Genomic DNA, 288358 nt, shown 5'->3' with positions numbered 1-288358 from the left:
TCAGAGCTGGGTAGGACACGTTGTCAAGTTGACAACAGAGACAACGTATCACATTGAAGTATTTTTCAAATCTAAACTATCGCTGTTATCTGAATCCGGTGACGCTGTTCTTGAAGACTTAAGATGTATTGTGCAAGGTGTGAATTCCTTCTGTAGATATTGTTTGGGAAGGATGCTTTTTTTCAACTCTCTCACCAACTTCTCCCAAATAACTTTTTTGCTGCTGCCCATTTTAGTCGGTCACTGTGCCAGTCAGCAGAGAAAGACAGGCAGGCAGACAATATCTCTTGTGTTGCAGTTTGTTCTTTCTTTTGGGAGAAGGTGGGTGATTTGAGTGTAGGTAGAAGAGAGTGGGGAGTGTTGCTTCGCTGCTACTGATTTTGTCTGTCTGCTGGGGCAGTAAGTAAGTAGTGTGGACCCTAGATGAGCAATGTGGAGACTGAGGCATACCAGCCTGCTTTGTGGAGCATGCTATCCCAGCAGTCAGTCAGAACTGGTGCGCACAGTGCGACACTCAGTGCAGCATTCTTTCTGTGTCTGTGAAAGTTATCCGCATGAACGTGGCACATTCAGAGGGTATACAGCCATTTACGATACCACCAAGAAATTATAAAATCATTGTAATTTCCAAACTCCCAGCAGTGACAAAATCCACGATATGAAGGACAGGGAAAGGCAGAGGAGGTAAAGGGAATGCTGGCAAGGTTGGCAGCAACAACAAATGAACCTAAACTGAAGCAGAACTTCTTCAAGCTTAAAATGGCAGACAGCGGCTTTACACCGAAGAAACTGACACGTGGAGAGCATGTTATGCTGCACTACAGGTCAGCCTGTTTCACGTCCTTCTGTTTAGAAAAGAAGAAAAAGGTGGCAGGCTTATCAGAGGCAGAAAGTAGCAAGGTGAAGTTTAGGAGAATAGCAATGCCCAAATCAAGCAGTACACTCTTCTTTCCTCACTAGAGATGATGTGAAGGCAATATTTTCATCCACTAATTCACATTAAGAGTCTTTCCTTGGCTTGCCTAAATCTAGCTATCTATCTTTTAATTTATTTATTACACAGTTTTTTATTCCACACCCTTCCAAAGATACTTTTCATCTAGGGCAGATTACCAAAATATACATAATCAACAATATTTATACAAATATACAACAACAATTAAAAATTACACAAAATAAAATAATATAAAATAAGCTCATATCTTACATAAGAACATAAGATATGCTTTACTGGGTGAGACCAAGGTTCATCAAGTAGGTATCCTGTCTCCAACAGTGGCCAATCTAATCACAAGTACCTGGCAAGTACCCAAACATTAAATAGATCCCATGTTACTAATGCTGGCAACGTCCCTATTGATTAATAGCAGTTTATGGACTTCTGCTCCAGGAACAAATCCAAACCTTTTTTAAATCCAGCTATACTAGCTGCCTTAACCACATCCTCTAGAAATGAATTCTAGAGCTTAATTGTGCATTGAGTGAAAACTGTTTTCCTATTTGTTTTAAATGTGCTACTTGCTAACTTCATGAAATGCCCTAGTGCTTGTTTTATCCAAAAGAGTAAATAACCATTTCACATTTACTCATTCAAGTCCTTTCATGATTTTGTAGACCTTCATACACCTCTTTAAATAATATGGCATTCACTTGTCCACTTGAATTCCTTAATATTAATCTTCTTTCCTCAACTGTGCTGGAAGTGTATTCCATAACATTGGAGCAATACAGTTAAAAGCCCTTGCCCTAGACTTAGCAGTTTTATATTGCTTCACTGTGTGAACAACTAATAAATATGTATCAGACAAAATGGAAGGGATACTAAAAGAAGAAATTTTGGGAGCAGTATGCTGTAGTGTCATAGCATTCAGTTCATTGATGGGGGAGGTAGAGAAAAAGGAGGAAGAGGATCAAGAACAGGCAGCACAGGAAGAGAGCATGACTGGCATTGTTCCTCAGGGTCTACTCTTTACGTCACCTCCAATGCCAGCATCCACACCCAAGGATGGAGATAAAGAATCATGGAAGAAATCTGTGATCTGGAAGCACTTCAAAGTCAGGGAGGACCCACGTTTCACACAGTGTATTTACTGTGCAAAGGACATCAGTCAAGAGTTGCAGGTAGAACCACTGATAAACATTTGTTTGCACTATCACCTGCAGAAGAAGAACCCACTGGAACTGGCATCTGGAGAGTGTGGGAGTACTAGTAGTAGCCAGGGGACCCTTTCTTAATCAGGAGAAAGTGGTTGAAAAGGAGAAAAAGCCAAGTTGATCCCATGCCCTTCCAGCAATCAGGTGACATGCCAGAAGCCTCTTGCCAAGCATCAGACAACCTACTATGGAGGAAGTGGGATGTTGTTTGTTAGTACTGTCCCAGGGTAGGAAGCAGGGTAGGAAGCAGGTAGGAAGTTGAAATGAGAGCATTGAGGAAATGATTGCTTTGATGATCATCCCCTGCAGGTAGTGCAAAATGTGCTGCAAGTGTTAGTGCCAAATTACAAAATCCCTTCAGGATCACATTCAGTAGAAAGATCATCACAATCCTGTACAATTAGTGACATAGTCACATCCAGGTGCTGCTGCCTAAGGCAGAGAGGAGTAGCTTGCATTTCACCAGTGACATCTCTACCTCCATGAACACAAAGCACTCTTATCTCTCCCTGATGGTATGTTGGTAGGACCTTGCTAAGGCAGGGACAGGCAGCAGCTATAATATCAGAATACAAGTGGCCTTTGCTGCACATACAGTCAATGGATGAATCCCATACCCCAACTAATATTCTATTAGCCATATGGGAGATGCTAGAGCATTGGCAGGTAGACCAGAGATCAAGAAGATTTCCTTGTCACAAACAATGGCACAAATATAGTAAAGGCAAAACATGTTAGGGACTTTCAGAATATTCAATGTTTAGTGCATACTCTACATCTAGTAGTGAAGGATGCACTGGGACTGGAGTGAATACTTGGTGGAATGTTTGAAGAAGTGCAGGAAAATACCAGAGCTCTTCCATAGAAAATCAAAGGTGGGGAAGCTTCTCTGTGATAAGCAGGATGAATTGGGAATGCCTCAAAAGCATCTGATTGTGGATATTGGTACCCACTGGAATTCCATATGCATGATGCTGGAGAAATTAGTGGAACAATAGACACTCCTGTCTCAGGACTTAGGGATAGATGTGAATTGCCCTTTGGGGTCTCTTGATTGGATAGTACGGGTGTGCATTTGTTCCCTACGAATTGGTAATCCGCAACGTATAGGGCCATATTAGTTGTATTCATGGGGAAGCGAAACATATCGCGATTCCCCACGAATACAACAAATCTTCGTCGAATTATTCGGCCATCTAAAGGAGCCAATTGAAACAAACCCCCTACCCTCCTAACCCCCCCCCCCCCCAAGACTTGCCAAAACTCCCTGGTGGTCCAGCGGGGGGTCCGGGAGCCATCTCCTGTACTCACACCCTCGACTGCCAGTATTCAAAATGGCACCGATAGCCTTTGACCTACTATGTCACAGGGGCTACCAGTGCCATTGGTCAGCTCCTGTCACATGGTAGGAGCACAAGATGGTGCCAGCCATCCATTGTGAGGACTTGCATCAGAAGTACGGGTAGAGTAGGGATGTAGCACAGAAGGAAAAAGTGGCCACCTCAGAAAGTAGTACAAGCAGGAGCAGCACTTTCTCCCCACCGCAACATGCCAAAGCCAATTATTGCCCACAAAAAAAATCTTTCTTGGCAAAGACCACAGCAAAAGCAGCTGGCTGGAAGAAAGACTTTTCAATCTATCAGGGGAAAGGAGATCTCAACAAAAAGACTGTGACATGCTATCTTGGACATAGATGCACTGGCATATTGGGCACACAAAGGGGCGGATCTTAAAAGCCCTGCGTGCGTAAATCCTTCCGGATTTACGCGCACAGGGCACTCGTGCGCCGGCGCACCTATTTTGCATAGGCAGCCAGCTCGCGTAAAGCCCCGGGACGCGCGCAAGTCCCGGGGCTTTCTAAAAGGGGTGGGGAGGGGGCATGTCGGGGGCGTTCCCGAAACGATGCGGCGTTTCGGGGGCGTGCCGTGGCGTTTCGGGGGCAGGCCCGGGGGTGTGGTGCCGGCCCGGGGGCGTGGTCGAGGCCTCCGGACCAGCCCCCGGGTCGGGTGACGGCGCGCCAGCAGCCTGCTGGCTCACGCAGATTTACGTCTGCTTTTAGCAGGCGTAAATCTGCCAACAAAGGTAAGGGGGGGGTTCAGATAGGGCCGGGGGTGGGTTAGGTAGGGGAAGGGAGGGGAAGGGTGGGGGAGGGCAAAGGAAAGTTCTCTCCGAGGCCGCTCCGAAATCGGAGCGGCCTCGGAGAGGCCCAGCACGCGCTGCCTGTTCCAGGCAGCGTGTGCTGGGCTCGGCGCGCGCAGGTTGCACAAATGTTCACCCCCTTGCGCACACCGCCCCCGGATTTTATAAGATACGCGCAATTTTTTAAAATCTACCCCAAAGCCTCCATTTGACCAGACTTAATCAAAGTGATGCAGCGCTATCTTTCTTGCCCATCAGCCAGTATTCCCAGTGAACATGTCTTTTCGATGACAGGAGGCATTGTGAGCCCTCATCGCTCAAGGTTGGTGCCACAGTTAATGGAAAAGCTGTTGTTTTTAAAAAGCAATCTTCCTTTGCTTGGGTCTCCAGATTTTCCATGTGAGTGACAAGATGAATAAAAATACCATGAAGGCCTTGCTGCTACTCTTCCTTTCAGTATTAAATGTTAAATCTCTGTCTTCCTGCCTGTTATGACCCTTATACCATGATAGTGGATTTGCTGTCACATAACTACCTGCCATACTCCTAATTCCACCATAGAGGACTTGCTGCTACCACTAAGTCCACCATAGGAGACTTGCTGCCTTATATCTACCTGCCATGCCCCTTATTCCACCATAGAGGACTTTCTGCTACATGCCTACCTGCCAAACATCTGATTCCACCATAGGGGACTTGCTACCACATGCCTACCAGCCATACCTATTACACCACCATAGGGGACTCACTGCCTCATGTCTACCTGGCAAGCCTCTTATACCAATGCAGGGGCCTGACTCCAAGTCCCTTATACCAAGGGCCTGACTGCCATGCCCTTATAATGCCATTCTGCCTGCCTTCTACTCCCTTATACCACCACAGGAGCCTGACTGTTACCATTCTGCCTGCCTGCCTGTCATGCCCCTTATGTTACCGGAGAGGTCTTGGTGCTACTAATCCACCTAACTGCTATGCCAATTATGTATGAGCATAGGAGTTTTGGTGTCTTTGTGTTGTTTGTTTCTTGTTTGTACTGGGATGTTTGTTTTTCCCCAGAAAAAAAATAAAATTAAAAAAATAATTCTCCTTCCCTCCACCTACTTTATAGTTCATTGTTTTGTTCAAAATTCTCTACAATAATCCCAGCCTGGTCCTCCCATCCTGGTTGTTTGTTGGCTGCACTGGGGTATATTTTTCCCAGAACAAAAATGTGAAAAAAGACAAAGGATACTGATTTCTACTACCATAGCACCAGTTCTTTTTCTTCTACCCCTCCACACTCCCAACCTGGTTCTTCCACCCTTTTTATTGATTTTTCTGGGGTTGTTTGTCCACAGAATCCCTCAGTCTGAAGGAAGAAATACAGGCAGAACAGAAAACATAGATGATAGAAATCATATAATTGTTCTGAATGTAGTTAAAGTATAAATCAATCAGAGCAAACTCATGCAAACCCAGAAAATCAGGAAAAGTAACAGCCAGATTCCAGCTATTGAAAATGGGAAAATATTTCTATATAAAGCAACCCTCACAAATTACCAGAAAACCAAACCACACTCATTTAGAGTAATAATTTGCATGTTCTGAGTTTGGTAAAAGGATCAATCAGGCAGTGAAAACTCAAGTAAATAAGAAAATCAGGAAATGGAATAGCCAGAATACAGCTACAGAATATGGGAAATTGTTTCTAAATAAAGCAATTCCCACAACTTACCAGGAAAACCAAATCACACTCATTAGAAACCTTTTACATTTCTGCATTTGATATTTTCCTTCAGAAAGTACATTTCACATGAAAATCAAAATTCAACTTAGCAGTTAGATCAAGTTCAAGCAGATAATATAATACAATTTTATTACAAAAAAACAATATTTATCACAATTCATTTTCTTATACTGAATCTGACAATTGGAAAGTCTGCTTCAACTGAATAACTGGTAACTTTCATGTCACTTCCTCCTCTAACCCTCATGCTACTCTTTGGGGGCCTTTGTGCCACTCAGCTTTGCTGCCATGCCTACACTTTACACCCTGGTGTTCTTTCTGCCACTGTGTCTTGCTATTGTACCCCAGACCTTACACCTTGAGTTGTTCTTACCAGTCTATGGGGCTGCTTTGCACCTCTCATGTTGTTTTGGTGTCTTGATGCCACTCTTTACAGTGCTTGGTTCCTTTAACAATGCTTCAGGGTTTTTCTGAAAACATTTACTGCTTCATTTCCCCTTCATGATGCCTTAGGATACTGATGCCACTTTTGGTGCCACTTTTCCTCTCATACTGCCATTAAGGGTTCAGACCATTGTTGCTCGTGCCGTCTTTTAGAGTTGTAGAGTGTTCGTCCACACTAGCTTCTTCCTTGCTCCTCTGATGATGCCTTGGAGAACTCCTGCCACTGCTGGTACTTCTTTGCCACTTTACAAAGCCTTAGGCTATTCATGTAATTTTTGGTGCCACTTTGCTACAATCTAGGTAGGTTTGAGTTCTTATCCCATTCTGATAATTTCTTCCCAAAAGTCCTAGGAAAATTAATGAGAAAATCCCAATTCTGGAGCCCAATATTGGCTGCAATACTTCCCTCATTGAGTTTAATGGCAAATGAAAAACAAATCAAATGGTTGTGCCTAGGCCTGCGTCTCCCTCCAACCTCTCTGGCAATTCTGTAGGGAATCATACTCCAGATAATTGTATTTGTACATTTGGAGATTTTGGCTACATGCTGTCTGAAGAACTAGTTGTAGTTTGCAAGGACTCCATCTATAAGTAGATCATTCTCTTCCATGGAGAATGTGCACAAAGTCTCTGCATCCTCTTGATAGCTCTGCCACCTGGTTGGATTGACATTGAGGGGGGGGGGTTGTTCCTTTCCCTCCTGATTCTGTTGCCCACTCCCATCTCTCTGCCCCTCCTCCCCCATTGCTCCTCTACTAAGCAGTCTTTTCCCCAACCCCAACACTCTCTCTCTCTACTGTTTGGCACTCTCCTGCCTTCCTTCACCTATCTCACTCTCCTGCCTGACCCTCACAACCTCCCTCCTCCCACTCCCTCGCTCCCATGCTTCCTCACTCTAACTCTCTTGCAGCTCCCTGCTACCTCTGGATCTGCTATCACTCTGGCACTCCTCCTCTCCTCTCCTGTCCCTCCTGTTCTTTTCTCTTCTCCCTATCCTCACCCCATCATATGCCTCTGACACCCACTTGATCTCCTCTCACTCAATATCCTCACCTCTAGCATGCACACCCAAGCAGTCTTTTCATATTCTAAACAAAAAGAACAAATAAACTGACATGACAAACAAAACAAACACAAACTCTCTTCTTTCACTCACAGATAAAGACTAAAGACAATGGAAAAGATAATGACAGTAGGAGAACAAGAAAAGACAAGACAAAGCAATCAGCTAATCAAAATCTATAACCTTCTCTCCAAAAAGTTCCTCTCTCTCACCTTTCACTCCCCTCTTTTCCAGCATCTAACCAACCCTTAAAAGAGTAGGCATGGCTTTTATAGAGCAAGAAAATATCATGCAAAGCAGTATTTTATCACTTTATGTGATATTTTCATAACCACACATCCTAGCCTTTTGGAATACCATGGTACTCATTAACTATTATTGTCAATTTTAATGGTAAATATCACATGGTAATTGTTTTTATTTACCATCGCTTAGGAGTCAGTCCCTAAACTAGAAATGCTGAGGAAATAGGAGTAAAAGATAGGGATGTGAATCGGGCTTCGGATGATTGAAAATATCGTCGATATTTTCAAAATCGTCAGAAATCGGGGGCTCCCCCGAAACAATAGGAAAACCCCACAATATTGATCATGGGGGTTCTCTTATTGTTTTGGGGGAGGGCAGGAAAAATGGCACATAAAATAACCCCTAAACCCACCCCGACCCTTTAAAACTAATCCCTTTGCTTCCCCACCCTCCCAGCCCCCCAAAAAACATTTTACAGGTACCTGATGGTCCAGTGGGGGTCCCGGGAGCGATCTACCGCTCCCGGGCCATCGGCTGCCACAAATCAAAATGGTGCCGATGGCCCTTTGCCCTTACCATGTGACAGGGTATCCATGCCATTGGCCGGCCCCTGTCACATGGTAGGAGCACTGGATGGCCTGTGCCATTTTTAAAGATGGCGCCAACCATCCAGTGCTCCCTCCTTATAGACAAGAACCTCTGTACCCTCAACTGGTGAATGAGACAGAGCTACATATACATTGACAAAAATCATATCAATCAGTTCAAACAAACAAGAAACCTGATTAGGTCCCCGCCCCTGCAGTGACTGCCTGCTCAGGTGAATGATGGCCCCCTCTGATTAGGGAAACTAGAGACCAACTGTGGTCTATGGCATTGAAGAGTGAAGCGAGCTGGGCATACTGGATGGGCTTTACAGTCCTTGTCTGTCATCTTATTCAATGGTTCTATGTCACAAAATGTGTACAAGAGAGCTTAAATCCTCAGATCATTTGCATACCTATTAATATTGTTGAACAGTAAAATATATAAATGAAGATAAATACGATGAAAAAACACAGTTATAAAAGCTTTTAATTTATTATGGTATATTATTTTCTTCACATATCACAGCCACAAATTATTGGTATAAATTATGCTAATTCTTTGCAATGATGAGCTCATTCATGAGTGAAAAATAAATCAAGAAGACAAATGCTTGCTAAAGCAGACCTGTTGGGTTACTACTAAGTAGTTTTTATGTTAATAGCCAAAGATATTTTTAACCAGTTTCCGTACATGTATACTTCAATTTTATGACTGTGCAGTATAATTTTTTGTGCCTCAATCTGAACTTTAAATATAGTTCATGGATTCAAGAAAAGGGAAATATTTATGAGATCTGTATAACCAAGAAATTCATTTGAATTCCTAGTATGTGTCCTGTATCTGACAGAATCATTTTATGGAAATAAGATAATGTGTATATTTTCTCTTCTACCCATCTCTAATAAGGCTGAAATTGCCCCTGCATCAGCCTATTTCTCTTTTCCTTCTGCTGTTGCTCAAACCTTTAAAGTAAGTAAAACTATAATAAACAATAGTGAAGACTCTCGCTTCTCAAGTGACCTCAATGATAGCCATAATACCTTACTATATATCAATTGTTTTCAATAATTGCATAACTGACAATGTATGTATATACTTTATCTTGCACAAACCAATCTGAATGAACTTCAAATACAAACTATATGCATGGTTTCTACTGAAGACTAAGTGATTGCATGGATAAAAGATAGGTGCTTACTTTTAAGTCATCTTCACTGGGAATGAAGAGTAGGAACAAAGGGGCCAATATTCAAAAACAGCTGAGCTCCTATATTTAGGTATCTATGGGAACACACATAGATGTACATTTGTATTTTATAATCTTCAAGCATACATCTGCATAGATTATAAAATAACTATAAGTATTATATAAAATATATTATGAAAACTGCTATAGAATACATGTGTCTCTTAAACTTAAATCAATGGGCGATAGTTGCATTTTTTGAGTTGATTTGCCGATTGACTATCTCACCACTTTACAAGCTCCTGTCTCTGCCTACTGCTTCAAGAAACTCTCATGCACAATTACTTCATATTTGCCTATTTTCTGTGTCACAGCAGCACTGTCATTAAGCACTACTTGTTATGCACTCACAGGCATAGTATTGAACTCAAGAGGGTGTTAAATCCTATTCCTTACACTCTTACCAGGTAAACTCAACGACTTTCATTTAACAAACACCCATTAATTAGTAGCAGCATCCTGGCACTTGATGTCTTGCTATCTAAGGCACATAACACCACTAATCACACCAACACTGACATGACCTCCAAGCCCCAGTCACTACCCAGCTTTACAGAAGCTTCCATATCTCTGGGATTCTATGGCCTTGCCACTCCTTATAAGACATGGGTGTCTCACCTCTAGGAGCATTTACCATTGTCTACATCTTTCCCATTACTGCAGTGCCCTCTAATTGCTTGTATGATCATGCACATCATACTCTGGAGCATATGAGATGATGGAATGGCACACCGTTTTTGTTGTCTTCACAGAAAACACCAGCTCGTAGAGGAGGAAGAGGAAGATGAAGATGAAGAAGAGCCCCAGGCACCACCTTCTGCAGCAACAGTAGCTGTGTCTGCCAGAGGGCAGCAGCAACTGCCACTTCCACCACCAATAGTGGTAAACCCTGTGGTGGCATAGGGCCTTCTCCCCCCTCCCCCCACAACAACCCATGGACCTTTAGCCACACTCCTCCCTCTCCCCTATAGGGATTCCTCCCTTTTCTGCTCCAGGACCTTGGGATGCTGGTCCTAAAGTTGCCCAGCTATTGTTGGATAAGGGAGGTGATAAGCTCCCTCTATACTTCCCACCAGAATCAGCACAGCACTCCTTTGCTGTAGAGGCTACCTCAGTGGCTATAACATCCATTCCAAGCCAGAAGGTAGGATCTCTTGCAGCTACTGGCCTGGCTATTACGAGGATGAGGGAGATGTTGAGAAGGGTTAGAGTTGACCTCAGGAAGCTGGTCAAGATTGCAGAGTGACTAACCCAGGCTCAAAAGGGTTTCACAGTTGCTTTTGAGGTGATGGTCATGAGGCCACCACTATAGCCACCAGCCCCTTAGGCCTTTCAGGACCTGACCTCCCGAAGTTCTTGGTCCTTTTTTTATCTAAATAGTTTAGTCCCTATTTTTTTCCCACCCCTTTTCCAATGTTTTTATAATTGTAAATAGTGTTAAAAGTTTATATTCAATTATTTAATATTTTTATAAAAGTTTCTTCTTCACAATTCTGCAAGTATCTCTTTTATTTGATAAAAGCTCTAATCCATTTCCACCCCCTAAAGCCCCTTGAAGCAATTGGAATGCAAGCTACTGGGTTAAAATGGTTCATTTCTGGATCCTATCTGACAGATTGTACACAGCAAGTTAGGGTTGGCTGCTTCTTCTTGGTTTCTGTTAGAGACAGGAGTGCCACAGGTTTTGGTCTTATCAGCAACACTTTTAATATTTATCTGTGACATGTAGGTTACTAGCCATACTAGGTATTGAGTATAATGTTTACGCCAATGACATACATTTTTTCATTCCCATATAATGTTCTATCTCAGAAACCTTATCTGAAGTGGCTAACTATATCTTGGCCATTAGACAGTGGATATCTGCAAATAAGTTAATGCTAAATATTGGGAAGACTGAAGTAATGATCTTGACCATATTTCCCAATACTGAAGATCCCTATTTATAAACAAGTAAAAACATGTGGGCATTATATTTGATGCTTTACTGTCTTTACAGTCTCAAAGTCAGAGTAAAAACTCATTTTATAAATTATGTTTGCTGCAGAGAGTGAAACCTTTTTCAAGCTTTGAAGATTTTTTAAAGTGATGATAAACACTTGTTTGGATTATTGCAATGCTGTCTACATTGGGCTGCCAGCTTCTGCATTGAATGCTTTACAAACAGCATAGAATACCTTAACTTGGGTCCTGACAGGTGCTTGGTGATTTGATCATATCTCACTTATATTGTTTCTTTTATATTGGCTACCAATTATATGGCACATTAAGTTTAACTCATGGGGCTCTCAATGACAAAAGTATATATACTGTGTTGCCTCTTCTTAAAAGATTTATGTTCCACCTCAACCTCTGGACTCTTCTGGCAAGATGTCTCTTGCAATACCATCTTTTCATGTTATGCAATTTTGTGACTTGAGAAAAAGGATGTTCATTGTTACTGGTCCTACAATCTGGAATGTATTACTTGATGACTTAAGGGCAGACTTATGTACAGGGACTTTCATTGAAAAAGCTAAAATCACTGTTATTTATCCAGGCTTTCTGAAAAGCATGAATATTATGGAACCTCCCAAAGATCCAGTTTAATCCTATATTACTATTCAATTGCATATGTCTTAGCTAAATTGGCAGCTGAGAGTTGCTCAGTTGTAAATTATCCTGCTGGACATGATATGATGTTTGTCAGGCATTCTGTCATTATTAGTGACATATTTGTCATGTTTTTAAATAACATGAAAACTATAACCCACCTAAAATGGTTGATATAACAGGAAATAAATATATTGAATGACTAACTGAATGAATGAATAAATACAGAACTACTAAGCTTAGCAGTAAGAAGAGAAAGAGTTGTCTTAATTTGGGATGAGAGCAAGTGACAACTGGTACATTTATTGCATGAGTTACAGTAGTCCTGCAAAAAAACCAACAACATTATGTTTACTTGTTTTAAAGGTTTTTCACCTATCTTGTGTTTATGTCCAAGCATTCATTAATATGTGAACCTATTGTTCTGGCTTTTTATTCACATTGGTAAAGACAATGAGGTCTGATCATTGCCAAAAAAGCAATGTAAGAAGAGTAGCCATAATAACTCCAAAATGTTTTGATCGCCTCGGCACAGAAAGAATGGTATCAAAAACTCAAGGAGTGGGACAGCAGGAGTGCAAAGCAATTGATAGCCATGACAATCCAAGATTCAGCAAGTACTATAGGGGAAGAAAATTTGGAAGTAACTGTTGTGTTCCGCGGCCATGGCAGTCCAAGACCGCGGCCCCCTACTTTGTCCGCGTCGTTCCTTTGCCGCAGGAGCCCCGGGGGAGGGCTCTGACTCAGGCCATCGCTCCTGCGCGGCCCCCGGTGCTGCTCGCTGCAGGGGGAGCCGTCCTGCTCCCCCCTTGCAGCATTTAGCAACGTCTCTCCTCTGCGGGGGAAAATCAAAGATGGTCGCCGCCATCCTTAGGTGCGAGGCCGCGCCTCCTTTGCAGATTTAAAGGGACCTAATCCCTTTAACTAGCTTCACCTGTTCTTGATCAGCCTGAGCAGGGGAAGTATATAGGGAAGCTTTCTCTGCCCATTCAGTGACTTGGCAACATCCTCCAGCGCTGTCTAGTCTGCTTGCTTCAGTGAGTTCCTTGAGCTTTGGATCCTGTTCCTGTTTCGTCTTGGTGTTCCCGGTTCCTGACTTCGGATTGGCTTATGGTGATTCTCTGGTGTGCGACTTCAGATTGGCAAGTAATGATTCTCTGGTGTGTGACTTCGGACTGGCAAGTGGTGATCCCTCGGTTTGTGACCTCGGACTGGTGAGCGATGACCCTCTGGCACTTGACCTAGGACTCCTTCTAGACTACCGTCTCCAAGGGCCCGCCTAAGACCCAGCGGTCCGGGTCCCTACGGGCTCCTCCTGGGGGGACCGTGGGCTTCCAGGGCGAAGCTCCAGTCTGCCCTTTCACCGATACCTTGACCTCTCAAAGGTCCACCTAAGCCCCAGCGGTCTGGGTCCCTACGGGCTCCTCCAGGGGGGACCACAGACTTCCAGTGGTGAAGACACAGCTCCTCTTCTCGTCTCTTCATCCGCCTCCACAGTCACCTCAGTCTCCAGTGCCGAGGGTCAGCTGGTCCCATCTTCCGCTCTGCCTCGCCACCTGACGAGAGAACCTTCGGATCTTCAGAAAGGTATACCATCCTCCCGTCAGCCAAGGGTTCACAAGCCTGAGCATAACAGTAACCTAGTATATAGTTGGAACAGCAAAGAAAACACTCTAATGTACCAAGACTGGCTTGGAATGGCTGAGGCAAGAGTGGTTCTGGTGATTATTAAAATTTGAAATGGTAGAAACAGAACAATATAGCAAGAAGAGTATCCTTAAAACCCCCATGGTGTACTTTGAGGGCTGAGGTTAAAGTGGTGAGTGGTGAGAAAGAGGCATTCTGGTGTTTTGGGGTTGACTGGTGAGATAAAATGTGGCTGAGATAATTGCATAGCATGACAGATAGAAGAGAGTCTGGTTGGGGTGGTGTCTTGTTAGAAAGAGATAGTCTGATGTGGGGAGATGATTAGTGAAAGGGGTGTGACCGGGGAGACTGTATGGGGTTACAGCTAGGAAAGAGACTTATTGGAGTCGTGATTGGTAAGAAAGAGGCAGTCTGGTATGTGTGTATGGGGGGACTGGTAAGAGGGGGAGTGACTGAGATAACTCTATCCGATGATAAGTGGGGGAGAGAGACTGGTTGAGATGGTGACTAGTGAGAGAAAGGCAGCCTGGTGTGTGTGGAGGTGACTGATGAGAGGGTGAGTGACTGGAGTGACTGTATAGGGTGACAGGTAGGAGGGAGACTGGTTGGGGTGATGACTGGTGAGAGAGAGGCAGTCTGTTGTATAAGGGGAGGGGTGACTGGTGAGAAGAGAAGTGACTGGGGACACTGTGTGGGTGACAGGTAGGAGAGAGAGGCCACTTGGTGTTTGTGTGTGTTTTTGGGGGGTGACTGGGGGTTACTGTATGGGGTGACAGGTCACCACACACACACACACACACACACACACCAGGTTGCCTCTCTCTCACCAATCACCAGTCACCATCACAATCAGTCTCTTTTCCACCTGTCACCCCATACATTCACCCTAGTCACTTCCCCATTCACCAATTACCCCGCCACCAAACCATACAGACACACACCAGGGGAATTCAAAGTATGCATATCCCAAAATTCCAGGGCCCCTTTCTTAAAATATAAAGTGATTGGCAAATTCAAAATATGTGTTTACATTACATACTTTTGCTTTTGCTGACTAGAACTTGATGCTATTATTACATCACTTTTTTTTATACTTGTTACCAGGCACTGGCCATCTTCCCCCCCTTCCAAACAAACACCACTTTGCAATCTTAGCAGCACAAACAAGTAACTAAGGAGACAGCCAATGGGAATGCAGAACCATAACTCTAGTTAACAAACTTCTCACCAATTGATACTTGTATACATAAGTGTAACATATTCAATTAGTATGCACTAACTATAGTAAATGTGCTAACATCCAGTTAGTGCTCAGTAAGTCCTGTTAGTGCGCACTAACTCCAAATTTAGGGAAACATGAAATAAACAACCCCAAACATTTTAAAAACAAAATCAAACAGATAGTGATGCAAAACAAAAACAACACAAAAAAAAAATCAATGCACACCCTAATGAATTATAGAGAGTTTGTAACTGCTTCACAAATGATTAAATGAACATAATCCACACCTTAAATGTATTATTAATTACCATATTCAACAGACATCTTTCTTAGATATTGTCATAATCAAAGATAACAAGATTGTATCTAGTGGCTATCTAAAGTTTAGTCTACTGAAATGAATAATCTGCTGACATTTGATAGTTTTCATCCACAATATTTTAAGAAATGCTTACCAATAACCTGATTTTTTAGACCAATACAATTATGTAGTGATATTTTTGAGCAAACATGTCCAAAGACAGTGTGTAAAAAAAGCTATTTACTACCACAGAAATATTCACAAATATGTCTTCAAAAAGGAGTTATCAGCAAGCCAGTAATCCTTGTGGTATAATTTGACCACCACTGGTCTTCTCAATAATTTACCTCCAGAAATGTTTTTATAATAGCAAATAAAAAAATTCTAGTTCCATCTAATGCTGATATTACCCCAACCTGACATCAGCCAATATTTCATTATACAAACTGCATCAGGAGAGAATTAAAATAACAGTTATTTCAAAAAGGTGCTCTCAGATGGAACCACACATTTCCAATTGCTAGTATAAGTTTTATTTTAATTTTCTCTTGATGCAGTTTGATTGGGTGACAAAGTATGACCCTTTTTGTACAGTGATATTTTTGAATACAAACTACAGGCTAAGGATATGGCTTAACTTTTTTCAGATAAGAGGGCATCGATATCAAAGTATTAAAGATGCATATTCTCAGGCATTACATTCCAGTTGAGATCTTTTATTGCAAAACAGTGTGAAGCCTTTATCTACATGCCAGACCGGTGTTGTACAGTACTCTAACGCGACAAATTTGCCAAATTTTCAGAAGTCATTGGACAATTCTGGGGTTTCCTAATGTTTTTGATTAGGTATCACATATATCTTATTTGTGGGTTTGAAACATCAAAGAAAAAGTAGTAAAACGAAGTTAATCTGAATGTTCTTTTTTTTTGGTAACTAGGAGGTCAATATTCAAGGTTGGTTAATTTAGTAACTTAGCCAGATATAACTTATCCTACTAAGTTAAAATATATATTTAGCAGCACAGCGAAGCTGCTGAATATATGCATATATGTGCACACTTCACCAGATAAGTTTACCCAGCAAAGCTCAGACCTGCTCCATGGAGTACCTAAACTTATACATCTAACTCGTTCCAACCCTGATCCACCCAATGCACGCTCCAATTTTTTGGGCATACATTTTAGACATTTAAAGGACTTGTATGGCTAAGCAGCAGCCGCTGAACATTCACACACATTCAGCAGATGCTACTTAGCCACAAAACTGAACTGGTATCTAACTTAACGGCTGGATGTGATTTAATGGGCGCTAAGAGGGAGTACTTCCAGGGAAGGGCAGTAGGCAAGTTGCAAGAGCTTTATAAGTAGACACAATAATTGAATGCGTGCGAATTTGGTTTGTAAGTGGTCGGCCAATTATAACTTTTATAGGAGTCGATGCTGTCAGGTCACATTCAAATAATTTCTACCTGGGAAGGTCAGCTAGATTTAATACATCAGAGAACCAATAATATGCCTGCTGTAAGATGTAAGTGTGGTGATATATATAAAAATCAGGGAAATTGACACCACCTTGCATCTTATTGGTTTTCAATTTAGATAGTGCTATATGTGGTGCTTTATTGAGCCAAAGAAATTGAGTCAACATCTGTTCCACTTGTTTATAAAAATCTGAGGGAAAAATATCTATATCATGGATGGGACATAGTTTAATCGGATGATAGCAAGCCCTTTATTAAAATGCCCGACTCTGGCCGAGTTTCGCTCCCTTGCACAGAGCTGCCTCAGGGGCAATTCATTTATCCAGGACTTGATTTGATCAATGTGGAAGATATCAAATTGATTATGCCTTCGTCGCAGATGAATTCTTTCTCAGACTAATAGACTTTCTCTTATCAACATAGCATTGCTACGTGATACCAGCGTTGGAGTAAAAAATGTTCCGTATATAGCAAATTCAAACGAACGAGCCGTCTTTCAGCTTGTTTTGACTAGCGAAACTCGGCCAGAGTCGGGCATTTTAATAAAGGGCTTGCTATCATCCGATTCTCCTTGTCGTCACTGTTACACAGCTCACTGGATCGGTTACCGCTTTGCTTTTTGGGACATAGTTTATGCGTGGGGTAAGAACCATTTTTATTGTACGTAGTCAGCCCCACCAAGTGAGATAGAGAGGTGACCAAGACTGCAAAGTTTCTTTTAACTTGCACATGATACAATTTGCATTATGAGTTAATGTATCTGTTAATTTGGAATAGAAGTTCACCCCTAAGTGTTTAAGTCCTTTTGTTGAAAAATGGAAAGGGTATGCTGCAAGATCCACCAGGGTACCTTGTAAATTTAAAGGTAGTGTTTCTGTCTTATGCCAGTTAATACTGTACCCAGAGAAAGAAGAATATTGTGATATCATGGAGAACAGATGAGGAAGGAAAGAATCAGGGTTAGTCAGATACAGTAGTACATCATCTGCTTAAGCAGATAATTTAACTGTCCCATTTCCAACATTTATACCTTGTATAAGTGGGTTGGCCTGGATAGCTTGTAGCAAGGGTAAATTAAGAGAAAGAGGGATATGGGACATCCTTGTCTGGTTCCTCTTTGTAAGCTAAAAACCGGAGACCATCTGTTATTTAAATATAGAAAAGCCATAGAATGTCAGTATAATAGTTTGATCCAAGAGATATAGTGAGGGCCAAACCCAAAACTTTTAAGCACCTCAAAAAGATATGGCCATTCAACCCTGTCAAAGGCCTTTTCTGCATCCAGAGAGAGTGCAATAATCAGAGAGGGATGCTTTTTCACAGCTATTTATGCATGGAGGAAAAGGCATGCATTGTTGGAAATGAGACGGTTTTTGATAAAACCTGATTGATCAGGATGTATGAGGTGTGGCATAATATGGGTTAAATGAGATGCTAGAATTTTGACAAAGATTTTGTAATCCGTATTAAGGAGGGAAATTGGATGGTAGTTGGAGACCAATTGTGGATCTCTGCCAGGTTTTGGAAGAATCACAATGCAGGTTTCTGAGAAGATAGAGGAGCAATGGGGCTGAGAGAGCATATTTGTATAGTAGGTATCTAGTTTCAGGATAAGTAAATCCCTAAAGTTCCAATAAAACTCCACAGGGAATCCATCTGGACCAGGTGCTTTTCCTTCTTTGAGTGCTGCTAGAGCTGAGGTTAACTCCAAATCCGAGATATCACCGTCCAATGTTTTAAGATGCTCCGGAGTAAGAGTTGAGAAGGAAATCAGGGAGAAGAATCATTCCATGACTGAGGAAGTAGAGATAGCACTAGCTGAGTAAAGTTCCTGATAGAAGGCTTGAAACTCTTGTAAGATCTTTGAATCTTTCAATAGAAGATTGCTGGCAGTATTCTTTATGGCTGATATGCATTTTTTATATATACGTTTTTTCAGATAGCTGGCTAGTAGATGTCCACATTTGTTGTTTTCAGCATAATATCTTGCCTTTTTGGAAAAGAGTAGCTTCCCAGCCTGATGAATGAGAAGTTGGTAGTATTCAAAGGAGCTTTCATTAGGCATGTCAAGTTAGAAGGAGATGGGTCGGCAATGTGTGTTTTCAAGGTAATTAATGAGAGCTTGTAGCCTCAAGGTTTCTTGCTTCTGCTCCTTCCGTTTCTGACTGTTATAGCAAATGACATCTCCACGGATCATTGCTTTAAAAGCCTCCCAAATGGAATGAGGAGAGACCTCTGAGGTCTCATTATTGGAGAAATACTCAGCAATCTTCATATGTATGAGCTGACAGAATCCTTCATCTTCTAAGAGAGCAAGCGTGAGTCTCCAGAGTGGATCTGTAAGAGTTGTTGAAGGTAAAATAAGAGTAATAGTAATGGCTACATGATCTGCTACTATAATAGGCTGAATAGTTGCATCTATAAGATACGGTGATAAGGAATCAGAGGTGAGAAATTAATCAATTCTAGAGTAGGTGGAATGAGGAGAAGAATAGAAAGTATAGTCTCTCTCAGTAGGATGCATCAAGCACCAAGAATCAATCAAATTTGCTTCTTTGATTAAACTGTGGAGAGCCACATGTGCTCTAGTTGCATGAATCTTGATTATAGATTGTTTATCTAAAAGAAAGTCCAAAGAAAGATTGAAATCACCTCCTAAAATTGTATGAGTTAGAGTGTTTGCCAAAATTTTCCCTAAAAGACTGTGGAAAAATGGTGGATCATCTATATTAGGTGCATAAACATTGAGTGAGAAGGGAATTGATCTAATAAGCACATTAGCAGAGTTCCATCTGCCATACTCACCCGAATGTGATTGGAGAATCTGTATATCCAGTTGCTTATGGAATAGGATGGCAGTCCCTCTTTTCTTACCAATCACAGGGCTGTAGAGGACATCTTTAATCCACATTTGTTTAAGTTACTGTGATTCTTTAATTGAAAGGTGTATCTCTTGCAATAAGACAATATCTGGATTCAAGGTTGCCAAGTAGCATAATATTTTCTTCCTCTTAATTGGGTGGGAAATGCCATGTACATTAACAGATATCAGCTTAATCCAGTCCTTGGATGCCATGAGTGAGGTAGAGTTGATGCTGATACTGGGAAGCACAATAGTTGAAAATAACAATCAATGGTCCAAACATTGATTGTCTCCTTAATTGAGACAATCTCTCAGGGCACCCAAACAGCCCACCGACACAGATGGACCCCATGGGCTGGTCACGGACCACCCTGTCCCACTGCGCACCCTACACAACCTAGAAAGGCTGGTCATGGACCACGCAGAGAGCAGGACAAGCGCAGGAAGGGAATCCAGCTGAGACGAAACTCCAATGATGAAAACAGGAACTGAAGAGATGGATTTACCCCAACAAGGTGTCATCTGGAGAACCAAAGTTGCTGGAGGGTCAGAAGGACTCGGAATGAGCGAAGGAGGAGCAAAACCTCTGAACATCAGGAAGTGGAACATCAGGAAGCCTGGACTAGGAACCTCGGAACATGAAGAGATGGAACATCAGGAAGCCACAGGAATCAATAAAGACTCAGGAAGCAAGACGAGACATGGAGCTCCAACAAAGAATGAAGACCTGATGGAGTGCTGGAAGACGAGACTTCCAGGAGCGAAGTACTCCAATGCAAGGCAACAATGCTGCCCCTTTAAGAAGGGGAAGAAGACACGGACCTGCCCCTTAGGAAGGGGGCAGGACCTTCGAGAGCGGCCATGCTGCTGCAAAGATGCTGACTCATGCAGAGCAGGATCTGGGCCTCTGCGCAGGCCCCGACAGGAGGAGGCAGCTTCCCCGCCACATAAAGAGGATCCGGGACAGCTCCATTCCGCAAAGGTAGAATTAAGAGCGTCCCTGGCCACTGGGCAGGCCCCAGCGATGGCGGCTCCTGTGCCACAGAAGACAGGCTGGCTCGCGGCTCCCTGCCGCGAGTGAAGACCCCGAGGGCAGCGGTCTGGACCGCGATGGAATTTTGAGTATCTTGTGATATTTGCTTTCTGATTGAAACATTTGTCATAATTATAATATGACAATGGTTTATCATCAGTGTGGCTTTCCTGGTAATTTGTGAGGTTTGCTTTATTAGAAAAGCTTTTCGCATATTCTATAGCAGAACACTCCAGTAAAGCCAAGAAAGAAGAAGTACAACCAGAAAAGAAGTAGGTTGGAAGAACTAGGCTGGGATCCAAATAGCAAACAACAATAAGACATAAAAACCACTAGGGTATAGCATCAAAGGTTTGGAAACTAGGCAAAGTGGCATCAGGACCCCTGAGGTGGTACATCTGGGGCATGGCAGGCAGAGTGGAGGTACATTTGGAGCATAGCAGCTAGGCAGATTTGCAGCAAGACACCCAAGATTGTGTATCTGGGTACAGCTGCTAGGCAGAGTGGCAGCAAGCCTCCCAGCATTGTATATATGGGGCACTGCAGAATGGCAGAGTGGCATCATGATATCCAAGGTTTGTTCAGGTGTCTTGCCACTCACATGGAAATTCTGGAAACCAAGAAAAAGTAGACTGATTTTCAAGAAGATCAACTTTTCCCCTCGAGTCAAGTGTCAGCCCTGAAAGAAGAGGGCTCCCAATATTCCTTGTGATTGAGAAGACATATTCACTGGGGACACACTGGTTGGTAGTTAGGAAAGATAATGCTGAACCATCTTGACTAGATCTGGCCAGACTGTAGGGGTGTGCATTCGTTTTCGACATATTGGCAATCCTCAACGTATATGTCCCTTTGTATCTGTGGGGATGCGAAACATTTCGCGATTCCCCACGAATATAACGTATAATCTGTTTCATCCGTTTGGCAGTGCATGCTTTTCTTCGCCGCCATTTGCAATCAGAGGACGCCATTTGGGTGTATCCAGAGCCAAAAACCAGCCCTTTCCTGTGAGTCATCAGTGACCTCACAGCCCTGCCAGAGAGGTTCGGACAGGTTGGCATGGATACTGGAATGCAGCATATCAGTGATAACATTTTGTGAAATGCACTGAATGCAGCCAATCGCGCTGTCATTCAGTGCTCAGTGACGATTTTCCTGAAGACCCAGCACTATATATAGTTAAGCACGTGGCGTGCCACGCACTTTCTTTGCAGGGGTGGTCTGGGGAGGTGGTCTCTGTGGAAGGTGGCTGCACTCAGAGCTAGTTTGAGTTCAGAAATCTATATTGAATTGCTAGCTAGGCTAGTTACTTAAGAGAAAAAGATATTTCTTTATTTTGCTGCAGCCCTGTTTGTTTTTTAAGCAGTATATTTAGGTGATCTGAGACGGTCTCTCTGTGCCAGGGAGAGAAGCTACTAGCAGTGCCATTTTGTTTAATTCACCCTCTGGGCTAGGTTGCAAGCAAGCACCATTTGGGTTTTGTGGCTCGGAGAGATATATTCAATTTTTAGCTAGTTTGCACGGAGCGGCAGTAGCCACAGAGGCATTCACAGAGCGGGATGCCAGTGGCCAGTGGTTGGTGTTCCACCTTCACGGAGCGGAAGGATAGAGGGCTGCCATCTCCAAAAAAAAAAAACAGGGGTGGGTAAGAGTATGGGGCAGGGGTGTGGCCTGCTTGTTGCAGCGGTTGCTACACCTAATTGAGCTGGATGTTCACTTGGATGCAGATCCGGCGCTGCTCTCTACATTGGTGGTGGGGTGGAGGGGAATTAGGGCTGGTGGGTACTGGAAGCCAATAGTAACAGGTGGGTGAGAGAAAAAGATTTAAAAAAAAAAAAAGATAAAGTGCGTAGCTTGCTGGGCAGACTGGATGGGCCGTTCGGTCTTCTGCTGCCATTTCTATGTTTCTATGAATTTCCATTGGAAAATATATTTCATCGATTTTCCTGCTGTGCCAACAATTCCAGGTTTTTTAAACTGAGTTTGTTTAATTGAACTCACTCAGTCTCTCTGTGCACTGGGCATCAGTGCCAGTGGGCTGGCAGTTTAGCAGACTCAAGTTTATTATTGGGACAGTCTGTGCAGTGAAATCCCCAGTCTGCCTCTTTTGTGCTTATAAGCAAGCTGTGTGTGTGTGCACACCACACACATTACATTAGTGTATAGCAAGGCACTGTGACAGTGGGCAGCCAATAGGCACTAGGCAGTGACATTAAATCCATAATGTCAGGGAAAGCTAGATGTGGTCAAGTGATTGGGACTGGCAGAGGAGGCACTTCAAAAGGCACTAGTGCCAGTCCCCCATTAAAGTTAAAAAGGGACCTGTTGCAATCTAAACTCTTTGGAGGGGCAGGCAGTTCCAACTATAAAAAAATGAAATCTAAACATGATGCATCGCCACCACCTGTTTCTGACCCTGTAGTTTTGGAGGAGAGGGAAGGGGAGGCTGAGTCATGCCAGACAAAATGTCGACACCCAAAAGCAGCAGTGGGACAGTAGTCTCGACTAAGCATTGACAATGTAGCGCAGGCACTGTTTGCTTCTGATTCAGATGAACAATCATCTTGTGTGGGATTCTCATCAGAAACGGAAGAAGTATAGCTGACAAATCTTCGGGAGGATCAGTTAGTCCTGTCTTAGCCTCCACATCAGTGCAGCAGGGGAGAGATAAAACTGATGAGGAGGAAGAACAGTCAGTGCAGGCACAGAGGGAGACTGAGGCCCCTGGCATTGCTTCTCAGGGTGCACCTACTACTTCAGCTCCAGTGCCAGCATCCACCCCCAAGGCTACAGAGAAGGGAGGATCATGAAAGACATCTGCAATCTGGAGCCACTTTACAGTGACGGATGACCCGCGTTTTCCTCGGTGTAATTACTGTGGCAGGACTAGTAGCAGAGGCAAGCAAATGGGACATCTATCTAATTTTGGCATGACACATCATATGAAGAGGCAACACCCAACAAGAGTACTGCCATCTGGGGATGGTGGCAGTACCAGTCAGGGGACCCCTTCCAAGCAATGTAAAGAGGTTGAAAAGCAGCAGAGTCAGCCCACGCCCTCATCCCCTTCTAGCAGTCAGGTGGCAGGCCAGCAACCCCCTGACATGTGGCAGAAGCGACAGCCCACTATGGAGGAAATGGGGTGTAGTGCGGTAACACTATCCCGGGTAGGAGGCAGGTAGCCTCAAAAGTTGTATCCAGGAGCATTGGAGAAATGATTGCCCTTGATGACCAGCAATTGCAGTTAGTGGAGAATGTGGGTTTCAAGTGTTTTCTGAAGGTCTTAGTTCCAAATTACAAAGTCCCATCCAGAACCACATTTAGCAGAAATGTCCTCCCCAGCCTGTACAAGCAGTGTCACAGTCGCATCCAATCACTACTAGCTAAGGCACAGGGGAGTGTGCATTTCACCTGCGATATCTGGACCACCATGAATGCTGTACACTCTTACCTCTCCCTGACAGCACACTGGTGGGACCTGGCTGAGGCAGGGTCAGGCAGTAGCTCTATTACTGAACAAGTATCAGGGTGGAGGTGGGCTTTACTGCACACCCACCTGACGGACCAGGCCCATATTGCAACCAATATTCTAACATGCATCTGACAGATGCTGGAGGGCTGGCAACTACACCAGCGAGACAGGAATCATCATGCAGGGTTCTTTGTCAAAGACAATGGTGCAAACATGGTTAAGGCAATAAACGACGGGCACTTTAAGAATATCCAATGTTTTGCACACACTCTGCACCTGGTAGTGAAGTCAGCTCTGGGGTTGGATTCCAATGACCAAAAGAATGAATACCTGCATAGGTTAATACAGAAGTGCAGGAACATAGCAGCACACTTCCACAGAAGTGTGAAGGCGGGGCAGGTTCTCCGACAAAAGCAGACTGATTTGGACATACCTCACAAGCATCTCATTCAAGACATTGCCACCCGGTGGAATTCCATCTTTATGATGCTGGAGAGGTTAGTGGAGCTGCAGACACCCCTTCATGAACTTTCTGGTACAATGGACATAGGTGTGCAGAATCCCCTAGGGCATCATGATTGGTTAGTCATGAGTCAGCTGGTAAATATCCTGCAGCCCTTCAAGGATGTCACGGAGGAGCTGAGTTCCAGAAGTGCCACCTTGGCTGACATCATCCTTATAGTTAATTTCCTGGATGAAAATTTGGAGACCTTTAAACAGGAAGAGGGTATGACAGTTGAGGTGCTGCATTATCTGGACATTTTGCAGCAGCAGGTGGAAGAGAGATTAAGGCCTTTAACAGAACAGAACACATACATGCTCGCTACAGTCTGTGATCCCCGACTGATAGGTAAACTTGCCCTACAGTATGATTGTTTCTCTTTGGTAAAGGACCTGATGTTATTAAAAGTCCGTGAACAGGAGCACCATATGCAGAGACAGATTAGGCATGAAGCAGAGGTGGAAACAGCGGGCACTTCAGAGAGTTGTGGTAGCCCAAGCTGTAGCAGCACTCTGTCAGTGACAGCTAGTACCTCCTCCTCCTCCACTTCAGAATGCCGAAGGCATGTTGCCCATAAAGATTTATCTGTTGTGCTATGGGCTAGAGAGAAAGCAGCTGGCATGAGTGACTCTCAGCCCACCCAAGAAAAGGACACACCAGCACAGCAGTCAGTGACACGGTATCTCTCAGAGCCGACAGAGACATGCAGGCAGATCTGCTGGCATATTGGGCACACAAGTCCACTGTCTGGCCACACATAGAAAAAGTGGCTCAGTGATATCTGTCATGTCCACCAACCAGTGTGCCCAGTGAACGTGTCTTTTCAATGACAGGGGATATCATGAGCCCTTACCACTCAAGGCTGGCACCAGAGTTGATGGAAATGCTAGTGTTTTTGAAAGTAAACCTGCCTGTGCTTGGGTTTCCAAATTTTCCCTGTGAATGGCAATATGAATAAAAGCAATTGAAAGCCTTCAGGTCAGCACATGTAGCTGACCTGAAGCACTATGCCTGTCTGTCCACTGTCCAGGCCATACGCCCCTACAAGGACCTGACCTGAAACGCTGTGCCTGACTGCCCACTGTCCAGGCCGTACATTCCTACAAGGGCCTGACCTGAAACGCCGTGCCTGTCCATCCACGGTCCAGACCATACGTCCCTACAAGGGCCTGACCTCAAATGCTGTGCCTGTCCATCCACATTTGGAATGTAAGAACATAAAAAGCTGACTTAAGATGTTTGGAGCTTTCATATTTCATATGCTCAATATTTCTCAAGACCTTGCCAACAGTAATGTTTCTAATACTACTGAACACTGGTGGTGGTTGTACTCTAGTTCATCCTCTCTGTTCCCATTGTTTACAGAGGCACTGTGTAAACCAGAAAGTCAACATAGGTTGATATTGTAGATTTTGACTTGAGTAGTGGTTTCCTTATTTCTGAGAGCTTTTCCTGTTCCTTTGTCATCAGCTGAAGTGCATAAGTATAGTTAATAGCTTCTGGGTATTCAAAAATAATCTCCAGCTCAGTTCTTGCTTCACAAATGGCAGTCTCTATTGCTCTAAAAGCATCCTCTGTTGAACTGTCTTTCAGAAATGAAAAAGATGCCATTTTCTTCTGGCAATGAACCAGTTCAAGAAGAAGTGACAGGTCAAACCACAACATACCTGCACAAAGGAAATCCTCAAATGCTGTGCCTGTTCGTCCAGGCCTTATGTCCTTAGGTGGGCTGGACCTCTGTCCTCGACAGCTGTGCCTGTTCGTCCAGGCCTTATGTACCGAGTTGGGATTCACCTCTGTCCTCGACTGCTGTGTTGTTCATCCATGCCTTATGTCCCTAGTTGGGATTTCCCTCTGTCCTCGAATGCCGTGCCTGTTCGTCCCGGCCTTATGTCCTTACAAGGGTTGGACCTCAATTGCTTTGCCTGTCCATCCAGGCCTTATGTCCCTACAAGGGTTTGACCTCGATTGCTTTGCCTCTCCATCCAGACCTTATGTCCTTACAAGGGTTTTACCTCGATTGCTTTGCCTGTTCATCCAGGCCTTATGTTCCTAGGTGGGATTGCCCTCTGTCCTCGAATGCTGTGCCTGTCCGTCCAGGCCTTATGTCCCTACAAGGGTTGAACCTCGATTGCTTTGCCTGACCGTCCAGGCCTTATGTCCCTACATGGACTAGACCTCTGTCCTCAACTGCTGTGCCTGTTCATCCAGGCCTTATGTCCCTAGGTGGGCTTGACCTCTGTCCTCGACTGCTGTGCCTGTTCGTCCAGGCCTTATGTCTCTAGGTGGGATTCACCTCTGTCCTTGACTGCTGTGCCTGTTCATCCAGGCCTTATGTCCCTAGGTGGGCTTGACCTCTGTCCTCGACTGCTGTGCCTGTTCGTCCAGGCCTTATGTCCCTAGGTGGGATTCACCTCTGTCCTTGACTGCTGTGCCTGTTCATCCAGGCCTTATGTCTCTAGGTGGGATTGCCCTTTGTCCTTGAATGCTTTGCCTGTCCGTCCAGGCCTTATGTCCCTACAAGGGTTTGACCTCGATTGCTTTGCCTGTCCATCCAGGCCTTATGTCCCTAGGTGGGCTTGACCTCTATCCTCGACTGCTGTGCCTGTTTGTCCAGTCCTAATGGATGAAACCTCGTTGCAAAGGGAAACCTCAGTCTCTGGCAATTTAAACTAGTAATCTTCACAGCATGGATCCTTAAATAAAACAAACTGTTTTCTTTAGTTTCAGGGCAGAGAAGAGAACTTCCTCCGTTTTGCTTATTAAGTCATGATCTGTTTGCAAATGCTTAAATCCTAACAATTTGTACCATTATACACTCTAGGGGCCAACCCATTCCAGGGAGCCCTTTCCTGCTCAAAGGAAAGCGAACTATCCCCGTTGTTCAGCCTATCTCTTAGCACCTGTCGACCCATGTTTAGAACGAGAAAAGATCTCCAAGGTATTTAGACTTTGGCAAACACAACACAGTGAGGCCATGCCTACAGTGAGACCCTTCTCCAGGTCGCCACGTTTTGAAGGCTCGTGCTCCACTCTAGGGGCCAACCCATTCCAGGGAGCTCTTCCCGGCTCAAAGGAAAGGGAACTCTCCCCGGGTGTAGCCAGCCTGTATCTACCCTTTGACTCATGTTGAACCACTGTTTACATGGTAACCTCCTCCGCCTCAGCCTCGAAAATTCTCGTTTGTATATCTGCTAACTCTACCAGATTTTAAAAGACCAGCGAGAGCTCACTAGATGCCAACAGAAACAGCCCACTCTAGGGGCAAGCCCATTCTAGGGAGCCCTTTCCTACACTAAGGAAAGGGAACTCTCCCCGGGTGGAGCCAGCCTGTATCTACCCTCTGCCTCTGTGCCTTGCTGCCATACACCAGATGACTCACTCAACTCCTTGTGGTGTTCTGGACACTATCATGGTTGCTCAGTGTGTTGGTGCTAGTCTTTATGCTTGCTATGTTCCCCCTTCATTGTGCTGTAGGATGTTGATGCCACTTGTCTTGCCACTTTGCCTGTCGTGCTGCCTTCGAGGGTTCATGCATCTGTTATCGGTGCTCTCTTTTGAAGCTGTGGTGTGTTTTTGACACTCTTGCTGCTGCTTTGCACCTCTATTAAAGCACTCTTCTTGCCACTCCTGGTACCCCTTTGCCCCTTTAAAGTACCTTAGGCTATTCATCCCACTTTGGTGCTACAGTCTAAGTACCTTGGAGCTGTTTTGTTGTTCTGATGATTGCTCCCCAGAAGTTTCATCAAAATTGATAATAAAACCCCAATTCTGCAGCCAAAAATAGGCTGCAAATACTTCCCCCATTGACTTTAATGGGAACCGGAAAACGAATGCACGTATCAACGTATCGGGGGTGCCATTGAACAAATGCATCGTATCTGGGCCCCGATGAATACATATCCTGAATCCAACGAATACTTTCCGGCTGCACATCCCTACCAGACTGTAGATTTATATGCCTAATATGCCAACGGATCTGTGTCCATCTCTTCATGGGCTTTGATTGTTAGTGTGTCACAGAAATGTATGCTGCGGGTCTCCTTTGTGGGGTGGGTCAATGGTCTCTATTGACAGCTACTTTAGTTATAGCCTTTGTTAGGGGACATGGTTCTCTGGTGGCAACAGAGTATGGAGGTGGGGAAGTATGGAGTATGGAGGTGGGGAAGGAAGTGGAAGTTGAAAGGGTACTGATCATGCTTGCATTTCTTTGAAATGGTCACTCTATTCTCTTTCCTGTGCTACATTCCCACTGTGCCTCGGCCTCTTGTCCCTTTATCCATGCATCCTAGCTGCCACAATCAACTTCATATATGTGAGATGCTGGGATTGGATGGTAAGACTCCCTTTTACCTGTTGGTCACAAAATGTGCAAACATGTATGTATTGTTTTATGTCAGAGGTTTCAGTCTTACTTGCACTTGCTGCTTCAAGGAATCCACAAACTGCAATACTTCTGTTTCCATTCCCTTTTGCTCATGGAAACCCTCCAACGTTTCCTCCAGAATATTTACTATAGGGATGACCCTGCCCAGGGTGGCACTTCTGAAAGTCATATCCTCCATGACATCTTTGAAAGATTTTTACCATCTGTCTTATCACTACTCACTCATAATACCCTAGGGGGTGATCCACATCTATGTTTGTTTTTTAAAATTTTGTTTCTTTGAAATTTATTAATCGCCTAGGCCGAGGCAATGTACAAACAAACATACATAAAATAGTTATATACATACATAAAATACAATAAAATGAACCATGATCATTGATAAAAACAAAAACAACCAATAAATTATTATTTAAAACATCTGCATCATTTACCTGCAAGAAAAAATGGTCAAGTAGTTAAGACATTAAAATGTTCTTTTAAAAGGCGTGTTGCAAGAAAAAAGTCTTAAGACTAGTCTTATAAGTCTTACTGCAAGGATTCAGTATCAAATCGACCTATAGGGAGTTCCATAAAGCTGGTACCACAACAGAAAATGCTTAGTCTCTTGTAGACATGAGATGAGCAAATTTGATAGAATTTGAAGGGGTGTCTGCTGCCTCACTAATCTCACTTTAAACCAAAACAATAAGGAATGCCAACTGTAACTCAAGTCGGAGTAGCTTGTTAAATGAATGTTAAATATAGGCTCAGAACTTGTGTTTAAATCCCTTAAAATTGCACAGAGCTATAATCACCAGTCATTAGGTGCTTGTCAACATGTAGATTAAGCATATTTTTCTTTTGCATATAAAAGTCTCTATAATTCAACTTTGTACTTATTTAGGTGCTCATTCTCTCGGGATAAGGAAAATGTCAAAATCCTTAGGTGTAAATGTGATTTAAACCATTGTCCAACCCAACATTGCAATGTTTCATAAGAAACTTCCTTCTTCAGGGGCAGTCTTAATCACATTGATTGTACTCCAAAATTCCTGGATTTTGAAAAGTGTATCAAGCACCTGATTGAAGAAAAACTTATAAAAGTTATAAATGCAACCTAACTTTGTTTTAAAAACCCCCCCATCATATTTTCAAATTCCATTACTCTTCATGAGAAGAATAAATGTCCATAACAGATGCATAATAGTTGAGTGTACTTGCATGGATACAGCTTTTCAAATATCAAACAATTGCACAGGTAGGCTACAGTATGATTCAACCAACCTATGCAAACCCGTGACTGACTGCTGCCATTTTAAAAAGAAAAAGATGCAAGAAATGTGCTATTGATCAAAAATAAAAGTCCTCAGAACATCAGAATACCAGCAGCACTAAATTGCATTCAAAGGGATACTAGCCTGTTTTATCATTAATACCATTAGGTTCTGGGGTATTGAGAGTAAAAATCCAAAAATATTCATGTAGGTTAAGATGTGACTTGTTATCGCCTCCTCGTGGTTAGGGGATTGTATTCCAAGATTGTCCAAATAAGATCAGAAAATTAATGACCCTTATGGAGCATGTAGTCCATCCAACATATAATTTCATTCATGGATACTTTAATAAATATATTACATTGCAGGAGGTGCAGTTGGTATTGTATCATCATTGAACCACATATCCTGTCTCTGGATGTTGCCATTGTAGACCAGGAATGGTAGTCTCACACATATCACAGCTATCACAATCAGTATGTCCAATAACGGGTGACTGGGAAGTGAGATTGACTGGCACAGCAGCCCTCACAATGCATTGTTTGATGTTTTGGCCACATGTAAATGATAATAAAAGAGGCTTAGTAAAGACCTAATATAGATTTAAAATATGCTAATCTTGTTTAATGATCTTCATAATCTTGTCCGCCATGTTAGAGTATCATAATACACATAATACACAGTTTCCTCAAAAACCGGCTTTGCTTTGTATTCAAGAAACTGTTCTTAATCTGAAAAACATGCTCAGGAGTAAGCTCTTTTCATTGATTTTCTTGGATATCTCCTTCATGTCTAAAGAGTGAAGCTCAAATTTTGTGTCATCTGAACAAACACATCAAATATGAAAAAACTGTCTTACTGGAAGCCTACATTTAAATGGGAAAGGATGGTGGATTTCAAAGAAAGTAGATAATAGGGATGTGCATTCATTTTCAACGCATGGGTAATCTGCAACGCATAAGTCCCTATTCTTTGTATTCATGGGTTTGTGAAACACATCGCAATCCCCCACGAATACAACATAACATATTAGTTTCATTCTTTTGGCTCACAGAGATTTCTTAGTGACCATTTGAAATAGGAGAAGGCCATGTGGTAGTATCCATAGCAAAAACCAGCCCTTCCCTGATAGTTAGTTAAACCAAGGAAATGTTATAGGGCCCGTAGGCCTACTGGCTGGGGCCAGTCTTGGATCCCTTGGACCTTCTCTGGGTCCATGGAGAACCCTCAATCCGATATGATGTACCCTAGGAAGGGTAAGCGTTTTTGCTTGAAGAGGCATTTTTCTAACTTGGCATATAGATGATTCTCTCTTAGATGCTGGAGGTTGATCCGAATGTGATTTCTATGGGAGTCAAGGTCTTTGGAAAAGATCAAGATGTCATCAAGATATACAACTACAAACTTGTACAAGAGGTCTCGGAGGATTTCATTCATAATGCATTGAAAGACCACTGGGGCATTGCATAGCCCAAAGGGCATCACTGTATACTCGTAGTTACCATCCCTCATATTGAATGTGGTTTTCCAGATATCTTTGGGTTGGATGCGTACCAGATTGTACACACCCCTCAGATCCAACTTGGTGAAGATTTGTGCTCCTTGTAGGTGGTCAAATAGCTCACTGATAAGAGGCAGGGGATAACAGTCTTTGCGGGTTATGGTGTTGAGCCCTCTGTAATGAATATAAGGGCATAGATCACCATCCTTCTTCTTAACAAAGTAGAAGCCCACTGTGGCGGGAGAATCAGAAGGACAAATGAATCCTTTCTCTAGGTTCTCCTTGATATACTCAGATATAGCTAGTGTCTCGGGGCGAGACAATCGGTAAGTTCTTCCCTTGGGGGCATCGTGCCTGGCAGAAGCTCTATGGAACAAATGAACTTGTGTAAAGGAGGCAAGGTATCCACCTTCTGCTTAGAGAAGATGTCTTCAAACTCAGCATACTGAGTAGGCAAACCAGATAGAGTGCTAGACTTCATGATGGAGACTGCAGGGGAGACTTGACATAGACATGTCTTCTGGCATTGTGAACCCCACTGCACAAACTTCAGGGAATGCCAATCGAACTGGGATTTGTGGACCTTGGAGCAAGGCAGCCCCAGGATGACTGGATGAGTAGAACATTTTAATACATAGAAGGACATCTCCTCCTCATGGAGAGCACCCACAGTAAGATGGACAGCCACTGTTCGATGGGTGATGAGTCCTGGAAGATGTTCCCCTTGAATAGAGGCAATGCGAAGACTCACGTCCAATGGCTGAAGAGGAATGATCAGAAGCTTGATAATGTCATCCATGATGAAGCTGCCACTTGCTCCTGTATTGACAAGAGCAGTGGTGGCGAAGGAGTGGGCCTCGATGCCCAGAGAGACTGGAAGCAAGAGTTGAGGACCGGTAACAGTCGTGCCGAAGCTCTAGACCCCTACTGGGCTCAGGTGTTGCAGGTTTCCAGCTGAGCCGGACAAAACTGCTGAAGAAGTCCGGAAGTGCCACAGTAAAGGCAAAGACCCTCCTTCCTCCTTCCTCCGACGTTCAGATGGAGTCAGTCACCCACAGTTCACCTCCATAGGTTCCACCACGGAAGATGGTGGTGGTGCTGGAATCTTGGCAGGAGGATTCAGAACACGCGTGGGACGCGGTGTAGGAGAGCGGGAAGCCTTTACATCTAGGCGCCTTTGCCGGAGATTACGGTTGATCTTCCCGGTGAGGGAAATCAGGTCCTCTAGAGACGTGGGAGTCTCACGGACGGAGAGTTCATCTTTGAGAGCACTGGAGCATCCATCTAGGAAGATGGCTTGCAGACAATCTTCTTGCCACACGAGCTCAGTAGCCAGGGTCCTGTATTCCACCGTATACTAGGAGAGGGTTCATGACCCTTGATGGAGGTGGAGTAGATCATGACTGGCTATAGCTTGGTGGCCGGGGTCTCCAAAGGTCTGCTTGAAGAGTGCAATAAACTCAGACAACTTGGAAAGCATAGGATCAGATCGTTCCCATGAGGGAGAGGCCCAAGCCAGAGCCTTCCCTTCCAGGCGGGAAAGGATGAAGGTCACTTTGGTTATTTCTTTCGGGAACAAGGATGATTGCAGTGCAAATTGCATGAAGCACTGATTCAGGAAGCCACGAGAGGAGTGTGGGTCCCCATGGTAGGGAGGTGGTGGAGGGAGCACCAATGATGCTTTGGGTAGCATGGAGCCCCACGGGATTGGTCAGGGCTGTATCTTGCAGCTGGGAATGGAGCTCTTCCACCAAAGAGGCCAGCGATTCCAAAGCCCTGCGATGTTCTTGAACTATAGCAGCCAAACCCGGTAAGGCCCTGGAGGCGGGAGTCTTCACCAAGTCCATGGCCTTGGCAACCTGTTGCGCTTGGAGGTGGACCCTTGTCCTAGGGCAGCAGAGAATGGCTCCCTGGTAGGGACAGGAAGAAGATGCCCCCAGGGGGCAGAGCACAGAAGGAGAAAGAGGCTAGGATGAGCTTTACCACTGGAAGCCCAAGGTCCCCCCATGTAGAGCCCATAGGGACCCGGGCCGCTTGGACTTAGGTAGGCCTCGTAGGGTCTCCCAGAGAGGTAGTAGAGAGGCGTGTTCACGATCAACAAGGGACCACGGTCGGGTTTAACACTGTTGGTCTGGAGAAGCAAGGAAGACCCAAAGAGCATAGATGATGACAAGGCAAGGGACAGAGCCAGAATCAGGAGATGTGGTCAATCAGGCAGAGGTCAAGTTCCGGAGGTCAGACGAGGTCACAAGGCAGGCAGAGGTCAGGATGCAGGCAGCAGACAGGAAGGTCAAGGAACAGGCTGAGGTCAGTACCAGAGAGACAGTACGAGGGTACTCCCTGCGAGACACAAGAACAGAAGGACACTGGAACAAAGCTGGAACAGTAGGACAGTAGGACGCAGGAACAAGGCTGGAACAGTAGGATCCTGGAACAAGGCTGGAACAAGACTATGAACAAGGCTGGGAATGCAGTGACAATCTAACACACAATACAATGCCGACCCGATTGCCAAGGCAAGGAAGTGCAGGCAGGAACTTCCTTATGTAGGTCCTTCAATCAGGGCACACCGCGGAGCTAGGACCTGCCCCTGGCCCTACAAGAGGCCGGGCAGTCCACGCATGCGTGCGCAGGGACGTGGCTAACGCCACGGGAGTCGCCAAACTCCGGCGTGAGGCCTGGTACACAGTGGAAGGCCCAGTGACCACCGCCACGGGATGCCGAGGCCTGGAGGAGCTCGTGGCTGCCGCTGGGGAGGCTGACGGGACCTGCAGAGGAGCTAGAGAGGTGAGCAGGCCCGTGCGCGGGCTGGATTCGGAAGGGGCGCGCAACATTTAAATGGATAACTTTTCAGTTATCTGTCTAAATGGCTTTGAATATTGACCTCAACATGCATAACTTTAACTTTTATATTTCAAAGTTCAACTTTCCAACACTGTAATCCTTTGTATAGGGGCCAAAGTGATTCTTGCAATTTATGTCACTTTAATCCTTCCTGGAAAGTTCACTTTCAGACTCCCTGACAATGCGTTTACAAAAGAATCTCAAATTTGTTGGAATAAATGTTGTTTCTTAATTACACATTCTTCAAATGATTTCTTTTCCAATAAAAATAAGTCTAACATAGCAATTCTCCAACTTGTGATATCCAGACTGGTGTTATCCTTCCATTTAACTAAAATGAGATTAAGTGCTACCAGTCATCCCTTAATTAGAAGCATCTTTTGCAAATTTATAAATTGCTGCTTAAGGGTCATATGCCCTAAAATACAGAATGCTGCTGTCCATGGAATTGGGGCTTTCAATAAAGAAATGAAAAAAAGCATCAAACTTTGCCAAAATGTTTGCACATTGGCACATTCCCATAAACAATGCATCAATGTTGCTTTAGGCTGTGACAATTTAAGACATGTCTGACATAGCAATCTTTGCTTTAAGTGCCTTAATTGGTCAAAATATAATTGGATGCATAATCCTAAAATGAAGTTCCCAACACATTACATTGTTTAACTGCTTTTTCATAAGAATGTCTCATGTATATATATATCATCATCTGACAAATTGCATTGTACATCAGCCGCCCACATTTCTGCCAGAATTTGCAACACTGAATTTTTAGAATTGTTATGTAAAAATTTGTGTAAAATAGTCAAACTTATTTGATTCTTTGCATACAGCCATAAGAGCCGCTGGAAAGATCCATTAGAAAAGGCTTGAGCTCTTGACCTCTTACTGCAAAGCTGAATTATGCAAAATAATCATTGCTGTTTAAATGTAAATTCTTACAACTATATTGCATTTCTCCATGTTGTAGGTTAATAAATCTACTCTCTGTATTTCTAGCATCTGGAATATCTGGTACATATTATCCAGCAGAAAGTCTGGGTTCCCCACCAATGGGAGACAATATGTTACACGCACCGGCCGCGGCAGACCCACAGCTCGGCCCCCTCAACTCTTTCAAAGTAATCCATCATCTGGTCCCTCGTCTCTGGTGGCTGTGGGCCGCCGGCTCCATCCTCGGCCCGCCGCTGGTGCCTCCGGCTCTGCTGCAGCTCCTGATGCTCCACGTCAGGCCTCTCCGTGTGGCCTGCGGAGAGACACCCTCCCGACCAGTGCCATACCCCTCCCTAGGCGCGTGCGTGCACACAGCTAGTCTTTAAATAGGGCCCACGGCGGGAACCTGGCCGCATCCCCGGATGATGACATCGGCAGAGCTCGAGTATATAAGCCTGGGCTTCGCTCTCTCAAATTGCTTTTGCAGCAGGTCCCCTCGCTAGTCGAGTACTTGTTGCCTCTTCAGTTCCTGGTTCCCGATCCTGATTGCCTTCGTTCCTGTTTCCTTGTTCCTGTGTTCCTGTTTCTTTGTCTCTCCTTCGGATTGCTGACCTGGATTGACCTCTGTATTGCTTGACTACTCCGTTGCCTCTCTCCAGCCCTGGACCTCTGCATTGCTTGACTGCTCTGTTTCTTCTCTCCAGCCCCGGTCCTCTGCATCGCTTGACTACACCTTTGCTTCTCTCCTGCCCTGGCATTCTGCTTTATCTGACCATCCTTTTGACTCTCTCCTCATCTAGACCTCAACATTGCTTGCCACTGCTTTCAGATTGCCATCAGCCCTGATCCCAGCTTACTTAAAGATGCCTCTTCAGCTTTTGTCCTGGACGTGGTTCATTCAGGCTTCGACCTGCTCTTGCTCGGGCGCCCTCTGTCAAACTGTGTTCCTATTGGCGCCTGGGTCTCCGGGACTCTGCCTCGTCCAGTACAGACTGATAGCTACACTAGTTGCTGCCTCTGGGCTGACCTCGATCCACCCATCGACGACCACTAACAGAAGCCACCTAAGTCCAGCCGGCCCTGGCACCCAAAGGCTCAATCCATGGGGAAAGAGGGCTTTCCATCAGCCCTCTCTGCCTGCCGATGGTGACAGATACCTCCTACGGGAAAAGACAACCCCACCTTGGCCCAAGGGTCCACCTCCGGCGCAACACAATAAGACCTTTCCCAATCTGAGCCTAGAAAATTTCTAAGAAATTACCACCCTTTTTTGACAGTATTAACAAGACTCAATGTTAGCATGAATAAAATAATGTAAACTGTAAGGTTCAATAGATACTCTCTCTAGCCTGGCAATTATATTTTGTGAATCATCTGTCAATCATTCTTTTAATATTTTAAGACTACATGCTATGTTATAATACCATAAGTTTGGGAATCCCAAACCCACTTCATCTCTAGGAATTAAGTAGATATCCTTTTTAAGGAAGCATAAGTTCTCCCCGCCTCCTAAACCTATCCTAACTATCCCTAATTTTTTTTATTTTAATACTTACTGTTACTCCAGAGCAGAAGTAATCAGCATTACTGGAGAAGATTTTCATGGGTAATGATTCAGATGGACTGAACGAAATCACGGTGAACCTAGAAGATTTGGTAGACCTGATTGATAAACTGAAGAATAGTAAATCACCTGGACTGGATGGTATACAGCCCAGAGTTCTGAAGGAACTAAAAATTGAAATTTCAGACCTATTAGTAAAAATTTGTAATCTATCATTAAAATCATCCATTGTACCTGAAGACTGGAGGATAGCTAATGTAACCCCCATATTTAAAAAGGGCTCCAGGGGAGATCCGGGAAATTACAGACCGGTTAGCCTGACTTCAGTGCCAGGAAAAATAGTGGAAAGTGTTCTAAACATCAAAATCACAGAAAATATAGAAAGACATGGTTTAATGGAACAAAGTCAGCATGGCTTTACCCAAGGCAAGTCTTGCCTCACAAATCTGCTTCACTTTTTTGAAGGAGTTAATAAACATGTGGATAAAGGTAAACCGGTAGATGTAGTGTACTTGGATTTTCAGAAGGCATTTGACAAAGTTCCTCATGAGAGGCTTCTAGGAAAAGTAAAAAGTCATGGGATAGGTGGCGATGTCCTTTCGTGGATTACAAACTGGCTAAAAGACAGGAAACAGAGAGTAGGATTAAATGGACAGTTTTCTCAGTGGAAGGGAGTGGACAGTGGAGTGCCTCAGGGATCTGTACTGGGACCTTTACTTTTCAATATATTTATAAATGATATGGAAAGAAATATGATGAGTGAGGTAATCAAATTTGCAGATGACACAATATTGTTCAGAGTAGTTAAATCACAAGCAGATTGTGATAAATTGCAGGAAGACCTTGTGAGGCTGGAAAATTGGGCATCTAAATGGCAGATGAAATTTAATGTGGACAAGTGCAAGGTGATGCATATAGGGAAAAATAAACCACGCTATAGTTACACAATGTTAGGTTACATATTAGGTGCTACAACCCAAGAAAGAGATCTAGGCGTCATAGTGGATAACACATTGAAATCATCGGTTCAGTGTGCTGCGGCAGTCAAAACAGCAAACAGAATGTTGGGAATTATTAGAAATGGAATGGTGAATGAAACAGAAAATGTCATAATGCCTCTGTATCGCTCCATGGTGAGACCTCACCTTGAATATTGTGTTCAATTCTGGTCGCCGCATCTCAAAAAAGATATAATTGCAATGGAGAAGGTACAGAGAAGGGCTACCAAAATGATAAAGGGAATGGAACAACTCCCCTATGAGGAAAGACTAAAGAGGTTAGGACTTTTCAGCTTGGAGAAGAGACGACTGAGGGGGTATATGATAGAGATGTTTAAAATCATGAGAGGTCTAGAACGGGTAGATGTGAATCATTTTTTTTTACTTTTTGGGATAATAGAAAGACTAGGGGGCACTCCATGAAGTTAGCATGTGGCACATTTAAAACTAATCGGAGAAAGTTCTTTTTCACTCAACGCACAATTAAACTCTGGAATTTGTTGCCAGAGGATGTGGTTAGTGCAGTTAGTATAGCTGTGTTTAAAAAAGGATTGGATAAGTTCTTGGAGGAGATGTCCATTACCTGCTATTAATTAAGTTGACTTAGAAAATAGCCACTGCTATTACTAGCAACGGTAACATGGAATAGACTTAGTTTTTGGGTACTTGCCAGGTTCTTATGGCCTGGATTGGCCACTGTTGGAAACAGGATGCTGGGCTTGATGGACCCTTTGACTGACCCAGTATGGCATGTTCTTATGTTCATATGTTCTTATGCACTGGCTGGCTGCCAGCATGCACTTCCCCAGAACAGTGGCTAATGGCAAGTTAAATGTAAGACATTGATAAGTCAGGCTAAGAAAGAATTTGAAAAGATGTTGGCCATAGAGACAAAAACTATATTTAAAAAAATGTTTTTAAATATATCCGAAGAAGAAATCCTGTGAGGGAGTTGATTGGACCATTAGATGATCGAGGGTTAAAAGGGGTACTTAGGGAAGATAAGGCCATTGCGGAAAGACTAAACAAATTCTTTGTTTCATTGTTTACTGAAGAGGATGTTGGGGAGATACCTGTTCTGAAGATGGTTTTCAAGGGTGAAGATTCAGATGAACCTGGAAGATGTGGGAGGCCAGATTGACAAACTTGAAGAGTAGTAAATCACCTGGACACTAGAGGAGGACCGGAAGGCTCATCTGCATACTGCTCCCAGCAGCCCCCGGGAGAGGAGTCCTGAGTTCACCGCAAGCGATCCAGGGATTGAATTTCACAGTCCCAGCTTCCAGAGGCCCTGCACCCTTTGCAGTAGAGGAGGACCAGAAGGCTCAGAAGGCTCATCTGCATACTGCTCCCAGCATCCCCCAGGAGAGGAGTCCAGAGTTCATTGCAAGCGATCCAGGGATTGAATTCCCCAGCCCCAGCTTCTAGAGGCCCTTTGCAGTAGAGGAGGACTGGAAGACTCATCTGCATACTGCTCCCAGCATCCCCCGGGAGAAGAGTCTAGAAGTCATTGCAAGTGATCCAGGGATTGAATTCCCCAGCCCCAGCTTCCAGAGGCCCTTTGCAGTAGAGGAGGACCGGAAGACTCATCTGCATACTGCTCCCAGCCTCCACCGGGAGAGGAGTCCAGAGGTCACCGCAAGCGATCCAGAGATTGAATTCCACAGCCCCAGCTTCCAGAGGCCCTTTGCAGTAGAGGAGGAATGGAAGCGCGTGCCGGAATCTCAAACCCTTTCATTAACTGAGTGAAGATTAATTTAGTGGTGGTTAAAGAGGATTGGTAAGTATAACTTTCAGAAATTTTTGGGTTTATAAAAGTTTGTTGAAAGGTGAAATTAAAGGATATTTTTTTAGAGTTTGTGAGTGACTGAGGTTACAAGCAAGCTAGAGATAGTTAATTCCTAGTGTCTGTCTTTTCCACCCACTCAACCCTTGATTTTTAGGCATGAGACAGTGATACTTTCTCATTAAAAATCAATCAGGGTCTTATCTAAATCATACTATTGTACCAGCCCTTATTGAAAGTTTAATCATCCCCTTGTAGGACACTAGCTGATTAATTAGTAAATTCACCTGTAAATTTAAAGTACTCTCATTCCAACTCCCTTAATCTCCTAAACTAGGAACTCAATAAACTAAGATGAAGGCAGCAGTCCAACAGCAAGAGGGGGGCTTTCCAGTTTTTTGCATTGAGTGTCACATGTATGATTTTTTACCCGCCGGTGAGAGATTGTATGTGTGCACTCGGTGCAAAGTGCTCCTGGCTCTCAGGGAACGCATCCTATCTCTGGAGGCTAGAGTAGCAGAATTGGAGGAGCTGAGGCAGACAGAGAGGTACATTGATGAGACCTTCAGGGACATAGTAGCCAAGTCCCAAATCCATTTTGGCAGCCCCAGTGCTGCCTTGGATCAGAAAGGTCTCCCAGTAGGAGAACATCACCCCGGTGAAGCAGGAGGTGATCCTGTAGCAAGGACCTGCTCTCCAGGGAGGGAAGGGTTAGGCCGGCCATCATAGTTGGTGATTCGATTATTAGAAATGTAGATAGAAGGGTGGCTGGTGGATGTGAGGACCGCCTGTTAACTTGCCTGCCTGGTGCGAAGGTGGCAGACCTCATGCTTCACCTAGATAGGATTATAGACAGTGCTGGGGAGGAGCCGGCTGTCGTGGTACATGTGGGCACCAATGACATAGGAAAATGTCGGAGAGAGGTTCTGTAAGCCAAATTTAGGATTTTAGGTAGGAAGCTGAAATCCAGAACCTCCGCATTCTCTGAAATGCTTCCTGTTCCATGTGCAGGTCCCCAGAGGCAGGCAGAGCTCCAGAGTTTCAATGCATGGATGAGACGATGATGCAGGGAAGAAGGATTCAGCTTTGTAAGGAACTGGGGAAACTTTTGAGAAAAGGGGAGACTTTTCCGAAAGGATGGGCTCTACCTTAACCAGAGTGGAACCAAACTGCTGGCACTAACTTTCAAAAAGGAGATAGAGCAGCTTTTAAACTAGAACAAGGGGGAAAGCCGACAGTCACTCAGCAGTGCATGGTTCGGAGAAATGTATCCAGGAGAGTTACAGCATCCCAACAGAGAGGTTCAATTAAAAGCAAAAATAGTCCATGTGCCAATATGCAAAAAATCACCGAAGCCAATGATTTCCGAATTATCCCTAACAACTGAAAAGCAGGTTGTTAATACAAACAAAAAACACACTTTGAAATGTCTGTATGCCAATGCCAGAAGTCTAAGAAGTAAGATGAGAGAGTTAGAGTGTATGGCAGCAAATGATGAGATTGACATAATTGGCATCACAGAGACATGGTGGAAGGAGGATAACCAATGGGACAGTGTTATATCAGGGTACAAATTATATCACAATGATAGGGAGGATCAACTTGGTGAGGGAGTGGCACTTTATTTCCAGGAAGGTATAGAGTCCAACAGGATAAAGATCATACAAGAGACTAAATGCTCAGTAGAATCTATATGGGTAGAAATCCCATGTGTGTTGGGTAAGAGTATAGTGATAGAAGTATACTACCGTCCACCTGGACAAAATGGTCAGACAGATGATGAAATGCTAAGAGAAATCAGGGAAGCTAACCAATTTGGCAGTGCAATAATAATGGGAGATTTCAATTACTATCCAACAAGAAAAGTGCAGACAAACTGAGTTCAAGTCCCAATCGAGAAATTTCAAACACACGGTGTATATAAATCAAATGTGTAGCTTTATTGCGGCAACTCCACTGCGTTCAATTCCAAAAGATACTGTTTACAAAAGTCCCCCGACATGGTCCCGTGTTTCGCCGGAGGCTGCATCGGGAGGGACCAACAATTTTATAGCAATCTGAAAACAAAACATATCAGTGATCAGGATACAAAAATGGACTTAACGCCGAGCTAAGAATAAACACATAAGCAAGTTAACATACTTGGATGCAGAAATTTACAGCATGGCAGGGAGTGCACTGACCCTCAATACAACACAGGTATTTAAAGCAGAGTTTGGGCGCGAAGATACAGGTGAGATGATCACAATTTTCAGGGGAACCAATCACCGGCTCCCATAGCCCGAAGGCACCCAATCACAGTCAAGAGGACGGAATTCCAGAAAATTGATGAAAAAGAGAGGGGGGGGGGGGTGTTGAAATAAGTTATGTGAAAAGATACCATTCAATTTCGCGATTCAGACCTTTAGGAGTCACAGTATCTAGAGTGAAAATCCACTATTGTTCTTTACGGCCTAGATGTTCGGCATAGTTCCCACCGCGAGGCGGCCTAGGGAGCACTTCAACAACAAAGAACCGTAAATCAACAATAGTGTGGATTCCAGCAGATATCGTAACGTAAATTCAACTCCACATGTTAAAGCTTCAGTCCACATCTCCAGAAACGTTTTCCTCCTTAATTGTGTGGCCCTTGCTAAATCAGGGTAAATCCAAATTTTTGGCCCTATAACAATTCCAATCATTTTTGCAGCATTTCTATCAGAAATAAAAGTAAATGTTACCAATAATGTAGCATGATCTGTTATCATAGTATCTAAAGACATATCTAAAATATCTGAAACATTCATAGATTGCTCAGGCAGTTGTTGATCTAACACAGGTTCTCTACTCTGTTGTTCTTTAGGCAGATAATACATTTTTTAAATTACAGCCATATTATCAGGTGAGAAACCTAGAATCTTAGTTAAGTATGTTTTAAATAAATCAGTAGGAGGTATCAATTTTACGCGAAGAAAGTTAAGTATCCGGAGATTTAAACTTTTCAAAACATTTTCAATGTTCAATGTTCTCAAACTTCTTACTATATATTGATTCTGACTTAACCAAGCTCTGCTGAAGGTTCTCTGTTGTTGTAAATTGAGTTTCAAGTTGTTCCACTCTCTTTTCCAAAGAACTAACAGTCTCCTCCAAAATTGGGGTACGTTGCTTAATATCCAGCATGATATTTGTTAGAACCAAAATGGCTGACTCTAACAAAACCAACACAGTCCACAATGAATCCATTTTTACCATCAAAGGTTTAATCAAAGGTGTTTTAAGGGCAGAGCCTACCTTACAGGCGCTTTCTCCTGCTCCCATATGAGTTGACACGCCGTTTCTAACTCCTGCAAGGTCTGATAAACTGGCCAAACCTAAGGCCCAGCCAGGGCTCTCAGGTAATACAGCTGAGGTTTGCACCTCTAGAACTTCAGGGCTTCTCTGCCCATGTTCTTCCCTTGGTGTCTCATCCTTCTGGTCAGCCTTGCTGAAATGGGCCGTTGCTCCATCTGACAAGGAATTGAAAGGTGGTGACGGTGTGGTAGGTGCTCCTGGATTGAACAATATCCCTTCAGCCAGCAACCCCAAGGACCGCTCTACCTCAGCCGTTACAGTGACTGCTCAATCCAAGCGTCGTCATTAGTGTGGCCGCAAAGAAGCTATCAATCCGTGGATGATGTTCTTCCAATAAGGGAGAAGATATTATATTCTCCCTTATCTTAGCCTTCCTCTTTGTATGAGGCATTCTTAAAGTAATATGTAAGGAAATGTGGGATCCCAAGAGAGAGAGCTCCTCAGCGTGTTCACTGGACGGCAGCCATCTTGTCTCTCGACTGTGTGAAATTCTGGTCGCCACATCTCAAGAAAGATATATTTGCACTGGAGAAAGTACAGAGAAGGGCAACCACAATGATAAGGGGCATGAAATGGGTCCCCTATGAGGAAAAGCTAAAGTGCTTAGGGCTGTTACATTGTAACCTTTTTTTTCCTTCAACTTGTTCTATGTAAACCGATGTGATAACATGTGTTGAATGTCGGTATATAAAAACTAATAAATAAATAAATAATGTCTGAGGGGGATATGATAAAAGTCTACAAAATTATGAAAGGACTTGAACAGGTTAATGAAAATTAGTTATTTACTCTCTCAGATAATAGAAGGACTAGGGGGCATTCCATGGGTTAGCAAGTAGCTCATTTAAAACAAATCAAAGAAAATTATTTTTCACTCAGTGCATAGTTAAGCTCTGGAATTCTTGTTAGATGATGTGGTTATTGTTGCTGATGTGGACCCTTAGCTCAAGGTGGAGTTGACACTCCCTGTGGGGAAGCCCCCATGGGTCCCCACCATCGGGAGGTGGAGCAGAACGGGAAGCGGAGGCCAACTGGAGCTTCGCCAACACCAGCCCTCGTTCCCCACAGGATGAGCCCTTGGGTACCGGGGCTGGCTGGTCTTAGGTGGACCTCTGCATGGTTGATCCCGTGAAGGGTGCTTAAGGCATGGAGCCAGGAAGCAGCAGAGACACAGGGTCCAATGGAGCTGGGTTCAAGACAGGGCCTGGATCCAGAAGCTCGGACAGGCTAAAGCAGGCTAGGAGTCAGGTACATGTTAAGACCGGGCTTGTAAGAATGCGGAAGCCTAAGAAAGGCCAAGTTCAAGTAGTCAGCTGAAGGCAAAGTCAGGTACCAGCTGGAATCAGGGCAAGCAGCTGGAGACAAGGTCAGGTACAAGCTGAGGTCAGGGCAAGCAGCTGGAGACAAGGTCAGGTACAAGCTGAAGTCAGGGCAGGTGGCTGGAGACAAGGTCAGATCCAAGCAAGGTCAGAGCCAGGGAATCCATCCAAGGCGTGGTCAGGAACAAGCAAGGGTCAGAGCCAGGGATTCTGTCCAAGGTGTGGTCAGGAGCAAGTGAGAGTCAAGCCAGAGAATCCGTCCAGAGGGTAATCGGAAGCTGGAACTGAGCCCATGGACTGGAACAGGAACGCAGGACTGGAACTAGATCAGGCACAGGATCAGGAACAAGCAGCAACTAAGCACAAGACTGGAATCATGGAGATCTGTTGCCAAGCCAAAGATCAGATGGCGGAGCCTGCCTTAAGTAGCAAGGCCCGGAGACATCATCATCCAGGGCAGCTGGAAGGTTTCCCGCCATGGCCCCTTTAAAGTCGGGAAAGGCATGCACGTGAGCACACCTAAGGCAGACAGACTGAAACTGCGTGGTGGCAGCGTCTCCCCTCGACGCACTTGCTGAGACCCTACTGGGACCGGAAGAGGCCACAGAGCTGCTGGTGGAACCTGGGAGCGTAGCAGGAGCGCAGGCACGTAGGCGCGTAGGCGACTGCCTACCGCTGCTAATGAGGAAGGGCCAGGTCTGGGACTCGGGCATTGGGGGTGAGTAGAGCCAGTCGCGGGCCTGCCGGTGCCAGGATACACAACAGTTATGGCAGTTAATGTAAGTGGGTTTAAAAAAGGTTTGTATAAGTTCCTAGAGGAAAAATCCATAAATTGCTATTAATCACAAAGGAATAATAGCTTGAGTTCTATTTAATGTTTGGGTACATGCCAAGTATTTGTGACTTGGATTGGCCACTGTTGGAAAAAGGATGCTGGGTTTGGTGGACCCTTGGTCTGACCTAGAATGACATATTTTATGTTCTTATGTTCTTATGTTCCCTGCCTTGTGCCCCTGCCCAATCAGGGATGGTAACTTTCAAAGCGGTTCTCAGGCTTTTAAAATTCACCTTTAAAAGTGTCCAAGGTAGTGCCATTGATACAGATGTGTACCTTTGGATTACTATACAGAACCTGTATTACCTTCTGAATATCTCTGGAAAAGAAAAATTCCATTAATACACTATGTAACCACTCCTACGCCACTCCATCAAAATCTTTCTCTGCATCAAAACTAACCACTATGGGATCTGTCAGCTTGGAATGTTTACATGATTCTAAGGTTAGTAATAATCTCCAAACATTTGCCATTGATCTTCTTACATATACAAATCCTGTTTGCTCTGGATAAATTACATTTGGCAAAATTGTTTTAAGTCTATTGACAATGATTTTGGCATAAATCTTAACATCCTGATATAATGAGTTAGGTCTATAAGATCCTGGATCAGCTGGGACTCTTCCAGGTTTTGGTAGATCTACAATTGCTGCTAACTGCATTGTTTCAGGCATCGATCCTTCATGTGTTAAATATCTATACAAATCTCTGAGCAACATTACTACTGAATTCTGTAGCAATTTATAAAACATGGAAGAAATCCCATCTGGCCCAGGTAATTTATATAGTTTAAATTCATGGATTACTAGGTTAACTTTATGTTCGGAAATTGTTCTATTTAGCTGTACTAGATTTGCCTCTGACAACTTGGGGAGTTGTAAACCATCAGAAGAAAAACTTCATTTTATTTTATTCATCTATTAGTTCCTTGTTATACAGATTTTGATGCAAAGACTTAAAAATCTCACTGATCCCATCATAGAAGCTGAAGTAATCCAATCCCCTTTTGTATTTTTTATGCCACACATATAATTGGGCTTCCTTTGGGCTTTTCTTAAATTTGCTAGCATATGCCCTGATTGATTACCAAATTGAAATAATTTATGCTTGAACATAAATATAGACCCTTGCCCCCTTTGATGTAATAGGTCATTTAACACTCTTGTGTTTCTCAGTATCTAGTTTTCCAGTCTTCCATATGTAAACTATTCATTAGATTTTTCTAAGCTATTTAACTAATTATCTCACCCCTCATTACAGTCTGCTGTTTCACAAAATAAAATTGGATCATTTTTATGCTGGACATTCTCAGATTCATATTAATTCCACTTAGACTCCCAAAACACTTTAAAATAAGGACCCTTATCTAACCAATGTGGCATATGCCAATTTACTGAAATAGTTGCCTTATTTTGATTTATAAATGCATAGATCATAAGGCAGTGATCTGAAATCACTAAATTGCCAATAGTACAAAGAAAGGGCTGGACATGGGCATGGTCTGGGTGGGGCATGTGTATTCCTTGATTTCACATTGAAATTAGCATATAAATACTTATGCACTTAAGCATGCGCTGGGGTTCCCTGCCATGTAGCTTTATTTCTGCTATGGATGGTGTATAAGTCATGAAACAAAAAAAAAGCAATACAGATCTGTGGAGGTTTTCTGGCGACATCAAAATTAATAAAACTGCCGTTGCTGTCTGCCGGATTGATCCCTGGTTAAAGGTAATAGTGCACTGTGGAGCATGTTATATTTGTAATCCACTCACTTTATTGAGCACAAGTTTCCTCATAATTCAGGAGAGGGCTCGACTATAGAACCCGCTTCAGACATCGGCGTTTTATTCTCTATTCGTGCTGTGGGGAAGCATGTATCCAGTGTGCTATAACTGCTTAACAAAGAGATTTAACAGCAATAATTTTTGAGCAAACCAATCTCTCCATTTGGAATCTGCAGGAGTTTCTTTTCTGACGCAGAAGTAATTAGAGCCAAGACTCGGTTAAAACACATTAAAATAGCTTCTTGTCACCCCTTGCTCATAACTACTCATTCTCCTGTGTTAAGCTGAAAACAATAGCGACCAATTACTTTACATTTGTTGTGTATTAAGCAGCTCATGTGTTTCTAAATCGATGACACAGCTTCCATTTCCTTGCAAAAAGCTTTTTTTCTCCTTCCAAACTTAGCAACTTTATTTCTGTCAACTCGGTATGTTATTGATGAGCATAAATATAACAGTGTTTAACTGAATAGGAAAGGCAGCTGTAAAAAACTTTAACCAGCTTAATCCCAACAAATTTCTGGTAAGCCCTTTCTGATTCATTTAGACACCATTCACAAATTGTGAGTGGAGAAGTAGCCTAGTGGTTAGAGCAGTGGGCTACAAACCAGGGGAACAGGCTCCTTATGACCTTGGGCAAGTCACTTTAACCTCCATTGCCTCAGTTAAAACTTAGATTGAAAACCCTCTGGGGCAGATTTTCAAAGCCTACGCACGTAAATCCAGGTGGATTTACGCGCATAGGGGGGGTTACGCGCGCCGAGCCTATTTTGCATAGGCCCGGCAACATGCGCAAGCCCCAGGACGCGTGAGAGTCCCAGGGCTTGAAAAAATGGGTGGGATGTGGGCGGGGCGGTCCGGGGGCGTGGCGTGGGCGACCAGAGGCCTCTCCACTGCCAGTGGACCCGGGGATCGCGCACCGGCACTTGGCCAGCACGCGCAACCTACTTCTGCCCAAAGGCAGGCGTAAATAACAAAACAAAGGAAGGTGGGGGATTTAGGTAGGGCTGGGGGGCAAGTTAGTTAGGGGAAGGGAGGGGAAGGTGGGGGGGGGGGGCAGAAGGAAAGTTCCCTCCGAGGCCGCTCCGATTTTGGAGCGGCCTCGGAGGGAACAAGGAAAGCCATCGGGGCTCCCCTAGGGCTCCCAGATTTTATAAGATGTACACGGCTGCGCGCACGTTATAAAATCGGACTTAGATTTGTGCGTGCTGGGTTGCATGTAGATATTAAAATCCGGCCCTCTGGAGATAGAGAAATACCTACAGTACCTGAAACTTTGAAGCGCTGAAAAAAAAAAGTGCAAAAAGCAGAATATAAATCTAAATAAAAAAAATAAAATTGTTGTGCAGCTTCCACTTGCTCAAAATGTTTCTATGTTCCCACATGCCATACCTGAAGCCTCAATGGAAACTGCAGCATGAATTTTATTTGTTTTTGTGCCAGCTTTGCACATAAGAGGTTGAATTCTTTTCACTTCATCAAGACTTTATATTAATAGTCCTGAAATATAATCCTGATATTTCAGTTTTTGTTTATGAAATGCTTGCATTATCAGCTGCTTATGCATAAAATTCAGCACTTTTATTATTACTATATGTGGCCACCTGTCTCCATCACGTTTCATCCCATGTACTGCACTCACTCAATCACTAGGCAACTGTGCAATTCCCCAAATTGAGGGCTTTTTCCAAATCATTCATTAGGTGTCCATCATTTATATTTTCCAGTAGGGCCACTAACCAGATGTTGCTCCTCCTTGACCTGTTTTCCAGGTCATCAATCTTTTCTATTGCTGAGATTTTTCATGCCTGTGACATTGATTCATCCTCCATAATGGAGACTCAGCCTTCCACATTATCCAACCATGGATCTAGTTCAGACAAAGAGGACTTAAGGTCAGCTATTTGTTCCATGATTTCATCCAGTTTATCTTTTAAAGCTGCGACTACTGCAGTTGTCAATTCCACTACCTCCTCACTGTCAAGTGCTGGCCCCAAAGCTGAGTTGTTAGCAATGGCCATTTTGTCTTCCACCACATGCACTTTTTATTTATCTTTTTTTCCCACTTAATGGGCATACCTCTTGGAGATTTATGCATATATGGATCAATAGACACATACTTGTGCCTTCAGTATTGTTGCAGTCAAATTTAGTGTAGATTTCAGCTAGATTACTTTAGATTGTTGAGGGATGATACCCAGAGCCCAGAGATGTAAGTCTTTCCAGGTTCACCACATAGAGCTTCTGAAAAGATAGCCTTCTCTGCGAAATGAAACAGAGCACATTGACTTTCTTGGCACATGCACAGAGCTTTCTGTGGGAGGATGCCTGCATCACTTGATCCAGATGGCAGCTATAGATTAGTTAAAAAGATGCTTCATTGTGATTTGTCCTCTGTCTGGTCTCCAGCTTGTCCTGCCTCAGCGGCCATGTCACACAGGCAAGAGTTAGTTGCCATAGTTACCAGTTAGAAACTGCACCTGTTTGCTCAGCACAGCCATAGACTTGAATGTGCCATAAAATTGAATGGGAAACATAAACAAATTAGAAAAATTTGTGAGCACATTCAATTCATTTTCGGGGTCCACAATTGAAGCAAAAATGGACTCACTCATTTGTTTCTAACAAATACACATTCCTACCCCTTCATGTGCTAGGTGGGTCTGCATATTCCATGCTGAACTATCATGACATCCTAGCCAAAGAGAGATGGAATTGATGCCAAAGATTCAGCATCATAAAAAAATTAGACATTGTTTGTAATAAGATAAATATGCAGCTCTACAGAAAAGGCAATGAGAGCAAGGCAAAGTATACTAGGGGGGACCATATTTTTTTTTTTTTTATGATTTCTTTATACATGTGAGGTATTCTTACTTCTCTATAGCATTCTCTATGATATTTTTCTTCTTATTGTTTCTAACAGAAATTAAAGTTTTCTGTCTTCCTTTATCTCTCTACTACTTCCTGTGGAGTTGGGCCATGTAGTTTTTTTTAAGCATATTTGATTGAGCCAGTAATGTGGTGATGGAAATGTGGATATGCCTTAATCTGAGCTGCCATCATGATATGAGCATGCTAAGAGCTTACTCAAACCAATTCCAGATATTCAGTGACATCAGGAGAGCAATTCTGCATACATATCAAATAAGTCTGTAAAAGAATACCACATAAAATGCACAAAAATTCAAAAGGCACTCTATTCCTCAAATGCTTACTCACCAGGGATGAAATGCATTTAGCATGTGTTGCAGCTGTTCCTCTCCTCATAATAATTTGATTTGATTTGATTGATAGAGGTGTATGTGGTGAATGCATGCTCTCTCCCACCACTGTTCAGCTCTCTCCTTACCTTTACTCACTCATCCCCACGCTCTCTTTAATCCCAACCACCCATTCATTTCCACATCCTTCCCTCTCCCTTCCTACCCATTCACCTCCACAGTATTTTCTCTCTCTCCCTCTCCCCGCCTGTCAGTCTCCTTCTATGCTCATCCCCTTGTGCAGCAGCACTTTCAGCTGTCTTTGGCCCTCTGGGTACATTAGGAGCATCTGCCATCTTTTTATTGGCCGACAGGGCATGGGGAACCCTACCAGCTCCACTGCTCTCAGCCGACTCCTATTGTTCCTTATCAGTGCCTCTTCTTTCTGTTCAGCTGACAAAGCTTTGGGATCCCTGCCAGTCCTGCTTCTTTGGCCTCCAGCTCCTCTTATTTCAGATGGTGGGGCCTGGGAGCCCTAACTGCCCTGTTATTTCTGCCCATAGTCAGCCATTAGGTATCTTCTTATGGAATAGGATTGGTATTAGCAAGCATTGTGATGGGGTGAAAGCAGTTCATTATCTATAAAAAAAAAAAAAAAAAAGAGGCAACGAAAAGTACAGAGAATTTAAAGAGGTTTTTTTCTTTCTACTTTTTTAATGTTTGGAATTTTCATTACCCAGTACAGCATTACAGACTGTTCTGTTACAAAAGAACTTTTATAGTAATACAACTTTATTAATATATTAACAAATTATGTATAAAATTAATTAAATGCAAACATTTTGTCAAGGGGATAGAGGAGATCAGAGGAATGGTACACTGAAAAGTAGAAATTTTAGAATAGAAATCTTCCAAGAAGTATTTAAGCATTAATTCCTGATTTTGTGAATATTTACTAGAAGATAATGCCCTGAATCAAGGAAAATTCAAGGATGTTAAAGGGCATTAACATTAACTATCCAGAAGGTATTATTTGTATTATTTAAAAAATGCATGCTATTTTTTTCTTTTAAAGAAGCGTACATTTTAACCAACACTTTTTTGCTAAAAAAAAAAAAAAGACAGTATTGAATAATAAAATGCTTGATTCCGTATCCATTTGCTCTTTTAATTTCAAGTAATGTTTACTTATTTGTCTTTATTCTCCCTGTTCATGACATCAGACAGTTACCACACCACTACCTGTTGATGTACAGGCCAATGCATTAAGGTGCAATCAGCTGAATGCACAGTTTTACTCGGTCTTGAATGCAGACTTCATCGTAAACATTACTGCCAAATGCAGGATGGAGTTTTACCCTCCTAAAATGCACGTTTAAAAATCTGTGGCCTGCTTAGTGCCCTCGCATTGAAATTCTATGATAATAAGAATACTAAGCAGCACTCCCCAAGACAGAGAGGAGCACTGGCTTCACTCTCATTTTCTTAGCACTGGAAATATTATTCTTGGTCAGAGGTGGAGTAAAGATTCCAGCGCCTGTATCGGAAGTGGCTGAAGAGCAGTGTCAGTTACCTGGAGATAAGCTTGTGATGCCTTTTGGGATTTTGGGTTATATTTCCCCTTCTAACTGCCTCAGTCTTGCAGCAGACTTCCCGTAACTTTCTCCATACCTCTTATCACTGGTATCATTGCATTAAAAAAAAAAATCCTTCTCCTCTTAGGGACCTGCCCTTTCCCGCAGTTCAGCCCAGAACATCCGTTGGAGGGGGAAGGGAAGGGACGGTTCTCTCCTCTTTTTCTAGCCAAACCAAATAGGGCAGAACTCAGATAATGCCTTTCCTGAAGACCCTCCTACTTGTCTCCTCTCTGCTCTTTAAGGCAGGGTCACAGAAACAGAAAAAAGTAAGATGGCTGCGAGATGTTTACTGAAAGCTCATGTCCCAATGCCTGCTCAGCCACCAGCAACTCCCAACCACTCCTGACTACTAAGTGCTCCCATCCCAAAATGAGTGTTCATCTTGTGCAGCGTGTACATTTTGCAATCTGTGCACTTTTTTTTTTTAAATGCCCAATGCATTATCATAGCATTAGCTAACCCATCAGGAGTTTAAAAAAATTAACTTGTTCATTAAAGAACTGCAGTGATTTTCAGCTTACGGTTTTAAGACAAAATTTATTGCATTGACCTGACAGCAAGTAAAAAGCATGAGTCTTATACGCCATTCACTCTGCGCAGTAACTCAGAAGGACAAATTGGTTCTAATTAGAAAATGGATGCCAAGGTAACTTGTAAATTTACGAAGCAAAGCTTATTTATTTAGGAGTGTAGGAGCAGTGTGTGAGTGAAACAGAGCATTTCTAATAGGCAGATGCCTAACTTTCCAATCAGATTCATTTCAGTCAAATGGAACATCTATTTTGCTTATAACATTCAATATACAGCATTTAATGTTGCACTCTATAATTTGTTCAAAATTTAGTGAACTCCAAGAGAAAATAAACACTTAACTTGTTTTTTCTTTAAATTATAGGCGTCTAAAAAAGAATTAAGATATGACAGGTGTCACAAGAAGAGGCACAATTTATTCCTGCAAATATCTCTGCATCTGGCAGTAGCAGCCATATGACAGCTTGAACCATGAATCCTCAGAATATGTATATCTCAGAATCCTCAGAGTACATTACATATCAATTCTTCAATGTGAGCAATTTAAATCCAAGATGAGGAGAGATGACAGTAAAGAGATAGGGAAAATGCACTAGATTCCCTGGGAGAAGGAGTAGGAGTAGGAAAACCTGTATAAGTAGTGTACTTGGATTTTCAGAAGGCATTTGACAAAGTTCCTCATGAGAGGCTTCTAGGAAAAATAAAAAGTCATGGGATAGGTGGCGATGTCCTTTCGTGGATTACAAACTGGCTAAAAGATGAAACAGGGAGTAGGATTAAATGGACAATTTTCTCAGTGGAAGGGTGTGGGCACTGGAGTGCTTTAGGGATCTGTATTGGGACCCTTACTTTTCAATATATTTATAAATGATCTGGAAAGAAATACAAGTGAGGTAATCAAATTTGCAAATGATACAAAATTGTTCAGAGTAGTTAAATCACAAGCAGATTGTGATAAATTGCAGGAAGACCTTGTGAGGCTGGAAAATTGGGCATCAAAATGGCAGATGAAATTTAATGTGGACAAGTGCAAGCTGATGTATATAGGGAAAAATAACCCATGCTATAGTTACGCAATGTTAGGTTCCATATTAGGTGCTACTACCCAAGAAAGAGATCTAGGCGTCATAGTGGATTGTTATGGGAGTCTCGGTTTAGTGGACCCTTGGGCCGTCCCACTGGAGACTGGGAAAGAAGGACACTGTCTCTATACAGTAGGACGGTAGGCAGATGATCAGGCTGGACATAGATGCAATTCACACTGGAAGCTGGCACTCCCCCGGGAGGAGCCCGTAGGAGCCCAACCGGTGGGACTTAGGTGTCTTCACCCTTGGAAGCCAAAGCCCCCCCGGGAGAAGCCCGTAGGAGCCCGGCTGCTGGGACTTAGGTGATCGGTGGATCAGGACGGGTAACTGGAACCAGACTAACACAGTGACTACACGGTAACAGGGTATGGGTTCTGGAACCAGGCAGGAACTGCAGCAATACTCCGGTACTGGAACCAGCAAACAGGCAGGAACCAAGTAGGTACTGTAGCAAGCAGGCAGACAGGCAGGAACGGAGCGACGAAGACAAGCCAGAAGCACCGGGGCACAACAGGAAACAGGAAGCTAACCCGTTGCAAGGCAAAGACTGGCTGACCGCGGCCGACCTAAGAAGGCCACGGCGACTGACGTCAGGATCTGGGCGGAGTCGCCAGTGATGGGAAACGGCCTAGAAAAGCGCCCGAGTGGCACGCACGCGCGCCTAGGGACTGGACATCCATGGGGGAGCTCGCTGCGGTGCAGCCCCAGTGGGGATGCCACTAACCAGGCCGCGAATTAGGCCTCAGGAGCTGGGCGCAGGTCCGGGAGAGTGAAGGTAAGGGACTGGCTGCGACAGCAGCGGCCAGAACCACAACAGTGGATAACATATTGCAATCGTCGGTTCAGTGTGCTGCAACAGTCAAAAAAGCAAACAGAATGTTGGGAATTATTAGAACGGGAATGGTGAATAAAATGGAAAATGTCATAATGCCTCTGTATCACTCCATGGTGAGACCGCACCTTGAATACTGTGTAAAATTCTGGTCGCCACATCTCAAAAAAGATATAATTGCGATGGAGAAGGTACAGAGAAGGGCGACAAAAATGATAAAGGGAATGGAACAGCTCCGCTATGAGGAAAGACTAAAGAGGTTAGGACTTTTCAGCTTGGAGAAGAGATGGCTGAGGGGGGATATGATAGAGGTGTTTAAAATCATGACAGGTCTAGAACGGGTAGATGTGCATGTGGCACATTTAAAACAAATCGGAGAAAGTTCCTTTTCACTCAACGCACAATTAAACTCTGGAATTTGTTGCCAGAAGATGTGGTTAGTACAGTTAGTATAGCTGTGTTTAAAAAAGGATTGGATAAGTTCTTGGAGGAGAAGTCCATTACCTGCTATTAATTAAGTTGACTTAGATAACCACCGCTATTACTAGCAACAGTAACATGGAATAGACTTAGTTTTTGGGTACTTGCCAGGGTCTTATGGCCTGGATTGGCCACTGTTGGAAACAGGATGCTGGGCTTCATGGATCCTTGGTCTGACCCAGTATGGCATGTTCTTATGTTCTTATAGTGGGTCATAGTAGTCAAGTCCCAACTCCATTCTGGCAGCCCTGGTGCTGCCTTGGAAGAAGAAGGTCTCCTGGTTGGAATGCATAATTGTGGTGCAGCAGGAAGTGATCCTGTATCAAGGACTTGATTTCCACTTGATGCACTTTCCTCTCATACCTAGGATGTGTTTCCCAAGACTACTGCCCTGGAGGGAAGGGTTAGGTCAGAAGTCATAGTTGGTGATTTGATAATTAGGAATGTAGAGAGCTGAGAACAAAGAGGAAAGCTGACAGTTGATCAGCAGCACATGGTTCAAAGGGAATTATCTTTGAAGGATATTAATGAAGTAGAGTTAGGGCATCACAATAGAGAGGATCCAATAAAAACAAAAGTGGTCTATGTACCTATAAGTAAAGAATCACCTGAGCTAAAAGATTCCAAATAACCCTGTCAACTGAAAAGCAGGTTGTTAATATAAACAAAAAATAACAACCACTTGGAAATATATGTATGCCAATGCCAGAATTCTAAGAAGTAAGATAGGGGAGTTAGAGTATATAGCAGTGAATGCTGAGTTAACCTTAATTGGCATCTCAGCCAATTAAGGAAGAAGGATAACCAATGGGATAGTGCTATACTGGAGTACAAATTATATCACAATGATAGTGTAAATGTCACAGGGACCACCTCAGGTATTAATGATAAGTAGCCCCTTACCTTTTAAGAAAAGATCTGTTAAATCATTCCCATTAAAAAGCATGAAGATAGAACCCTATGAAATGTATCTTTGCTTAACTTCCATGAACACACAGATGTCTAATAGAAAAATTATAAAGTTTCTTACAGACACATTGCCAAAGGGAACCAAAGTGACATTTCCTCTACTTTACAGGTCACCAGCTAGAAGAACTAGCTGGAAGACCCAGGCAACAAACCAAAAAATATATCTAGGCATCATAGTGGATAACACATAACACATTGAAATTGTCGGTTCAGTGTGCTGTGGCAGTCAAAAAAGCAAACAGAATGTTGGGAATTTTTAGAAATGGAATGGTGAATAAAACGGAAAATGTTATAATGCCTCTGTATCGCTCCATGGTGAGACCACAACTTGAATACTGTGTACAATTCTGGTCACTGCATCTAAAAAAAGATATAATTAGAATGGAGAAGGTACAGAGAAGGGCTACCAAAATGATAAGGGGAATGGAACAGCTTCCCTATGAGGAAAGACTAAAGAAGTTAGGATTTTTCAGCTTGGAGAAAAGACGGCTGAGGGGGGATATGATAGAGGTGTTTAAAATCATGAGAGATCTAGAATGGGTAGATGTCAATCGGTTTTTTACTCTTTCAGATAATAGAAAGACTAGGGGCACTGCATGAAGTTAGCATGTGGCACATTTAAAACTAATCGGAGAAAGTTCTTTTTCACTCAATGCACAATTAAACTCCGGAATTTGTTGCCAGAGGATGTGGTTAGTGCAGTTATTATAGCTGTGTTTAAAAAATAATTGGATAAGTTCTTGGAGGAGATGTCCATTACCTGCTATTAATTAAGTTGTCATAGATAATAACCACTGCTATTACTAGCAATGGTAACATGGAATAGACTTAGTTTTTGGGTACTTCCCAGGATCTTGTGGCCTGGATTGGCCACTGTTAGAAACAGGATGCTGGGCTTGATGGACCCTTGGTCTGACCCAGTATGGCATGTTCTTATGTTCTTAAAGTAAAGTTCTTTGTAATCTGTTAGGTTATTATGGGTTTCTAGAAAAGAGAAACAACATATTTAAATGTTTATAATTTAAGTGCTTATAAACAATGACATTTTTTTTTGTAAGCTGATAAATTGTTATGGTTTGTCAGAATAGATAAGCAATAATTTTTAATGTTTATAAGTTCATACAATTATTTATGTTAGAACTTAATAACAAAGAGTTTTTTATGTTTATAATTGTGCCTAATAAACTAACAAGATTGCTAGACAGTAAATCTGGGCTTACAGCCAGCTGTGCATAACTAAATGATGTAAGTAGATATGTTGCGTCGGAGGTGGACCCTTGGGCTGAGGTGGGGTTGACGCAACCCGTAGGTAGGGACCTACCATTAGCAGGTGGAGTGGGCTGAAGTTAGAGGCCACTGAAACTTCACCTATACCAGCCCTCATTCCCCGCAGGTTGAGCCTTTGGGTGCCTGGGCAGGCATTGCCTTCATCTCAGGCAATGACAGAGGGTAGGTGCGTCCTCGAGGAGGCATGGTTCCTGGTATGAGGTCGATTGGACAATCAAACCTTCGGAGAGGCAGAAGGAGGTCAGCCTTTTGTTTAGAGACCATGTCCTCAAAGGCTGCATACGGAGCAGGTATGCCAGAGGACGTAGTAGCCAGAGGGACCACAGGAGGTGGTATCTCTTTCTGAAGACAGGACTGGTAGCAGGTGGGACCCCACTCCACCAGTTGCAATGAAGCCCAGTTGAACTGGGGAGAATGCTTCTGTAGCCAAGGGAGTCACTGTTATTGTTTGTAAGCTTTTGGGTGGACCCTTGGACACTATGGCCGATGACCATGCCCACAGAGGGAAGTCCCATGAGGGGCCACAGGTCAGGCTCAGCTTAGGATACACAACACAGAATTATCTTTTATTAAACAGAGTTGAGAAGCCACCAGAGGTGGCAGTAGTGAGTAGAGATGAAGCCTGGCTGGGCTTGTATTCCCTCAGGACATTGGAACAGCAATCCCTCAATAGCTGTGCTGTAGTGGAGAGAAACTGAGATAGTGAGTACAGTGGAACATACACAGGGTTCTGTATGGAGCCTCGTTGGTTGAATACTCACACAGCGGTTTCTCCCGGAAGGTAACACAGAAGATGGAATAGAGGCAGACCCTCGAGGAGCGAGTACCTGGTGACAGGGAACAGCTCTGAGAGAGTCTAGATGGTAACACTGATGGTATAGGCAGCGGTTTCTTCAAGCAGAAGTGAACTCAGGCAGCGAATCCGGGAACATGGGCCCTCGAGGAGCAAGTGCCGGTTCCAGACAGCGACCTGAAAGAAAAGAGAGAGGCCCCCGAGGAGCGGGTACCCCGATAGAATAAGTCCAATAAGGAGAGGCAGAGTAGCTAGGTACAGAGAGTGAATCCCATCTCTAAGGAATCTCTTGCTAACTCATTTAGCTAGCAAACAGAGTAGGCTTTTGTATCTGGGATCATTGACATCATCACAGGGGGACGCCCCTGAGGTTCGCGCCAAAGAAAGAATAAGAAGCAGGGTCACGCAGTGCGTGCACCCTATGGCAGCTGAACAACATGGTGGGATGCAGCACCCAAGCCGGACCGGGGACACCGGAGAGGACGGCAGGCAGACGCCTTGGCAGCCAGACGTCCATCAACCGCGGGAGGAGTCGCCAAAGAGGTAAGGAGGGCAGAGTGGAGACATCGGGCAGCAACAGTCGTAACAGTACCCCCCTTCAAAGGGTAGTCTCCTCTGTGGGTACCAAGTTTAGGCTTCAAAGGATGTGCGAGATGAAATAGACGGAGCATCTCTTTATCAAGGATGTTAGCCTGAGGCTCCCAAGAGTTTTATTTGGGGCCAAAACCTTCCCAAGACAGAAGGTATTCAAGTGTTTTGCCTTGTCTTCGGACATCAAGTATCTCTTCGACCTTAAATTCTAGGTCATCTTCTGCGTTGATAGCTGGTTGTTCCTGAGTCTTGGAAGAGAATTCACTGAGTTTGAGAGGTTTCAAGAGTGAAACGTGAAAAGCGTTGTGGACGTTTAGTCCGGGTGGTAGCTTCAGACTGTAAGTGATGTTGCCAAGACATCGGAGGATTGGAAATGGTCCAACATAGCGAGGAGCAAAATGAGTGGAGGGTATCTTCAGTCTGAGATGTTTGGAAGATAATCAGACTTTGTCACCGGGTTTGAAGACAGGTGCTTGAGCATGATGAGCATCATAAAACTTCTTAGCACGGTCACTCGCTTTAACTAGCATGTCTTTCGTCTTAGTCCACAGGTTATGGATTTCATCAGCAGTAGATTGAGCTGCTGGGGACGTCACTGAGAGCTTCAGTGGAAGTGGCGGTGTTGGAGAGCATCCATATACCACTTCAAAAGGTGTTGATCCAGTTGATGTTGCTGGATGAGAATTGATGGCGAATTCAGCCCAAGGTAACAGTTCAGCCCAGTTATTCTGACGGCAACTCACGTAGGCTCGAATGAACTGTTTTAAGGTTCTATTCATCTGTTCTGTTTGGCCATTTGATTGCAGATGATAGGCTGAAGTGTAGTCTAGAGAGATGTCGAATAACTTGCAAAGGCCCTCCAGAATCTTGCCGTGAATTAAGAACCTCGTTCTGAAATAATGTGTCTTGGTGGGCCGTGAAGGCGAAAAATGTGCGATATGAAGAGCTTCACAAGCTCCAAGGCTGAAGGTAAGCCAGGCAATGCCACGAAATGGGCCATCTTGCTGAAGCGATCAACTGTTATCCAGATGGTATTCATTCCTCCAGAAAGAGGTAAGTCGACTACAAAGTCAGTAGCGATGTGTGACCAGGGCTGTTCCAGAACTGGTAGTGGTTGCAGCAATCCCCACGGTTGGCCAGAAGCAGGTTTGTGTTTGGCACAATTGGTTCAAACTGCCACGTAGGATAGGGTATCTTTCTTGATAGTAGGCCACCAATAGAACTTCTAGATCTTGAGCAGGGTGCGGCATTGACCAGGATGGCCAGCCAGCTTGGAATTGTGCACCCAAAAGAGCACTTTCTTCCTGAGGTGTTTAGGCACGATGGTCTTACCATTGGGCACAGAATGTGTAGCTGCCAAGATGACTCTTTTTGGGTCAACTATGTGCTGAGGTTCTTCAGGCACATCCTCCGAGAGAAAGGAGCGTGACAAGGCATCAGCTTTGGCATTTCTGTCTCCGGGGCGATATTTAAGCACAAAGTCAAAACGATTGAAGAATAAGGCCATCTAGTTTGTCTGTGGTTAAGAAGTTGCACATGGCGGAGATACTCTAGATTTTTATGGTCCGTGAATACGGTTATTTGATGTTGAGCACCTTCGAGCCAAGGCCGCCATTCCTCGAATGCTAGCTTAATAGCCAAGAGCTTTTTATCTCCGATCCCATAGTTCTTCTCTGTCGGTGAGAAACGTCATGAGAAGAAAGAGCAGGGACATAAGGATTTAGAGTCTCCAGTTTGGCTCATTACAACCCATACGTCAACATCTGAAGCGTCAACTTCTACGATAAATGGCTTGTTGGGGTCAGGATGCCGCAAGCATGGTTCCGTGGAAAAGGCAGTCTTTAATTTCTCAAAAGCGTGTTGGCACCCTTGCGGGTCATTGCAGTCAAGGGCAATGTTAAAGAAGAGTAGTTCTTTATAAAGCTTCTATAATAGTTGGTAAACCCCAAAAATCATCTCAGGACCTTCAGGCTGGTAGGTTGGGACCAATTTTTGATACTCTCTAGCTTTTGAGGGTCCATCTGGAAGCCATCTTTAGACATGATCTAGCCAAGAAAAGGCAGAGTCTTTATGAAATTCACACTTGGATAGTTTGGCGTAGAGCCAGTGTTCACGGAGTCGGCGTAGTACTTGCTTGACATCCTCTAGATGAGTGGGCAAATCCTGAGAAAATATCAGGATATCATCTAGGTATACCTTGATACTGTTGTACAACAGGTCTCGCAAGATGTCGTTCATCATGTTCTGAAATATAGCGTGTGCGTTGCACAGGCCGAAGGGCATTACTAAGTACTCAAAATGGCCGTCTCGAGTGTAGAAGGCTGTTTTCCATTCGTCGCCACTGCAAATGCGAACTAAGCTATAGGCCCCCTTCAGGTCAAGTTTTGAGAATATTTTGGCCCCCTGAAGCCAGTCAAACAGCTCTGAGATTAAAGGCAGGGGGTAGCGGTCTGTAATCATGATCTCGTTCAGACCTCGGTAATCGATACAAGGACATAAGGTACCATCCTTCTTCCCCACAAAGAAGAAGCCTGCGCCGCCTGGAGACTTCGATGGTCTAATAAACCCCTTCTGTAAATTCTCCTCGATGTATTTGGACATCGCCTTGTTCTCAATCGCTGAGAGTGGATAAACATGTCCTTTAGGAGGTTCAATATTGGGTTTCCGTCTTATGGCAGAGTCATAGGACCTATGTGGAGGAAGAATGTCAGCAGCTTCTTTGGAAAACACATCACTAAAAGATGCATTTTGGAGCTGCAGTCCCGGCATCACTGGAGTTGTAGGCATGCAGATGACAGGAACAATCTCCTTAAGGCACTTTCCATGACAACCTGGGCCCCAGCGGGAGAGTTCCAAGGATGCCCAGTCAAATTGGAGTTGGTGCGACTGCAACCAGGGTAACCCCAGGACGAAAGGGTGCATGGCCTTCTCTAACACAAAGAAGGGAATTTACTCAGTGTGGAGAGAGTTTTCAGGCATTTGGGGTCCCAGCAGAGTTCTATAGCAAGAGTCTTAAACTCTATCGCAAAATCAGCCAGTGGTCAGTTGCCTTGCTTCAGGTCCACCAGAGCAGAACCGGCAACGGTCACTCGGGCAGGATCATCAAAAACGGATTTGAATAAATCCAAAAATCCATCTATATCCTGCAAAATAGGATCCTTGCATTCCCACAAGGCCCTTCCATCAAGATAAGATAGAATGTAAGTAATCTTGGCAAAAGCTGTGAGGAAGCGAGAAGGCTGTAATGTAAAATGCATGCAGTACTGGTTTAAAAAGCCCCTGGTTTTTTAATCTCTCCCGAGAAACGAACTGGAGCAGCCAGCAGTACAGCAGTCTTTAAAGTTATTTCAGGTAACTGACCTTCATTAATGGAAGTAGCGCCTTGGGTCTTCTGTGCATGTAGCTGATGAAACACTGAAGTGAGTTTCTCCAATGCGTCTTGCTGTTCTGATATGCGCAGGGCCAGACCCGGAATGGCCTGCAGGGCATTGAGCTGTGCCAGATCCATGGAGTTAGCAATCTGTTATTGTTTGTAAAGTTTTGGGTGGACCCTTGGACACTGTGGCCGATGACCACGCCCACAGGGGGAAGTACCGTGAGGGGCCACAGGTCAGGCTCAGCTTAGGACACACAACACAGAATTATCTTTTATTAAACAGAGTTGAGAAGCCACCAGAGGTGGCAGTAGTGAGTAGAGATGAAGCCCGGCTGGGCTTGTAGTCCCTCAGGACACTGGAACAGCGATCCCTCAATAGCTGTGCTGTAGTGGAGAAAAACTGAGATAGTGAGTACAGTGGAGCATACACAGGGTTCTGGTATGAGCCTCGTTGGTTGAATACTCACACAGTGGTTTCTCCCGAAAGGTAACACAGAAGCTGGAATAGAGGCAGACCCTTGAGGAGCGAGTACCTGGTTCCAGGGAACAGCTCTGAGAGATTCTAGAAGGTAACTCACTAATGGTGTCAGAAGCGGTTTCTTCCAAGCAGAGTTGAGCTCAGGCAGAAAGTCCGGGAACATGGGCCCTCGAGGAGCGAGTGCCGGTTCCAGACAGCGACCTGAAAGAAAAGAGAGAAGCCCCCGAGGAGTGGGTACCCCGATAGAGTAAGTCCAATAAGGAGAGGCAGAGTATCTAGGTACGGAGAGTGAATCCCATCCGTAAAGAGTCCCTTGCTAACTCGTTTAGCTAGCAAACAGAGTAGGATTTTGTATCCGGGAAGCGTGATGTCATCACAGGGGGATGCCCCTGAGGTTCGCACCAAAGAAAGAATAAGAAGCACCCTATGGCAGCTGAACAACATGGCGGGATGTAGCGCACAAGCCGGACCGGGGACGCCGAAGAAGACGGCAGGCAGAAGCCGCGGAAGCCAGACATCCATCAACCACGGGAGGAGTCGCCAAAGAGGTAAGGAGGGCAGAATGGAGACATCAGGCAGCGACCGTCATAACAGTCACAGAACATATAGAAAGACATGGTTTAATGGAACAAATCAGCATGGCTTTACCCAAGGCAAGTCTTGCCTCACAAATCTGCTTCACGTTTTTGAAGGAGTTAATAAACATATAGATAAAGGTGAACCAGTAGATGTAGTGTATTTGGATTTTCAGAAGGTGTTTGACAAAGTTCCTTATGAGAGACTTCTAGGAAAAGTACAAATTCATGGGATAGGTGGTGATGTCCTTTCGTGAATTACAAACTGGCTAAAAGACAGGAAACAGAGTGTAGGATTAAATGGACAATTTTCTCAGTGGAAGGGAATGGGCAGTGGAGTGCCTCAGGGATCTGTATTGGGACCTGTACTTTTCAATATATTTATAAATAGTCTGGAAAGAAATATGACGTGTGAGATAATCAAATTTGCAGATGATATAAAATTGTTCAGAGTAGTTAAATCACAAGCAGATTGTGATAAATTGCAGGAAGACCTTGTGCGACTGGAAAATTGGGCATCAAAATGGCAGATGAAATTTAATGTGGGTAAGTGCAAGGTGATGCATATAGAGAAAAATAACCTGTTATGTTCGTGGACCCTTGGGCCGGCTGAGACAGTGGATGGTATTCTGTGGAGGACCACAGCGAGCGTCACAGCCGGGAGGTGGGATGGAAGAGACTCGGATGAGGCTTCACCACTGGAAGTCCGAGGTCCCCGCAGGAGGAGCCCGTAGGGACCCGGACCTCTTGGACTTAGGTGGGATCCTATGCGACCAAGGATCCGGGCTGTGGCCGAAGAGATGGACGAAGGGTGGCTGGACACAGGAAGCAGTAGAGTCTTCACCCTTGGAAGCCCTCAGCTCCCCCGGGAGGAGCCCATGAGAGCCAAAGCCACTGGGACTTAGGAGAATCCTTCTGGGCCAGCAAGTACCAGATACCTGAGATGGTGGGTGAAGCTGAAGTCGGAGTTCAAGAGCGAAGCCGGGTCAGAAGCCAGAAGTCCGAGATCCAAACCAAAGCCAGGGACGCAAGCAGAAGATGGAGTCGTGGGACAGAGCCGGGTCAAAGCCAAAAGTCAGAAGTGAACCAAAACCAGGAGCAGAAGCTGGAAGCGAAGTAGGAGATGAAGCCGGGTCAGAAGCCAGAATTCGGAAGTCAATACCAAAGCCAGGAGCGGAAGACGAAGTCAGGAACAAGCCAGGTCAGGAGCCAGAAGTCAAGACAATCAGACACACTGCAGAAACTAGAGAGTCAGGGAACCTGAGGAACCTCATTGCAAGGCACCATCTTGTTCAAGCTGCAGGATTTAAATACCCTGCAGTATCTGACGTCATCCAGGGTGTCCCGTTTGAATTTCCTGCGCTGGTTCCTTTAAAGCCTTAGCCCCCGGGCGCGCGCGCGCCTAGGGGACAGGGCCAATAGTGTTGAGTCGGCGGCGTTTCCCTCGAGCAGGGAGAGCTGTGGCAGGCTGGGGATCGAGGCTACATGGCCGAAGAGTGCTCCGTGCGGGCCAGGCTGGCCCCGAGGTATGAGGAGGGACCAGGGCACGGCTCGGTCCCGTAACATAACCTATGCTATAGTTACACAATGTTAGATTCCATATTAGGAGCTACCAACCAAGAAAGAGATCTAGGCGTCATACTGGATAAGACATTGAAATCATAGGTTCAGTGTGCTGCGGCAGTCAAAAAAGCAAATAGAATGTTGAGAATTATTAGAAAGGGAATGGTGAATAAAAAGGAAAATGTCATAATGCCTCTGTATCGCTCCATGGTGAGACCACACCTTGAATACTGTGTACAATTCTGGTCACCGCATCTCAAAAAAGATATAATTGCAATGGAGAAGGTACAAAGAAGTAGGGGTGTGCATTCGGTCCCTACGTATTGGCAATCCGCAACGGATGTGCCAATATTAGTTGTATTCGTGGGGAAGCGAAACGTATAGCGATTCCCCACGGATACAACAAATTTTCACCGAATTATTCGGCCGCCAATTTAAACAACCCCCCCCCCACCATCCTGATCCTCCCCAAGACTTACCAAAACTCCCTGGTGGTCCAGCGGGGATCCGGGAACCCATCCCCTGCACTCTCACACCCTCGGTACCAGTTCAAAATGGCGCCGATAGCCTTTGACCTGCTATGTCACAGGGGCTACCGGTGCCATTGGTCAGCCCCTGTCACATGGCCATCGGCACCATCTTGTGCTCCTGCCATGTGACAGGGGCTGACCAATTTCGTCAGTAGCCCCTGTGACATAGTAAGGGAAGGCTATCGGCGCCATTTTGGTTCCTGGCACCCGATGGCACGAGTGCAGGAGATCGCTCCCGGACCCCCACTGGACCCCCAGGGACTTTTGGCCAGCTTGGGGGGGCCTCCTGACCCCAAGACTTGCCAAAAGTCCAGCGGGGGTCCGGGAGCGACCTCCTGCACTCGGGCCGTATTGCCGGTATTCAAAATGGCGCCGGGGCTACCTTTGCACTCACTATGTCACCGACCGTCAGCCCCTGTGACATAGTGAGGGCAAAGGCTAGCGCCGGCGCAATTTTGAATATCGGCAATATGGCCCGAGTGCAGAAGGTCGCTCCCGGACCCCCGCTGGACTTTTGGAAAGTCTTATGGGGGTTAGGAGGATCCCCCAAGCTGGCCAAAAGTCCCTGGGGGTCTGGGAGCGATCTCCTGCACTCGTGCCATCGGGTGCCAGGAACCAAAATGGCGCCGATAATCTTGCCCTTACTATATCACAGGGGCTACCGACACCATTGGTCAGCCCCTGTCACATGGTAGGAGCACAAGATGGTGATGATGGCCATGTGACAGGGGCTGACCAATGGCACCAGTAGCCCCTGTGACATGGTAGGGCTATCGGCGCCATTTTAAACTGGTACAGAGGGTGTGAGAGTGCTCCCGGACCCCTGCTGGACCACCAGAGATTTTTGGTAAGTCTTGGGGTGGTCAGGAGGGTGGGGGTTGTAGTAAATTTAATTTTAGCCGGGTAACGAATAGGATTAGACGTATAACTGTATCGGGATGCCATACGGACGTATACAACGTATCTGCCACCCGACGAATACGTATCCTAAATGCAATGTATGGCGTCCCTCTGCACATCCCTACAGAGAAGGGCTACCAAAATGCTAAAGGGAATGGAACAGCTCCCTTATGAGAAAAGACTAAAGAGGTTAGGACTTTTCAGCTTGGAGAAGAGATGGCTGAGGGGGGGATATGATAGAGGTGTTTAAAATCATGAGAGGTCTAGAACGGGTAAATGTGAATCAGTTATTTACTCTTTCGGATAATAGAAAGACTAGAGGGCACTCCATGAAGTTAGCATGTGGCACATTTAAATCTAATCATAGAAAGTTATTTTTCACTCAATGCACATTTAAAGTCTGGAATTTGTTGCCAGAGGATGTGGTTAGTGCAGTTAGTGTACATGTGTTTAAAAAAGGATTGGATAAGGAGGAGAAGTCCATTACCTGCTATTAATTAAGTTGACTTAGAAAATAGCCACTGCTATTACTAGCAACAGTAACATGGAATAGACTTAGTTTTTGGGTACTTGCCAGGTTCTTATGGCCTAGATTGGCCACTGTTGGAAACAGGATGCTGGGCCTGATGGATCCTCAGTCTGATCCAGTATGTCATGTTCTTATGTTCTTATGTATGGGATGGATGGATGGATTTATTCAACACTAGTAATTCGAGTTTCTCAAGGTGTAAGGCCCCAGTACGTAACTGAACAGGTTCCGTAGTCAAGGAAATTTGGCTGTGTTGCAGCTCTCCGTAAATAGAAGCAATGTACAATGACATATCGAGTAAACGGGTCTTTATACCCAAAAGCTGTACAAGGTCTTTGAGGATAGTTACCTCCTGCTCTGGAATCTACCAGAGCAAGGACCGGGAAGGCCCATGAGTCTCAGATTAGAGTAACTGGTATGGATAGTTGAGGGGCCGGAGAGGTTGTACCCAAGTTCAAGACCCTACTGAACTCAGGCCAAGTAGTTTCCCGGCCGGATTGGACATGTTTGTAGATGGTGGCCAGGTACTCCACAATACAGACACAGGCTGGTTTGTCTTCACCAGAGGCGCTCTTCCGGTGTCAGCCACCTGTGACCCAACTGCATAGGTTCTTCCTTTTTGACCACTCTGGTGTTGCTGCAAGATGCAGGGTTGATAACTGGTGGTGAGCAGGATCGGACTCGAGAAGGCTTCTTGGGCATCCAACTCTTCCGGTGACGCTCTTGAAGATGATGGTCGATTCAACTCGCTAAATCTATAAGGTCCTCCAGAGAGGAAGGGAGCTCCCGTGCAGCCAACTCTTCTTTTAGCTGCAGAGAAAGTCCATCCAGGTAGATGGTTCGGAGGCAGTCTTCCTGCCTAGCGAGCTCGGTAGCCAAAGTCCAAAACTCAATGGTATAATCAAAAAGACTTCTTTGTCCTTGACTAAGGTGAAACAAACTGGTGCTTGCCACAGCATGCCACCCAGGATCATCAAATGTTCTCTCAAAACAGCCACAAACTGAGCCAATTCCTTCAACAAGGAGTCTGAGCATTTCCTCAGAGGAGAAGCCCAGGCCAGCATTTTTGCCTTCAAGCGAGTTAGAATAAACGTGACTTTAGTCAACTCGTCCTCGAAGATGGAAGGCTGCAGAGCAAATTGCATGTAGCATTGGTTTATAAACCCTCTTCAAAGTCTGTAGTCACCATTGAAACGTGGGGGCACTGGAAGTGCCAACAAGGCTCGAGGCATCGATGGAGGCGGCTGTGGAGGAGGAGGAGCTGGGTTATTTGTAAGGTCATAAAGCTGGGCATGAAGATGATCCATGGAGGAGGCCAATGCCTCAAGGAACTTCTGCTGTTCTTGTACCTTGGATGCCAGGCCTGGAATAGCCTAAAGGGCACACGGCTCCACCGAGTCCATGGCCTTTGCAACCTGTTGCGTTGAAGATGGACCCTTGGTCTGTGGTGAGGTTGATGCATCCTGTAGTCAGGGACCTAAGGGTCCCCATCATCAGCAGGTGGAGTGGGCTGAAGTTATAGTCCACTGGAACTTCACCTATACTAGCCCTCATTCCCCTCAGGTTGAGCCCTTGGGTACCGGGGCCGGCAGGACTTAGGTGGACCTCAGAGTTAGCTAGAGATTGAAGGTGGTTCAGCCCAGAGAAAGAAGCCCGTAGATGGCGTAGTCCTATCCTGGATGGGATTCGGAACTGGAACTCAGGCACCAGAGGAACAATAGGTAGCTGGAGGTGCTCCAGCAAAGAAAGGCCTAAGCCTTGTAAGACCACGTCCAGAGGATAGGTAAGGAGAGGCATCACTGACAGGGAAGGATCAGAGCCGGTGGCAAGTAGAAGTAGTGGAAAGCGGTGTAGACTCTGGACACAGGAGAGTCTATAGCGTAGTCATTCAAAGCAAGGGTCAGGGCATGGAGAAGGCAAGTGTAGTCAATCAAAGCAATGGTCAGCGTGCGGAGAAGGTAGGCATGGTCAATCAAAGCAATGGTCAGGGCATGGAGAAGAGGGCATGGACAGGTGTAGCAGAGGTCCAGGGCTGGAGAGAAGTTGAAGAGTAGTCAGGCATAGCGGTGGTCAAATCCAAGAGTCAGTCCAACATAAAGACAAATAGGAACAAGGAAAACAGGAACCGGGAACCACAGGGAACAGGAAAACCATGAAGACACAGTTCTTGAATCAGCAACAAGTACTCGGAATACATGGAGACCTGTTGCTAAGGCAATGCTATGGAGCGAGGCCTGAGCTTTTATACGCTGAAGAATCTGACGTCAGCATCCGGGTCCGTGGCCAGGTTTCTGCCGCGGGCCCTTTAAAAGAACTAGAGATGCATGCGCTGATGGCGGCGTATCTGCATGGGCCATGCAGAGAGGCCTGGTGAGCAGGGACATCTTGGCTTTCAGCACTAGGTGGTGAGGCAGGACCGGAGGCACTGGAGGGAACCTGAGGTCGGAGCTGGCAGCCCACCGCCAGCAGAGAAGAGGAGACAGGCCCTGGAGCCCATCTGAGAAGGCGAGAGGGCTGCGCCACGGGGCTGCTGCGGGCAGTGCACGTAACAAGGAAGATTGGGTGCTGGAGGCAACTAAGTAGGCATCTTGTATGCTCTTTTAACTTAGATGGTGGAGTACACATATGGAAGACAAAAAGTATGTCCTGGATATAGACAACTTTGATAGTGGTTGGCATATCTTTGGAATCCTTATTATTAAGAACAAGATACCTGGCTAGACTGGATGGGCAAGATGGGGTTTTTTGATCATCATGTACTATGTGACAATGTTACCTGTTCATGAAAAGTGTTGGATGCATTGAATGAGTTCCCAAGACAGTTGCTAAAGAAAGAAATACTGACTTCCAGACAGCACGGTGGAAACAATGAAGATCCATAGAAGCTAAGAAGGAAAGGGAAGCCAGACAGCATTTAGGATCAATGGCTAGGGACCAGGAAAATATTTGCCTGCTCTATATGACAACCATTTTCCTTATCTACTGACATTTGATATTCTTCTGTCTTTCTATGTATCTTCTGTGCAACACAAGCCCCTGCATGAGTGGGAGTGCTTGGAACTGATGCATGCTAACCTTGAACAGGTATCAGATAAGTACATCAATATCACTTCTGCATGTTTCACATTTCTTTCCCTATCTTCAGCTTTTAGGCTATAGCCACTTCTGGAAGTCTATCTCTCAAATTCTTCCCCTTAGGTATTGGTATTGTACAAAAAAAACAAAAAAAAAACCCCAAACAAAACTAATCACAAGGCAGGCATTCAGGAGTATTGATGCAAATACAGGAATTTTTGTTTATGCAGTGTGCTGTAATTTAGCATTGCTGAACCTTTAGTCTGAGACTTTGAAATTACCAGATTTCCTTTTCTTTGAGTATCCATGCACTACCCAGAGACTCTTCTGTAAAGAAGGCCTTTGGTATAGGAAGCAAGAAATGGATTATCTTTGTGCATATGGAGAAATATCCATCCACTGCCTTCTGGACATGCAGGCAATGGCAATGGCCTGGCCAACAGCAAAAGAATCACAAGCAAAAGATACAGGAAATCAGTGATCAAGAGAGAAGAAACCAGCAGTGGAGTCTCACCCTTCATTCCCGGTGCCTGTGGTTGCTGATATCATCACTTCATAAAGGCACACATCTCTTATGCAGTCCCTAATGCTCAGCCAAGGATACCAAATTAATCAGGAAAGGGAAAGGTCAAGTGAAAGTGGAAATAAAGGTATTTGTTCAGAAAATACCCACATGTTGCACATTAGCTTCAAAGGTCACAGCAGTAAAGTGTCCAACAAAATTTATATAGACCCTGATCACATTTGTGCAGCACATTTATTCTTTGACATGGCAAGGTACTTTAGATTTCAGAGTGCTTCTTAGCAGTGCAAGTAACAAAGACCCTCCTGCACGTATAATTCCATATGTGCACCAAAGCTGGGAGATCTGCGCGTGACTCGGTACATCATGCGGATTTTAAAACCCACGCGGATACGTGCATATCCCCCACTACACACACAAATCATAAAAATCAAAAAGGGGCCAGGGGTGGGAAGGGTCTGGGCGGGGCATGAGTGGGTCATGGCCGGGACGAGTCTGAAAAATGAAGTCAGCACAAAAGTATTTACATGAACTGCGTAACTTTACTTCTGCTATGGATGACATGTAAGTCAAGTAACAAAACAATATAGGCTAGACAGTGGAGTTTTAAGGGTTGGGGGCTAATAAGGTAAAAGGGAGGCAAGTTAGATAGGGAGATTAGGACTGGGAGTGAACTGGGGCGGAGTGAACTGGGAAAAAGGGTTATTGCATCTACATGCGTAATTGCTAAAATCCCCCCCACTTATGCAGTCGAAGTGGCATTTACGTTCACATGTGCATGTGAATATCAACCCGTGTGCACATGTATGCACATATAGCCAATTTTATAACGTGCACATGTATATGCACATATATGTGCATAAGTTATAAAATCTCCGTATCCATGAGTGCGCCCACGCTTGGGTCTTAAGATTCACATCATTGTTAATTTTACAAAAGTAGAATAGTTTCCGCATGTGACAGTTAACTGATAATACAAAATAGAAAGCATTCAAGTACGATGTGAGGATATATTATAGCTGCTGCAAAAAAGTTCTGTCTGTGTGAAAGTAAACATCCCCTTAATACATATTATTCAACCAACATGAATGCATAAAAGCATTAAGCTTTAATTATTACAAATCACTTCCAACAGGGCTACATCCTATGACTCGATTAGAGGAAACCAATGTTCCAGCCACAAATCCAACAGAAACACAAGCCTGATGCCTTGATTATAGTTGCATAAGCTTCTCTGATACAAGCACAAACAGGTGGCCCCTTTAAAATGTAACTCAATTATTTTGTGTGTGTGTGTCAATATTTTTATTCATGAACACAACGAGCTGAGTCAACAAAACACGTCAAACATTCACAAAATTTTTCCCCATCAACTCCCAAAGAAAACAAAACAATCTCCCTCACCCCACAATACACAGGACTTATAGTTCCCTACCTTCCCAAAATGTCAAGACTGACCACACAGGAAGTTTTATACAGAATGGTTGACATATAAAATAAATTATGCCTGGCATCCCTTTTGTACAATGAATCAACAGTGGAAGCAATGATTTTTCTAAGAAGAAGTGATCCACTACTTTCTTCATGCAATTCCTTAGGTAAGGATGAGAAAAATAAATCACAAACCTCTTAAAACACTTTTCTCATCTTTAAAGTAGACAGGAGGGCTGTGCAAAATTCCATCTGAAGTAAATTCCCTGCCACATATGAATTGTAGGAGGTGCCTTGCCTAACCATTTAATTAGAAGACATCATTTGGCTATGAGGCAAGCTTATAATAAAAGTAACATGATATTTATCCATTAAAATATATTTGCACAAGTGCCTCAAGATATAAAAAGATGCCATCAGAGGTATCTCCTTCTTTGCCATTGCTGCCAGTTCCCAAATGATAACTTGTCAAATCGCTGTATATCTGGAGAATCCCAGATACATTAGAACGGTGTAGTATCCCACTGCGAGCACTTCAAACATCTACTAGAGCTTGCAAAGACCAGTGAGTCTGATGTCTGTGTCAGGCAAAATGGTAGAAACTATTGGGGTGGTCCGCTGGCTTCCCTCAAGGATCACCATGCTTATCCTTATGGCTGGGCTATCTCAGCTGGCTCCTGATGCAACAACATGCCTCTGGGCCTCCTTGCGGCGGGATGCCATACTCCGATGCAGTGACATGCCACCAGTGCTCCTTGTTGCAGGATGCTGTCGAGCTGCGATCCTCCTTAGATTTAAAGGGCCCACAAAGAGAAAAGCCCCATGATGCTTCATGATGACAACAGATTCTCAGGCCTATAAAAGTCCTGAGCTATCTTCCCCTCACTTCCTCAGCAACAGGTCCAGCTACACTTGCAGTGTGTGTTGCTTCCCAACATCTAGTCTCTGCTTTAGTTCAGTCCTTCTTGTCTTCTGTTCCAGTCCTGCTTGTCTTCAGTTCCGATTCAGTTGTCTTGTTCTATGTGCTCACTCTCCTCGCCTGCCGGGCCTGTCTTCCCTTGAACAGATACCCAGTATTCATCTTGGCTTTGGACCTCCACTATGCTTGACTGCTGCCTGTCCCTAACCATTGCATGGACCCGGGACACCTCTGATTGCCACTTGCCTATGATCCATCTTGCTACAGACTCCTTCTGCCACCAGGAGAGACCACACCTAAGTCTTGCCAGTTCTGGCACCCAAAGGCTCAACCAGAGGAGAACAAGAATTTGTCTAGTTGAAGGTCCTGATGGATCTCTGCTCCACCTTGATCTGTCTGCCAACAGTGGGAACCTGCAGGGCTCCTCTCTGCAGATGGTGCCAATCCTGCCTCGGCCCAAGAATCCACTGCTACAACTGATAATGGTGAGACAGTTAATATAGTATATCCAGATTTCAGGAAAACATTTGATAAAGTCCCTCATTAGAGACTTCTTGGGAAATTAAAAAGTCATGGGATAGGGAGCAGAGTCCTATTGTGGATTGGGAACTGGTTAAAACACAGAAAACAGAGAGTTGGGCTAAATGGTAAATTTTCTCAATGGAGAAAGGTGAATAGTGAAATGCCCCAGGGATCTGTTCTGGGACCACTGTTTTTAAACATATTTGTAAACAATCTGGAAATGTGAACAATGAGTGAGGTGATCAAATTTGCCGATGACACAAAATTATTCAAAACTGAAAAATGATTCAAAGAGTCAGTTAGAAATTGCAAGAGGACCTTGCAAAACTGGGAGATTGGGCAAGCAAATGGCAAGTGAAATTTAATGTGGACAAGAGCAAAGTGATGCACTTAGGAAAGAGCTACCCAAATTATAGCTACACAATGCAACACTCCATATTAGGAGTCACCATTCAGGAAAATGATCTAGGTGTCATAGTTAATAATATGTTGAAATCTTCTACTCAGTGTGCAGCAGCAGCCAAGAAAACAAATAGAAAGCTAGGAATTATTAGGAAAGGAATGTAGAATATAACAGAGAATATCATAATAGGGATGTGAATCGTTTTAGGACGATTAAAATTATCGTCCGATAATTTTAATATCGTCTTAAACCGTTATGGAACACAATACAATAGAGATTCTAACGATTTATCGTTATAAATCATTAGAATCGTGAGCCGGCACACTAAAACCCCCTAAAACCCACCCCCGACCCTTTAAATTAAATCCCCCACCCTCCCGAACCCCCCCCCCCAATGACTTAAATAACCTGCGGGTCCAGCGGCGGTCCGGAACGGCAGCGGTCCGGAATGGGCTCCTGCTACTGAATCTTGTTGTCTTCAGCCGGCGCCATTTTCCAAAATGGCGCCGAAAAATGGCGGCGGCCATAGACGAACACGATTGGACGGCAGGAGGTCCTTCCGGACCCCCGCTGGACTTTTGGCAAGTCTTGTGGGGGTCAGGAGGCCCCCCCCAAGCTGGCCAAAAGTTCCTGGAGGTCCAGCGGGGGTCAGGGAGCGATTTCCCGCCGCGAATCATTTTCGTACGGAAAATGGCGCCGGCAGGAGATCGACTGCAGGAGGTCGTTCAGCGAGGTGCCGGAACCCTCGCTGAACGACCTCCTGCAGTCGATCTCCTGCCGGCGCCGTTTTCCTTACGAAAACGATTTGCGGCGGGAAATCGCTCCCTGACCCCCGCTGGACCTCCAGGAACTTTTGGCCAGCTTGGGGGGGGGCCTCCTGACCCCCACAAGACTTGCCAAAAGTCCAGCGGGGGTCCGGAAGGACCTCCTGCCGTCCAATCGTGTTCGTCTATGGCCGCCGCCATTTTTCGGCGCCATTTTGGAAAATGGCGCCGGCTGAAGACAACAAGATTCAGTAGCAGGAGCCCGTTCCGGACCGCTGCCGTTCCGGACCGCCACTGGATCCGCAGGTTATTTAAGTCATTGGGGGGGGGGGGTTCGGGAGGGTGGGGGATTTAATTTAAAGGGTCGGGGTGGGTTTTAGGGGGTTTTAATGTGCCGGTTTTGCGATTTTACGTTTTTTTGATTTTTCACGATTTTTCACGATTTTTCACGATATTTTACCCCCCCAAACAGCAACAATACGATTCCCTCCCCCTCCCAGCCGAAATCGATCGTTAAGACGATCGAGGACACGATTCACATCCCTATATCATAATGCCTCTGCATGACTTTATGGTGTGACCTCATGTTGAGGCTTGTGTGCAGTTCTGGTCATCACATCTTAAAAAAGATATAGCAGAATTAGAAAACATACAGAGAAGGGTGACTAAAATGATTAAGGGGATGGAACAATTCCCTTAAGAGGAAAGGCTAAAGAGGTTAGGACTCTTCAGCTTGGAGAGAGACAGCTGAGGAGAGATATGATAGAGGTCTATAAATTAATTGTTACAATTTCAGCTGCTATGTAGCCTCACCGTACCCTGTCAAGGACACCTTTCTAGTAGCAGAGGCCTCTGGTGAGCCCCACTCTGAACTGTTCTTACTAGCTTGTCCCTGGGATTATGCCTCTAACTGTCTTGCAGCCTCTGCTCCACCAGGGGACCTCCACTAGCATACTCTCTAGGTTGGCCAGGCCCCTCCTTCCTGCTTGCACCACACCCAGACTCCAGCCCTATTTAAGTCTATCTGTCCCTTGCTTCAAAGCTTCTGCATTGAGTCTCTATTAGCTCTTTGCCCAAGCCACTCTTGCCTTGCAGCCTCCTCAGGCCCATCCTTGCCTTGTTTCGTGGCCTCTGGGCTTTCTGACCTCAGCTTTGCCTTGACTTGTCTCATGGCCTCTGGGCCTTCTAGCTAAAGCCCTGCCTTGCCTTGTGGCCATTTGGTCTTCTGCTCCTAGCCTTGTCTTGCTTGTGGCCACTGGCCATCTGGCATTCAGTTCCTAGCTCTGCCTTGTGGCCTTAGGGTCTTCTTGCTCTCTTTCTTGCTTTGTGGCCTATCTTGGCCTATTCCTGATCTCTGGCCTATTCAGGCCTTGCCTACCTCTGTGGCCTCTTTTGGCCTTTCCCTGTATTTGTCCGTGGGGCCTTGCTGTATTGCTGCCTTCTGGCTTTAGGTTCCATGTTCTGTGTTGACCTTGTCTTGTCCTATCTTGTCCTGTCTTAATCCGTTCCTGTCCCATCTGAGTTCCAGTCTTGCCTGCAATCCGTTTCTGAGTTCTAGCCATATCTATACTCTATTCCTGAGTTCCAGTCTTGCCTGCACACTAGGGGTGTGCATTCATTTTCGACGTATTGTGAATCCGCAATGTATATGCCATATTCGTTGTATTCGTGGGGGTTCCAAAACATATGTTAACCCCCACGAATACAACGGATCACCAACAAATAGGCCTCCTATCCTCCTGACCTCCCCCCCCCCCCCCCCAAGACTTGCCAAAAGTACCTGGTGGTCCAGCGGGGTTCCTGGAGCGATCTCCTGCACTTGGGCTGTCGGCTGCCGGTATTCAAAATGGTGTCGATAGCCCCTGTGACATAGTAAGGACCACCAGGGCCTTTTGGCACCAGGGACCACCAGGGACCACCAGGGACTTTTGGCAAGTCTTGAGGGGGACCCCCCAAAACTTGCCAAAAGTCTCTGATGGTCCAGCGGGGGTCCTAGAGCGATCTCCTGCACGCGGGTCATTGGCTGCCAGTATTCAAAATGGCACCGATAGCCTTTGCCCTTACTATGTCACAGGGGCTATCATCACCATTGGTCAGTTGCTCTTACCATGTGACAGGGGCTGACCAATGGCACCGGTAGCCCCTGTGACATAGTAAGGGCAAAGGCTATCGGCGCCATTTTGAATACTGGATATATTTTGAATACAGAGTCCCCCCAGGACTTGCCAAAAGTCCCTGGTGGTCCAGTGGGGGTCCTAGAGTGATCTCCTGCACTCGAGTCATCAGCTTCCATTATTCAAAATGGCGCCGATAGCCTTTGCCCTTACTATGTCACACGGGCTATTGGCACCATTGGTCAATTGCTCCTACCATGTGTCAGGGGCTGACCAATGGCTCTGGTTGCCCCTGTGACATAGTAAGGGCACAGGCTATCGGCGCCATTTTGAATACTGGCAGCTGACGACTCAAGTGCAGGAGTTCACTCTAGGACTACCACTGGACCACAAGGGACTTTTGGCAAGTCTTGGGGGGACTTCTGTATTCAAAATGTACCCAATATTCAAAATGGCGCCGATAGCCTTTTCCCTTACTATGTCACAGGGGCTACTGGTGCCATTTTGAATACCAGCAGCCGACAGCCTGAGTGCAGGAGATCGCTCCTGGAACCCCGCTGGGCTTGATGGACCTTTAGTCTGACTTAGTATATCAAATCTTTATATTCTTATTGTTACCTCTGCTTGGTCTGCCTTTCTCCCAACCAGAGCTTGTGGTCAGTGGTACGAACTTTCCAATACTTACACTCACCTCCTAGATGCTGCCTGTATAAGTGGTCAGCTTGAACAGTAGAGGTCTCTCCACCCTTCTCACTACTGATTTTTGCCTCCTCTCTGCTTTCCTAAAGTCTGCCTCTTCTGAAATCAGCAATGGGAACTTGCTCAGTTACTCCTGCTGCCTTGTCAATGGGGATTAAACCTTCTTGACACCCACCAGAAGAGATGCCAAACTTCTGCTGCCAGTGCAGCACAGCCTCTAAGTTGTTTCTCCCTTTCTCTGAAGCAGCATTTTACCTTTCTGCTGCTATTAGCACTGCCTCAGCCCATCTCTAACAGCAGTATCTCAGAGACCCCATTGGACCACAGCCACCACTGGCCACCAGCAGGTTCCTCACTTCTGAACCAGGATGGGAAGCTTCTTCAACCTATTACCAATCACACTGAAGGCACTACCTCCTACAGGCACCTCCAGCCCCTAGTAAGTGCCATTTTAATTACTCATTTTACATAATCCAGTCCAAGACCTATTAAAAAACATGGATTAGACCCTCCTGAAATTTGGACTGGTGCTTACTCAAAGAGGACTCTTTCCTTGGAAAAGTGCTTTGGTTTCCACCAGCAAAATATTTTGTGTGGGCATATTCAATATAGTCCATCTACCTCAATCCACAATTTCTTGAACTAAGTGAACACAATACCCAAATCAATTGAATCTTTGGCAAAGTTACATTTTCATAATAATTTTGCATCTCACAGTGCTCCCCAATGTCTATGGAAAACCTCCTGTGGTTAGTAGTAGACTAGCCAACTCTTCATATTTTGGTTTGAAGTGCCTAGAAGTATTGTAATTACTAGGGATGTGAATCGTTTTTTGACGATTTAAAATATCGTCCGATATATTTTAATTCGTCAAAAATCGTTAGAAGCGCGATACAATAGGAATTCCCCCGATTTATCGTCAAAAATCGTATATCGGGGGAAGGGGGAGGGGAAGGGGGAGGGCGGAAAAACTGGCACACTAAAACAACCCTAAAACCCACCCCGACCCTTTAAAATAAATCCCCCACCCTCCCGAACCCCTCCAAAATGCCTTAAATTACCTGGGGTCCAGAGCGGGGGTCCCGGTGTGATCTTTTACTCTCAGGCCTGCGGTGCGTTGTAGAAATGGCGCCGGCGCTACCTTTGCCCTGTCATATGACAGGTCAAATGTAGCGCCGGCGCCATTTTGTTTTTTGCCCCCGACGTCAGGAGCGTAGGAGATCGCTCCCGCACCCCCGCTGGACTTTTGGCAAGTCTTGTGGGGGTCAGGAGGCCCCCCCAAGCTGGCCAAAAGTCCCTGGGGGTCCAGCGGGGGTCCTGGAGCGATCTCCTACGCTCCTGACGTCAGGGGACAAAAAACAAAATGGCGCCGGCGCTACCTTTGCCCTGTCATATGACAGGGCAAAGGTAGCGCCGGCGCCATTTCTACAACGCACCGCAGGCCCGAGAGTAAAAGATCACACCGGGACCCCCGCTCTGGACCCCAGGTAATTTAAGGCATTTTGGGGGGGTTCGGGAGGGTGGGGGATTTATTTTAAAGGGTCGGGGTGGGTTTTAGGGATGTTTTAGTGTGCCGGTTTCCCCGCCCTCCCCCGATTTACGATTTACACGATATTTACAAAAACAAAACCGCGACGATCCGATTCCCTCCCCCCCCCAGCCGAAATCGATCGTTAAGACGATCGATCACACGATTCACATCTCTAGTAATTACTTTAAATTTACCAAGGAATGAAATGCTGACTACCTTATCATTCACAAGAACTATGACTGTGCTATTGACTTGATACCTGGTGCCAAGGTCCCCTATTGATGTAATTATATCATATTCAAGCAGGACCTCATTGCCCTTTGGGAATATTTGAGGAGAACCTACATAAAATCATCTGTAGATTCTCCATGCCAGCAGGGATCCTGGTTTTAGGCATACAAGAACATTATGGAAACATTTTTGTATGTGTGAACTATTATGCTCCGAACTAGATCACAATCCAAAACCAATAACCTAGCCCCTGATCCTAGAGGTTCTTGATTGACTCCAAATACCTCACACATTCTCCAGGTTGAATATAAAGTCTTGTCTGTGCCTGTGCCAACTAGAAACATGCTTTTTGATCTTCTATGGACAATTCAAATATTATGTTTTACTCTTCAAACTTAGCAATGCAGCCACAACATTTTCTGATATGTGTGGTACTTCTATGTCATGGTCTACATGGATGACTTTCTCATATATTCAGAGAAACAAGTTTTCAATGAAGATGAAAGTGCTGAATATGCTATAAAATCTGCACTAAAGCAGAAAAGTGTTCATTCAATCCAGAGTCATTGAAGTTTCTGGGCTATATATTGTCCTCCGATGGGATGCAAATTGATCCTAAAAAGAAGCAGATAATCTGCCACTGAGAAACCCCAAGGATCATTGATTATATCATTGCTTCACTGAATTTTTGAACCTTTATTGCAGGTTCATCTAGGCTTTCTGCATGATTGTATTGCCACTACATGTATGCTAAGGAATCCAGTTAAGTTTGTATGGAACATAGATGCAAAAGTTTCTTTTTATTACCTGAAAATAGCCTTCATCTCCATCCTTCTCTTGATTTATCTAAACACAACACTTTTCTTTGAGGAGGAGATGGGCACATCCTACATTGCCCTGGGGACATTGTTATCCCAGAGATATGGAACAAGACAGGAGCTGCACCCATTTTCATTTCTTTCTGGGAAACTTTTACCCACAGAGAATAATTATGCCACAATGGATTAGCATACCTGGCTAGCTATAAAGACATTATTTGGGAGAACTGCCTTGAGGGATACCCATACCTGGTACAGGTGCTTACTGACTACCACAATCTTCAGTACCTTTCATCAGCTAAAGCCCTAAATCCTCAACAAATGCAGTAGACTTTGTTCTTCACCTAGTTCTACTTTCAAATCTCTTACTAACCAAGAGCTCAAACTAGGAAGGCAAATAGTCAAATATCCTGTCTTGTAATGGAGAGCATTACTTTGATCCTCCAGCCAAAAATAAAACCCATCTCCCAAGCATCATCAATTCCTGTTATATTTCTTGGACTATCCTCACTTCTGACTTTTTTTGAAGTAATTTGTACCACAGAAATTCAAAATACTAGAGTCCAACAAGAGCTAGAGAAGTATCTGTCCCCCTCAGGTTTGTCACATCTACAGGAATGCAGGGGTCTCTTTTATGCCAGTCAGTGCCTGTACATACTACCATGCCTCACTGGTTTAGAGGCATTCGAACAGCCTTGCCAAGTCAAAACTACCTGCCTTTTTTCTTGGAATTTCTTTTACCTAAGCTAAATTCAGACATGATCCAGTCTTTGCTCTTAAGAAACTCCTAATAGAGAACGGCACTTAGGGAAAACCAGTGAACCAAATTCAAGTGATTTAACCCACTTCTAGACTGTGAACTATGATGAGTTTAGATATTATAGACTTTCTATCCTTCCAGGACAATACTTTACTTCTTGTCATCATTCACCAACCCAGTAAGATGATCCATTTCATTGTTTGTCCACACCTGAGTACATTTCTAACATGTATTGCAGATCCACAGACTTCTGAACCACATCATTTCTTACCATGGGGCCAAGTTCAACTTTACTTCTGGAAACTATGTGCTGGAACCTGGACATCGAGTTTTGCATCTAAATGACCTATCACCCACAGACAAACAAGAAGAATAAATGGATAACCAGATATTGGAACAAACCTCGTATTTTTCCTGAATTATCAAGATGATTGGGTTGGATTGACCTTATGCTGATTTTGCCAATAACATTGAAACTCATCTATTCATCAGTTCGTGTTATATACAAACTATAGTTTCTACCATAGGTTTTACACTTCCTTGCCTACAGATCAATCAATCCTGCTGAATTTATTATTTTATTCTATCCTTTTTCTTTATATTGTTTATTGGTTTATAATGATGGTTGTTATCTATTTTGTGTTATTTGTTTATATGATTCTATTGTTTAAATGCTGTTATTTGTTTCGTCTGAGCTTGTACATCATCCTGAGTCTCATGAATAAATAGAAGAAATAAGTAAGTCCTGACTGCCACATTAACCAAACAAGAGCTACACCAGATCCAAGATGAATTGAAGGGGTAGCTGGACATTATAAAGGCAGCTAACAAGCAACAGACAGACCAGAAGACAGAAGAAGGGTCTATCTATATTATGAGAAAAAAGGCATGGCTAGCAGCAAAAACTTCAATTCCCAACAGTCTTGTCATAGACTTGATATTTGCTACCTGGGGCCTTACTAAATCACAAGGCAAATGACCCTGACACATATACCCATTATTCCATATTTTGTAATTGAAACTGTTTCTGAGTCAGAACCCAGCATCTACCTCTTAGTCTGCATCTAAGAGCAAGAAGAATATTTGTCACAACTATCCTAGATTCAAAAAGAAGTAGAAATAACCTAACATACCTAGTAGACAGGAAAGGATGAAATCCTTAAAAATGCTCATGTGTTCTTGCAGAGAATATCAATGTCTTGGCTAAGTTACAGACATTTCATAAGCAATTATCATCAAATATCAGGCCCCAGGTACACAGGGACCATATCTGGAAAGAGTTAAAATCAGAACAAGACTCTTAATGGGCTGAAACCAGGGCCAGCTCAGGAGAAAGGGCAGGAGCCTTAACATCTGGACTAGAAATGGACAAGAAGATGCATTACCTGTGTTTGGGGCCCTGTTTATGATAAACATGGAGAGTCAAATCTTGGGAAATTGTAGAGGGCTGCCAGATGAGGAGATATGTCTGCAGTGAGAGGAAGAAGGTCCAGGGTGGAGACAGAGCAGACTCGAAAGCTGCAGAATCATTCACAGAGCCTGCAGCAGCTTGCAAGTGTGAGTGGCAGACTTTCCATGTTCCAGACATGCCTCAGTTTGAACCACAAGAACAGATTATGGGGCCATGAAGAAGATGTCATTGAAACAAGGAACAGAGGAAGGGTTGGTGCCAGGAAAGTGGCATAAGATCGCTGCAGTGGTATGCTCTCCTGCTCTCAGATGATCATGAGGGCAAGGAGGGTTTGGAGAGGCAGCTAAGAGCTGCAAGAGGTAGGAATAGTGGCAGGAAGGCTGTGCTAGTGCAGAGAAAAGGAAACAGCTGGTGGACAGTGATCAGTTGTGAACACAATCACTGCCACATTTGGCCTTCTCCTGCGTTCTGCCTGGAGCTGTGCTGGTGAGTCCTGGGTTCTGCCTGGAGCTGTTCTGGTGAGTCCTGGGCTTTAGCATTGCCATGGCTTTAATTTCAAAGGAAGCGATTGGCATCAGAGGGCCCTATGTAGCCCCAATGTGACAGACCCAACTAGGCTACGACCCACTGAAAACTAAGACAAATTTAAATGAAACAATTATGGTGGTCAGGTAAGAAGACCCTGCCACCCAACTAACACCACCTCCTGGTCTCTGAAGGTCATTTTAAATGTGAAATTTACCCATTAGATCCATGACACATTTTGGGGACAAAAACCCCTAAAAATACCTGAAATCTGGGAAATGTTAGTGGTAGTCACCGGGAAGGGACCTGAGGACCCCTAACAAAAAGTAAGTTGTGTAAAACAATTAAGAGGTTGCAAGAAATTAATATTAATGCCTGTGAGAAACATATAAAAACGATACAAAAGATTTGTTTGAATATGAGCATTATAGTAACATTTGTATTGCCTAAGAAAGAGCATTTAGGAATTTTTAATTACATTTTTTAATGTAGCGGTACCATCCAACCATCCCCATTGTTAACAGTGCACCCCAAGGCATCCCAGGAAAATAAGGATTGCCATGGCAACGGGAAGGGAGACCAAATCTATAACCATACCGCCATAGCAACAGCTTCCATGGAAACAGGTGAAAGACATGGCATAACATCACTATTCCAAGTTGCAGTGCAGGGTCACGGCTCATAATGGAGACATTAGCAAGAAATTGTAAAAGTATGGAAAATTCCCTGAACTTAATCATAATAAATGCTGTTATGATGGAAGTCCATAGGAGAACATTTATTGCATGTATCAGAAAACCCCAGGACCTATTTCTTGCAGTGACATCATTGAAGGCAGGGATATCAGAGTCCATGAAAGCAGCTGACATTTTTAGAATCTGGAGAGAGTATGAAGTCTGATGTTACACTGAGCAGAGTAACATCGTTTATTATAGTGTTCTGTGAGTGTTCTGATAAAAGCATAAAAACACCAAATAAAAGAAAAAGCAGTTAAAACCTCAAGGAGTGTATAAGTGTACAGAGTGACTGAAAGAAATTGGACTTAAGAATTCCAGTCAAGATAAGAAGAAGTAAGGAAAGAGTGCTATTTAAAATAATTGCTGCACCATGGGTTTAGAGCAAAGGTTAGTGAGCGAATTATGATATAAAGTGAGTTTTCACAATCTAACAATATTTAAATCTTGAACTGGTTCCACAAACAGAAAAACAGAGGTATAGGCTCATTTGGTTATCAATTTAAGGACTAAAAAACTTCTTACATAGGAGATCAACACTGAAGTTGATCTATACAAAGAAAAGGAAAGTGACTCATAACCAAAAATGCAGCTGTGCCCTAACTCTTAGTATTGTGCTCACTACTGAAGTTAGTGAAAGACACATAGTAGATACTATTGAGTCAAGAATACTCTGAAAGAGGAATTCAATGAAAGAGAAAGAGAGAGAGAGTGCGTGTGAAGGAAAAGAAATATACAACTGCTCTTTCTCATAGAGTAGGAGTAAATTGATTGGGGTGGATATTCAAATCTGGCTGTGTAAGTAACTTAGAGCCAGTTTCATTAAGGCTTTTCTCCCATTTTGTATCTATGGGAGAAACCCTTAGTAAATCTGGTACTTTGGTGGTTAGAAATAATCCAGCTAAATTACAATGTATATTCAATGATACTACAAAGCCGCAGAATATACATGTAAATATACTCTCTTAGCTAGAAAATTCTACCCAGCTAAGTTTAAACCTGCTCTATAGGGTGTCTAAACTTACATGTGTATTTATACAGCTAACTCCGAATATTGGTAGTTAGCCGAATAAGTTATACAGTTAAATTGCTCCACCCCAATCCACCCAATACATGTCTACTTTTTGTGCATGTAACGTTTGGCCACATAAAGGACTTATATGGATAAGCAGCTGCCGCTGAATTGGGTGCATATTCAGTGGCCACTACATAGTCACAAAAGCCTACTTATCTGACTAAAGAGCTTAATATCAGGCCCTCTATTTTTTGCTTTCATTAGTTAGAGCTGAAATAGTTTCACCAAGCCATAATGGAATGCAAATACCAAGATAACATCAATGACATAGCTTGTGGAAAATACACGTTGATATGCTTTTTTTTGAGCTGTTTAAAGAGTAAGTTAGTGGGTTTGAGAAGAACACAGAGGAAGAGAGGAAAAAGAAGAGGATGATGAAAGCTATATGATCTGTGTTATATTTGCCGCTTGTGGGATGGCTCTGCAAGTGGCTGCACTCACCCCGACAGCGGCAGCTGTAACCCGCTACTGGGATGCTGCTATGGCTGCCACGCTCTCCTCCTTAATGCCTAAGGAGGAGAGCATGGCAGGCATGTGCCTGACAACTCAAGCTATATCAGGCCCATGGAATGAAAGAGCATGGGCACCCATCAATGACTGAAGAATCTTCAGCCCTATAAGAGGCATCACTTTATCACCTCAGCAATAGATCCCTTGCTTGTTCAAGCCTATGCTGGAGCGATACCTCACTCTAGCTTTGCCTCGGTCCAGCCTGGTCTTCAGCCTTGCGTCACGTACAGTCTTGTCTTGCCTTCAGCCTTGCCTTGCCCCATCCTGCTTCTATTTCTGTCTGACCCTGTCTGTCTTCTCATTTCTGTCTTACCCATATCTCGGAATCTTGCCAGGCTTATTTCTTGGTCTTGTCCTTTCTCTTCCCCTGAGTCTTGTCCTTATGACTAGTCTCTCTAGCTTTGAACTTTGACATACGCTTGCTGGCTGCCATGGACCTTGATCATGCCTTGTCAGCCACCTGCCCTGACTCCTTGAATGTCCTGGATTCTGCCTTAGCCTGGCTCGCTCCAAGGCACATTTTCCAGTTGTCGGCACAGACCTTGGAGCTCTGCTCATGAGGTTGCACCAACTATATAACAGAAAATATTGCTCATGCTCACGCCATTCATTACAGATTGCTGAGATTATGAGCTCAGTGAATGCATCTCCACAACAGACAATGACCACATTAGCCATCCAAGTGCAGGAATAAAATGTTGAACTGAGTTCCTTGAGTGATCTCCTATATGGGTTTACATAACAGGTCCAGCAGCAACTTGATCAAGTAACCGGTTTCTTTTAGATTTTGTCTCAGCAGTTAGATACAGTACAAGTCCAACTTCCAGGTCCAGTCACAGTACAAGCTCTGGTTATAGAGATGGACGAGAAGGTGGAAACCTTGACCGAGGTGGAGTTGACGCAACCTGAGAGGGCAAACCCCTGCAAGTACCCACCGTCGGGAGGCGAGGCCGGGCTGGTGCAGGGGCCGGTTGGAGCTTCGCCAATACCAACCCCCATTCCCCATGGGTTGAGGCTTTGGGTGCGAGGGCTGGCTGGTCTTAGGTGGGCCCCTGTGAAGATGGTTGGTTAACAGCCGGAAGAATCATCCAAAGTCAGTCCAAAATCAGAAGCCAGATGGTCACTGATAGCCAGTCTGAGGTCAGAAACCAGAGAGTCGCCAATAGCCAATCCGAGGTCAGAAACCAGAAGGTCCATCCATAGGAACCAAGGATGGAAGAAGGAGCTGGAACAGGACTCGGAAGGCAGGAACAGGACTCGGAAGGCAGGAACAGGACTCCGGGCACCAATGCAGTGCAGAAGACTCCACCAAGTGAAGCAGACTCGTTGCCAAGTCACTGGGAGTCCGTCCAGGCAGGGTTTTTAAAGAGCAGAGCCCAGAAGTCAAGAGGGAAGGGCTGGTGGCACCTTCCTGTCATCGGCCCTTTAAATCTGGTCCGAAGGAGCATGCTCGCACCTAACCCGAAAGTCAGCTGGGGACAGCGCCGGCAGTGTCATGCATGCTGGCAGGCCCGTGCTGGTGCTGGTTGCAGCGGAGGCCCTCCAGACATGAAGTCCCGCGAGGAAGGAGGATCCGACCCAGGCCCAGGAAGTAAGTACAACACCTGCACTGGCACTCATTCAGACCATGAAATTTATGATGCAGCTTCTACCACCTCCAAGGTAGAGTGGTGACCCTAAGGGGTGCCGAGGGTTCCTTAATGTTTGTAAAATGCATTTCGAGCTACAGCTGGCTCATTTTTTTTTCTGATCTTGTCAAGATAATGTACATCCTTTCCTTATTGAATGGTCCCATTTTCACCTGGGCTTCTCTGCGGTGGAAATGAGATGACTTGCTTATTAAAAATTTGGATAACTGCATACAACAATTACACCTGATCTTTGACAAACCTGAGCATGTCTTATTGTATGCCAAAGAACTTCTTTGCATTCATCAAGTCACTTGTACTGTCGACAAGTATGCAGTGGAATTTTGTACTTTGGCTTCTGAGCTTGGATGGAGTGAAGACGGCCAAACTGCCATTTTCTGTCAAGAATTATCTGGAAGAATAATGGATGAATTGGCAACTTGGGACCTTCCCCCATCCCAAGAAGCACTTATTGACTTGGCTATCTGAGTTAATTAAAGATTCCAGGAACAAGCTTGAGAGAAGAAGACTTCCCCTCTATTCATGTAACTCTGAATCTTCTGAACCCCTGGAGGCAGTCTCAGATCCTGCGAGATTCTTGTAGCCTGGTTTGGCCACTGTTGGAAACAGGATACTGGGCTTGATGGACCCTTGGTCTGACCCAGTATGGCAATTTCTTATGTTCTTATGAGGGTTATCATCTTCGAAGAACCCATGCAATTGGTTAGGACACAGCTCTCTGTAGGAAAAAAACAGAGATGAAGACTGCTTAACCTCTGCCTCTACTCTGCAGCAAAAGACATTTTGCCAGCAATTGTTCCAAGAAACCAAGAAATCCCATGAACAGCAGCATAGTTGGGAAGACCATTTTCAACCTCCACCTTCCTCTCCACAGCTGGTGATACCAGTGTCTCTCACCTTCAGTGAACACTCTGTTCAAACTAAAGCTCTTCTAGACTCTGGAGTCTGGGGCAATTTTATTCAGAAATTGTTATGTCAATGTGTGTGCCCTACTACCAACTTAACCACACTCTGTGTTATTTCTTCCATCTGGTCATGTGATTATAGCAACCTTGTCCATTACTATGCAGATTGGTTCTCATCGAGAAAACCTCTAGTTCTAAGTATTTCCTAAGGCAGTCAATCCTCTCATTCTTGGACTACCCTAGCTCAGAATACACTAACCTCCTATTCACTGAGGCACCTTATAGATCAACTATTGGGGTCCATCCTGTCAGGAGCATTGTGCCACCTCATCTTTGCCTCCAGCCACTCTGTTCTGAATTTTTGGATTTGCCCCTCTAGTACACATCATGTTCCGACTTATGCTATGAGCCATGACCTAAAGCCCTAGCATCCTACAAATTTGATGACTATTCAAAATGTTTGAAGTCCTTCATCATGGAGGTAGAGACCAATGCCACAACAGCAGGGGCTGGTCTCATTCAACACAATAATCTTGGAACCTACACATCATGTCCTTCCCCTTCCAAAAGATCCTTGTCCATAGAAGAGGATCAGAAAACAGATTCATCTTCAGTTTGGCCCAGAAACCAAAGAATCCCCGGACATCATTTCAAACCTGCCAAGTTCCCAGATGGTAAATATGTACCATTTCCCTCTAGAAGCCGAAGATAAGAGGTTTGGTGAAGGGGCTTAGAAAAGGAGATACTATTATGTTTGATGCTCATGGGACAGCCCCATATGTGGCTTCACTCACCCCAACTGCTGCAGCTGTAACCTGTAGCCAGGATGCCACCATGACTGCCATGTCATACTCCTTAGGTGCGCACATGCCTGACAACTCTGGCTATATCAAGTCTGTAGTGGGAAAAAGCCTTAGTGGCTGTCAATGACATCAGGATCTTCGACCCTATAAGAGGTCCTCACAAACCTCACTTTGTTACCTCAGCAAAGATCCCTTGCTTGTTCAAGCCTGTGCTCTAGCCTTGCCTTGCTCCAGCCTGGTCATCTTTACCTTGCTACAGCCTGGTATTCAGCCTTGCCTTGCTCCAGTCTGTTCTTCAACCTTGCCTCACCTCCACCTTGCATTGTCTTCATTCAGCCTTGCCTTCAACCTTGCCTTCAATCAGCTTTGCCTTCAGCCTTGTCTTTGACCAGCCTTGCCTTCAGCGTTGCCCCATCCTGCTTGTCTTTCTGTCTGGCCCTGTCTTCTCATGTCTGTCTTACCAGTGTCTCGGAATCTTGCCATGCTTGGTCTTGTCTTTCCTGTTCCCCTGAATCCTGTCCTTCTGATTAGTCTCTCTAGCTCTGAACCTTGATTTACCTTTGCTGGCAGCCTAGATCTGACCATAGCCTTGGACCTTGACCTACACCTTGTCAGCTACCTGTTCTGATTCCTGGTTTGTCCTGGTCTCCACCTTAGCCTGGCCCATTCCAAGTCATGTTCGTCATCTGTTGGTACAAACCTTGGGGCTCTGCCCACAAGGTGGTGCCAACTGTGCCACAGCAAAAAGGGCTTATTAGTATTGTGATATGTTAAAGAAACAAAAGATAAATATGTTATTATTTATAACTAGCGGTACCCGGCCACGCTTTGCAGTGGCAGAGTCAGGTTCTTTACCCTCCCTCCCCCTTCCCCTTGCTCATTTACCTCAGTCATCATCCTCCTCCCCCTTGGTCACTCACCCCCCCTCTTCCCTCCCCTGTCCCCACTCCAACTCTCTCCCCTCACACTCACCTCTCCCCTCATTCTCCCTCCCCTGACACTCACCTCTCCCCACATTCTCCCTCCCCTCACTGTCACCTCCCCCCGCCTACTGCCTACCCTTCAGATCAGAAAACCTTTGTCTTTCTATTTCTGTGGGAACCCCCCCCCATCCCCAGCCCCCCCCCAATCCCAACCCTTTAACTCAAATAATAACCCCCCAACCTCCTGCCCCCTCCCAAGACCTGGGAAATTAAAATTGTTGGTGCTACATGTGGTCTGTCCCTGGGCATCTGTGAGCGTTATGTAGCCAAATAGGGGAGTGCGTAACCAAATTTGCACTTCCACATTTGTTTTGTGGTCTGGGGAGGGCAATTTTCGTGCGCTTCTGAGATCATGCAAGTTTAGTGTATGTATTTGTGTGTGAACCTCCCCCTTCCCCCAAAAAACAACCGTATGAGAAAAGTTCTCTTAAACTAACCACCCCACACTGTCCTGCCCCCCTCCCCCAGCCCTGCGAAAAACAGTAGCCCCCCTTGCCCCCCCCAGAGTTGCTGAATGAATGAAAACTGCCCCCCTCGTGACCCCTCCCCAAGATATTCACAATAAATTCATTACCACCCCCCATCCTCCAGACCCCCCGAGACCTGATAAAAATGTCTGTCGGTGGAGCGGGCATTCAGGAGCAGTCCGGGAGCGATGTATTGGCGTTGGTCCATCGGCTGCGAGCACTGAAACGGGTTCCGACGGCCCTTTGCCCTTACTATGTCAGTGAGGTGGAGCAATGGCAGCGGTAGGTCCTCTGACATAGTAAGGGCAAAGGTCCGCTGGCTGCCAGTCCTGAAAATGGCGCCGAGGGGCCCTCGCCCTTACTATGTCACATGGGCTACTGCCGCCATTGGTGTCCCTGAGTGGCATAGTAAGGGAAAGGGCCATCGGCGCTATGTTGACTGCTGGCAGCCGATGGCCGTAGTGCAGGAGATGTGTCCCAAACCGGTCCTGGCCCCCCGCTGGAGCCTCCCGGACTTCTGTCAGGTTTTGTGTGTGTTGTGAGGGCCTGGGAAGTAAATAAATTTGGCATGTGTGTGGGGGGTGTGAGGAGGGTGGTTTTGTGTGTGTTGGGAGGCTGTGGGAAGTAAATCAATTTGGCATGTGTGTGGGGGGCGTGAGGAGAGTGGTGGGTGTATTTTATCTGTAAAGGAAATAGTTATCTTCTGGCGAAAAAAGTGCGCAAATGTGTTAAAATGGAAGTGAAACGTGGACCTGGACTGGCAAAATGATTAGTGTAGCGTGTGTTAGTGTAAGGTGTAACAGATGGCGCTTACGTCCAGCAGATGTCGCTGTTTTCTGGAAAAAATGTTTAAACCTATTTTACCTGTAACAGGTGTGACATATCTGTAATGTAAGTACAGAAGAACCTTCCTGTATTCGAAATGAAGGTTGTGTCCAAATTTGAAAGCAATTGGTTCAGTGGTTTCTGAGATTAGCGATTTTGTCCAAACAATTTAACATTTTTATTTACATAGATATAATAGCATATCTAAATATTGAATAAGAAAAAGACATTAGCACTTTGAAGAAAAGTTATTTGATTATTCTTTCAAGAAAAGTGAAAGTTTATCCTTATTGAAATCCCTGCTATCTTTATTTGGATGACTGTAAATTATGGTTAAATACTTAATCTGAGTCATTTACCTAAAGACGTAGGGTACATTAAACTGTACATTTTGATTATGTAACATCTTATAACCTTTTACCATTTTACAAGATTACACATAATACCAAACAATTTGGCCACAAGAATCTTCAATGCACAAGGGTGTACCGTTTATTCATATTCAGGAAGGGGTAAAATCAGGATAAGATTCTTAAAGGGCTGAAACCAGGACCAGGTTAGGAAATAGGGAAGAAACCTTAACAACTGGACCAGAAAGCACATTAGGTAGAGCTGTAGCAGCAGGATTGGTTGCTCTTGAGGCCACACCTCTGCAGCACCAGGATTGGCAGAGGCTTAATTGAAAGAGGTTGTTGTGAGCCAGAAAGCTATTCTCAGCAACCCGGAGGATATCCAGTCCTTATGTGCATTGAACCTCCTACTCTGCTCTGATCTTCCTTTCAGTTCCTGAGGCCTACTTTGCATAGTCTTGTTTGCTGCTCCTGAAGCCTACCTTGCTTCAGTCTTTTTTCCAGTTCAAGAGATCAGTCTTGCTTCCAGTTTTTGTGTCCTGCTCCTCTCTAACTTATTCCTGTTTTGAAAAATAGTTGCTTCAACTTGGTTTCCTGCTTTTGAGGATCATTTAGTTACAACTTTGCTCCAAGCTTCAAGAACTGTTCACCACAGTTTCACATTAAGCTACCAAGTTTCAAGGCTGAATTGGGAGTAACCCAGGGGCAGAGAACTTGATGCACTCTTAACAGCTGTAGGTATTCCAGTATATTTCTGACCACTGTAAATAGAGGTACACGGACTGGACTAAGCAAGTTTAAGGCTTCTTAAACAATTGAAACATAGCTGAAGGTAAAAACACCTTTTCTATCATTTATGGCACTAAATCCATAGAATGGGGGATTTTGCATTACATTAAGTGATTAGCATGGTGGACTTCACCCATTTTAGGGGTCATCAGACACAGATCTTCCATGTAATACAAACAACCAGGAAATACTGCAGGGATCAAGTTCAAAGTTATGAACATCAGAAGAACATTTCTAAACTTCTACGTATTTCCTTCTCCAAAACATGATGTACACTACTACATGGAAACACTTCAAGGGTTATTGGTGAAATGAACCCTAAACTGCTTCTCTACACCCCATGCAACCCCCTCCTTTTCACAGCTCCAAGTTCTTGGGCTAGCCCAGTGGATTCCATGACATAATGCAGATCACATCCTCCTCTCAACAGATTTAGAGGAAAAGAAGCAAACTCAGGACTGAGGTTTCATCTAGCAGCCCCATGACACCCATTCCTCATGCACATTCTTTTGGAAGATTCTCAGCATCACCTCCACAACCCCATCCAGCTGCTTCTCAGGACCCTTGGCTAAATCTAATTGTGTCAAAGAGCTATTCTAAAGTTAGCCAGTAAAGTTGTTTGGCTAACTTTAAGATAGCTAGCTATATGCAATACTGTAGCTGCACTATTGAATATGTCTGCAAAGTTAGCTGGATAAGTTTATCTGGCAAACGTTTCTATCCAGATAGTGACTGAATATGTAACCCCAAAATGTCTCTGAGATGAAGACTCTTTTCACCCAAATGTTGGATCTCATGCAGACCATAAGGAATAGCATATTTTCTCCATGCACAGCTTTAACCATATAGTGAAGTATTACATAAAATCTTGCATCTTTTGGAGTCACCTTCTGTGCTTTCAGTCAAGAAGACACAGAACCTTTCAACTCCAAGGAGCAGTCCAAGATGCTAAGGCTCTCAAACCAGAGTTGTTTAGGATGGATTTTGAATTCTAATATGCCCTTAATTGTTAGAAAGTCCTCATCCCTGTGGGAATACTTACTACTGGCTTTCTTTTAACTTGCTGGAGTTCCTGTCAGACCATGCTGCTGTCCTTGTGGTTACATGATATGAATTCTCTGTTAGAAACTATCTCTCAAGATGACTTGCCAGGGATTCTGTGCTAGGGATCCTTTCACAAAAAGCCATCATGTTATGTGTTACCAGTTCCAGACTTTAAAATGTATATGCCATGTTTTCTGTAGTAGTAATTCTCTACCATAGATTACAACGATTGAATGTCCATTGATTGTGCCTTCCGCATGTTGGTACATGTTTTTCTCTGCCTTATTTATTGTACATAATGCCTTATGATCTTTACCACTCTTTTCCATCTATATTATACAATAAATGAACATTTTATGTAAAGTCATATGTTATTAAATTGTTCTTGGGTTTTCTATGGTGGTTGACAAGGGGGGGGGGGGGGTTGGCAGGAAGACCACAAATTAATTGGCTTTCCCTCCTCAATGCTATAAACCAGGATAGCATTAGTATCTTTATTAGTCGTGGCTTGGCTTACTAAAATCAAGCACCGATTTCTGCCATTATATGCTGATAGAACCATTAGAGTGATTCAAAGACTAAATATTTGATTTCTGATTGCCTTCCACTGCAGAGGTGGCCACTGAGGCTTCCTTGCCTGTGTCCTTTGCTGTTCCTGGTCGTCTCTTTTTTTCATTCTCTGTCTCCTTACCCTCTTCCTTTCTCTTTATTTCCTCTCTTTACTTCTGCCGCTGCAGCCAAAACACAATAAAGGTCTCCACATTATTGAAACAAGTTATTCTGTGAGATGTCGTCTTCTCTTCTTCATGTGAGATGCACTTAATGCTGCCCTCCAGATGGCAAGGTATTCTACAACTAAATCACTTAACATGTTTTAGTACATACAATTGGAATGTCTAATTAGCTGAGTCTTCATTAGAATGCCCATTACCATATCCAGGTAGGCTTGTTTTTATCTTTATAGATTAAAAAAAGCTATTGCTATCCCTGGGAGTGAATATCAGGAATTAAATCTACTTTATGGGATTTGCCAGGACCTTACAAACTGGATTGGCCACCGTCAGAGACAAGATGCTGAGCTCGATGATCCTTGGTCTGATCCAACATGCCAGTTCTTATGTTCCTGTGTTCTAAGAGAATCACAGTAACAACTATCATGTCTAAAGCTATGGTAAAAGAGTTAGGGTGAGTTATCACACATTGAGAGTGGAAAAAGGGAAAGGGGGGCTAGCGATGCCCGATATTCACATATATAATGTTCCATCTTTGCTTCTATATGTCCAGGATTGGACATCACAGGATTCCAAGTTCTATCCAGAGGGTTTGTTAAAAGAGGTGTCTGCACCATATAATCCTATTAATACATTGCATGGGTCTTGGGAGCTGACAGCTAATGGGTCCAATAGTTCTTTTTGTTCTAGGGCATTTCAGAGGGTATAGAAGTGGTGACATGGATTGCAGGGCAAGCCAGTGAAGATATCATCCTTTTCGTAACTGACAGGGAATATAAGATTTCCAGTGGGAATAAGCTCTCGGGTATTTTTTGACTAGGAGAATCGAGGCCTACATAGCATGGTACACTTTTTTGATTTGGATACTCAGATAATTTTTTCATTTCAAGAGTTGCAGGACAATTGGGATTTGCCAAGTAATCATATTTTGTGTACCTGCAAACTAAGCATTATTGTGCAAGTCTCAGTTGGGGCCAAAAGGAGCATCTTGTTTTTTCTGAGGAGTAAGATACTTTTTTGTATACGATTCCCAAATCTAATAGAATAGCTGTATGGGTCTCTTTTATCTATACATATATAAGGATGCCACATTTGATTACACTAGCTGCCAAATGGAGTACTGATCTTGGTATTCCAGTAGATGATGAAGATGTATCACAAGCATTTTTACAGGTATATAAACATTTACCAGCTGTAAATTTAAGGGAAATACAGTTCAAATTGATTCATTGGAGCTATATAACCAGAGTGTGGGGAATGAAAATGAAACTCTGGGATGCTGATACTTGCCTAAAATCTGGGATTGACAGGGGCTCTCTATGCCATATGTTTACTGGTTGTAGCAAGCTGAAGGAATATTGGGGAAAATTGTGTAACTTTATTGAAAAGATTAAATGGACAAGGACATTTTGTATTTCCATTTACTGAATAATGGAGTGAGGCTACAATGTGAAGGGATGCAATTTTTTGTTATATCTGTTCTATTGACAAAAATAAAGGTTATTTTATTAAACTGGAAAGGGGTGGATATTGCTGAATTCAATGTTTGGGAGTGATTAATGGCGCAAACTGCCCTGTATGAAATGTGGAAGATCTCAGACATTATTAATCTGCAACAGGCAGTGATATTGAAAAGTTATCATCAGCTGTGGTGGAAGGTACACAAGACTTTGTAAATTTTTGTGGAATGGGATGAGAGCACACTTTTGACTCTGAGCATTGGGTGCATGCTGGTACAGTAGTGAATATGTCTGGGGAAAGGATAATGAAAAAAGTTAAGTTGGGATTATGAGAGTACCTTGGCTTATTCTGTAATTGTTCTGCCTTTATTACATGCAGGTTTCATTGTTCCTTTCCTTATATTTTATTTTTTTAAAAGTCTGTAAATAGATGATGTTTTTAGTGTATGTCAATCAACTTTACTGCACAATAAACACATCGAGGTCCATAATCAACTGCTGGCCAGCTAAGAAAGTTATCTGGCTTATTTAGTTGGAATATTTAGTGGTACAAGCATGCCATTGAATAATACCCCCAGCTATCTTAAAGCTAGCTTTTCTAGCTAACTATAGAACTGCTCTTCAGTTGTCCTAAAGCTCTCTAGCTACATTAATTGTTTAGCATTGAAAGTCGGCATTATCCAGTTAACTTAGAGGGATAATGTTGCTCTACCCTGAGACCGCTGCCTACAACCACAGAGAGAGAGAGAGTGAGAGAGAGAGAGAGACATAGAGAGAGAACCTAGCTATAAAGCCCTTTTTGACTCTCTACCTGGGTAACATCAAGCTAGGTTAAGAGAACATTGTACAAATATCATCTTTGTGTGAAGACTTCAGATCTTCACAAGAGTGCACTGTTCAGTTCGTACGTCTCAGTCTTAATGTCATAGTGGCCCCTAACCCCTACACAATACCTAAACCTCACCTTGAGTAACTAGGTGGGCCTCATATAGAGGTATAAATACCTAACTACTAGAAGGACCTGATAGCTAGGTTCTCTCTCTCTCTCTCTCACACACACAGCTTAAAAGACTAACAATTATATGTGCAAAAACATCACAAAGTGTGATAAAGCCATATTGCACAGCTTAATGAAAAAGGTGTATTTATTAGCCACATTAAAACTGTGCAATATTCCACCCCTTGTCTAAAGTAGCATCACACCATGCGTTATGGTGCTTAATGCATGTGAAAAGCCCATAAAGCAGCTTGGAAAAAAAAACCCTTAACTGGACAAATGTGCCAAATATGGACTTCATTAGCACACTTTAGTACATTGGCCCCTAAGAGTCAAAGAATGAAACAAATCTCTTCAGAATGTCTTTCAAAGGAACAGTAATGTTATGCTAAATATATTTAAAACTGAAAATTTGCACAATTGCATCATTTTTTAAATAGTTCATTTTATGTAAATGTGTCTTAAATATATTTTTTCTTTTGACATTTTATTGTTTTATTTAATAGGGAATATTTGAGAGTTAAATTCATCTGAACTCTAAGGAGTTCAATTTCATAATCTGTGTTGTTTCATCAAGTTTTATAAATTATTCATGAATTCTATGGGGTGCCAGGAAGTATATAGTCTTCTCCCTTTTAGAAAACTTATATGAGAGACAAAAATGTAATAAAGAGGATTTGTGACAGCATCAATTGACTGTTCCAACAAATAATGTTGAATTATTACATGGAAGACAAGACTTCTGTTTATTATAACTATAATGCATTAAAAAGGGATTTATTATAAAGAACACCAGTCAGTGCAGCTAGATTTAAAAAAAGGTTGGACAAGTTCCTGGAGAAGTCCATAAACTGTTATTAACCATGTAGATTTGGGGAAAGCCATTACTTATCCCTGGAAATTAGCAGCATGGGAACTATCTGCTCTTTGGGAAATTTCCATGTACTTGTGATCTGGATTGTCCACTGTTGGAAACAGGATACTGGGCTTGATGAACCCTTAGTCTGACCCAGTATGGCAATTCTATGTTTTATGTACCTTACAAAAAGTAACTTCTGTGTGAAAAATCACTTTATTTTCGAAATACACTTATCATGACTCATCAGATTTGCAAAGATGTGTGCTGATAGGAATCTATAGAATGGAGTTATTGGTTTTTTCAAGAAATTGACAGTGGGTTTTAAATCTGTTTACCAATACACCACTAGTTCAAATCTGGCTCAGTAATGATGACAAGTAATACAAACAGTACAGAAGAAAAAAAATATAATACAGCACCTTGAAAAAATTAGATTTCAGAACATTAGACAACATAGTTTCATAGAGCAAGATCAAGTTATTTGGTGTGGTTACCTAAATAGTGGCTGCAATAAATGTTGGCTACCTAAGCTTTACTAACTTCTTTAGCATTCCTTCACATAGAAGACTGGTAAACAATTTGCCTAGTATGAAGGTGGACCAGAATACTATTAACTGGATGGGGAGCTGGTGAAGTAATTGAATTCAGAAAGTAAAGATCAGTGAATTTTACTCAATTGAAGGACAAATAATCAGTGGGCTGGCTGTCTCAGAGTTTGGCAATGGGCTCAGTATTTTTCAATACATTTGTTAAAAATGTTACAGAAGACCATGAAGGGGAAAACAGCCCTGTCAGAAGACAGAAATATCTATAAAAAAGTAGATACACCAGCAAATAGAAAACATGAAAGGTGACATGAAAACATTGGAAAAATAATCAAATCTTTAGCTGTGTTTCAATAAAGAAAAGGGGAAATATAAGGAAGCTAGGTCCCAATAATCCATTATCAATTTCTTAATTAAAAGAGCAGGATATGACAACTATGAAAAAGGAAAGGGATTAAGGAATAATTAATCATCAATGTTGGCCTAAAGGCTTTTATTCAGTGTTGTAAAAATAGTGGGAAACTAAAAGCATCCAAAAATAAATATGTGAAGAAATATGTGACTCTTTAAAAAGGTTTGCTTCCTTATAAGAAAACATATTTGTTGAGTGTTATGAATCTGATAGGATCTGATGCTAGATGGGAGGAGCAGTCAGATAGGAGGAGCAATCTGATATATCTCTGATGTTAGACTGCAGAGTAGCAATCTGTTCTGGATTTGCTAGGGAGTTAGCAATCTGATAGAAATCTGATATAGTTGTGGGTGGATCCCTGGGCCGATGGCAGAGGACTATGCCCTCGGGAGCATACCCCGAGAGGTACCACCGGCTAGGCTAGAGTATGGAGACAGACACAATGTCGTTCTTTTATTAAACAGGTTATTAGAAACCACCAGAGGTGGCAGTAGTGAGCTGATATGCCCGGCAGGGCTGTAGTCCCTCAGGTACTGGAACAATGATCCCAGGATGGCTGAGCTGTTGAGAAACTGTTAAAGTGAGTAGGCAGAGTAGGCAGAGTTCATGAACAGAACTAGATGACAAAACTCACGTAAGGTCTCAAGTAAGCTCAGGAGCTGGAAAGGATTAAGCCCTCAAGGAGCGAGTGCCTGATTCCAAAGAAAGTTCTGAGAGAGCGATGGTAACTCACAATTGTTTGTAGCAGCGATAGCTTCCAGGCAGTAGAGAATCTTCAGAGTGTCCAGGAACATGGGCCCTTGAGGAGCGAATACCGGTTCCTATCTGTAATCTGAAAATAAAGAAAAGAGCGAGGCCCCCGAGGAGCGGGTACCTCTGGTAAGTCCGAGGAGGCAGAGTAGCTTGGAACAAATCACCTTGCGTATCCAGATTGTTAGCATTTTCAAAGACCTTTAAATATTGGAAGCAGATGACGTCATCTCAGGGGGACGCCCCTGAGGTTTGTGCCCTTGCTGGTACAAGAGTCGGGATGCACGTGCACGTGCACCCTAGGCATCAGGACAAGATGGCAGAGTTGCAGCGTCGATTCAGTCTGGGGATGCCAGAGGGAGACGGCATGGAGACGCCGCGGTAGCCAGCCGTCCATCAGACCTGGAGGGAGTTACCACAGAGGTAAAGAGGGCAGAGTGAGGCTGTCGAGCAGTGACAGTCGCAACAGTACCCCCTTTGAAAGGGCGATCTCCTCTTCGGGTACCAGGCTTAGGTTTGGAAGGATACGCAAGGTGGAACTGATGAAGCATCTCTTTGTCCAAGATATTGGTCTGAGACTCCCAAGTGATTAAATCGGGGCCGAAACCTTCCCAAATCAGAAGGTATTCAAAAGTCTTTCCTCTGTTAAGAACATCCAGAATCTCTTTGATCTTGATTTCTAATTCGTCTTCTGCAACGATGAGAGATGGATCTTGAGATATGGAAGAATCTTGCAGAGTGTTATTGATGATATCAGCAGCAATAGATAGAGCTGCTGTGGACATCACTGAAGGTTTCAGTGGAAGTGGTGATGATAGAATATGTCCAAATCCACTTCTAAAGATGACTCTCCAGTAAAAGTTGCTGGATGAGAGATGGTGGCAGCACCAGCGGAAACAGACTAGCTGGTTGCCAGAGAAATCTTTTTCGGATCAATATGTGCTGTGGCTCAACAAACACATCCTCCGAATGGATGAAAGGTGACAGATATCTCTAATTTGTAATCCGTGAATATGGATAGATGTTGTATCTTCTTCAGATCTATAATGTGCTGTGGTACATCAGGCACATCTTCTGAGTGAACGAGCATGACAGCGTGTTTGCTCTGGTGTTTTGATCTCCAGATCAGTGTGTAAAGCGGAGATACACAAAGTTCTTGTGATCCGTGAAGATGGTTAATGTTGAACGCCTTTGAGCCAAGGTGAATGTAGAAGGCACTATGAATATTAGCAGCCATGAGATGAACTGCTGTGGACATCAGTAAGATCTTCAGAAGAAGTGGTTATGTAAAGGAATGTCCAAAGCCCACTTCAAATTGTGATGCAGTAAAGGATCTTCTTGTTTGAAAAAGGGACTCCTCAGGCTTCCACCAGATGTCTGAGAATAAGGTTGCCTCCTGCCCCTGAGTCCAGCAGGGCAGGAGTCTTAACCGTAGCTGGTTAGAAGATCACGGAGACTGGGAGAGAGGATGGGGGAGAAAATGCAGTATGGCCCAAGAACAGTCCTCCTGCGGGACTTAGGCCCGTCTGTTTCCCGGACGAATAGGGCATGCAGAGACATCATGGCCGGGCTGACAACAATACATGCACAGGCCGTGTTTCTTCCAAAATCTTCTCTCCTTGGAGGTCAAGTGTCCACGACCAAGTTGCATTGGTTCATCTTTATCGGCAACAGCAGTTACTGGAACCATCCAAGGTGCAGTGGTAGTACTAGCCTGTTTCAACCCAGGTAACACCTTAGGACAGAGTTCCTTCACCTTGTCTCGGAGCCGGTGATCAATCCGAGTAGCCAAGGCTATTAATTTGTTCAGCGAGTCAGGTGTCTGGCGAGCGGCCAGCTCGACCTTTAAGCGAGTATCCAGGCCTCTGCAGAAGAGAGTCTTGAGACACTTGGGGTCCCAGCATAGTTCCGTTGCAAAAGTCTTGAATTCTATGGCGAATTCAGCCAGTGATCTGTTGCCTTGCTTCAAGTCCACCAAAGCAAAACCGGCAACAGAATTACGAGCAGGGTCATCAAAGATGGATTTAAACAAGTCCATAAATCCTTCTATGACCTGCAAGATAGGGTCCTTGCATTCCCACAAGGTAGATGCCCATGACAGGGCTCTTCCATCCAAGTATGACAAGATGTATGTGGTCTTCGAAAGAGCCGTGGGAAATAAAGTTGACTGTAAGGTGAAATGCATGCAGCACTGGTGCAGAAAGCCCCAGGTCTTCTGGATTTCTCCGGAAAAGCGGATAGGAGCCGCCAGTGGTACAGCAATCTTTAAAGTTACCTCCTGTAACTGACCTTCTTGGTTAGAAGATGTGCCTTGTATCTTATGTGTGTGTGTAGCTGATGAAATGCTGCAGTAAGTTTCTCCAAAGTTTCTTGCTGCTCTGAGATGCGTTGGGCCAGGACCGGTATAGCCTGCAGAGCAGAGAGATGTGCCGGATCCATGAAGTTAACAACATTCCAAAGTTGAAGCCGAATCCACTGGAGTTAACAACATCCCATAATTATAGCCAGATCCATTGGAGTTATCAATCTGTTATGTCTTTGATGTTGGTTAGACTGCGGAGTTAGCAATCTGTTCTGGATTTGCTAGGGAGTTAGCAATCTGTTGTAAATCTGTTAGGATCTGATGCTGAATGGGAGGAACCATCAGATAGGAGGAGCAATCTGTAGAGAAGGCTCTGTATAGTGGGCTCCTGGAGAGGGAGGAGTCAGTAATCTTGTAGTGTCTCAGATATCGTCTTGCTAAGGAGTAGCAATCTGTAATGAATCTGCTAGGGAGTTAGCAATCTGATAGAAATCTGATATAGTTGTCGGTGGATCCCTGGGCCAATGGCAGATGACTACACCCTTGGGAGGATACCCCGAGAGGGACCACCGGCTAGGCTAGAGTATGGAGACAGACACACATTAGTTCTTTTATTAAACAGGTTATTAGAAACCACCAGAGGTGTCAGTAGTGTGCTGATATGCCTGGCAGGGCTGTTGTCCCTCAGGTACTGGAACAATGATCCCAGGATGGCTGAGCTGTTGAGAAACTGTAGAAAGTGAGTAGGCAGAGTAGGCAGAGTTCATGATCAGAACTAGATGACAAAACTCACATAAGGTCTCAAGTAAGCTCAGGAGCTGGAAAGGATTAGGCCCTCGAGGAGCGAGTACCTGGTTCTATGGAAAGCTCTGAGAGAGCGATGGTAACTCACAATTGTTTGTAGCAGTGATAGCTTCCAGGCAGTAGAGAATCTTCAGAGTGTCCAGGAACATGGGCCCTCGAGGAGCGAGTACCGGCTCCTATCTGGAATCTGAAAATAAAGAAAAGAGCGAGGCCCCCGAGGAGCGGGTACCTCTGGTAAGTCCGAGGAGGCAGAGTAGCTTGGAACAAATCTCCTTGCGTATCCAGATTGTTAGCATTTTCAAAGACCTTTAAATATTGGAAGCAGATAAAATGAGAAAATGAGAAAAATTGTTAGAAAAAAACTGAAAGGAGCAGCTACAAAAGTAAAAAATGTCCAAGAGATGTGGTCATTGTTAAAAAATACCATTCTAGAAGCACAGTCCAGATGTATTCCACACATTAAGAAAGGTGAAAAGAAGGCAAAACAATTACCAGCATGGTTAAAAGGGGAGGTGAAAGAAGCTATTTTAGCCAAAAAATCTTCATTCAAAAATTGGAAGAAGGATCCAACAGAAGAAAATAGGGTAAAGCATAAACACTGGCAAGTTAAATGTAAGACATTGATAAGACAGGCTAAGAGAGAATTTGAAAAGAAGTTGGCTGTAGAGGCAAAAACTCACAGTAAAAACTTTTTTAAATATATCCAAAGGAGAAAGCCTGTGAGGGAGTCAGTTGGACCGTTAAGATGATCGAGGGGTTAAAGGGGCACTTAGAGAAGATAAGGCCATAACGGAAAGATTAAATGATTTCTTTGCTTCGGTGTTTACTGAAGAGGATGTTGGGGAGGTACCCGTAATGGAGAAGGTTTTCATGGGTAATGATTCAGATGGACTGAATCAAATCACGGTGAACCTAGAAGATGTGGTAGGCCTGATTGACAAACTGAAGAGTAGTAAATCACCTGGACCGGATGGTATACACCCCAGAGTTCTGAAGGAACTAAAAAATGAAATTTCAGACCTATTAGTAAAAATTTGTAACTTATCATTAAAATCATCCATTGTACCTGAAGACTGGAGGATAACAAATGTAACCCCAATATTTAAAAAGGGCTCCAGGGGTGATCCGGGAAACTACAGACCGGTTAGCCTGACTTCAGTGCCAGGAAAAATAGTGGAAAGTGTTCTAAACATCAAAATCACAGAACATATAGAAAGACATGGTTTAATGGAACAAAGTCAGCATGGCTTTACCCAGGGCAAGTCTTGCCTCACAAATCTGCTTCACTTTTTTGAAGGAGTTAATAAACATGTGGATAAAGGTGAACCGGTAGATATAGTATACTTGGATTTTCAGAAGGCGTTTGACAAATTTCCTCATGAGAGGCTTCTAGGAAAAGTAAAAGTCATGGGATAGGTGGCGATGTCCTTTCGTGGATTGCAAACTGGCTAAAAGACAGGAAACAGAGAGTAGGATTAAATGGGCAATTTTCTCAGTGGAAGGGAGTGGACAGTGGAGTGCCTCAGGGATCTGTATTGGGACCCTTACTTTTCAATATATTTATAAATGATCTGGAAAGAAATACGACGAGTGAGATAATCAAATTTGCAGATGACACAAAATTGTTCAGAGTAGTTAAATCACAAGCAGATTGTGATAAATTGCAGGAAGACCTTGTGAGACTGGAAAATTGGGCATCCAAATGGCAGATGAAATTTAATGTGGATAAGTGCAAGGTGATGCATATAGGGAAAAATAACCCATGCTATAATTACACAATGTTGGGTTCCATATTAGGTGCTACTACCCAAGAAAGAGGTCTAGGTGTCATAGTGGATAACACATTGAAATCGTCGGTACCGTGTGCTGCGGCAGTCAAAAAAGGAAACAGAATGTTGGGAATTATTAGACAGGGAATGGTGAATAAAACGGAAAATGTCATAATGCCTCTGTATCGCTCCATGGTGAGACCGCACCTTGAATACTGTGTACAATTCTGGTCGCCGCATCTCAAAAAAGATATAATTGTGATGGAGAAGGTACAGAGAAGGGCTACCAAAATGATAAGGGGAATGGAACAACTCTCCTATGAGGAAAGACTAAAGAGGTTAGGACTTTTCAGCTTGGAGAAGAGACGACTGAGGGGGGATATGATAGAGGTGTTTAAAATTATGAGAGGTCTAGAACGGGTAGATGTGAATCGGTTATTTACCTTTTCGGATAGTAGAAAGACTAGGGGGCACTCCATGAAGTTAGCATGGGGCACATTTAAAACTAATCGGAGAAAGTTCTTTTTTACTCAACGCACAATTAGACTCTGGAATTTGTTGCCGGAGGATGTGGTTAGTGCAGTTAATAAAGCTGTGTTTAAAAAAGGATTGGATAAATTCTTGGAGGAGAAGTCCATTACCTGCTATTAAGTTCACTTAGAGAATAGCCACTGCCATTAGCAATGGTAACATGGAATAGACTTAGTTTTTGGGTACTTGCCAGGTTCTTATGGCCTGGATTGGCCACTGTTGGAAACAGGATGCTGGGCTTGATGGACCCTTGGTCTGACCCAGTATGGCATTTTCGTATGTTCTTATGTTCTTATCTCAGGGGGACGCCCCTGAGGTTCGCGCCCTTGCTGGTACAAGAGTCGGGATGCGCGCACACGCATGCCATGCGCCCAGGAGAAGATGGTGGAGTTGCAGCGTCGAGCCGGTCCAGGGATACTGGAGCGAGATGGCATGGAGATGCCGCGGTAGCCACCCGTCCATCAGACCCGGTAAAGAGGGCGGAGTGAGGACATCGAGCAGCGACGGTCGCAACATTGAGTCAGTTTGATTTCTAAGAAGAATATCCAGATTTGTAGTACAATCCACCTCAAATCTTGAAGAGATCTTGAACCAGATATCTTTAAATTGACTTGCATCTGATTTTTTTGAAGTTCAGGTTTTATGGATCTGCTTTTTATTTTTTGGGTTTTTATGAATTGATTTCCCCTAAAAATTCCAAAGAAAATCCAAAATTTCCATTGAACATCAGCAAACAGAATACTCACTATGGAGTGAATTTTCAAAAGCTATAAATGCCTAAAATGATATCTTACCCACGCAAATAGGCCTTTTGCAAATTATTCTGGGAGGTGAATGAATACAATTGTGTACAGGAGCAATTTCATACATACTTCAACATATATATGAAACAGCTGTTCCTGAGGGTGGAGTTAGGACAGAGAAACCATTTACATGAGTACTTTCTAAAATTAAAAGTATTTATTTATATATTTATTTATTGATCGATTGATTGATTTTTGTATATTGTCGTTCAGTGTAGCCATCACAATGGTTAACAAAGAAAGCATAGATAAATACTCACACATGTAAATACAGTATTTGCTAAAATAGTAGAATAGAAACGATATCGCTCATTAAAAGGAGAGTACAGTACATTTACAGCATAAAAGGAATGATATCATTCATAATAAGAGCAAGTAAAATTTAAGCATTAAAAGAAAAGAAATATATATTAAAAACAACATAAGAACCTAAGAAATTGCCATGCTCGGTCAGACCAAGGGGCCATCAAGCCCAGCATCCTGTTTCCAACAGAGGCCAAACCAGGCCACAAGAACCAGGCAATTACCCAAACACTAAGAAGATCCTATGCTACTGATGCAATTAATAGCAGTGGCTATTCCTAAGTAAACTTGATTAATAGCCGATAATGGAATTCTCCTCCAAGAACTTATCCAAACCTTTTTTGAACCCAGCTACACCTACTGCACTAACCACATCCTCTGGCAACAAATTCCAGAGCTTAATTGTGCATTGAGTGAAAAAGAATTTTCTCCGATTAGTCTTAAATGTGCTACTTGCTAACTTAATGGAATGCCCCCTAGTCCTTCTATTATCCAAAAATGTAAATAACCGATTCACATCTACTCATTCAAGACCTCTCATGATCTTAAAGACCTCTATCGTATCTCCCCCCTCAGCTGTCTCTTCTCCAAGCTGAACAGCCCTAACCTCTTCAGCTTTTCCTCATAGGGGAGCTGTTCCATCCCCTTTATCATTTTGGTTGCCCTTCTCTGAACCTTCTCCATCACAACTATATCTTTTTTGAGATGTGGCGACCAGAATTGTACACAGTATTCAAGGAGCGGTCTCACCATGGAGCGATATAGAGGCATTATGACATTTTCCGTTTTATTAACCATTCCCTTCCTAATAATTCCTAACATTCTGTTTGCTTTTTTGACTGCTGCAGCACACTGATCCGACGATTTTAAAGTATTATCCACTACGACGCCTAGATCTTTTTCCTGGGTGGTAGCTCCTAATATGGAACCTAACATTGTGTAACTACAGCATGGGTTATTTTTCCCTATATGCAACACCTTGTACTTGTCCACATTAAATTTCATCTGCCATTTGGATGCCCAATCTTCCAGTCTTGCAAGAATAAAAGAAGTTTAAAATTGCAGAAACAATCTAGAGAATATGTAGTGGAGGGTGAGTGGGTTATTTGGAATCTTGATATGCTTTTGAGAAAAGCCAGGTCTTTAGGTCCTTTCTGAAAGTTTTAAGATTCGTTTGTAGCCTTAATTCAGAGGGAGTGTGTACCATAGTTTTGGACTTGCAAGCTATATGCATGTGAATGTACATTTGAACATTTCTACCTGCTCCCATGTGTTATGGCTTGTAGGTGTGTGGGCCCAGCTGAGGTGAGAGATGGTACCACCCACAGGGAGAAGCCCTGTGAGCCTCACCATTGGGAGGCGCGGTCTCAGCGGACATCAGACACAGCTGTGGAATAGAGTCTTTATTAGAGAGGTAGAAAGGCACAACCCTGCCCAAGGTGGTGTACAACAATATACATAAAAATAAAAAGCAGAGTATAAAATACTGTCCCCCTCCCTTACTTGATAACTCCAAAACCCCTGTACTGAAAAACCTGCATAAGGTAATGTTCCATCCTAACAAGCCCCTAACATAGAGTAACATTATCTAAACTTTACCTCCAGAGAAACATAAATTTATCCTCATGACAGGGTATATATCCAGGGACCATGGAACACCTTAAGGACAGGGCTTAGCTTTCTGGCCCTTATCCCCTTAAGGCAGGGAATCTAGATTATAGGCTATCTCCTCTGGCCCATGGATAAAATGTAGGATAAGAGCAGTGCCAGTGTGAGGCTGTCCTGCCGCCCCAGGCTGTGACCCAATCACATATCTTCCTTCTCTCTCTCTCCTTTCCTCCTTCCCTTGCTAAGATTCACACTACCCATTTTCCTTTCCTCCTTCCCTTGCTAAGATTCACACTACCCATTTTGCCAGAGTTCCATTCCAAGACCTCGCTGACTTCCGCGTCCCAGCGCACAACTCCTTCACTTTAAAAAATGCTGCCTTCCTCCTTCACCTTAGAAAGAGTGTAAAGAGAGCCTGCCATATAGTAGGACTATATGGCAGGCTCTCTTTACACTGGATTTGGATATCTTTGAGCTCTCCTATGCCCAGTGCACAACACACCGGCCCTGAGCTGGACAGGCCCTGGTTCAAAATTGGGAAACAAAGCTTTTCCCCTGACACTTTAGTCATTTCCCTTTCCTATCTCACCATTTGTATTCCTCTGGGTGGGCAACAGCTGTAATTTCTCTTCCTGGGTAGAGACTCGACAGCAGCAGGAACTCCTCCCAAACCGGGTCCTGAGGGTGGCAACTCTTCCTGGGTTGTAGAATACCACAGTACCTCCTCACATGTCCAGTTCTGCCAAAGTGTAAGCAGCTTTCCGCCACAGTTGCAGTAGCTCCGCACGCCAGCTCACCAGAAGAGACACATGGCTAAGCTGTGGCATGTTTTCAAAGATGTTACTACGCTGTGGCAGCTCACTCCCTCCTGAGCTTGCTGTGCATCCATAATGCCAAGACTCAACACAGCAGCATTCGTTATCTTCCCTGATAGGGTAGTTAGCGTGCTGCCCTTCAGAGTCATTCATTGCCCACCCACCCCCCCCCCCATGGGTATCTCACCTGCTTATTTGCTCATTCCTGGTTTAGTGGTTTAGGAAAGGAATAAAAAAAACAAAAAGGAGAACAGAAAGCTCTTTACACTACAATAAATATCAATAAAAAAAGGTTGAACTGGTACTTCTTCCACAATTCATACTCAAAGAACAGCTTTTAAATTTTCATTCATGGCCACAGCATCAGACTCTGTTTGCAGTGCTTTATAGTGCAATCTACTATCTCTGCCTCACAATGGGCTGCAAACGGTGCCAGAAAATGGCACCCTACATTCATTCATTTGTTGGTTTGCAGAATGCTACCTCACATCTCAAAAAACTCAAACGTTCAAAAATACAAAAATACTTATCTCAAAAACTGTATTCACCACGATCCTGTAACTCCTAAGCTGTGCTCAGTGCATACAAGCCCAACCTGACATAGGCCTATGCTTCAGTGTAAAAACATCTGCCTCAGGGATTCACATTACCTACAAAATAAAAAATATAGCACTCTGCGAACCAGCAAATGAATGAATGTAGGGTGCCATTTTCTGACACTGTTGGCAGTCCATTGCGAGGCAAGAGATGGTAGATTGCACTATAAAACATCGCAAATAGGGTCTGATGCTGTGGTCGTGAATGAAAATTTGAAAGCTGTTCTTTGAATATACTTTCTGGAAGAAGTACCAGTTCAACCTCGTTTTACTGATGTTAATTAAGAAATAAAGAAAGTCAGAAGCAAGATGAGCACCAAATCAATTCTAGATTTAGTTTTCAAATTTTCTCTATAACCCCCATTTAATAAAGGAAGGATGTTTAGCGCCATTTAGATCACTGATTTAAAGTTCATACCAAAGAAGTATATAAGATAAAAGAGAGCTCACTATCCCTCAAATGGTGCATCTGAATACAATTTGCTTTGAAGTGCCAATAGGTGGAATATAAATCAAACAAATAAGGAATAAAGAATAAAGAATAAAGAATAAACATCTGTGGCAAATTTTTTTTTTAAAAGATGTTCATGCTTAAGTGCAACATAGAATGGATATTGAGTCTCTTTTTTAATCTTCTGTATATTTTATTGTACAGCTTTGTATTCCTTATCCTTAATAAATTATACACAGCTTTCATCATTCATGTTTGAATGCTATAGTCTCCATTAAAACATGATTGCATCTTCATAACAGTGCAGTAATTTTGTGTGCAGGCATTCATTTACCCCCTGGAAAAATGTGATTTATTGCTAAATTCCTTCAGGTTGCTTTGCTGCTGGTATTAGTTCAAATGATATTCGTGAGTTTTTTAAACAAATGATTGATGGAGCTGTGTGAACTGTTGACAATAAACTAACAGGACTCAAAAGATCAAGTTAATCTAACATTTGGCTTACCTTGATTTGTCAAATATTTTGTACAGAATAATGCTAGCCAGAACTATGGGCCCTGCTGTCATGAACATAAAAGACACAAATCTCAGCTGAGCAATCTCAGAAACATTTTTTTTTCTTTAATTAAAACTTTGCTTTACCCTTGGGGACTAAAATATTTTCTGTACATTGAATCTGTTTTTAGTTTGGGAGAGTCCAAGGCTGTAAATTGGTAGCAGGAGAAATATCTGACCCACTTTAAGAAGTAATCTAATCAAAGGTGTTGAAATTGGTTTCATGACTTGGTCCCAAAGTACTCCTCTAGAAAACAAGCTGACATAAATTAAGTATGTACTATATCTGTCATTAGGAGAAAATTTACAAGGTTTGAAGAAAATTTGTAGCCACAAATTTAAATCTCAAAAGCATTAAGATTTTGGATTCCTAGTTTACTTACTATATAAATGATTAATTATAAACAAACTGCAGTAAATGTTCAAAAATAGAAAAGCATATACACATGTAAGTAGCCTATACTTGGCATATACAAGGCTGCAGTGCACAGAGTTGTTTGAATGTTATCATTAAAGTCATCAGCTCAGTGTGCTGCAGTGGTCAACAAAAAGCAAACAGAATGTTAGGGATTATTAGAAAGGGAATGTGAATAAAATGGATGTCGTAAATACCTCTTTATCACTCCATGGTGAGACCACGTCTTGAATACAGTGTGCAGTCTCAAATAAGATACAAATGTACCAAAGACAGTACAGAGAAGGGCGACCAAATTGATAAAGGGAATGGAATGGCTCCCTTATGAGGAAAGGCTAAAGAGGTTAGGACTGTTCAGTTTGGAGAAGAGATGGCTGAGGGGGGGAATATGATGGAGATTTACAAAATCATGAGAGGACTAGAATGAGTACATGTGAATTAGTTGTTTACTATTTCAAATAATAGAAGGATTAGGGGGCACGCCATGAAATGAGCAAGCATCAGGTTTAAAACAAATTGGAGAAAATTATTTTTCACTCAACACAATTAAGTCCTGGAATTGTTACCAGAGGATGTGGTTAAGGCAGTTAGCTTAGCTGGGTTTAAAAAAGGTTTGGACAAGTTCTTAGGGAAGTCCATCAACTGCTATTAGTCAAGTCAACTTAAGGAATAGTCACCGCTTCGCTTATTATCAGCATTAATAGCATGTGATCTATTTAATGTTTGGGTACTGGCCAGATCCTTGTATCCTGGATTGGCTATGTTAGAAACAGGATGGACCCTAGGTCTGACCCAGTATGGCAATTTCTTATGTCATTAATAGAATTTCTGATCTAGAAATTGTGTATTCATGTGCTTATTATTGAATATTAAGGTAAAAAAATATTCAGATACAAATTTAATTTCATCCTGCAGAAATAGTTAAGTTACAGTATTTCTTTCCTTACCATGATGAATTTTGGTTTTTTTTAAAAAAAGAGATGCCTGTGCAGTTTCTTTTATTATTTTATTTATGCATTTTGAAACAAATCAAAGATAAATATTTGACAAGAAAAAGAGGCAATGCACATGGTCAACTATAACATAACAGGAAATATAAACAGAATATTCAATAATATGTTCCAATATCACATTGGTAATGCATTAGGGGGTGTTACCAATGAAAATGAGGCTTCTTTCATGCAGTGGGGAAACATCACCCATTCATGATATGTGCCATGTGAGTGAGAGAGAGAGAGAGAGATGAGAGAGAGAGAGAGAGAGGAAGAGAGAGAGAGAGGAGAGAGAGAGAGAGAGAGAGAGAGAGAGAGAGAGAGAGAGAGAGCGCCTTACTATAGTGCCTTTGCCCTAGACAGGTATTTTAATCCCTATGGGAGGGCCACCTACTAACTCGAGGTGGGGATTAGGTATGAGCGTCGGGGGTTGGGGGCCACTTTCGCATTTCCACATGAGACCTACGGAAAGAAACAGTGGTCTCTAGTGAAGATTTGCTGGCCGTCGGAGTGAGGAAAACTCACTCCAAGAAGAGATTTGGGCAACGTTCTCTCCACCTTGCCCGAGAGAACGTTGCCCAAATCTCTTCTTGGAGTGAGTTTCCTCACTCCGACGGCCAGCAAATCTTCACTAGAGACCACTGTTCTTTCCGTAGGTCTCATGTGGAATGCGAAAGTGGCCCCCAACCCCCGACGCTCATACCTAATCCCCACCCCGAGTTAGTAGGTGGCCCTCCCATAGGGATTAAAATACCTGTCTAGGGCATAGGCACTATAGTAAGGCGCTCTCTCTCTCTCTCTCTCTCTCTCTCTCTCTCTCTCTCTCTCTCTCTCTCTCTCTCTCTCTCTCTCTCTCTCTCTCTCTCTCTCTCTCTCTCTCTCTCTCTCTCTCTCTCTCTCGTGGACCACGATAACCCTTTACTGGCCTGTAGCGCAGTCCGTAACGCAAATTTGAGGGTTGTAGATAGCAGCCACGCTAACACTGCAGCTGTTTCGCTGCACATGATAAACTGGTTCCTGCTTTACATATGCTCTGCCCCCTGAATACTAAATCGCGTTAACAGCTGTTAACACGATTTGTGAATTTATCGCACGAGGTAAACTGCTTGGAAAATGAGGCCCTTAGTCCCTAAATAGAGAGGGGGACCAGTAAATAGCAGTGGGAATGACTATATAACACTAAAGTAAATCACAAAAAAGAAAGAAAGGATGAAGGCTTCAAAGCAGAACACTACCCATATTGAGAATGACCCACAGAAGCAGAGGAGGGCTCTAATAGAATAGCATGCTTAGCATCTCTAAACCTTCTCAGCTGCACTGGATCAAAGGAGAGAAACTGTGAAGCATCTGTTGTAAACTGTGAGGTTTGGGTGGACCCTTGGACACTGTGGCAGCTGACCACGCCCATAGGGGGAAGTCCTGTGAGGGGCCACAGGTCAGGCTTAGCTCAGGACACACAAACACAGAGTTTGATCTTTTATTAGACTGTATAAGGAAGCCACCAGAGGTGGCAGTAGTGAGCAGCTGGAATAGCCCGGCAGGGCTGGTATCCCTCAGGCACTGGAACAGCGACTCCTCCGGTAGCAGTGTTGTAGTGGAAAGAACTGAGGGAATGAGTACAGTGGAGAATATACAAGACCCCAGTATGGAGATCCCCAGGGTAAGGAGAGCAGACCCTCGAGGAACGAGTATCTGAACCCTGAGAGCTGGGAGGCTTGCAGATGATGTACTCATAAAGCAGTTCCACGGAGATGGCACTGGGGCTGGAACGGAGGCAGGCCCTCGAGGAGCGAGTGCCTGGTTCCAGGGAACAGCTCTGAGGTGAAGATGGTAGTACTCACTGATGTTGAAGATTAGCGAATCCTTCCAGGCAGAAGAGAAGATAGGAGTAGGCAGCGAGTCAGGGAACATGGGCCCTCGAGGAGCAAGTACCGGTTTCCTGATAGCGACCTGGAAAGCAAGTGAGGCCCCCAAGGAGCGGGTACCCCGTTAGCATTAGAGAGTCCAACAGAGATTGGAGAGGCAGAGTAGCTGGGTACGGAGAGCAAATCCTATCCGTAGGATTACCCGTAGGATTACCCGTAGGATTACCCCCTTGCTAACTCGAAGGCTAGCAAACATTGTAGGCTTTAAATATCCGGGCATCATGACGTCATCACGGGGAGATGCCCCAGAGGTTCGCGCCAAGTAAGAAATAAGAAGAAGGTCTGCGTGGCACGCGCGCCCTATGGTAGAAACGGAGCATGGCCGGAGGCAGCGCCCAAGCCGGTCTGGGGACGCCAGAGAGGATGGCAGGCAGACGCCGCGGCAGCCAGGCGTCCATCCGCAGCATGAGGAGGAGCAAAAATAGAGGTAGACGGAGTGAAGCCATCGGAAAGGGACGGTTGCAACAGCATCCAAAGTTATAACACATTTACAAGGGTGACCAACAATACAGGTTGCCCCTAAAGAAAGCACTTTGGATTTCATTGCCAAAAACTTTCTGCTGCACTTTTCCGTGACTCTGGCCAAGTCTGAGAACATCCAAATTTTCTGACCTTTAAATAAAGCATCTTGATAATGAAAATACAAACAAAAAATATTGTTACAATCCTGCATGAAAGCAAAAGTCACTAATAAAATGGCATGGGCCGCCACATTTCCCTCTCCAGAGTTCTCTAGAAAGCTAGATAAATTAGCAGGAATCTCTGCCAAAGCAGTCTCAGCAACTTTCTTAGGATCAGGCAAAAAGAAAATCTTCTCAATGGGAGGTAGTGCAGTCTTTGGAATTAACAAAACTTCCTTCATATAAGAAGCAAAAAGTTCAGCAGCTGAAGTCAAAGGAATCTGGGAAAAGTTAAGGACTCCTTCAGGAGGTTAAAGATAAATCTTTAATCATATTAAGCTGCTCCTCTCACACCTCTCCTAAAGATGACTCCACTTCAGACACTTTCTTTTCCACACGCCGGGAACTGGGGAGGTCCGTGGAGGAGCCAGGAACAGCAGAGGAGGCAGTACGTGCTCGGGGGCATAGGCGGTTACTCACAGTCACGAGCGAGGATGGTCCAGGTCCGGGGGCAGCACTACAAGGGTGAGTAGGCCCGGTCATGGGCCTACTGTGGATGGGGCACGCAACACCATATTTCTTGATATACTTTCTTAACTTGGATGGGAACAGTTGATTTCATCTGCTACTCATAAATATGGAGTACAGTAGATCTTGTCTTTGTTAACAAATCTGTGAAAGACACCTAGAATTTAGCAATTACTGCTGTCTCATTGTCCAACCACTTTTTGATTAGACTCAAAGTACCTGTCCCTTCTGCCTCAACTATTTCTGAGGGTAAACACTGTGAAATTATTTTACGCAGAGGGTACATTTATAATCAGAAACTTTCAGACTTTATTAGTGCTAACTTCAGCTTGTTTCTTCCTAATGATATCGAGGATGGGGTTGCTAATTGGAACGCTATTGTATTAAATGCTCTTAACAGTATTGCTCCACTCTTGCCTAAATGAAAGTTTCTGACAAAACATTTTCCCTGGTTGACTCCCACTATAAGATCTCGTAAACAACAATTATGTCATAGTGAGCGCAATTGGTAGAAACTCCACACTAGTGATTCCTTGTCTTTCTACCATTCACTGCTAAGTTGATATTGTTCCTTGATCCATGAGGTGAAACACTGTTACTTCTCATAGTGCATTCATGAAATTGGCTATAACCCAAAAGAACTCTTTAAAATAGCCAAGAATCTTACCAGTACTCCTTCAAACCCTTCAGATACATCTACTGACTCTTCTAGCAGTTTTCATTGTAATGACTTCTTTGATTATTTTAAGAATAAAATTAAACTCTCTGGCAGTTTTTCTGCTATACCAAACTGGCTTTCTCCTCTGGAAGGCAAAGTGGGTTCCCCCTGGTATATGTTCAAAGCTACCTCAGAAGTGGAAATTAAACAGGTAATCTCTAAGTTGAATCCCTCATACTGCACATTAAATCCCTGACTACATCTATTTTGAAGGGAATCAAGGATGCAGTAGCACCTTTTCTAAATGTACTTTTCAATCTATCTCTAACTCAAGATGTATTTCCCACGTCTCTGAATAAAGCTTCTGAAAGACCTCTTTTGAAAAAATCCAGAGTTAACCCTTCTGATCTTAACAAATATTTCCTCACTTCCATTCTTGGCAAAATTAATCAAAAGCATTGCCTTAAGCCAATTGACCGATTACATTGAGAAGCAGCAAATTCTTGATCCACATCAGTATGGATTCAGGAAAAAACAACACTGAATTATTAATACTATCACTTTTGGACGCTTTGAGGAGAGGCTTGGACAGAGGCTTGCCAAAAGTCCAGTGGGGGTCCGGGAACGACCTCCTGCACTCGAATCATGTTGCCGTATTGCAAAATGGTGCCGGCCATAAGGCCATACGGCCGGCGCTATTTTGCAATATGGCAATATGGCCATACGGCCGGCACCATTTTGCAATACGGCAACATGATTCGAGTGCAGGAGGTCGTTCCCGGACCCCCGCTGGACTTTTGGCAAGTCTTGTGGGGGTCAGGAGGCCCCCCCAAGCTGGCCAAAAGTCCCTGGGGGTCCAGCGGGGGTACGGGAGCGATCTCCTAGGCTCGTGACGTCGGGGGACAGGAACCAAAATGGCGCCGGCGCTACCTTTGCCCTGTCATATGACAGGGCAAAGGTAGCGCAGGCGCCATTTCTATCAACGCACCCGTGGCCCGAGAGTGGAAGATCACACCGGGACCCCCCCACTGGACCCCAGGTAATTTAAGACATTTTGGGGGGGTTCGAGAGGGTGGGGGATTTATTTTAAAGGGTCGGGGTGGGTTTTAGGGTTGTTTTAGTGTGCCGGTTTTCCTGCCCTCCCCCGATTTACGATTTACACGATATTTAAAAAAACAAAACCGCGACGATCCTATTCCCTCCCCCCCCAGCCAAAATCGATCGTTAAGATGATCTATCACACGATTCACATCTCTATTTATTTTTGTGATTGTCAACATAAATATTGTAGTCTTTATAAACGTAGATTGTATTTCAACTTATATTGTTTCAGTTAAGTTTGTAATAATGTGCTTGCATTGGTTCCATAAGTTTGCATAGGTACAGTAGGAGTGAAGTAATATCTGAGAGTCATTGGGTGTTTTGGTAGGCTTTGGTAAGCATCCAGGTTTTTAGTTCTTTTTTGAAGGTTTTTAAATTTTGCTGTGTTCTAAGTTCGGTTGGGAGGGTGTTCCAGAGTTTGGGACTTCCTAGGGATATGGCTCTCTTCCGAGTTGAGGTAAGTTGTTTGGAACGAGTAGGTGGAATCTTTAATAGACCTTTGTTAGCTGAGCGGAGGTTTCTGTTTGGGGAATGTAGTTTGATAGATGTACTTAGCCAGTTTGTTTGTTTTTCATATATTATTTTGTGTAATATGGATAGTATTTTGTATTATATCCTGAATTTTATTGAGAGCCAGTGTAGTGAAATAAGTGTAGGAGTAATGTGATTGTGTTTTTCAGTTCCTGTGAGTATTCTGGTGGCTGTATTTTGGAGTATTTGGAGTATTTTAGTATTGCATACAGTATTCACAGGTACTGTTATAGTGATTTAATAGTAGTGTTACTTTCTGAATTATTATATGATTGCTCCATTTATAATAATGGAGATATTATTCTAGATATTATTATGATTATACATTATATTAAGTTTAAAAATATTTTAGATAGTAATCACATAGTAATACAAATGAGAAATAGGAAATGTGCACAAAACATAAGAATTTTACCATTCATGAGTGGTCCCAAAACATACGCAGTGGTTTTTTCTTATCAGTAGTTGGCTAAACTTCAGGAGTTATATACAGAGAATCGTTCTGAGCATGTGCAAGCCAAGGACATAATATACAAATACAAGCCGGGATGGGGGGACGTCTGCTGACTAGAGCTGAACACTGAACAGAGATAAAAAGAAAAGATTCAGGGTCTCCAGTATTGTATATCTGTTTGCTTTTTGTTTTATTTGGCTCAGGTATTCTCATAAGCCCTGTTTCATATATATATATATATATTATATAGAAAATATAGCTTGTCATTATTACATAAAAAGACATAGTGAGTGGTGTTATTTTTCTTAGTTTGTCTGTGTGATCCAGACTACAGGGCAAATACTCTACCCGAAAGAACCCACAACATATAGTGACAATGATGGTTCTGGTTTGAGGTGTATATGACCTTGCTTTAGTATTTTTTTGCATTCTAGTGTGTCAGCCAGATGTTTTGCTGTTGTGTACTTTGTATTACTGCTTTTTCTAGTAATCTGCAGAATACAGGATAGCCCTAAGACAACATATGAGTACAAACATTTGTGTGTATTTAAATTTTGCATCATGTGGTCCCAAAAAGTACCTTTTAGAAATTACAACAGCATGTAGGAAAAACCCATGGGATCCTAATCTCATGGTAGACGTAAATTATTTTGAGAATCAAGAGAATGTCTTTCTTAAATCCATATTTGTTAGTAGAAATAAGGCACAAAAGCAATCTGCATTACTCTGGTTGCTGTTAGTGTGAAAGCATGGTCTGAATGTCTTAGTACTTTTACAGATATTCTGAAGCAAGAAAATTGTAATAGATTAACACAGGAAAGGTTATCTGTTATGCAGCTGGCTGAAGATAGACAACACTATGAGGAGCATGAGGCTGATTTACTTTTGAAGCTAAAACTTAGCAGTGCCCTAAATGAGAATTTACAGTTTGACAATGACCAGTTTCATATTCAGAATGATGTTTTGCAATCTGATATTAATCATTTTCATGAAAGGTTTCTTACCAAGAATAAGGCTTTACAGTCTAAAATTTAATATTTTACTGGCCAATTGCATGATAAAGATAATGAGATGGCAACCCTAAGGGATACTCCTAAATTTTCCTCTACTGCTGAGGATATGTATGATATGAATGTAGATATTACTGGGGAGAGTGGTGGGAGTCCTCCAGTAAAGAGTAGGAGTGAGGTTGTCAGACTTGTCACTACTGTGATCTGTAGCCCTGCACTTAAAAAGGAGACTTTACCAACTTTTAAAACTCAGTCAGTGAAGTTTCACAGTATTTGTTTTTAATGTAAAAGGAAAGGTCATAAAGCCAGGAATTGTTACTGTACAGGCTTTCGGATTTCTCATTCAGTACTTAATTTCCCCTCACAGCAGGTATGGGGATTATTCCTGGATGAAAGGTGGGGTTGGCTGACCCCATTCCTTTAATATTCTATATGGAAAATCCAGTATTTGCTGAAGCAGTGTGGTATCTGGAGAACTTGATCTTTGAACAAAGCAGCTGTGTTCTTTTTGTCTGTATTAACTTATTTATGTAGCGAGGGCAGCCTTCAGGAGCCGATGGTGTGGGCTCGGCCCGCGTCACTTGGCTCATAGCAGAGTGGAGCGCCTGGGCAACGGAGCAGCTCAGGTAGGGACACGAGTCACACTCGTGGTGAGGTGTGTGTGCAGGAATGGGTGAAACAGAACCAGAGCTGGATGGAACTTGGAAGAATGGACATAGACGTGGAGACTTGGGATTAGACTTGGAAAAGTAGTCTTGGAGACTTGGGAGTAGACTTGGAAGTAGACTTGGAAGAAGACTTGAAGACATGGGAATGAGGAAACGAGGAGATGAGGAGACGAAAACTTGGAACTGAAGAGATGAGGAGACAAAGACTTGGAACTGAGGAGACGAGGAAACTTGGAACTGAGAAGACAAGGAGACTTGGAACTGAGAAGACGAGGAGACTTGGAACTGAGGAGATGAGGAGATGAAGATGTGGAACTGAGGAGACGAGGAGATGAAGACAGGAGACAAGGAGGGATGAGCAAGACACTCAGGCACCCTACATAGCACGTGGGGCTTGTCACGGACCACACTGTCTCCATCGTGCCCTACATAGCCGGATGGCTGGTTGCAGACCATGAGGAGAATGGGCAGACTCAGGAAGCCTCTTAGTGCAGGATTGCAGCGACCCCCTCGCTTGTCCCCCTCGCTTGACCCCCTCGCTTGTCTTCCCAAGGACTTGGGAAGACAATCTAAAACCTTGGAGCTTGACAACTCGGATTAAAAACTGGGAATCACTGAAAGCACGGGTCCTACAGGACCTGGAGCATTAGGACCAGAAACAAGATGGAACTTGGGACACAAGGAGACTTGGAACATCATGGGGACTTGGAACATCATGCGGACTTGGAACATCAAGGAGACTTAGAACATCTCTGGAATGGAGTCACTGACATCACTCTGGAATGGAGTCATGGGAGTCAATCTGGAAGGGTGTCGCGGACGTCACTCTGGAAGGGAGTCACGGATGTCTCTCTGGAATGGAGTCACGGACATCTTGGAATGGACTCATGGACATCTTGGAACTTGGAATAGGCATCAGGCTGAAGAGTCATGGACATCAAGACAAGGACCAGATATCAGGACATGGAACAGGCATCAGACTGAAGAGATGTCTTCAGGATCATCTGGATAGATGTGAATACAATGGAGGAATGAAGAAAGCCCCTTTTATAGGGCAGACCAGGAAGAGGGCAGAGACTGGATGTCGGTGGGGTCGTGGCCACTTCCTGTCACTGGCCCTTTAAGAAGAATGAAGAGGCACGGCCGTACGCCTAAGGGAAGACCAGAAGCAGCTGCAGGACCTTGGACAGCAGCCCAGCAGAGCAGGAAGAAGCAGGCCATGACGGTGGTGTTCCAGCCGCACAGGAAGAGAGCCCAGAGGCAGGCAATGTCGATGGCGTCCCTGCCAGGTCAAAGAGCAGGGCCGGAGGTGGTATCCAGCCATGAAGAACCGCGAGGGTGGCGTCTGGGGCAGGTAGGCCTGAAACAGCAGCGGCAGCCTCCAGGCCGTATGAAGCCCTACCACAGCGGCTCCAGCCACGAAGGCAGGAGTGGCTCCAAGCCGCGAAGGGCAGGCCCCGTCGGTGGCCTCCCATGGCCGCAAAGAGCAGCGTTGGTGGCAGCAGAAGGCTGCGGTGGTAAGGCCCTGTCTGCGGGTCAGTTGGACCAGTTGATTTATTTACTCATAGATTCTCAGGAGAGATGCTAGAGGACAGAGCCAGGTCTGGGGTGCAGGTGCCTCCTGCTGGTCATTAGACTCAGAACCTGGATGCTGGAAGACATTCAAGATTCAGTTCTGGAACTGAAAGACATCAGATCAATTCGTGGTGAGAAAACAACCTGGGCACAGGCACCTCCTGCAGGTCGTTGCAAACTAGGGGTAATATCGTTTCTCTGTGGAGGAGTAGGGAAGGTCTTGGATTCATGTAGACACCTTATTTTGGTAGGACAAACCTCCAGGACTTGTACTGGCTGATAGGAACAGCTTGCCGGTACCTCCTGCAGGTCGAAGGAAACTGTGGAACTCACTAAGGGAGAATCAGATTGCAGGTGCCTCCTGCAGGTCGTAGGAGGCTCTGGGGCATGAGCCAGCTGGTAGAGGATAAGATTGCAGGCACCTCCTGCAGGTCATTGGGTCATCCAAACCTGTATTGAAACTTAAATGTAAGTCTCTAGTGAGATGGTGTTATGGTTTTGAGTATTGGAGTGGATTCTTGGGTATTGCGGTGATGGCCACTCCCATGGGGAGGAGCCCCATGAGGAACCACACTACTAGGCTAGACTCTATACACGCAGACACAGAGAATTTGTATTTATAATACAGCTTGGTGGTACTTCCCAGGAAGCAGCAGCAGTGAGATAACCCAGTAGAAGTAGTCCAGGGGTCCTCAGCAGAGGAGACCAGTGCCACGTTCGAGTAGATGGTAGGCAGCGCAGGGTAGTAGAGGAAGTCCCGGATGCAGAATCCCAGCGCTGAAGCTGAAGGTGAGACAGACTGACAAGGTTAGTTACTCACTGAAGTAGATAGCTGTATTGATGAAGATCCTGGCAGGCAGAAATAGTTGAATTGTAGGCACCAAGGTAGGGAGAGCAGGCCCAAGAGGAGCAAGTACCCGATATCCCAGATAGGTACCTGAAAGAAAGCATAAGGGCCCCCAAGGAGAGGGTACCCAGGTTAGTGATGAATGACCCCGAAGGGCAGAGAGAGCTTCCAGTGGCAGCAAGGAAGTGGCAGAGCAGCTTAGACTGGAGGCATTCCAATCCTATCCAATCCTAGCTAACTCAGTTTGTTAGCAAACAAAGGGCAGGCTAAATACCAGGATGTCATGATGTCACTTGAAAGGGATGCCCTGAGGTTCCCACCATGACGTGGATAAAGACATGGGTGGCGTGCACGGACACACCCTAGGAGGCCCTTAGGAGAAACATGGCGAACACCGTTGCCGTTCCGGGTATGCCAGAGAGAGTGGCATGAAGACGCGGCAGCAGCCATCTTTCCAAGGCTTGAGGGGAGAGAAGGAAGAAAGGTGAGGCACAGAGGCCAAAGCCGTCTGAGAACGACAGACGCAACAGTACCCCCCTTCAAAGGGCCCCCTCAAGACCCCCTACCTGGTCTTGGTTTTTGAGGATGTAATTGATGAAATTGACGAAGCATCTCTTTGTCCATATTATCCAAAGCTTCCCAAGAGTTTTCTTCAGGTCCGTAGCCCTCCCATGACAGGAGGTATTCCCAAACTCTGCCTCTCTTTCTTATATCAAGGATGGCATCAACCTTGTACTCGGTGTCTTCTTCTGCATCAATAGGAGTAGGTTCAGATGTCTTGGTTGAAATCTTGCTAAGAAGAAGCGGTTTCAGCAGCAAAACATGGAATGCATTATGAATCTTCATAGCTGGAGGAAGTTTCAGACTATAGGTGAGTGAGCCCAATTGTGAGAGAATAGGAAAGAGTCCGACAAAGGATGGAGCAAATCGAGCAGATGTAAGCTTGAGTCTCAGATGCTTTGTAGACAGCCAGACTTTGTCACCAGGCTAGAATTCAGGAGCCTTGCTGAGGTGACCATCATAGCCTTTCTTTGTTCTTTGTTCTGCTCTTTGGAGAATCTCGTTAGTCTTTCTCCATAGCTGCTGTATATCTTTGGCAGTAGACTGAGCTGCTGGGGACGACACAGAAAATGGAAGTGGTAAAGGTGGTAAGGGTTGTAGTCTGAGGACCACTTCAAAAGGTGTAGATCCAGTAGGTGATGCTGGATGCGAATTGATGGCGAATTCAGCCCAGGGCAACAGTTCAGCCCAGTCATTCTGTTGTGAACCAACATAGGCGCGGAGGAACTGTTTGAGAGTTCTATTCATTCTCTCAGTTTGGCCATTCGACTGAGGATGGTACACAAAGTTTAAGTCAAGTGTGATGTCAAATTTCTTACACAAGGCTTTCCAGAACTTTGCTGTAAATTGAGCTCCTCTGTCATAAAGAATGTGTTTAGGAATGCTGTGTAGGCAAAAGATGTGACTGATGAATAGTTTAGCAAGTTTCATGGCTGAAGGCAAGCCAGGGAGAGCCACGAAGTGAGCCATCTTCAAAAATCGATCCACTGTAATCAAAATGGTATTGTTACCTCCAGAAAGTGGCAAGTCCACCACAAAATCTGTTGAAATGTGAGTCCAGGGCTCATCTGGTGCTGGCAAGGATTGAAGCAGGCCCCAAGGACGTCCGGGTGGAGGTTTCTGTCTGGCACAGTTGGAACAGGAGGCTATGTTCTCAAGAGTGTCTTCTTTCATGGTGGGCTACCAATAGTACTTTTGTAGCTTAGTCAGTGTTCTTTGTTGACCAGGGTGTCTGGCCAGTTTCGAATCATGAGCCCATGTTAGCAATTTCTTTCTTAGATTGCAGGGTACATTGGTCTTGCCCGGGGGTACATGTTATGTAGCTATGAGAATAACTCTCTTCGGGTTGATGTTATGCTGGGGTTCATCAGGTAAGTCTTCATAGAGAAGAGAACGAGATAATGTGTCTGCTCTGACATTCGTATCACCAGGGCAATATTTCAGCACAAAGTTAAATCTGTTGAAGAACAGGGACCACCTCACCTGTCTATGGTTGAGGCGTTGAGCATGACGGAGGTACTCCTGATTTTTGTGATCAGTGTAAGCAGTGATCTGATGTTGTGCACCTTCAAGCCAGGGGTGCCATTCTTCAAATGCCATTTTTATTGCCAGCAGTTCTTTATCCCCAATGCCATAGTTCTTCTCCACTGGCTAAAAGCATCGGGAAAAGAAAGAACAGGGGTGCAAGATCGTAGAATCACTGGTCTGGCTTAGCACAGTCCCTACATCTATATCCGAGGCATCAACTTCCACAATGAAGGGTCATGTAGGGTCCGGATGGCGGAGACATGGTTTTCTTGAGAAGGCGTCTTTTAACTTCTGAAATGCTGTCACAGCTTCCGTAGACCAAGTGGCAACGTTGGCTCCCTTCTTAGTCATCACTGTTATTGGAACAGTCAATGAAGAGTAATCTTTGCTGTAGTAGTTGGTAAATCCCAAAATTCGTCTTAGAGCTTTTAGGCCAGTGGGTTGTGTCCATTTTTGAATACTCTCAAGCTTCTGAGGGTCCATCTGAAAACATTTGTTTGAGACAATGTACCCTAAGAAGGGCACGGATTCCTTGTGGAATTCGCATTTAGTCAACTTGGCGTACAAACAGTTCTCACGAAGTCTCTGTTAAACTCATTTAACATCTTCCTGATGGGATTGCAGGTCCTGGGAAAATATCAAGATGTCGTCTAAGTAGACAATGACACATTGGTAGAGTGGATCACGCAGAATATCGTTCATCATGTTTTGGAAGACAGCCGGGGCGTTGCACAAGCCAATGGGCATCGAGGGCCCTCGTTCCCGGACTTGTTACTGAATACCACTTCTGCCAGGAAGTCATCGCTGCCTACAACATCAGTGAGTTACTTTCTCTCTCTCTCAGAGCGTTCCCTGGAACCAGGTACTCACTCCTCAAGGCCCCACTCCATTCCAGCACCTGGGTTGCTTCCAAGAGACTATTGTGTGAGTGTTACCATCAAGGTTCTGTTCCTGAACTCTGCATACCCTGCCTACTCACTGTATTCAGTTTCTCTACAGCTCAGTTATCCAGGATCGCTGTTCCAGTATCTGAGGGACTACAGCCCAGCCGGGCACTCCAGCTCACTACTGCCACCTATGGTGGTTCAATATACTGTTTAATAAAATAACTAGTGTGTGTCTGTCTCCATACTCTGAGCCTGACCGGTGGTCCCTCTCGGGATCTTTCCCTGGGGGCATGGTCATCTGCTACCGGCCCAAAGATCCACCCACAACTACCTCAAACACTAACAGGAACTAGGGACAAGAAACAGAAACTTGGAAACATCCAGGGAATTTGAAAACATTTTTAGGCCAGACTTCAGATAATCAAGACGAATGTCCAACACTGAGCCCAGCACACCACACCAAGCTCTGGTCTTCACATTCTGTAGTGAGTGCAGCCTTCGGGAGTTGATGGTGTGGGCTCGGCACACGTCACTTGGCTCATAGGAGAGCGGAGCCTCTGGGCTCAGGTCGGGACACGAGTCGCACCCGTGGTGAGGTGTGTGTGTGCAGGAATGGGCGACACAGAAGCAGAGCTGGATGGAACTTGGAAGACTGGATTGGACTTGGACCTTGGAAGTAGACTTGGAAGTAGATTTGGAGACGTTGGACTGAGGAGACGAGGAGACGAAGACTTGGAACTGAGACGAGGAGACTTGGAACCGAGGAGACGAGGAGATGAAGACAGGAGACAAGGAGGGATGAGCAAGACCTTCAGGCGCCCTACACAGCATGTGGGGCTGGGCGCGGACAACACTGTCTCATGCCCTACACAGCCGCATGACTGAACATGGACCACGAGGAGAATGGTAGAGGCTCAGGAAGTCTCTTAGCGCAGGATTGCAGTGATCCCTCGGATCCTCCAGAGTTGGGACTTGGGAAGACAAGCTAAAACCTTGGATTAAAAACAAGGAATCTCTGGAGGCACGGGACCTACAGGACCTGGATCATTAGGACCAGAAACAAGATGGAACTTGGGATACAAGGAGACTTGTAACATCATGGAACATCGTGGAGACTTGGAACATCTTGGAGACTTGGAACATCAAGGGAGCTTGGAACATCTCTGGAATGGAGTCACGGACATCAATCTGGAAAGGAGTTGCGGATGTCACTCTGGAAGGGAGTCGCGGACGTCTCTCTCTGGAAGAGAGTTGCGGATGTCACTCTGGAATGGAGTCATGGACATCTCTCTGGAATGGACTCAAGGACATCTCGGATTGGACTCTCGGACATCTTGGAACTTGGAGCAGGCATCAGGCGGAAGAGTAACGGACATCAAGACATGGACCAGACATCAGGACATGGAACTGGCATCAGACTGAAGAGACGTCTTCAGGAGCATCTGGATAGATGCGAAGACAATGGAGGAATGAAGCAAGCCCCTTTTATAGGGCAGAACCAGGAAGAGGGCAGAGACTGGATGTCGGTGGGGCAGTGGCCACTTCCTGTCACTGGCCCTTTAAGAAGAATGAAGAGGCTCGCCACACACCTAAGGGAAGGCCAGAAGCAGCTTCAGAACCTTGGACAGTGGCCCTGTGCAGAGCAGGAAGAAGCAGGCCATGACGGCGGTGTTCCAGCCGCACATGAGGAGGGCCCAGAGGCAGGCAATGTCAGTGGCGTCCCTGCCAGGTCAGAGAGCAGGGACGGAGGCAGCATCCAGCTGCAAAGAACTGTGAGTGTGATGTCCGGGGGGGTTAGGCCCAAAGCAGTAGCAGCGGCCTCCAGGCTGAATGAAGCCCAGCCGCGAAGGCAGCAGCGACTCCGAGCTGCGAAGGGCAGGCCCTGTTGGCGGCCTCCCATGGCCGCGAAGAGCAGCGTTAGTGGCAGCACAAGGCCGTGGAGGTAAGGCCTTGTCCGCGGGACTGCAGGCAGGGGTGCAACAATTTACTAATGAAAACTTGCATTATAGTCAATTGTGTAGGTTAACAGAGAATTTTTCAATGATATCTATGTTTGTAACTGTTTATAAGAGGAGATTCCTTCTCTTTTTAGCTGTGAAAATTGATTGAAGTGGGTGGTTTCTATTTCATTTAGAGATGTAGATGTGTCTAATTAGCTCAATTGTTTATAGTTGTTCTTTTCTTGTGATGTGAATTAACCTCTCTTCGTATTGAAATTTTTAGTTTTTACAGATTGACAAAGATGAATCATGCTTTACCAAATAGATTTACTTTTCCCAGTTGTTCCTTTTGCTTTTTGAACAGACCTGTCTTTTAAATTCTGACATTTTGTTTCATTTTAGATCCAAATACTTTTTTTTTTAATTCCCTTTTCTTTTTGAAGGCCAGATTTTTCTTAGCCTAAATGTTTGCAATGTGTTTATTATTTTAGTATCATTACATTGTATATAGATGAAGAAAGCAGAGTTTGATAAGAAAGGTGCACTGCATGAATTTGTGCATTCAGTTCGGTGTAATAAATACTCTGTGTCTTGAATTTCTATGTAGTGTCTGAATGGATGAATGTGCATCTAAGTTGCTTGTGTCTTTGAATGTTGTATGTTAAATAGGGGGATTGGAGACAATATTATTTAGATATTCCTGGTGTCTATAAGGATTATTAGATACAAGTAGTTATTGACATTTATCATATTCTCCTTATTGCTTAATTTGAATTCTTTGTCATCTTATATCAGGTATTAATCCATAATCACTCACATCTGACTTAATGATGAGAGTTCAGAGGCTGTGCTTAAATAACAGAGTGCTGAAAGAACTGCTAATATCATTTGTCTATGGCTCTATGACTTGGTGGTGGGCAACATCACAACTTTTGCAACAAAATAGCATCTTGAAACTTTTGTTTATGGACTTAAGTGCTCATAATTTGTGCATATGCTCTGTTTTTATGTTTTCTTGTTCTATGGGGGGTGGCCCAATTTAGATACTGTTTTTATATACTTTATGAAGCTTGATATCTCTATTTGAAATATAATAACTGATAATCATGATGAAATATATTTATGATATACTTATCTGATACCTAATTACATGCTCACTTGCAGAAGCCACTATTTTGATTCTCACCCAGATGATTCATTCTGAATTGATGCAGTTTTATTGATCTTTAGTTGCTACTCTCTGTGTTCATGGTTCATCAGTCTATGCTATCCACATGTCCATCCAACATTCAGATAGTAATTTTTCTTTTCAGAAAGAACTAGAATAGATTTTTGAAATAGGGATTCATTTTTTTTTTCCTTCTTGCACTACTAGTGGTTAGGTAGAAATATGTCATACACCTGAGTTTAACTGTTCCAGATACCTAAAAAATAATCATTAGCAAGCTGTCTTCTGCCAGTGGGAGATGCTGGCTAGCAAGGACCTGAAACCATCACAGGGTGGCAAGATACCCAAATAACTGCACACAAATGCCTGAATGGAGATTGCAATGGATGACAGAATATGCTGTGACCAATCGCCATAGATGCTCCAGCAGCACAGAGTTATGCTTTGCTATTTTAAATTGGCCAGCTTTCTGGGTCAAGTAAACTCCAGGTGCACTTGAGCTTAGATAAGGTTTAGGTATTATTCATAAGAATTATCTGACCAATTGCAAAAGAAACAATAACTTTCCCTCTTTAGTAAAGGTTATTTTGTATATTAAGGGATGAAGAACTATTTAGGAGATGGCTAGAGACAGCCACAAAGAGGGAGAGAGTTTACTAAGGCAAAGAAACTGATAAGTGTTACAGGTTTGGACTTTTGGTGAGAAACTTTTCATCTTCTTTTAGTATGTTTCTCTCACATTTTAGGGGACTGAATGTATTGGTGTATATATTTATGTCTTTTATGAGAGAAAAATACTGGCATATAGTTATAATTATTGTACACAGTCTTAAGAAACAGTTCTTGCTTCATTCTTCACAGCCCTCACTTTTCCATTAGTATAATAGGGAGTGTTGCATATTTTTGGTAAGAAAAGATTCAACTACACAAAAATAGGAACCAGAACACTATGTCAACTAAAGCATGCACATATTAATTGATAGCAAAGTATAATCATAAAGGGTGTCAGCAAGCTGGGAAACTAGTGTACAACCTCCTTTTGGGTGGTTGCTGGGACCTCTCAATCATACACCCAAAGAGAGTAGAAAAGTGTTCAAGGTAACAATCAATATTTTTATGTAATTTTAAATTGAATGTAACATCATCCAGTGTACATTGACCTAGCGTAAAATTAAACAAAAATTCTTAGTAAATATGCAAAATTCAGACGTCAGCTGCCATTTTAGTTACCACAGGGAAATAAGACTTAATTTAAAGCATAAGATTGCTACTTATTTGAAGCTAGCTAGTATATTGAGAGTTAAACCTTGACCTTGACTGGCTGCATCAATAAGCACAGCACATGTTCACTTCCTCCAATTATTGGTTCATTTCCCATGGGTAAAAGTTCCTGAAAATGTCATCAATTTGTGGATTTCATTAATGCTCCCTTAATATTTGCTCTCAGAATTGTAAAACAATGCATTCTTTACCTAGCTTCAATCAAGCTAGGTAGAGAGTACATTGTACAAATCAACGTCTCTGTTACCTTTTATCACTCTAAATGACAGAAAATCTTCAGTAATATCAACTTTGCTGTTCGAATCTCTGACTGTGTATATAAGACTGCCCCACCCAAACCTACCCCACCCCAAACCTCACTCTGAGTTATAAGCGCCCGCTATTACAGTGGCCCACATCGTGCCTCTCCGCGTGGCCCATGGAGAGATGCCACCGTCGGTGCCACGCCCCTTCCTAGGTGTGCGCACATCATTAGTTCTTTTAAAGAGCCCACGGTGGGAACCTGGCTGCAGACCTAGATGCTGACGTCAGACTCTTCAGCGTATAAAAGCTCAGGACTTGTGCCACAGCTTTGCCTTTGCAACAGGTCTCCTCGTACTCTGAGTACGCGTTGCTGATCCTAGAATCATCTCTTCATTGTGTTCCTGATTCCTGTGGTTCCCAGTTCCTGTCTTCCTTGTTCCTGTTTTGTCTATGTGTTGGACTGGCTCTTTGGATTTGACCACCATTACGCCTGAGTACCTCCAGCCCCGGACCTCTGCTACACCTGACTACTCTTCAGCTTCTCTCCAGCCCTGGACCTCCGCTACACCTGACCACTCTTCTACTTCTCTGCGTCCTGACCTCTGCTACGTCTGACTATGCCTGTCTTCTCCATGCCCTGACCAGTGCCTTGAATGACTATGCTACAGACCTCTCTGTGTCCAGATTTCTACATTGCTTGCCATGACTTCCACTTGTCACCGACTCTGATCCTAGCCAGTCAGTGAAACCTTCTCTCGCCTATCTTCTGGACATGGACTTACAAGGCTTAGGCCTTTCTTTGCTTGAGTGTATCCAGTTACTCATTGTTCCTTTGGCATCTAAGTTCCAGTACCAAATCCAGTCCAGGGTAGGACTATGCCATCTACCAGCTGCTGTTTCTGGGCTGAATCACTAACCTCGAGGCCCACCTAAGTCCTGCCGGCACCGGCACTCAAAGGCTCAACCTGAGGGAAATGAGGGCTGGTATAGGTGAAGCTCCAGCGGCCTCCAGCTTCAGCCCACTCCACCTGTTGATGGTGGGGACCCGTAGGTCCTCACCTACGGGTTGCATCAACCCCACCTCGGCCCAAGGGTCCACCTCCGACGCAACAACATGTTCACGTGTTATTTTTTACATGCATATATTTTGAAAATCTCCACACATTTGGCAACTTACTTGTGTAATATTACATCTGCTTATTATCTTTCATAATTGATAATATTTGGTTTACTATTCGCTGGGAGGAGGTCTGGGTGAACTTGGGGGAGGGAGGGGTTATTTATTTATTTCCAAGATGTCTATACCACCAATCGTAATTTCTTCATGCTGAAGAACTAGGGGAGTCTCAATGACCTGGAGAAGGACTGGACAAACTGGTGGGGGAATTGTAAAAATGGCAAATTTCAATTACGCCCACTTTTTTTTTTTTTTTTTTTTAAATATACTGACTTATGTGTGTAAATCTGGTTTTACCTAAGTCCTACTTTATTTTCACATGTAAAATATATGCACACACATTACTTTTAATTTGAAGGAAAAGTAGAGATGCTCAATGCATTGAAAAACTTGTTTTTAATGTATTGCATGGGTTTGTGCATTTGTTGGACAGTACTTGTATGTGTATGTTATATTCTATTTATTTATTCTTTTATACTGCTCAACAGATATCAGATCTGGTCAAAGTGGTACACAACAATACATATAAAATCATTAAACTACATAAAATTCTAATAAAATCAAGGATAAAAACAAAACAAAACAAAACATATTATCCAACCAAGAAATCCCTTTCCATCCTACCTTGAATAATCCTACCATAAAGGTAACTGTAAGCCAGGAACCCCTCCCCTCCCCCCACTAAAGGGGAAAAAGCCACACTTTCACCTTCTTCCTGAAGAAAAGATAATTCTTTTCCACTCTCATCGCCAGAGGTGCTAAATTCCACAATTCAGGGCCACACACTGAGATCATTTTTTTTTCCTATATATCACCTGCTTAGTTGGGACATGAACCAGGGCTGCTGTCATAGAGTATAAGCTTCAATTAGGAATAAAGCTCCTAATCCTTTCCTGCAGCTAATGAGCATCCAGCCTATGTAGCACCTTATACATCAAAGATATATATTTAAATTGTGCCCTTTTTTCATCCGATAACCAATGCAGGCTGTTTAACAATGATCTTGCATGTACTCATCTTGGAAAACTATAAATTAGGCTGCCATATTCTGTACCAATTGTATACAATGAATATACTTTCTAGGGAGTCTCACCAACACAATATTACAATAATCATACAAAGGACAAATGAAAGCCTGTACTACCAATCTAAATTATAATATGCATGTATCTGATCTTTGTATGTCCATTTACTTGTTTATATGCAGCTGCACATTGTTTAAAAATTATCCTCCCTGTATAATAATGCAAAGGGAAGGTAATATTCAAAGTGACTTCTACAGACAAAACAGTGCTTTACCCACAGAAATAGGCCTTTTCAAAATTGCAAGTGTGTGCAAGTTATAAAATTGGGGGTCGGAGCGCACAAGGGGGTGCACACTAGTGCACCTTGCTCGCGCCGACACCCGCAGGCTTCCCCCATTCCCTTTCCCCTAACCTAACCTTTCCACCCCTTCCCCTAACCTTTCTCCCCCCTAGCCCTACTCTAACCCCCCCAAAAAAATTCTTAGCAAACCTTTTGCGCCTGCCTTGAGGCAGGTTGCACGCACCAGCAGCCTGCTGGCACACGATCCTCCAACGCAGAGGCAAATGGCCGCTGTGTCGGAGGCCTGTGGTCCCGCCCCCACCCACCCCTGACCACCCTGCCCACACCCAGCCCCGGACCGCCCCTTTTTGCAAGCCCCGGGACTTAGACGCGTCCCAGAGCTTTATGCTCATTGCCAGGCCTTTATAAAATAGGCCCAGCGCACGTAAGAAGATTTATGCACATAGAGCTTTTAAAATCTGGCCCATATTGTAGCAATTTTCAAAAACCCACTTACATGGATAAAGTGCATTTAAGTTTGTAGAGCCTGACTTTAAGCGTTTAAATGATTTTGAAAATCAGGCCTTCTATTCCGGATTTTATACATGTAAATGCACTTTACCAATAAAAAATGGGTTTTTGAAAATTGCTACACTCTATGCCATTGAATTGTCCATAGGTTTTACACATGTAAGTGCACTTTGTATGCATAAATGGCTTTTAAAAATTGCTTCAATAGTATGCTACATTTACAAGTATAACTCCTTTGAAAATTCATCTGATAGTCTGCATTATTGCTAAAAACATGTACTGTTGCAATAACACAAAAACACCATTTGTAGAATTTTCCACACTTTATTGCATAGCCCCCCTAAAAGTTTACCCACATTTCTATCATCATTCTGCCTTTTCTGAGGCTTCCAAATTTCAAACCTGTAACAGCTACATCATAGGAATTAATATGGTAAATGAATAAAGAAAACATAGGAATCTATACTATTTAGCAGAAAATATATTTTTACAGCCTATACTGAAGATGCAGAGACTTACAGAAGTTTGGGAAGACAGACATAACTGTACTATCAAACATGTAGAAAGAAATACTGTCTCATTACCACTCAACACTTTGTATTGCTTTCATTCCTTTATAACCAGCACTGCACATCAAATGGCAATATTTATTTTCAGAAACAAAACAGCTCTCCTTTCCACAACTGTGAAGTCAAATTCTTCACTCTATCCCCCTAGGATATCATAAATTGGTTCCCTGATATAGAGCATACTATCCAATAGGAGTTTGCAGAGGAAACATTTTTGTTTCAGTTCATTTATTCATTTTGTAGGGCACCTCCATTCAGTTCATTAGTTTAAAACAGAAATAGAAAATTTTCTTGGTTTTATTCATTCATTTATTTACCATTAAAGTGAATTGGCAAAGCACTTTAGCCTATGTTGTACTGTGTACAATTCTGGTTGCCACATCTCAAAAAAGATATAGTTGCAATGGAGAAGGTATAGAGAAGGGCAACCAAAATGATAAAGGGGATGGAACAGCTCCCTATGAGGAAAGACTAAAGAGGGTAGGGCTGTTCAGCTTGGAGAAGAGATGGCTGAGGGGGGATATGATAGAGGTCTTTAAAATCTTAAGAGGTCTAGAACAGGTAAATGTGAATCGGTTATTTACTCTTTCGGATAATAAAAGGACTATGGTGCACTCCATGAAGTTAGCATGTAGCACATTTAAAACTAATTGTAGAAAATTATTTTTCACTCAACGCACAATTAAACTCTGAAATTTGTTGCCAGGGGATGTGGTTAGTGCAGTTAGTGTAGCTGGGTTTAAAAAAGGTTTGGATAAGTTCTTGGAGAAGTCCATTACCTGCTATTAATCAAGTTGACGTAGAAAATAGCCTCACCTGGAGTACTATGTTCAGTTCTGGAAACCATATCTCAAAAAGGATAGAGATAGGATTTTGCTATTACTAGCATGAGTAGCATGGGATAGATTTAGTTTTTGGGTACTTTCCAGGTACTTGTAGCCTGGATTGGCCACTGTTGGAAACAGGATGCTGGGCTTGATGGACCCTTGGTCTAACCCAGTATGGCAATTTCTTATGTTCTTATGTTTTTATGTTGGGCTTCAAAATTGATGCTTTCATCTTAATTCTAATATAAATGGTGGGTAGACATCATCAGATTGGTGAAGGCAAGGAACCAAAAATGGAATGAATAGTCTAAGGCACCATAAAGATGAAAATGGAACCAGGAATGAAGCAGAATAGGCAGCAGGAGAAACCCCAAGGCACCAATAAAGTGAAAGGACAACACAAAGAGTGTAATCAATATGCCAAGGAATCATGAGATGCAAAGACCCACACAGTAAGCAGTGTAGTGGTAAAACCCCTAAGGTGGAATATTAAGGTCAAAGGTGGCAGGCAGAGCAGTGGTATCAAGACCCCTATGGTGGTATATCAGGTACAACTGCAGCATCATAGGTAGGCAGAGATGCAGCAAGGACTTCATGTTGCTTTCAGTCATCTTGCCACTTGCATGGAAATTCTGGAAACGTAAGCAATGTCAGAATGATTTTCAAAAAGACCAGCTTTTCCATCAACTCAAGCACCAGCTTTGAGGGATGATGGCACATGATGTCTCCTGTAATTGAAAAGAAACGTTCACTGGGCAGGCTGGTTGGTGATCAGAAAAGATAACGCTGAGCCACCTTGGCTAGGTCTAGCTAGACTGCGGATTTCTGTGCTCAATATACTAGCTCATATGTGTCCATAACTTTGATAAGCACTTTGAGATATCAAGTTACAGAAATTTGTGCTAAGGTGGAGTGAAAGTCTCTCTTGACAGCTCCTGTAGCTACGGTCTGTATCAGGAGCGATGGCTGTTTGTGTGCAATGTGGCTTTGGTGTATTGAGATGGGGGAGGAAGTTGTAGCTGACAGGGTTTTATTCTTGTTTGCAGTACCCTCTTAGGTGGCCATTGTTTCTGTGCTACATCCCCACTGTGTTTCTGCCTCTGGAGCTCCTCTTCCAAAACCCATGGCTGGTGCTAGCTTTTTTGCTGGTCTGTGTGAACTATTATTGTGTTGCTCCCCCCTTTTCCCAATTCATTCAACCTCTGGTCCAGGCCTGTCAAATAAAGCCCAGCTCCTCCAGCAATCTATATTTTTTAAAAAGTGACACCACCACCCACATGGAATCCATGGTCTAGGGAAGGGTATTACCTACCCTAGGGAAATGTTACAGCCTTGTACACCCCCATACTCCCACACCCTATAAAGCCACACAAAATTATGCACTTATAACACATTTTAAATTTAAAAAAAGGTGCAACTGCAAAGGTTAAAAGTGTTCAACAGCCATGGACATTGTTTAGAAATGCAATCCTAGATACGCAGTACAGGTATATTCCACGTATTAAGAAAGGTGGAAGGCAAAACAATTACCAGCATGGTTAAAAAGTGAGGAGAAAGAGGCTATTTTATCCAAAAAAACATCCTTCAAAAATTGGAAGGATCCATCTGAAGAAAATAAGAAAAAGCATAAGCGTTGTCAAGTTAAGTGTAAAACATTGATAAAACAGGCGAAGAGAGAATATGAAATGAAGTTGACATTAGAGGCAAAAACCTTAAAAAATATATCGAAAGCAAGAAACCTGTGAGTGAGTCGGTTGGACTGTTAGATAACCGAGGTGTTAAAGGGCTCTTAGGAAAGAAAGGCCATTGCAGAAAGGCTAAATTAATTCTTTGCTTCTGAGATACCAATGAGGATGTTGAGGAGATACCAGTTCTGGATGTTAGGATTTGTGGGTTCATGGGCCCTTGGCCCGAGGTGAGGGTTGGTACCACTTGTTGGGAGGAGCCCCACAGGTCCCCACTGTCGGGAGATGAGGTCAGCTGTGATAGGAGATTCAGTACTGTAGAGGAATGGAGCATCCTGCATCACATATCCTTCTTTTGTTCCTCACGGCTTTTCTTGACCGCCTTCCTCTTTGTTTTTTGGGCCCATCCCTTTTAAGGAAGATGTCCTTCTCTCCATGGAAGGACGTTTTAAGTTACGACGATGGACAGCTAAATGATCTTTTATCATCAGAACCATTTTTCAAAAATGATGATGTCTTTGTGGATTTATTAAAGAAATGGGAGGACACTATTAATTTAAGTAAAGGCTTGGTAAGGAGCAACTTACATGCATCGACGCTATTGGATTATTGCCGCTATAAGCGAATACCAAGAGGATTGAGAGTTAACAAGCCACCTAGTATGTTCAGAGAGGATGCTGCTTTCATGAACTCATGGGAAGCAATACTTAATAAATGCTCCCTGGACTTAATGATTTTGATCATTAAAACATCGAAGACAAGAGAATGCCAAATTAAAGGCGAATTGGATGAAAGTCTTGATTTCCTAAAAAGGAATGATCTCTGTTTTGACATTATTTATAATGATTATAAAAAAAATCTAGATAGCTTCACGAAAGAATTAAAATCACAAAAATATGAGAAGTTTAGAAGAGATGAAGCAGATTATAAAAATCACAAGATTTATCATTGGCATGGTTTCAACAAACCCTTTTATAAACCATTTCATAAGAATGATAAAACAACAAGATACACTGAAGATAAACATGATGATGATTCCAGTCCCAACAGAGACAGAAATAAGAATAGATTCAATGCTGACAGACAAGAAAATATATCTAGTCCCAACAGAGATAGAAATGCCAAGAGAATACGCAGCACCACTGATGATGAAATAGACCCCTCAGCACCCCTATTCAGTTCAGAAGTTGATCTCAATAGACAAAATAGAAGTGACACTCGAGTGTCACAAGTTAATAGAATCTGGAGGAAGAATTCAGAACAAGATATGAATCAAAACAAAAATAATTTTGATACCCCCCCTTTTTTCAGAGGAAGAGGGGGGTGGAGAGGGAGAGGGAGAGGGAGAGGTTTCCATCATCAGGCATACAACCATTTTCAGCCTTACAATCAGGGACACCACCAATTCCAAAACCAATTTCGGAACTATCGAGAATAGTTAATATTTCCTCTCGGACACTTAATCAAGATGAAAAGAAAGTATTAAATAAGGGTTTATCATTTGTTCCTATGGCCAAATACGATTCTTTCAATACACGCGTCGATTTATTTAAATTTACTAGAAAACTTAAAATACAAGAATTTTTTTGCAATGTTGATAAAACCAATACTGATATTTCAATCGTAAAACGCCCTAGTAAATGGGTACCTCCTGGGGGAGTTCATCCGATTATACAGACGTTTGAGACCTTAGTTTTAAATGATCTTGCGAAAGAAGAAAGCAAAGATATCAATCAGCATTATAAGAATTTGACTAAAAGAGAAATGGATGCTATCACAAATCTAAGAAATGATGACAGTATTGTAATAAAGGCAGCTGATAAAGGGGGATCCATAGTCATCATGGACCGCACAAAATATATAGCAGAGATTCAAAGACAATTATCAGACCAATCATTTTATTGCAAATTATCGAGTGACCCTACAATTAAATTAAAGAATCAAATAGATACTATACTGGTTACAGCAAAGGAAGGGAATTTTATTACACAAAAAGAATTTGATTTTTTAACTGTAAACCATCCCGTTTTACCAACAATATATGTCTTACCTAAAATTCATAAGTCACTCAGTGAACCACCAGGAAGACCTATTATCTCAGCAATAGGCTCTTTACTCGAACCATTGTCCACCTTCATAGATACATTTCTGAAAAAACAAGTTCCTTCCATCTCGTCGTATATCAAAGATTCGTCTGATTTTATTACAATGTTAGATAAGTTTCCACAAGTTGAAGAAAATACTTTAATGGCTACCATGGATATCGAATCCCTTTACACAAACATTCCGCAGTTGTCAGCAATAGAGATTGTTACTGAACAACTTTTAGAACATAATGCACACAGACGCATACCTAATCAATTTGTTATAGAATTAGCGGAAATTGCACTGACCGAAAATTACTTTAAATTCGACAAAGAATTTTTTCTTCAAGTTAAGGGAGTTGCTATGGGGTCTGCCATGGCCCCTTCCATAGCAAACTTATACGTAGCTAAATTTGAAGAAAGATTTCTTAAAGAACACAGATGGTCTACCAATATCTTGACATGGAAAAGATATATAGACGATATATTTTTGCTATGGAATGGGAATCAGGCAGAGTTGAAAGAGTTTCACGAATGGCTTAATACATTAGATCTTAATTTGAAGTTCACAATGCAATTTGATACAAAATCGATTTCTTTCCTAGATATTCAAATAACTATAAAAGAATGTAAATTCCATACTGACATTTACAGGAAACCTACAGATTCTAATAAACTTTTACATTTTCACAGTTGCCATAACAGGTCTCTAATGAACAATTTACCGTATTCTCAATTTTTAAGACTTAGAAGACTTTGTGATGACGACGTAACATTTAAGCTTAGAGCTGGCGAAATGAAGCAAAGATTCCTTGATAGAGAATATCCTGAGAAGTATATAGTAAGTGGTCTCAATAGAGCTTTTAAACAAAAAAGGTCTGATCTTTTTCAGCCAAAAATCAAGAGTGAAAATACTAAGATCACTTGTCCGCTGACATATACCCATCTGTCACATAACATTATCAAAATTTTGAAACGACATTGGCCCATGATTCAATTGATAGAGGGTTTTGAGAACAAAGAGATATTAATATCAAATAAAAGATCCAAAAATATTAAAGACCACATCTCTCCGTCAGCTCTTCCACAAAAACAGCCTATAGACATCAGACCAGCCGGACACAGACCATGTAACGCATGTTCTGTATGTAGTGTTAACATCAAGACTAACTATGTCATCATCCCTGGTACTGGCAAAAAATTTTTATTGAAACGTTTTACTAACTGTAGGAGCAAAGGTGTTATTTATGCAGCCACTTGCCCATGCAACAAAATGTATATTGGAAAAACAGTGCGAGAATTTAGGAAAAGAATTATAGAGCATAAAAGTAACATCAATAGAAAAATTGCATCCAAACCATTAGTTGATCACTCTTTAGAAGCACAACATACTTTCAATGATTACAAATTTTGTGTCCTGTTGCAACCCCTAATACATTGGAGAGGAGGAGACCTAGACAAAATACTTTTGCAGCAAGAACAAAAATTGATTTATGATTTTAATACAATGTCCCCACATGGTCTAAACTTAGACATTGATTATTCTGTTTTTCTATAATTATGCATGGTCTTAATAGGATGACAATTTTTATATTTTTTATATATTTTACTGAAACAGTGTGTTTAATTATTATATTTTGACATTAATTCTTCTATTGCGTATCTTTGGGTGTATATCACAGGCTTAAATAAAATTATTTTTCCTTACTTTTAAATAAGTAGTTACTATTTTCTACTATTTTAAAGGTTTGTTTATAAATTACAATATTTTTTAGGACATGATTCCTTACTATAGTGTTTCCATTGTTTTTATGCAATTTATATTTATGTTTTTCTTTTCACCTTATTTTTTCACACCAATTCAATGATTTTTATCATGGGTTTATTTGTGTGATTTACGATGTATAGCAGTCACAATATATTAAAAAAATTTTTGGAGGTTCACCATCTACAATTAAACCTAATCGTTTACACACACAGTGCTTAGTTAGACACTATGCGCTTTGAGGCAATAAGACGATTATGTAGTGAGTTGATTATGAACATGACGTAGATTGTGAATCACGCCCACAGTTGTGATTGACAGTTGCAGATAACCACACTCACACAATTGTACTTATGTTTTATTCAACTTTATTATCAACATTCCATTTATTTATTTATTCTTTCATATTTTTTTGACACACACTTGACATTTTCACTTAGCTTATTTTTAATCGTTTTACATTTTTTGGACGTTTTCTGTCCATCCCCTTCTAATTGATTTACAGCAGTTTTGGCGCCAAATACGAACATATAAACTTCCGGGTTGAGTTCCTCCGACGTTTGTTTCGATTCAATTCGATCCTAGACGCGCAGCAAACGCTATGTAAGTTCTTGTGTTTCTTTAAAGGAGTGATGTTTATAATACATTTAAGTATGCAATCATTCATCTTTGTTTATGTTGCCGCAGCAGTCTCCATAGATTTACTTAAGCATTACATGACTTGCATTTCCATGAGTCCCGGTGACCGCATAGTAATAAGGAGTGAGAATACAAACTCAAGCAATTTATACTTATTAAGATATTTTATGAGCACAAAATAAATTAGAATATGCAAGCAATTTTTAAACTTTGGCTAGACAAGTTAATTTTATTTTATTTTACTTCATTTTAATTTAAATATGCCGATATGAATTCAAAAATGCTTTGGCATTTATTTTGTGCACTGCGTTATATTCATTCATTTTTTCAATCCTTATCATTATTTTTATTAACATTTGATTTTAATTGTCCCTGTTCTTTGGTACATTTAATATGGTACAACTATTAGATTTTAAAATACTTTTTGATATATTAACTATTGTGTGTCTATATTTACAACCATAGTGGCTCAGTAATGGATTCATTATATAAAATTTTTTTAAAAGATTATTTTTTCAAAAGATAGCACTTCATTTGATTACTATTATTCATAGCGGCCATATAACATTATTATGAGTATCAATTGGCGTTTTTTTCCCCGTTCATTGTTATAATATACTAATTGATTATTATTTACCAAATCGGATTGATTTTTGCAACATCCTTTCTTGTGTTTCGCCATAATAGAATTGAGACATTGAACTTTTATGCACATAACTGATGCGTTCAGCAATTTCAATTAATTATCAATTACACTTATATAACTATTTTATGGTTCACTTGATTCATTTATACACTTTAGTAGCACTTTTATCACTCTATATATAGTTTTATATTTCACACAATTCTATGATCTAAAATACATATTATAATTTAAGTTTTTAAATGAGAGAATTTTGTATTAAAGAGGCTTATTTTTCACAAATCTTTACAATTAAACCTAATCGTTTACACACACAGTGCTTAGTTAGACACTATGCGCTTTGAGGCAATAAGACGATTACGTAGTGAGTTGATTATGAGCATGACGTAGATTGTGAATCACGCCCATAGTTGTGTTGACAGTTGTAGATAACCACACTCACACAATTTTACTTATGTTTTATTCAACTTTATTATTAACATTCCATTTATTTATTTATCCTTTTATATATTTTTTTGACACACACTTGACATCTTCACTTAGCTTATTTTCAATTGTATTACATTTTTTGGACGTTTTCTGTTCAATCCCCTTCTAATTGATTGATAGCAGTTTTGGCGCCAAATATGAACATATAAACTTCCGGGTTGAGTTCCTCCGACGTTTGTTTCGATTCAATTCGATCCTAGACGCGCAGCAAACGCTATGTAAGTTCTTGTGTTTCTTTAAAGGAGTGATGTTTATAATATATTTAATCATGCAATCATTCATCTTTCTTTATGACTTTTTTGTTTATGTTGCCGCAGCAGTCTCGATAGATTTACTTAAGCATTACATGACTTGCATTTCCATGAGTCCCGGCGACCGCATAGTAATAAGGAGTGAGAATACAAACTCAAGCAACTTATTAAGATATTTTATGAGCACAAAATAAATTAGAATATGCAAGCAATTTTTAAACTTTGGCTAGACAAGTTAATTCTATTTTACTTCATTTAATTTAAATACGCCGATATGAATTCAAAAATGCTTTGGCATTTATTTTGTGCACTGCGTTATATTCATTCATTTTTTCAATCCTTATCATTATTTTTATTAACATTTGATTTTAATTGTCTTTGGTACAACTATTAGATTTTAAAATACTTTTTGATATATTAACTATTGTGTGTCTATATTTACAACCATAGTGGCTCAGTAATTGGATTCATTATATTAAAGATTATTTTTTCAAAAGATAGCACTTCATTTGATTACTATTATTCATAGCGGCCATATAACATTATTATGAGTATCAATTGGCGTTTTTTCCCCGTTCATTGTTATAATATACTAATTGATTATTATTTACCAAATCGGATTGATTTTTGCAACATCCTTTCTTGTGTTTCGTCATAATAGAATTGAGACATTGAACTTTTATGCACATAACTGATGCGTTCAGCAATTTCAATTAATTATCAATTACACTTATATAACTATTTTATGGTTCACTTGATTCATTTATACACTTTAGTAGCACTCTTATCACTCTATATATAGTTTTATATTTCACACAATTCTATGATCTAAAATACATATTATAATTTAAGTTTTTAAATGAAAGGATTTTTGTATTAAAGAGGCTTATTTTTCACAAACCTTTTCTAGTTGAATTTAAACTGCTTTTGATCACAATTGAGGAATTCCTGATTAATGGATGATTATACATCTGTTTTTATTGGAGAATATATCTCTAAAATTCGTTAGAGACATCTACAAAAGGTAACTAATTATATTTATTTTACATTTATTGCCTTTCACACTCTGCCTGTGCTATTACCCAATTGATTATGCCTATCAATATATTTTAAGTATGTTTAGATATGATTGATTAATTTATCTCAGATTTGTTCAGTTATGATTGACAAATTTATAACATCTGTTATATGATTAATCGAATCTGCTTCTTTTGCTCTAGGTCCCTCCTCTGTTTTCCTTTATTTTCAGATAGATTATTTTTAGATAGATTAATCATGATTGTATGTTTCTTTTGTTCTAGGTCCCTCCTCTGTTTTCCTTTATTTTCAGATAGATTATTTTTAGATAGATTATCATGATTGTATGTTTAGTATATTTTTTTGTGTTTATTTTATCCATGGTTCTAATTATTTTAATAATTCTAATTGAATATTTATGTATTTTATTAGATTGTTCGAATAATATTTATTGTTATTTATTACTGTAGCCCCTGAAGCAGCCTTCACAGGCGAAACTCAGGCCTAGAGTCGGGCAACTAATAAAGCACCTTTGAAGGACCTCCGGTCTCCTCCTTCTTTTGTTCCATCCTGCATCACAGCCACATGATCATAGGTGTAGTAAAGGGAGTACTGTGGAGGATTCCGAGGAGTGGTGTGAGGGACACAGTTCAGGGAGAACCCACAGTGTACCTGCTGAACTGGAGAGGTACGTACCAGGGCAGGAACCTCCAAGAGAGAGAAGCACTGGGCAGGCCCTGAGGAGTGGAGAGTGTGAGACAGGAACTTCTGGAGGTCCGCAGCAGAGAGTGACATGAGCGGCGGGGCTGCGCAGCAAGAGAGACTCTGTCGTGGTGATGTAGGCCAACCTATGGAGTGGGGAAGCCCTGGAGAATCTCTGCAATGAAAGCAACCCCAGGGAGTAGGGCTGCGCACGATGGAATCTCTGGCAGAGAAACAAGGGCAGTACCCTGAGGAGTGGGGGTGTCGAGTAGAGTCACTGAAACAGAACTAAAGTGCTGCCCCGAGGAGCGGGGAAGCTCAGGCAAAGTCTCTGTAGAACATAGGTGCTACCCGAGGAGTGGGTAAGCGCAGGTACAGTCTCACTTGTAGAACGTAGGCACTGCCTGAGGAGCGGGGAAGCGCAGATACAGTCTCTGTTGTAGAACGTAGGCACTGTCCCAAGGAGAGGGGAAGCACGGGTCCAGACCCCAAGCAAAAGGTGGTTCCAACGAGTGACCCTGAGGAGCAAGGAGGCCGGTAGGCAGGAGCTCTGGGCTAGCCCAAGGAGTGGGGGAAGCCAGGAAACAAAGTCTCGCACAAGAGCGCAGCAGGACCCCCGAGGAGAGGGTACCTGAGCAGAGTCCAGAGGCAGGTAGACCCGATACAGGAACCACGGGTCCGAGGAGCCAGGAACAGGTATCAGTAGCGAAGGAACTCGTTGCCAAGTCAGCTAGCAAGGGGCGAAGGCGGTGCTTAAGAATCTGGTCTGGTGATGTCATCAGCTGGGGACACCCCTGAGGTTCCCTCCTTTGTATCTTCAAAGGAGAGGCTGGTGGCACTTGCCTAGGAAGGCCCGGAGCCAGAATGGGTGTAGGCTGCATCCCAGACATCATGAGGAATCCTGGGAACCCAGAGGAATGCAGTGGTAGCGGCTAGCCTCAGCTGCAAGTAGGCCCGGAGAAGTGAGCAGAGCAGTACATGAAGTGAGTTGCATTGGTCACAGCCATTTGTGACCGACGGTCATAACAGTACCCCTCCTCTTAAGGTCCCCCCCCCCCCCCCCCAGGGATTTGGGTTTTCGAGGATGTGTAGCATGGAACTGCCGGATAAGGTCTTTGTCCAGGATGTTGGCAGCAGGTTCCCAACTGTTCTCCTTGGGTCCAAAACCCTCCCAGGACAGGAGGTACTCCCACTTCCTCCCATGCTTTCTTACGTCCAGGACCTCATGGACTTGATACGTGACGTCTCTTAAAAAATGGCATAGGCCATCTATTGCTCCTACCATGTGACAGGGGCCGACCAATGGCACCGGTAGCCCCTGTCACATGGTAAGGGCAAAGAGCCACCGGCACCATTTTGATTAGTGGCAGCCGACGGCCTGAGAGGGGGAGATCGCTCCTAGGACCCCCGCTGGACCACCAGGGACTTTCGGCAAGTATTGGGGGGGGGGGGGGGGGGGGGTCGGGCAAGTCTTAGGGGGTCGGGAGGGTGGGAGATTGCAATTACCGTATTTTTCGCTCCATAAGACGCACTTTTTTTCCCCCAAAAGTGGGGGGAAAATGTATGTGCGTCTTATGGAGCGAATATAAAAAAAAAACTAAAAATCTAACAACCCCCCTCCCCTCCTGACTCCCCCAAGACCTGCCGACTTAATTTACTACAACCCCCCACCCTCCTGACCCCCCCAAGACCTGCCAAACGTCCCTGGTGGTCCAGCGGGGGTCCAGGAGCGGTCCAGGAGCGATCTCCTGGGTTTGGGCCGTCGGCTGCCAGTAATCAAAATGGCACAGACGGCCCTTTGCCCTCACTATGTCACTGGGACCGACCACTGCTATTGGTCGGTCTCAGTGACATGCAGAGGGCAAAGGGCCGTCGGCGCCATTTTGTTTACTGGCAGCCGACGGCTGAAGCCGAGGAGATCGCTCCCGGACCCCCGCTGGACCACCAGGGATGTTTGGCAGGTCTTGGGGCGTTCAGGAGGGTGGGGGGTTGTAGTAAATTAAGTTGGCAGGTCTTGGGGGGGGGGTGTAGTAAATTAAGTCGGCAGGTCTTGGAGGTGGGTCAGGAGGGTGGGGATTGTTAATTAATTTAAAGGGTTGGGATGGGGGTTTTTTTTGGGGGGGAGGGGTTCCCAGAGAAAGAAAAGTTTTCTGATCTGGGGAGTGGACTGAAATGGCCCTCCCCAGACCCGAAAACAAAATGGGGAGAAAAAAAAAAAGCTATGCACTCCCCTAATTTGCTCCATAAGACGCCCAGACGCAGAGCCGGTTTAGCACAAATTTTTTTTTTTTTTAATTTTCCCCCTCTGAATCCTAGGTGCGTCTTATGGTCAGGTGCGTCTTATGGAGCAAAAAATACGGTAATTAAACTTGAAGGGTTGGGGTGGGTTTGGGTTTGTTTGTTTTTTAATGTGCCATTTCTCCCCACCCAAAAAACAGATGAAAAAACCACACTAAATTTCGTGGGTTTCCCTATCGTTTCGTCAGCCCCTCCCCAAAATGCAACGAAATAGGAAATATCATCTTTATTCCCTATTTTGTTGCAAACGAATGCACATCCCTAGTAGACATAGCTTGTAAAAAGAGCCTGATACTGTCTTGGAAATGTAATACATTAATAAATTAGCGTCAAGTAAAATTTCTAAGTTTCTTATTTTGGAGTAAATTTTTAAAAAGTACGCGCAATTTTATAACATATACACACTGGTGCACGCATGTTATAAAATCAGGGGTCGACGTGCACAAGGGGGTGCACATTAGTGCTACTTGTGCTTGCCGCCGCCCACGGCCTTCCCCAATTCCCTCCCAGTCCGCTCCAATTAAGGAAATGCTACTGCTTACAGAGATAAAATGACCATCTTCCAAAACTCCTACCTCACTAAATTTTTAAGGAACATGCATGCCAATTGTTCACAAAGGCCCAGATTTAAAAGATTTACGTGCGTGACCGGGCCTTATGCACGCTAGGTCAATTTTCAAAAGCCCAGTCACACGCGTAAATCCCCGGGATGTGTGTAAGCCCCAGAGTCGAAGAAAAGGGGCAGGGTGAGGGCGGTCGTGGGGCAGGGCTGGGCTGTGCTGGGGGATCATGTGCCGGCACCTGCCTGCAGGCGCAAAAGGTAGGACAAGGGTTTGTGGGGGTTAGCATAGGGCTAGGGGGTGGGAAGGTTAGGGGAAGGGGTAGGAAGGTCAGGCTAGGGAGCAGGGGGTAGAGGGCCAGACACAGGGTGTCTGACCAGCTGGTGCAATTAGGAACAAAAAAATCGGGTGTCATCAGCATACATCTTATAATTGACTTCCAGGCATGCAAGTATTTTTCACAGCTTACTCCTGGGGAAATTCTGCGCTACTGTGGAATGCAGAATTTGCGCAGAATTCCTCCTTTACGCAGATTTCCTCCCTCATCCCGCAGATTTCTTCCCTCGTCTCAGTTCTCACAGATTTCATCACCACCGTGCAGATTTTGTCACAATTCATGCAGATTTCATCGCCGCCACGCAGATTTCCTCCCTCGCTGCCCTCGCGATTTCCTCCCACGCCGGAAAAGGATAAAAACCAGAAGCATGCCACGCACGGACAGCGGCCAATCCGGGACAGCGACGTCTGGTGGCGCACGGAGAGTGGGGGCATCTCATCGCAGAACGACACCGGTGGCTCGAGGAGCAAGCAGCAAGGAGGAGAAGAGGGAGAGAGAGAAGGGAGGGGGAACAGAGGGGAGGGGGAAAGAGAAAGAGAAAAGAGGGAAAGAGAAAGAAGGGGGAAGGGGGAAATAGAGAAAGAAGGGGAAAAAGAGAGGAGGAGAAGAGGGAGAGAGAGAAGGGAGGGGAACAGAGGGGGGAAAGAGAAAGAGAGAAGAGGGAAAGAGAAAGAAGGGGAAGGGGAAATAGAGAAAGAAGGAGGAAAAAGAGAGGAGGAGAAGAGGGAGAGAGAAGGGAGGGCAACAGAGGGGAGGGGGAAAGAGAGAGAAGAGGGAAAGAGGGAAAGGGAAAGAAGGGGGAAATAGAGAAAGAAGGGGAAAAAGAGAGGAGGAGAAGAGGGAGAGAGAGAAGGGAGGGGAAAAGAGGGGAGGGGGAAGGGAGAAAGAGAGAAGGGGGAAGAGAGAAAGAAGGGGGAAATGAGAAGGGGGGAAAAGAGAGGAGGAAAAGAGGGAGAGAGAGAGAAGGGAGAGGAAGTCAGGTGGCACACAGTGAGTGAGGGCATCACAGTATGGCACCGGCGGCTCGAGGTAAGCAAGGAGGAGAAGAGGGAGAGGGAGAAGGGAGGGGAACAGAGGGGAACAGAGGGAAAGGGGGACAAAGAAAGAGAGAAGAGGGGAAAGAGAGAAAGAAGGGGGGAGGGGAAAGAGAGGGGCTAAAGAAGAGGCCCTGGCGCTGAGCGTGTATGTTTGAGCCCTTGTGTTTGTTGTGAGCCAGTGGGTCGGTGACTACCTGGGAGTCTGTGTGTGTGTGTGTGTGAGAGAGAGTTGTATGTGGGGAGACAGAACATGTGTGTGACAGATAGTATGTGAGAGAAAACATATGTCTGATATGTATGAGAGACAGTGAGCAGGGATACTCAGGTGGAGAGGTTAGCAACAACTGCAGCAGTCCCTGCCGGTTTGGCTCATCTGCCAGCAGCAGCAATTGAAACTGCTGGCAGATGAGCCAAGTTGCCAGGGACACTCATTGTACTGAAATGCAGAATAATTTGCAAAAAAATATTGTGTTATTTTGAAAAATAAATGTGCAGAATTTTGCAGAATTTAGAAAATAAGGGGCAGATTTTAAATATTTGCGCGAGCGCGTACTTTTGTTCGCGCAGTAGGCGCGAACAAAAGTACGCTGGATTTTATAAGATACGCGCGTAGCCGCGCGTATCTTATAAAATCCGGGGTCGGCGCACAAGGGGGTGTACATTTGTGCAACCTGTGCGCGCCAAGCCCAGCGCGGCCTGCCTGTTCCCTCCGAGGCCGCTCCGATTTCGGAGCGGCCTCGGAGGGAACTTTTCTTCGCCCTCCCTTCCCCTACCTAACCCACCTTCCCGGCCCTATCTAAACCCCCCTATCTTTGTTGGCAAAGTTACGCCTGCTGAAAGCAGGCGTAACTTTGCGCACGTCACCGGCAGCCCCGCTCCGTCCTCCGGTCCCGGGGGCTGGTCCGGAGGCCTCGACCATGCCCCCGGGCCGGCGCCACGCCCCCGAAACGCCCCCGAAACGCCGCGGCACGCCCCCAAAATGCTGCGTCGTTTCAGGGACGCCCCGGACACGCCCCCTCCCGCCCCTTTTCGAAAGCCCCGGGACTTACGCGCATCCCGGGGCTTTACGCGCGCCGGCGGCCTATGCAAAATAGGTGCGCCGGCGCGCAGGGGTTTTAAAATCCGCCCCTGTGTGCGCAGAATTTTCAATTTTTTTGCAGAATTTTTAATTTTTTTGTGCAGAATTCCCCCAGGAGTAACAGTTGGGCCAAATAGATATTAAATAATATGGACAACAATGCCCATTGCCGATCCCTGTGGTACACCTGAGGAAACTGTAACCTAGTTGGAATATGCAATATAGAAATATAGAAACATAGAAATGACGGCAGAAGAAGATCAATCGGCCCATCCAGTCTGCCCAGCAAGCTTCACACATTTTTTCTCATACTTATCTGTTTCTCTTAGCTCTTTGGTTCTATTACCCTTCCACCCCCACCATTAATGTAGAGAGCAGTGATGGAGCTGCATCCAAGTGAAATATCAAGCTTGATTAGTTAGGGTTAGTAGGGGAAGTAACTGCCGCAATAAGCAAGCTACACCCATGCTTATTTGTTTTACCCAGACTATGTTATTCAGCCCTTATTGGTTGTTTTTCTTCTCCCCTGCCGTTGAAGCAGGGAGCTATGCTGGATATGCGTGTAGTATCAGTTTTCCTTCTCTCCTGCTGTTGAAGCAGAGAGCTATGCTGGATATGCGTGAAGTATCAGTTTTTCTTCTCCCCTGCCGTTAAAGCAGAGAGCTATGCTGGAAATGCATTGAAAGTGAAGTATCAGGCTTATTTGGTTTGGGGTAGTAACCGCCGTAACAAGCCAGCTATTCCCCGCTTTGTGAGAGCAAATCCTTTTTTCCACATTTCCTCTTGCTGTTGTAGCTTAGAGCGATGAGCAATACCAATCCAAACTGTTGGACTCTGGCAGTCAAATATGAAGTTAAACTTTTTAGTTTCATACCTTTCAAACCCATTGATTCTAGTCTGAAAATAAGGATGGAATGATCTAAAGTATCAAATGTGGCAGAAATATCTAATAATACCATAATATATTCAACACTGAAATCAAAATCGCAAATTATTGTGTCAAAAGAGGATAATAACAGGGTCTCAGTACTAAACCCTTTCCTGAAGCCAAGCTGATATTGATCACTGTTTGTATTGTCTTCAAGAAAATAAGATAGTTGATGTAAAACTGCAGATTCTAAACTTTTTGTTAGTAGAGAGAAAACTGGCCTGAAGTTTGAAAAATCTAATCTATCAGTAGAAGGCTTTTGGAGTATTGGCCTTACTGAAGCATTTTTATGTGATACTGGTAAAGTACTGGTTGTAAGTGATAAATGTACTATATGTGATCAATGGAGCAATCTCTTCTCTTACGATTTTTAGTAGCACAGTAGGACAGGGATTAAATGGACTGGAAGAATTATTCAATTTTGTTTTGATTTGATTTGTTTTTTCTAAAGATATAATGATAAATGAGTCCTATAAAATATCAGGATTTGTAGTTTGCACAGTTAAAAGAACTGGAAGATGTGAAAAGCTATTATTAATTTTAATATTATTTTAGTAAAAAAACAGAGCCAATTGATTGCAATATTCTGATTTAACTAATGATGGTGTATGATAATTATGGATAGCTAGTGATTTTACAATACAATACAATACAAAATAATTCAGCTGAGTTGTTCCCAGGTGCTAGGATTTGATTGAAATAATAAGACTTTTTTTTTAATTTTATTTTTTATGCAGGTTATACAATTGAAGAAAGCACAAAACTTTGTATGGTAACATAAATTAAATAGTAAGTAATCATTCCAATACTAAAATTGAAGTAAATGTAACAACTAAAAGGTTGATTTTAAAAGGCACGCACGGGTGTCCATGTGTGCGCGGTTCCCAACGTGCACACATGGACATGGCTATTTTATAAAATGTGCACCTTGATGCGTGCATATTATAAAATATGTTTCCCATGCACACATGTGTGCTGGATTTTCAAATCTGCGTGCACATGTGCTGGTGGGTCGGGACTCTCACACGTGGTGGGGAATTTTAAAAAGCAATCTGTGGCAATGTGAGCAGACCTTCCCCAGTTCTATCCCAGTCCATTCCAATTAAGGAGCAGACTGGGAGGGAACTTCCCTATACCCCACCAAACCTTCCTACTTTTTCCCCTCTCCTCTTCTCCCTGATCCCTAACCCCTACTTAGCTACTCACGATTTTTTGTTTCATTACTTACTTCTCCTCTGGAGCAGAAGTAACTTCCACGCGCCGGCCAGCTGCCGGCGCATGCTTCCCCAGGACAAGGCCTAATCGGCCGGCCCCTCCCCACTCAGACCCCGCCCCATACCACCCCTTTTTGAAAGCCCGGCACTTCTGCTCATACCTTTTGAAAATGTGCTTGGTATGCGCAAGGCCCGGCCACGCGCATAACCCCTGGATTTTACATGCATAGGCTATTGAAAATTTTGGCTTAATTCATTTACACTGATAGGTAAAGGGTGGAGAAAAAGAATAAGGAAAACAGGAGATTTGCAAGAAATAAAAGAAATATAATAAGGCCTAAAGCCTCAAAGCTCTTAACAATCACAGGATTATTGACCAGCTATGGGAACGGATGATGTAATAATAATTCTCCTAGCAACTAGAAAGATTTTAAGTTGGTATGGAGAGAAAGAAAATATAAGAATTATTGGAATGTTTGACCAAGCATTTGCAGGGGTAAAGTAATAAAAAGGTTGCACCCATAACTATGACATCATGACGCAAAGCAAGAAAAGCTCTTCTTGTTTCTTGTATTGTTCTAAATAAATCAGAATATATTTGACAGTATGGCCATGAAAAGCTACATTAATATTTCTAAAGTAAGCAGACATAAATTTGCTCAGATCAATTTCAGTAAAAAATAGTAACTATCAGAATACATCTCTCAATGATCACAGCCTCAGAGGACTCCAACATTTGAGTCAAATTAAGTAGTGGAGATGATGTTACAAGATCTTGTACACTGGAGAAAAAAGAGAAATAGGCGAGAAGAAAACATTATTGATAGGAGGAAAAAGCTCCTGAGAAAATTGTAAACAATCTACTAGGTATCTTAAGAATATTAAGGGAATCTCTCCCATAATATTAGGAAAGTTCAAAATCAAAGGTTAAGGCACCAAGAAGTATTTTACAGTACTTCAACTCTCCAGACAAGGCCTCTTGTTCCTGAATCAAAGTGGATTGCACTCCTTGTATTCCCCCAATCTCTCGCTTAATTTCTTCAAGACAATCTCCATGTTCCATTAAAAAAAGAGTCATGTTTAAAGACCTGAGGATCCATTTTATTGATGAAGGAATCCAACTTAAAAGAAGATAACCAAGCTTAGTTAATAAGTCCCATAGAGAGTCTATTTTTACTTTGTTATGTTTTTACTTATGTGCAACTTATTATGTATATTTTATTGTACCCAACCCTGAACATAAGAAGGGCGAGTAACATGTGTTTTAAAATAAATAAAATAAATACATAAATAGTTTAATAACCACCAGCTTACCCAACAACCTCTGGATTTCTTCTGTTGGTTGGGGTCCTTCCAATCTGCTACTGTCTGTAATTTATTCTATATAGATATCCGCCTGTCATCTCGCGTTCTCATTTCATATTGAAATTATTGTCAGCTGGACTTTTTAAATTTTTTAAATTGTTTCTTCCTCCTGAAGTACTCTTTTGCTCAGTTTGCTACCCCTGATCCAAGTTCTTGTATCCCTGTTCAATGTAATTGCATTCGTTTTAATGCTGTTTCTCGTTTATTGTAAACCGATCTAATATGTTCTTTTGCACATGAATGTCGGTATAGAAAAGTTTAAAATAAATAAATAAATAAATAAAATAAATCAAGGATTCAAGGCCACATCAACCGACGCTGACCCAAATAACAAAGACACTCCAAAAACCTGATTGAGGATGTCCTTTATAAGAGTAGAGCTATTGGGTGTATACATTGGTGCAGAGGCAAGAACCAATCCTTCCAAGGTACCCCATGTGAATCAGCAAAGTTGCTTTCTTCATCCTGCTCCTTCAATGGTAACTAGGAGGAGACAAGTCTGAAACCCAGTGGCACTTCTTGTTGACAGGGGCTGAGAAATATCTTGTTCCCCGGCGAAACTGATGCTCTTTTGTCGAGGATCTCAATGGGGACTTGACCACCGGTCTCTTGAACTGAAGAAATGAAGGACAAGATTAGCGGCTGCCCAGGTGGGCAAAGAGATTCCGTGGGAAAAACCCTGACTTTGCTTTTACATTTTGGGGGCATATCAATAATAAAGAAACCAGAAATCAGGGAGCCAATAAGTAAGCATCCTCCTTCAGAGAGCCATTTTAATTCTCCCCTCAATAATAGCACTTTAAGATTGAGTCAATTTGCTTTCTGTATTTGGTCAAATAGCTCATAAAAGCTGTTTTTCTTTGTGGTAAGGGTTTTTTTTTTTCTCCAGAGGTACTCTAGGCATGTTATTTATTGTTTTATCTTTTGCAAATGTGTATTATACCATGATGCATTATGTTTAAGGATGATATGAATGACTTTCTCAGGAGCAATCTGATTAATGGCATTTGCTAAAGTTGTGTTCAAGGTATAAACTGCTTGTTTTAAGTAATCTGTTAATGATCTAGACATCATATCTGTGTTGCACTCGGGGGTGGACCCTTGTCCTGGAGCAAGGAGCAAGGATGGAATGACTCCTGAAAGGGAACAGAAGGTAACTGGCCCCAGGGAGCGAAGCACTGAAGGAGACAGAGGCTAGGTAGAGCTTCACCACTGGAAGCCTGAGGTCCCCCTGAGAGGAGCCCATAGGGACCCGGGCTGCTTGGATTTAGGTGGGCCTCACAGCGTCTCCTGGGAGAGTGGAAGTCCAGCGTGCCCACAGACACAGAAGGAGCGCGGTCAGGTTCGAGCTGGAGCAGGAAGAACCAGAGCAGAGTTGGTGATGACAAGGCGAGGAACAGAAAAATCCACAAGACAAATGCAGGAGCAAGAAACTGCACTTCAAGCAATCATAACAACAACGAGAGAAATGCAGTGAAGTTCAATGAGTCCCCAAACAGCATGAAATTAGTTTTAGTATATACTTTTTATTGGTAGCAACTCCATTGCTTAAAGAGGCACAGTTTAGGCAGGGTCCCCCGACACGGACCCGTGTTTCGCCAAACATGGCTGCATCGGGAGGGACTTTAAGCGGGGTTCATAGGCTTATTAGCACTGTGCGTGCAAGTATTTTAAGTCGCAAGGAGCGCCAAAGGGCTCTCCTTAAGTCTCCTTAAGTCGCAAGGAGCGCCAAAGGGCCTTAGGCTCTCCTTGCCCTTTGGCTCTCCTTGCGACTTAAAATACTTGCAAGCACAGTGCTAATAAGCCTATGAACCCCGCTTAAAGTCCCTCCCGATGCAGCAGCGTTTGGAGAAACACGGGTCCGTGTCGGGGACCCTGCCTAAACTGTGCCTCTTTAAGCAATGGAGTTGCCACCAATAAAAAGTATATACTAAAACTAATTTCATGCTGTTTGGGGACTCATTGAACTTCAATGCATTTCCCTTGTTGTTGTTGTTAAGGCAAAGAACAGAGCCAGAATCTGGAGACGAGGTCAGGCAGGCGAAAATTCAATGTCCATAGATCAGTCCGAGGAGTGGTCACCGAAGCAAGGGTCAGATACCGGAGGTCAGATGTAGTCAGAGGCAAGTAGAGGTCTAGAGGCAGGTGGCAGACAGGCGAACAGGTCTGGAACAGGCTGGGGTCTTTGAGGCAGGTGGCAGACAGACAGACGAGTCAGGAACTAGCTGGGGTCTTAGACAGGCGGCTGACAGGCAGGCAGGTCAGAAACAAGCCAAGGTCAGTACCAGAAGTCAGTCCGAGGGAACTACCTGGGAAGGCAGGTAGACGAACACAGGAACAGGCAGGACTCAGAAATGAGGATGCAGGAATAAGTCAGGAATAGAAATGGAACAGAAGGATCCTGGAACGAGACTAGGAACAAGAAGGAACAAGCGCAAAGACAATCTAGCATACAAGCCGGCCCGATTGCCAAGGCAAGGAAGTGAAGTCAGGAACTTCCTTATATTGTAGATCAATCAGGGCGCGCAGAGGAACCCAGGCCTACCCTTGGCCCTACAAGTATCAGGGCAGGCCGTGTGCATGCACGTATGGGCATGGCTAGCATGGAGGAAGACGCCAAACCTCGGCATGAGGCCTGGCGCACAGTGGAAGGCCCAGCAACCGCCACCGCGGGACGCCAGGGCCTAGCTGAGACCCGCTGAGGAACTATGCAGGTAAGCAGTCCCATGCGCGGGACGGCCGCGAGCGGGGTGAGTAACAATCTGATATGATAGTTTTGAATTTTTCTGAAACTATATGACCTCTGTTTAATTTTTGATGGCAGCTGATCTGTGTGTGATTGCAGTTAAAGTGAGTCAAATAATGTTCTGACCAAGGAACGACTTGCAGGTCAAATGAAGGGTTTGAGAAATGTAAAGGTTCCTGATTAATAAAAAAAAGAATCTAAGATGTGGCCATATTTGCATTTTGGTTTCTTTATGCATTGTTTCCAACCAAGGCTAGTCATGGCCTGGAATAAAGTTTCTACAACATTTAGGTGCAGGTTAAAAACACCTGCTAAAATTGTGTTTTCTAAATCAACTGGCATTGTGGATATAGTTTCAATAAGTAGGGAAACATCAGCCGAAAGAGTTCCTGGTGGACAGAATATTAAACAAAAGTTAGAAATCTTTATGGACATAACACGTATTTCACGTAGCAGATAAGATTGTATTTGAATTTGAGTAGGATTTAGTTTCTTTGGTGATAGCCAACAAACCTCTACCACATTGGTTAGGAAGAGGTTGAGAGATGCCTGCATAGCCTTCAGGACACAGTTGATTTAGTACCACTATATCTGAGTCAATAAGCCTGGATTCAGTAATGAGTAGATGTTCTTTTTGTCTTTTTTTAATTGTATATGATCATGTAGGTTAGGGGTTTTCTTTCTTACTGATTGTGTGTAAACATACATGAATGAAAGAGTAGATGCAGCTAGGAAAAAACAAAATGTATTCATTAGGAAATGAAGATCCCCAGAATTGTAATAATTTTTTCTTGTGCGGTGAGAATTTATGTTACCATATCATCCTTGTCATGTAATAGCGGGTAGAAATATTTAACTAGATGGAAAAGGTGCTAATAGAAAATGAATAAGTATCAATAGTGATTAGCAAACCTGTTATCTTTCTGAGTGTAACAGCATTGGATACCGAGAATTAAAAAAATAATAATCCAAATAGACTATTCAACGAAAAAATAGAATGTATTCACATGCCCCTCTGTCACACTTCTTTGTCATGCAGTGCCTCCAGTGTTCCGCAATGCCACTGGATTAGCCTTCCACCGAGAGTGGAAGGATTAGCCTTCCACCGAGCCAAGAGAGGCTTCATAAGATGGAGATCAGGCTGCAAGGAACAAAAGTCCACAAAGCGGGAGGGCTCCCATGATACAAATAAGGAGCTGATGCAGGCACAATTGATGTCATTTCCTTTGGCATCTCATGGTGCCTCTTGGCTCAGCACCAAATGGCATCAGTGGGGGTGAGGGGGGGCAGGGCTTATCAGAGAAAGGAGGAAGGCCTGAGGTGGTATAGTAAAATTGAAAGGTGACAAGGAGCAATCTTTGGAGAAATGCAAAGAAATAACAACAATATTAAACAAATTCTTCAGTTTAGTGTTCACTAAAGAAGACCATGGAGAAGGATCATTGCTGAATGATGTGGCATAGGTGTGGCATAGCTAAAACTCCATTTACAGAAGATAATATATGGGAACTGCAAGGAAACCTAAAAGTAAACAAGGCCATGGGGCCAGATGAGGTACATCCTAGAATACTAAGGGAGTTCAGATATATGATGGTGGATTCGCCGAAAGGCCTATTCAATAGATCCCTGGAAATGGGAGTAGTACCATGTGATTGGAGAAGAGTGGTTGTAGTTCCACTTCAAAAGAGTGGTAGTAGAGAGGAGGCTGGAAACTACAGGCTGGTTAGCCTCACCACGGTGAGTAGAAAGTTAATGGAGACTCTGCTGAACTATTTACAATCTAGTGGGTTACTGGACCCAAGGCAGCATAGATTCACTAGGGAAAGGTCCTGCCAGACAAAGCTGATTGATTTTTTTGATTGGTTACTAGAGAACTGGATCAAGAAAGAGCACTTGATGTGATTTACTTGCATATCAGCAAAGCTTTGGATATGGTCCCATATAAGAAGCTTGTGAATAATATGAGAAGTCTGAGTATGGGTGCCAAAGTGATGGAGTGGATTACTACCTGGTTGACTGTCAGGAGACAATGTGTAATGATAAATGGAACCCACTCTGATGAGAGAACAGTGTTAATTGGTGTGCATCAAGGATCAACTTTGGGATGGTTCTGTTCAATATATTGATGAGCGACATTGTGGAAGGGATAGAAGGAAAAGTTTTGTTTTTTGTGGATGATACACAAATCTACAATAGAGAGGACATGCCTGAAAAGAGAATGAAAGTGATTCAAGAAAACTTGAAAAGTGGTCGAAGATTTGACATCTGCGATTCAATGCCAAGAATTGCAGAGCCATGCACCTGGAGTGCAGTAATCCAAAAGAGTTGTATGTGATGGGGCTGAAAGACTATTGTGCATGGACCAGGAGAGGGATCTTGGAGTGATTGTGCCTGGCAATTTGAAGGCAGTGAAGCAATGTGACAAAGTGGTAGCTAAAGCCAGAAGGATGCTGGACTGCATAGAGAGAGGTCTAACCAACAGGAAAAGGGAAGAGCCTCACCTTTTCCAGTTCAGTTCTGGAGACCATATTTCAAAAAAGGATATAGATAGGATGGAAACTACTATTACTAGAATCTGTAGCAAGGGATAGATTTAGTTTTTGGGTGCTTGCCAGGTACTTATAGCCTGGATTGGCCACTGTTGGAAATAGGATGCTGGGCTTGATGGACCCTTGGTCTGACCTAGTATGGCATGTTCTTATGTTCTTAAAGGTGAACAAAATGATGTGGGGTCTGTTTCAGAAGTCTTAAGAGGAGAGGTTGAAGGATCTAAATATGTATACCCTGAAAAGAGGAGGTGCAGGGGAGATATGATACAGATTTTCAGATACCTGACAGGTATTAGAGATGCTCAAACTTTTCCATTGGAAAGGAAACAGTAGAACTAGAGTCACAATATGAAACATGAGGGAGCATGACTCAGAACAAATATCAAGAAAAAAATGTTCACAGAAAGTATGGTGGATGCCTGGAATCCCCTCCCAGAAGAGGTGAAGACAAGAAGAATTAATGAATTAAAAAGGGCATGGGACAAACACTGCAGATCCATAAAGGCTTGAAGAAAGGGATGGAGTAAAATTTCTGCATGGAGGTAAACTGCACAGGTGGCAATTACTACACAGGGATTGTTCCTGATTTGCTAAAATGTGGAGTAGTTAAACTGGAACTCAAAAAACAAAATCTAGACTCTAACAATTTAAATAATTATAGACCTGTTTCCAATTTATCATTTATTTATTTATTTATTTTTGGTTTTTATATACCGACATTCCTGTAAAAAATTACAAATCATACCGGTTTACAATGAACAAAACTTTGCATAAGAGCATTACATGGAACAGTGCGAGCGACAAATAACTAAATAGAAACCGGGGCTAAGAACTTGCCCATTGCAACAGAAACATTACTCTACATAGTTAAAACATAAATAAATAAATAGTTACATCCGAACAGAAATTGATCAATACTTAATAATCTAAAGTTAACAGGATTTTAAGATAAATACTTAATAAATCTGTTTAAAAGTTTTTAATTAACAAGGTAAGAGTCTTACGGCGGACTTAGTCAGATGAGGATAAGGAGCCTAGCTATAAGGGAGCGTCTTGATCGATGGGAGCTAACTTTCAAAATGAGGCAAGGATAAAATTAGAGCAAAGATTATATCAAAGGTCCCTGAAAGTGAGAAATAGGGATAGAGACATGGTGCAAAGTGAAAGGTCCGGCTGGTCTAGGATATGGCTAGAGGATAAGCTGGATGGTAAGCAGAGTTATACTTTTGGGAATGCTAGTTTGAAGAGCCATGTTTTGAGTTTTTTCTTGAATGACAGAGGACATGGATCTTGTCGGAGGTCTGGAGGAAGAGCATTCCATTGTGAGGGGCCTGCTATGGAGAGGGTTCGTTTTCTAAAGGATGTTTTTGCTGGGGGAACGTGAAACATGCCTTGATAGGCTCCTCTGATTGGTCTGATGGGGTTGTGAGGACGAAGCTGGATGGTAAGCTCAATGAGAGAGAGGTTGTTTAAGGTTTTGTGGATTATAGTAAAGACTTTATAGAGAATTCTGTATTTGATGGGAAGCCAGTGGAGGTTGTAAAGGATAGGAGAGATGCAATCTCTTTTTTTTGTGTTTGTCAAAATCCTGGCTGCTGAGTTCTGCAGCATCTGAAGAGGTTTGATGGTGTTTGCTGGAAGGCCGAGGAGCAGAGAGTTGCAGTAATCAATTTTTGAGAAGGGTATAGATTGAAGTACCAGATGGAAATTGTGAAAATGTAGGAGGGGTTTCAGTTTTTTTAGAACTTGCAGTTTGAAAAAGCATTCCTTGGTGGTGTTGTTAACATATTTTTTTAGGTTAAGTTGGTTATCCAAGAGAACGCCTAGATCTCTTACGTGGGGCGAGTGATTAAGGTTAGGAGGAGGTGACAATAATGGAGCATTGAGGAGAGGGTTGTTGTCATCTTGGGGAGATTATGAGGATTTCCGTTTTATTGGTGTTGAGGACAAGATTGAGGCTGGAGAGGAGCATGTTAATTGATTGGAGGCAGCTATTCCAGAAGCTTAGGGTTTGATGTAGGGATTCGGTAATAGGTATGAGAATTTGTATATCGTCCACATAGAGATAGTGTGTAAGCTTTAGCTTAGAGAGAAGGTGGCAGAGAGGTAGGAGGTAAATGTTAAAGAGGGTTGGTGAAAGGGAAGATCCTTGTGGGACTCCGTAGTTGGAGATGACCGGGTGAGATTCTTTATTGTTAATTTTGACCTTGAAAGCTCTGTTGCGAAGAAAGGATTTGAACCAGTTGAGAGCCGTGCCAGAGATGCCTATATCTGCAAGAAAGTTTAGGAGAATTGTATGGTTGACGGTGTTGAAAGCCGCGGACAGATCTAGAAGAGCCAGTAGAAAGGGTTGTCTTTTACCCATGTTCATGATGATGGAGTCTGTGAGGGAATTCAGAAGGGATTCTGTGTTAAGAGATTTACGGAATCCAAACTGGGAAGGAGCTAGAATCTTGTGTTCCTCCAAGTATTCCGAGAGTTGTTTATTGACAATTTTCTCCATAAGTTTGACAATGAGAGGTAAGTTGGCAATAGGGCGGAAGTTTGCAGGGTCATCTGTTGGCAGGTTAGGTTTTTTTAGTAGAGGTTTTAGGATTGCAAGTTTTAAAGTATCTTGGACTAGTCCTTCAGTTAGGGAGTAGTTGATAATTTCTGCGATAGGTTTAGCAATGATGTTTGGGATGGAGATGAGGAGGTTTGATGGGATGGTGTCTAAGGGGTGGGAAGAAGGTTTGATTTTCTTTAGGATGTTTTCTATCATTTATCATTTATTTTAAAACTACTAGAAAAAGTCATACAGATTCAATTAACCTAATACTTAGAAAATAATAACATTCTCTATCCATCACAATTTGGTTTTAGAAAACATCCCAGTACTGTTGCACTCGGGGGTGGACCCTTGTCCTGAGGCAGTGGAGAACCACCTCCTGGTAGGGACCAGGAGGCAACTGCCCCCAGGGGATGGAGCACAGGAGGAGACAGAGGCTAGGAAGAGCATAAGGACCCAGGCCCCTTGGACTTAGGTGGGCCTCACAGGGTCTCCTAGGAGAGTGGAAGTCCGGCATGCCCACATACAGAGTGGAGTGCAGTCAGGTTCGAGACTGGAGGTCAGGTGGAACAAGGAGGACCAGAAGAGTGTAGGTGACAACAAGGCTAGGAACAGAGCCAGAATCTAGAGACGAGATCAAGCAGGCAGAGGTCAAAGTCTGAGAATCAGTCCGAGGAGTGGTCAACAAAGCAGAGGTCAGATACCGGAGGTCAGACGAGGTCACAGGCAGGCAGAGGTCACAGGCAGGCAGCAGGCAGGCAGGTCGAGGAGCAGGCTGGAGTCAGAAGGCAGGAAGCAGGCAGGCAGGTCAAGGAGCAGGCTGGAGTCAGAAGGCAGGCAGCAGGCAGGCAGGTTGAGGAGCAAACCAAGTCAGTACCAGAGAGTCAGTCCGGAGGTACTACCTGGGAAGACGGACAGACGAACAGGAACAGAAGTACACTGGAACTAGGATGTAGGAACAAGGCAGGAACAGAACTGGAACAGAAGGATCCTGGAACGAGACTTGGAGCAAGACTAGGGCAAGATTCAAACGCAGTGACAATCTAGCAGAACACCAACCTGATTGCCAAGGCAAGGAAGTACAAACAGGGACTTCCTTATAACAAAGAATCAATCAGGGTACGCCACGGAGCTAAGACCCGCCCTTGGCCCTACAAGAGGTCGGGCGGTCTGCGCGCATGTGTAGGGGTGTGGCCAACACAGCTGAGGATGCCAAGCTCCAGCGTGAGGCCTGGTGCGCAGTGGAAGGCCCGGCAACTGCCGCCGAGGCCTGGAAGTGCTAGCAGCTGCCGCTAGGGAGGCTGACCCGGGACCTGCCGTGGAACCATGAAGGTGAGCAGGCCCGTGTGTAGGACGGGCACAGACGGGATGCTTAACAAGTACTGAATCTTACTACTTGCTTTATCCGATACCATTCTCAGTGGCTTTGACAGTGGCCCATCTTACTTTTTACTTAATAGACTTGCTGAAATTGGCTTATCTGATATCACTCTACAATCATTCACCTCCTATTTAAAAAAAATCTTTCTTTCAAGTCAAAATTAAGTCTACATTATCCGAAAAAAAAGCTTAGAATCATGAGTTCCACAAGGCTCTTCTTTATCTGGCACCTTATTCAACATATATATGTTTCCTTTTTGTTACCTTGTAGCAGGTTTGGGAATCACACATTTTATCTATTCCGATGACATTCAATTATTAATTCCTATTAAAGACTCAATTGATAATGGGTGGGCCTGACGCAGATGCAAGGGGCCCATGGCTTACCTGGGGCCGAAGGCGAGGATGGGAGGCTTCAGCAGCCATGGGTGATGCTGGCTGACATCATCAGGGTGTGCCGGTGCCCCGGCACGCCCCGATGATGTCAGCATCATTGGCCTGCCTCTAGGAGGCGGTTCCTGGGGGGGGGGGGGGGGGCAACATGTATTTATTTATTTATTTTGAACTTTTATATACTGACATTCATGTGCAAACAGTACATATCATATCGGTTTACAGCGAAACAGGGAAGCATAAAACGAGAGCCTTACATCGAACAGGGTTACAGGAACTGGGATCAAATAAACAAGTAAAATAGTATGAACTTCCTGATATATATCAGCCTTACATTGAACAAGGTAATAAGAGCTGGGGTCAAGAGTAAACAAAAGAATATGAGCCTTAAGATACTATGATACTTGAAAGAGAAAATGAATAGGAAGGAAAAACGTAACTGAAAGAAACAAAACCAAAACTGTGGGGAAAAAAGGTTAGAGGTTCGGAGGCTTACATGAGGAGGAATTCCTGTTATTCTGGGAAGCAGAAGGAACCTGAGATTTACTGAAAGGCTTGAGTGAATAGCCAGGTTTTGAGTCTTTTTTTAAAGGTGGGCAAAGATCTTTCTTGCCGGAGGTCTGGCAGGAGAGCATTCCAATGTGAGGGGCCAGCTGTGGAGAGAGCTCGTTTCAGTAGGGATGATTTGAGGGGGGGGGGGGGGGGGGGGGGCCATAAAGAGTGTCTCTATAGGCAGTAGGGATGTGAATCGTTTTAGGACGATTAAAATTATCGTCCGATAATTTTAATATCGTCTTAAACCGTTATGGAACACAATACAATAGAGATTCTAACGATTTATCGTTATAAATCGTTAGAATCGTGAGCCGGCACACTAAAACCCCCTAAAACCCACCCCCGACCCTTTAAATTAAATCCCCCACCCTCCCGAACCCCCCCCCAAATGACTTAAATAACCTGCGGGTCCAGCGGCGGTCCGGAACGGCAGCGGTCCGGAACGGGCTCCTGCTACTGAATCTTGTTGTCTTCGGCCGGCGCCATTTTCCAAAATGGCGCTGAAAAATGGCGGCGGCCATAGACGAACACGATTGGACGGCAGGAGGTCCTTCCGGACCCCCGCTGGACTTTTGGCAAGTCTTGTGGGGGTCAGGAGGCCCCCCCAAGCTGGCCAAAAGTTCCTGGAGGTCCAGCGGGGGTCAGGGAGTGATTTCCCGCCGCGAATCGTTTCCGTACGGAAAATGGCGCCGGCAGGAGATCGACTGCAGGAGGTCGTTCAGCGAGGGTTCCGGCGCCTCGCTGAACGACCTCCTGCAGTCGATCTCCTGCCGGCGCCATTTTCCGTACGGAAACGATTCGCGGCGGGAAATCACTCCCTGACCCCCGCTGGACCTCCAGGAACTTTTGGCCAGCTTGGGGGGGGCCTCCTGACCCCCACAAGACTTGCCAAAAGTCCAGCGGGGGTCCGGAAGGACCTCCTGCCGTCCAATCGTGTTCGTCTATGGCCGCCGCCATTTTTCGGCGCCATTTTGGAAAATGGCGCCGGCCGAAGACAACAAGATTCAGTAGCAGGAGTCCGTTCCAGACCGCTGCCGTTCCGGACCGCCGCTGGACCCGCAGGTTATTTAAGTCATTTGGGGGGGGGGTTCGGGAGGGTGGGGGATTTAATTTAAAGGGTCGGGGGTGGGTTTTAGGGGGTTTTAATGTGCCGGTTTTGCGATTTTACGTTTTTTCGATTTTTTACGATTTTTCACGATATTTTACCCCCCCAAACGGCAACAATATGATTCCCTCCCCCTCCCAGCCGAAATCGATCGTTAAGACGATCGAGGACACGATTCACATCTCTAATAGGCAGATCTGATTGGTCTGATGGAGTTGTGGATATGAAAGGGGATATTTTGATCCGTGGGGGTGAGGTTGTATATGGCTTTGTGAATAATCAATAGCACTTTATACTAGGGATGTGAATCGTGTGATCGATCGTCTTAATGATCGATTTTGGCTGGGGGGGGGGGGGAAATCTGATCGTCATGGTTTTTTTGGTTAAAAAATTGTTTTATTGGGGGAGGGGGGAGGGCAGGAAAACCGGCACACCAAAACAACCCTAAAACCCACCCCGACCCTTTAAAACAAATCCCCCACCCTCCCGAACCCCCCCCCCAAATGTTTTAAATTACCTGGGGGCCAGTGGGGGTGTCCCGGCGCGATCTCCCGCTCTCGGGCCATGGCTGCATTAATAGAAATGGCGCCGGTGGCCCTTTGCCCTTACCATGTGACAGGGCAAAGGTAGTGCTGGCACCATTTTGGTTCCTGGCACCCCATGTCACGAGTGCAGGAGATCACTCCCGGACCCCCGCTGGACCCCCAGGGACTTTTGGCCAGCTTGGGGGGGCCTCCTGATCCCCACAAGACTCGCCAAAAGTCCGGCGGGGGTCCGGGTGCCACCTCCTGAACGTGGGCCGTATTGCCAATATTCAAAAGGGCGCCGGCGCTACCTTTGCCCTCACAATGTCACAGGGGCTGACCGTCGGCCGGGGGGGTAGGGTCCTTGCGCCAGATTCTCTCTTTGTGTCTAAGTTTGTTTTTTAAAGCTTTTAATTCGGTGGTGTACCATGGATTGGAGGGTTTCGAGGTTGTGTTTATAACACGTTTAGAGAAGGGGCAAAGTTTATTCGCTACCTCTTCTGTAATACTGCACCAAGAAGTTAGGGCAGAGCTAGGATCCGAGCAGTCAAGATTGGACAGGGTGGTAGTGAGAGAAGAGGCAAGGTCCTCACTGGGGCAGGCTTTTCTGGCTATTATGGTAGTGTGACGAGGATTCTTCTTCATAGGGGCTGTATTGATAGTGAGATGGCTTTCAATAAGATAATGATCAGACCAGGGAACCGGGGTGCATGTAGGGGAGAGGGAAGACTGGCTACAAGAGTTGATGAATATCAAATCGAGAGAATGGCCAGCTTTGTGGGTGGGGGAGGTGATAATTTGCAGGAAACCAATAGCATGGAGGGCGTGAAGGAAGGTGTCGCATGAGGAGGATAGAACAGAGGAGTCAACATGGAGATTGAAGTCTCCAAGGATAATGGCTGGGGTGTCAATGTTGATGGAGTCAGCAATGAATTCGATGAAGGGTGAGGGATTGGATTCAAGCAGGGAAGGTGGTGCATATACAAGGCATATTTGAAGAGTACGTGATTTAAAGAGCCCAATTATCTCTTTCTCTCTCTCACTCATATGCAGGAAATACAACAGGTCTGACACCTATCACAATGTGCACTAACTTAGCTCTTCACGTAGGTAATTAGCACAAATTGTGATAAACTGAATTTTTGCATAAACCATGCCCCTTTTGCAATTGCATGTGGTACTTACCGCAGTTTGATAAATCCAGGCCTTATGTCTTTAAAAATATGCCGGCAAGGGGGGGCTGTGACGTCAGCAAGAGGAATGGCAGCTTGAAAAGAGAGCTCCTCCATACCGCGAGCCCCACAAAGCAAACATCGCCATCCATCCTGACAATAACAGAGAAAAAAGCATCGTTTTGTGACCTCATTGCTTACAGAATGACTCAAAGGAAAAAAGGGACCGATCTCCGTAAATTCTCCTACTTAAAAGCAGGAGGATCCTTGGAAGGCCCTGGCAGTGAAGCAGATGCAGAAATGGCGGCACTATCTGAAGAAGATTCAGAATCCCAGAATGACGAACAGAGCTTTCAGCTATCAGATGTCCCTACTCGAGCTGAATTCATAGAAACATAGAAACATAGAAACATAGAAATGACGGCAGAAGAAGACCAACCGGTCCATCCAGTCTGCCCAGCAAGCTTCACACATTTGTTCTCATACTTAACTGTTTCTCTTGGCTCTTAGTAACCTTATGTTCTAATTCCCTTTTCACCCCCACCATTAATGTAGAGAGCAGTGCTGGAGCTGCTTCCAAGTGAAATATTAAGTTTGATTAGTTGGGTAAGCGGCAGCATAGCTCTCTGCCATGAAGCAGAGGGCAATGCTGGAAATGTGTGAAGTATCAGTTTTTCTTTTCCCCTGTCATTGAAGCAAGGAGTCATGCCGGACATGCACCGAAAGTGAAGAATGCCTTGAAAGTCACATTAACTATCATCAAATATTGAAAAGCCTAATAATTGGTAATACCTATAAGCCCATGAACCCATCCCTGTTTTTTTTTTTCTTTTTTTCTTTTCTTTTTTTTAATTGGGAGATGGATGCCCTTCATCCTTCTACTCTGTGAAGGTGGACACCTACCACCGGCCACTGGCATCCCGCTCCGTTAATGCCTCTGTGGCTACTGCCGCTCCATGCAGTGTTTTACTACCTGCTCTTTATATGCGTCCTCTAGAACTGATGGATCCCATCCCTGGGTTTTTTTATTATTTATTTAATTGGGAGATGACAGCCCTCCATCCTTCCGCTCCGTGAAGGTGGACACCTACCACTGGCCACTGGCATCCCGCTCCGTGAATGCCTCTGTGGCTACTGCCGCTCTGTGCAGTATTTTACTACCTGCTCTTTATATGGACACCTACCACTGGCCACTGGCATCCCGCTCCGTGAATGCCTCTGTGGCTACTGCCGCTCCGTGCAGTATTTTACTACCTGCTCTTTATATGTGTCCTCTAGACCTGATGGATCCCATCCCTGTTTTGTTTTTTGTTTTTGTTTTTTATTTAATTGGGAGATGACAGCCCTACATCCTTCCGCTCCATGAAGGTGGACACCTACCACTGGCCACTGGCATCCCGCTCCGTGAATGCCTCTGTGGCTACTGCCGCTCCGTGCAGTATTTTACTACCTGCTCTTTATAATTCAGACAATGGTTCGGCGATCTCAGAAAGGATATGAAGGAGAACAGAAAAGAGCTGTTAGAGCGGATTGCGGAACTAAAAGACGAAATTGGAGATATTGGGCACAGAGTGGATGAAATTGATATCCGGTTGGAATTGCAAGAACACGAGATGGGGAAGCTTCAATCCCAATGTGAGACTCTGACCAAGGAGGGAGAAGATCTCTTACTGAAACTTGAAGACTTGGAAAATCGAAATCGCAGAAGCAACCTGCGGTTTCGGAGAGTTCCTGACATGGAGGCCTATGGCGACTGCCACGAGGTGGTGCGATCGCTGAGTCGCTTTTTCCTGACCCAGGGAGGCGAGACCACTGCAGAGACTGCTCCTCAGTTGATTGAATTAGACCCCTTGGACCGCGGAGTGCAGGAGGTCGCTCCCGGACCCCCGCTGGACTTTTGGCAAGCCTTGTGGGGGTCAGGAGGACCCCAAACTGGCCAAAAGTCCCTGGGGGTCCAGCGGGGGTCTGGGAGTGATCTCCTGCACGCAGGCCGTATTGCCAATATTCAAAATGGCGCCAGCGCTACCTTTGCCCTGTCACATGGTAAGGGTAAAGGGCCATCAGCGCCATTTTTTTTAGCGCAGCTGATAGCGTGGGAACAGGAGATCGCTGCCCGCGGCCCCCCTGGACCACTAGGTATGTGTAAAAAGTTTTGGGGGGTGGGTGTCGGGAGAGTGGGGGAGGCTAAGGGGGTAATTTTAAAGGGTCGGGTGGGGTTTTTTTTTATCGGGCCATCGGCGCCATTTATATTAGTGGCAGCCAAAATGTCGCCGATGGCCCGAGAGCGGGAGATCGCGCCGGGACCCCCCTACTGGACCACCAGGTAATTTAAAACATTTTGGGGGGGGTTCGGGAGGGTGGGGGATTTGTTTTAAAGGGTTGAGGTGGGTTTTAGGGTTGTTTTGGTGTGCCGGTTTTCCCGCCCTCCCCCGATTTACGATTTTTCACGATAAATCGTGGGAATTTCTATTGTATCGCGACTCTAACGATTTTTGATGATTTAAAAAATATCTGACGATTTTTTTAAATCGTCAAAAAACGATTCACATCCCTAGTAGTCAAATATGACACAAATGGGCTGTTGGCCCTTGCGAGGGCCTATACCGGCAGGACAAAGTACATCTGTCGGATATCGGATACGACCTGTTCAATAATGACATACAGGAGACACTCGAAAGAAATTGTGCACGGGGATGAAAAGGCCTTAGCTGAGGTTGGTGTTGGGGTGGCACCAGGCAAATGTAAACACTGCCCGAAGATGGTAGCAGGTACCCAGGCCAATAGGGACTTATTGGACCTAGGTCAGCCGCGGGGCTGATGAAAGGCATGTTGTCGGAGGGGTGGGGACCACGCCCAGAGGCAGGGTCCCCTTGCTTGAAAACATGGCGGGGGGTTGGAAGTGATGTCGCCTTGCTGGAAATGTGGCAGGTGGCACAGGGGCATGGTCCCGTAAAAGTGATGGAACCAAAAGGATTGGCCTAGGTGGGGGTGAAGTTGTTTATGCTGTTGATTTCATATTAATTGTTGAGTTAATAAAAGCTGCGGCTGCTTGATTCCAAAGATTACAGTGTAACGTGTGCAATCATTTCAGGGATGGGACAAATGGGAGGGGGGCCGAAGGGAACGAGAAAAGAAGTCACGGCTCTCAGAGTCAATGGGTGGGCCCAATGCAGATTCAAGGGGCCCACGGCTTACCTGTGGCCGTGGGCGAGGATGGGAGGCTTCGGCAGCCATGGGTGACACCGGCTGACGTAATCGGGGTGTGCCGGCGCCCTGGCACGCCCTGATGACATTGGCGTCATTGGCCTGCCTCTAGGAGGTGGTTCCTGGGGGCCGGCGTCATCGGGGTTGGCCGCAACCGGTCTTGATGACGTCGGCTCCGGGATTTAAGAGAGGGCCACGTTGCAGTCGGCCTCTTTTTGTGGATCGACTTTTCCCACCCAATTGAACGAATAAGGGTTATAAGGAGCGGTGGGGGACAAGGCTCCAAGGTGCTAATGTAATGTCGCAGTTTGGAGATAATTCTGGGGTATGTGTATTTTAACATGGCGGGTACCCGGGCCAATAGGGACTTATTGGACCTTGGTCAGCCGCGGGGCTGACGAAAGGCATATTGTCGGAGGGGTAGGGACCACGCCCGCAGGCAGGGCCCCCTTGCTTGAAAACGCAGCGGGGGGGGGGGGGGGGGGGGCCGGAATCGAGGCGGGTGGTTCAGGGGTGTAGTCCCGGAAAAGTGGTGGGGGTGAAGTTGCTTTTGCTGTTGATTTCATATTAATTTTTAAGTTATTAAAAGCTGCGGCTCATTGTAGGCTCATTGTAGGTTTTGCTAAAAAGCCAAGTTTTCAGGTCTTTTCAGGTCTTATCAAAATGTTTTTTCATTCTACTGCATTCTAAGGTTTTCAGGTAATGCATTCCATATCTTTGGTCCTGCAAGAGAGATTGCTTTGTTTCTAACATGCTTTAGGTGTGCTGATTTTGCTGTCGGGATAGAAGACCCTTATTACATGATCTGAGATTTCTTTGGGTTGTATGCAGAAAAGTACGCACAAAAGCAATTTCACCTGTACCTTCATACATGCACAGAAAGGCATTCCAGGGGGTGGGGTCAGGGTGGGAAAACCATTTACATGCATACTTTCTAAAACTGAAGGTACATATGTCAAGGTACACATGAAACTGCTCCCATGCAGGCATAAATGTGCATGTGTGTGCCATGCAAGGGATTGTGCAAATCACTAATTTTCAAAGCATATATATGGGTATAAGTCCGCTTTGAAAATTATGGCTGAAGTCCATGTGTACTGTCCCAGGGCTTTCATCTGAAGCAGAGCATGGTCATATCTAATAGCAGAAGAGACTTCCGCTGGCAGTTCCATACTGCAGGGCTGAAAACTAAGGGGTGGATCTTTAAAAACTACACGATCGCGTACTTTTGTTCATGCACCAGGCGTGAAGAAAAATACGCTGGATTTTATAAGATACGCGCGTAGCCGCGCGTATCTTATAAAATCCGGGGTCGGCGCCCGCAAGGGGGTGCACATTTGTGCAACCTGCGTGTGCCGAGCCCAGCACGGTCTGCCTGTTCCCTTTGAGGCCGCTCCGATTTCGGAGCGGCCTCGGAGGGAACTTTTCTTCGCCCTCCCCCCCACCTTCCCATCCCTTCCCCTACCTAACCCACCCTCCCGGCCCTATCTAAACCCCCCCCCCTACCTTTGTCGACAAAGCTACGCCTGCTGAAAGCAGGCGTAACTTTGCACGCGTCGGCCGGCAGCCCCGCTCCTTCCTCCGGTCCCGGGGGCTGGTCCGGAGGCCTCGACCACACCCCTGGGCCGGCACCACGCCCCCCCGGGCCCGCCCCTGAAACGGCACGGCACGCCCTCGAAACGCCCCTGGACACGCCCCCTCCCTCCCCTTTTCGAAAGCCCCGGGACTTACGCGCATCCCGGGGCTTTATGCGTGCCGGCGGCCTATGCAAAATAGGCACGCCGGCGCGCGAGGGCCCTACGCGCGTAAATCCGGAAGGATTTACATGCGCGGGCCTTTTAAAATCCGCCCCTAAGTGCAGTGTCCTTTGCTTCAATTGTGGGAATTGAACTGTCCTGAAAGCAGGAAGCAGTCCCCTGGCAAACTTTGGGTGGGACAGACTCCCGTGGGTCAAACACCAAAAAACCCCGAAACTTATAAGTGTATTTTCCCCTTTTGTCAATTATCCAATGGGAAAAAGGGGCCTCTCATTTATTGCATGCAGTATAACCCAGTTGCTGGGGCACTGTAAGGAAAAGGAATATCTTGCTGGTGGCTGAAGATGACTGATAAGTATTGTTTTGGGAAAGTTTACAACTTAAAAAGTTTTGGGGAGAGATAAACTATTAGGGTATATTCTTTTGTTTGTGTGCATGTGTTTGTTAAAAAAAAAAAAAGCAGGCCAAGGTAGATAAAAGCTTAGAGTTTGTGTGTTTGTTATAAAAAGCTAGCCAATAGGTAGTAAAAAGCTAAAGGCAAATATTAAAAGCATTACATGTGCAGAAGCAGAGAGACATGTTCAGAAGTCAAGCTGGTGCTCGCTGCACGGATTTTAAAAAGTGCGTTGGTACATGCATATCTTCTGGTCTGCGCACAAAATTTTTTTTTACAAAAAAGGGGCAGGGCATGGGCGTGGTCTGGATGGAGCATGGGTGTTCCTAGATTTCTCAATGAAATCTGAGAGTATTTACATGCACAAGCACGTGCTTGGTTCCCTATTACAATGAAAGGGAGGAGCAACTTGGTGCAGGGGGAGGGGTTGCATTTTATGTCTGGGATGGCATACAGTCCAACAGGATAAGGATCCTGCAAGAGACTAAATGCACAATAGAATGTATGTGGGTATAAATCTCATGTGTGTTGGGGAAGAGTACAGTGATAGGAGTATAGTACCATCCACTTGGCAAAAATGATGAGATAGTTGATGAAATGCTAAGAGAAATTAGGGAAGCTAACCAAATTGGTAGTGCAGTAATAATTTGGCATTTCAATTATCCCAATATTGACTGGGTAAATGTAACATCAAGACATGTTAGTGATATAAAGTTCGTGGATGGAATAAATGACAGCTTTATGGAACAATTGGTTCAGGAACCAATGATAGAGGGAGCTATTTTAGATTTAATTCTTAGTGGAACGCAGGATTTGGTGAGAGAGGTAACGGTGGTGGAGCGGCTTGGCAATAGGGATCATAACATGATCAAATTTGAATTAATGACTGCAAGGGGGACGGTAAGTAAATCCACAGCTCAAGCACTAAACTTGCAAAAGGGAAAAGGGCCGATTTTAAAAGTTACGCGCGCGGGGTACATTTGTGCGTGCCACCCGGCTCGCATAAATGTACGCGTGCATGTTATAAAATCCGGGGTTGTCATGCGCAAGGGGGTGCACACGTGCACCTTGCGCGCGCCGAGCCCTAGGGGAGTCCTGATGGCTTGCCCTATTCCCTCCAAGGCTGCTCCAAAATCAGAGCGGCCTTGGAGGGAACTTTTTTTTGGGTCCAACCACCTTTCCCTCCCTTACCCTATCTAACCCACCCCCCAGCCCTACCTAAATCCCCCCCACCTTATTTTGTCGAGTTACGCCTGCCACCACCACACCCCCGTCCACATCCCCGGACTGCTGCCACACCCCCGACCATGCTCCCGGACCGCCCCCTTATTCGAAGCCCCTGGACATGCGCGCACAGGGGTAGATTTTGGGGGGTTACGTGCTTAACCCTTTGAAAATCTACCCCAAACTTTGTTAAAATGAGAAAACGTCATGGGATAGGAGGAGATGTACTTTTGTGGATTACAAACTGGTTAAAAATCCGGAAAGGGACAGTTGGATTAAATGGTCTATTTTAACAATGGAAAAAGTAAAAATAAAACGTACTTGATTCTGACAAATTGTTTAATATCAGAGAAAAATATAAAATCATTGTTCAATATCTAATATACAGTTCTTTTTAATTTCAGTATTTTTCTAAACACTTTAAACTCAAACATTTTATTTACAATATATTCTGTTAAATTGGTAGTTAATCTATTGTTAGTTGAAGAATCTCTATTCTCTCATTCTCCCATTCTCCTCCTCTATCTCTAGATATATATAGTAGAAATAGATACCAGACAAATTCACAGACACTATGCAGTGCTGTACTCATATAATTATGCAAATCCCTGAGGGAAAACAGCCCTACAAAAATAATTATAAAAATAGTCATAAAAAATAAAGCTTTATCTTTATTAAAGAAATATAAAGAACAATATACTACTGCAAAATGTACACAAATGAAACTAAATACATACAATCAAGAAAAATGTGTTGACAAAATTCCAAGTACAAGTATACACAAATCATTTCATGAAATATGCACACATACCACACTCATACTTTAGCAACCATGCAACAGGTATACATTAATTTAACAAATCAACTACCACAGTGTATATGAAGTAGAATTAAGTTTCTTTACAAAGATTTCATCATGAAATCAGAAAACCAATGTTGAAATTCAGACTGTTTTCCCTCAGGGATTTGCATAATTATATATACAAATATATATAACATTTTACAATTTCTTTGATAGAATACTAAATAATATATTTTAATAATCATGTTCAAAGCTAAAATATTACCTAGGCTATCCATTTCTTCTCTAACTAAATAAATTTATTGAAATATTCAGGTAAGGACAAAGCAAAAGAAAAAAAAATAAAATAAAATATGCTTCTAACCTGTGAGTTAAAAAAGGAGAGAAAATGAGAGACTTAAAAATACCTTAGCTTTTAGTGTGACAAAATAATGAAAATTGAAGGAAATTGCAAGCATATTACTGCAAAATTAATGTACCTGTAAATGCTTTTAGGGAACCACTTTTATCTGTCTACAACAGTAGCAGTCAGAGAGATAAACCTTAATATGGTATGTCTGAAGCACACTTTTAAATTCAGAATTGTATACTTTACAAAAGGTCAGAAGAATTCTTTGAAAAAGTGAACTACTATAATACTTAAGATGCACATCTAAAAAGAATGGACCTCGGTAACAAATGTGGTTATTATGTTGAATTTGTACACCATCTTTCAGTGATTTTCATGAATTGATAGAAAAGTCTTGTCACAGCACCAGAAAGTTTTTACTTCTGTCTATTATCATTTCCTTTTGCTCTGCCTCCATTATTCTACCCATGGATTTTACAGCATGGTCAATCATTCAAATCCTACTCTTATTTAATGATATGCATGAAACTCAGCTGAAAGACTAGATCTTCAAGTCCTCTGGGAAAGAGAAGCATGTCTTAAGAGTTTGGCAGCTTTAACCTGAATTATTCATAGTAAATTACTGTATCAACTATATCTGTGCAATTTAATAGACAAAAAAATGTATTTATTTAGCTCACGCCTTTTTACTGGTAGTTCAACATGAGTTACATTCAGGTACTCTAGGTATTTTCCTGTTCCCAGAGCACTTACAATCTAAGGGCCTCATTTTTTTACCAGTTCTATGTTTATGGGAGAAAAGCTTAGATAATAAGGCCCTAAGGGCAGTATCTTTTCCTGGAGGGGAAAATACCATGAGGTTTACTAAGCTGCGGTACCACAGCTTAGTAAACCCCTTTATATTTTACATGGCAGTAAAATTACTTGGTGAAAAATAATATGGCTTGGTGAAAAATATTATGGCTCAGCTGCCCCTCGGAATTTTGTGTGATGGTAGCCTTGGACTGTGGAGCTGCCATGCATTAAAAAGGCCAATCGCCCCAAATAATTCACCCCAAGTGTAAATAAGACCCTATGGGGTCTCCATAGAACCCCATGCTTCCTACTGCCAACTCTGGAAGTGGCCGAAGTTGCCAAAAAAAGTTCATTTTTACGACTCTTGAGTGCAGACCGTGACTCAACCCCCCCATACCCTCCAATTTCAACCCCAGAAGCCATTCCTCCCACCCTCCTGACACCTCCCTGGACTTACAAAACTTTCAATGATGGTTTAGTAGGCACTCAGATTGCCTCCTGTGTCTCCTAGGCTCTGAACCCAGCATATTTACAAAATGGTGCCATCTGTCCTTTCACATGACAGGGAAAAAGGCTAGCGATCAGCCTAAAGTTATCAGGCTCACTTAGCTGCATATAGTTAAAAACTGGTTAAGTTAGCTGGATTATTTTCCCTCACCCTGGAGCACATTCATAGTGCCACTTTTACTGGCTAAATTTTAGCCACTTAGGCCTGGATTTTCTAAAAGCGCAGGCCTTAGTGAATCGCGTGGTACCAGGGGTGGGGGGGGGGGGCGAAGCGGGAGGCAAGCCTGCGAAAGCCGGCAGCGATTGCACCACCGCGGTGCTATCCCTGCCGGCTTTCGCAAACCAATAGCGCCACCGTGAAAGGTGGCGCTATTGGAAGCGATACTGGCGGCGATAAGGGGCCTTATCTTTTCGCCGTCAGCGATGTCTTCGCCACGTCCGATCCGGTGCCGCCCCGACTCCTCCCCTTCCGGTGCCAACTCAGCCCCGACTCCACCCCAATCTAGCTATTGCCCGCGAAAAGAGACTTTTCACATGCGAAAAGTCCCTTTACATGTGTGAAAGCTATAGAAAATGACCCCCTTAATGCATTATCTTGCAAAAATTTAACTGGGTAAGTGTCCCAATATTTAAAAAGTTGACATTTAGTCAGTTAACTTTAGTCAGATATCTGGCTGAATGCCTTTGAATATTGACCCTGCAATCAGTGTTTTCTCTGGATTCAGTTTCAAGTTGTTTGCCGGGGGAAGGAGGGGGGGGGGGCATGGGCAGTGTCGTTGGACTCATTCCACCTGTCCCCAGTTTAGATAATTAATTTAAAAAAAAACGATTTACCCTCATTAATTACGCATCTAAATACCAACTTTTGAATAATGTTGGCACTTATACAGCTAAACTTTAGAAGATATCTCATTATCAAGCTAAAATTTAGCCGGATAACATTCTGGGGGTGATTTTGGGAGGACTTAGGTTAGCTGGAGAAGTTATCTGGCTAACTCTGATATTCAGAGGTAGCTAGATAGCATATATAGTTAATTCTGGTTCAATCGTAGAGCTGCCCTAAAGTTAGCCAAATACATGTATCCGACTATCTTTGTTAGCTGCCTATATACTACTGAATATCCCTCTAAATTTAGCCTGTAAGTGTATCTGGCTAACTTTGTAATCCAACCAGTGATTGAATATGGACCTTTATATTTCTGGTACCAGAAAATTTTTGAGAAATTTTCAAAAGTAATTTTCCTGGGTAAATAACTATTTACTCAGGTAAAAGGGCTATCTGAAAATGTACTCCCTTTCTGCAGGTAAATGTATGCATGAAACAATGACACATGTACTTTTCCCAGGGGGAAAAATAGTTGGGCTTGGAGGTGGAATTAGGTTAGAGTGTTGCACTTCCCGGCCACGTTGGTGCTGCGGCTGGGCCTGCTCACCTGGCTTGCTCGTCTTCCAGCTCCTTACTTGCGGCCTCCGCCAGTGCTGCGCATCTGCGGCGTCCCTGGGTGTCTCCAGGCCCATTAGGGCCTTCCCTCTCGCAGCGCTCCTCGTGTCGGGGCTCGGCATCCTCCATGGCATCTGTCCCGCCCCCTAGTGTGGGCATGAAGAACTCCCGGACATTTAAAGGGCCAAGCATTGGAAAACCATCCGCGGTGCACCCCAATGACATTACCTGAGCCCTGTATATAAGCAGGGCTCAGACTACTGCTCTTTGCCTTGGCAATCAGGTTGACACCATTGGTGTGCTAGTTTGCCTCTGTTTCAAGTGTCTCCGGTCCCAGCGTCTCCAATCCCAGCATCTCCTTGTTCCTGTGTCCTTCCCAGGTAGTACCTATCCGGACTGACTTCTTGGTACTGACCTCTGCCTGCCTGACCATTCTACTGTCTGCCGCCTGGAACTGATCTCTGCCTGCCTGACCATTCTTCTGTCTGCTGCCTGGAACTGACCCTCGCTTGCCTCGACTTTGCATGGACTGATACTGGTATTGACCCTCACTTTGTCTGACCTCTCTTAGACTGATACTCTGGCTCTGACCCTTGCACTTCACTCAAACACTCTCTTCTGGCCCCCGGTGACTTTCGGGCCAACATACTTGGATAACAACTGCGGCTTCCACGTGGCTAGACCTGCAGGCGCTGTCTGTCTCATTCAGAGGACCTCTCTGAAATGTTGCCTTTCCGAGGTCTCCGGAGCTTCCGGTTCAGGTCTAGCTTCTCCACTCTGCATCAGCTGGGCACCCTTGCTCGTGATGGGCACACCTGTCCGATACCTCTCTGGGGTACCACCGGAGGCCCACCTAAGTCCAGGCGGTCCGGGTACCCAAGGGCTCAACCTGTGGAAACCCCAGATTGCTATTTGTGAAGCTCCAGCTAGCCTCTGTCTCCTTGTGTGCTCTGCCTTCTGGTGGCAGGCGCTTTCTGGGTCCAACCAGAGGGTCGTACCAATCCTGCACCAGGCCAACCTTCAACGCAACATAGACGAGGCAATAATGGACATAGTTTCACATTATTTTGAAGGGAAAAATGTACCCATAGGGAAAGGAGTTGTAATTCCCTCTGGGTACTTTTTTCCTAGGTATTTTTCAAAGGTAAAGTATGCTTGCATTTTCTGTTTGAGAACTGGTGCAAATGTCATGGGTATAAGTACCCACAGACTATGCAACTATATGGGCCCTTCGGAAAATTGTCTCCTTATTGGTATACAGCAGATGTCAAACGATGGGAAATAGTTTATCTACTCCAATTCTGTCTTTATAACAAAACAGTACAAAAGCAAAGTTCACTAACCAAAAGTTATTCAGCTGGCTGGCATAGGATACAGTACATTCTTTTATAACTACAAGTTATATTAAGACTAACAATTAAGTCATAAAAGCTAATAAAAAGAATGTAAAGTAAATAAATGTCTCCACGCTCCATTAAATGGATGCTCTTTGCACTACTGCTTGTTTATACATTCATCTAGGAGGAATTGCGTTGACTTCCTGCCAGTTAGGTCAAACATTTCTTTAGGGTCAACAGTCTGTTCCTGGAGTGTCTATGAGGATGAAGTGGCAGTTTGACTGGGTTACTAAACTACATGCATGTTCTATAATAATGCATCACCAGGTGCAGAAATGAGAAAAGCTATTTTATCACTTAACATTTGAGATGCTAAACTTTTTTCTCAACTTTGTTTACAAAAGTGCTTTTGGTTTTAATTTTTTGACTTGACAAATTCTCTATCATATCAACAATGAAACTGAACAATCTAAAAGTCTAAACAAAATTGGTAGAGTTCAGAAACTTTCGGAGGCGGATGCTGATCTTGGCAGGATATGAGGTAATGTATAATTCTTCTTATATTTTTGTGAATATTCAGTGTTAGGGGTGTGCATTCGGATTGACCGCATTAGTAAAACGCAACTCATATTTTTTTTTTACTTAAAAAATTGATTCGACATAAACGATCGGATTTCCCACATATCGAACATAGATATGTTCGATATGTGGGAAATCGCGATTGTTGAGCCAAAATAAAAATATAAACCCCCTCACCCTCCTTAATCCCCCCCCCCCCCCCGACTTACCACACCTCCCTGGTGATGGAGCGAGGAGTGAGGACGCCATTTCTGCAATCCTTGGCGAGAAGCATGTGACGTCGGCGGCACGTCGAGTGACGCCGGCGTCACGTGATTCCCGGCTCGTTCGCGCCGGACGGCTCGTTCGGCCCAAAAAGAACTTTTGGCCAGCTTGGGGGGGTCAGGAGGCCTCCCGGAGGGAGGCGTAAATCCCCACGTGCCAGCGGGCCTCTTGCGCGCCGGGACGCGACCTGGGGGCGGGTACGAAGGGTGCAGCCACACCCCCGGACCGCCCCGGGCCGTAGCCACGCCCCCGTACCCGCCCCCGACACGCCCCTGACACGCCCCCCTCAGAGAACCCCGGGACTTACGCGAGTCCCGGGGCTCTGCGCGCGCTGGTAGGCCTATGTAAAATAGGCTCACCGGTGAGCAGGGCTCTGAAAATCCATCCCTATAAGAGTAGCATGTTCAATAACCTACAGATTTGAATTCTTCAAGAAATTTGTCAAATTAAACATATCTGTTGAAACCTGACCAGATTTGGGGTAGGATTCATCCGTGAAAAAGGGGACGGGGGTGGGCGGGGGGCGGTCCTGCGAAAGGCTGTAGCTGTTCGCAGCGAATAGTGACACTGTAAAAGGTGTAGCTATTCTTCGTGCTACTGCCCGCGATAATGTTCCTCACATTATCTCTGGCAGCGGTGCTGCGGCCAACTCCTCCCTCTCCCCTCCCCATCTCCTCCCCTCCAGCTCATTTAAATCCTATTGCACCCTTTTCATGGCTATGCGATAAAGCTTTAGTAAATAACCCCCTTGGTTTGTGACAAAGTAGAATGAGACACAAGTAAAAAGAAAACCTTATTAATAAAGGGGTAGATTTTCAAATAGCGCGAATTGGCCTACTTTTGCTGGCGCATCAGGCGCCAGCAAAAGTAAGCTGGATTTTAGTAGATACGCGCGGAGCCGCGCGTATCTGCTAAAAACCTGGATCAGCGCACGCAAGGCTATTGATTTTGTATAGCCGGCGCGCGCCGAGCCGCGCAGCCTACCCCCGTTCCCTCCGAGGCCGCTCCGAAATCGGAGCGGCCTCGGAGGGAACTTCCTTTTGCCCTCCCCTCATCTTCCTCTCCCTTCCCCTACCTAACCCACACAACCGGCCCTGTCTAAGCCCCCCCCTTACCTTTGTTGTGGGATTTACGCCTCCCGGAGGGAGGCGTAAATCCCCGCGCGCCAGCGGGCCTCTTGCGCACCAGGACGCGACCTGGGGGCAGGTACGGAGGGCGTGGCCACGCCCCCGGACCGCCCCGGGCCGTAGCCATGCCCCCATACCTGCCCCCAAAACGCTGCCGACACGCCCCCTAAACACCGCGACGACTGGGCCCGCCCCCCTGACACGCCCCTGACACGCCCCCCTCGGAGAACCCCAGGACTTGCGCGCCAGTAGGCCTATGTAAAATAGGCTCACCGGCGCGCAGGGCCCTGCTCGCCTAAATCCGCCCGGATTTGGGCGGATTTAGGCGAGCAGGGCTCTGAAAATCCGCCCCAAAAGGAACTTGATGTGTTGTGATATGTAATATTTCAAGGAACTATTTCCTCAGAGTTACATAAGGTGTTTCACCCATTATCTTAGGAAAATTAACTAAGCAAAGATTTTAGGGATGTGCAGAGGGACACCATACGTTGTATTCGGCATTCATATTCGTCGGGGGGCAGATACGTTGCATTCGGCAAAGGGGGCCCCCAATACGTTAATGTGTTCATTCTTATTCATTTTCATTCTTATTCATTTCCCAGCTAAAATTGAATTAACTACAACCCCCCCCCCCCCTCCCAAGACTTACCAAAACTCCCTGGTGGTCCAGCGGGGGTTCAGGGAGCCACCTCCTGCACTCAAAGAATAACAACCCCAAACCAGAATCTAATATATCAATACACCTCCTATTATAGAAACATAGAAACATAGAAACATAGAAATGACGGCAGAAGAAGACCGAATGGCCCATCCAGTCTGCCCAGCAAGCCTCACACATTTTTTCTCTCATTCTTATCTGTTACTCTTAGCTCCTTGTTCTATTCCCCTTCCACCCCCACCATTAATGTAGAGAGCAGTGATGGAGCTGCATGCAAGTGAAATATCTAGCTTGATTAGTTAGGGGTAGTAGGGGCAGTAACCGCCGCGATAAGCAAGCTACACCCATGCTTATTTGTTTTACCTAGACTATGTTGTACAGCTCTTGTTGGTTTTTTTTTTCTTCTCCCCTGCTGTAGAAGCAGAGAGCCATGCTGGATATGCATTGAAAGTGAAGTATCAGGCACATTTGGTTTGGGGTAGTAACCGCCGTAACAAGCCAGCTACTCCTCGCTTTGTGATTGCGAATCCTTTTTTTCTTCACCCCTGTCGTTGAAGCTATGCAGGATATGCGTGAAGCATCAGTTTTTTGTTTTTGTTTTTTTTTTCCCCCTGCCGTTGTTTGTTGTTTGTTTGTTTGTTAATTTTTTTTTCCCCTGCCGTTGAAGCAGAGAGCTATGCTGGAAATGCGTGATGTATCAGTCTTTCTCCCATGCCGATGCAGCAGAGAACCATGCTGGATATGCATGGAAAGTGAAGTATCAGGCACATTTGGTTTGGGGTAGTAACCGCCGTAACAAGCCAGCTACTCCCCGCGTTTTGAGTGCGAACCCTTTTTCTTCTCCCTTGCCGTTGTAGCAGAGAGCTCTGCTGGATGTGTGAAGTATCAGTTATTCTTCTCCCCTGTCATTGAAGCAGAGAGCTATGCTGTATATGCATTGAAGTGAAGTATCAGGCATATTTGGTTTGGGGTAGTAACCGCCGTAACAAGCCAGCTACTCCCCTCTTTGTGAGTGCAAATCCTTTTTTCCATTACCTCTTGCTGTTGAAGCTTAGAGCGATGTAGGAGTCACAGTAAGCATGTGTATGTTTATTTAATAAGGGTATTGTGTCAATAGCCATCATTCTGGCGAGTCACCCACTCTTCATTGGCGGCCTCTTGACTTTATGGATCCGCAGTGTTTATCCCACGCCCCTTTGAAGTCTTTCACAGTTCTGGTCTTCACCACTTCCTCCGGAAGGGCATTCCAGGCATCTACCACCCTCTCCGTGAAGAAATACTTCCTGACATTGGTTCTGAATCTTCCTCCCTGGAGCCTCAAATCATGACCCCTGGTTCTGCTGATTATTTTCCTACGGAAGAGGTTTGTCGTTGTTTTTGGATCATTAAAACCTTTCAAGTATCTGAAAGTCTGTATCATATCACCTCTGCTCCTCCTCTCCTCCAGGGTGTACATATTTAGATTCTTCAATCTCTCCTCGTACGTCATCCTATGAAGATCCTCCACCTTCCTGGTCGCCCTTCTCTGTACCGCTTCCATCTTGTCTTTGTCTTTTTGTAGATACGGTCTCCAGAACTGAACACAGTACTCCAGGTGAGGCCTCACCAAGGACCTGTACAAGGGAATAATCACTTCCCTTTTCTTACTTGATATTCCTCTCTCTATGCAGCCCAGCATTCTTCTGGCTTTTGCTATTGCCTTGTCGCATTGTTTTGCTGTCTTCACATCATTAGACACTATCACCCCAAGGTCCCTCTCCTGCTCCGTGCACATCAGCCTTTCCCCCCCCATCGAGTACAGTTCATTCGGATTTCCACTCCCCATATGCATGACTTTGCACTTCTTGGCATTGAATCTCAGCTGCCATATCTTCGACCACTCTTCCAGTTTCCTTAGATCCCGTCTCATTCTCTCCACTCCTTCCGGCGTGTCCACTCTGTTGCAGATCTTAGTGTCATCCGCAAAAAGACAAACCTTACCTTCTATCCCGTCCGCAATGTCGCTCACAAAGATATTGAACAGGACCGGTCCCAACACCGATCCTTGCGGCACACCACTTAAAACCGCTCTCTCTTCAGAGAAGGCTCCATTTACCATCACACATTGTTTTCTGTCCGTCAACCAATTTGCAATCCAGGTCACCACCTCGGCACTCACTCCCAAGCTTCTCGTTTTATTCACCAGTCTCCTGTGCGGAACCGTATCAAAAGCTTTGCTGAAATCCAAGTAGATGACATCTAGTGCTCTTCCTTGATCCAATTCCTTGGTTACCCAGTCAAAAAAGTCAATCAAATTTGTCTGACAGGATCTTCCCCTGGTGAATCCATGCTGCCTCTGGTCCATCAATTCTCCAGACTGTAGATAGTTGACTATTCTCTCTTTCAGCAGTGACTCCATTACTTTTCCCACCACCGAAGTGAGGCTAACCGGTCTGTAGTTGCCTGCCTCTTCCCTGTTCCCACTCTTGTGAAGCGGGACCACCACTGCTCTTCTCCAATCACTCGGCACCACTCCCGTTTCTAGGGATCTATTGAACAGGTCACACAGCGGACCCGCCAGAACATCTCTGAGCTCCCTCAATATCCTTGGATGAATCCCATCAGGCCCCATGGCTTTGTCCACTTTCAGGTTCTTTAGTTCTTCCCACACATTTTCTACTGTAAAAGGATTTTCATCTATTCCCCTTCCCTCCAGTTTCTTGTTGTTTAGAGATGGTCCTTCTCCAGGGTCTTCTTTAGTGAACACAGAGCTGAAGTATTCGTTTAATATTTCTGCCATTTCTTCGTCTCTCTCTACACATTGATCATTACCACCTTTCAATTTCACTATACCACTTTGGACCTTTCTCTTTTCGCTGATGTATCTGAAAAATGTTTTGTCACCATTTTTTATCTCCTTGGCAATCCTCTCTTCCGCTTGACTCTTTGCCAACTTGATTAATTTCTTTGTCTCCCTCAGTTGATACAAATATTCTTCTTTGCGCTCCTCCCTTTGGGATCCTTTATATTTCTTGAATGCTGTTCTTTTAGCTTTAATTTTGTCAGCCACCTCTATTGAGAACCAGATAGGTTTCAGTTTTCTTTTGCTTTTCTTTACATTTCTAACATATAGAGCAGTTGCCTTGGTGATTGCTCCTTTTAGATTGGTCCACTGCTGATCCACATCTCTCTCGTTCTCCCATCCTTTAAGTTCTTCCTCCAGGTAGTTCCCCATTTCCTCAAAGTCTGTGTTTTAGAACTGTAAAACTCGGGTCTTTGTGGTTCTTTTCCCTATTATTTTAGTGATATTAAACCATACCGTTTGATGATCACTGCTGCTGAGGTGGGCGCCCACCTGGACATCTGAGACATTATCTGCATTAGTGAGCACTAAGTCTAGTATAGCTCCTTCTCTCGTGGGTTCCAACACCATTTGTTTGAACAAAGATACTTGCATGGCATCCACTATCACTCTACTATTTTTAGTTTCTGCAGATGGGATTTTCCAGTCTACATCTGGCATATTAAAGTCACCCACGATCACCACTTCTCCCTTCTTACCTATCTTATGGATGTCTTTAACCAGATCTCTGTCCAGTTCTTCCTTTTGGTTTGGAGGCCTGTAAACCACTCCAATATAAATGGATGCTCCGTCATCGTTTTTTAGGTCGACCCATAGAGCTTCTTCAATACCCCAACTTCCTTGTAGCTCAGTTGCTTGGATGTTGTTTCTGACATAAAGAGCCACACCTCCCCCTTTTCTATCCTCTCTGTCCTTCCTTAACAAGTTGTAGCCTGGTATTGTTGTATCCCATTCATGAGATTCTGTGAACCATGTTTCTGTGATAGCAACAATGTCCAATTCTGCCTCAGCCATTAGGGCCTGCAGATCTGGGATTTTATTTCCCAAACTATGAGCATTTGTGGTCATAGCCTTCCAGGTACTCTCTTTACGGTTATTGCATTTCCTGGACTCCTTGTGAGATATTTGTTGAGATTTGTTATTCACTTCACTATTTCTTTTTGCGGTAGTGCCACTGTTGACAGAGTTTTCCATCTCAATTAGATTTTTTTTTTGCTTATGGATCTTTAAATACTGCATGCATTGTGTTTTCTCTCTCTTTTCTGGTAATACTGCAATGCTTTTCTCAAGAACTTCTTCAGTTTTTATTTTAGAGAAGGCTTGTTGTTCTTTTGCATTTGGTACATTGTGTGTCTCCTCATCACAGGTCTAATTCTACCAGAGCCAACTGTATTCCTGGTTTTTAAAGAATTTCCTAATGACCTGTTTGAGTGGGGCGGTATACCTGTTGGCTGCTCTTCTGTCAAGAATGGGTGACTGTGGGTCCTACCTGAGCCTAATGGATCTCCTTTTCTTGACTCCTGGTTTGTTTGTGGTATTGGGGAATTATTTTCTGAGTAATGCAATGTGGGTGTAATTCTTTTAATTGAAGCTAATTGATCTTTAATCACAGTCAGCTCCATTTTCAAGGAAGAGAGTTGTGCACAAATTGGGCAAGCTCTAAGTTTCCAGATGCTTTCCCTCAGAATAAAGGCTCCACAGCAGTTACATTGGATAGTCCTCATCTTGGTAATTTGTGACTTTATTTCCTTGACTGTAACCAATGTACTAATTTATCTTGCTGCCAATGGTAATCTAGGCAGTCTTTATTAGAAACAAGCCCCAGGGGTGGGTGGGTAGAGGGGTAGGATGGGAGGGAGTCAAACAGTTTAGCCTGGGACAAGCTGGGTAAAGCAGGGCACTACTGGACTGTTGTCTTTGCCTTTTGGACAATTCTTTTTAAAAAAAAAAAACAGTCTTTATGCCCCAGTTTTTTAGTTGTGCCAGCTAACCCCAAACTAGAGAGATTTTCCCAGTTTAAAAGCTTATAGCTTTGCAGACAGGAAATAATCAACAGAAGCTTTCTACGCAAGCTTCTACACAAAATGAAACAGACTAGAAAGAAGTTAAAACACAGGCAGTAAATAATCACAGAAGCTTTCTACACAAGCTTCTACACAACTTCAGATCAATAAGCAAAAAGAAGTAAAAATAAGCAGAAAATACTTAGCCAGAATGAAGATTTTGCAATGCAGTTAAACAGTTCCACCAGAGAAATCCCTTAGCATGTGCTCAGGACAACAATGGCTAACAATGGCCATATCAGGAAAACAAAACAGGCCAAGCTACTACAGATCCCTACAGAGAAACCACATGCTAAAAGAATGCTTCATCTCAGTCTTTGCATGCAGAACACAAACTCTCACCAAATACAGAATAAAGCCACATAAAGTATAAATAGAAATGTGCAGACAAAAACTAAACTGTAAAACGTATCATGCCAGACTCTATACAGTGCAACAATGGAAAAACAAAAATGTCACCATTCCTCATGAGACAATCAATAAAATCAAGATATATACATCATGAATCATAATTATAAAATCATACTAATAAAATAATTTCAAAACAGCTGATGAATAGAATATCCAATAATTAAAGACACAAGCAAAATTTGAAACCTTTACCAAACACCAATAAAATATTTCAAACAGCAGATACATCATACTACCCAATAATTAAAATGGTAGTCAATCAAGAAAAATGAACTTAAAAAGCCACCTTTACTTACTCTCTCCAGCAGTTCTCCTACTCCTTTCCCTTGCAGGCCACACCAGAAGCAGCTGTAGCTGCTGAAGCTGTCCTCACGGTCCTCCTCCTTAGGGACCACAACCAGTCTCTTTTCTCTCTCTCTCTCTCTCTCACACATACACACCGGTCACACCCACAAGACCAGTTTCTGTCTCTCACACACCAATCATCTCCCCAACCAGTCTCTCTCTCTCTCACACACACACACACACACACACAAGCACACGCATACCAGTCATCTCCCTGATTAGTCTCACACATATACATGTCACCTCTCTGGCCAGTCTCTCTCTCAATCACACAATGCTCTCGCTCCCTCTTACAGACAGGATTTCAATCACACACATGCTCTCTCTATTTCACTTACACACAAGCTCTCAATCACATACTTGTTCTTTTTTTTTTAAATTTTTAATTTATCAGTTTTAATCAAAATACATAAAGAATAACTTTGTTTGAAACATTTTCATGAGATACAGGTTTAAAAAATAACAAGAAAAATCATATAATCATATAATATATGACTCTAAACATACTCCTTATCATATTTTATATTTCAATAAATCTATATAAGCAACTTTGTGGGGGGCGTATTTACTATAATTGAGAAGATTTCTAAGTCACAATCAAAGGAACATTGACATAATTCCTATACAGATTTACTTTCTTTTATTCTACAATGGGAGGAGGTTGGCTTTTATGAACCAGGAATTCTCTCAAATGATCTGGGTTAAAGAATACTTGTACATTATTAGAAATTTTTACCACACATCTACATGGATAGCGAAGATGGAAACTCGCTCCTAATGCCAACACTTCAGCTCTCATGGTTAAGAAAACTTTTCTTCGCAACTGAGTCGGCTGAGATAAATCAGGAAATAAACAGATAGTTTGGCCTAAATACAATTCTTTCATATTCTTAAAATAAGCTCTCATTATAAGACTAAAGTCCTGTTCCGAATATAATGATATGAACAAAACAGCTCTCTATTACTTCTACTTCTGAATTTTCCAAATACTGGGTGAGGTTCGAAAGATCAGGCCTATTTTCTTCTCTTAAAGAAACATTACCAGTTCTTTGAGTTAAAAAACTGATTTTCTTTACTGGAGGTATTTGCTCAGATGGAATCTTTACGGCCTGTTGAAGATATTTTTTAAAAGTCACAATAGGTATTTCACCCAAAATCTTGGGGAAATTTAAAAGTCTGATGTTTAAATGTCTAAGGAAATTTTCCACAGCTTCTAAACGCCTTGAGGAAACCAGGGAGTCTCGCACTAGGTTTGTAGATGTGTCCTGTAATTTTTCCACTTCCTGCTTTAGTGCCTGTGTTGCTTGCGCCTGTTCTTGTTGTGCACGAAAGCTGTCTCCAGACACCAAATCCAATTTTCTCCCCAGATTCACTATTTGAGAAGTTTGTTCCTTTATTAGTTTAGACACCCACCATCATTCCCCAAAGGGAATCCATGGAGACAACCTCAGGTTTGATCAAATCCTCTGCTGGGCCATGTTCTTCTCCAACTATAGAAGTCACACCTCCAGCTGCTCCTCCTTCTATGGGATCCAGCGCTCTCAGCAGGGAGGAGGTAGGAAGTTCTCTCGAAACTTCACCGGTTCTTCCCGTGGGCACAGGCGTTCCGATAAGATTCTCTCCATCTATCGGTGTCGTTGCAGAAGCGGCAGGGTTCGGTGAGGAAGCAATTAGAGATTGCTTAGAATCCGGCGGGCTTAAGGTGACTTTCCCTGGCGATATCATGGCTTCTCTCCGCAATCCGCCAATGGGGCTCACTGCCGGTTGTATCTGTGGAACGGCTGTGTACTGGGTGATTAAACGCTGCTCCACCACTTGACCAGGGTCGCTGGGAAAACCCTGATCTTGCCCTTGCGTTTATGCGGCATAGTTGATTACAAAGACCAAATTGTGGTCTAAATATGAAATAATATGTAATAGCAAGACGAGAGCTGCGACAGCACAACCGTCTACGTTGCCACCTTGGGAACGCCCCTTAATCACACACATGTTCTATCTCCCTTACAAACAGGCTCAATCACACACATGCCCTCTCACAGCCACAAGCCAGCCAAAAACATGCTCCATCTCTCTCTCGCACATACACATTGACTCACAGAAGCACCCTCCCTGACTTACATATACACCACACACATACAGAAGCACCCTCCCTGCCTCACACACAGAAGCACCTTTCCTTTCTCACATACACACAAACACACACAGAAGCACCATTCCTTTCTCACATACACACAAACACACACAGAAACACCATTCCTTTCTCATATACACACAAACACACACAGAAGCACCATTCCTTTCTCACATACACACATATACACAAACACACATAACACACACACACAGAAGCACCATTCTTTTATCACATACACACACACAGACAGAAGCACCCTTCTGATCTAAGGCCCCCAGCTGAACAGCTGGTCTCTGGCAGTGGTTAGCAGCACCGGTTTTCACTTCTTCGGCCCCTGCTGGCATCAATTTTAATTTCTTTGGCCCCTGCCGGCTTGATCTCTGGCAGGGGCTGGCTTGGCGGTCCCCATCTTCATTTTTTCAGCTCCTGCCTGCTTGGTCTACGGCGGGGGCTGGCTGGGAGGCACCCATCTTCTTTTCTTCAGCCTCCACCGGCCTCGATTTTAATTTCTTCAGCCCCCGCCAGAGACCAAACCGGCTTGGTCTCCAGCAGGAGCTGGCTGCGTGGCACCCATCTTCATTGTTTCGGCCCCCGCCGGCTTGGTCTCCAGCGGGGGCTGGCTGGGGAGGCGCCCATCTTTTTTTCTTTGGTCTCCGCTGGCCTCAATTTTAATTTCTTCGTCCTCCACCGGCTTGGTCTCCGGCAGGGGCTGGCTGGGTGGCCCCCATCTTCATTTTTTTCAGCCCCTGCCTGCTTGGTCTCCGGTGGGGGCTGGCTGAGAGGCACCTATCTTCTTTTCTTCGGCCTCCACCAGCCTTGATTTTAATTTCTTTGGCCCCCGCCGGCTTGGTCTCTGGCGGGGGCTGGCTGGGTAAAGCTACCACCTGTGTCGGTAATCGGCCCTGCTTCCGGGGGGGGGGGGGGGTGATTACTATACTATTGCTGCAATCACCACCTACCTTGATGGAGGTCACTGGGCTGAGGAAGATACTGCAGTGCAGGCTGCAAGAGACCATTAGCCACGCGGTCAAGACCTCCGGTATTAATTTGAAAGTAGTAATTTTACAGTACTTCCCTTTCAGGGGTAGTCGAGTCCAGTTCGCGGAGGGTGCAACCTTCCTGATTGATGCAGAGTACAGTTCGACGTGTCCACGTTTCGCATTCAAAGCTGCCTCAGGAACTTCTCTGACTGGATATCATTTCTTCTTTACTGAATAGGATGTCAGCATTTACTCTTCAAATACAAAACCACGGTCAGGTACATTGCATCGTCGCGGCACGGGAAGTTCCTAGCCCTGGCACTTTGGGCGTAGTTGAGATAGGGCACAGCGGAGCCCCAGGGAGGCCCTGCTTTATTTTTTTTTTCTGTCTTTGCTTGTTTTTAATGTTTATTTTGTTTCTGCAAAAGACAGAAATGAAATAAACATTTATCAACATGATACGCCTCAAATATTTGAATGTTCCTATTCATCTCCTCTCTTTCCCTATCTTTCCTACTGCTGTCTTTCGCTGCTCCTCCTCCCCCCCTCCCTGTTTATTGTATTTTCACTCTTTTGTTAATCAGTTACAATGTAAACCGGCATGATGTTCCGACGAATGTCGGTATATAAAATCAACAAATAAATAAATAAATAAAATAAATATCGGGGGGGGGGGGGGAGGAGAAAACAAAACAATAACAACAATAAAACAACCACAGTTTTTTTTACCTGCACAACCCTAGAAATTAGATGGAGAGAAATATAGAATGTAGTAGAGAATATCATAATACTTTTATATCAATCCATGCTGAGACTGCACTTTGAATAATGTGAGTAGCTCTGTTTTCCCCATCTCAAAAAGACATAGCAGAATTAGGAAAGGACAGAGAAAGACGTCTTTACCATAAGCAAATAGATGGGCAGACTGGTGGACCCTTTGGTCTTTATCTGCCATCATTACTATGTTACTATGTAAAAGTAGATGGACTGGCTTCTCCATGATGAGGTTAGTGCTCTTCAGCTTGTAAAAGAGACAGCTGAGAGGGGACGTGATATTCATTTATAAAATCATGAGTGGGGTGGAATGGGTAAGTAAAGGATGGTTAATTAGCATTTTAAATAATACAAAAACAAAGGGACATTTCTTGAAACTAATGCAAATTAAAAACAAATCATAGAAAGTATGTTTTTCACTCAGTGCACAATCAATTATAGAATTTGTCACCAGAACAATATGGCTATCACAGAGGGGTTTAAAAGAGGACTGGACAAGTTCTGGGAGGAAAAATCCATAAATAATCATTAGCCAGATATTCTAGGAAAAAACACTTCTTATTCCTGGGAGTGAGCTGCAAGAAAAAAAATCTACATATTGGGATCTACTAGATATTTGTGACCTGAACTAGCCGCTGTTGGAACCAGGATACTGTAGGGATGTGCAGAGCAAAATTTTATGTTCATATTTTTTATGTCCGAAAGGGGGTCCCACTTGCGGCCAATATGGACATAAAAAAAATCCAATGAGTTGGGTATATGTACATATGTGCAAAAAAAAAATTTAAACCCCCTCACCCTCCTTAATCCCCCCCCCAGACTTACCACAACTCCCTGGTGATCGAGCGAGGAGTGAGGACGTCATTTCTGCAATCCTTGGCGAGAAGCATGTGACGTCGGCGCCACGTCGAGTGACGCCGGCGTCACGTGATTCCCGGCTCGTTCGCACCGGACGGCTCGTTCGGCCCAAAAAGAACTTTTGGCCAGCTTGGGGGGGTCAGGAGGCCCCCCAAGCTGGCCAAAAGTTCTTTTTGGGCCGAACGAGCCGTCCGGTGCGAACGAGCCGGGAATCACGTGACGCCGGCGTCACTCGACGTGCCGCCGACGTCACATGCTTCTCGCCAAGGATTGCAGAAATGGCGTCCTCACTCCTCGCTCCATCACCAGGGAGTTATGGTAAGTCGGGGGGGGGGATTAAGGAGGGTGAGGGGGTTTATATTTTTATTTTGGCTCAACAATCGCGATTTCCCACATATCGAACATATCTATGTTCGATATGTGGGAAATCCGATCGTTTATGTCGAATCAATTTTTTAAGTAAAAAAAAAATATGAGTTGCGTTTTACTAATGCGGTCAATCCGAATGCACACCCCTAGGATACTGGGCTTGATGGACCTTGACTGACTCAGCATAACATTTCTTATGTGTGCATGTGGAGGGGTGGGGTTCATTTGGATGTGTGCATTGGCTTGCAAACTGCAGCTCTCTCTGCCATTAGAGTTTTATTTTCTGACTATAATAAGCATTTTTTTTCCATTTGTGGGAATATTAGGGGGTTTCTCCATTGTTTCATATGGAGTAAGAGCAAAACATTTTTTAGTGACAATACAACTGAGGCAATATGGAAACAGGAGCAGTTATTTGTGGCTTATTGTCTTTCAAATATGCTGGTTTTCTGGTCTGAGCATGCTTAGAGATGAATTTTAAAATCCTGACGTGTGCATTAATTAAGGGATATGCGGATATTTGGGCAGATTTTAAAAGGAGCTGAGATACACGTGTATCTCCCAGAGTGTGCTCATTTTATATATATATTTATTTAGTTAGTTAGTTCTTTTTTATACCACATTCATGATTTACAATCATATCATGTCGGTTTACATGGAACCAGGGTACAACAACCTTAAACATAAACATAGCGAAGAGGAAGTAATAGTTACATTGAAACAGGGGTGATAGAACTGGGGGAAGAAGAAGACAAAGCAGTAGGTAACTCAAAGAACAGAGCAATTATTTACAGTGCGCTGGGTGTTCAGTAATGATAGCTAAAGCGGAACGGTGAGCTTAGGGAAAGGCTTGTTTAAATAACCAGGTCTTAAGCCTTTTTCTAAATGTCAGTAGACAAGGTTCTTGTCTGAGTTCAGGAGGGTTGGCATTCCATACGGTTGGTCCGGCTGTAGAGAAAGTCCGTTCTCTGGTGGCTAGATGATGGGTGGATTTGGTTGATGAGGCGTGCAGGGATCTTTTGTAGGCTTCTCTAATAGGTCTAGAAGAGGTGTGTAATCTGAGTGGGAACTGAAGGTTAAGAGGGGCTTGGTTGTGGATGGTTTTGTGGATGATGGTGAGGGACTTGTGTAGAATTTGGAAGGTCTGGGCAGGGCCTGGGTGTTTTGATATGGATGACATGTAACTTAAAAATAAAAAAAGCTAGGAATATCTGTGGGATATTAAGGGTTGGGGATAACTAGGGGAGTTTGTAGGACCTATCTCTTAACTGGGGGAACTGGGGATGAACTGGTAAAACTGGGAAAGCAGCACAAGCTCATGACACTTTTAAAATTCACAGATTTACGTGGTAGAAGCAGAATTTGCTCGCACATGCATGCACCCACTTAAAATTTGGCACACGTGCTCGGCCATCCTATTTTATAACATGCACGCATATGCTATAAAATGGCAGCATCCCTGGGTGCGGGCCGAAGTATGCAAGCAAATGTGTGCACGTGTGCCAGTTGGGAAGTTACCGTCCCTATGTGGCTTCCCTGCTTTCCTTGCTAGGGGACTGAAGTCACCAGCTTGACTTTGTAAGTCCAATAAAGTCCAATAAGGCTCACGCATAGGGAAACAAAAGTAGCTAATACATTCCAAGGGCAAGTTTCAAAGCCATTTACACAGGTATAAAAGCAGCTCACCTACATAAAGTGGTCATCTGAAATGTGCCCTCTCTCAATGTAGGTAAAACTGCTTGTGTGTTTACAGAACTCATTACACATTACATGGAGGCATTCTTGGGGGGGGGGGGGGGGGTGTTGGTCAGGGAAGGAAAATAACCAGCGTGGATTGCATTTTCAACTCTTCACACATTATTGCCCAGGAATACCTCCCCCCCCCCCCCCCCCGCAGAAAAAGCAGGTGGAAACATTTGCAGGTACTTTGTTCCCATGACAAATTTCAAAGTGAAATTACCACTGACTTTGTTTCTAAGCATACAAATTGAAAATCCACACCCCCTACCTCCATGATGTGGAGTGGTGTAGTTCCAAAATTCTTCACCTTGACAAGCACATGCTCTTAATCGCCTACTTGTCCAAATAGCGATTCACCTCAGCTTCCGTTTTCAGTCTCAAAAGTGGCGAATCGATTCTGAAAAGTCGGCCAAAATATATTGTGGAAATAGCGTGGGTGAGGTGGAGGTTCCCTTATGTTTTTTGTGAGATCATAGATGACTTGTTGACAGGAAAGTGAACATGCAGCTGTCAAACTAAAATACTTTGTTTTCCCATTCTTCTTTTAAGAAACTATAATCCACTGATAAAAAAAACACAAAACAAAACAAAACATAATTCTAATACAGAATGCCTGGGGAGAAGGAGATAGGGGCTTAAAATCACCTAAAATTGGAGATGTTGCTAAAGGAACGCAGTTAGCTGTGCAGTATAACAATAAATGTTAATAGAACTATAATTTGTAACATACTGTAATTTGTAATTTTTTTTTGCTGCTTTTTTTATTCTCAAGAAAAGCATGTTTGAGAACATAGTAATGCTGCTGCTGCAGAGTCCTTTCTAATAAGGAATGTCATTTTTTTCTAGATTCAAATTCTAGTTCCATCCATACCGCCTTTTTTTGCCTTCTTAAATTAAAATGATAAAATAGATGTTTGCTCTGTCTTTTCATACACTTCAAATCAGAATTAATTAAGCTGAAGTAACGTAACAATAAATATAAATTTAATGTAATTTTCACATTTATTTTTTGAGAGATCTTGTTGAAGGAGAGAATCTATGCTTGTTTATTTATGTATAGTTTAATTTTTGTTTTGTTTTTGTTTGTTAGCTGAATGTATAACTATGACTGTCACATTGTAAATAACCATTGTGATCTATACATGGTACAACGGTATACAAAATGTCTAAATAGATAAAATAAAATAAATAAATGTCAAATATGAGTTTGTGGGCATGGCAGCCATTGTATGAACTATGAATATTGCTCTTAGATAAATGTCAAATGACTGAAGAATGAGAGGAGCCTAGGCTCCTTAATTGAATCTAGTAGATGAGACTCTGTAATATTAGCCTTTTCTGTGGTTTTTTTTCCTATCTATTTCATCAATTTTTATCTGATGCTGGAAAATGAAAGGTCAAATGTTCACTCTCTCCTTGGAAGGAAATAAGAATTGTTTATGCTTGGTAGAAAAACAGCTATACAATGTATATCTTCATTGCTCTATCATATTCTTCCCAGAGAACTGATTTTATTTTTGTTTTTTGTTTCTTTTTCTCGTACACAACAATTACACCCACTTGAAGCCAGGAAAGCAACTTTGCTTACCTGTAAATATGGTTCCTTGTAGACAGCAGGATGAATTAGCCAAAATGTGTGGGTGATGTCTTCCGACAGCACCGACAAAGATCCCGCTCTCAGAGCTCAGTAAAAACTTTAACAAGCGCATGTAAGAGTTTCTACACCTTGGAATCTCCTCAATATCTTCCCATAGCTTAATTTTTAATGAGCTAGTCAACCTCGAAAGTGGCAGGTTTGGGATATATGCACATACTTTTCAATTAAAAAAATTATAAGGTGAATTTTCAAAAGTTGTGTATGTAAAAAATAACACTTATGCATGTAAAATAAATAAGTGCGTGTACATGCTATTTTAAAAACCTCAATATACATGCTTAAATCAGGCTCTGCAAGTAAATTTACACATGTAAAAATGGGGAATTCTAGGGAAGGTAAGCTGCATTTTTTATAAGCAATTTTGGCATGTAAATATTGCATTTTACTCATCTATAGTTACTCCTGCTTAATATCAAGAGGAAATGATTGTAAACATCTTAAAAGTGAAAAAATGACTATATAGGGGGTCTCGGAAATGAGGGGACTTCAGGCTGAAAATCCAGGAGAGTCTTTACAAGCTGCAGATGGAATGGGGAAATGATAGACTAATTGGTAAAACTGGTTATTTCATTGTTGCACATGTTAGAAAATCCCCTGACTTATGCTTGTAAAAGCTGACTTATGAGGGATAAATGTGCCTAAAGAATGCGAGTAAAATCTATTCGAGAATCCCTTTAAAATTTGAAGTACAGTTATGCGGGTATATCATTTATGCACAATTATCCAGCTAAGTAGCATGTTTGCCACGAATGACAAATTTGATCTTATCTGGATAAGTAGTGGCACTTATCTGGCTATATTCTGATTTATCTTCCTAATTAGCAGCAGATGCTATCAGATATAGCCGAACATGTAACACTTATTTTGATTTATCTGGCTATCTGATTTAGTCAGATAAGTAAAGTTTAAGATTTATCCAGCTAAGTAGTGCTTTTTTGAGTTGTCCAGCTATCTGACATATCTGGATGAGTGCCACTATGTACCTGGATAAATCGGATAAATGCTGCTGTTTATCTGGATAAGTCCAAACTTGCGTGGCTCACTGTTTTTACATACACAAGCATGTTTGTGTGCATATGTACTTGAATTTATAACCTGTGCATATCATTTGCATGCAGATTATAAATACTGTAGCAACTTTGCGCAAGCCTATGCGTACATGCAAGTAGTTTTGAAAGTTATCGTTCTTATGTATAAATTCTCACAGCAAATCTACGCACCTTAAATAGCAATGTAATTGTATGTGTTGTAGGTGGTTTTTTTTTTTAACCACATGACAGCAGCAGCATATTTTCTGGTACACCGCCAATTTCAGCAGTCACCCTATGCCCTTGCGTGGTGTCACCCTTTCCACCCTGCATTCCCTGGTGGGTGGGCACCTAGATACCGCCAGCACCAGCTCTGTTCATTCTATAGCTAAGACAATGAGAAGCTGTGTTCTGCACTTGGACCGAGAGATTATCAGTGTTGTTGCTTCTATCTACTGATTTATGTCTGAAAAAGGAAGCATTAGATATTCAGTTGTCATAAAAGCTTCTTTAGTTTTCAGTGCACCCATAAGCCATGCTCAGCCTCAGACTCATATAGTTTTACTTTAGCTTCAGTAGATAGACAAATTTTCTGTAGTTGCATAACAGCAGGTTCATCCAACAGTATAGAATACAAGATTTTATTTTCCATCTTCTACAAACTGAGATAAACTTATTGGAGCAGTTTCTAATCAGTATAGGCTTCCGAGCTTGAATTGGGTAGCTGTGGTGATGTTATCCCATAATACCAACTTAGAAGTCACGTATCAAAATAACAAAATGGAACAAAAAAATACTGTGCTCAGGAACAGCAGCAGCGTATCTAAATCATTACGTTGAAAACCACATGCATTAATCAGTTTAACAGATTATTGTCTGATGTAGCTTTAACTTCTCAAAAGAATTAGAAATGGGCTAATATTTTCACAAATCACAATCTGTAGTCTTAAAGTCTGTGTCTTATGGTATTTTCAGTCAGGAAGAGCAATAAAAGCTATTTTTGGAAACAGGCGCTTTGTCTTTTGTCAAAATAAAATAGTGATTCAAATTTCTTGAATCATGAATTATGATCAATGGGGTAAATATTTGAAGCCCTTCCAAGTAAGAAATGTTGCTGGATATAACATCCAACTAAGTTACATGGATATTCAGCAGCCTGGCTATGCCACTGAAAATCCGCATAGAAGTTGCTACTTAGCTGAATAAGTAGCAGGTCCAACTTAGACGGACAACTTATCTGGCTAAGTCTTAATATTGCTACTTATCCAGATAAGTTATATGGCTAAGTAGTGCCACCCCAATCCCCACACTGCCCACCCACAATGCTTTCCAGCTAAGAAATGGCTGGATACTTATCCGGCTATCTAGTGACCACTGAACCTCAGTATATAATCAGTGGAGATTAAGACATACTTATCCAGATATCTGCCATTTGAATATTGGGCCCAATATAGTCTGAACTATGAATAAACTGAAGACTGAATGCTGAACATGGATTGGTCTGTTCAGTGACATCCGACAGTGAGCCATCCAATCAAACTTCTGCTCAACGGAACTGAGGTGAATAAATGATTATCAAAATGCTGGAACAACTGAGAGCTATACAGGCATTTACTATTCAGCTGCGAGGTAGGATGTATGTGTCTCTTTTCCTCCAGCTGTTTGGCATATTTTTTTAGCATTTTTGGAAATGGAAGAATCAGGCATGGCTATTCTACAAGTTCTATTTCTTCTTTGGAGGTGGGAGGGGGAGCCTGAAGGCACCACTATTAGTTAAAGTCATCTTGGAGGAGGTGAGAAAGGGGACCCTGCCAGTCCTGTTGGTCTCAATACAGTTCTTAAAATTTTGTATTCATCTTGCGGATGCTGGTAGAGGTGGGCCCTCTTATTCTGTCAGGCTATTATGACATTTTATTCATCTAGTCCCTGGAGCCCTGCTACCATTTCATCATATTGGGATGAGGAAACTGACTGGCTGTTTAGTAAGCCAGTGAGCAGTAAAGTTACCCAGATAACTTTGTATGGGAAACTTTAACTGAGTATATATTTTTTATTTATTTATTTATTTAAAACTTTTATATACCGACATTCATTTGCATATCTCATCGGTTTACATATAACGGGATTAATAAAAAACATCATTTAGAAAGTGAAAAATAAAGTTACATGTAACAGGGTGGTGAAGGAACAAGATGGGAACGTAGAGGAAGTATAAAGGGTCCAGAGGACTTGAAAAGAGAGCAGTTAGATTAAAAATAAAATAACTATTTATAAGATATATGCAACAGGAAACTTATCTGCTTTATCTGGATAACTTTACCAGGATAACTTAGTTGCTTGCTGGCTTACTGAATATTGACCTATTTTCCCTTTACCATTGCTATGTTGCTTTTACAGCATATCTGCTGTTTTGTTTCACTGGGCCTAATATCAATGCTAACATCATTTTTCCTACTCATTGTCTACTGCAAGAGTGGCCAACTCTGGTTCTCAAGAGCTTCATGCAGACCAGGTTTTCAGGATTCAAAACGAATATACATGTGATAGATTTGCATACAATTATGATAGATTTTAAAAGCCCTACATGTGCCAAAGCCGAGCAATACGAGCATGTCTCGGGCTGGCGCACACCTTGTGGATGATAAAAGTGCGCAAATATGCATGTATCTCCTGGTCCGTGCACAAATCTGGACATCAGGGGTGGGATATGGATGGAGTCTGGGTGGGGCTTGAAGTAAAATTCCATATTGCGGTCCTGGACATCCTTTCGAGCTGTAGCCCCAACTACCGGGATGGTGGTGTGTTTCATAACCACCGTGACAGAGGAATCTACCTTGGGCATCTTAAGTAGATTTAAGCAGTCCTCAGGAAGGGGATAGAGCTTGTCCATAGCCCTCCCCACTCGGAGTCCCGCCTCAGGGGACTCCCATTCCCTAAGGAGCATCAGCTTATGCATAGGGTGAAAAGGAAAAGTACATGGAAGAACCCTAAGTCCCACCAGGACCGGGTCCATGGTGGGAGGTATTGCGGCCGTAACTGTATCCGCCGGGGGCAACTCAATTCCCAGTTCCTGCAAAATGAAGGGAATGAGTGGTTCTAGCTCCTCCTTTTGAAATAAGCGTAGCACCCGAGGATCATCCCCCTTGAGGGGGGGTTAGGAAGCAACGGGTCAACATCCAGATCTGGAATAGGGACTGGCGGTGGCTGTGGCGGATCCAGAGGCGGCAGGACCCCCGGGACCACCCTAACCGAGCACTGTCCCTCCAGCACCTTCGGAGGTTGTGGAGGTGAAATTTGCGGGGTTTTTTTGTGGGGGGCTCCAGGGATGAATCTTCCTCCTGCTGTAAGTTGGCTAAATAGGACTTGTGCATAAGAAGCACAAATTCCATGGAGAAACAAGACTTAGACTTCCTGGGGGGGAGGGGTAGGAGGGGGGGGGGTAGGGAAAGGTCAGGCACCCTCTCCGGGGCATGAGGGGGCTCAAATATGAAGGAGAATCTAAAAAATCATGCTCACCTTCCTCCTGCACATTCAATTCTGCATTTGAGCCTGCGGTTTTCCGGGCCGGGAACGGCCTGATCACGCGGCGGGGAACTCACCCCCGGGTCTCTGTGGGTGAGGGGACCGATGAGGGACCCTCCCCACCCGGTAGGCACTCTGAACAGAGGCTTCCACGGGAAAAACGTGTGGCAGACTCTCCACATGCTTTACAGGCGCTGGAATGGGGCATCAGCACTGAAGAAAAAAAATCGCTAAAAAAGTTAAAACAGCTGAGCTGTGCAGGGCTGAAGTCGGTCAGCAGAGGCAGCGGAGGCAGCGACTGAACTCTCCACGCTCCCGGAACTGTCCACAGTTCTTAAAAAGTAAGGTCCAGGCATTCCAGATCTGTAACCTGAAGTATGCACGTAATTATTTATGCGCACAAATGTGCACCATGGTCCCCTACCATGTAACTTCTGCTATGGATGGTATATGAGTTTTAAAATAAGATAATCAGGACTTGTCAGTGGGGTTTGAGGGGATGGGGCTACTAGAGTAAAAGAGATGCTATCTAGCTAGGGGGCTTAGGAAGTCGGGAGCCTTTACCTGGGCGAACTGGGAATAGACTGGGGAAACTGGTAATTGCTTTGGTACTCGTATCTAATAAAATCCCCCCACTTACATTGTAGAACTGGCATTTGCATGCACAAGCAAGGGTCCATACAAATTGCATGCACATGTACACGCATACAGCCTATTTTATATCATATGCACATATACGCATATATGCACATATATGAATGGCCAAGTCCATTCGCGTCAGCCGCTATACATGCATACATGTATGCCTGCACAGCTGTTTAAAAGTTACCTAAGCAGTGCATATAAATCTATCTCATGCATATTCTTTGTGGATATCCTGAGAACCAGGGAGTTCATGTGAAAAACTAGGAGGGTCTCGATGACCTGGAGATGCACACACATCTCATTTGATTTAAAAAAGGGTCATGGTGAGGGTGTGGTCTGGGTGGGGCACCAGTGTTTCAGGGAGTGGCCAGGAGATGTATATGAAAATACTTACCCGCCCTGACTGTGCCCAGGTCCACTGTCAAATAAGTTTACTTCTGCTAGGAGGTGTAAGTTGTAAAAAAAAACCATAAACCTGCCATTTTAGAGGAGCTTAAAGGGTCTGGGGTAACTTGGGGGCGTACAGGCTATTAAAGCAGGTGGGTGTGGAGGACATAGCTGTACATTGGGTGAACTGGTGGATGGACTAGTGAAACTGGTCATTGTGTGGATGCACACTGTTTTTAAATACCCTGACTTGTGAGGTAGAAATGGGATTTACCACTTACGCATATACCCACAAAATTAAGTGCACATGTACATTGTTATAGAAGCGCAGGTAATGGTTCCATCTCTGGTGTTTTTTTGTGCCCCTGGGCCCCGATATAGCCGCAAAGGAGCTCCGGCAAGCACCGAGGCAGGTGAGAGGTGCCCCAGCATGGGCTGAAGATGGAGAGCGATGACCTCAACCACAGCCACACCTGTACGCAGTGGAAAGAGACCCAAACAACGCAATGTTGGTCTCATGAGTGGACCTCCGACTACTCCAAGCCCTTTCGGACCTGCTGCATGGAGCAGCAACTGCAACAGGGCGGACAGTGGTCAGAGGATAAGGACATCAAAGATGACGACTTGAAGTGAGACAAGAGCCAGGATATGTGAAGTGGAACATAACTCTGGATACATGAAGTAAGATGAGACTTTGACAAGAAGGAATGCAATCTGGATACGTGGAGTGAAGAGGAACTCTGGTCACATATATGAAGGAACTCTGGAAGGCCATGAGTTGCATCACGTGCCCTATACAACCTAGCCGGACTGGTCTTGGAGCACGCAGATGGCGTGTCCTACACAGCTGGGGTAGGCTGGTCGCGGACCACGCTAGTGGATCCCCACCCAAGTTGGCAGAGCTGAGTTAGTACTGCATATCACGTGCCCATATACTCAGCCAATGAAGACAGGTCACGGACCACGCTGGTGGTTCCCCACACAGAGAAGGCAGGATATGAAGTGAAAACTCCGACAAAACCTGTTCCAAATGCACCCTGCACAGCTGATAAAGGCCAGGCAGGGCCATGCTGGAACAGATCGGGAAAAGAGTTCATTTGTGAAGTGGAGGCAGGGTGCAGACTCCGAGGATCCAGGCAAAGTTGAAGATTCAAGGGGATGCCTCTACAACATAGGTTAAAATAAGAAGCTGGAACCTTATGGAGACTTGCGCTGCCAGGACGAAGATCAACCGGATAAGGAAGACATCAGGACAAGACATCTGGAGACCTTGAGATGATAAGACACAGACGTAGCGTGAGGACATCACAAAGACATGGGATCCCACATATAATGAAGTGTCTTGAGAAGCAGATGACGATAAGTCCTAAGGAGGGCTGGCTCCTTGCGAAGGCAAGGAAGAATGAAGACAAGACCTTTTTATAGGCAGAAGAGGCGACTCCCTTGATGACATCACTGGTGGACCTCCTCCCTCACTGTTCCTTTAAATATGGAAGGAAGAGCCGGCCTCGCCCCCTAGGAGGAAGCAATACAGGTCCCTGGACAGTGGCCCTGCTGTGATGCTGAGTGCAGGAGAAGAGGAACTAGGCACCAGGACAGGCCCCGGGATGGATGGCGGCTTCCCTGCTGCAAAGTATGGACTGCTGGTGGCTCCATTCCGCAGGAGAAACCAGGGATGCAAACCCTCACCCCCGGAGGGGTGCAAGGTACATCGGTGGCCTCCGGGCCACATAGGAATGCTGCAGGCAGTTTCATGCTGCAAGAAGAAAACACGGACGGCCTCCGGGCTGCAGGGAGAAGCAGCAGCGTGGCCCCAGCCACGCTAGCAATGCCAGCGGCCTCCATGCCGCACAACACTGCCCGAGAGCAGCTCCTGCCACATAAAGAAAGTAGGGACGGCTTCCTAGCCGTCTTAGATGTGAAAGCGCGGCCACAGGGAAATGCAGCATGCGTGGCTCCAGTCGCATAGGGTACGCGTCTGCAGCCTCCAGGCTGCAGATGGAGGCAGAAAAGAAGGGTGAGAAGCTGCCCAGGAGGGCAGAATCGCAACATGCCTGCTCTCAGGCTATTTTATAACATGTGCACATATATGTTCAAAGCTATAAAATTGCCATGTCCTTGGGTATGCACCAATACACATACGCCAATATGTGCCCTCATGCCACACTTTGAACGTTACTATCCTTACATACACATGAAAGTTTATAAAATATTTAGGAAAGGTATATGTTTTCAATGCATTCCAACTATTCACACGTAACCAAATATATGTGTATTTTTAATCTGCATATACCTGATTCATGAGGGTTATAAAATACTGTTGTACAACTCTGAATGGCCATATATGCACCTATATGGGGCCACAAGTAGTTGTTTTAAAGTTATCTTCATAAAGTAGAATTTTAAAAGTCTAGTGCATGCATCAATCAGGGGATGCGCAAATAAGTCAGGCTCACGTGCACCAAGCAGATTTGAAAAGCCGCCCAATAAGTGTGGAAATGCCACAGTTAGCACATCTCGGAAATTTTCAAAAAGGGGTGGGGTGGGGTGTGAGCTTGGTGTGGGTGAGCATAAACCTGAGATATAGGCATAAATACTTATGTGATGCGGCGTGTGCAGAGGCCTCCTACTGCATAACTTGATTTCTGCTATGGATGACATGTAAGTTATAAAATAAAAAAAAGTAGGCAGATCTGAGGTGTTTTAAGGGTCAGAGCTAACTGGGGGACTCCCCCCAGTTATGAATGCTATGAAACTTGGGGTGGGGGTTGTAGGCTCTATCTCTTAACTGGGCAAACTGGGGATGAACTGGTAAAACTTGGAATAGCGCCAGCGCACGCCCCTTTTAAAATCCCCCGATTTACGCGTACTTGTAGGATTTTCACATCCTTGCATAGCACATGTGTGCACAGCCAAGCTATTTTATTATATGCATGCATATATGCGTGCAAGATATAAAATGCCTGTTTCCCTGGACTTGGGCTGACACACATGCACACATGTACGCCTGCATCCTTGGGTAAATTTTAAAGGAATGCCCATGCACCATAAATGCGCGTGTTCAGTGTGATCAAAAATATGCCTCATTTTATAAACTACTGTTGTCATTGGTGTGTGTGTGGGGGGGGGGGGGGGGGGGAGGAGGGAGAGCGAGAGAGAGAGGGAGACCACTTCTGTTAGAGTCAATCTGACACTCTCTATATATGTACCACTCTAGAGGGTCACTCACCTCAATTCAAAGTGCCTCTCTACAGTGGTACCTATATATAGAGTATCATAGTGACTCTATACAGAAGTTCTCTCTCTCTCTCGTGCGCTCTCTCTCTTTTTCCCTCCCCCCACTACCCCAGGCTCATGAGGAGCAGTAGCAAAGTTATGCAGGCAACATACATGCATAGCCTGTGCAAAATTTGTGATTACGCCCATGACGTGTCCCGTTTCCGCCTCCTTATTGTGGGTGCACGTACATGCATGTACACACGCCCTTCCCAGGCTCTTAAAATTTGTGTTGCTCATGCGCTGCCCACATAAACGTGTATATGTCCATTTTTGCATCAGTAATACTTTTAAAATCTTCCACACTGGTTTGAAAGTTACTATCATTTAAAGTGCATGACGAAAATGAAAACAAGCAGAAGCAGCTGAGCACTGAATGAGTAGGAAGCATAAAGTGATTGGTTCAAAGTAAAATATGGGGTACATTTTCTGAGTTGTAGTTCAGAAAAATGTGGATAATAACAGGGTTTATGCAGGTAGAACAACATAATCCTGTTCCGTGAATTTTCAGTCAGCTAAATGTTCATATCTACTTTCATAATAAATATACTTTTAGTTGCATTTAAATGTGGAATTCTAGGACTGTTACTTGATTAGAGGAGAAAATGACACGCGTGCATTCAATTAAAAAAAATATATGGGGTCATTTTTCAAAGATTTTAAGCTCCTAACTTGGCAAAAGGATCCTAAATAAGCCCTTTTAAAATTTTTCTGGGGCTGTTCCTAAATTTAGGGTGCTAGTTTTATTAGGCCTCCTAAATTTAGACACTAAAAAGTGAATGGCTATTGGGGCAAAGTTAGGGCAGGGAAAGAAAGAGGATTAGCAATAATTTTTAGAAATAGGCACTTAATTTATAGGGAGATTCATCATTCTGCGATGTTTACAGTGGAATGATGAGCTGCGAAGGAAAAAGGAGCAGGCCGATAGTGTACACTTGGCTGTATAATTTTTGCCAAACCGCAGCTGCAGCACGGTGCACCGTATTTTTGCCCCCATAGTGCCACTGTAAAAGGCGCTGTTATTTGCGGCGATAATGTCTAAAACATTATCGCCCACAGTGGTACCAGAAAAAACATTTCCCTAACCCTGCCACAACCCCGCCCTAATCCCTCCATTTTCCCTCATTTACATTTTACCACCACGTTGCAGTAGTTATCACAACACACGCAAAAACCCCACATCATGTTTTGATAAATGACCCTATTAGTATCCTAAATCTAGGCAAATTAATAGCAGGCCTAAATTTAGGAACCTAATACTTCAGACCTAAATTTATGTAAATTTTCAGATGAAAATTAGACTCCTAATTTTGCTGAAAATAGATAGCTAATTTAGGGCTTAATTTAGTTACCTAAATTTAGTAGCTTGGCTTTTTTTGAATCTCAGACCTCAAGTATCTGATTAGAAAATAAAATAATATATTCCAGGGCAAAATTAATGATTTTCTGCTTTTCATTCCATTAATTAAGAATTATTGGTTGACCTTTACTCAAACACAAGCTTTCTCATGTGTGGATCTAGTCCTTAGGAATATCCTTCCCTGGGAACTCAGTCTTGAAAAATAATATCTGAGGTTAAGCTGCATATTCTGACCAAGCATAGAAGTGGCTGGTAAAACTCTTATCTGTGATGTTTCTGTCTGTTGTATTAATTTAGAACCTTTTGGTGGAGCAAATTGTGATTCCATTATTAATTGATTTTCATTGTTTCAATTCATATAATTATGATAATTGTTTATGATGGATGAATAATTGACACATATGTACATTGTCTTGAACCTGCAGGATGGACGATTCACCAAATGTAAATAAGTAAATTTATGCATGAACTAGTTTCTTAACTTTTTTTTTACTCCCAAAAAAGTAACAAAATAAAATGCATAACTGAAATTTTAAATTTAAATTGTCACATACATTATTTGCTTTTTCTAAATGCAATGTTAGAATTAATCATGTATTTATGAAAAAAAAAACCAAACAAAACAAAACCTTGAGACAGCTCTGAAACAGAGCCCTTGTCTTGGAGAATAAGTCATGATAGGATGTAAGAAATGTTCAGCTTTTTATGTGGACAAAAGAATAGCATAAAATAAAGAACTTTTATGATCCTTTATGGTTGTACTTGTAGATGGAATTTGTTAAATAGTACTGTATTTAATTTTTTTAAATGTTTGCATATGTATTAGATATTTATTTTATTTATTTTTATTTTTAGGTTTTTATATACCGGAAGTTCCTGTATACAATACATATCACTCCGGTTCACAATTAACAGAGAAAACTATCGCCGGGAAGGCGGTTTACATGGAACATACATGGAACATGGAACATATCGAATAAACTATAATAAAGTACAATCTAATTTAAAACAACTGAAATAAACTTAGGAAATAACTTGGTACATGTAACTGAAGCAAGATGAACATTACATTGCTGCAAGGCAAGGCTGGATGTTTGTTCTTATTGCTATTAGCTCTCTGGGAAAGCTTGATGGAATAGCCAAGTTTTGAGTTTCGCCTTGAAAGTAATGTGGCATGGTTCAAGACGGAGGTCTGGTGGTAGTGAGTTCCAGAGAGACGGGCCCGCTGTGGATAGAGCACGTTTTCTCAGGGTAGATTTTGGGCAGTTGTGTGATTCATTCTATTGGTTAGGCGTTCTGGTTGGTTTGTTAGAAGAGTGGTAGTTGAAGCTGGAAAGTTAGGTTGAGTGGGGAAGAGTTTGTAGATGGGCCTTGTGAATATAAAGAATTAGCAAGAAATGTATTTTTTTTGAGCTCCCGTGATATAAGAATTATGCAAGAAATGTTATATTTATTAAAAATATATTTATTAAAAATATATTTATTAAAAATATATTTATTAAAATATTATGTATGCATATGCTCTGATTGCATTATATGGTGGTTCTGAAAAAAAGAAATCCTTGTCATTGACAACGCTATTCCTTATTGTTTGTGTTTAGCAGACTGCGAACTTCCAGGAACTCTGGAGTGACTCATTTATATGGCAGGTTAAAATAGACTATGGAAAACAACACCTAGGACAAATATAACACTAATTCTCTGAAAGATAATTTTATACATACACATAGAGAAATGTAACATATATAATTAATGTGCAATCTTCTTTATTATTAAACATGTAAACAATTACATCATTAAAATCAACAAAGCACAATCATTCCCATTCATACCATAAAACCACCATACTAATGACACAATATAATTTATATAATTTTTCACAATAAAGTGCACAAATGCCTCAAAACCTTTTTACAATATAGAATCACTTTTCTTCATAGGGTTTCCAAAGTTTATAATACGGGTACGATGTATTCCCGATAATGTTGTTATGAATCTTCATTCACATCAAAAACTGCTGTTTTTCCTCACTCATCCGCATATCTGGTCCAACAACGGATCCTTGTTTCACCCCAAAATTGGGCTATTTGTATGTAGCATTTCCAAAAAGAGCATATTTCTACATCTTACCTAAGATCCACAAGACATTGGTCAATCCTCCAGGTAGACCTATTGTGGCAAACATCGGGACGGTGTTAGAACCTTTGGCTAAATTTATCGATTCCTCCTTACAAGAACATGTGGGGAAAATTGGTTCTTACATTAAAGACTCTACTGACTTCATCAATAAAATTTTGGAGTTACCTAACCCATGTGGTGAATGGATATTAGTTACGGCAGACATCATTTCGTTATATACGAATATCCCTCAGATGGAAGCCTTTAAGGTTATAAAAAGCTTATTGATGCGATTAGATGTCTCTGCCAATAGATTACAATTCCTATTACAACTTACAGACATTGTTTAACTTGTAACGTTTTCAGTTTTGATTCATGTACTTATTTACAGACCAAGGGAATCCCCATGGGGTCTCCGGTTGCTCCGAGTACGGCATGTTTATATGTCGCACTGTTTGAAGAAAAAATTGTTTATCAGTTTCAATGGTTTTCAAAGGTGGTAATGTGGAAACGCTTTATTGATGATGTGTTTTTCATATGGCAAGGTACTGTCGCTGACTTACAATTGTTTCTAGATGAATTGAATAATTGTGATCCGAATTTAAAATTTACATATGTGTGGGATGCTCAAAAAATAAATTTTCTGGATATGACTGTACTTTTTTGAGCATCCCACACATATGTAAATTTTAAATTCGGATCACAATTATTCAATTCATCTAGAAACAATTGTAAGTCAGCAATTGTGATCCGAATTTAAAATTTACATATGTGTGGGATGCTCAAAAAATACATTTTCTGGATATGACTGTACTTTTTTGAGCATCCCACACATATGTAAATTTTAAATTCGGATCACAATTATTCAATTCATCTAGAAACAATTGTAAGTCAGCGACAGTACCTTGCCATATGAAAAACACATCATCAATAAAGCGTTTCCACATTACCACCTTTGAAAACCATTGAGACTGATAAACAATTTTTTCTTCAAACAGTGCGACATATAAACATGCCGTACTCGGAGCAACCGGAGACCCCATGGGGATTCCTATCTGTATTTTTACGATATACAGATGTTGTCAATCTATCATCTGTATATCGTAAAAATACAGATAGGAACACTTTACTTCATTTTAAGAGTTTCCATCCTAAACAGCTGAGAGAGAATATACCGATTGGACAATTTTTACGGTACAGAAGATTATGTACATCACTCCAGGATTTTAAGTATCAGTCTTTACAGTTGACAGAACGATTCATCTCCCGTGGATACAAACCTGGTGTTGTTAAGAAGACTTATAAGAGAGCCCTTTTTTCAAATAGAGAGAATCTTCTTATTCAGAATAAGAAAACAAGATTATCAAGAGTAGTCTGTTCGATTCCTTACTCCTCTAGAACATCTCAGATTAAACAATGTATTTGAGTCATTGGCAGATGTTGTCGTCGGTATCCACATTTTCAGAAAGACCAATATTTGCAATTAAAAAACGTCAGAATTTGGGGAATCTTTTGAAGAAATCTAATGTGAAGATAATGGATGACAATGAACAGGGTCAAGTATGTTGTGGAACCTGTTCCATTTGTAAACATGTTTTGCAAATTAAAGAATTTGGTCATCCTTGTTTAAGATTTCCTTACAAATTACGGGGATGTTTTTCTTGTGATTCCATTTACGGTATAATATGTCCGTGTAATTTATTATATATTGGACAAACATGTAGAATGGTGCGAGTACGCATTATAGAACATCGAAGTCGTATTATGGCTGGTAAAGTATCGGCTCCATTAGTGGAGCATTGGATACAAGAGAAACACACTATAGATGATTTAAAGTTTTTCGTCTTGAAACAAGTTAAGTTGACATTAGGAGGTGATTTGTCTACAGTGTTACATTGTTTAGAACAGTGGTTCATTTTTCAATGGGGTACGGTGGCCCCTAGGGGTCTCAATGGACCCATTGAATGGGAAGCGTTCCTTAAGTAATGGAAGAAGTATATTTTGAGGGAAATGATTGGATGGGGTGGTTTAAACCAGTGGGAGGAGTTAAGGATATATAGACCCATAATAGATGAATACAAGCCATTACGTTGTTTGTGACACTTCAGGTCGGTCCGTTGTTTGAGAGCGTTTTCGCTGTTTTGAAGGTATGATGAAGTCCTTTTTGAAGTATGTAATTTGGTGGGTTGCTAGTCTCGGTATAGGTAATTGCTCGGTTTTACCCTTGATATATATACATTTCTTTTGTTGTAGGCTTTAATTATAAACCATATAAGAAAAGTTACGGTGAGACATTATTGAAAAGCTGATTGAAAGTGGTATATACAGGTAAGAGATGGTATATCTGGGTTGATTTAAGAATTGGACGCTTTAGAACTGGAGCATTGTTGTTATACAAATAAGAGAACAACATTAAAATTTTCTTTAATAATTTAGATATGCCGTTTGATTGTTCATTGTAGGTCATATCCTGTGATTTTGTAATATGTCCCTGAGGAAGCCCAATTTTTGGGTGAAACAAGGATCCGTTGTTGGACCAGATATGCGGATGAGTGAGGAAAAACAGCAGTTTTTGATGTGAATGAAGATTCATAACAACATTATCGGGAATACATCGTACCCGTATTATAAACATTGGAAACCCTACGAAGAAAAGTGATTCTATATTGTAAAAAGGTTTTGAGGCATTTGTGCACTTTATTGTGAAAAATTATATAAATTATATTGTGTCATTAGTATGGTGGTTTTATGGTATGAATGGGAATGATTGTGCTTTGTTGATTTTAATGATGTAATTGTTTACATGTTTAATAATAAAGAAGATTGCACATTAATTATATATGTTACATTTCTCTATGTGTATGTATAGATAAAATAGACTGGCATTTTCAGGAATGAGCTGGAGAGGCTTATCCCTCTTCCAGGCTCATCATGCTGGCTCCTTGCTTCCAGTGACCAATATCACTATTCACTACTGATTCCTGCTCCACACCCTGCTGGTCTCACTGAAGGACCACTACAACTCAGTTACAGCTACCTCATGTCCAAAGAGCACCGCTTGCAACTATACCTGTGCCTTTACTGTGTAGGTAAGGGCCACCTTCTTGCCCAATGCCCACTGAGACCAGGCAACTCCCGAGCCTAGGATCTGGTGATCCCATGCTTCAAGTCACCTTCTCCCCAACTGATTCTCCCAGGCCTGTCTCCAGCGCTTCACGTGATTCCTCTCCTCGTGGGACGTTCACCCAATCTCCTCTCATCCCAGGGCTCACCTGCACGGACTCCACCGGCGCACGTTGTAAGTCGCCTTGGGCAGCTTCGGGTGGGGATTCAACAGTGTGCGCTGGATGCGAGGGTCTGGTCGGCTCGCCAGGGCTCAGAGTAACATCCGGCTCAAAGGGGAGCCCGCTCGTTCAACCTGCTCCCCTGCAGCGACCAGCCCAATTGGCGTCCCAATTGCTCTTGCCAGGAAGCCCTCGATACGCGGCTGGTAAGGGTCCAACACCGGAGAGCTTGTCAATGCTCCCCGGATTTTCCTCTTACGTTTCATATGAGGCATTTTCTATTTTTAGATGTAAAAGGAAAAAAACGCCGCGGAGCTCGCTGCCTGTGCTTCCTATCTGGTGGCCATCTTGTTGGTGGAAGAGGTAAATGTGGAGGTGATGCTAGCATCAGTGATGATGATAGTGCAATCCTATTTTCTTATGTTCTTAGTTTCTCATATTAATTATTTGATGCATTTGATCCATTAGCAATTTTGGATTTCTTTTTTTATGGGCCAGACAGTGGTCTTTTCTCTTGTTTGATATCCATACCATATTCTGACTGAGTCCCAGCTAGCAACCAATCACGGATCACAAAAACATTGCATCATACTGCAATAAATACTCCACTTCTATTTTCTATTGATGTAAGACCATAAAACTTGAGAAAAATGCCTCAATGTTGTCTCAAAATAAGCCCTAAAATGTATTAAAAGATCCAGCATTGCTCAGCTCACATTAGACTGTTATTAAAATTACCTCCATGAGGATTAATCTTTTGCTGTTGAATCACAAAACATTACTGCTCTTCAACCTTATACTTGGCATAAAGCCAGTAATGTGTAAATGATGCTTCCATAAAAAGCATATTTAAACTGGTGCAGTGCTCAATAATTCAAGTTCTCAGAGGACATAAAGTTTTCTCAACATACTGTATATAATACAGAATGATTGTTTGAATTTTATTTCTATATAAGTAAAGTGGTTTACTGAAGTTTTGGTTAATTTTTTTTAAGTTTGTTCATAACACTATTTTTATAAATTAATAAAATGAAATTTGACATCTAATTTTTATATGATATGCTAAATTCCACAGAGGGGGCACAGAGGATGAAGGGGAACAGAGGATGCATGTGAAAATGTGCAATTTAGGAGAATCATGCTTTTAAATTTCACCAAGAGATAGTTTCTTGTTGATGATAACTGTTGAGCTTCCCGGCTGCGTTGGCTCCATGGTCAGGCCTGCTTACCTGGCACGACCCTCTACCAGCTCCGGGCTCACTCACTCTGCCACTGCAGCAAGTTTGCAACATCCCCGGCTCCCCCACTCACCGTCTCCGACTCCGGCCTCACAGCAGAGCTCCTGCAGGGGATCCTCGTCGTCCTGCTCTTTGGCCCCGCCCCTAGACACGTGCGCGGCTGACGTCACCATATTTAAAGACACCACTGTGGGAAACTCAAACCTGTTGCCCTCCGATGACATCACAGCTTCCCTGTATATAAGGCCAGGCCCGTTCCCCTGAACGGTGCCTTGGCAATCAGGTCATACACTCCGGTGTCTCTAGTTTGCCTTCCTGCATTCCAGTGTCTTACTTCTGTGTCTCCTGTTTCAGTCTCTCTGTTCCAGTGTCTCCAGTATCTCCTGTTCCAGCGTCTCCTGTGTCTCCTGTTCCAGTGTCTCCTGCTCCTTCATCTCTCCATTCCTGGTAGTACCCTTCGGACTGATCTCACGATACTGACCTCTGCCTGTTCTCTGACTACTCTCTGATTGCTGCCTGACCTGACCTCTGCCTGAACAAAACTAAACTGGAGCCTTGGAAAGGAGATTTATTGGTTGATTATATATGGGCTGTGTTTAAGGCTCCGGTTTAGTTTTGTTTCTTCACATCCGTGGCTTTTCTTGACCGCCTACCCTACTGTTTTGTGGGTCCTGACCTCTGCCTGGAACTCTGACTACTCTCTGATTGCCGTCTGACCTGACCTCTGCCTGGAACTCCGTTTACTCTTGACTGCCACCTGGAACTTGACCTCTGCTTGAATTGACCATGCCCTGATTGACCTCTGTTACCGACCCTGCCTGGCTGACCATTCCGGCTTGTTACTCTGGCCTTGATTCTCGCTATACATTCGGACACTCTCTTCCAGCCTCCTGCGACCTCTAGACTTCCTGTCTGAACACCGACCGCACACCCTTGTTCGTGGTGGGCACTCCTTTTCACTTTTTTTCTCAGAGACCCTGTGAGGCCCAACTAAGACCAGGCAGCACGGGTAACCAAGGGCTCAACCTGAGGGAACCACGGGTTGCTATTGGCGAAGCTCCAGCTAGCCTCTGTTCCCTCCTGTGCTCCGCCTCCTGGTGGCAGGTGCTCTCCGAGTCCGACCGGAGTGCCGAACCAATCCTGCACCAGGCCAAGGGTCCACCTCCAGCGCAACAGATAACAGCTTCAATATTGAAAAAGAGATTATGTCAATAAGTTCAACCAAATCTTTAAAGTCAAATATTATAATAAATGTTTGTAATTATCTTCTGAAATTTATTTTACATATAGAAGACTATCTTTGATGCTACAATTGCTTTCATAAACTAAGATAATTCAAAAGGATAGGTCACAGTATATTTCAGTTAGAAGCATATACAGGGATGTCCAAACTTTCACACACTGAGAACCACAAAAACAGAATTCAGAGAGCAGAAAGCTGCCATGCCTATCACAGGCAGGCAAGAAATGACACCCCTCTAGACTTATTCAATCCTATTGATTAATGCTCAGGCTATTTCCAAAATAAATACCTGTAATTATCAGCATATTGAAAAAGAAGAGTCCTGACTGCTTGTGTATAACAGAGACCTGGTTGCCTGAGATTGATATTGCCCTGTTGAATCAAATATGTCTAGGAAAAAATTCAAAATATATGACAGTCTCAATTATTGAGTATTTTCTTGGGCCATATACAGTAATTTATGAAAAATTGGGATTGTTGTAAATTTTGAATTTTTTGCCTTGGCCTTTTGATCCCTATTGTCTAATTCCTTGTTTAATGACTCCAATATGTCTGTCAAATTTTATATCTCAACCCTATTCCTTTAGGTGAGATAGAGGTTTGGTGGTTATGTTTAAGTGCTGCCTTCAATTCTCAATTGAAGAATGTTTTAATGGTCTTCGAACTGTTTGAATATTTATCTATTCTAATTGTTTACCACGTTTACTAATATTCAATTATTCACCAGTAATTGAGTTCTGGGTAGGTGTCTGTGTGAACTTAAACTCCACCATTATGCTGAGTGATTATAATCTGTATGTAAATGTAATATCATCGTCCATTGCTTATGAGGGATTCCTTGACTCAATGGCATCCCTGGGTTGGAAGCAATTGGTGCAATGGTCAACTCACAAGCATGGAAAGACCCTAGATTTGATATTTGACCCTGGTGCCAAAGAAAGCCATTGACTTGGAAGTCAAGCCCCATTGGTGGGAAAAGGGGCAGCCCAGACCCCAGCACCTAAGAAAGCCATTGGCAAGCATGTCAGACCCCCACCAGCAAGAGAAGAGACCAGGCTGTGTTTCTGAATGACATAACTTGGGGTAAGTAAGGAAAGTAAGTAAGGCTCCAGGGGTGATCTGGGTAACTATAGACCAGTGAGCCTGACTTCAGTGCCAGGAAAAATAGTGGAAACTATTCTCAAGATCAAAATCTTAGAGCATATAGAAAGTCATGGTTTAATGGAACACAGTCAACATGGATTTACCCAAGGGAAGTCTTGCCTAACAAATCTGCTTCATTTTTTTGAAGGGGTTAATAAACCTGTGGTAAAGGGGAACCGGTAGATGTAGTGTATTTGGATTTTCAGAAGGCGTTTGACAAAGTCCCTCATGAGAGGCTTCTAAGAAAACTAAAAAGTCATGGGATAGGAGGTTATGTCCTTTCGTGGATTACAAACTGGTTAAAAGACAGGAAACAGAGAGTAGGATTAAATGGTCAATTTTCTCAGTGGAAAAGGGTAAACAGTGGAGTGCCTCAGGGATCTGTACTTGGACTGGTGCTTTTCAATATATATATAAATGATCTCTAAAGGAATATGATGAGTGAGGTTATCAAATTTGTGGATGATACAAAATTATTCAGAGTAGTTAAATCACAAGCAGATTGTGATACATTACAGGAAGACCTTGCAAGACTGGAAGATTGGGCATCCAAATGGCAGATGAAATTTAATGTGGACAAGGGCAAGGTGTTGCATATAGGGAAAAATAACCCTTGCTGTAGTTACACGATGTTAGGTTCCATATTAGGAGCTACCACCCAGGAAAAAGATCAAGGCATTATAGTGGATAATACTTTAAAATCATCGGCTTAGGGTGCTGCAGCAGTCAAAAAAGCAAACAGAATGTTAGGAATTATTAGGAAGGGAATGGTTAATAAAACAGAAAATGTCATAATGTCTCTATATCACTCCATCATGAGACCGCACCTGGAATACTGTGTACAATTCTGGTCACCGCATCTAAAAAAAGATATAGTTGCGATGGAGAAGGTACAAAGAAGGGCAACCAAAATGATAAAGGGGATGGAACAGCTCCCCTATGAGGAAAGGCTGAAGAGGTTAGGGCTGTTCAGCTTGGAGAAGAGACAGCTGAGGGGGGATATGATAGAGGTCTTTAAGATCATGAGAGGTCTTGAACGAGTAGATGTGAATCGGTTATTTATACTTTCAAATAATAGAAGGATTAGGGGTCATTCCATCAAGTTAGCAAGTAGCACGTTTAAGACTAATCGGAGCAAATTCTTTTTCACTCAACGCACAGTAAAGCTCTGAAATTTGTTGCCAGAGGATGTGGTTAGTGCAGTTAGTGTAGCTGGGTTCAAAAAAGGTTTGGATAAGTTCTTGGAGGAGAAGTCAATTAACGGCTATTAATCAAATTTACTTAGGGAATAGTCACTGCTATTAATTGCTTCAGTAGCATGGGATCTTCTTAGTGTTTGGGTAATTGCCAGGTTCTTGTGGCCTGGTTTGGCCTCTGTTGGAAACAGGATGCTGGGCTTGATGGACCCTTGATCTGACCCAGCATTACAATTTCTTATGTTCTTATCTCAGTTTCCCTCTCTGATTAAGATAGAAAGGATTCCATTGTCCAATCACTTCCTACTCACTCTTTCTCCAAATTTGCCAGCTAAGGTATGTTTAAATTATAAATATAACTTGATGGTGTCAGATAGAGATGATATAGTGCCTGATCAAATGATTACCCATCTGATATATTATCTGATTGGAATCCATCAAATGCGTCTTCAGCATGTGAGCATTAGCCCCAGGCCCTTTCCAAAGCTGCCAATGAACTAGCATCTTTGGAATTAATTTGGTTATAGCGGTCTCATCTTGTATCATTATCACTTATGATGCCAAGACACCATAAACTGCAATGGAAGAAATTTCAATCTACATCCATACATGAGACATTTTGAATTGTAATAGTAAGTGAAGAAATCCTATTTTTAAGCTAGAATAACACAAGTAGGTAACAGTGCATGTGAGCTCTTTGTTACTGTAAGGTCTTTAACTTATATGTCATACAGTACAGATTTCACAGCAAAGCAATTGACTTGCAATAAGCAGTCAATACAAATATATCAATACATAAATAAATAAATAATATCCTCCATTTGGAAATTATATCACACTTGCTTGCATTATGATCACTATAGCCAAGTGGCTCTTCCATCTTTACCCCTTGAACTAGGTCATGCTTTACACTGAGAAAGTAGTTCCCCTTCTAGTTGGTTTTAGAAGCAGTTGCTTCATGAAGCAGATTTTAGTGATATCTGGGAACTTTATTTCAGTAGCATATCCTGATGAAACATTTGCCCAATGAAAACTGAGGTAATTGAAATCTACCATTATTATTGTATTGCAAATTTTATCAGCCTGTCTTATCTCTGGTAAGTTTCACAGTCAATTTATTTATCCTCGTGATTATATATTCCCACCTCTATACTCTACCCCATCATGCATGGAATTTCCATTAGAGATGTGCACTCATTTTAACCAAATTTGAAAAATACAACTGATAAGGGCCAATTTGTTTTTTCAAGGGGCCCAGAAATGAATTGAGGGGCCCCTGAATTAAATGAATACTAATCATTTAATTCAGGGCCCCTGAATTAAATGAATACTATTCATTTAATTAGGTTAAAACTCCTGTCAGACCTATGCTTAGGCCCAAGGCCATAGCCTCACCTCGGTCATAGGCCAAGGCCCAAAACAGGGGCTATAGCCTATACCCAAGTGCGATGCCAGCACCAAGGCCTGGGCCTAGGCCTGAGGACATGGTCTCATCTAGGAATAGGCTGAGGCACATCGAGCTGCAGCCTATGCTTGAGTACAATGTAGGGCCAATGCCAAGGCCTCAACCAAAACCCAAGCAAAGGCCCAGGCACCCCCCAAATATTTTACCAGGCTCAGAACTTTTCTTTATCACCACTTATCTGATTTGTCAGGGATCTGACTCCATGTTCAGGCTGGGTCCCAAAACCTGGCCTTGGACCTTGGCCAAGGCCGGGCCCAGGAATCAATTCTAGGGCCCATTGTGGAGAACGAGACCATATGCCTGGTTCCTGGTCTGGAAACCGAGCCTTGATGCCCGAGTCTTAGCCCAAGCACAGACTTAACACTAGGTCCCTGCCTGGAGGTCATAACCTGATGCAGGGTCCTCAGCCCAGACCCAGGCCCAATTCCGAGGCCAAGCCCAAGGTCTGGTTCAGAGGCTGCATCCCAACACCTAGGCCTTGGATTAGGCCAGAGATGAGGCATGACACTGGTGCCCAGCTCATAGGACAGGTTCTAATACTTTGGATTTGGCCCAGGCCCAGGCCCAGGTCCAAAGCTGGGTCCTGATGCTTGGGCCTCATCGTAGGCCAAAACCCATGTCCATGCCTGAACAGGGCTCAGTTCAGAAGCTGGTTCCCTATGCCTGGGCCTCAGCCTAGTCTAGGTCTGACTTTGGGGCCCGGAGAAAGAAAGGGAACAGATGCCGGCCCAGGCTCAGACTCGGGCCCAGAAGTCAGAGCTCCAGCTGTACTTGTCCTCTTCTTTTCTTTTTTAGTCAAATAATGGCATCGCCTGGGGATGTACCGGAGTAAATTAAATCTGGAGCATTCTCCTCACCAGAGGGTACCATTTTGCTGTACAGAAGTTCAATGAAATGCCATAAAGCAAAATGATGCCCTTTGCTGAGGAGGATGTGCCAGAGTTAATTTACGCTGGTACATCCCCAGAGGATGTCACTATTTGAATAAAAAAGAATAAAAGAAGAGGTGCTCTGGCCTCTGGGCCCCAACATCAGACCTGGCCAGGGCTGAGGCACAGGCATAGGGACCCAGTTTCCTGGCTGGGCCTTAGTAAAGGCCTGGACATGGGTTCTGGCCTACGTTGAAGCCCAGCTATTGTGACCCAGCTTTGGACCTTGGCCTGGGCCAAGCCCAAAGTATCAGAACCTGACCTCTGAGATGGACCCCAGTGTCATGGCTCTGACCTAGGTCGAGGCCCAGGTGTTGGGATGCAGCCTCTTGACTGGACCCTGGCCTGGGTCTGGGCCAAGGACCATGCTCCAATGCCGAGTCTGTGCTATGGCTGAGACTCAGGCATCAGCACCTGGTTTCTGGATGCCATTATTTGGTCAGTGTCCTGGCCTCTGGGCATAGGTCTGACTGGGTGCTTAGCCCACAACCTCAAACCTAAGCCTGTGCTGAGGTCCAGGCATGGGCACCTGTCCTCCAGGCTGGGTTCCAGCGTTGTGCCTGGTCCTGGACCAAGGCCCAGCCATTGGGACTCAATCTTCGGGCCTGGCCCCAGCTTTGTGCCTGGGAGTGGTCCCAGTCCCAGGCATCAGACCCTGACCACTGAACTGGGCCCTGGCATAAGGCCTGCACCTAGAGTCTGATTTAGGCTAAGACCCAGGCATTGGAATCTGGTCTCTGGGTTGGGTCTGGCATCAAGCCTGGGCCCAGTACCTGGCCGAAGAACTGATATCTGGCCTAGGCCCTAGCATCAGGCCTAGGCGAAAGCATTGGCACCAGGCCTTGGCTTTGTGTAGAGACTAGGCTGAGATCACAGCAACCAACCATGGCCTAGGCCTATTATAGGCTGAGCCTTCGTCATGGAGCTAGGCCTCGGAAGCAGAACCCCACCTGGCCGAGTATGTGAGGGCTGGGGTGGATCCTGGTCCTGGCATTTTTTCAGGTGGGATGGATTGGTGGTAAGGATGGGGAGTCTTTGAAAGGCCCCATTTCCTTTTTTTTTTTTTTAAATGTTTGATTCATTTTTTTTTAAACAAAAGAAACAAATTAATCATTAAAGTGAATGAAATTCATGGAGGGGAAAATTCCCAAAACCAAAACACATTTTTTACCCCTGCATATCCCTAGCTTCTAAACCTGAATATTCCAGAATGCAGTTTGTTTCCTGCAAATCTTTTATTCTGGTTGACTCCATGACAGTGATTTCCAAATTTCCTTCACAAATTTTACCTCTTGCATATTAACTGTGGATATCTTGAAAACCAAACTGACTGGGGGACCATCAGGACACGTTTGGGAACCTGTGCTCTATGCCATCCTTAAAATATAGTGCTACCTCTCCAGTAATTTGGTTTGCCCTGTCGTTTTGACAGAGTTTGCACCCTGTACATAGAAGTCCCATTAGTTATCCTCTTTTCACCTAGTTTGAAAATACACGCATAACATTATTCCTATTATTCAAGAGCCACAAACAGGCCTTGTTTTCAGGATATCCACAATGAATATACACGAGATAGATTTGTATTCACTCCTTCATTGAATGCAAATCTATCTCATGCATAATGCAAATCTATCTCATGCATATTCATTGTGGATATCCTGAAACCTGGCCTGTTTGTGGCTCTTGAGAGCCAGAGTTGGCCACCCCTGCTATAGAAGGTAATGAAAATACTGCAATTACATCAATTCAGATTTATTTGTGGCAAATGTAAATGTATTTGAGTATCATGATTGCTATGGTTAAATAAAAGGTCCTTATGTATTGAGTACATTTGCGCTTTTAGTCAAGCCTACTAGTGAAGTGGAGGGCGTTAATGAGTGTTTATGACAGCTACTATGAACTTCAAATATCTTTTTTCATACTGTGATAAAAATGATTAAAACAAAATATTTCCTAATTATACTTCCTTATGATAGTTATCATATAAAAGTTGTGCTCTATTGAAATATTTGGTTGAATCAAGCATAATATGAGTATAACTTATTTGTGAATAATTTTAATATTTTTTCAATTTGTTGTCTCCCTGCCATTAAATTAGGAATCATGATTTATTTTAGAAGTTGTAGAAAACAGAATAATCCTTTTCATGTCCATCTCTATATCTATTGCATGTTCTTGGCATTCCATGGGCATAATGAACCTCCAAACCAGTTAGCAAGCAAAAGCTGTTACATTTGCGGTCCACAGGCTATCCCTGTGAACCACCATACTCACCTCCCCAGCCTGGCCCTTCCTTCTGGCTCCCAACGCAGTGAAATGCTATTGACGCTTGACGCAGCAAGACACTGCCAAAACCACAAGCGGCAGGATGCCGATGGCCCCATCTTGATGTGCTCCTCCTTAGGCGCACACACCAGTCCTCCTTCCTTTCAAGGAAAGAGCCCCATGGAGCAGGATGATAACATCACTCGCCAAGCCCTATAAAGGACTCACTCTCTCCTTCCTTCACTGCCTCAGCAATAGGTTCAGCTGCTTCTTATAGAGTGTGTTACTTCAGTCTTTCTTTCTTCGTTCCAGCCTTGTCTTCAGTCTTCATCCAGCCTTATCTTCAGTCTCCATCCAACCTGTCTGCAGTCCTTGTCCAGCCATCTTCGGTTTGTCTTCTGTCTTCATCCCTGTCTGCTCCTGTGCTCCATCTATGTTGCCTGCCTGTTCTTGTCCTTGCCTGCCTGCCCTGCCAATCCATCCTTTTTCTCCTCCCTCAGATGGATACCTTGTTTTGACCTCAGCCTGGACCCTTTTATGACTGATCACTGCCTGCCTCTGACCATTGCCTGGACCCCGGATACATCTAACTGCTGCCTGCCTATGACCCAGCTTAAAATGGATCTCTCCTGTTAGCAGCATAGACCCCCACTTAAGTCCTGTCGGCCCCCCACCCAAAGGCACAACCCGAGGGGAATGTGGGATGGTATAGGGTGAAGGTTCTGAACATTCTCTGCTTTGCCTGGATCCGCCTGTGAACTGTGGGTAGAGCCAAATTGGGATGTGAATCATTTTTTGATGATTTAAAATATTGTCCGATATTTTTTAAATTGTCAAAAACCGTTAAAGAGTGCGATACAATAGAAATTCCCCCGATTTATCGTGAAAAATCGTTAATTGGGTTTGTGTCCACTAACGGGAGTTATTTGGGGAGAGGGCGGGAAAACTGGCACACCAAAACAACCCCTAGACCCACCCTGACCCTTTAAACCTGACCCCTTAGCCTCCCCCACCCTCCCAAATCTCTCCCAAAACGTTTTAAAATCACCTGGTGGTCCAGTGGAAGCCCCGGGACCGATCACCCGCTCTCGGGCCGTCGGCTGCCACTAATAAAAATGGCGCCGATGGCCCCATAAAAAAAAACCCAACCCGACCCTTTAAACCTGACCCCTTAGCCTCCCCCACCCCCCAAAACGTTTTAAAATCACCTGGTGGTCCAGTGGGCACCAGGAGTGATCTCCTGCTCTCGGGCCGTCGGCTGCCACTAATAAAAATGGCGCCGATGGCCCTTTGCCCTTACCATGTGTCAGGGTATCTGTGCCATTGGCCGGCCCCTGTCACATGGTAGGAGGACTGGATGGCCTGCGCCATTTTTAAAGATGGCGCCGGCCATCCAGTGATCCAACCATGTGACAGGGGCCGGCCAATGGCACAGATACCCTGTCACATGGTAAGGGCAAAGGGCCATCGGCACCATTTTTATTAGCGCAGCTGATGGCCCAAGAGCGTGAGATCACTCCCCGCGCCCCCACTGGACCACCAGGTGATTTTAAAATGTTTTGGGGGGGTTTGGGAGGGTGGGAGAGGCTAAGGGGTCAGGTTTAAAGGGTCGGGGTGGGTTTTTTGTTTATCGGATCGGGCGCAGCCGATAAACAAAAAACCAATCGGGCCGGACAATAAAAATTATAAGATTTGAATCGGAACCGGAACCGAACCAATTCCGATTCACATTTCTAGAGCCAAATCTGCTTCAAGTTAAGGGTCCACAGGTACAACAAAAACTGTACCTTGCAACATTATGAACATATTAGACAAGGGGGATTATATAAGGCTATGCATTTTCAAATTGCCAACAGTGGAAATGGAAATGGAAGTAAGTGAAAATTTGTGATTTCTTAAGGCATGAAAATATAAGTAAGTGAAAAAGAAAAATTTGTGATTTCTTAATGCATGAAAATTTAAGTAAGTGGAAATAGAAGTAAGTGAAAATATATGATTTCTTAACCTTTTAGATCCCGCTCATTGAAGGACTTATTTCCTGATGCCCCTTTTTACATATCTTAGTTAACTAGACCCAAATATGGTATAAAACAATTTTCAAGGAAATCGGACTATGGGTTTTTGAGAAAAACGCATGTCCACTAGTGGAACGTTGGGATCTTCAGGAGTCAAAAAGTACTTTTTCAAAAATTCTTTATTTTAGGTAATTCTTGTAACATTTCTTTATTTAGGTATTCTTGTAACATACTGCAATACTACAGCTGATATCATACATAAGAATGAAAATTAGTCAAAAAATCAAGCATGATAATCTGGAAAACATTTTTCATGTAAACGTTTACCACAAAATTTACACCACTTTTTAGTATTTTTGGAGCAGACAGCAACATCGGCCTTGGGAAGTTGTGGACAAGAAGTGAGGCTGTGATGCCTTTACATCAGCACTTATGGATGCTGTAGGACCTCCTTTCCGGATGCGGTAGCTTGAAAGGCCACATTTCCATTGCTACGGTAGATACTTCACGTAGGAAGTCCAAGTGGCTCATTGCTTCTTTTCCAAGCAGATGGCAGTGAATTTTCCAAGCTGCCACAACAGCCATGTGGTAAAATCACAATATCAGCTTCTGTAGCTTCAGAATCGCCCAAAACTTGTTCAACTGCTTCTTCAACAGTCAAGTACTTCTGAGTTTTCATTGTATTCCAAATTAGGAAATGAACAGGACCGTCGCGGAGCTAGTCTCGCTCGCGCGGCCCGAAAAGAGGACGGCGTCTCGGAGCTAGTCTCCGCTCGTGCGGAGCTAGTCTTGCGCGGCCCGAGAAGAGGACGGCGTCTCGGAGCTAGTCTCGCTCGTGCGGAGCTAGTCTCGCGGGGCCCGAGAAGAGGACGGCGTCTCGGAGCTAGTCCTCGCTCGTGCGGAGCTAGTCTCCCGCGGCCCGAGAAGAGGACCTTGCTCAGTCCTTGCATCCTGAGATGGAGGCCCAGGAGACAGTAAGATTCCTCATATGGTGTATGGGAGTGATAAGCCTGTGTGTATGTATGTTTGAGAGAGAGAGAGAGCATGGGAGTGAAGCCTGTGTATGTGCTTGAGAGACAGCATGAGAATGAGAAGTCTGTGTGTATGTTTATGCATGAGAGAGAGCATAGGATTATATGTAATTTACCATTTTTAAAATATTTGTGAATCGTTTTTTTGCATTTTATTTCATTTTCAAAAATGTGTATATTTTGAACCACAAAGATCCCAACGTTCCACATGTGGAACATGCAAACATAAATTGGTGCTGATCAATTTGTATCTTACCTACAAAAGAAAGATTTATGCCAACATGATCAGAAAACCCTTGGGAACTTGAATATATCACACTAGTCCTTTATTGACACTCAGTATCATACCAAAAGGTGAAAAGGTCAAACTATGTCAAAACTTCAGTTTTTGACCTACTTTGCATATTCATATCTTTAAGAGTATTCATCTAGGAACATCACATTTTTGGATTTAGACTGTTCAAGTTCTATACTCTCAAGCTAAATGGTTGAAAATTTGATTTTCTTTAGGTTTGGAGTAATTAAAATCATTTAAAAAAATGTTCCACTTGTGGAACGTTGGGATCTAAAAGGTTAAGGCATAAAAATGTTTGCTGCAGTTAGGGTAGCTGTGTTTAAAAAAGGATTGGATAAGTTATTGGAGGAGAAGTCCATTACCTATTATTAATTAAGTTGACTTAGATAATAACTACTGCTATTACTAGCAATGGTAACATGGAATAGACAGTTTTTGTGTACTTGCCAGGTTCTTATGGCCTGGATTGGCCACTTTTGGAAACAGGATGCTGGGCTTGATGGACCCTTGGTCTGACCCAGTATGGCATGTTCTTATATTCTCAGTTATTTATAAATCATAACTTTTTTCTCAATGGGAAAATGTTAAAATAATGTATATGCTCCTAGATGACATCTCATAAACACATTTGAAGTTGCTCCAGTGCTACAAAAGTTCAACTTCTCGACTCATATAAAACATTTTCTTCCCTTTTCTACATATTTTAAGTATGCAAAAATTCCAAATTTGCAAGAAATCTCCCACACTGTACAGCTGCTCCCTCATACACACATATTTTTTAATGTTTATTCTCACTACAAAATGCTACTCTTGTTTGGAATTTTATAATTTGTTGGCTAAATTGAATAATGCTCTGTGACATTTATGTTTGCATTTCTGTGATTTTTTTGAAGAGAATGCAAAAATAGGTCCTAGAATATGGTAATAAAAAATGTCTTTAACATATAATCAAGATGCAAATTAATGGATATTTGAATATATTTTCTTGTATAAAGCTCTGCAACATATCATGTTAAGAATTAAAAAGAAGGCATTGTTGTCATAAGAGACATTGACTATTGTTTATATTAACTTGAATTATAATGCTACAACTCTGCCACAATTATCCAGACAAATATGTAATTAATTTGTGTTTCTACTGCATCTCTCTTACAGACAGAAAAAGAGTTACAAATTCAGTTCTTTTATACTGTTGGGTTGTATCTGTATCTATTGTACAGTTGGGTTTACCTCACACTATTCTACATAATCTTGTCTAGTTTTAAATCAACATAGCAAACAAAACTTTTATTATGATTAAATCCGCATGGTACTATTATAGTGCATCAGACCGAATACTTGCTAGAGATTAAAAAATCATTTTGAGGGCCTGATTCACTAACAGATCAATACTCAAAGAGCTGGCTAGCAGTAGAGTTAGCTGGTTAAGTTTACCAGGCTAACTTGTCCCCATTATTCAGCCAATAACCACAAGATATTAAAATGCTTGGCTAAAGTTACTCAGATAAAGTTCTTCTTTTAACTTTGCTACTCATTGGCTTAGTGAATATTCATAACTCCTCCTCCCCCTAAAAAAAGCTAGTGGCCAAACAGTGACCAATCCCGTTTTCTGAATTCCAAATATTGAATTAAAATTGTTGCATGACTGAGTGGTCCTCCCATGCCAATATAATATACAATTGTAGTGCTGCTCCTCCCAACCTGTACCTTTAAAAGAAATTGCCAAAAATCTCCAGTTTCCACTCCCAGTCCTCAAAACAGTCCCAAAAGCAGTGTGGGAGCAGAAGATGCTGTTACCTGCTCCCGCTCTGTTAAATGCTAAGTGCCAATAACTTTGACAGCTACCAGCACTTAGTATTTTATCATTCACTGCACTCAGGCAATGATTGGATCCTTCACTGACTGCTATCAGTGACAGGACCAGACAACTACTTAGTTTACTTATCATTTTTAAAGCACTACTAGACATATGCAATGTTAGAGAAGTGGTTAGGATTTAAAAGTCGCTTCAAAAAGTGAGGTTTTAGACTGCATTTGAATATGACCAGAAAGGGAGCATGACCCAGCAAATCAGAAGTCTATTACATACAGGCATATGCCCAGCAAGATAGAAAGCATGCAGTCAGGAGTTTCAGGTAGAGGAGAAGAATATAGACAAGAGCAGCTTGCCTGATGAATGGAGTTCAAAAGGAAGGATGCGATGAGAGGAAAGAGAAGATAGATATTGAGGAGCAGCAAAGAGAAAACATAGTAAAATATAGGGATGTGCATTGTTTTTTTGACAGATAAAAATATCGTATGATATTTTCTAATCCGTCAAGTATCGGGGGTCCCCAAAAACAATAGGAAAACCCCATGAAATTTTTGTTTGGTTTTCTTATCTTTTTTTTTTTTTGGGGGGGGGAGAAAGGGCACACAGAAAAAAAAACCCAAACCCACCCCGACCCTTTAAATCTAATTATTTAGAATCCCCCACCCTCCTGACCCCCCAAAAACTTTCCTAAAGTACCTGGTGGTCCAGCGGGTTCCCGAGAGCGATCTCCTGCTCTCGGGCTGTCGGCTTCCATTAATCAAAATGGCGTCGATGGCCCTTTGCCCTTACCATGTGACAGGGGCTATCGGTGCCATTGGCCAGCCCCTGTCACATGGTAGGAGCAGTGGACAGCCGACGCCATCTTAAAAACTGGTGCAGGACATCCATTGCTCCTACCATGTGATAGGGGCTGGCCAATGGCTCCAATAGCCCCTGTCACATGGTAAGCGCAAAGGGCCATCAGCGCCATTTTGTTTACTGGCAGCTTACAGCCTGAGAGCGGGAGATTGCTCCCAGGACCCCCGCTGGACCACCAGGAAGTTTAGGAAAGTTTTTGGGGGGGTCGGGAGGGTGGGGGATTCTAAATAATTAGATTTAAAGGGTCGGGGTGTTTTGGGTTTTTTTTTCGGCTCGGGACAGCCGAAAACAGAAACCGTCCGGACCTGCAGGAAACGGAATTTCCCCACGGGTCCATGATCCCAAAACCGGAACCAATTCTGGCACCCAATTCACATCTCTAGTAAAATATATACATAGTAATGATGGCAGAAAACTACCAAAGGGTTCATCCAGTCAAAGTTATTGGCAAGCTTCTCATGGTAGCATCTGCAATGCCATGCAGGTTACTCCCCTATTTCTCTTAAGGACAGTAACTAACTACTGCTCCATGTATTATCCCCAAGCCTTATGATAAGGGCAGTAATACAGTATTTACAATCAAAACCAAACAACTGTCAAACCCATAAAAAATTGCTGCTAGCAATATTTTTATTGGGTGAGGAGCCTTCTTGAAAATTTAGACAATGTTGGTTGATGTGTTTTGCTTTTGGACTTGGCCATAGAAGCAGTCATGTGCTTTTTCCCATATGTCTGATTATCAGTATCCCAGACCGTTAAAGTCGGGGCCCATGTTGGATATCATCTGAATCCAATTCCCCCTTTTCCCCCACATTTATAGTTGAGTAAGAAGCTCAAACTGTATGCAAAAGAAGATAATGAGCCAGTGCAGTGACTTGTGAAGAGGTGTTACATGGTCATAGCAACGTTGAAGGAAGATAAATCATGCAGCCAAATGTTGATTGTTGAATAGATTGCATTGGATCTAGATAGCTCAGTAGGAGGATCATGAAGAGTAGGTTCCAGTAATGTGTGGGAAGTCATAAGAGAGTAGATGATCATTTTAGAAGCATTTTCAAAAAGGAAGAGACTGAAGAGGCTCTCCTCCACCCGCTAGGGATCCCAGGCACTTTTTGAGTCTCATGGGTGATTGTGGCACTGGCAACTTGGTGCACAACTATTTTTTACTTTTGGGATATGGAGGGTTTGGGCAAAATCTGTCAACTTGGGTACTGGTGAAAGGCAGGGAGATTGGAATGCAGCTAGACTGCTAGTTTTTTCAGATTTATTATTGTCTGGCTAACGTTACGCCAGAAACTTTTCTGACCAGAGTTAGTCAGATAACTTTATCTGGCTACCACTGAATATCAATGCTAGCCAGATAAACATGAGCCCAACCTCCAAAATGCCCCATGCTGCCTCTTTTTTTATTCAGCTAAGTTATATCTGGGTAATGAATTAACTGGTTAAAATGTTTAGTGGGGCAGGAAATATAATATTCATTGTCAAAGTTAGCTGGACAAATCATTTTGAATACTGACCACATAGAAACACTATATGTGTTGGCAGATAAAGGCTTAAGTCAGTTTGACTTTCTCCATTTCCCTTCCTACTTAACTTAATCAATCCTTGCCAAAATCAGTCTTATGCATGGGATAATGAAGCGGCTAATGCATTCTGTAGCTTGGAGCAGGGCAGAACACAAATGCTTCACACTTTACTCATTTTTGTCCAGTTCATTCCTATTTGGCCACCTGCAGACATCTGCTCCAGCACTGTGTAGCACTTTTTAAATTCACCAGCCTTCTTTCTAGCCTCAGACTGGATGAATCAAACTCTTTATAACCAAAGTAAAGATTTGGAGAGGCGCTGTGTTGCAAGGTACAGTAGATGGGTTGAGATGCAATCAATCAAGTGGGTAAAAACCATAAAAAAAAACAAACCACAGAAGCAAAAAATACAAAATAAATAATTAAATAAAATCTAATTAACCTGACACCATTTAATAGCCAGAGTGTAAGGACAAGTGCTTTCAACAGCAGTTTCTAATAATTTAAAACCATCTCCTTTGAATGAAGCCACTAGAGTTTAAAATAGATGATCTGACATTTATTTTTAAATGATCGATGAAGCTTATGGATAATATAGTATGGTTTTATGAATTTACAATTTTCACAGATTTTCTACAACAACAACAAAGCAAGTAATTTTTAAAGACATTATTCCTGACAGGAATGTAGGAAATGCACATTTAAAATTAATTTTGTATCTGGTTCTGGCAATGAGACACACTTTAAAAGGGAGAATTATTACATTTTTCACAAAAGCACACCATTTTTTTACCTTTTCATTTCACTTTACTAAGCTGTAAAATCTGATAAAGTGGATATCTAACATTTTCTGTCTATTTTTGTCACAATGGGATGCAACTCTTTATTATACCAGATTATGAATACGAGCAGAAACAGCTCTGCAGAAGAATAACTCAATACAGTGAAATTATTTTCCTATGTTCCCTGCAGTGAGTTACTGTGCTTAGCCTCTGCTGCCATTATCTGCTACTCTGAAGAAAAACAGTGATCAGTGTGTGCCATCATTTCAAATTTCAGATGATAATAACTTCTCCTGCGTATGTGCAGTATGTACCCTTATACAGAAAAACACAGCAGATTACAAAGGCAAAGTATCTATGTTTGGATTTTGACAAATAAAAGTCGAATTGTAGACATCGGTGTTGCGTTCAGCGGTCTGCTGGCTAACCACGTAAACCACCACCCTCAGCTTCCTGGCTGGGCCCCAAGACATGGTGACACCCTTCCGGCATTCTTCATGACAGGGTGTGGCTTCTCTTTGTGGCAACCTGCTGCCAACTCACCTCATGGCACGAAGCCGCCAACTTCCTCCTTAGGTGCACGTGTGGTTGACGACGCTGCTGCATTTAAAGGGTCTTCGGCAGGAAAAGCCCCATGACACTAAATGAAGCAATAATGCCAGAAACTCTGAAAGGAGCTATAATCAAACCAATAATTAAGAAAAAGAACCTCGACCCCCTAAATCTCAATAACTATAGACCAGTCTCAAACTTACCCTTATTAGCCAAGCTAATCGAAAAAATAGTACAAAAACAATTGTCAAATCACATTGAAAGTAACAACATACTATACCCAACACAACATGGGTTTCGCAAACACTACAGTACCGAAACTCTGCTACTAGCCTAACCTTATAAGATAATATATTAAGAGGGTTTGATAAAGGAACACACTACATTCTGGTACTATTAGATCTCTCCACAGCATTTGACACAGTAAACCACAAAATACTACTCAACAGACGTAAAGAAATAGGGCTCACTAATAAATAAAACAATAAAATGGTTTGAGGATTACTTAAACAATAGATGTTTTCAAGTACAAACAAAAATACACTCTCAGACAAAGTCACACTGCTTACCGGTTTACCACAGGGATCAGCCCTCTCGGCTACACTTTTCAATATTTATCTCCTCCTGATATGTCACCTACTAGCGGGACTTGGAATAATACATTACATATACGCAGATGATATACAGCTACTATTACCCATTGTAAATACCATTGAAGAAACAATGAAACTTGCCAATATGTATCTTGAAATAATCAAATAGCTCCTAAATCAGATGGAACTAGTAATAAATATCGACAAAACGGAATTCTTACACCTAGAACGTAAAAACATACATCACATACAACCAACACCCACACTCAAAAATGCTCAAGCTACGGAATCTAGAAGAAATAATTGACCCTGAGCTAAACATGGAACAACACATCTCATTGAAAATAAAAGAAGGATATGCGAAACTAATGATCCTGAGGAGACTAAAACCTTTACTAACACTAAACAATTTTCGCACAGTCCTGCAAGCAATGATATTCGCTAGCACAGATTACTGTATCTCCCTACTATTAGGACTACCACAATCTATATTGCGGCCACTGCAACTTTTACAAAACTTAGCTGCTAGAATTTTGACTGGCAAAAAAAAGAATGAGCATATTACAGGAACACTCGCTGAATTACATTGGCTCCCAATTGAACAAAGAATACAATATAAGGCTTTATGTATTATTCATAAACTAATCCACGAGGAAAAAGCTGACTGGCTTAACACTGCACTACACGTACATGTCCTGCAAAGAAACCTGAGATCGGCTAATAAGGCTCTACTAACTGTCCCCTCTGTCAAAACAGCATGCCTCATGCAAGTAATGGAAAGAGCACTATCTCTGGCTGGCCCCGTGCTATGGAACACCACTCGAAATTAGACTGCAGAGAAATTAAAAAATATTCAAAACAAATCTGAAAATCTGGCTCTTTAAACAAGCTTTTTATAAAGATAACTAGCGGACCCCTGCCACGTGTTGCAGTGGCTGAGTCAGATTCTTTACCCTCCCTGCCCCTTCCCCTTGCTCATTTAGCTCAGTCACTCATCCTCTTCCCCCCTTGGTCACTCCCCCCCCCTTACCTCCCCTGTCCCCACTCCAAATCTGTCCCCTCACACTCACCTCTCTCCTCATTCTTCCTCCCCTCACTGTCACCTCAGTGACTCCCCACCTGGTGAGGGCTGTTTTGTAACCTTTTGGAGATGGTGCACATTTTGTGTATGTGTTTGTGTGTGCCCGCCCCCTTTGTACCCCAAAGTAATCCCCACAGAAATGTTGTGTTTATATAAGCCTCCCCCACCCTCCCTTCCCACCCCCCAGGCTGGCGAAACAGACTAACCCACAAGAGTTTGCAGAATCTCGGAACTTCCCCCTGGCCCCCCCCCCCCCGAACATGGACGCAAGAACATCCCCATGCCCCCCCCCCCCTGCAGGCCCGATGATACCTTTCAAAAATGGTAGTTTGTTCCGGCATGGAAGTATTGGCGCCGGGCCCTCGAGGTGGAGCAATGGGAACGGTCATCTCGCTAAGATAGTAAGGGCCAAGGTGCACCGGTTGCCAGTTCAGAAAATGGCGTCGACGGGCCCTCGCCCTTACTATGTCACATGGGCTACTGCAGCTATTGGCATTCCCAAGTGTCCTAGTAAGGGAAAGAACCGTCGGCGCCATTTTGATTGCTGGCAGCCGACAGCCATAGTGTATGCGTTGTGTCCCGGAGCGGTGTTGCCCCCCCCACTGGAACAGCCCGAACTATTCTGCAGTATTATGTGTGTTCGGAGGTTGAGGGCAGTAAGTAGAAAAGTCATGTGCGTGAGGGGTGTGAGGAGGGTGTTTGTGTGTGAGTTCATAGGGTGTGGGAATTGCAAACATGTGGCATGTGAGTGGCCTCCCGGTGTAGCATGCTGGTATTTAGTGGGTTTGAGGGTGTGTGAAATAAGTACAATTGGCTTGTGTGCAGGGGGAGTGAGGAGGGTGGATTTGTGTCTGCTCGGAGGGTGTGTGAATCGCAAACATTGGTCACGTGTGTGTGGGGTGTGAGCATTTTTGCAAGGTGTAAGAGCTTCGGCTTAGGTCCACCAGATGTCGCTGTTTTGTGGAACCAAATTTTAAAACTTTTTTACCAGCCCCCGGTGTGACATATATGTAATGTAAGTGTAGAAGATCCTTGCCGTATGTGAGGTAAAACTTGTGTCCAAATTTGAACGCAATCGGTTAAGTGGTTGCTGAGATTAGCGATTTGGTACAAACTATTTAACATTTTTATTTATATAGAAGAGAAGGAAAAAAACAGTTGATTAACAAGGATACACCAATATTGAAGTTGTTACTTGTAACATGCAAATGCATATTAAGGTTAAATACAAACTGCCTAATTTGGTCCCAATATACAAGCTTAACTTATACATATAGTTTATTGTATTAACATGTTACCGTACTATGATGGCACATGATTATGTTGTAATCTATACCACTCCTTTTATTATCGTGCCTTACTGTAAACCGTTGTGATGGTTATCTAACTTAACGACGGTATAGAAGAATTTTTAAATAAAAATAAAAATGACACTCCCTGATGATCTCACTCACTCAGGCCTATAAAAAGCCCTCTCAACCTCTCTCTCATCGCCTCAGCAATAGGTCCTAGGGGTGTACATTCATTTCTAAAGTACTGGTAATCCGCAACGTATAGGGCCATATTTGTTGTTTTCGTGGGGAAGCAAAATGTATCGCGATTCCCCATGAATACAACAAATCTTAGCCGAATTATTCAGACGTCTAAAGGAGCAAATTTAAACAAACCCCCCACCCTCCTGACCCCCCCAAGACTTACCAAAACTCCCTGGTGGCCCAGCGGGTGCCATCTTGTGCTCCTATCATGTGACAGGGGCCGACCAATGGCACTGGTAGCCCCTGTGACATAGTAAGGGCAAATGCTATCGGTGCCATTTTGATTACTGGTAGCCAACAGCCCGAGTGCAGGAGGTTGCTCTCGGACCCCCGCTGGACCACCAGGGACTTTTGGCAAGTCTTGTGGGGGTCAGGAGGGTCCCCCAAGACTTGCCAAAAGTCCCTGGTGGTCGCCGGCCATTCATTGCTCCTACCATGTGACAGGGGCCGACCAATGGCACTGGTAGCCCCTGTGACATAGTAAGGTCAAAGTCTATCGGCGCCATTTTGAATACCGGCAGCCGAGGGTGTGAGTGCAGGAGATGACTCCCGGACACCCCCCCCCCAGCGGGGGGCTGGACCACCAGGGAGTTTTGGTAAGTCTTGGGGAGGTCATGTGCCATCATAGTACGGGGGCTGTAGTTAATTCAATTTTAGCCGGGAAACGAATAAGAATGAACTCATTAACATATCGGGGGGCCCCCCCTTGCCAAATGCAATGTATCTCCCCCCCCCCCCCGATGAATACAAATTCCAAATGCAATGTATGGCGTCCCTCTACACATCCCTAATAGGTCCCACTACTCTGAGTAGAGTGTGCTGCTTCCAGCATCCTTGTCTTCAGTTCTTCAGTTCCAGCATCCTTGTCTTCAGTTCTTCAGCCTCTCCCTTGTTGCCTGTCTTTTTTTTCTTGCCTTTGTGCCCTGCCTATCTGTCCCTCCTTTCCTTTCAGACAGATATCTGGTTTGACCTCAGATATGCTTGATCATTGCCTGACACCAACCACTGCCTGCTATTGGATATTCTTGACTGCTGCCTACCACTGAGCACTGTCTGCCACAGATTTGCTTGACCACTGCCTGTCACCGACCACAACCTGGCTCTGAACATGTCTGTCCTCCATCTGCATTGACCCAACTATCCTACGACGAATTGGAAAAACTCAGCCTGCATGTGAAAAAGAAATTTCTCTGATTAGTCTTAAATGTGCTGCTTGCTAACTTCATAGAGTGCCCCCTAGTCCTTCAATTATACAAAAGTGTAAATAACTGATTCACATCTACTCATTCAAGACTGCTCATGATTTTAAAGACCTCTATCATATCCCCCCTCAGCTGTCTCTTCTCCAAGCTGAACAGCCCTAACCTCTTCAGCCTCTCCTCAGGGGGAGCTGTTCCATCCCCGTTATCATTTTGGTCAACATTCTCTGAACCTTCTCCAGTGCAACTATATCTTTTTTGAGATGTTGTGACCAGAACTGTACACAGTATTCAAGGTGCGGTCTCACCATGGAGCGATACAAAGGCATTATGACATTTTACATTTTATTAACCATTCCCTTCCTAATACTCCTAACATTCTGTTTGCTTCTTTGACTGCTGCATACATTTATCCATTCGCTATATACACACAAAATAATTGAAACAAATGGACATCCAAAAACTAACAAAGGTACATCCATAGTATTTAGATGACATACTGATCATCTCTCAAAATCTATGTGCCCACCACCGAGATGTCTGCATATTCTGCAACATCTGTGAGAGAACAATCTTTATGCCAAGTTGGAAAAAATGTCTCTTTGAACAAGAGGAACTTCCCTTCCTGGGATACATAGTTTCATGTGATGGATTTTGCATGGACTCTGCTAAAAGTAGAAGCTATCAAAGACTGGCTCCATCCCATGGGGCTCTGGGTTCTACAACGATTCTTGGGATTTACTAATTATTACCGTCAGTTTATCCCAAGCAACTCCTCCATGGCAATGCCAATTACTGCCTTTACTCACAAGGGTGCTAATACCAAAGTCTGGCCACCTGAGTCTCTAAAAGTGTTACAGGAGCTAAAGAATGCATTTGTGGATAAATCCTGTCTGCGTCACCCTGACCCTATGTGGCCCTTCATCTTAGAAGCTGATGCCTCTACTCTGGGTGTAGGAGCTGTCTTGAGCCAACACACTCCTGAAGGAGTACTTCACGCATGTTCCTTCTTTTTGAAGAAGTTCTCATCAGCTGAACATAACTACAGCATCAGAGATCGAGCACTTTGGACTGTCAAACTAGCCCTCGAGGAATGAATGGTGCCATCTACTTGAAGGTGCCCAACTCATGTTAGAATATACATGGATCATAAGAACCTTGAACACCTACACAAAGCTCAGCAGCTAAATGCAAGGCAGGACTAGGACTATAGGTCTTGGTTCTTCATGTGCTTCAACTTCAAATTGCGATATTGCCCAGCACTCAAGAATCAACAGGCAAATATCCTCTCCTGCTCCTTCTAGACAGAGGACCCTCCAGAACCTCCCAGACACATTGATCCAGCTAAGATAATCCTGGCTACTACAGTAACCATCCCTCCAGGGAAGATGGTTGTACCCTTCAGACTATGTGAAAAGTATTGAAATAGGCCCATTACTCACATGTTGCAGTTCACCCTGGATGGGGATAAACCCTTGCATTGCTTCAATGGCACTACTGTGGCCCCAAATTAAGCAAGATGTCAAGGCCTACGTTAATTCATGCCCCACATAAGCACAGCAAAAACAGCTCCATGGCTGATCCTGGGGGCTTTTACAGCCATTTGCAGCACCCAGGGAACCCTGGACCCTCTTGTCCATGGATTTTATCATGGACCTTCCCATCTCAGATGGTGCAACCATGATTTGGGTGGAAATAGATTGATTTCTAAAATGTCACACTTTGTCCCACTACACTTCTATCCACTCCAAAGCTAGCCCACCTCTTCCCACTCCTTGTCTTTACTTGCACGGTTTGCCAAAGCACATATTGTCCAACAGAGGAGTCCAATTCACTGCATGACACTGGTGTTCTCTCTGTAAGAAGTTTGGTATCATGCTAGACTACTCCATGGCCTATCACCCGCAGGAGAATAGAAAAGGGGACACACCAGTTGTACTCTCAAGAGCATTTTCCACTCATACATAAATGAGCACCAGGATAACTAGGCCACTCTCTTCCCATGGGCCAAATTCTCTCATAACACTGATATCAATGCCACTACTGGATTTTCTCCTTTCCAATAAGTCTATGGGTGTTGCGCCCGTCAGTTACAGATGGCTGCAACCTCTCATGCTCACCTCTTTTTTCCCTGCACCAATCATTGGGAGAATGGCGGCCTCCGCCAACCAATGCCGACTTCCCAGGCATCCCCGGGACAGCGTGGGCGCTGCCAACCGCCATATTACTTCTGGCATCACCAAGGCATGCGCGAGCATGCAGGGCCTCCTTATGTATACGTCATGGCGGGATCCTCGAGGGCGTCCCCTCCTGATGACATCAGCACTGTTAGTGTACTTATAGTGACTGGCCCATTGCTAAGATGAGTTAGCAAGGGGTTCTCTCGCTTGTTAAATCCACTCTAAGTTGGATCTTCCAGACTCTCCTCCTGGCATTCGGAAGCTCTGAGTACCTGATCCTCGGGGGCTCTTCTATGTCTTGGCTATCTGCTCCTCGGAGGGCCCTCCTGCCTAGGACTTCCTGATCTGCTCCTCAGGGTATATCTGCTGGGACTTCCTTGTGTGAGTACATTCTCCAACTTCTATCAACCTCACTGAAGATTCCATGGCATACCCCATTCCTCGGGCCACTACCATTCTTCAATCTGTCTAAGCTACTCATCCGGTGCCTCAGGATATTACTCCATCTATACAAGTTCTACAGCCTGGTTCCTGTATCACAGACCTCTGCCTCCTTGGCATCTATAGTACAGTTTCCTCAGCATACCCCAGGCTGTGAGCCACAACCTGATCTGCACTCGGAGGTATTTCAATGTTATGTAGGGGCTTTCTAAATCAGTGCTGCATGCAGTTTTCGCTTCAATCTAGCTATTTCCCAGACATAGTCTCCAAAACTACCTACATTCTATCTCTGCTAGATGGAAAAGCCCTGGCCTGGGTTTCATACTCCAGGACTTGACAGGATTCCTCACACTCTTTCGTTCAGTATTCAACAATCCCGCCCGCAAGACTGTCACTGGATCTGCTCTCCATCACTTACAACAAGGTACCAAATCTTTGACTGATTATGTTATTGAGTTTAAAACTTTGTCCTCGGAACTACACTGGGACCTGGGCTATCTACAGGCCGTCTTCCTGGAGGGTCTCAACCCCCGCATCAAAGACGAACTAGCAGCACATGAACTCCCCATTACCCTAGACTCTCTCATCGATCTCGTTGGACGAATTGATCGACGCCTGCGTGAACGCTCACAAGAGGTAAATAGTTCTAGGAGAATGTCCTCGGGAGTTTCCCGTCTTCGCCCAATGCCAGTTACTCTGACCACTCCTACACCTCAGACAGAGGAAGAGGAGCCAATGCAACTAAGACAAAGCCACCTTACATCAAAAGAGAGAAGTTATCGAAAGAGACTTGGCCTCTGCATGTACTGCGGACAAGCAGGCCACGCGATACCTTCCTGCCGCATCTGTCCGGGAAACTTGCAGACCTAGGATATGCCGGAGGACTCTTCCTAGGGCTAACTTCTCCGTCTCCTCCACTGACACTTCCAGTCTCTATTATTTCAGAGGCCCTCGAATTCTACACGCTAGCCCTCATAGATTCCAGGGCAGGCAGAAACTTCATACTCCGCCAACTCATAGAGCACCTACGAATCCCTACAGTTTGGACACCCACTCCACTACTACTGTCATCCATACATGGCGAGCCTTTACCTGGTGAGGTCTCTTTTACTATCCAGCTGCTTCACCCCCGCACTGGATCTCTGCATTCTGAAACCATCACATTTTTAGTCCTGGACAAGGTTATTCATCCGGTGGTACTTGGGATACCATGGCTTCAAACTCTCTCACCCCAATTTGATTGGACCACCATGGAACTTTCTCAGTGGGGAAAAGCCAGCCATGAAAGATGCCTAGAGGTCGTGACCCCTTTGCCTTGCCTGACCACTTCTACCTCTCTTCCAGGCCTACCTCCACAGTACCAGTCCTACCAGGATGTGTTTTCTAAACAAGCGGCGGATACTTTGCCACGTCACCGATCCTTTGACGGTGCCATCAACTTAGTACCAGGCTCCGAACCTCCTAAAGGCAGGGTGTACCCACTTTCTTTATCCGAGACAAAGGCTATGTCTACCTACAACTAGGAGAACCTGGCAAAGGGGTTCATATGACCTTCAAAGTCTCCGGCCAGCCAGAGCCGGATTCTTTTTCATGGGCAAGAAGGACGGATCCCTTCACCCATGTATAGACTACCATGAATTGAATGAGATCACCATGAAGGACCGCTACCCACTGCTGTTGATCTCCGAACTTTTTGATCGGCTCCAAGGAGCCAGAATATTTACAAAGCTGGATCTTAGAGGAGCATATAATCTTGTTCATATATGCCGGGGCGATGAATAGAAAACAGCTTTCAATAACTGTGACGGCCATTTTGAATACTTGGTCATGCCCTTTGGCCTCTGGAATGCCCCGGCAGAATTCCAAAACATGATGAATGAAATCTTCAGAGACATGTATGATTGTGTAGTAGTATATTTGGACGATATACTAGTCTTCTCTTGGGATCTCCAGACTCACCATTTGGATGTTTCCAAAGTTCTTCAGAGAATCAGAGATAGAGGACCAGAAGGCTCATCTGCATACTGCTCCCAGCATCCCCCGGGAGAGGAGTCCAGAGGTCACCGCAAGCGATCCAGGGATTGACTTCCACAGCCCCAGCTTCCAGAGGCCCCACACCCTTTGCAGTAGAGGAGGACCAGAAGGCTCATCTGCATACTGCTCCCAGCATCCCCGGGAGAGGAGTCCAGAGGTCACTGCAAGAGATCCAGGGATTGACTTCCACAGCCCCAGCTTCCAGAGGCCCCACACCCTTTGCAGTAGAGGAGGACCAGAAGTGCGCGCCGTTAAAACCCTTCAATTAACTGAGTGAAGATTAATTTAGCGGTGGTTAAAGAGGATTGTTAAGTATAGCTTTCAGAAATTTTTGGACTTAAGAGTATGTGTGTGTCGAGGTAATAAGCAAGTCAGAAATAGTTAATTCTAGTGTCTGTCTTTCCCACCCACTCAATCCTTGATTTTTAGGCATAAGACACTTTCTCATTAAAAATCAATCAGGGTCTTATCTAAATCATACTATTGTACCAGCCCTTATTGAAAGTTTAATCATCCCCTTGTAGGACACTAGCTGATTAATTAGTAAATTCAACTGTAAATTTAAAGTACTCATTCCAACTCCCTTTGTATCCTAAACTTAACTAGGAACTCAATAAAACTAAGATGAAGGCAGCAGTCCAGCAGCAGAGGGGGGGCTTTCCAGTCTTTTGTATTGAGTATCACATGTATGATTTTTTACCCGTCGGTGAGAGATTGTATGTGTGTACTTGGTGCAAAGAGCTCCTGGCTCTCAGGGAATGAGTCCGATCTCTGGAGGCTAGAGTAGCAGACTTGGAGGAGCTGAGGCAGAGAGGAAGAATGATGAGACCTTCAGGGACATAATAGCCAAGTCCCAAATCCAGTCTGGCAGTCCCAGTGCTGCCTTGGATCAGAAAGGTCTCCCAGTAGGAGAACATCACCTTGGTGTAGCAGGAAGTGATCCTGTAGCAAGGATCTGCACTCCAGGTGTTGTATTGCCCTCTCGCACTGAGGAGAAGTCTCCCAGGTTATTTACACTTTCGAATAATAAAAGAACTAGGGGGCATTCCATTAAGTTAGCAAGTAGCACATTTAAGACTAATTGGAGATTTCACTCAACGCACAATAATGCTCTAGAATTTGTTGCCAGAGGAAGTGGCTAGTGTAGTTAGTGTAGCTGGGTACAAAAAAGGTTTGGATAAGTTCTTGAGGAGAAGTCCATTAACTGCTATTAATCAAGTTTACTGAGGGAATAGCCACTGCTATTAATTGCATCAGTAGCATGGGATCTTCTTAGTGTTTGGGTAATTGCCAGGTTCTTGTGTCCTGGTTTAGCCTCTGTTGGAAACAGGATGCTGGGCTCAATGGACCCTTGGTCTGATCCAGCATGGCAATTTCTTAAGTTCTTATATTCTTATGAATACTTGGTCATGCCCTTCGGCCTCTGTAACGTCACGGCAGAATTCCAAAACATGATGAATGAAATCTTTATTTATTTATTTATTTATTTATTTATTTATTTATTTAGAGTTTTTATATACCGGCAATCATGAAAACATATCTTGCTGGTTTACATAGAATGGGGGTGCAATAAAATACTTAGAACTTAAGAACATAGAACTAGAACTGTGGTGACAGAAGGTACAGTTACATTTAACAAAGGTGGCCAAACTTGGAGTAGGAAAAATAGAAAAGAGGATAGAAATGGTTAAACAATATACAATTTAAATGTAGTATACAAAATAAATGTTATAAACATTTATACAATATACAATTTAAATGTATAACAATATACAATTTATACAATTTAAAATAATTTATACAATTTAATTTATACAATTTAATATAATTTATACAATTTAAAACAATTTATACAATTTAAAATTTAAAATATACAATTTATACAATTTATACAATATACAATTTAAATGTATAACAATATACAATTTAAATGTAGTATACAAAATAAATGTTATAAACAAATGGCAAGGTGATTTAGGAGTTATTGGATTGTGTCATTGAGTTGTGTCCGGAAAGGCTTGCTTGAATAACCAAGTCTTAAGTTTTTTCCTAAAATTTGGGAGGCAGGGCTCCTGTCTGAGGTCTGTAGGAATGGAATTCCACAGTAGAGGGCCAGCTGTGGAGGTGGCACGATCTCTTACGGTGATGTGTTTGGTCGTTTTCGCTGGGGGAACCAGGAGGGAACCTCTATATGCATCTCTGGTAGGTCTAGTGGAATTATGTACTTGGAGAGGGAATTGGAGATCGAGAGTGGTGAGTTGATGTATCGTTTTATAGGTGATAGTTAAGGCTTTATACATGATGCGGAAGTATACGGGTAACCAATGAAGCTCTTTCAGGATGGGTGAAATGTGGTCTCTTTTCCTTGCGCCTGTCAGAATACGGGCAGCTGAATTTTGAACCATCTGTAGTGGTTTGGAGTATGATGAAGGTAGACCTAGCAATAGGGAGTTGCAGTAGTCCAGTTTCGAAAATATGACTGCTTGGATGATCGTTCTGAAGTCTTGAGCGTGGAAAAGAGGTCTTATCCTTTTCAGGACCTGGAGTTTATAGAAACAGTCTTTGGTTGTTTTGTTGATGTGTGCCTTGAAGTTTAGCCGGTTATCTATTATCACTCCTAGGTCTCTAGTTTGTGTGGTAGGATTGGTGGGAAGAGTACTGTTGTTGGTGTTGTTTTCAGGCGAGATAAGAAGGATCTCAGTCTTGGAGGAATTTAAGATGAGGTGTAAACTGTTGAGTAGTTGTTTGATTTTTTGGTGGCATGATTCCCAGTAGTCAAGAGTATTAGAGTATGTGTCTTTGATAGGGATGATGATTTGGATATCGTCTGCGTATAGAAAAAACTTTAGATTGAGGTCGGTGAGAAGTTGGCATAAAGGAATCTTCAAAGACATGTTGTATGATTGCGTAGTAGTATATTTGGACTATATTCTAGTCTTCTCTCGGGATCTCCAGATTCACCATTTGGACATTTCCAAAGTTCTTCAGAGACTGAGAGATAATCATCTATATGCCAAACTAGGAAAGTGTTGGACTCAAGAAACAAGAAGGTAGGCGATCTAAAAAAGCTGTTAGGAAAACAAAGTGATAGATACTCCACCCATGCTCTTTTTTCTCTCTGTGTTTCTCTGCTGCTGAGCGAAACTACGGAATAGGAGATAAAGAGTTGCTCGCAATCAAGTTGGCATTCGAGGAGTGGTGCCCATGGCTTGAAGGTGCTCAACACCAGATAGTGTTTTTTACTGATCATAAAAACCTCAAATATCTGTGTCATGCACAACACTTGAACCACAGACAAGCTTGCTGGTCATTGTTTTTTAATAGATTCAATTTCCTTCTGAGATATCGCCCAGCAAACAAGAACACCCGCATGGATGCTGTCTCCCGCTCATTTATACCAGAAGATATCCCGGACACTCCGAAGCAAATCTTCGACCCTACTTGGGTGCTCCTCTCAGCCACACACATAATACCATTCGGAAAAACCATGTTACCCCGGGCACTCAGGAAAAAGATTCTCAGATGGGCTCGCGACTCACGTCTTGCCGGTCATCCTGGGCAATCCAAAACTCTGTCCACTTTGGAGAGATACTTTTGGTGGCCTTCAATGAAAGAGGATGTCCAAATCTATGTAGAATCTTGTGCTACGTGCGCCAGACAGAAACCACCTACTGGTCATCCCTGGGGTCTTCTCCAACCTTTGCCCACTCCTAGCGAACCGTGGACCCACATATCCACGGACTTTATCATTGATCTCCCTGTGTATAGTGGTAACAACACCATATGGGTCACCGTTGATAGGTTTTCCAAAATGGTACATTTTGTGGCTCTACCCAGACTACCTTCTGCTCCTGAACTTGCAAAACTTTTCATCCGTCATAGTGATGCTAGACCTGTCAGCGGATTTTGACACTGTAAATCATGCCATACTTTTAAATAGACTAGAAGAAATAGGTTTAAATAAGATAACAATCAAGTGGTTTAGATCATTCCTTAATAACAGATATTTTCAAATTCAAATTAAAGTCGCCACATCAAAAAAATAAACCTTCAAATAGGAGTACCACAGGGATCTGCCCTATCTGCCACACTATTCAACATATACCTGCTACCACTATGCCACCTGCTAGCTGGTTTGGGAATCACACACTATATATACGCTGATGATATCCAATTAATTTTACCCATTGACGATACAATTGAAAAAACATTAAACTTAGCCAATATGTATCTAGATATCATCAAACAGCTCCTATACCAAATGGAATTAGTAATTAATATACAGAATTCCTACACCTAGAATGGAAAAATTTGGAAATCAAACAGAGCCCTATCACACTCAAAAACAACCAACAATTAATGCTAGTAGAGAAAGTACGCAATCTAGGAGTAATAATTGACTCAGAACTAAGCTTAAAACAACATATATCCCTAAAAGTAAAGGAAGGATATGCTAAACTCATGGTCCTCAGAAGACTCAAACCACTTCTAACCACCACCAACTTTCGATCAGTACTACAAGCATTGATATTTGCAAGCACCAACTACTGTAATGCCCTTCTACTAGGTCTACCATGCACCTCATTAAGACCATTACAAATTTTACAAAACACCGCTGCAAGAGTTTTAACCGGCAAAAGTAAAAGAGAACATATCACTGATACACTGGCCGAATTACATTGGCTGCCTATTGAACAAAGAATACATTACAAACACTGTGCAGTGCACCATACATAAATTAATACATAATGATAACGCAGACTGGGTAAACCCAGCCCTTCGTGTACACATCCCTAACAGGAACCTAAGATCAGCAAGCAAAGCACTGTTAACTATCCCATCAGTCAAAACAGCAAGATTAACACAAGTATGAGAAAGGGCACTATCATTAGCAGGACCCATACTATGGAACTCCATGCCCTTGGAGTTAAGATTACAAAGAGACAGTAAAACCTTTAGAAAAAGTTTAAAGACCTGGCTCTTTAAACAAGTGTTTAAAAAAGAGAAGGGGAAATAGAATAAAATGCCAGGGCAGGGCAAAGCACGAACAATCAAACACCCACACACGCACTGCAGGATCCACTAAGGGTGTAGTTAGTTTTTTTATTAAATAACGCATCACTAAAGTTAAAAGTTTAAAGATAGTTTTGTACTCAAAGCTGAGAATGACCTGGACATGATTCATCACATGTAACAATTAAACATTTATAACAAACTATGGGCCTCATTTTCCAATATCGCATTGGTAACGCATGAGGGGGCGTTACCAATGCAAATGAGGCTTCTTTCGTGCAGTGGGGAAACATCGCCGCACGCGATGTTTTTGCCATTCATGAAAACATTAGCACAATTCATGATGTTTTCCCAGTGTGCGATGAATCTTTGGGTGTTTCATCGCAGTGCACGATATTTGCCATTGAATCACTGCAGGCCACAATAGTTCCAGACAGCCTGTATCAGGCTGAGAGAGAGAGAAAGAGAGAGAGAGAGAGAGACTTACTTACTATAGTGCCTATGCCCTTGACAGGTATTTGAATCCCTATGGGAGGACCACCTACTAACTCGGGGTGGGGATTAGGTAGGAGCGTCGGGGGTTGGGGGCCACTTTCGCATTCCACATGAGACGTACGGAAAGAACAGTGGTCTCTAGTGCAGATTTGCTGGCCGTCGGAGTGAGGACGCTCACTCCAAGAAGTGGTTTGGGCAACGTTCTCTCCACCTAGCTTGTTGTTGCCCAAGGTAGAGTGTCCATCAAGCTAGGTGGAGAGAACGTTGCCCAAACCACTTCTTGGAGTGAGCGTCCTCACTCCGACGGCCAGCAAATCTGCACTAGAGACCACTGTTCTTTCCGTACGTCTCATGTGGAATGCGAAAGTGGCCCCCAACCCCCGATGCTCCAACCTAATCCCCACCCCGAGTTAGTAGGTGGTCCTCCCATAGGGATTCAAATACCTGTCTAGGGCATAGGCAGTATAGTAAGTCTCTCTCTCTCTCTCTCTCTCTCTCTCTCTCTCTCTCTCTCTCTCTCTCTCTCTCTCTCTCTCTCTCTCTCTCTCTCTCTCTCTCTCTCTCCCCCCTGATACCAGCTGTCTGGAACTATTGTGGACCACAATAACTCTTTACTGGCCCGTAACGCAAATCTGAGGGTTGTAGCTAGCAGCCGTGCTAACACTGTGGCTGTTTCGCTGCACGCGATAGCTTTGCATATGCTCTGCCCCCTGACAAATGTATCGCGTGCGGTAAACTCCTTTGAAAATGAGGCCCTATGTTACCGAACCTTATGCCACCTATGTAAACTGACAAACTTTAGTATCATTACTTTTATGTGCCTTATTGTAACCCGTTGTGACAGTCCCTGCCGAATGACGGTATAGAAAAGATTTAAAATAAAGATTCCATTTACATGGCATGCCAAAGCACATACTCTCTAACTGAGGAGTATAATTCACAGCCAAGTTATCGAGATCTCTCTGTAAAAAATTTGATATTTCTCTGGATCTGACTTCTGGCTATCACCTGCTAGAGGTGTGAATCGTGTGATCGATCGTCTTAACGATCGATTTTGGCTGGGGGGGAGGGAAATCTTATCATCGTGTTTTTTTTTTGTTTTTTTAAATCGTTAAAAATCGTAAATCTGGGGAGGGCGGGAAAACCGGCACACCAAAAAAACCCTAAAACCCACCCTGAACCTTTAAAACAAATCCCCCACCCTCCCGAACCCCCCCAAAATGTTTTAAATTACCTGGGGTCCAGTGGGGGGGTCCCGACGAGATCTCCCTCTCTCTCTGGCCTGGCTGCATTGAGAAATGGCGCCGGTGGCCCTTTGCCCTTATCATGTGACAGGGAAAAGGTAGCGCCGGCGCCATTTTGGTTCCTGGCTCCCGACGTCACGCGTGCAGGAGATCGCCCCCGGACCCCCGCTGGACCCCCAGGGACTTTTGGCCAGCTTGGGGGGGCCTCCTGACCCCCATAAGACTTGCCAAAAGTCCAGCGGGGGTCCGGGAGCAACCTCCTGCACACGGGCCGTATTGCCCATCTTCAAAATGGCGCCGGCGCCATTTAGTGTTTACCCAGTCTGCGTTATCATTATGTATTAATCTTCAAAATGGCGCCGGCGCCATTTTGAAGATGGGCAATACGGCCCGCGTGCAGGAGGTCGCTCCCGGACCCCCGCTGGACTTTTGGCAAGTCTTGTGGGGGTCAGGAGGCCCCCCCCAAGCTGGCCAAAAGTCCCTGGGGCGATCTCCTGCACGCGTGACGTCGGGAGCCAGGAACCAAAATGGCGCCGGCGCTACCTTTGCCTTGTCACATGATAAGGGCAAAGGGCCACCGGCGCCATTTCTCTACGCAGCCATGGCCAGAGAGAGAGGGAGATCGCGTCGGGACCTCCCCACTGGACCCCAGGTAATTTAAAACATTTGGGGGGGGGGGGGGTTCGGGAGGGTGGGGGATTTGTTTTAAAGGTTCGGGGTGGGTTTTAGGGTTTTTTTGGTGTGCCGGTTTTCTCGCGCCCTATTTAACGATACAATACAAATGCCCCTGACGATAAATCAGGGGCATTTGTATTGTATCATGCACTCTAATGATTTTGGACGATTTTAAAATTATCTGACGATAATTTTAATCGTTCAAAAACAATTAACATCCCTATCACCCGCAAGCCAACGGACAAAAATGAAAGGTTGAAACACACTTTAAAGCAGTTCCTTCAGTCCTACATCAACTCAAGACATAACGATTGGGCCAAACTGCTCCCCTGGGCAGAATTTGTGCTGAATTCACATACTTCAGCTTGCACAGGCTCTTTGCCCTTTCAACTAGTCTATGGTCAGCAGCCCCTACCTCCATTACTGATACTTTTATCGGTGACCTATCCAGCTGTTCGATCTTCAGCACAGGAGTTACATCAGCTGTGGAACACACTAAAGTTCTGCTTCAAAAGGCTGGGCAACAAGCAAAGAAGTTTTATGATGCCCATCACAGAGCAGCTCCACAACTCATCCCGGAGATAAGGTGTGGTTAAGTACCTGTTTTCTTCATCTCAAATTGCCTTCAGTTCAATTTGTACCTTGGTATATAGGACCATTTCCTATACTACGTCGCCTAGGTCCAGTCACATACAGCTTGCAGTTACCATCAACACTAAAAGTCCACAATGCCTTTCACATCTCCCTGCTGAAACCGCTCATCTTGTCCAAGTTTTCTAAGAAGACACCTGAACCGCAGCCCCTCTCTGTGGAGAAAGACATAACCTACCAGGTAGATGACATCTTAGATCTGCGGAGCCATGGGGATATCTTATTTCCTGGGAAGGATTCGGACCTGAGGAAAACAGCTGGGAACCCACAAGTAATATTCTGAACAAAGACCTAATCAGGCAATTCCATCTGGCTCACCCCAGGAAGCCGAAACCCCCGGGGAGGGGCCCTAAGAAAGGGGATACTGTTGCACCCATCGGTCGCAGATGGTTGCAACCTTTCTTGCTTACCTCTTTTTTTCCCTGCACCGTCAATCACTGGGAGAATGGCGGCCTCCGCCAGCCAACGCCGACTTCCCCGGGACAGCGTGAGCACTACCGACTGCCATCTTACTTCTGGCATCACCTAGGCGCATGCACAGGGCCTCCTTACATATTCGTCATGGCATGAACCTTGGAGGCGTCCCTTCCCGATGATGTCAGCACTGCTAGTGTACTTATACTGACTGGCCCATTTCTAAGATGAGTTAGCAAGAGTTCTCTTGCTTGTTAAATCCTCTCTAACTTGGATCTTCTGTTCCAGATTCTCCTCCTGGCATTCGGATGCTCTGAGTACCCGCTCCTCGGGGGCTCTTCCGTGTCTGACTATCCGCTCCTCGGAGGGCCCTCCTGCCTAGGACTTCCTGACCTGCTCCTTGGGTATATCTGCTGGAACTTCCTTGTGTGAGTACATTCTCCAACTTCTATCAACCTCACTGAAGATTCCACGGTGCACCCCGATCCTCGGGCCACTACCGTTCTTCAGTCTGTCTACGCTACTCATCCTGTGCCTCAGGATATTACTTCATCTATAAAAGATCTAAAACCTGATTCCTGTATCACAGACCTCTGCCTCCTTGGCATCTATAATACAGTTTCTTCATCATACCCCATGCTGCCGGCCACTACCTGATCTGCACTCAGAGGTATTTCCATCAGCCTGCATGAATCTCCTGGTGTACCCTGCGCTGTGGCCCACTAGCGGATCTTCATATCTACATTATAATCTTGACTATGTTATTTGCTCAAAGACTGTGTTTATTACATTTCCTGCTCCTCGGGTTATGTACTATCTTTTCTCACTAATATAGTCTCTCTCACAGCTGTGTCCTACATTGCTGAGACCAATCTCACTGATGGTGAGGCCCACGGGGCTCCTCCCTGTGGGCAGAGACATCTCTCACCTTGGCCCAGGTTCACAACTTCATCAAAACCATAACAATGGGAAACAACCTTTACCTCTTCTGCTACTGCCAGTAATAGTGCCTTCACCAGCGGCTCAACTCTTTGCCCAGAAATTGCACAAACTATAAGTATAGACCAATCACCTAATTGAGAGAGCCGCTGACAGAGCCCAAAAAAACTGTAGATGCCCATAGAAGACCAGCTCTCTGTTTAAGCACTGGGGGAAAGTGTGCTGAGTACTCAGCATTTATGCCTGTGGCTTTCTTCCATGTACCTCACTCCATATTAGGTCAGACCTTTCCCTATGCTGTGGCCATTGGGACCCAACACATACCAATTAAAGTTACCACCAATATTAAAGATTCACAATGTATTCAATGTGTCATTGCTCTAACCAGTGCTATTTTCATGGCCCTCTACGGTGCCACCTGAACCATAGGAAGTAGATATTGATGGAGAAGCCATATACGGTTGAGGAGGTTTTGAATTCCCACCATAGGGGCAAGAGAATTGAATTTTTAATCACATGGAAGAACTATGGCCGGGGAAAAATTCTTGGGAGCCAGCCTCTAATATCTTGGACCTCAGTCTCTTGAGAAACTTCCATTGCCAGCACCCCAAGAAGCTCAAAGCTATCAGGGAGAGGGCTTAAGTTGGGTACTCTTGCATTCGGCGGTCAGCATGCTAACCCTGTATACAGCTGCCCTCACCTTCTTGGACAGGCTCCCAGAAGCAGTGACACCCTTCTGGCACTCTTCATGGCAGGACACTGCTCCTCTTCATAGTGAACCACCTCCAACTCACCCCGTGATAGGACGCTGCTGACTTTCTCTTTCTGACTGTTCCTTAGGTGCGTGCGTGGCGACTCTGCTACATTTAAAGATTCCATGGTGGGAAAAGCCCAATGGCACTCCTTGATGACCTCAATAAGTTAGGCCTATAAAAGGCCCTCTCAACCTCTCTCTCATCACCTCACAACAGGTCCTACTACTCTGAGTAAAGCGTGTTGCTTCCAGCATTCTTGTCTTCATTCTTTAGCCTCTCCTTCATTGCCCACCTGTTCTTCTCCTCACCTTCCTGCCCTGCCTATCTGTCCCTCCTTTCCTTTCAGATGAATACTTGGTTGTACCTCATCTTGACCTCAGATACACTTGGACTCTACCTGCCACTGACCACTGCCTCTCACTGGATATGCCGGACTGCTGCCTGCCACTGACACCTGTCTGCCACCAGATTTCCTTGACTGCTGCCTGCCACCAACCATTGCCTGCCTCTAGACATGCCTGTCCTCTGTCTGCCTTGACCCAGCTACCCTATGATGAACTGCTCCACCATCAATAGAGGCCCCCACCTAAGACCTGCTGGTCCCATCACCCAAAAGCTCAACCCAAGAGAAATGATGGCTGGTACAGGCGAACCTGCAGGGCTCCTCCCTGCAAGTTGCACCAATCATGCTTCATCCCAAGGGTCCATAAACACGTCAGTTCCTGAGTATTGTGGACTGCAGGTGATTTTCTTCTTGCTGCCTAGAACTTTTTCATCTCTTCAAAAAATATCCATCAGCTCTATTTAATGTTACAAACATTACCATAAAGCTGCAGAGAATCCAATTTTTTTCTCCGTAACAAATTCAGTTTCAAGAACAGGACAGGAAATTTGATAGGCAAATTGAGCAAGGGCAGAGAGAATGCTATGCCAGAGAAAAGTCAAGCAGTGTAACTTATTTCTTAGCAGCAAAACACAAGAGAACATAGGACTATATTTACATAGCTGTGTTAGGTGTTTAGCACACAGTAAATTCCTTGGCCATACAAGTGTTATCTCCCGATAATTGGGCCGATACAGTACAGTGTGCTCCAGTGGAGCGCACTGGTAGCCCATGTTTGGACGCACGTTTTCGATGTACTAGCTTTACCCCTTATACAATAAGGGGTAATAGCATGTCGAAAACGCGCGTCCACCCCCCCTGAAACTAATAGCGCCCGCAAGTTAAGATAAACAATAAGGAATCTCACCCCATCCAAGCCAAGATGGGGGTACCACAAGGATCATCACTCTCCCCCACCCTCTTCAACATCTACCTTCTCCCACTCTGTCATCTGCTTACTAACCTCAAACTCACCCATTTCCTATACGCAGATGACATACAAATTCTCATACCTATCACAGAGACCATACACAAAACCATGGATCATTGGAAAAAATGCCTCTCATCCATCAACGATCTTCTAACCAGCCTCAACCTCGTTCTAAACACCAAAAAAACGGAAATCCTCATAATAGCACCAGATAAATCTGCCCCGCCAACATCCAGCAACCCTCCAGACGCCTCAGGATACTCCACAGCACCTCAAGTGAGAGATCTGGGAGTACTACTAGACAACAGACTCAGCCTCAACAAATTCATAAATAACACCACAAAAGAATGCTTCTTTAAATTACAAGTGCTGAAGAAACTAAAGCCCCTTCTACTCTATAGGGACTTCCGCACAGTACTCCAGGCCATCATTCTCACTAAATTAGATTACTGTAATTCACTCCTGCAAGGCCTTCCAGCATACACTACCAAACCACTCCAGATGGTACTGAATGCCACTGCAAGAATACTTACCAATGCCAAAAAAAGGGACCATATCACCCCGATCCTCCAGCATCTCCACTGGCTTCCCATCAAATATAGGATTCAGTTCAAGACCTGCATGATGATTCACAAGGCCCTTCACAACATCTCCCCACTCAACCTAACTTTCCAGCTTCAACTACACTCTTCTAACAAACCAACCAGAACGGCATACCAGAATAGAATGATCACACAACCTGCAAAATCTACCCTGAGAAAACGTGCTCTATCCACAGCGGGCCCGTCTCTCTGGAACTCACTACCACCAGACCTCCGTCTTGAACCATGCCACATTACTTTCAAGGCGAAACTCAAAACTTGGCTATTCCATCAAGCTTTCCCAGAGAGCTAATAGCAATAAGAACAAACATCCAGCCTTGCCTTGCAGCAATGTAATGTTCATCTTGCTTCAGTTACATGTACCAAGTTATTTCCTAAGTTTATTTCAGTTGTTTTAAATTAGATTGTACTTTATTATAGTTTATTCGATATGTTCCATGTTCCATGTATGTTCCATGTAAACCGCCTTCCCGGCGATAGTTTTCTCTGTTAATTGTGAACCGGAGTGATATGTATTGTATACAGGAACTTCCGGTATATAAAAACCTAAAAAAAATAAAAAAAAAAATAAACATACAAATGCATGTTGATGGCCCTATTAGTTATTCCTGCACGATTCAGAAAGTAAAATGTGTAGCCAAGCCACACATTTTACTTTCAGAAATTAACGCCTGCCCAAAAAAATCAAAAATTAAAAAAAAAAAAAATTTAAATCGGCCGGCGGCCCACAGGTCGGAAGACGGAGGCTCAATTATGCCGGCGTCCATTTTCCGAGCCCATAGCAGTCAGCGGGCTCGAGAACCGGCAAAATTGAGTGTCGGCTGTCAAACTTGCTGACAGCCACCGCTCCTGTCAAAAAGGAGGTGCTAGGGATGCACTAGTATCCCTAGCACCTCTTTTTACCACGGGCCCTCATTTGCATGCAGGCCGATACTAAATTGGGCACTTTTTTCTGTATCGGCCCAAATGCAAGTATGGTAATAAGATGCTTTGCATGTCATTTTCAGTTCTTTCCATTTGGAGTGAACTGACAATTGCCTCATTCATCCCATTTTACACATTCAGATAAAACAAATGCACAGCTCTATAGTTAATGCCATTCTTCTTGCTGTAATGCATTGCAATTATGGTTTAAGGTACTAATACCTGTGTGCCTTCTGCATTGTCCCTTGTTGTGTACTTTCAATGTTTTTGTTTTTGCCTTTCTCTTAATACCCTGGGTGTCATAATTTTGTACACATGACACAGGCAATTCTGATCTGCCATCCTGGAGATTTGGAGGTTCTTGCAAGGGGGGCAGAGCTAGTCATATAAGCTTGACTTGACTGAAGAAAGATTCTTCTTCTATCGAAGAAGGCCATCCTCTTTGACCAAGCACACAGCTTCCAGAGGGACAAACATGGAGCAGAGAGGGAGTCAAGGACACTCATCCACTCACATAACCAGCCAGATCAGCTGAATCAATCTTACTGATTTATAGGGATGTGAATCGTTTCTTGACGATTTAAAATATCGTCCGATATATTTTAAATCGTCAAAAATCATTAGAAGCGCGATACAATAGGAATTCCCCCGATTTATCGTCAAAAATCGTAAATCGGGGGAAGGGGGAGGGTGGAAAAACCAGCACACTAAAACAACCCTAAAACCCACCCCGACCCTTTAAAATAAATTCCCCACCCTCCCGAACCCCCCCAAAATGCCTTAAATTGCCTGGGGTCCAGAGCGGGGGTCCCGGTGTGATCTTTTACTCTCGGGCCTGCGGTGCGTTGTAGAAATGGCGCCGGCGCTACCTTTACCCTGTCATATGACAGGTCAAAGATAGCGCCGGCGCCATTTTGTTTTTTGTCCCCCGACATCAGGAGCATAGGAGATCGCTCCTGGACCCCTGCTGGACCCCCAGGGACTTTTGGCCAGCTTGGGGGGGCCTCCTGATCCCCACAAGACTTGCCAAAAGTCCAGCGGGGGTCCGGGAACGACTTCCTGCAGTCGAATAGTTTTGCCGTACAAAATGGCGCCGGTCATACGGCATATGGCCGGCGCCATTTTGTACGGCAAAACGACGTCAGGAGTGTAGGAGATCGCTCTCGGACCCCCGCTGGACCCCCAGGGACTTTTGACCAGCTTAGGGGGGCCTCCTGACCCCCACAAGACTTCCCAAAATTCCAGCGGGGGTCCGGGAATGACCTCCTGCAGTCGAATCGTGTTGCCGTACGGCCGGCGCCATTTTGCGCAAAATGGCACCGGCCGTACGGCAAAACGATTCGATTGCAGGAGGTCGCTCCCATACCCCCGCTGGACTTTTGGCAAGTCTTGTGGGGGTCAGGAGGCCCCCCCCAAGCTGGCCAAAAGTCCCTGGGGGTCCAGCGGAGGTCCGGGAGCGATCTCCTACGCTCCTGATGTCGGGGGACAAAAAACAAAATGGCGCCGGCGCTACCTTTGCCCTGTCACAAAGGTAGCGCCGGCGCCATTTCTACAACGCACCGCAGGCCTGAGAGTAAAAGATCACACCGGGACCCCCACTCTGGACCCCAGGTAATTTAAGGCATTTGGGGGGGTTCAGGAGGGTGGGGGATTTATTTTAAAGGGTCGGGGTGGGTTTTAGGGATGTTTTAGTGTGCCGGTTTTCCTGCCCTCCCCCGATTTACGATTTACACAATATTTACAAAAATAAAACCGCGACGATCCGATTCCCTCCCCCCCAGCCGAAATCGATCGTTAAGACAATCGATCACACGATTCACATCTCTACTGATTTATGACTCTGTTGTTGTTGCCATTTTCCCCTCCAATGGTGTTCTGGGGTCTTTGTTCCAATTTTGTTGGTGCTGTTTACCCTCATTTGGAACCTTGGGGCATTCTTGCCACTGTATGTGGCTGTTGTGACCCTCTCATGGTGCTTTAGGATTTTCATGCCACTTTTTGTGCTGCTTTGACCCTCTATTGGCGCCTTGGAGAATTTTCTGATGCTTTTGGTGGTTTTGCTTTTCTCCATCCCATGGGCCTTGGGTTATTCATGACACTGTTGGTACCACTTTGCACTTCTTTCTGTTCATTGGGGGTCTTTTCGTGCCACTGTTGTTGGTGCCTATGCCTCTCTTTTAGAGCTTTAGGGTATTCTTGCCATTCTTTGTGCCATATTCCTCCTCTCACAGAGTCTTGGGTTGTTTAATGGTGTCTTTTGCCCCTCTCAATATGCCTTGAAGTGTTGATGCCACTATTTCCTGACATATCTTGAATGCATGGCTTGGGAATTTTTGACACTCTGCTTACGTCCATAGCCCACACTCTATGTCTTGGGAGTTCTGATGCTACTCTGCTTGCTATCTTAATCCTCATTTTATACGTAGGGGAGCTGATCAGTCTGCTTTCTGTCTTATACATCACTCAGTTTCTGATAGTGTTGATGCCATTGTGCACATTTTTCCTAACAAAAGGCATAGTCTGCACTGTGTGGATATGAATTCAGTTCAGATTACTTGCTGTATTGCAAAATTAAAACGCCCTAGATTGTTGATGCCTCTCTTCTTGCTGCATTGCTCTGCAACTATGGTTTACATGGCAAAATGTTTAATTTAATTTAAATTTACATTTTTGTTCATTTCCGGGTTTTTTTATTTCATTTTTATAAATTTCATTTTGAAATTTAAGTACCATTTTTAGTACGTGCTAATTCAAATTAGTGTGCACTGACTCAGATAGTGCACACTAATTCCAAATAGTACACACTAAATTGAAATGAAATACACTAACTCATAAAAGTGCACACTGTTTGATTTAGTGCATACTAATTTGATTTTGTGCTCTCTATTTTCATGAGCGCACATTATTTCAAATTAGTTTGTACTAAAAATGAAAAGAAAAAAAAATCCAGTGGGAGTGTTGTTCTCTCTCATTAAAAACAACATGAAATGTTACGGACAATCTCATTTCAAACAGAAGCATATCCTTAATGGTTTGTGCTTTTAAATGCCAGAGCTCCTGCTGCTCGAAGCTTTCATATCTTAATTGAACCAACTAGCAATGATCCCTTTCCTGAGGATGAAAAAGCAGTTTTAGCCTGTCAGGACGTTGTAGATGATATATCAGCAAATCACGGAGACCTGAGGTGCAGAGGGTTTACTGTAACTGCTGTACTGTAAATAATGCCTTGAAAGAGATTTAGTATATGTGCTACCTGCAAATCTTGTGCACTAAACAGAAATGAAGTGAAGAAAGAAAGACTGTGATGGTCCTGCTTATTCTTTTTTCAAAGTATCTGTCATACTTTCACAGAATAAAAGGATTAGCCAAAATATGCAACCTGAAATGCCTCTTCTATCATTTCTGCAACTTTCCTTACACTGGAGTCTTTATGCCACTGCTTTTGGTGCCTTTGCCCTTTTTAGACTACTTCTTGCCACTCTTGGTGCTACTTTGCTCCTCTTATGGCTTGGGGTGTTGTTGATGCCTCTGTTTGGACTGCTTTGCTCTGTCAATGTGCCTTAAGGCTATTCATGCCACCCTTGATGCCACTTTGCTCCAGTCTTGGTATTTTTAAGTGCCGTTTTCTCTGCTGCTAATGCCAGCCTGCAAGTTTCAACAAAATAGAAAACCCTAATTCTGGGGCCCAGAATAGGATGCATTCCTACCCCTATTCACTTTAATGGAAAATATTTGCGAATGTACAATGATTCAAATAAAATGGCAAAAAAAAATATTTTTGTTTCAAATGAACAAAATGAATTATGGAGTCAAATGAAACAAATTAATGAATTTGAAATGAAAACCCTTTCTAACTTCTCCCAATGTGAAATCAACTAATAAAATGCATTATGAGGAAAATAGCAGGCATTGTTCAGTGATCTCGTACCCTGTATTATTGCAGCATAAATAAGGCACAACATGTGCATAAACAAACAAAAACATTATGACCAAATTAAAATAAAATGGATAACAACACTAAAAACAACAAAGTTGCTCAATAAATATACACAAGAATAAATTTCATTGCTACCTAAAAGCATGTTTAAACTGCTCTATGCCTCATTTTCCCCAAATGCACTCTTAAATAAAAAGGTTTTGAGTGCTTTCTTGAAGAGGAGGGAGTTTGTTATTAGACGTAGCTGTTCCAGGAAAGTGTTCCAGAATGCTGGGCCAGTGACTGAGAAGGCATACTTGTGGGACTCAACCTGATGCGGTGGAACGCAACGTGTGGCCCTTAACATATATTCATAAAATGGTGCCAATCCAATGTGCAAAATCATTGTTCATAATCATTTTATGTATAAGCTTGGTAATCGTGTACTTTATATGCCATTCTACTGGGAGCCAGTGGAGGGTTTTCAAAACAGGTGTCATGTGTTGAAAATGCCTTGTCCCAGTAAGCAGTCTCACTGCAGAATTCTACAAAAATCTGGAGAGCTTTGAAGGAAGTTGTAGGCAAACAAATCAATAAAGAATTACAATAATCAATATTTGTTAATTCACGGCTTGTAAAACAGAATGAAAGTCATCAATAAATTCTATTGTGATATCAAAATCTCCAGTGGGCAAATTCCATCATGCCTTTGCAAGGAAAGGACAGAAATGGGAATGGCATGAACAGAGGATTAACTGTTGCTGAAGAACCAGCCCAAGCTGTCAAAAATTCAAGCAGCACTAGAAGCAGATAGAAAAAAAGACAGTCTTACACTTAAACTTAAAAGAGATTTTTTTTTAGCCACAGAAAGACAGAAATGGAAGCCAGCTCAAGCCAGAAGAAATTGAAATTGGGAGATAATGTGTCACTACCACCTGGTGCTCTCCCTCTTATTTTGAAACAGGGGCAAAAGACGGGAGAGCCATCAGACACTGGTGTTAGCAGGGCAGGGGGCAGCAGAAGTGCAATACTCAAAACCAGCAGCATACTACTCCATAATTACTGCTTTTGAAGTAATAGAGGAAGTATTTTCAACAACCGAAATCTTGTCTGGGATTAACTGAATCTGACAGTACTGAAGAATTAATCTACTAGATAAAGGAGCCCTGACTGACGTGCCGCAAATGTGCAGTAGAGAGCAGCTCTACCGCGCATGCGCGGGCGAGCACATCGGTCAGAGGGTCAGAGCTTGCCTGTTAACAAAAATGGCGCTGGGAGGGGCAGTAGCGGCAGCAGCGCACGCGAGAGAGGGACCCCCCCCCCCCGGAGATCTTTTGTCTGCACCATCCGAAGGGGTTGTGAATGAGCTGGGAGGGGAAGGGATTGAGAGAGGGGGAGTCACTGAGGGAGGGAAGTGACTGAGGGGAGGGAGGAGAGAGTAAGGTGAGAGGGAGGGAGGTGAGAGGGAGTGGGAGGGAGAATAGGGGTAGGAGGGAGAATAGGGGTAGGAGGGAGAATAGAGGTGGGAGGGAGAATGGGGAGGGGAGGTGGAAGGGAGAATGAGGGGGAGGGGGGACGATGGACTGGAGATGAGGTGGAGGGAGGGGAAGTGGAAGGGAGAATGAGGGGAGGGCGAGGAGGTTGAAGGGAGAATGAGGGGGAGGGAGGGGCGGTGAGGTGGGGGGAGGGAGGGGGAGGTGGAAGGAGAACGGGGGGGCGGGGCGGATGGGGAGTGGATGGGAATGAGAGAGGGAGGGGGAGGGAGAGGGGGCAGGGAGGGGTGGTCCGGGGTAATGGAGGGGAGGGGGAGGGGTGGGTTCGCAGGGAGGCGGGGAGGGGGGCGAGACTGAGAGGGGCGCAATGACCAAATTTTTTTTTAATGTAGCCCGTTGTTACGGGCTTAACGGCTAGTAGCTTAATAAAATATGTAAGATTTAGTCAGTAGCATTTTAGCCTGCAGTGAGGTGACAGAAGAGAGAGATGATACTGTCAGTGTTGAGAGCAACCTAAAGAAAGAGCAGACAGGGCAAGCAGAGAGTGTCAGTAATGCCCCTGGTCTTTTTCCTCATGGCCCACCCTCAACCTCAACTCCAGTGCAATTATCAAAACCACAAGAATGCAGAGAAGAGATTGATTTGGAATTTATGTATTTATTTATTTATTTATTTATTTATTTATTTTATTTATTTAAAAGTTTTCTATACCATCGTTTAGTAATATACCATCACAACTGTTTACATTTCGGCACAAAATAGGTTTGGTTTGGTTTCTAAGTTATCCATCGTGTGCCAATATTTTACAGTTACATAGTTCAATAATAAACTCTAGATGAGAATTGGGTTGGGGTAACTATTTATATGATTTTGGGATAATCATATATGTGTATACTTTTTTAATTTAATATTTAATTATAGGTAAAAATAATAAAATTGTCAATTCTACCTTTTTTGGTGACTTTCAGCTGCTCTCATTGTGAAATGCTTTTTTGAAAAGCCAAGTTTTTAGGCCTTTTTTGAAGAGTTTTAATTCTTTCATTAGTCTTAGTTCAAGTGGTAATGTGTTCCACAATAATGGTCCTGCCAAGGATAGTGCTCTCTCTCTAACTTGGGTCAACTTTGCTGTTTTGACTGAGGGAATGGTTAGTAGTGCTTTATTGACCAACCTGAGATTTCTTTGAGGGACATGTAATCGTATGGCAGTGTTTAGCCAGTCGGCATTTTCGTCATTTATTAGTTTATGAATTGTGCATAGTGTTTTGAATTGTACTCTGTTCTATTGGGAGCCAGTGTAAATCTGCAAGTGTTTGGGTGATATGATCTCTTCTGCCTTTTCCAGTAAGTATTCTGGCAGCTGAGTTCTGTAGTATTTGCAGTGGCCTGATTGTGGTATATGGTAATCCTAGGAAAAGTGTGTTACAGTAGTCCATGCTAGCAAATATTAGTGCTTGTAGTACTGTACGAAAGTGTTCTTGAGTTAACAAGGGCTTAAGTCTTCTAAGGACCATTAGTTTGGCATAGCCTTCTCTTACTTTTATTGATATGTGTTGTTTAAGGCTGATTTCCGTGTCTAATTACTCCTAGGTTTCTAGCCTTATCATTTAACTCAACTAGCTTATTGTTTTCAAGTTTGATGGGATTTTGAATTCTTACAATGTTTTTTCGTTCAAGATGTATAAATTCTGTTTTTTCTATGTTAATTACTAGTTCCATTTGGTTTAATAGTTGTTTTATTATGTCTAGATACATCATTGCAAAGTTCAGTGTTTTCTCAACTGATTCTTCAACTGGTAGAATCATTTTAAAATGAGGGAGGGTCCTTATTTTGATCAATGTAGTCACTACAGTAAGGACACCAGTTTGAGGGAATTTAATAGTGCATCTGAACTATGCTGGTGTGCAGTACAGATGTGCGAAGCCCAAACCTTTCGGTTCGGGCTTCGTTTTTGGCCCACCACAGGAAATTTCGTATTTTCCACGGTTTGGGTCTATTAAATTCGGGGGGACCAAAATTTCGGATTAGTGCACACTAAAAGAGTTAGTGCTAACTCCCCATTAGTGCGCACTAACTCCCAATATTGTGCACTAAACCCAAAAACAAATTTTTCCTGAAATTTCGGGATAAACTCGTTTGGGTTTCGGGCTCCCCAAACCAGGACGAATTAGGCAATTTCAATGAAATTGCCTAATTTGTCCTAGATGAATGCACATCCCTAGTAAGTAGCATCACTTGCAGAAGAAGTACCAGCTAGCAGTGGAATCAGGGGAGACATGCAGTATTAGCCTGAGGACCCCCTCTACCAATCAAGGCAAAAGCCATAAGAAATAGGATGAAAAGGAGATGACTTTTTCCCAAGCACATCCCACAGCTCCTTCCATTAGTCAGGTAGCAGGTCAGCAGCCCCCTGCCATGTGTCTGCAGTGGCAATCCACCATAGAAGAAATGGGGTGATGGTCTGCATCAGTGCCTAGGACAAGAGGCAGGCAGTAGGCCTGCCTCTTGTCCTAGGCACTGATGCAGTAATGAGGTGCATATGGGAAATGATTGCCGTGAACAACCAACCCCAGCAGATAGTGCAGAGCCTGGACTTTAAGCTTCTTCTGCACATTTTAGCCCCAGGACTACATTTAGTATGCAGGTTACCCCACCATGTGCCACCAGTGCTACAGTCACATGCTGGTGCAAGTGCAGGTGCAGATGGCTATAAGAGCGGGGAGTAATGTGCATATAACCATAACCAGCAACATCTGGACCAGTGCAAACCCTATGCATGCTTACCTCTCTCTGATTGCACAAAGATGAAAGGTGGCCGGGCAGGGGATATGCTGCACACCCAGATGAAGTGTAGCCCTCATACCTTATGCAATATCCTATCAGCCATAAGAAAGATGCTGAAGGGTTAGCAGTTAGACCGGACAGGCAGAATTCTTCTGGCAGGTTATTTTGTGACAGACAATGGTGCAAATGCAAATATGATAAGGGATATGGAAGATGGGGTTTTCAGAGTAATCATTGCACCAGGCAGTGACAGATGCCCTGTGGCTGGGGCCCAAGACCCATGGGATCAGTCCTGAAGCACCTGATAGATAGGTGAAGGAAAGTAGTGAAGCATTCTTATCAAAGTGTGAAGGGTGGGCAACAACTCTGTGAGAAGCCAGAAAATGTAGGATGCCTCATAAGTGTCTGACTCAAGATGTTGGCACTTGCTGGAATTACATGCTTTAGAAGTTAGAGGAATAGCAGACATCCTTTCATGATTTGTCTCCTGAAACAGAAATAGTAGAGCTGTGCAGGAAAAAAAAATTGTTTTTGTTTTTCGGTTCATTTTTGGGTGCTTTTTTCCCATGAATTTCAGTTCGTGGAATGTTTGCTTAATTTCATTCATATGAATAAAAAGAATCAAACATTTAAAAAAAAACAAAAAGGCCTCCCAGGGCCTCCGATTCTGCCCTCCTATCCACCTGGAAAAATGCCAGGGCAAGGATTTTCCCCAGCTCCCACTTACCCAGTCTGGTGGGGATTTGCCATCGAAGCCCAGGTCCAGGCTGAAGCCTTGGCCTTGCATAGGCTGAGGACTTGGTAGGCCACGGCAATCTCTGCCTTGGCTTATGCAAGGCTGATGCCTTGGCCTAGGTCAGAGCCCAAGCCACTGCCTGATGCCTGGGCCTAGACCAGAACTTGAGCCCAGGCCTGCTGCCGTGGCTTGTCCTGGAGGCCAGGTCCTGACACCTGGGCCTGGCCAGGAGGATGGGTCCCGATGCCTGATCCGTGGCCTAGGCCAGAGCCTGTGACCAGGTCATATACTAGGGCCTAGCCTTAGGGCTGGGTCCTGATGCCTGGGACTTGGCCTAGGGTCAGGCTCAAGCCTGGATTCCAGGCCACGGAGTAGCTCTGACATCATTGTTTTCTTTCTTCTTTTCTTCTTCAACTGACACTATCCCCTGGGGTTGCATCAAAGTTAACTCAGATGCATTCACCCCAGCAGATGGCGCTGTTTTGATGTAATTAACTCTGGTGCAACCCTAGCGAATGGTGTCAGTTGAAGAAGAAAATAAGAAGATGACATCATCAGAGCTCCTTCAAGGCCTGGGCTCAGGATCTGGGCTTGACCCTAGGCTGAGGCTCATGCATTAGGACTTGGCCTCAAGACCAGGACCCTGTGTCAGGTTTGGGTCCGGATTGAGGGCCTGGCTGCTTCCAGGGATGCATGATGGATCAGGTAAGTGATTGTTCAGGGAGGTTTGGGTATCTCCTGAAGCCCCAGCATAGGCCTGGATGTAGCCTGACATCATGCTCTGACCTAGGCTATGACCTCTGCTTTGGGCCTAGGCATAGGCCTAGTCTGAGGCGTCAGCGTTATGCTCATGCATAGACTACAGCCCCTGCTTTGGGCCTCAGCCTACACCCTAGGCGATGCCCCAGCCTCAGGCCTAGGCCTAGGTTTGATGCATTCATTTAAAATGAATGCAACAGATAAGGTTAATTTCATATGGGGGTCCTTGATTCTTTTCAGGGCCCCACAAATGAAATGAATTACCCTTATTTATCGTGTTTTGCCTATTCATTTTAAATGAATGCACATCCTAAGAAATAGGTGTGGATCACCCCTGGTGCATCATGGTTGGGGAATGATGAGGCAACTGATACAAAAACTGAAGCGCTTAAAGTATGCTATGGAGGCTGTGAGTTCCAGAGTGCCATCTTGGATGGGATCATCCCCACAGTAAATATTCTGGAGGGAAAGAGGATTTCTGTGAGTAATGAAAGCAGAGATGTTGAAGTTTGTGAACTCCTGGCAATAGCAGGTACAGGTGAGAATGAAACCTCATATACTTACATGCTTGCAATATTTTGAGAGCGATGGGTGAAAGGGAGTCCTGCCCTTCAGTCCCAGCATCTCACATATATAAAGGATATAGTGGCAGCTAAGGTGTGAGAACAGGAGTGTTAGAGGTAGAGACACAGTGGGGATATAGGTCAGGAAAGAGTGGCCATCCTAGACAGTAGTGAAGGCATCAACAGTTCCCTGTCAGCTAGCACTCCCTCACCCACCTTGGTTTGTCAAAGCCAAGTTGCCCCCACAGAACCATCTCTTCTGACACATGCCATAGTTAAACCAGCTGGCATAAAGACCCTTCCCTCACTCCAGCAAACATTTCTGTGATACTCTATTTAATAGAGCCCATAGAGGACATGGACCCAAATGCACTGGCATATTTATTGGGCACAAAAGTCCATGGTGTGGCCAGAACTGTTCAAGGAGCCTCAACATTATCTGTACTGCCTACCAACCAGTGTGCCCAGGGAATATATATTCTTAATGGCAGGGGACATCTTAAGCCCTCATTGCACAAGGTTGGCACAAAGCTGATGGAAAAGCTGGTCTTGTGAAAATCAATCTGCCTTTGCTGGGCTTTCCAGTATTTCCATTCAAATGGCAAGATGACTGAAAGCACCATGAAGGTCTTGCTGCCCCTCTATCGAGTTGCCATGCCTCAGATGTACCACTTTGGGGATCTTGCTGCCACATTGTATAGTGCCATGCCTCTAATGTACCATCTTAGGAGTTTTGCTGCCACTCTTCCTAGCTTCCATGATCCAGATGTTCCACCTTATTGGTCTTTCTGACTACCTATCTGTCATGCCCCAGACATACCACCTTGTATATCATCTTATGAGTTTTGCTGCCACTCTGCCTAGCTGCCCTACCCTAGATGTATCACCTTGGGGATATTTCTGATACTCTCCCTACCTGCATTGCTCCCACATATACTATCTTAGATGAATGGCTGACTCTCTAGCTAGGTGTTATGCCCCAGATGTACCTCTTTGGAGGTCTTACTGTCACTTTGCCTACCTTCCATGCTCCAATGTACCACCTTGGGTGTTTTAATGCTTTTGTGATGTTTGCTCTTTTAAGCTTAGTTCTTCTTTCCTCCTTCTTTCTTACAATGATGTGTTTTGTCCCTAATATAAAAATGTGAAAACATTTTTAAAAATGCAGGTTAAAATGTTAGCACGCACTAATGGGAGTTACTGCGCACAAACCCGAAATTCGGGTCCCCCGAATTTCAAAGGCCTGAATCACGGGAAATACAAAATTTCCTGCGGCAGGCTGAAAACGAAGCCCGAACAATAAGGTTCAGGCTTTGCACCTCTCTACTTGTCAATCATCTCTAATCTTTCCTGCTTTTCATGGAGAAGCTGCCCCACCTTCATACTTTGGTGGAAGTGCCCAGCTATTTTCCTACACGTGTGTATTAAATTATACAGCTGGACATACTCTGGGTCCCTGGACCCCAGCCCCAGGGCCTCCTTCACTGCTAGGTGCAGAGTGTGAGCAAAGCATTATGCACCCTGACATCCCCTGTGGGATATTCCCTTCACCATATTAGAGCCATTATCAGTGACAAAGAACCCTGCATTTAGACTTCTCTCTCTCTGATCCAGTTTCCAGCCCTCCAGCATTTCTCAAATGGCTCCTACAATATTGGCTGAGGTATGGGCCCCATCTGCCAGGTGAGTGGGCAGGAAAGCCCACCTGTGCCCTAATACTCTGTCCCCTGTGGAGCTGCTGCCTGCCCCAACTTCAATCAGGTCCCACCAATGTGTCATCAGAGATAGGAAGGAGATCAAACCGTATGTGGATATCCAGATGGTAGTGAAATCACACTGCTCCCCTGTACCTTCGTCTACAGCATCTAGGTGTGACTTCAGCAATGCTTATACAAACTGTGGATGACCTTTCTGCTGCAGGGCACATTAGTTTGCCACTGTCAGCTGCAGCAAATGCCTGACACCCTCGTTCTGCACTACTTGCATGGGTTGGTCATCTAAAGCAATCATCTCGCCAATAGTTCTAGTCACCACTTTAGATGTTGCCTGCCTCTTTCCACGTGACAGTGCCACCAAACACCACCCCATTCCCTCCGTTTTAGGCTGTCGCTTCTTAGGTATAGCTGGGGACTGCTGCTGCTAGCCTGCCGCCTGACTGGTAAAAGGAACCAAAGGCTTGGAAGCAGCTAGAGGAACACCCGGCTTCTTTTGAATTGTATCCTTTGGCTTGCTGAAGGAGCCGCTTGACTACTGGTGCTAACCATCCCCAGGTGCATATTGAAGGAGATGCTAAAATAGCCTTCACATAGTTAGAGACAGCACTGCAAATTGACCACCTTATTGGTAGCCTGACACATTAAGAAAGTTTACATTGTGGGCCTGCGTGTCATGTCACATGTGGTAAAGGAAAGGGTAAATAGTATGTGCTGTATATATCTTAGCAGAAAATTGTCTCCTGGGGAACAAAAATATGTGGTTGTAGAAGAAGATTTTGCCACAGATAGGACAATTTTCAGAAGGATTAGATAGGCAATTTAAGAATTTCCCAACTAAATCCCCTAGGGTGAAAACTGCACCCTGCAGGATAGCTGAAAGTACACATATTCTTTCATACTTTTAGCCAGATTAGAAACAAGCATTCCCCAAGGATGTGTCTAAGTTGGGAAAGAAAACTCTGCATGCACATGGTAGCATTGAGCTGATAACAGAAAGATATGAAGGAGACCTAGGTAAAAGATAGGTCAGACAAATTTTGCAAGAAAGTTCCTTCCCTGTATGAAACAAAGAATTGGTAGTCACGACTACTGCATAACTCCTAGGGAGGAAATAATTGGAGTCAAGGCCAAGAAATTTGGGTTTCTTAATAAGGCGGGCAAGCAAATACTCAAAGACTATATCTTAATATTTAGAGAAATGATTCACATACAATATTAGAACACCACAAAATACTACCCAATGGTCTTAAACCAATACTGCTACAAAATCATATAATATAAAGAATCCACCAGAGTATTATTATTACTAGCTGAAACCTGTTGAAATCCCCCTGAGGCCCCTATTCACTGTCTTCCTTCCCAGTCAAACCCATCTCTCCCTTCAATCGTTCTCAACCCTATCCCAGCACTTCCTACCCCTACCCTTGTCCTCAGTCCATCCTCAGCATACCGTCCCCCTCCCCAGCCCACTCTGACCCCCTCCCCAGTCCCACACCAGAACTCTTCTCCCTCACTGGCTCAGCCCCTGCACACCTTGTCATCCCCCCCCCCCCAGCTCTGTGCCTTTCCCCTCACTGTCCTAGATACAACACACCATGATCCCCTCCCCAGTCCTATCCAAGCACTCTTTTCTGGCCTTCTCCTCTCACTGGTTCAGCCCTAGCACATTATAACCCCCCTCTTCAACCCAACCCAACCCCACCAACCTCTGACTTCTATCTCTGCCTCAACCCCAGCACTCCCTTCTTCCCTCCTTGGACCAGCCCCAGCACACTCTGACCCCCATTCCCTAACCTGTTCCCAGGACACTCTGAATCCCTCCTCTTCAGTCAGACTCCAGAACATTCTGGCCTCTCTCACGGCCTGACACCCAGCAGTCTGAACCACCCCCCCCCCTCCTCCTCTTTCCAGGTCAACCCAGCACACTCTGCTCCCTATCCCCAGCATTCCCATCCCCCTCACCAGTCCAGCTTCAGCACATTCTAATCAGTAATCACCTCTTCCCAGCCCACTCTCCCTAGGTTGATCACCTTCTCACTGGTCTGACCCCAGCATACCCAACTACCCCTTCCCTGCCTGAGCCCAGAACACTCTGGTCCCCCTTTTCAACTCAATCCCCAGCACACTTTCATCCTTTACAACAACCTAAACCCCAGTACTGGCTCTCTTTCTTTCTAGCTTGAACCCCAGCATACTCTGACCCTCCTCCCTTTAAGCAGCCAAATAAAATGAATGAATAAAACCTCAAAACCTATTGAAAACAAAACAAAAAAAAATGTCAGGTATCCCATCCCCCTCAAAACTCACTTCAGCAAAGGATCTCATTGCAACCAGGAGACCCCCAACCTCCCATGTGTCTCCCTCCCTCCCAAGGCCCAGCTCTTATCCTTTCACAGACCTGGTTATTTCTGAGGCAGGAGCAATCCTCAGTGGCTTCTGCCCTGCTGCTCCATCATTGCACAATAGCTGCTGATCAAGGCCGGTGTCATTATGTTCAACGGCAGCTGTACAAAATAATAACCCTGGCCTTCAGTTGATCAGCGGCCATTGTGCAATGATGGAGAAGTGGGGCAGGAATGACTGGTTATCGCTCCTGCCCTGGAATACCCAGAGCCATGACGGAGTAAAGGCTGGGGTAGGGAGAATTTTTTTTAAGGGGGGTCTCCTGGGGGGACCCCAGAAGTCCTTTGTTTAAGAAGCTTGGCTGGGGGAGGGTTCAGAACAGGGAGTTCAGAAAAGGTAATCCTGGGGGCCAGGTGGATTTGGTGGGGAGAGGAATCAGAATGGGAATTTTAATTTTTTTATTTTTTACAACAACTTGGTTACTGGTTGGTAGGATGCACATGCACACTGATGCATGTGTGGGCTCCTTACCAGCTCTGCTGAGCTCCTGTAGTTTGAGCGGTAGCTAGATCTGTCTATTGGGAACTGGTAGAATGCACATGCAAGCACATGTGCATCCTCGCCAGCCACCAAAAGACAGACAACACAATGTCTGATGCCTCAAGCATAATGTCTGTATATATGGATTTTATTTTCAGAAGTTATGCAGTACATCTCTTAAAAAAGAAATTAGCTTTGACAGATTAGTAAAATAAAATGTCAACAAAAACAACAAAGATAAATTGCCTTTTCATGAAAAACACTGTCACTGTCAAATGTTCTTTAATTCATCTTCAAGAAATGGGAGGAGTGGATAAAAGAAAAATGCAATGAAAAATAAGAAAAAAGATGGACTCTTTGGCGAGATGCAAGAATAAACTACCGAATATACCAGACTAGCTTGAAAATAGCCTGATACTTTTGTCCAGCTAACTTTAGCACAACACCTATGGCATGAGCAGAATTAACCATATAAACTCATTCTAAATATTGGAGTCAGCTGAAAAATGTTTCTGGCTAATTTAACACCACCCTAGAATGCCCCTACATCATCTGGCTAAAATTTAGACAGATAATGTGTTAGCCAGCTAAACTTTAGCAAGATAACTGGTGAAAAATATTTGATAGTTGCCATTTAGCTGGATAATTCACAATTTACTTGCTAAAGATCATTGAATATGTATATCATAGTAGATGATAGCAGGACCAAGTTCAAGCGGCTCATCCATTCTGCCCAGTTTTTCTGTCCACAATGTTATGGAAACATCTGAGCTGTCAGCCACAGAACGTGACGGCTTCCAAGATATCTCTTCTTTTTCAGGGCAATTTTTTTTTGTCTTCCTCCTTGGTACTTCACCATCTTGTATAGAAGAGCATACAATATCCTCTTAATTCCCTCCTCTAACTTGTCTTTCTCATATCTAACCACAAAACTCAGTAAATATCTAAACAGCAATACTAGCATGGTTGCTGCCCAAGCATCCAGCTTTCTAAGTTCCTTGGTTAACCAGTCAGAGAGATCCTGCTACATGAGTGCCTACATGTCCACAAGGTCTTCTAATTATTACAGTACTTGGAGCTTGCCAGTCAGACCCAGCTGCCTGTTGTTTCTATGATTACAGCCTGCTAGATAAACATGGCCACATGATTGCTTGTGTTCCACTAAGACTTCTAACATTTCATGTTAACCACTTTGCCATTTATTTTGACAGCCCTAACACTTATTGTTGAGTCAAATTGGCACAGCCCTATAAACATTTAAACACATGCCACTAGGTCATGCTTTTTCGTCTCTCTTTATTTTTTGCAAGCAAGGATGCTGCATTCTTATCCAATGCCTTCTTAACCCGTTATGTCCCAGTGTCCTTTTTAGAGGATAGCCTCTTTAAAAAAATTGGGACATAATAGGTTAAAATACTTTACTGGTTTAGGCTCCACCATCCACCCCAGGAGGGCATTCCTCAGATCCACCACCCTTTCCTAGCCAGAGTAATAGTGCATTTTAATACAGCAAATTTTTAATTGATTTATGTTGAGATGCTACTTTAACAAGTTTGCTAAAATAAAACTAAATGCAGACTGCTTGAAGCAAGCCTACAGAAGAACATTATCTGAAGTTAAAGTGTTTCATGGTTGCTTTTCCATTTATTTCCCCCTTTATACACTTATTACATTCTCTCACTTGCTGTTCTACCTTTCTTATCTCACTCTCTACTCTGCCTGCTGACAGCTGATGAAAGTCTAAATCTCTCCATCTGTTTATTTAGCTTCAAAGGAACAGAAGGTCTGGTGTCTAATCAAATAAAGTTGCTAAAACAAAGTCAAGTGCAGCAAAGACCGTTCTAAAAGCCAGAAAACTCTGAAAACATAAAAATGCCTGAAGCATTGCAGAATTTGCAAAATAGTGTTCTTAGATATTTTAATTTTATTAGAAAAATACTACTTTTAATCACTGATCACTATTTGTTAAAACATAGCAGGAAAACTGCAGATGGTATAAGCACTGATATAGAGTGCTGTACCGTGCTTTGATACCTTTAATGTGATCTCCAAAACTCATTATTGACATTTTTTTTAATATAGCAGACGATCACTCCTCAGTCATACAGGGTAATTAATATAATGCAGGATTATTCCTTTGAATTACATGAATAAGTAAAAATTTGTCCCAATGATGTTTATACTGGGGATTTTCTTCCCTGATTAGCATGGCTCCTCCTATCCAAATATTTTCAATACAGAATGTAGTGAAGACTTGCACCTTATGGTGTGTCAGGGATCCTCAACAGAGTCAGTGCAGCAGCTAGATCTCACACATATTCATATGTAAATCCTGAAACCAGACTTGATTGCAGCCATTGAGGACCAAGTTATGATGTATGCGATAGGGAATTCCTCTTTTGGTTTGGATGACTCTACTCATGAGGTGATTACACAGTGAAGACCTACCCCTGATGATGTTGTTGGGAAGGGAACATTTAAGAGATATCTCCTGTAAAATTCAAACAGGGGTGCAAAATAAATAGCAGTCATCTTAAACAGGATCAGCCAAAACCCAATATATAATTCTATATGTACAGTAACATATAATACATGGATTGCTTGCTAATTATTTACATTTATTTCCCCATGTCTGTGCTTTAAGACAAAGACTCTATGCCGATATAAGTATGGAAAGATTTTTATGAAAGAAACCTGACCCTTGAATAAGAATTATTTAGTGTTAAAAATGATGGCAAAACAAAATACCAAAGTTCTATTAATGCCAGCAAAATTATTAAATTAGTGAAGGTAAGGGGTATCAGAACCACCAAGGGCTCAAACAATACATTTACAGGTGAATTTTAAAAGGCCTACACCTGCTGAAGGCGGGGGATACGTGCACAAGTCTGGCCGGTGTGCACCGCGCGGATTTCAAAAAGCATGCAAGTATGCATGTATCTCCCGGTATGTGCACAAGACATTTTTTACAAAAAATGAATGGAGAATGGATGGAGTCTGGGTAGGGCATGGCATTCTGGGTCTGCAACCTGAAGTATGCATGTAAGTATTTGCACACACAAATGCACGTTCATACAAAATTGCATACACATGTATGTACAGTCAGCCGATTTTATATCATACATGATTATACATATATATGTTATAAAATGGTCAAACCTATTCATATAAGCGGCTGTTTAAAAGTTACCGTCCCTGCTGATAAAGCATTATCAGATCAGTCATATACCCCAACTCTAAAAAAAACTTTAAGATGCAGAAACTTTTTATATTTGCAAAGAATTTGAGTATACATTTCAAAGATCATAACAAAATGTCAAAGATCATAACATATATCTCACAAAGCATACTGCAATTAGCCCCAAGGTCTTCTTACTGTCCACTAGCCCCTAGATGAACTTGATCAAACTAATAAAATGTGCTCTAGGTAACAAAAACATATAGCACAGTACAGGAGTCCCACACCAGTTGATGTTTCAGATTGCACCTTAATCAGGGGATATACATCTGAGAAAGTATTTAATTCAGGCTGGTATCAGAGAAGCATATCATTATCTGTAGGTCAACATCTCTGTATCAGATGACATCATCCTCCACATCAAAGTTCATGTCTTTTCATCCATTCATGGAAGACAGTTCAGTAGCTGAAAATCTAAAAAGAAAAAGTGAATGTAAAACTCATCCACATCACATACATAATATATCTATTATGAAAACACAGATAAATTGGTGTTAATTTTTAACTCTTACAGAAGCACATTTTTTAAACAGTGGATTCATCATTATTCCAAACAAAATAACGGAGTCAGCAATTTCTCCCCTCACTAGTAGGGGAGCACAAAATGAATAACACAGAACAATAACTCAGAAAATGTGTGATAGAATTTCAGGCATTGTGATATTAGTGGGGCATTAATCTAGTAATGCTTTGTAACACTCCTGTGTTTAATCATTCTCAAACTGAGTGTAATGATAGCGATGGTAATTAGATCAGCCTTCTACTAATTGGACTAATAAAGCAGATTCATTTCTTTCTGGACTACCCTGACTTGGCTACCTTGGTTCAAGTACTTGTTAAGTTTAGACTATATTATGGCAACAGGTTGTATAATTTGACTACCACAGGACAGTGTGAGAGCATAGCAGACAGTCCAAAAATTGGCAGCAAGAATCTTAAGAGGCCATTTTGTTACGAATCATATTAGCCCCATTTTGAGTTTGCTGCACTGGCTTCTGGTGAAATTCTAATGCCAATTTACATTATTACTATTAGCATTCAAGACACTGAGATGCGAAGGCCCTGTTTGTTTATCAACCAACCTGAGCTTTAAGCTCATTGGACTGTTTTCTAAGAACTCCAGGAGAAACTGAAGTCAAATTGAAAGAAACAGGCATGCAAGCATTCTCTTCTTTGGTCACAAGATTAAATAATTTGATGCCTAAAGAGCTTCGCTTAACCTATGAATTTTCTATGTTTAAGAAAATTCTGAAAATCTGGCTGTCTTCGATGGAGAGGGATCTGATGACTTGATTTTAGAGCTGTGGTCTTCAATACAATATGGTATCAGTCCCTGCGTTACAGTCTCAGTAGGGACTCTTGTTATGTGATTTTTATGTTCGATTTTATATATACTTGGAATTTCGGATAACACGGCCTATACATGCTTTAATAGAAAATAAATAAGTAAATATTGGTCCTGTTCCTCTTTGCTTTAATTTCTTATTTTGTATGTTTTACATGTACATTGCTTAGAGTTAAAGCGTTAATGATTAATACATTTTTAATAAAGCTAAAGGCCCTCTGCCCTGCTCCCAGCACCTTCAGCACTGCTCTAAGACAGCGTTAAGTAGCGCTGGAAGCGTTAGCTTACATTAAGTTTAAACTTCCAGCGCTGCCGTAAGAGAAGGGGATATAGAAGACTGCTCAGGAAGCATGGAAGCAGCATAGAAATAGCCCTTTAACTATAGCTGAGTGCTAACACCTTCATCTACATAAGGCAGTGACGTAGATATATAATTCTGAAGGGATAACTTATGTCAAAGCCTTTTCCTTTATTTGAGATAATGACAGGTAGTACTTAGGGAAACACTGAAGCCAAAGGTTTTTATTTGTAAGCCTTTTGGAAACATGTTGAACAAAACTGTTTATTAATCCTGTTGTTTATACTTCTTACAGATATTTAACTCCTAGAGAAAGCCATGAATAAAGTATGGAGCGTGCAGCACAAGACTCCGAAGCAGGAGCTCAAAGCAGTACTATGTCGAGTAGAGATGTGCATTCGTTTTTCCCGAATTAGGCAATTTCAACAAAATTGCCTAATTTGGAGGGCCATTTTCAAAAGCGATCGCACATGAAAAGGGACTTTTCACGTGTTATCACTAAATGGGGGTGGAGTCAGCCCCAGAAGAGGAGGAGTCGGGGCGGCACCGGGGCCGACGTTGCGGTGCAGTTATTCGGTGCGAAAGCTGGCAGCCAGCGCACCACAGTAGTGCAATGACTGCCAGCTTTCGCAGGCCTGCCCCCCACTTCGCCCCCCGCCACCAATTCAGGTTAGTGCATACTAACTCCCATTAATGCGCACTAACTCCCATTAATGCGCATTAACTTTGACCCGTTAGTGTGCACTGACCCGAAAATCGGGGCCCCCTGAAAAAAAAAACCTGAACCGTGGGAAAAACAAAATCGAAGCCCAAAATGATAAAAAAAAAACATGCACATCTCTAATGTCGAGCAATTGTTAAAAGAAAAAACCTCTTTCAGTTTTTGATAAACATACTTTAAATAACAGCAATTTCAACTAGCAATTTTCACCCCTCGCTTTGACCTCATTGGCTATGATACTGCCACTGCACAAAGACTGGAGAAGTTATGGACCAATGATTAAATATGACCTGGTAAATTGAAAAGAAAACAGTAAATATTCCACAATATGGGTTTTATGAATGTCCAGATTATTACTGCATAACTTAATGAAGTGCATTTAAAGAAATTTACAATATATTGTTGAATGTTCTTTTTGTTGATATAAAATACAATGCTTTCATTTCTGACTCACTATTCCTTGAGACAATTATTATATTGGCCTAGGGTACGAACAATTCAGAGCTGGAAAGAAGGTTTGTGTGTGGCTTGAATGCAAAATTGCAGGGAGAGATCCAAAAGGCATCTTAATCTTCCACATTTGCTGACTCTCTTCCACACCCTCCCCATGATCCCAGACTAGCTACTCTGTCAGATAGCAGAAAGATCCTGCCACCTGGATTGGGCTGCCCGCAGCACCCCTAAACCCACCGAACATCTTCCCTTCCCCCCCACCCCAAACATAAGGAGAGAAGGAGAAGCTGCAGAGAGGAATATAAGAACATAAGAATATGCCATACTGGGTCAGACCAAGGGTCCATCAAGCCCAGCATCCTGTTTCCAACAGTGGCTAATCCAGGCCATAAGAACCTGGCAAGTACCCAAAAACTAAGTCCATGTTACCATTGCTAATGGCAGTGGCTATTCTCTAAGGGGTAGATCTTAAAAAAATACGCGATCGCGTACTTTTGTTTGCGCACCAGGCGCGAACAAAAGTACGCTGGATTTTATAAGATACACGCGTAGCCGCGCGTATCTTATAAAATCCGGGGTCGGCGCTCGCAAGGGGGTGCACATTTGTGCGACCTGCGCACGCCGAGCCCAGCGGCGCTTCCGGTTCCCTCCGAGGCCGCTCCGATTTCGGAGCGGCCTCGGAGGGAACTTTCCTTCACCCTCCCTTCCCCTACCTAACCCACCCCCCCGGCCCTATCTAAACCCCCCCTACCTTTGTCGGCAAAGTTACGCCTGCTGAAAGTAGGCGTAACTTTGCGCGCGCCGGCCGGTAGCCCCGCTCGTGTTCCGGTCCCGGGGGCTGGTCCGGAGGCCTCGACCACGCCCCCGGGCTGGCGCCACGCCCCCGGGCCCACCCCCAAAACGCTGCGGCACGCCTCTGAAATGCCGCGTCTTTTCGGGAACGCCCCCGGACATGCCCCCTCCTGCCCCTTTTCGAAAGCCCCGGGACTTAGGCGCATCCCAGGGCTTTACGCACGCCCGTGGCCTATGCAAAATATGCGTGCCGGCACGCAAGGGCCCTGCGTGCGTAAATCCGTAAGTATTTACGTGCGCAGGGCTTTTAAAATCCACCCCTAAGTGAACTTAATAGCAGGTAATGGACTTCTCCTCCAAGAACTTATCCAATCCTTTTTTAAACACAGCTTTACTAACTGCACTAACCACATCCTCTGGCAACAAATTCCAAAGTTTAATTGTGCGTTGAGTAAAAAAGAACTTTCTCCGATTAGTTTTAAATGTGCCCCATGCTAACTTCTCGGAGTGCCCCCTAGTCTTTCTACTATCCAAAAGAGCTCACCAGCAATGGCCGTCACAGTCCAGGATAGGGCATGTATGCTGCGGTCGCACCTAGCCTCAGATCTCGACAGGCATCAGCTCCTAAATGTTTCTCTTTTTTTTTTTTACATAATTTTCTTTTTATTTATAAAGCAGCGTGAGAAAGGCATGTTTTGAAAAAGTAAGTCACATTTTGTAAGCATACTTACGCTGTTATCCTGAGGCTGGACCTGTATTCTTGTTGACTGATCCACAAGGGAGACCTATATAGCACTTATTGGAATAAAGATTGCTGGTATCTAGTCATCAGTTTTCTTTTCAAGTTTATTTAGGGTAGAACAAATGTTTTAACATACCTCCTGGAAAGAAGCAGTGACTCTGTAAAAGCAGTAGGTGAGAAAGGCTGCAATTAGACTCTTCATAAGTAGAGAAGGTAACACACTGAATAGTGATTCACAGCTAAACTGAGATGTATTTGAACTTTTCAGGCTTGGAAAGTTTTTTCATATTGTACAATCATGCAAAGCCAGATTAAAAGTCATTGCTGTAGATTGATGCCATGAGTTAAGCAAGATTTTTAATTTGGTTTACTATTTTTTTTTCTTGTACAGATTGGCTACTTGTGAACTCGTGTTTCTCGTAGAAGACAGGAATTTATGATTGATTACTAGCAAAATCAAAAATCATATTGGACAGAGATACTAATGAAGTTATCATTTTGAAAACTGCATAAAATGCTCAGTTAGAAATGCATAATGAAATCATTAACTTCAAATACAATCACAAATCAATGGCAAATTTTCAGAAGGTTTGAGGCTCATTTTTGCCCAGAAGAAATCTGACTGAAAATTGTTGTAATAACGCCAGGTCAAGGGCCAAACCAATTAGAAGTAAACATTAATTTGAAGATGATGACCTTTGTCAAAACTAGAGGAGAACTAAAAGTAATCATAGTTTAAAAGTGTATTTTAATCCTTTCTTGTAAGAACAGGGTTTTTTTTTCAGTGCTTCCATATTTTTCATACTTCAAATGGCTTTGGAGTGCATATTGGCTATACACATCGCTCAAATCCCACTGGCTCTCCTTGTAACCTTGAACAGATCACAACACCCTCCATTGACTCAGGTACAAACTTGTCGTGTTAGACATTTACTAAGCGGCAAGTGGCCTAACATAGAAATAATGCACAGAGTTTGAGATTCTGCATGTTATTCCACCCCCAGCACTGAAAGTATGGTAATCAGCTCATTTCTAGCCCAGAACATATTAGGGATGTGAATCGTGTCCTCGATCGTCTTAACGATCGATTTCGGCTGGGAGGGGGAGGGAATCGTATTGTTGCCGTTTGGGGGGGTAAAATATCGTTAAAAATCGTTAAAAATCGAAAAATCGAAAAATCGAAAAATCGAAAAACCGGCACATTAAAACCCCCTAAAACCCACCCCCGACCCTTTAAATTAAATCCCCCACCCTCCCGAACCCCCCCCCAAATAACTTAAATAACCTGCGGGTCCAGCGGCGGTCCGGATCGGCAGCGGTCCGGAACGGGCTCCTGCTCCTGAATCTTGTCGTCTTCAGCCGGCGCCATTTTCCAAAATGGCGCCGAAAAATGGCGGCGGCCATAGACGAAAAAGATTGGACGGCAGGAGGTCCTTCCGGACCCCCGCTGGACTTTTGGCAAGTCTCGTGGGGGTCAGGAGGCCCCCCACAAGCTGGCCAAAAGTTCCTGGAGGTCCAGCGGGGGTCAGGGAGCGATTTCCCGCCGCGAATCGTTTTCGTACGGAAAATGGCGCCGGCAGGAGATCGACTGCAGGAGGTCGTTCAGCGAGGTGCCGGAACCCTCGCTGAATGACCTCCTGCAGTCCATCTCCTGCCGGTGCCATTTTCCGTACGAAAACGATTCGCGGCGGGAAATCGCTCCCTGACCCCCGCTGGACCTCCAGGAACTTTTGGCCAGCTTGTGGGGGGCCTCCTGACCCCCACGAGACTTGCCAAAAGTCCAGCGGGGGTCCGGAAGGACCTCCTGCCGTCCAATCTTTTTCGTCTATGGCCGCCGCCATTTTTCGGCGCCATTTTGGAAAATGGCGCCGGCTGAAGACGACAAGATTCAGGAGCAGGAGCCCGTTCCGGACCGCTGCCGTTCCGGACCGCCGCTGGACCCGCAGGTTATTTAAGTTATTTGGGGGGGTTCGGGAGGGTGGGGGATTTAATTTAAAGGGTCGGGGGTGGGTTTTAGGGGGTTTTAATGTGCCGGCTCACGATTCTAACGATTTATAACGATAAATCGTTAGAATCTGTATTGTATTGTGTTCCATAACGGTTTAATACGATATTAAAATTATCGGACGATAATTTTAATCATCCTAAAACGATTCACATCCCTAGAACATATAAATCAAATAGCACTGCTTGCCTCCAAGTCACATGCCACGTTATTTCATACAAAGTTTACTACAACTCTTTTGAGTTACATACAGCTAACTATTCCTGGAAAAGTCAGGATGCCAACACATGTCCCAGTGCTCCCCCTGTTTCCATCACTGCTAGCAAAATGTTGAAAAAGGACAGTGGGGGTCTAAGGATTCCCCTTTCCTCCTTCCTACCTTCTATTCATTGATTACAAAATGCCCCAGCTACCTCCCACCCCCTGCATTCTCTCCAAATGACTCGGGACCGTAAAAGTAAAAGAAAAATATCCTCGTGCCTCCCCCACTCCTCTTGGTCTGTTGACTGTTAAAAACAATATGGGCAGGATTTTAAATTGTTTACGCACGTGGCCAGGCCTTACGAGCTCTGGGCCAATTTTCAAAGGGCTTGGCCACTCACGTAAACCCCCGGGATGCATGTAAGTCCCGGGCTTAGTGAAAGGGGCGGTCCTGGGAGCGGAGGGGGTAGAAGCGCCCGGCACAGGGGCCATTTGCTGCTATGCTGGGGATCACGCGCTGGCAGGGTGCTGGCGCGAGCAACTTGCTCCTGCTCAAAAGCAGGAGCAAAAAGCAGGATAAATAATTTGGGGGGATTTAGGATAGGGATAGGGGGAGAGCAGGATAGGGGAAGGAGAAGGGAGATTAGGCTAGGGGGTTGGGAAGTTCCCTCCCAGTCTGCTCCAATTAAGGAGCGGACTGGGAGGGAACTGGGGAAGGCCCCGATACATTGCCACGCAAATTTGCAAAATGATTCCCCCGCCATGCGCATACCGACCCAGCATTTTATAACATGTGCACGCATGTTATAAAATGACACGTCCATGTGTGTGCAAGGCAGTGAGTGCGTATAGACGCGCGTGACATTTTTTAAAATCTACCACTATAAGCCCTGCTTTTGATACCCTGACTCCATCATTAATGTCAACATTTTGAAGAAGGATAGTAGGAGGCTAGGGAATCTCCCTTCCCTCATTGGAACCAGAATCTAATCATTTGTCAATATTCATACATCTGTCCAAGTGACAACACATGGAGAGCATTGTTCTCTGAAGCAGGCAATTTACTTTGCTGGAAAACCAATGGTGTTGGGTGCATGGTGTATTCTGCTTGATTTGACTGCCAGACATTATAAAGGCAAGAGGGTTGTGCTGTGGGTAATATGGGCTATGGTTTGGCCTGAAGACGGATATGTAGATGGATACCTTTATTGACGGGTTTTGAAACCTGTGGACTGAGATAAAATAAATAATAAAAGAAGAGGAGCTTTCACACGGTGAATGATTAGATTCTAGTGCTGGATAAAGTCAAAACCATTTCCATCTTATGTTTATTGATTATAGGAGCTCAATTTTATGATACCATGTTAAATGGAATCTAGTTTAAAATATAAGGGTACATATATATTTTTATAAAATTCATGGCATGTAGGGATATTTGAATTTATATTGGCCCTCACGTTTGGTATAGTAATATAATTGTTGACATGGTGAGAAGTTTGAGCTTCTCTGACTGACCTGGCTGAGGTCATGAAGGTCCTACAAATTACCTGTTAAAATTCAAAAACCTTTTCCACTGGGGTTTTGTGGTGTATGTGTGTTTTGATATTTAAGTCCTACATTTAACCAGACAAACCCTTTTGAATATTTACCTCTAAATGAATCAAAACACAAATTAAAAAAACAACACCTGCAATGAAAAACCAAAAATTATTGTGCACGGGCCTGCTCACCTCGCTAGCTCCTCTGTGGATCACGGGTTGGCCTCCCCAGCAGCAGCTGCAAGCTCTTCCAGGCCTTGGCATCCCGCGGCGGTGGTCGCCAGGCCTTACACTACGCACCAGGCCTCCCGCCAAAGTTCAGCGTCCTCAGTGGTGTTGGCCATGCCCCTACTCATGCGAGCGCGGACCACCCGGCCTCTTGTAGGACCAGGGGCGGGTCCTAGCTCTGCGGTGTGTCCTGATTGCACTTCCTTTCCTTGGCAATCAGGTCAGCACTGTAAATGTACTAGTTTGCCTCCACGTTCACAGTCTTGTTCCAGTCTTGTTCCAGCCTTGTTCCAGCGTCCTACTGTTCCAGCATCTTTATGTTCCAGCGTCCTTCTGTTCCAGCGTCTTTCCGTCCTCTCTCCCCAGGTAGTACCCTTGGACTGTCTCTCTGGTACTGACCTCGTCCTGCTCCTTGACCATACCATTCGCTGCCTGGATCCTGACCTCTGCCTGCCTTGTGACCTTGTCTGACCTCTGGAACCTGACCCCTGCTTCGTTGACTATTCCTCGGACTGATCCTCGGATTCTGACCCCGGCTGCCATTGACCACGTCTCCTGATTCTGGCTTTGTCCCTTGCCTTGTCATCGCCTACGCTGTACTGGCCTTCCTTGCTTCTCCAGACCTAAAGCCTAGTGACCGACCGTGCTCCCTTGCTGCTCATGGGCACGCCTCTTTACCACCTCTCCGGGAGACCCTGCGAGGCCCACCTAAGTCCAAGTGGCCTGGGTCCCTATGGGCTCCACTCGGGGGGACCGCGGGCTTCCAGTGGTGAAGCTCATCCTAGCCTCTGTCTCCTACTGTGCTACACCCCCTGGGGGCATGTGCTTCCTGGTGCCTACCAGGGAGCCATTCTCCACTGCTCCAGGACAAGGGTCCACCTCCAAGCAAAATAAAAATATTTAAACAACTTTTTATTTCTAGCAAGTTTTCTAGTTATCATCTCATATAAGGTAGATAATTATGCTAAAAAAAAACAAACCCCTTGGTTTCAGGCATGTATACTAGGAAAGTTTGCATCGTTTTGCTTTCCTTTTGGAAGTCTGGGGAATTTTAATGAAGCTGCAGTTTTCCTAGCAGATCAACTAGAATAGAGGAATCCATTCTTCAAAGAAAAAAAATATAAAAAACTCAAAATAAGGCAGTGTAGTCAATCACAGGTTTTTCATCTGTCAGGAGAAAGCTGTAAAACAGTTTTGATCCTTTGGCAAAGCTCAAAGGTTTTTATATTGGAGCTTCAGCAGCTATGATTCATGCCCATAGCAGGCAGTTCATCTAGATTTCTGATTGAAAGTCATACATTTCCCTACCATAGGCTAATAGCTGCAGAATAATAGATGTATCATAAGAAAGAGCATAACACATGTAAAAATAGCTCAAAAAGTAGTTGAGGGATAAGTTTGAATTGTGAAAATGTGTACTCGATTCACTGATTCATTACTTTAGAACAAATGGGAGCAATATTATTATTTAGTTTGCACAGGGAGTGTACAGACCCACCAGTACTTTCTGTCCATGCGCCTGCAAGCTGATTTTCAAAGGGCGTATCCCTGTGAAAATGTCTTTACCAGTGAATATTGGGGGTGCATAAGCACCTGCAGAGTTTGCAGGTGCAAATTCCCCGCCAGGAATGAAACTTGGGGAGTTCAAAATAAACTTCCTGCACAACCTTTGTGGGGAAAGCCCTAGCGCCACCCATTTTTTTTCACAAGGAAATGAGTTGTAGACAGTGCATGGTCTTTTCCCCACACCGGGATGGTGAGGGCAGTTTTCAGAAGGCATGTTTCCATGGGTAAATATCCATTTACCACCAGAAAATTCTTCTGAAAATTGGTTCCAATGTGTGTACTGTAAGTCTGCCTACTCATTAAACAGGTAAAGATGCACTAGTCCATGGGTGGCCAAGTCCGGTCCTCGAGAGCAACAAATAAGCCATGTTTTCCGAATATCCATACTGAATATGGATGAGGCAGATTTGCATACAATGGAGGCAGTACATGCACATCTATCTCGTGCATATTCATTATGGATTTCCTGAAAACCTGACCTATTTGTGGCTCTCTAGGACTGGAATTGGCCACCCTTGCACCAGTCAGTGGACAAAAGGCTCTGTCTCTTAGCACCACTAACCTGCTAATATCTGTGTCTAATATAAAGCCTGAATAGAAGAGAACATGCAATTATGTATCTAAGTGTTACTGGGGTCAGTGCCATGACTATGGATATTTCTCCTTCATTTGGTCCTAGATGGGTGAGGACAATTGATGGGGCTTCTAATTTCACACCTTGGAAAGAATGAATGAAAAAGATGTGGTAATTAATAAATCTGTGGCCTTTCAGAACTCAGAGCGGTGTTAACTCTTTTAAGGCCTGATTTATTAACCTTTTTACTTATGGAGAGAATGGGGAAAAAATCTTAGTAAATCAGAACTTTAGTGCTCTGCATGCCACGGACAGGTTGCAGGGTGAATGGGATGTTCTCTAATGTGACTTAATAAGTGTCTTAAATATATGAAGTAAGGTATGTTGAAACAGTACTAGATCACTTTCTTAACAACTTTTCAGATTCATGCTCAAAAGTCCTGGCTCTGATGCACTTGGGGAATGATCAAAATCAAATGAATTTCACAGGTTCAACATTTTTTCAGCAATTGGTAATCAACAAATGTTTTGCAGAAATATACATCATTCACTCCAATAATGATGTGTTCTGACCAAGTTATTTGGCCATGCACTGAAGAGGATTTTTCCCTGCATTTCTACTCAAAAGAGAGGAAACAATGAATACAATTAAACAGATGTAGAGTAGACGTTGACAGGCTTGACATATCGTCTTCTCATTACCCGAGCAGCACAAGACTATATAATAAACAGGTAATTAGCTTTATCCTGACAATTCAAAATATTATTGTTATTATTAATATTATTATTTATATTACTAGTTCTGCTATTAAAAAATAATAAACCGGATTGGCTTTGAAATGGAACAAAAAATCCAACCTCTTATTCACGTCTGTCATCACATTCTCATTAGACAGATAACAATGAAGTAAAACAGTGTTAACCAGGTTCTAAGATAGTAAACACTGGCTGAATAGGGTTGTGATGTTGTATAAACAAAAGTGAAGGGGCTTGCATATTTTTTTTTTATTTCATATCATAGTTTTGACAAGTTTTTCAAATGATGCACGATTAAGCATGCTTTGGATGTGATTCACTGCTTTAATCTTTCAAAACAAGCTAGGTGACAGATACAATCCTCCATAGGCTAATATAATAATTTATTACTTACCAGATAAACAAAGATTTCATATAAACCACAATCTACAAGCTAGCTCAATACCCACACAAGCTCTGAACTAAACTTTATCTACCAAGTGTCATGGTGCTTTGAAGTATTTTCAAAATCATGAATCGGCAAACAGTAGACCTTAGAGAATGTAGGTAACTGGCAGTCAGACACCTAGTGTTATGTGAGCTACTAGCTTTTAGTCAACTTAAGATGTTCCAGTCTTTTGTATTGAATATATGCTTATAGACTACCATATTTTTGCAACTTATTTGCTTGTGTGATCTGTAGAGAAATCCTTAAACTTTATCATTGCTCCAGCAAATAACTGTGCTTCCAATTTATGTTCATCTAGCGTCATCTATTTTACTACTGAAGAACATCCAATGCATTCTTAAACCAACACTATTAAAATTATGGCATATGTTATATAAAAAAATGCCTGATGATCTTTCAAAGGAGCTGTCCATTCAGTATGGGCTGGATTTTCAAAGGGTTAAGCGCGCCGGGCCTATTTTCAAAAGGCCCGGCGTTACGCGTAAAGCCCCAGGACGCGTGTAAGTCCCGGGGCTTTACTAAAGGAGCGGGAAGGGGTGGCGTGGGGCGGGGTCAGAGGTTCCCGGCATAGTGGCCATTTGCCGCTGTACGAGGGATCACACGCCAGCAGTCGGCCGATGCGCGCAACTTACTTCAGCCCCAGGGCTAAAGTAAGTTTTAAAACAAAAAAAAACGAAGAAAAAGGTATGGGGAAAGGGCGAGGGAGGTAGGGGAAGGGAAGGGAAGGTGGGGTGGGGGTGTAGGGAATGGGGGAAGGCAGCGCAGCTCGAAGCGCGCTTGGCACGTGCAAGGTGCACAATTGTGCACCCCTTTGCACGCGCCAACCCCTGATTTTATAACATGCACGCGCCTGCGCGAGCATGTTATAAAATCGAGCGTATATATGTGTGCGCGCCAGGTAGCGCGCGCACATGTACACCCGCGCGCACCTCTTAAAATCTATCCCTTTGTGTGTGTGCTATATAAGAAACAAAGGCCTGATGAACTGAAGGGTTTTTTCCCCATTTTTTCTATGGGAAGAAATGTATAGTATATCAGGTTGCAAGATCCTTATTTAGTAATGATTTTTCCCCCTTTTGATACAGAATGGAGAAAAGTTATTTTTGTATAAGGCAGGCACTAAGGGGCCTATGCAAAAAAAAATCATACAAAACCAATTTTAGCGTGGGCTTCTAAAAATATTTAACAGGCTCATTATTAAGCCCTTTATCAAGTGATACAAAAAGATTTAGCATGCTCAGGGGAAAAATATATTAGCAATAATGTGTTCACTCTATTCTTGTGCATGGAAACTTGAAAAGTTCATTGGCTAAATAGTGTGTGAGGGGAAGGAGTGGACTACTGATTAGAACAATAGGCTCTGAATCACAAAAACTTGTATTCAAAGTGTGCTTCTCCCACTGGCATTCCTTCTGATTGTGAGCAAGTCACTTTCTCCTGTTGCCTAAAGTACCCACTTAGAGATGAATTTTAAAAGGTGTACACGTGCCAAAATTGGGAGATGGGTGTGCATCTAGCACATGCACATGTCCACCCAATTTTATAAGACAGTAGATTTGCCACATATCAAAAGTGGCCTTTTTTTAAGCTTAAAATGGTTACATAACTTAAGTGGTTTTTACCACAAGATTTCTATTGTACGGTGTAACAGGCTGTGGTTCTTAGTCACTCAGACTACTGCAGCGCTCTGTGCATAGGTCTACTTGTGTTACAACTGATTCATAATGCCGCCGCCAGGCCCAGTGTGACTGGGTGTGCAAACTGTGCAATTGCACGGAGCGGCACACCTGGGGAGGCGGCGGGCCCGCTGGTTGGTGGGTCAGCGGCAACACGATCTCCTTCTTCGGCCCCTGGAAGAGGATATGAGCTCATATCTTCTTCTGGCGGCCAAAGAAACAGAGGGCTGCCTATGCTGCAGTGGGGCAGGGACAGTGCCAGGGGGGGGGGGGGGGGGGGATTGGCGCAGAAGTTAACCCCAGCCCTGCCACCGCCCGATTTTTGACTGGTCTGGCAAGAAGAGAACATGTTACTCCTATGCTGAGAGACTTTCACTGGCTCCCAATCAGGTGTAGGATTAGGTTCAAGCTGTTGACTATTGTGTTTAAGCTTTTGAAAAATATATCTCCATGTGTTCTAAAATGACATATTGAGTGGTACATACCAAAGCAGGCTTTTTCAGATCTGAGGGTATTTGCTTGTTGGCTATTCCATCAGCTAAAAAGTATAAATGGATACAGACAAGAGCAAGGGTCTTTTCCTCTGCAGCAGAATCTGTCTAAGTGGAATAAACTGCCAGTGGAATTCCATAAACAACAGGATTTAAAATGATTTAGCAGTGGTATTGAGACCACTCTCTTTGAAGAAGCATTTGAATGAGTTAGTGATTTTAGAATGTGTTCTGTTTTAATATATGTGCATAAGCAGCATCTACTTATTTTATAAAAGTAAAAAATGTATGGATAACTTTAAAACATATGCGAGCACACCCATATATGCAGTTATAAGGACGCATGCACACATATTTTATATTGTCTGGACAAATACATGCACAATATATAAAATATACATAAATCTACCCTACCACATGTTTGTGTATCAAAAAATATGCAGCATGTATTTTAAATATAGCCACACATGTTTTGACTTATCCGGCTAAGTGGTATCAAATATCTGGTTAAATAGGGCTGCTTAAGACTTATCCAGCTATGTAAGATAATCGGATAAATAAAAGAAAAGCGCTACATAGGTGGATCCTGGACAAGTAAGATAGATGGATAACTAGCATTTGAAAACTTATCCTGCTATCTTACATATTTGGCTATGTAATGGTTTTTAACACTTATCCGAATAAGTGGCGGACATCTGCTCTGCATATGTATTTGAGCTTCTAATTTTAATCATTTACACGAGGAAATGTAACGCATATTTTCCTTAGCACTTGCCGGCTTTTACACATGCAAAATATTACATTTTATAATAACATGCGTGTGTGAAAAAAATTACCAGTTAAATCATTTAGTCCATGGTTGGACGGTCTAGTCCTAGGTCATCAAGATTCTCCTGGTTCTTCAGCTTGCACTCCCCCTAGTTTACCCAAACTCCTCACCCTGTCAGTATTTGACTAACAAATTTTATTCTGACTTACACCTGACAATGAGCAGGTGTAAATATGTGCGGGTAAAAGCCGTATGTCCGTCACATTCACAGGTTATAAAATAGCAGCTTATATGCGTAAATATTGGCCTCGTTCCGGAACCCCCCTGGTTCGCTCCTAGCCCGCCCCTTGTTTATACAAGCAAATGTATTCACCCACGATTACTTACACATGTATGTTTGAGGTTTTTTGTTTTTTTTAATTATCTTTTATTAGGAACACCCAAACAGAGAAATACAACCATGATGAACAACAAACCAATAACAAAGGGCAAAGTTCCATATTTTCCCCATTTTATAACCACCCCCCCCCATCCCCCGTGCCAGTAGAAGGAGTCCATAATAAGTCCACAGCCAAAGTCCGCAGAATGTGTTGCATCACTCCCAAGCGGGTGGCAGAGAGAAAAGAAAAATAAAAATGAAAATGCTGATATCACTCACAAACGGTTTACAGATACATTGTACAGATACATTTGTTTCACAGCTTGACAGAAGGCGCTTGGAAGGAAAGAACCTCTAAAATAGCCGTCAAACTCATATCATGTCCAAAGGGGCGAGCTGTCGCACCCCCAAGGGAAGCGACCTATAATAGGTGCACCAAATGTCCTTGAACAATCTTTTCTTTTTTGGAGAAAAGCGTTTGTAAAGAGAACCATATTCCAATTGAAACAATTCCATTAGCACTGCCCCCCACATCTCAAATGTCGGTGGATGGTGTTCAATCCACTTCGTCAAGATACATTTTTTCACCACTAAGCATACCTTGGAAAAAAAAAGCACGTTATCATGATTCAATGATACATCACCCACGTCATTGTGCAGTAAACAAAAGGAGACAGACCATGTAATTTCCACAGCGAACAACTTGGTTAACCAGCAACGCACAGCTTCCCATAGCCCTCGTATAGGAGGGCAGTCCCAAAGACAATAGATTAGGGTGGCATACTTCTCATCACATTTCAGACACTTAGCCGAGGGTACAATGTGCATTAAATAAGCTTTCGCCGGGGAAATAATGGTTCGGTGAAAAATACGCTGCTGCATTTCCCGGTATGTAACATTGTTCGTCAGTGTAAAAATAGACATATAACATGCAGCAAGCATACGTTCAGTAAGTTCTTCCCTGCAGTCCTGGGACCATTTCACTCCCCTGGTATAAAATATAAGCTGTGGCAAAGCATTCATATAAAATTTATATAGTAGTGATAGGGAACCTTTATTTGCTTCGAGAATAGAGAACAAAGTTCTACTGGAGGGATTTTCAACAGGACCAGCAACATTCCTGAATATCGTGGTACACGTATCACGTATGAAACCATACAGCAAAAATTGAGATGGTGTGAGACCAAGAACACTCTGACACTGATCAAAAGTATACACCTTATTTGCTTGCCAATCAATAACTTCTTTCAGTCGCCAATTAGGCATAGCACGGAAAGTGTGCCGCCGGGGCAGAATTGTCAAAGAAGTGGACGGATGTCCCCTCAAAGGGTAGTACATCGAGTAATGAACAGGCAGATGCAAAGTTTTTCTCGTCAATTCCCACACCTTTCGGACAGTACGAATTAGAGTATACTGCATATGGTGTGGTAACAAATCCTTTGTGGGAAGATGGAGTACGAGAGAAGGATCAAAAGGGGCACATATATTCGCTATCATTCCTCCATCTGTGTAAGCGGAAGACTGGTTACACCAGTCCCCTAGAAATCGCAGGTTAGCTGCCCAAGTATAAACTTTAAAGTCTGGCAGGCCATAGCCTCCAAGCGTCCTTGGGGCACACAAAGTACTCAGGGATAACCTTGCCCTACCCCCTCGCCACAAGAACTCAGTGAGTAATTTCTGCAAACAGATTCTATCCTTGGATTTCCAAAAATATGGCACCATTAAGAAAAAATATAGTATCTTAGGGGCTATAACCATTTTTATCACCGCTATACGGCCTTGTAATGAAAGCGGGAGTGATCTCCAGCCATGTAGCTGTTGTCTAACTTTATCCAAAAGCGGGGGGATATTAAGGCCATACCATTGAGCCGGATGTCTATGAATTCTAATCCCCAGATATTTAAGGGAGTCCTTCGCCCACCGCACCGGGAAATTGGGCCAGTGATTTTCTAAGGTACCCAGTAGGTCTAAGGCTTCGGTCTTGTCTAGATTAAGTTTAAACCCAGATACTTGCTGATAGCTCTGAAAAATGTTGATAGCAGCTGGCAAGGACTTCTTGGCCTCTGTCAATAATAACAAGATGTCGTCAGTGAAGAGTAGAGTTAAAAAAGAGTGTGATCCTATCGACATACCCACCACCTCAGGAGTCCTTCCAAGCTTATGTACTAGGGGTTCCACAGTTAAAATAAATAAGAGGGGTGACAAGGGGCACCCCTGTCTCGTGCCCCGAGCCAATTGAAACTCCTCAGATAAGAAACCATTCACTAAAATACGAGCAGTGGGGTTAGAATACAGTAAGGTTATATACTCATATATTTTCCCGATAAATCCCATTTTTCCCAGGACTGCCTTGAGAAAGGGCCATGCCACCCGATCAAACACTTTTTCCGCGTCACAGGACACTATCAGTGGGTGGGGGGAGTTTCTTAGATAACTCTCTTCTATAGCAGTTAACACTTTATGTATATTGACAGTAGATCTTCGACCATGGACGAAACCAACCTGTCCCGGACCCACCAGGGAAGGCATAATTGTCTTCAACCTGTTAGCCAAAATTTTTGCATATAACTTGATGTCTAAATTCAACAAGGAGATCGGGCGATAAGAGGCGGTCAAAGTTGGATCCCTGCCTGGTTTGGGCAAGACCACTATCGTGGCTGCTCGCATAGTGATCGGCATGGCCCCCTCTCCCGCAATACATTCAAATAAAGCCGATAACAGAGGCGCTAAGGCATCCCCTAAGGCCTTGTAAAAAATTGCAGTTAGACCATCCGGGCCTGGGGCTTTGTTGTCTGCGAGTGAGTGAATCGCTGTCAATACCTCCGACTCCTGAATAGCCTCGTTCAGAGAGTAAAGTTGTGACGGAGAGAGCATGGGCAAAGATATAGACTCTAAAAAATTTGCTATATCCATCTCTTGTACCTTTTCCTCGGAATAGAGTTGGTGGTAGTATTCCACGAATACCTGGGCAATGCCTTGGGAACTCGTTTTCACCTGACCCCTAGGCGTTTTGACGTTAGAAATAAATTTAGAAGATACTTGGGCCTTTAACAAATTGGCAAGGAGTTTTCCCGCTTTATTCCCATGATGGAACAAGTTGAACTGCCCATGGCGCAGAGACCGTGTAGCCCTATCATGTAACAACGAATTCAGCGCGGTTTGCATCGCTCGGAATCGGGTGTAAGCTGCCCCACCGCCATCTCTTGTCAAGGTACGTTTCAAACTATTCATAGATTTTTCAAGTGCCAAAATTTCCTTGTCCATCTTTTTCTTTTTATATTTAACGTAGCTGATTATTTCCCCCCTCATGACTGCTTTCGCAGTTTCCCAAAGTAAGACCGGTTGGCTTGTATGGGCAAGATTAAAGGAAAGAAATTCCTTCCACTTTAGGCGAAGATAGGCAGGAAACTCCGGGTCCCTTAATAAATGACCGGGGAGACGCCATTGAGTTGGGGGGAGGTCCATTCCAGAAGACATGTCCCCTGTGACCGGACAATGGTCTGAGATCACTAAGGTTTGGATATTAGATTTGGTGAATCTAGAAAATATAGATTCTGATATTAACAAGTAATCGATTCTAGTATACGTGGGATGAGCCTTCACAATATGGGTGAACTCTACTTCACCCGGATGGAGAGTTCTCCATAAGTCCAAGAGTTTCAACTGCCTACACAAATAAGCAGGGCCTTTGTGCTTGCTACTAGTTTGTAGAGGGCGGGCGGGTTTTCTATCAAGAGTAGGATCAACAATAAAATTTAAATCCCCACCCAAAATAATAGGAAAATCGCCAAGCAGTACTAAGTCCGTAGACAGTTTAACAAAAAAAGGCATGGTCGTAGCTGTTTGGGGCATACACCGAGACTAAAATAATCGGAGACCCCCATAGTATTCCCGCCACCGCCACATAATGCCCCTCCGAATCTGTGATCACCCTGTTGGCTTTAAATGGTATAGAATGATGTATTAAAATAGCTACGCCTCTACTCTTAGATGTACCCGCAGATTGGAAAACCTGCACAATCCCCTGTTTGTTTAACTTCAAAGCTTCTTTTTCTACTAAGTGTGTCTCTTGCAAAAAAATTATTTTCGCTTGCATGCGTTTTAGTCGGGTCAACACCTTGGTGCGTTTCACGGGGGTGCCTAAACCTGCAACATTCCAGGTCACAAAAGTAGTAGCAGCTAGGGGTGTGCATTCGGATTGACCGCATTAGTGAAACGCAACTCATTTTTTTTTTTTACTTAAAAAATTGATTCGACATAAACGATCGGATTTCCCACATATCGAACATAGATATGTTCGATATGTGGGAAATCGCGATTGTTGAGCCAAAATAAAAATATAAACCCCCTCACCCTCCTTAATCCCCCCCCCCCCCCCCGACTTACCACAACTCCCTGGTGATGGAGCGGAGTGAGGACGCCATTTCTGCAATCCTTAGCGAGAAGCATGTGACGTCGGCGGCACGTCGAGTGACGCCGGCGTCACGTGATTCCCGGCTCGTTCGCGCCGGACGGCTCGTTCGGCCCAAAAAGAACTTTTGGCCAGCTTGGGGGGGTCAGGAGGCCCCCCCAAGCTGGCCAAAAGTTCTTTTTGGGCCGAACGAGCTGTCCGGCGCGAACTCGCCGGGAATCACGTGATGCCGCGTCACTCGACGTGCCACCGACGTCACATGCTTCTCGCCAAGGATTGCAGAAATGACGTCCTCACTCCTCGCTCGATCACCAGGGAGTTGTGGTAAGTCTGGGGGGGGGATTAAGGAGGGTGAGGGGGTTTAAATTTTTTTTTTGCACATATGTACATATACCCAACTCATTGGATTTTTTTTATGTCCATATTGGCCGCAAGTGGGACCCCCTTTCGGACATAAAAAATATGAACATAAAATTTTGCTCTGCACATCCCTAGTAGCAGCCATCATACAGATTTAACCAGAAATAGCAGTAGCCATCCCAATACATTAGACCCCCCTCCCAAGGCCCCAGCAAGCCCACTAAACCTGAAATAAGAATACAAAAGCCATGAAAGCCTTCTTTTGACCCACCACACATTGTTTGCCTGTCTGAAATAGAGCAACACATTCATACCAGCACATACAAACCCATCCCCCCTCCCTTCACCCTCCCCCCGCCCTCCCCCATCCCACACCCGCCCCCAGCCATATGGTGGGGATCCATCCCCAGTCAATCCCTTATCCTCACTCCTCTGAAGGGAAGACATGGATCACTGCGGTAGAGGATGCGCTCGTCCCCCCACCAGCCTCTGAGAAAACTTCAGGCGGTCCCGCTCAAGAGACCCCTGCTATACCTAGCCAACCCTAGGGCAAGAAATATTTTAGGATCCTCAGGTTAGAGAAACATGAAGTATAGAGGTGGGCATGCAAGAAATGATATATCCTCCCTAAAGTGGAACCTGTAGTATCAGAGAAAAGTATAAGCACTTAAATGCCACCAGGATAAACCACCTGTAAACACAAAAATACATTTGAATTGCAGGGAACTGAGCATACAATTTGTTAATACAGCCTGCACTAGATTTAAGGAACACAAAGAGTAAAGATCATGACCCCATAGTCAAATCTTCACGTAGATGAAGCAGGCTTATCCCGCGGGATACCCGCTACGAATTCTTTAGCTCCATTGGGGTGGTCAAAGATATGAGTGACTCCTTGGACTGCTATGCGAAGTTTAGCGGGGTACATCAAAGCAAAACGAATGCTGCGGGAAAACAGCTCTGTGCAAATTGGAGAAAATTCCTTGCGCTGTAGAGAAACGCGAGTAGAGAAGTCTTGAAAAATCAGGACTTTTTTGTGCTCAAAGGTTATACCTCGATTTTTCCGGTAATACTGCAGAATTTGCATTTTATCGCCATAGTTTAGAAAACGAGCAATAATGACTCTAGGCCTCTGTGACGCAGCATTCTCCATTTTCCTGCCAATTCGATGAGCACGCTCTATGAGACCTTTGGCGTTCGGCAGAGAAGGGATGTGGGCCTTCAGCCACGTACCTAGGATCTGGGGCAATTCCTGGTCCGCCAACGATTCTGCAAGACCCACAAACCGCAGATTGTTCCGTCGACTTCGGTTCTCTAAGTCATCGAGTTTTTCATCCCGGATCACCGCTGCTTTCTCTAAGGCCTCCATCTTTTTTTCCAAGGCACCCACGTCATCTTCAAGGAGTGCTATGCGGCCCTCCGCTTTCTCAATCCGCCCATCCATCTCTCCCAGAGCAGAGCGCACCTCTGCAATTTGCTCCGATATTTGGTGGAGCCGGCTGTCTAGAGCGCTGACCACAGCCTGAGAGATTTTTTCCTCCAATGAATCGTCCGAAGCAGACTGAGGAGAGGAAGGCATGGCAGCCATTTTGGGCTCCGGTCCCTTCGGTTTCTCCCGATCTCGACGGACAAGTCTGGAGGCCATAGACGAACAAAAAACCCACGTCTGATTACAAAGAGGTGCAGAGGCCGTCAGCAGTTCTCAGGATCAGCCTCTGAGGCGTTCAAAAGTTGATTAAGGCCCCCGTAACGGGAATTTGAGGCTGGCTGGGGACGGAGCTCGATATGCACGCAGCCTATCGAGCCCACCGCATCACGTGATCCTATGTTTGAGGTTTATAAAATAGCACTTGCATGAAAATGTGCTACTTTTGCATGCATGTGCTCATGTTTTTCACATGCAAGTCTTTTAAAATTCACCTTCTTGTGCCTATCTTCTCTTTTGTGTGCACAGATACATGTGTAAAATAAGGACAGTCTAGTGGTGTTCCCGGGATGGGCCAACACTTATGCATGTAAGTTCCTATTTTGAAAGACACTTTCACACGTACATTTTCCAACTTACTCACGGATATTTAACCTGATAATATCTGGTGTAAGTAATATTATGCATGTGTATTTTGTAGTACTGACTGGGTGGGAGAATTGGGTAAGCTGTGGTGAGTTTAGGGTGGAGAACAGGAAGGTTTCAATAACCTAGAGGACTTTTCAAACTGGTGGACTAATTGGTAAACTGGTTAATTTCATTTACGCGTGCATGTTTTAAAAATTGGCTGACTTGAGCACTTAAATCAGGACTTATGTGAGTACATCCTACTTTACTTTCACGCATAAAATATGTAACCTCTTCTGAGGTAGAGGGTCCCTGATGCAGGGGATATAGTAAAGTTCCAGTTTAGTTTTACATTCCTGAATGTCTGTGGTGCTGAGAAGGTCTGAGCCTCTGTGGCCCTATGCACTGTGGCAAAGTAACTAGGCTGCACAGTCACTCTTTGGCCCGTACTCGCAGTTACTTCTAGTAAGGGGGTGGTTAAACCAAAAAGTATACTGGAATGAAAGCTCAGAATTTTAGAGTGGTGTTCAATTCATTAAAAAAAAGTTTACTTTAACTTAAAAAAATAATAACCATGCCAGAATGCCAAAAAACATGAAAAGATGAGAAAAATATAAATAAAA

Source organism: Rhinatrema bivittatum, chromosome 1, assembly GCF_901001135.1.
Source record: "Rhinatrema bivittatum chromosome 1, aRhiBiv1.1, whole genome shotgun sequence".
Lineage (NCBI taxonomy): Eukaryota > Metazoa > Chordata > Amphibia > Gymnophiona > Rhinatrematidae > Rhinatrema > Rhinatrema bivittatum.
The sequence above is the reverse complement of the archived record's forward strand: the minus strand, read 5'-3'. Positions refer to the sequence as shown.